At 37.6% G+C, this 288358-nt stretch overlaps 1 protein-coding gene and 1 non-coding gene across 9 annotated transcripts; both read left to right on the top strand.

Moving 5' to 3' along the window:
• Positions 1-109639: 109639 nt before the first annotated feature.
• On the top strand, positions 109640-263594 carry LOC128983637 (tight junction protein ZO-1-like). Of its 8 annotated transcripts, none has more exons than XM_054403003.1 (20): positions 109640-109750; positions 214173-214345; positions 222203-222390; positions 223210-223440; positions 224670-224924; positions 226716-226733; positions 228070-228136; positions 232860-233010; positions 234701-234852; positions 236148-236269; positions 236876-237048; positions 238080-238251; positions 240314-240536; positions 243344-243373; positions 244765-244948; positions 250732-250932; positions 251828-252097; positions 254529-254761; positions 257273-257513; positions 261293-263594. In XM_054403003.1, exons 1-20 carry the CDS (start codon positions 109724-109726, stop codon positions 261581-261583), a joined length of 3402 nt encoding a protein of 1133 aa, XP_054258978.1. In that variant the 5' UTR covers positions 109640-109723; the 3' UTR covers positions 261584-263594. The 8 variants fall into 8 exon arrangements, with proteins under 8 accessions (XP_054258978.1, XP_054258982.1, XP_054258976.1 ...); XM_054403001.1 differs by lacking the exon at positions 109640-109750 and adding an exon at positions 125884-126362 and having other exon boundaries at positions 244765-244945; XM_054403000.1 differs by lacking the exon at positions 109640-109750 and adding an exon at positions 125885-126362.
• Positions 149704-149777, top strand: Trnat-agu (transfer RNA threonine (anticodon AGU)). Its single transcript has one exon. It is a non-coding gene; the product is annotated as a tRNA-Thr (tRNA).
• Positions 263595-288358: the final 24764 nt, after the last annotated feature.

Below are 288358 nucleotides of genomic sequence, written 5' to 3'. Positions count from 1 at the left end.
CGCAGCACTTAATTATAACAAAATTACTGTAGTAACATAATGTTGTCGGCTTCATGGAGGAACTGGGACGTGCCAGCTATTGCAATCAACAGCTGTTGGTAATGAACGGGGAGCTGATGATGGGCAACTGTTGGGTGGTCAGAACAAAAGGTGGTTGATGAAAGTCAGCAGATATCAGGCGAAGATCAGATCTTCATCTGGCGAGAGGTTGAGTGGGAGGGTTGGTAGAGCTTCGTCTACAAAACTACTGTATACACAAGATTGTTTGAGAATTAAATAAACATGGGAAATGTAAATAATCCTTGATACACCATAAATTATCTTCGTGAACACAAATTTTGATCAGAAATATGAGTATCACGCCAGTATTGTCACAGCAATTTGAAAAGTTTTAGAATAAGACTAGCTGAGTGTTCTACGGACGGGATCATGTAGTCAGTTGAAACCTTCTTAGAATTAGAACGTAAGGCACAAACAACGATCACATAAGATTGGTCTTATGTGATCGTTGGGCACAGCGTTCTTAATTTCACTTGGTTTTGGATTTTCTTATAAAACGTGATTGGAAATGGTTGCACTGTTTGTAAACAACATTTAATGTAAACATATCCAGTGACAGCAAAAAATAATCTTTATCCAAACAGCTGTTTGTTACTTCATAGATGTCGTATTCTCCAAACAGATGAGTATTTCATAAATTACTTATTATATGGTAAACATTAAGTGAAAACTTGACAAAAATCGCAAAAAATAGGGTTTTTGAACGTCCGTTATTTTATATCAAAAGTAGTGAGGGCATATTTTAATGGCTAAAGACACTCTCGCCAATCCAGTGAATACAAAAGGACTATTTGAATCCCAATCGATGCTCTCGCTTTTCAGGAGAAGACCGCGTAAAATGCGTTCTGGGCCGTGACAGACAGACAGAAATTGAGATAATACTTGTTTAGGCTCTTTAATGTATAAAACGTATAAATAACCAACAAATATATAATTCTGAGCAATTAACAGACAAAACTCTAATTTTATTTATTTAGATAGATTGCTTAAAACTTACATAATTTGCAACACAATCGAAACTATTGATCACATTTGTTGTTAAGATCCAGTAATGTAATCACAGTTTTTTATGTCATCAAGATAACGATAACAGTTTATGTTTTCATATAATTTTTCTGTATTTCAATACAGTATGAAATATGTTAATAAATATATTGATACACTACCGTGAAAAAAGGTTAAATTTATTCGCAGTTGTGTTGGCTGTCGTCAATGAATTGCTAGGATCTGTTGACAGGGTAGATCTGCCGGCTCAAAGTATTGTTGCTCCAACGTCATCAAAAGGACGGCGGAGAAAGAGTAAAATAATCACTTAAGCGTCTCCCGACATCGTAATACATTTTTAATGACCTACATTTGCAAAGTAATCTTTGTCTTTTACATGTTGAAAGGAAAGCTCTTTACTGTTTTTAGTAATCGAGGTAACTCGTTTTGTAGAAAAAGTGTTCTAACTATTTCAAAGTCTCTCTTTGGTGCTAATGAACTGAATTATCACGTTAAATTTATTTGAACCTTTTTTTTCAAATACAGGACTTAGTTTCAATGTTGAATATAGTAGTACTGTAGCTATATATCGATGGGTAAGACCTGGACCCAGGACCGATTTACATTTTCGTTTTAAGGTCCCTAGAGTCCAAAAACACCATCCGTTCAAATTCATATATATATTGTATATGTTTGTTAGCACGATAACTCGAGCAAATATGATCTGATTTTGATGAAATTTGGTGTAAACGTGTAAGCCTATATGTATTTGAACGAATTTGCGAACCAGCATGATAGGACTATGGGTACCGGGGTTTATGGGGAATATTATGAGATAAAAATGGGGTTTTCCCATTTTTGACCCTAAAAGCATTAGCATAAAATTCTGCAATTTCTTTTGAAACCATTTTGTAGAGCTTAAAAAGAACAAATAATTTAGTATGTTGAAGTGTTATCATGCGCCTAATTTTTACAGAGAAAATTCCAAAAAATTGTAATTTTAAAATGCCCATGTTATTCTTATAGAGAATAAATAAATTATTGTAGTTTGCCAGTTTATGAACACATTTTGATCACATTTGGAAAATGCATTTGTTTTATACTAAACTATTAACATTTAACAAACAAAAAAACACTTGATTACCCTCCCTGTTGCAGCAAATCTAAGTAGTTGTTAAACTAATGCTATTTAGATAGAAAATAAATGTGATATTTTTAAGGAGATATTCTATTGCAAATCCCAATCAGGCAAATGGAAATTCGCCTAGTCTACAGGTTTGCTGCGGCGGGGGTATTTATAATTGATATGTGACAAAATAAGATAAATAATGGTCGTAAATTTTAATGTGAACACTAAATATTCCGATAAGACTTTGTTGGTAGTTAGATTAGATCTCAGCCACTTGACTAACATGCATGCATGAACTAAAATAGTGCTTCTTTGACGTGTAATACTCTAGGTAAGAAATCATATTTCATAGGTTTCAAAACAAACCAAACACAAATATGTGCGGGTACTAGTATTGTGCCCGTCACGGACTAGCAACAGGGCGACCGACGCGACGACGGTCCCCGCGGCTTTGTCTATCTTTCTTCACTTTATTTCACGGTGAATTACTTCAAAACCACGTCATGCTTATTTCCTTCCTGTGGTTGACTTCACATTGGACGGTTTTTTGTGGTCTTGCTTACAAAACCTTGGCTGTTAATGTTGATAAACATAACTTATAATTGAGTAATCAATAAAGTTATGCAGGTCTTACTTCGTCAATAGTAAGACAATTGACTATATAACACTAGTGTTGATACATTTAAAAATTTGGGGCAATCCCCCCAAATTTGGTCGTTGGGGGCAGTGGCAATAGTGACCAAAAATAGTGTTTTGTAGCCTGGAGTCATGTCTGAAATATTATTACTGTAGCTAGTTTCGTTTAGGAGTTATTAAATCGGTCCGGGACTTTTAGGTCAGTCGTATAACATTAACAATTTCCAAACCCTAAAAATTACCGTTTCAGCCACAATTTTTTTCACAAAACTATTTTTTATTTGATAACGGATTTTTGCAGTAAATTTCCATTCGGTACATAGGTCATTATAGACCTATTTGGAAAAAAATATTATTTTTTTATCATTTAAAGTTCAAAATAACGGCAATTAAAAATGTTTTCACTGAAATACCATAAACACTACATAGATAAACAACATCAATGTCGGACTGTTTATTTATAAAATTGTAACGATAAAAAATTTTAATACACGTACATTTAATAAAAAGGTTCACAAAAAGGGAGGAACCCAAGATATACTCTGTGTACTTCAATATTTGCGTTCATTTGACAACTAACAAAACTAACACAGCGGATTGTGATTGTTTCAGACAACTAGTAGTGATGTTATCCAACGACCACATATTGTTTGATAAACAGTACCTTATATGTTGAGTATTGACATGTATATTTTGGTACTACTGAAACAAGTGTCATCTATATAAATAAAATTTTAGTTTTGTCTGTACATTGCTCAGAATCAGAAATTGTTAGGTTATTTTTACGTTTTATACATTAAAGAAGCCGAAACAAGTCTCGTCTCAATTTCTGTCTGTCTCTCTGTTACGGCCCAAGAGCCATTTTACGCGGCCTTCTCCTGAAAAACGAGAGTACCTATCAAGATTCAAATAGTTTTAATGTATTCACTGGATTGGCGAGAGTGTCTTTAGCTATTAAAATATGACCTCACTACTTTGTAAATAAAATTACGGACGTTTAAAAACCCCATTTTGGGTGATTTTTGTCAAGTTTTCTCCAAATGTGTATCAAAAAATCATCTTTGAAAATATGAAATAACGAACAGCTGTTCGGATCAAGATTATTTTTTGTAGCTGTCACTGATATGTTTACATTGAATGTTGTTTACAAATACCGCAACCATTTCCGATCACGTTTTGAAAGCAAATACAAACCAACTGAGATTAAAAACGTTTTCCCTTACATGACAAATTTAATTAATCGCAAGTGCAATAATGTGTGGGATAACCGTAGAGATTCTTTGTGTATAAAATTGTTTTTGAATTTTGATAACCGGGAAAAAGACCATGAATCAGTGTTGTAGGTGGGAAACTTCCATTTTTAAATTAGCGTTACCAATAGCTTACAAAAAAAAATTCAACTCATTGACGGCACTTCAATGGCAGTTGTGTAAAGTGTAAAGTGACAACTGCAGTGGGTAATTTAGTATTTAGTACTTCATTTCATATAAGCCGTCATTTCGACATCATTTCGTGTCATCGGCCTAAGCAAATATAAATTAATTGTTATGATAAAGTTTGGTAACACTAAAGTATATGTCCTTTGCTTTGGTTAAAGCGTAGCAAATTCCCTAATTAAATTCTGTATTTCTGTGAGTATGTCTGTTGGTAGCGCATATTGCTCAGTGTTCCGTACGGACAGGACAAGAGCACCTTTGATAGTGAAAACCTAAATCTTTTATGGTGAATTTGAGGTACCGTAGTATTTTAACTACTTTTAACCATTGTAGGATATAGTCCTACTTTAGGGATATGCCTCATAGATCTATAAAGCATTTTAAAACTTGAAACTGTCAGATACTGTAGTCTATTTGTTTATATATAATAGTTTGGCCAGCATATCTTAAAATATGCAAACCAACTGATGTTCTTTATATAAGAAGGTTTCAACTGACTACCATAAGATCCCCGTGCGTAGAACGGGCACACAGCTAGTAGTAATATAAACAAGATTCTTAACCAAATTGATCTATAGATTCAATGATTGGTACGCAAAGAGTATTCGTTAGTTACAGCACTGTTGTTATGGAAGACAAACCAGTTGAAAGTAATTTATAATCTTGTACACGTTTAGTGAGGCACAGATTGGCCATCAGAGATTGATTACACTTGCATCAATCAATTTATCAATAAACTGCTAATCTCTGCTTACGTAGATGTAAAAGTAGCAGCCGATGTTTTAGTCCTTTCATGCTGCCTGTACTTAAATGATTAAAGCATGACCTTTACAGCCCTAAAACATTATTTAAATTACGTGCCAAAAAGACTAGATAAATCTCGTCGTAGTAAAATATAAAGTGACAGTGTTTATTTTGTATTTGTGTTGAGATAACACATTAATTTCAATGTTTGAAATATTATTTAATGAACAACTATAATGAATTACAACTGTATTATGGTTGACTGTATTAAAGCCCTATGCCGAGGAAGAATTACACCTTATAAACACCGTGGTAAATTACGCCCGCCAACAGTATTATAGGAAATTAAAGGTTTTCTGGACATTACTTAAACAAACCGCCTCCACCGGCTACTGTGGTTCCGCTAAAACCGAACCAAATGAAATTTATTTGATTCATTATGATTGTCCTATGAACTGTTGTTTCAAGAATAATGTAGGTTGCCAAGCCTCCGCCCTCACAGTTCAGGAATTAGTAGATTTATTTAATCTTAGCCCAACAATGAATTTGATGGTTCATTAACTTGTAAATGCTACTTGAAGAAATGTTCCACTTTTATAGTATTTAAAACATGACTAACCTAGGTAATTTGAATACATACTTTTAGTAGTTATTGCCAACTCTTCATTTCAGTCAAGTGACTTCGCAAATCATTTGAACTTGACCTCAGACATTGGACGTAACGGAATGGATAGAACTGCTGGCGAGGCATTGTTGTGTTGAGTTTGCAGTTTTCACACGAACAACCAATCTCTGTCGCTTACCTTGCAAAACGGTTATTGTGACAACTAAACTCCGACTTGCCCGAGCAGTACAGAGAAGGAGTGACCAACCGACTTGCCCGAGCAGTACAGAGAAGGAGTGACCAACCGTCTTGCCCGAGCAGTACAGAGAAGGAGACCAACCGACTTGCCCGAGCAGTACAGAGAAGGAGACCAACCGACTTGCCTGAGCAGTACAGAGAAGGAGCGACCAACCGACTTGCCCGAGCAGTACAGAGAAGGAGTGACCAACGAATTGCCCGAGCAGTACAGAGAAGGAGCGACCAACCGACTTGCCCGAGCAGTACAGAGAAGGAGTGACCAACCGACTTGCCCGAGCAGTACATAGAAGGAGACCAACCGACTTGCCCGAGCAGTACAGAGAAGGAGCGACCAACCGACTTGCCCGAGCAGTACAGAGAAGGAGACCAACCGACTTGCCCGAGCAGTACAGAGAAGGAGACCAACCGACTTGCCCGAGCAATACATAGAAGGAGACCAACCGACTTGCCCGAGCAGTACAGAGAAGGAGTCCAACCGACTTGCCCGAGCAGTACAGAGAAGGAGACCAACCGTCTTGCCCGAGCAGTACAGAGAAGGAGTGACCAACCGTCTTGCCCGAGCAGTACAGAGAAGGAGTGACCAACGAATTGCCCGAGCAGTACAGAGAAGGAGCGACCAACCGTCTTGCCCGAGCAGTACAGAGAAGGAGTGACCAACCGTCTTGCCCGAGCAGTACAGAGAAGGAGTGACCAACGAATTGCCCGAGCAGTACAGAGAAGGAGCGACCAACCGTCTTGCCCGAGCAGTACAGAGAAGGAGTGACCAACCGTCTTGCCCGAGCAGTACAGAGAAGGAGCGACCAACCGACTTGCCCGAGCAGTACAGAGAAGGAGTGACCAACCGTCTTGCCCGAGCAGTACAGAGAAGGAGCGACCAACCGACTTGCCCGAGCAGTACAGAGAAGGAGCGACCAACCGACTTGCCCGAGCAGTACAGAGAAGGAGCGACCAACCGACTTGCCCGAGCAGTACAGAGAAGGAGCGACCAACCGACTTGCCTGAGCAGTACAGAGAAGGAGCGACCAACCGACTTGCCCGAGCAGTACAGAGAAGGAGCGACCAACCGACTTGCCCGAGCAGTACAGAGAAGGAGTGACCAACCGTCTTGCCCGAGCAGTACAGAGAAGGAGCGACCAACCGACTTGCCCGAGCAGTACAGAGAAGGAGACCAACCGACTTGCCCGAGCAGTACAGAGAAGGAGCGACCAACCAACTTGCCCGAGCAGTACAGAGAAGGAGACCAACCGACTTGCCCGAGCAGTACAGAGAAGGAGACCAACCGACTTGCCCGAGCAATACATAGAAGGAGACCAACCGACTTGCCCGAGCAGTACAGAGAAGGAGTCCAACCGACTTGCCCGAGCAGTACAGAGAAGGAGACCAACCGTCTTGCCCGAGCAGTACAGAGAAGGAGCGACCAACCGACTGTCCTTATTTTTTTATTTTACGTTTTAATAAGTATTTAAATTATTCGTCAATAAAGCAATCTGTGAACTTAGTATACCAATCCTTTAACTTGCCGTGGATTTTTATATTTCAGGTGAGGGTGTCAACATCATAAGGTAGAATATCACAATTTCATGACGTTTTGATATACTGTATCTATTAATCGATATCTATATATATAATACGCTAAGCCGATTTTTGTAAACAGAACTCCTCCCTCATTTTTGGAACGATTTTAATGGTTAAAAAGGTCAATATAATGGCCCTGATCTGTAGTTTTGCAAAGTGTTTTTCATTTTTTGAAATCTTTATTAGTTTGGGCAGGATCATCCATCAAAGTTGGGTTTTCTCCCATAAGATTAACATGGGGGAATCCAAATATTTAATTGGAAACTTTGTCTCCACTAATTTGAGAGAAAGGCTGGGCGTAGAAACTTGGTAGAGGTGTCCAAAGAAAGGTCTTGGTCTCTAGATGAGTTATCAAAAGAAAAAACGAAGTGAATCCCATTAGGGCTCTGCCCCATAAGCCCTTAGAGATCCCTCCACAGATTTGTTTACATTTTGATCATGTGGATAATACTTTTGAATTAAACAGCTGTTAATTCTTAAATTGTATTTTAAACAACACCACCGCCTGTATTTTTTGGGTGGTTAGTACTTCATTTTGATAGGGAACATGTTTTTGGCCACCATCTTGGATCCGCCATATTGGACATAGATAATTTTTTTTCAATGTAATGATAGTGTTGTGACACATCATTACCAACTACATTTTTACACTGATTTTAATGCCGAAATCCGTTTTTAAATATCTTTATTCATTTAGAAGATATATCCAAACGAAAACTCTCCACCATACATTTCTTATGGACGTTTCGTAGTTTGATAATTGTTTTAAAATTATTTTTCTTATATCTCCAGTTATTATTGACGCTTGTAGTTCGTTCTAGGCTTAAAATATTCAGTAATATAAGGGCTTTCATTTGAGCTCTTGATCATTAAAATCAGACGAGTTAAAGACCAGCTACGAACCTCAGAACAATTTTAAATTTTAACTTTTTAGAAATATATTTGTATTAAAAGATTTATAACTCGGGTTGTTAATACGTCACCAAGTTCTTTCTGGTCTCAAATTACTCAGTGAATGTTTAGCTTTGATTTTATTAATCACTAAACAAAATCTGACAATTTTAAAATGAGTCATGGTTCTTAATTTAACATTAAAATGTATTTATTTTGAAATTTGTCTTTAGTTAAGGACATATATCCCAATCCCTAATAACTCCCGGGAAGTAATCCATAGCTAAAATAAAAGTCAATAATTTGGCGAATTATTTAAGACTATAAAGAGTTTTGGGAGTTATTTAGAATTGGGGATATACGTCTTTAACTAAAGACAAATTTCAATATAAATACATTTTAATGTTAAATTATGGTCCATGACTCATTTTAAAATTGTCAGATTTTGTTTAATGATCAATAAAATTAAAGCCAAACATTTACTGAGTAATTTGAGACCAGAAATAACTTTGTGACGTATTAACAACCCGAGTTATAAATCTTTTAATAAACATATATTTCTAAAAAGTTAAATTTAATATTGTTCTGAGGTTCGTAGCTGGTCTTTAACTCGTCTGATTTTAATGATCAAGAGCTCAAATGAAAGCCCTTACATTACTGAATATTTTAAGCCTAGAACGAACTACAAGCTTCAATAAGAACTGGAGTTATAAGAAAAATAGTTTTAAAAATTATCAAACTACGAAACGTCCATTAGAAATGTTTGGTGGTGTGCTAAAGCAATGTCTTTAGACAGCTGAGATGTTCTTAATGTTTTGATTTTTGGTTTCTATGGAAATAATTTGTATTGTAAATAATACTGAAATAAAGAGAGTTAACAAAACCCAAACTCTTAATTCATTTAACTTATTATTAACTTAAACTATACTGTTATAGCAGGTTAACCTATTTACAACTTAAACTAATCCACGGATTCACAATATGGTAGCAGAGCGTGGTTTCCTGCTTTAACTTTTTAAAAACTTTCTTTAAACTTAACTTCATTACTCAAACTTTTTACAACTTTGAACTTCCCCTTCAAGAATAACCAAAAATGTCTTCAAGATGGGACCTTCGATTGAAATCTGCCTTACTGCAACTGAAGACTTATATACCTAAAGGATACAACTACAGTATTGGACACCACGGAATTCACGGAGCTACAACTTGAAACAAGATTACAAACTTTGACTAGCTTTGTGGAGAGCGTGGTGGACATTCAAGATAGACTGGACTCCGAGCCTATAACTGATTATGGACCAACAGGTGAGATCTTCACAGAGCATGAACTTACTAATACCTTGATGGACTACGACGAGGTCGAAGCTCAAATCTCAGTACTGTAATATTAGATAGGTCCCGAACTGCTCATCAACAGACAACTGTACCTGGTTCATCTTTGCCGTCATCTGTTCCAAATTACTACGTTCAACTTCCAATATGGATTTTACCAATTTCCGATCACAGCCTCAATACTAGTGATGACAAAGATGTAGGATTTAAATTACTTGACAATGACCTAGTTGAAGCCGAGTCGCTGACAATTGCTGAGGATATGTCATTACCTCTTGAAAGTTCGAGTTCTATTCGTCAGGAATTGATAGATAACAACGAGGAAACAACACAGATAAGTTCTGTAAATTGTGAGACTTTCAATCTGATATCAGCCGGTGAAGAGGAAGTACATGAGGTACCAGAAATCATCACTTCAAATGGTTTAAACAACAACGTCTCACTGAAAGAACAAGCCATGATCTCAGTCAACTCTGTCTATGGTCAGCTGATTGTGATAGGCTCCTCACAGAAGCAAAGCAATACTGTACTTATATATCCCCAAAATGAGAAAATCCCTATCGAATCTGTCAGAGCTACCTCCTCTTCTCATTGTCGGCCTTTAGACGACAGACGAATAAGAGCCACTCACAAGAAGATGGACAGTTTGAGAAGAGACAAGATCAACTTGTGGATCATGCAACTCAGAGAATTAGTCCCAGCGTGTTACCAAGACTTTGGAAAATGTAGATATAAAGCCAATGACGAGTTTCACTACACACTCTATCGCCCAGTCAAGAAAAAGGGGCCCAGAATAACTAAGGATGTGGGAGTGTGCTAAAGCAATGTCTTTAGACAGCTGAGATGTTCTTAATGTTTTGATTTTTGGTCTCTATGGAAATAATTTGTATTGTAAATAATACTGAAAGAAAGAAAGTTAACAAAACCCAAACTCTTAATTCATTTAACTTATTATTAACTTAAACTATACTGTTATAGCAGGTAAACCTATTTACAACTTAAACTAATCCACGGATTCACTATAGGTGGAGAGTTTTCGTTTGGATATATCTTCTAAATGAATAAAGATATTTAAAAACGGATTCCGGCATTGAAATCAGTGTAAAAATGTAGTTGGTAATGATGTGTCACAACACTATCATTACATTGAAAAAAATTATCTATGTCCAATATGGCGGATCCAAGATGGGGGCCAAAAATATGTTCCCTATCAAAATGAAGTACTAACCACCCAATAATTACGGGCAGTGGTCCCAAGTCAATACCTCGAAAAATGTGCATAACAAGTGCATGTGAAATATGTTTTTTTAGTTTGTCCAATGTTGGAAAAAACCGCCATTTTAAATTGTGATTTTAGTGGTTTTCTCGTGCACCGATTTTTGGCAACTGTTAGTATGTCATTCTGCAAACCCAACTCTACAAAATAAAACCATAAAACGTTTTCTTGCAATTTTTTTAAGGTCATATCCTATATTTCTCCGACTATATTGGGAGTTATTGAATTGTCCAAAGGAATTTTTTTTCAATGTAATATACTGATTTTAAAATTGATTTTATTCTGTATCATGCCATGTTTTGCAATATAACGGTCCATTACGAAATCAGTTATTTCAATTATTTCTTATTGACCTATCTTATGTCAATTGTACGGGTTGGTGTCTGCCTTTATTACCACTTTTGCCTATATTTTATCAAATTATTCTAGACAGATCATCATAGGTTCATGAGATTATTGTCATAGATGTTTTCAATCATTGGAAAAGTCTTTGATTGTGTAATACAATACAAAATAATACCAGTGCAGAAGGACACGTTGTCCATATGAGCCGTGTCCATATTTTGTTAAATTAATATTAGTGTACAACAACTGGATAAAACATTTTACAATATTTATGTAGAAATATGTGCATGATTTAAAAGTCATTAAACTGGAAAACTGCAATTTACTGCAGACTTTTCAGAGAGGTTACTTCGATGTATTCATTCCGCTTAGTAAAAACATAATAAGGGTATGTATACAAATAAGAACTTCAACTTTTAGAGAGCCTTTGAATGTTATCAGACTAACTAAGAGGATTATGCATGTTAACTATCGCTACTCAGCAACAAAAACCATTTAATTTATCTCTAAAAAAATAGATTCTTAAGTGGACTGAGCAGCAGCCTAAACATACTATGTAACTTACTTATACAGTTACAAAATGCTCAAACTCACATTTATAATTTGGCTTATATTTCCCCAACAGATTAATTATCTGTAGAAGAAGTTCATTGGCTCTTATCGTGTCTAAAAAAAACATCCAAACACAGAAACCTTGCCTAGAATGGTTCCGATACCTATCTTTGACAAATTATTTGCAGTGCCCTATGTTACGGACCGTGGCCCACTAGGTTGGTAACATTATTGAAGATAACATGACATTTTGGCTGTAAAATGGCACAAAGAGTAAATACTATTTAAGCAGTTACTGTCATGACAGAAAGGCCATATTCCTTTTAAACTAGATCACACCATCCTTTATAAAGATACGTTGATTAATAATGCATTTAAATGTCAATATTTACGTAACAGCCAATTTACAGTATTCTTTGCTTTTTGGAAATACCACTTTGCTATGTCATTTGCATTATTTGTTGCCAATGAAGCCGCACGCCCATACAAACGAAGAGGCCCCTAACCGTCGATTTCGACGGGTTTCTCCTAGTACTGTAGTAGTCCACTATAAACTGTAGGTCCCTTAGTTGCCATTATCTGTATGGGCTATTAATTAACAGCTGTGTCTAAGGAATATGTCGGTCTTAGTCACTAACAAGACTACAAGATCGTGCCACTCAACCTACACTCATCTCCTTGGCTTAAAATACCTACTTTGTATGGTCGCCATTTAATAAGAAAGTATTAAGTATAATTATAAGTTATCCTATGTAATACATATGCATAGTTAAAAAAGTTAAATTACATAATTTTCAGAAATGCAGCTTGGCTTTTACCTTTATTCTTAACTCGTAACCATTCTGAATACCTGACGCTGTAGCACTTAAACTACCTATTTTAGATTTATTATTATTAAGATTGTGGCTAGGGTCTAAAGGTTTTATACTTACCGCGATGACATATTATCTAAAAATATTCATCTTAATTTTCGAAGAATGGTTTTCCCAAGTACAATTATGTGATAGCGGGGTATTAAAGAGCTCACCGTCAGATAATATTGAATAATGGTTCATGTACTAACTAAAAAAGGCATCATTAGATATTTTCTCTTGGATTAAATAATGACAAGGAGAAGTACAGTAGGGAGTATTCCTCTAATGCGATTGTTGTGGTAGATTCTCAGCTCAAAGCATCGTCGTTCCGGGTCCCACAAATGATCCACTTCACTGTCCTACTTTAACATTGTAATGTTATACAAACAGTACAGTATATGGTAAGTCTGGTATAATCTTACTAATATTATAAATGTGAAAGTTTGTTTGTTTGAAGTTCAATCACGCTTTAACTACTGGACGGATTGGGCTGACATTTGGCATGATGATAGCTCACATTCCCTAATCTTATCTCAAAAATCCTTTCGGGCTCCGCCCCAGTGGCTCTGTAGTTCCCCATGTTAACCTTATGAATATTCATAAAGGGAATTAAAGAGTTTAGTCAGCTCTTTCAACTAAAATAATATGCAAAAGCATTAAAAACTTATAAGACTTACCAACAGAGTGCTGCATTATATTTATTTTGCATTTATGAAAACTGCTAATTTGAACTAAGCCGCAAAAAAAAAACTGTGATATGCAATGAGAACTAACTGTCAAAGTAGGATTGTTTACAGTTATGTTTATGTTTTTAGTTTCAGGGATAATTTGTGATATTTTGCGAATTTTTAAAAATTTATTTTTCTCCATTGTTTAGGTGAAGTGGTAGAACATTATGGCTATGGTAGATGTGTAATACTATAGAATACCGCAAAGCTTGAGTATAACTGCAATAAGCATTTTATACTTATGCCAACCCCGTACGGAGGACGGGTACTCTGCTAGTTAACTACATTAGTCCAGGCAACTAAGACATAAAAGACCAAATAGAGGTAAAAACAACTAAAACACTATGGCCTCTAGGAAAAAGTGTGCAATATGTTCAAATGATCTTCGTTTAAGTATCTACAAGTTTTGTTTGCTAGGATTATTACTTATAGAGATATGGAGGGGAGAACATTGAAATCTGTATTTTAAATCATTTTTTTATTACTGATAATGTGTTTTAATGGTTGATTAATCAGTCCAAATGTTAATGACAACAGCATTTCAATATAGTAATATTATATACTAGTGGCCTGTAGGAGCCATAGCCCCTAATTTAGACACAATAAACTTGTCCATATGAAGGCAACTCCCCCATTTCGCGGTAGTAAGTCAAAAATATATCTATGAATTTGTCCCTGAATTTTAAAACAGTAAGGCGACTAAGGCCCATTTCGCAGAATCTATTTTTGTGTAGCGGAAAGCGACCCAAATCCAATTGCACTATTGTATTGCCTTATGTTTGCTAAGAAGTTAGAATCATGTAAAAACAGTTCATTTAGATCGTCATTTACTTGTGGTTGTGACATGTTAATGAGTCCATTGTGACAACATGCGTTGAAAAGTCCATTTGTGGCATCCTCTGCGAAGTGAAATGCACCACAATGCATGCAAGTGCTTTTAAGAGGACCTAGATTTTGAGAAACAACACTCATTTTCCAGTGTTCTTCTGAAGGCAGGTTGTAAACCAGCTTGTGGATTTCTTTCATAGTTAGGCATTCAAAAGTGATAACTACTTTCGACTAGTACAAAAAGTACATATAGATGTTATATGAATGTCTTTTATATAACATATAAAAGACATGACGTTCTCTTTCAGCATTTCTTGTGTCAATTGAATTCCTGGATACTCTTCCACGTCTTACAGGTCCTCCCATACCCTGTCTAGTTAAGATTTGTTTTGTAACCTTACGAATTCTGTTATAGTTTCCAATTTGAGAACCAAATGTAAATGTTACAAATATTATTAATTATTATAAAGGCAACTCCCCATTTCGTGGTAGTAAGTCAGAAATATATCTACGAATTTGTCCCTCAATTTTAAGACAGTAAGGCCCATTTCCCGGAATCTATTTTTGTGTAGCGAAAAGCGACGCAAAAGCTATGCACTGTTGTGTTTTTTATGAAGTTCGAATCATGTAAAAACAGTTCTTTTAGTTCGTCATTTACTTGTGGTTGTGGCATGTCCATTGTGGCAACATGCGTTGAAATGTCCATTTGTGGCCTCCTCTGCGAAGTGAAATGCGCCACAATGCATGCAAGTGCTTTAAGAGGACCTAGATTGTGAGAAACAACACTCAACTCATTTTCCAGCGCTCTTCTAAAGGCAGGTTGTAAAACAGCTTCTGAATTTCTTTCACAGTTAGGCCCTACATGACATTCTCTTTTGCATTTCTTAAGTCTGTTGAATTCCTGGACACTCTTCCACGTCTTGCAGGTCTTCCCCTGCCCTGTCTAGTTACTTCACTAATTATAAAAACGGAAAACAAAAAAAATTAAACACAATTCATTTTAAAACATTATTTACCAACATTGACTTTCAGAATAAATGTAAACATTGCAAATAAATAAGTAACAGCTGATAGAATGCAGACGTTTTTCATTCCCCATGCATTTCCTATGGTGGATATTTTACGTTATATCTCGTTTTCTGGTAACTTTATGGGAATTCTGCTATTTTTCCCGAGTCCCTGGGGTCAAGACCTATAATGTAAGACCTCTACCACTTTTTTGCGACTTACCAGACGTCCACAATTTTCTGGTAAAAATTTGGTCTTACAGAATTATACATATAGATATTATATATTACTATATTACTATACCACTATATAACTATATACATTACTATACCACAGCAAACCTGCAGACTAAACAAATTTCCAATTGACTGGTAAGATTTTCACAAAAATATTTCAGTGAAATCGTCCGATATATTCCCTATTTAAATAACATTAAATGTGATGAGTACATAGATTAGCTGTTACAGGAAAGGTTAATAAAGCGAGTTCTTTATTGGCATGTTTATAGCCAGTATGGAACTAAACGATTACAGTTTTGATCAAAACAGAATCTAATAACAAGCAAATTAAAACAGTTGATTTATTCTCTATAAAAATAACATGGTAATTTTTATTCACATTTTAAAACGATTTCCCTTTGAACAAGAAGTACTATAACGCTTTAGTGTACCGGATTATTAGTTTTTTTAAGCTCCACAAAATGGGGTAAGAATAAAAAAAATTATCATTCAAATTTAGTATTGATACAAACTATACTTTTCCTGTTACAAATTATGAAAATTAAAACCTAGAAATGTATAACAACAATCGTTGTCAAGGCCAAAGTTAACATCAACAAAAAGTGTTTCTCGTGTTTAAATGATCTACGTAAAATCAACTGCAAGAAAGTTCCTATTTCCTAGGATTTTTGTGCGTTTTTTGTCAAATTTTCGTTCAATTTTTATCTCATAATCGCCTATAAAATAACGAACAGCTGTTCGGATCAAGATAAAAAATGTTGTTTACAAATACCGCAACCATTTCGAATCACGTTTTGAAAGCAAATCCCAACCAAGTGAGATTAAAAACGTTTTTCTTACATAACGGATTTAATTAATCGCAAGTGTAATATTATAGAGTAACCGTAAATAAAACCATACAGGTCAGGAACCAGAAATTCTTTGTGTATAAAATTGTTCTTGAGTTTTGATAACGATAACCAGAAAGAAGACCTTGAATCAGTGTTGTATATGGCTGGGACACTTAATGAACGTCGCCAATAGCTTACAACCAAGGTTTCCACCATTGATGGTGCTTCAATGGCGATTGTGTAAAGAGTAAAGTAAAAAAATCACTACTGCAGTGGGTGATTGTAACAGAGGTTTACGGATGATGCTAAACTCGCTTTTCCAATGTGTCACTTTCTGTTTCTACTCACCGTGTAATGCAATCGCTGGACCATACAGCAAATAGGCCCATAGCCCATATCTTGGGTACGTGTACGCCTACCTATTTATTCATCTAACAACCTTTTCGACGACGATCCTTGATACCAGTACTTTTCCATAGAATACATGGCATACCTACTTAAGAAATAATATTACAAATGTTCAAAAACCCAACATTGTGTGATTTTTGTCACATTCAACTGACAACTATAAGATCCCCGTACGTAGAACGGGCACACAGCTAAAAATATTGGGTCACTTATTTTATTTTATCACAGTGATTCAGAAAAAACATCATACACTATGAATATTTTATATATTTTGATTCGTGATCAATGATTAATCCACTTGGAACTTTGTAGAAATGATATTAATTCGTCACTGAAAAAAGTTCTAAAGAAACAAACCGGCGAGAGAAACAACTCGTGGGCGTTGTTTCTTATAAAACCCATGTCTGTTGTTAAACTTAAATGTGTCACAATTATGTAGTCTAGAGATGCGAACGACACTGCAAACAATTAACATGCGTTATGAGGAAAACATGTTTTAGTTAATAGCTCGAAAACTAAAAGAGATATGGATAAGGATTAAATTTAAAAGTTGATATTTGACAAAATAATAAATACTATTTTAACTTTTGAGTATTCGTTGTGTAACTTTTTTGAATAAATCTTGTTCTATTGCACTGAGTACATTTTTAGTAGTCGAGCGAGTGATCCATAGTCAGGAAGGATTCTCCATTAATAACGAAAGTTCCGGAACACCAGGGGGGTTGGCCGTGAGGGGGGGGGGGGGTCAGCTAAGGGGGATTTATACGTGACTAGCTGGTATTAATTACATATATCTGCTTTATCACTTCTCCTTCCTTCGAATATAACTACCTAACCCACAGCAGTAATTGGGTTAATGGAAAGTGAAACACTATACCAGTTAGGTTTATAAGTTTTACTTGGAGTTATTATCCTACTAATATTATAAATGAGAAAGTTTGGATGTATGTGTGGATGTTTGTGACAAGTAAACGCGAAAAAAACTGGTCGGATTGGGCTGAAATTTGGGGTGATTGATAGCTCACATCCCCGATTATATTGTTATCTCAAAACTCCTTTCAGGCTCCGCCCCAGTGGCTCTGGACTGGGTAAGTTACCGGTGCACTTTGTGAAATTTCTTTTAGAGATAAATTAAATGGTTTTTGTTGCTGAGTAGCGCTAGTAAACATGTACAACCCTTTTCGATAGTTTAATAATAACATTCAAAGGCTCTATTGTGTTTTCACTAAGCTGAATGAATAGAAAGGTGTTCTTGAAAAGTCCCACCAAGTTACCTATATGAGTAAATGACCTTCCCATGGGGATATTATTATAGTATAATGACAATCTAGACATGATGATCATAATGAGATATTTTAATAATGAGTTTGGATACAATGTAACGTGAGAAACAGTCAAATTCACTAAACTTTGGAGTTGGAAAGCACGATGCACTTCAAGTTTAAACTACACTGAAAAGTGAAGAACCTTCTGTTGGATTCGGAAATCGCTTTGAAGTGACACATATAATGTTCCTCATGTCTAGCATTCACCATTCACCTAATAACCAGTTGGATTTGGTCTGATTTTGACAGGTCAATATTTGGGAATGTATTTTTGTGGCAACCTTCGTCGTTACTCTGACAATAGGCCTACGCGATCTTGACGACACCAATCAGTAACAAATCGGTGTTTGATAGTTTAAGGTGTCGTTGGGATTGGCTTACACAGAAAGGCATGAAAATACGAGTATATAGATACAACATGGATAACAGCTATACAAATCATAACTGTTATATTACTATTGAGCATATTTACAAAGTACGGTGAAATTGAAGTTTAAATTCGAAAGAAACTTTGAATCGGTCCTATGAATTGAGACTTCATTGGAATGAAAATGTTACAAGTTATTTTAACTGCTAAACCAGTGAATGTGTTTAGGTTGGTTTTAGTCTATCGCGTTTAAGAAATGAGCTAGAGCCTGGAACGCAATAATGTTAATCTTGTCTATTTCGTAAACTGATTAGCGGTGTCGTAACTGGTCGAACGGGTCTCGTCGCCGTGGCCTCACCCTCACACGCACTACACCATACTCCAATACAATACAATTTCAATATTATACAGTGCAATGCATATCAATATACTACAGTACAACCTGTACTTACAATACGTCTCACCAAACAAGTGTAATTGAACTACACCACTACACCCCAACACTCAATACATCATACACCACACCACACTACCGTACGTTATATTCCACCTACTTCCTGCATACTTCAAAGATATACATCCTTAGTGTATTACAATATACAATACCGTTATAACTACTCTGGCAATAAAGTTTTATTATCTTTAGTTTTTCAACAGTTGTAATTTTGCGATAAAAGTTAGATACTGTACTCACTCTTTATTATAATATCAGTACATTGATTATCTGGAAATTGACGAATAGAAATCTCTTAATTGTAGATTATTTGGATGAAGAGCCATTACATTGTAAGACATATTCCCATACCGTTCAGTATATGTTGGAAATAGAGTAATAATGAATTTGTAAGGAGAACAGAGTCTTTAACAATATTGAGGTTAAAAATTCATGTATGAGGCATCGGATTTAATTCCCCTCATAAATCCAATTTCATTTTCAAATAAATTAACTTTATCAACTTACAAGGACAATGATGTGTTTTATTTTGTGTGTTGTCGTCACCCTGGAAACGGTCCTAACCCTGGTGTATTATCATCTAACGTCAACATTTTGATAGATAGCATCATTAATGAATAGCCCAATGACAAATGTCATAGTAGTTTAATATGCTGGGGGATGTAGAAACAAAATAGGTTGTTTAGATAGAAGACACAGGTTCAGTCAATTAATTAAGATAAAAAAGCCTGATTAATACTGAAAATGAGTTTTTCCTACAGTTACCTAACAATGTACATGTTCTCTCACTGATTTGAGAAAGCAAAGTGGCCAATTCGCTCATCAATGAGACAATGTTAACATTGTCTCACTCTAATTACTTTGTCTCACTCCAGATTTTCAACGTGAAGGCACGAAATAGTGAGCGCGTAACATGCAGGCAACGTCGTATGCGCGCGAAATACGTTGGCAGCACTGGCTGTAAATCAGCTGGTCAGCTGTTGTACTGTTGCATTTGTCACTTCACATTAAATGTTATATTAAAAGTTCACTTCTGTGTAAAAATAGGTTATGTTTCTTCACCAATTTATTTATTTTATGGTAACTGTAGGAAAAGTATAATGTGCAACTCGAGTTCAAAGTACAATTGCCTCACTCGAGAAACCATTCCTCACTCGCCTACGGCTCGTGAGTAAGGATTTCTCTCGAGTGAGTCAATTGCTCACTTTTCTCACTAGTTGCACAAATAACTATTCTTCGCAATAGATTAGATGAGAGCGAGTTTACCGTTATAAACAGTCCCTGAAGCGCCCCGCGGCATGCTGTCGTCTCAAGCATTTTCCATATGATTATCATCATTACAGATACTACAGACAAGTTTGAGGTTAACAATATCACTTTCTTCAACTTTCATCCGATTTACGACAAGCCAGGATGAATCTTCATAACAGCTCTAGTCTAAGTATGACCATTGTGAGTACTGAAACAAATTGCTTACAGTGCATCGGGTAAATGTTGTGAGTGTGGAACAAAAACAATTCGCGTATTACATTTAGACGAAGAAGGGTAATCGGTCTTGCACAACATATTGCACAGCGCATGAACAAAATGCCTTTAATAAAAAAAATCAATTTTTCTATATTCTTCAATTAAAAACGCAATTTTGCGCTAGAAATGGTTTGCGGTATTTTTATTAATTGAGTAGGCCTATAATTAATTAACAATGACAACATAAGCTGGCATTGTATTCAATTTCGCTGATTTATCCTGCATCAAGTAATAGATAACGTGTTTCGGTTAGGTATTGTGTTTTGTAACGTTTAATTATCTATTTAAACACAGTAAGTATTTTGCAGTAAAGCACCTTAATTTATGCGGCAGACTGCTAGATCCTACCGATTACTTTTAAGTATATTTTATCGCACCGACCTTATTACAGATCTAAATGTACTAAAACTATCTATGAAACACAATGTTTACAGTTACACAACTACATTCTACAACATCGTTGAGGATTTAAAACATTAGGACGGCCACCGAGTTGACATGATACATGATACATTGCAGCAACTGCAAGTTATTGTGAACAGGTAATAGTAGTTTACGCAACGATTGCGTTAAGTTAGTCTTTACGACACGAGTAGAAAATTTAAAATTTAGAAAATTTAATTTAAAAACTTCTACGAGTGTCGTAAAGACTATTGACGCGAGTTGCGTACACTACTTTACCTACGACCGTTTTTTAATTACTAACAATCTGGTTTTTAATTACTAACAATCACTTCTCATAACTTCTTAGAGAGGTTATGTTTTCGTTTATTGTCATTGCCACTGAAAGTAATGCAACGACTTATTGTATAATCAACTGATTTCATGTAATTACGTGTTTGTAAAACTTCGCTAAGTAATACCGTAATACGTTACTTTTTTCAGGGTACAGTATATGCTCTGCTAGCAGCATTTTTACCATAAAGACTGTATCAGGTACAATTAGGGAAATATTGCATTTTCTTTACAACTGAATAATGTAGTGAAACAGTTAATTTGCAGTTAGATAATATGTGGTCCACAACGAGTTGGGCGAAAAGTTGTTAAGAGGTTTTCAAAATAAACCAGAAGCGCATTTTCATTTATCAATTTAACCTCTTTTTGTTTCGTCCATTTAATGAAAATGTCTGGTATGTAATTCCATACCTTTGTTTCGATTTTGGTGGCAAAAGATTATCACGTACATTTTGTGCTCTCATTTCCATCTCGTCAACTTCACTTTCACTAACTGACATTTTTAAATCAGTTTAATCCACCTTCCTTTAACTTCCACCAACATAGGTTAAGAATACGCGAGTATCAACAGGAACAAGACGGATGAACAATTAAAATTGTCAACTGATCACCTGATCAGCTGATTAGTTGGCGTTTGAAGCATTACAATTTTACTTCTTTTCTCTCAATCCTTAAACCTCATTGGTCCGTTACCAGTGTTGTTATGAGAAAAACTATGCTGTTATGAAATGAAACTATGCTGTTATGAAAGTAAACAGCTGTTAAGTGAAACTTTTCAATTCTAAGAACTGAACTGAAATGGCTACTTTAAAAAACGGTCGTAGGTAAATAATAAAACATTACTGTATGAATCGATGATGGTTTTAAATACTCCACTGTTGATGGCTCCATTCGCAGCACTCAAATTAATTGTTTTCCTCTCAAGTTTCACCCCCCCAGAGTGTGCTAGTTTATTATATTTATGACGGTAATTTTAACTGTAAAGTGAAATAAATTTATCAGCAGCATTACATGTGTATTAGAGGGCATTGATTACTGTTTTAACAGTTTTATATATTAATTTGAAATTGAATATCGTTCTTATAATGTGTTACAATATATTATTAGAATATATTTACATTGGGTGTGATTTATTTTACCTTTTTCGATGTAAGAAACACTCTGTGTGTTAGTTTAACATATATTAAAATTAAACTGTGCATTTATTTCAATCAAATTGACATTAACTTTGTCTTCATTAACGATGTAAGAAAAAAGTGTATTTGCTCTACAGAAGGGTGATATTACATTTAAATATTTACTTAATTATTGAGCAATTTATAGTTTAACAGACTCCCTAAGCATAAAACAGACGGTTTATATTGTAAAGTGCACAGTCATAGATTTAATATTGCTCGTGCTCGTACTACGGATCATTGAGGTCCAGGTTCAAATCCCGCCAAATCACCAATGAATTTTATCTAAGTGATATTGGTGATCTAAGTGACTGACCCTAGGTCTAGCCTAAAGTAATGTGAAAAACAATCCCAGGATCGTGCCTAACGTCTTAGGAAAAGAAACAACAACAACAAAAAAACAACAACAACAAAACTACGGATCATTGATTATTTAGGGTCGTTCGGCGGAATTGGTTTGATACTGCTTTCGGATATTTTGAAAATTGCATATAGGCCTAATGGATCTTTTGTGCTAAATTAACTTTAATTTTACTGTTTTATGTTTTTTGCTGTTAACTTAAAAGGTAAATTAACGTTAATATTTGGAATTTTGATTTGCAAAATGTTTTATAAAACTTACAGAAGCTCGGTTGCTAAACAACGTACCAGTAGTCTTTTTCAACAACAGTTTCCTTTCTAATCTGTAAAGAGTAATCTGAGGATTGAGAATCTACAGGGCTTCTCCTTGTCATGAATCAATCAGCGCATTGATACAGCAACATCAACGTGTCTCGGGGTGCTCTCAACATCAGCTGCTCTTAATCTGAGTGATAGAGGATTGTGAGTCTGCGGGCGTCTCCTTGTCATGAATCAATCAGCGCATTGATACAGCAACATCAACGTGTCTCGGGGTGCTCTCAACAACAGCTGCTCTTAATCTGAGTGATAGAGGATTGTGGGTCTCCGGGGCTTCTCCTTGTCATGAATCAATCAGCGCATTGATACAGCAACATCAACGTGTCTCGGGGTGCTCTCAACATCAGCTGCTCTTAATCTGAGTGATAGAGGATTGTGAGTCTGCGGGGCTTCTCCTTGTCATGAATCAATCAGCGCATTGATACAGCAACATCAACGTGTCTCGGGGTGCTCTCAACATCAGCTGCTCTTAATCTGAGTGATAGAGGATTGTGAGTCTGCGGGCGTCTCCTTGTCATGAATCAATCAGCGCATTGATACAGCAACATCAACGTGTCTCGGGGTGCTCTCAACATCAGCTGATCTTAATCTGAGTGATAGAGGATTGTGAGTCTGCGGGGCTTCTCCTTGTCATGAATCAATCAGCGCATTGATACAGCAACATCAACGTGTCTCGGGGTGCTCTCAACAACAGCTGCTCTTAATCTGAGTGATAGAGGATTGTGGGTCTCCGGGGCTTCTCCTTGTCATGAATCAATCAGCGCATTGATACAGCAACATCAACGTGTCTCGGGGTGCTCTCAACATCAGCTGCTCTTAATCTGAGTGATAGAGGATTGTGAGTCTGCGGGGCTTCTCCTTGTCATGAATCAATCAGCGCATTGATACAGCAACATCAACGTGTCTCGGGGTGCTCTCAACATCAGCTGCTCTTAATCTGAGTGATAGAGGATTGTGAGTCTGCGGGCGTCTCCTTGTCATGAATCAATCAGCGCATTGATACAGCAACATCAACGTGTCTCGGGGTGCTCTCAACATCAGCTGATCTTAATCTGAGTGATAGAGGATTGTGAGTCTGCGGGGCTTCTCCTTGTCATGAATCAATCAGCGCATTGATACAGCAACATCAACGTGTCTCACCGTGCTCTTAACACCAGCTGCTCTTAATCTGAGTGATAGAGGATTGTGAGTCTGCGGGGTTTCTCCTTGTCATGAATCAATCAGCGCATTGATACAGCAACATCAACGTGTCTCGGGGTGCTCTCAACATCAGCTGCTCTTAATCTGAGTGATAGAGGATTGTGAGTCTGCGGGCGTCTCCTTGTCATGAATCAATCAGCGCATTGATACAGCAACATCAACGTGTCTCGGGGTGCTCTCAACATCAGCTGCTCTTAATCTGAGTGATAGAGGATTGTGAGTCTGCGGGGCTTCTCCTTGTCATGAATCAATCAGCGCATTGATACAGCAACATCAACGTGTCTCGGGGTGCTCTCAACATCAGCTGCTCTTAATCTGAGTGATAGAGGATTGTGAGTCTGCGGGGCTTCTCCTTGTCATGAATCAATCAGCGCATTGATACAGCTACATCAACGTGTCTCGGGGTGCTCTCAACATCAGCTGCTCTTAATCTGAGTGATAGAGGATTGTGAGTCTGCGGGCGTCTCCTTGTCTAGAATCAATCAGCGCATTGATACAGCAACATCAACGTGTCTCGGGGTGCTCTCAACAACAGCTGCTCTTAATCTGAGTGATAGAGGATTGTGAGTCTGCGGGGCTTCTCCTTGTCATGAATCAATCAGCGCATTGATACAGCAACATCAACGTGTCTCGGGGTGCTCTCAACATCAGCTGCTCTTAATCTGAGTGATAGAGGATTGTGAGTCTGCGGGCGTCTCCTTGTCATGAATCAATCAGCGCATTGATACAGCAACATCAACGTGTCTCGGGGTGCTCTCAACATCACCTGCTCTTAATTTGAGTGATAGAGGATTGTGAGTCTGCGGGCGTCTCCTTGTCTAGAATCAATCAGCGCATTGATACAGCAACATCAACGTGTCTCGGGGTGCTCTCAACAACAGCTGCTCTTAATCTGAGTGATAGAGGATTGTGAGTCTGCGGGGCTTCTCCTTGTCATGAATCAATCAGCGCATTGATACAGCAACATCAACGTGTCTCGGGGTGCTCTCAACATCAGCTGCTCTTAATCTGAGTGATAGAGGATTGTGAGTCTGCGGGCGTCTCCTTGTCATGAATCAATCAGCGCATTGATACAGCAACATCAACGTGTCTCGGGGTGCTCTCAACAACAGCTGCTCTTAATCTGAGTGATAGAGGATTGTGAGTCTGCGGGGCTTCTCCTTGTCATGAATCAATCAGCGCATTGATACAGCAACATCAACGTGTCTCGGGGTGCTCTCAACATCACCTGCTCTTAATTTGAGTGATAGAGGATTGTGAGTAAGCGGGGCTTCTCCTTGTCATGAATCAATCAGCGCATTGATACAGCAACATCAACGTGTCTCGGGGTGCTCTCAACATCAGCTGCTCTTAATCTGAGTGATAGAGGATTGTGAGTCTGTGGGCGTCTCCTTGTCATGAATCAATCAGCGCATTGATACAGCATCATCAACGTGTCTCACCGTGCTCTCAACACCAGCTGCTCTTAATCTGATTGATAGAGGATTGTGAGTAAGCGGGGCTTCTCGTCAAGAATCAATCAGTGCTTTGATACAGCATCATCAACGTGTCTCACGGTGCTCTTAACACCAGCTACTCTTAATCTGATTGATAGAGGATTGTGAGTAAGCGGGGCTTCTCGTCAAGAATCAATCAGCGCTTTGATACAGCATCATCAACGTGTTTCACGGTGCTCTTAACACCAGCTGCTCTTATATTTGGAAGAGTCCTTTTTTTAAGGGAAAGCTTAACATATCAGAAACAAAAGAACCCTGGGCCATTTCGAGCCGCGCATGTTTGAATGGCACGCCACACCTACCGGCGCGAACCACGTGATCTTTTCGTTTCTGCGCAGGTTGTTTTGTTCTTGGGATGTCTATAGCCCAAACATTTTTACTCATGTATAACGGGCAATTAGACCTTACAAAGTGAAAGCACAGTTTTGACTCCTAGTTGTTCAGCTCAATCCACAAAATGTTCGTTAAAAAGTTACACCTATTTGAGCGTCTGTTGTGGAGGCAGGGGGTAAAAACTAGAATAATGACTTTTTTGGTTTTTACTAAATATCTTAGAAACCATGCATTTCAGCGTAATATACGTCCTTTACAAAAAGAAACTACTCAAAATTCTAAACAAGAATGGGACCCGCTCAAAGATTCAAAATGGCAGATTCAAGAAATATTTTAACGTATGCCATTTTTGACTCAATCATCGGTTTGAGTTAGGGTTTGCAGCAATGTGTTCTACTAACGAAGACCTTAATTATATTCCAAACTCGACCTATGCTGCTATTTAAGAATTTTTTGGGTCATTCCTCCTAGTGGGCCATTCCCCTTAAGGGATAAAAAAGTAATAGTAGCTTAAAAGAGAAGACATTTATGGCTATTATTGATATACCAGGTCTTCACTTTATTTATATAGGTAAAATATATATTACTAGCTGTACCCGCGGGCTTTGCCCCGTTTAACTTCTTAATTTTCAAGATGAGCTCGTTCGCATGGCTCAATCACGTCCTGGTTGAAGTTCTTTCGCTACGTTCACTCACCTTTAGGTTGGAGCTCGTTCGCTACACTCACTCACCTTTTGGTTGCAAATTAGCTGTTGTCATAAATTAAAAAAATAATAATAGTGCTGCACCCTGTTGGCAATCCTTGTAACTTTAAAGCTATTGAACATCATAGAACAGAACCAACTTGTTTAATTGAAACAGCTGATAAGATTCATTAATTCCTTTTAAATATGAAAAATCATAAGGTTAACATGGGAAACTCCAGAGCCACTGGGGCGGAGCCCGAGAGTCCGATCAGAATAAAAACAACTTAGTTTTCCTATTTAATGCCTAAAGAATCGGTGTACCAAATTTCAGCCTCCTAGGTAATTGGGAAGTGGGAGAATTAGTGATGAGTGAGTGAGTGAGTGAGTGAGTGTGTCAGTGAGGGCTTTGCCTTTTAGCGAATTTCCCATATAGGGAATAAGCTATTACCGTAGTACTCATGGTAAGACCTGGACGCGGGACCGATTTTTTTTTCGTTTTGAGGTCCCTAGAGGCCAAAAACACCATCCGTTCAAATTCATATATATATATATATATATATATATATATATATATATATATATATATATGTCCGTCAGCACGATAACTCGAGCAAAAATGATCCGATTTTGATGAAATTTGGTACAAACGTGTAAACCTACGTTTATTCGAACGAGTTCGCGATCCAGCATGATCGGACCATGGGAACGGGTGTTTACGGGGGGTTTTATGGGGTAAAAATAGGGTTTTCCCATTTTTGACCCAAAAAACACAAAATTTAGCAATTTATTTCCAAACCATTTTGTAGAGCTTAAAAAAACAAATAATTTAGTATATTGAAGCGTTATTATGCGCCTAATGGTTACGGAGAAAATTCTAAAAAATTGTAAATTTAAAATTCCCATGTTATTCTTATGGAGAATAAGTAAACTGTTGTAGTTTGCTTGTTTATGAACATCTGTTTGATCAAATTTGGAAAATATGTTTTTATTTCTTACTAACTATTAACATTTTACAAAAAAAAAAAACGGTTTTACCCTCCCTGATGCAGCAAACCTAAGTACTTGTTAAACTAATTCTATTTAAATCGGGAATAAATGCTATATTTTTAAGTAGACAGTTCAGTGTAAATCCAATCAGTCAAATGGAAATTCGCTTAGTCTGCAGGTTTGCTGCGGCGGGGGTATTATATATTTAGATACCGTTCCGGGACTTTTCTACCACACTGTATGCAATTGTCTTAGAAATGTAGTATAACCACAGAGGTGAGTTTGAAACAAGTTGTATAAAAGCGTATAATAAGCTTAATTTTACTAAACAATTGCCAAAACTATCCTGAGAACGGGTTAAAACAAGGATTTATGTGTGATTTAAGAATTAAGTTATTTTTAGCACAATCAACTCAGACCTGACAGAATATTTAACCAATGAGACTAACTAACTATGCGGTTGGAAGGTCTGCGGACTTCTTGTTGTGGTCTAGTCATGGTGGTCTCCTCAGTTTCCCTTTCAAGCCAATATGTTTGAAACATATAATTAATTAATTTTAGTAGAACGACTTACTATAAAAGAGTAACCATACATTGAAAATTGTTTAGTTTCATTCTAGTATTGAGTACGTGGACTAAAATGTGCCATTTGCATGTTGCTACTGATTGAACATTTTTGCACACTTTTGTTTACACTTCTAATGTCACGTTTAATAATTTCCAACGTATAACGTTCCTCTGTCAATTCCAAATGCACAGAGCATGATCAAGATATGGCTGCGTCCGCTCGGTTGATTTGCATCTATATACAGTGTTGCCCAGAATCGGTATCGCAAATTGCTCTGGCGGAAGAATCCTTTTTTAACTGTTCTAAAATACATTTTCAGGATGATAAATGCACCCAGCGAGTGCTAAATTGCATGTAACATTGTTTCAACTTGTGCTTTTACTCCCATAAAACAGTAGCCGTTGTGCAATTGGACTCTTGGATGGACCTAGATTTACAGTATGTAGGCAAAATCAAGTCATTTCCAACGCCATTAACGTAATATATCTTTTACATTCAATGTACTGTTTCAATGGCCTGTTTTACTTTAGCCATTTTTCAAGCCCTTATCATATACATTTAATTATTATCACCATTATCTTCTTATAAGTATAAAAGAGGATGTTTGTATATATATTTGGCAGTGATAAAGTTAGACACGCTGGACCGATGGCCACGAAACTTAGTACATACATGTAGAATTTCAAGGAATAGGTTTTATAATTTCTTGATAACTTAAAGGTAACCATGTCAGGGATTTCGAAAGAATATTTAAAAATAATCAAAGAATATTATTAACAGCCGTTTCAAATAAACAACACTCTCCATCATCAGATAAGAATGTCGCAAATTGTTAGATTTGTATTTACAAAAAAATAATTCAATTGTGGAATATTTTTACTTTGTGCACATTTAATTAAGTCTTGGGGGGGGGGGGGTGTTACAATGTGTAGCTCTGTAGGGTTTTGTGTATATTGTGATGTCTCGTCACACAATGTATATGTGTGTACTGTCACTCTGTGGTTCGTGTGCGTGACAGTTTGTACGTGTTATACGAGTTAAGTTCTATGATGTAAAACAGCATTAACAAGTTACAAAGTTTACCAACAGATTGCAGCACTATTATTTTTCCCCTGATGGGTACATCAACTAGACCGAATAACACCCTTAGTTCTACTTCAGTAGTCCCATATGTCTAATTAGCTTCCGTGATTAGGCTATAAATACTTTTCGGAATAATAATGTAAAAGGTCATGTTAGCCCGTAGTGAAGTCACAACTTCAGCCGGTTCATAACAAAAGTCAAAAGTATGTCGGGCGAAGCCGACGGGCAACAGCTAGTATGATTTAAATGTATAATGTTTTATTTGGTCTAGTTAGTGTATTCCTCGTTTTGACAATATAAATCCAACTTTACAGTGATTGAGCCTTTGTAAATCGTCAAATAAATAAAGCAGTGCTAAAAAGCAATATGAAATATAACCATTCAGATGTAAGATTACTCCGTGCTAAATACAAGAACTATTTGTACAACAGTTTTGGTAGAATTCAAAACTTATTGAGAGTAAGAGAGAACATAAATTAAATCCTTGCAGGTCATTTTTTCTAGTGGTAATGATTTTTACTAGTAGCACTTTTATGTTTATTGTTTTTTATTAATTTCTTTAATGTCAGTATTGTAATGCTATTCACAGCAGCATTGGATCTTACGGATCCGACTCATCCATTGTAGTGAAATCGCCAAACAACACATTTTGCTTCTAAGAGTACCGCATGATGTTGTAGGCATACATCTCTATAATATCAAAACATGTCCTGTGTACTAAGGTTTATTTTTACGTAAATAAATAATTTAAATTTAATCAACTCAACCTCTATTAATACGTAAATTTCCCTAAAGTAGTACAAATATATTTCGTACATAAACCTAGAGTATTTTGTTTTATCAGTTATAAAAGTCCGAAGTGTAAATGTTTAGAGGGATTATGAAACAGATCTAAATAACCTAAACTCCAATAGCTCGGCCACCTTATTTATATTTAGTAACTGAAACTGGAAAATAAACAGGTTTATTCAAACATGAAAACAAAAGATACGACTGGGGATTGTTTTTACTTAGTTTCTTTGTTTCTGGAAATACCTCGGGGTCGGTGTTTTAGCTGAACCCCTCTAGCCAGTTCAGTCGTGATGAAATGCAAGGAACAACTCGATTTGCCAAATGTATTACTTTTTTACTAAAATCTTTTTTTAGTGAGTAAATTAAATTATGTTAACCCTATCCATGAATACATTTTCATTCACAAAGTTCAGGTGAAGGTCTTTTACGTTGCGTAAACATTATGAAATAAATGTACAGCATAAAAGTGATTATGTACAAAGTGATTTTCAATAAGGTTCTCGTATCTCTTCAGGATTAAATCTGGGGTAAGAGGGTAAGTTTATTTTGAAATAGTTCTTATTTTCAGACGCACTCATGTATCCAAAATATCAGAATTGATTATATTATTGATAATATTATTCTTCGTTGTAGAGTCGCTGATATTTATCATATAAAAACATAAAACATTAACAACGTAAACATAAAATAAGGATACACCCATATTCACAACCCGAAACTAGTTTTCAGCTTTAAATTAATGCTGTGTATGAAAAGGGGGATTGTCATACTGTACCTGGATATATGCTTCTGATTGATTGTGGGCTGTAGAAAAAACTATACGTCAACGTACATTGTGTTGTAGTACTCATTAAACTGAACTAACAAAAATTAAGATGATTAAATGAATAACAGGACAAAACGTATATAATCCTTATATATAGGCTAATACGTGAAGGCCTACATATTTTTGGTCGAGTATTCTACCACTGGACGTATTCTAGTTTGTATTAATTTGCATAATAAAACAGCCGTTAATAGTAAACACATGATACACACAAGTTTGAGAATGAATTAGTTTTCAGTTTCGATAACCGGAGTGGAGTGATTGTTACCTTTTTAAGTCATTATAAGTCATCGCCTATAAGTCATAGGAAATTATGACTGTTATTTGTTTGGAAATAACGCCTGTAATATTTTGCAATTACTCGAATTCGAGCAACAGGTGCACTTGTATAATATAATAGTGTTCATCTTTGGATTCAAAAGAAAATGCTATTTTCGTGTCGGATTGTGTCGCTGGTACTTGGAGTACAGTTGGTGCAATGTCACCATCATACATTGTCATACATTGTCATCATACATTGATGTGTACTTGTGCTCAGTGTCTCCAGTGTGTGCGTCTCGTGGGGACAATGTCGCCATCATACAAGAGGTGTACTTGTGCACAGTGTCTCCAGTGTGTGCGTCTCGTGGGGACAATGTCACCATCATACATTGTCATACATTGTCATCATACATTGATGTGTACTTGTGCTCAGTGTCTCCAGTGTGTGCGTCTCGTGGGGACAATGTCGTCATCATACAAGAGGTGTACTTGTGCACAGTGTCTCCAGTGTGTGCGTCTCGTGGGGACAATGTCACCATCATACATTGTCATACATTGTCATCATTCATTGATGTGTACTTGTGCTCAGTGTCTCCAGTGTGTGCGTCTCGTGGGGACAATGTCACCATCATACATTGTCATACATTGTCATCATACATTGATGTGTACTTGTGCTCAGTTTCTCCAGTGTGTGCGTCTCGTGGGGACAATGTCACCATCGTACATTGTCATACATTGTCATCATACATTGATGTGTACTTGTGCACAGTGTCTCCAGTGTGTGCGTCTCGTGGGGACAATGTCGCCATCGTACATTGTCATACATTGTCATCATACATTGATGTGTACTTGTGCTCAGTGTCTCCAGTGTGTGCGTCTCGTGGGGAGAATGTCACCATCGTACATTGTCATACATTGTCATCATACATTGATGTGTACTTGTGCTCAGTGTCTCCAGTGTGTGCGTCTCGTGGGGACAATGTCACCATCATACATTGTCATACATTGTCATCATACATTGATGTGTACTTGTGCTCAGTTTCTCCAGTGTGTGCGTCTCGTGGGGACAATGTCACCATCGTACATTGTCATACATTGTCATCATACATTGATGTGTACTTGTGCACAGTGTCTCCAGTGTGTGCGTCTCGTGGGGACAATGTCGCCATCGTACATTGTCATACATTGTCATCATACATTGATGTGTACTTGTGCTCAGTGTCTCCAGTGTGTGCGTCTCGTGGGGAGAATGTCACCATCGTACATTGTCATACATTGTCATCATACATTGATGTGTACTTGTGCTCAGTGTCTCCAGTGTGTGCGTCTCGTGGGGACAATGTCACCATCATACATTGTCATACATTGTCATCATACATTGATGTGTACTTGTGCTCAGTGTCTCCAGTGTGTGCGTCTCGTGGGGACAATGTCGCCATCATACAAGAGGTGTACTTGTGCTCAGTGTCTCCAGTGTGTGCGTCTCGTGGGGACAATGTCGCCATCATACAAGAGGTGTACTTGTGCACAGTGTCTCCAGTGTGTGCGTCTCGTGGGGACAATGTCACCATCATACAAGAGGTGTACTTGTGCTCAGTGTCTCCAGTGTGTGCGTCTCGTGGGGACAATGTCGCCATCATACAAGAGGTGTACTTGTGCTCAGTGTCTCCAGTGTGTGCGTCTCGTGGGGACAATGTCGCCATCATACAAGAGGTGTACTTGTGCTCAGTGTCTCCAGTGTGTGCGTCTCGTGGGGAGAATGTCACCATCGTACATTGTCATACATTGTCATCATACATTGATGTGTACTTGTGCTCAGTGTCTCCAGTGTGTGAGTCTCGTGGGGACAATGTCGCTATCATACAAGAGGTGTACTTGTGCACAGTGTCTCCAGTGTGTGCGTCTCGTGGGGACAATGTCGCCATCATACAAGAGGTGTACTTGTGCTCAGTGTCTCCAGTGTGTGCGTCTCGTGGGGACAATGTCGTCATCATACAAGAGGTGTACTTGTGCACAGTGTCTCCAGTGTGTGAGTCTCGTGGGGACAATGTCGCCATCATACAAGAGGTGTACTTGTGCACAGTGTCTCCAGTGTGTGCGTCTCGTGAGGACAATGTCACCATCATACAAGAGGTGTACTTGTGCACAGTGTCTCCAGTGTGTGCGTCTCGTGGGGACAATGTCGCCATCATACAAGAGGTGTACTTGTGCACAGTGTCTCCAGTGTGTGCGTCTCGTGGGGACAATGTCGCCATCATACAAGAGGTGTACTTGTGCACAGTGTCTCCATTGTGTGCGTCTCGTGGGGACAATGTCGTCATCATACAAGAGGTGTACTTGTGCACAGTGTCTCCAGTGTGTGCGTCTCGTGGGGACAATGTCGCCATCATACAAGAGGTGTACTTGTGCACAGTGTCTCCAGTGTGTGCGTCTCGTGGGGACAATGTCGCCATCATACAAGAGGTGTACTTGTGCACAGTGTCTCCATTGTGTGCGTCTCGTGGGGACAATGTCGTCATCATACAAGAGGTGTACTTGTGCACAGTGTCTCCATTGTGTGCGTCTCGTGGGGACAATGTCGCCATCATACAAGAAGTGTACTTGTGCACAGTGTCTCCATTGTGTGCGTCTCGTGGGGACAATGTCGTCATCATACAAGAGGTGTACTTGTGCACAGTGTCTCCATTGTGTGCGTCTCGTGGGGACAATGTCGCCATCATACAAGAGGTGTACTAGTGCACAGTGTCTCCAGTGTGTGCGTCTCGTGGGGACAATGTTGGAGGGGACTTTTGCCTTTGTCTCTTCTCTTTCACAAATTATTCCCTTTGGTGTAATATTCACAAGACTCCCTAAACACCAGAATTTGTTTGCAACAATTAACTGTAAAACGTTGCTTGGCTAATTCTACTGCAGCTGGTGCTAGCTGGGCACTGGTTTAGTTTTTTACAAGTTTGTTTTTATTAAAACATGAATTTACAGTACATGAGTTTAAAAAATGAACTAACATGATTTGGAGTAACTGTATCGTGACTTGTAAAATACGTAATTAGCATGCAATATATCCGGTTCCCATATCATTATGTAAAGTTTTGCGCTAGTTCTCCTATGTGTGGATCACTGTTTTGTTTCATCATACTCTAATTAATCAGGTTCTCACTTTCTTTTCACTGGGTCAGTCATTGAAGACATGATATAGTGACTGTTACGATAATTTATAATTTTATGGTACAACTAATTTGTTTCGAAATATCTCGTTCATAAAGCTCTTCTCACTTTGTTTCCCCTTTAACACATTGTATTCTGTTTGAACTAGTGTTACCACTTATACAAATAAGGTTTATGGAAAAGTGTTAGACTAACACCTTTTCATAGACCTTACACTGTGTTTCATAGAAACACTGTTCGTGTCTACTCCAGAGGGATATTTTATAGTACTGTAGAATCACCAACGCTTCAAGGAAAGACTGCCCCAGCCTCTGAGTTTTTCTGGAAATGCCAGAGATTGGAGTGTCCATACATCAACCATAAGTAAATTGTGAAATATAGTATTGGCTTAATATGAGGTTACTGTCACGAAGAGCAATTTTAAATTGTTTAATCACTGATTTTAAACTTTTTTGATTTTTTAAAAACAATTATTAATTGTTTTTAAAATTTTTATTTCAGATTTTGACATTTGGTTTAATTTTTACAATGCTACATTGCCTATCGAATTATCCCTTTTCCATTCACTGCGTACCTTATACTTTCAATCACGACTCATGTAGAATATTCGAATTGTTTCACAATTCTAATGTAAAGACAAAATTGTCTTGTGTGCGTGATTTCAACGGCAGTAACATTATTACAAATTTAAATCAACAACCAATAGTGTTCGTCAGTTATCTTTGCCCGCGGTGTTATCCAACACATCTTTGTATGTATGGAATCATCACAATGTTTTAATCATAGCGTGAAGTAGGGTGACGTGCTCGAGTGGTGCATGTACAAAGTACTGCACGTCTCTCCACTAGACACCAGACACTACACTCTAGACAGTAGACACTAGACAGTAGACAGTAGGACACGTAGTGCTAGTGGGTGACGTGCTCGAGTGGTGCATGTACAAAGTCTACTGCACGTCTCTACACTAGACACCAGACACTACACTCTAGACAGTAGACAATAGACAGTAGACAGTAGGACACGTAGTGCTAGTGGGTGACATGCTTGAGTAGTGCATGTACAAAGTCTACTGCACGTCTCTACACTAGACACCAGACACTACACTCTAGACAGTAGACAATAGACAGTAGACAGTAGGACACGTAGTGCTAGTGGGTGACATGCTTGAGTAGTGCATGTACAAAGTCTACTGCACGTCTCTACACTAGACACCAGACACTACACTGTAGACAGTAGACAGTACGACACGTAGTGATAGTGGGTGACGTGCTTGAGTAGTGCATGTACAAAGTCTACTGCACGTCTCTACACTAGACACCAGACACTACACTCTAGACAGTAGACACTAGACAGTAGACAGTAGGACACGTAGTGCTAGTGGGTGACATGCTCGAGTGGTGCGTGTACAAAGTCTACTGCACGTCTCTACACTAGACACCAGACACTACACTCTAGACAGTAGACAGTAGGACACGTAGTGATAGTGGGTGACGTGCTTGAGTAGTGCATGTACAAAGTCTACTGCACGTCTCTACACTAGACACCAGACACTACACTCTAGACAGTAGACAGTAGGACACGTAGTGATAGTGGGTGACATGCTTGAGTAGTGCATGTACAAAGTCTACTGCACGTCTCTACACTAGACACCAGACACTACACTCTAGACAGTAGACACTAGACAGTAGACAGTAGGACACGTAGTGCTAGTGGGTGACATGCTCGAGTGGTGCGTGTACAAAGTCTACTGCACGTCTCTACACTAGACACCAGACACTACACTCTAGACAGTAGACAGTAGGACACGTAGTGATAGTGGGTGACGTGCTTGAGTAGTGCATGTACAAAGTCTACTGCACGTCTCTACACTAGACACCAGACACTACACTCTAGACAGTAGACAGTACGACACGTAGTGATAGTGGGTGACGTGCTTGAGTAGTGCATGTAAAAAGTCTACTGCACGTCTCTACACTAGACACCAGACACTACACTCTAGACAGTAGACAGTAGGACACGTAGTGATAGTGGGTGACATGCTTGAGTAGTGCATGTACAAAGTCTACTGTACGTCTCTACACTAGACACCAGACACTACACTCTAGACAGTAGACACTAGACAGTAGACAGTAGGACACGTAGTGCTAGTGGGTGACATGCTCGAGTGGTGCGTGTACAAAGTCTACTGCACGTCTCTACACTAGACACCAGACACTACACTCTAGACAGTAGACAGTAGGACACGTAGTGATAGTGGGTGACGTGCTTGAGTAGTGCATGTACAAAGTCTACTGCACGTCTCTACACTAGACACCAGACACTACACTCTAGACAGTAGACAGTACGACACGTAGTGATAGTGGGTGACGTGCTTGAGTAGTGCATGTACAAAGTCTACTGCACGTCTCTACACTAGACACCAGACACTACACTCTAGACAGTAGACAATAGACAGTACTGTAGACAGTAGGACACGTAGTGCTAGTGGGTGACGTGCTCGAGTGTTGCATGTACAAAGTACTGCACGTCTCTACACTAGACACCAGACACTACACTCTAGACAGTAGACAGTAGGACACGTAGTGATAGTGGGTGACGTGCTTGAGTAGTGCATGTACAAAGTCTACTGCACGTCTCTAAACTAGACACCAGACACTACACTCTAGACAGTAGACAGTACGACACGTAGTGATAGTGGGTGACGTGCTTGAGTAGTGCATGTACAAAGTCTACTGCACGTCTCTACACTAGACACCAGACACTACACTCTAGACAGTAGACAGTAGGACACGTAGTGATAGTGGGTGACGAGCTTGAGTAGTGCATGTACAAAGTCTACTGCACGTCTCTACACTAGACACCAGACACTACACTCTAGACAGTAGACAATAGGACACGTAGTGATAGTGGGTGACGTGCTTGAGTAGTGCATGTACAAAGTCTACTGCTCGTCTCTACACTAGACACCAGACACTACACTCTAGACAGTAGACAGTAGGACACGTAGTGATAGTGGGTGACGTGCTTGAGTAGTGCATGTACAAAGTCTACTGCACGTCTCTACACTAGACACCAGACACTACACTCTAGACAGTAGACAATAGACAGTACTGTAGACAGTAGGACACGTAGTGCTAGTGGGTGACGTGCTCGAGTGGTGCATGTACAAAGTACTGCACGTCTCTACACTAGACACCAGACACTACACTCTAGACAGTAGACAATAGACACTAGACAGTAGACGATAGACAGTACAGTAGACAGTAGGACACGTAGTGCTAGTGGGTGACATGCTTGAGTAGTGCATGTACAAAGTCTACTGCACGTCTCTACACTAGACACCAGACACTACACTCTAGACAGTAGACAGTACAGTAGACAGTAGGACACGTAGTGCTAGTGGGTGACATGCTTGAGTAGTGCATGTACAAAGTCTACTGCACGTCTCTACACTAGACACCAGACACTACACTGTAGACAGTAGACAATAGACACTAGACAGTAGACAGTAGGACACGTAGTGCTAGTGGGTGACGTGCTCGAGTGGTGCATGTACAAAGTCTACTGCACGTCTCTACACTAGACACCAGACACTACACTCTAGACAGTAGACAATAGACACTAGACAGTAGACAGTAGGACACGTAGTGCTAGTGGGTGACATGCTTGAGTAGTGCATGTACAAAGTCTACTGCACGTCTCTACACTAGACACCAGACACTACACTCTAGACAGTAGACAATAGACAGTACAGTAGACAGTAGGACACGTAGTGCTAGTGGGTGACATGCTTGAGTAGTGCATGTACAAAGTCTACTGCACGTCTCTACACTAGACACCAGACACTACACTCTAGACAGTAGACACTAGACAGTAGACAGTAGGACACGTTGTGCTAGTGGGTGACATGCTTGAGTAGTGCATGTACAAAGTCTACTGCACGTCTCTACACTAGACACCAGACACTACACTCTAGACAGTAGACAGTAGGACATGTAGTGCTAGTGGGTGACGTGCTCGAGTGGTGCATGTACAAAGTACTGCACGTCTCTACACTAGACACCAGACACTACACTCTAGACAGTAGACAATAGACACTAGACAGTAGACAATAGACAGTACAGTAGACAGTAGGACACGTAGTGCTAGTGGGTGACATGCTTGAGTAGTGCATGTACAAAGTCTACTGCACGTCTCTACACTACACTGAATTGAAGTTGTTGACAACTTTAATATTATTAGCTCAACTAATAAAATATTTTATATTCAGTGTTCTTGATATAGATACAATTTTAGGTACCCTGTTTATTTAAAAAAAATGAAAGAAACAATTGCCACAAACAATATATATTGTTAATAGTTTGTGTACCTTTCAACTATAATTGCTCATATACTTGCCATAACAATTAATGTTCTTGTTGCTTGTTCACTTGATATTCTATTTAATTTTCTTATCAAAAAGAAGCAATATAAAATAGGGCTTTACCAGTTGACCTTTAGAGTGTCTTGGTTAATTTTATGGCGTTATCTTTTTGAATACTCAGTACGTATGCTATCTAAAGTTTCAAAAACATAAATTAAGTAAATAGTTAAGTAAACTGTTTGGTTTGACTTTACGGAGTTTAATAGACTGTTCTTTAATCTATAAGCTATATACATATACGCTTGATTTAAGGTTTTAGATTCACTTGTACACATCAAATCTTCTCATTCATTAACATATTTAAAATGTGCTTAACCATTTTATTAGCATTGACCTTTACGCAGTTAGCATCTCACTGATCTGTATGTATGATAAAATTAGCTATATTTAATTTTGACATATGAAAATTCAACTATAAATCTTTATTGTATTCATATTGTAAGTACACCGCAAACTATTGTAATATTTAACAGTTATCTGATGTGACATTAACGTTAGGCCCTAATCATAAACGTCATTGAAATACGTTTCCAAACATGACTTAAAGTAAGGAATCATGAGTTTATTTATTTACATACCCCTGTATAAGAAAACAGTAAAAACGCTTTATTAGTTCAGTACTTCAAACCGAGAAGGTACACGATACTAAAGCCTCGGTACACCCTCCCTTCCCTGCCTTTTAATTATTATTTGGTACATTGCTTTTACAATTTGCTGTTGTTTTCACACACAATAACTACATCTTTTGCACCTAAGTTGGAGGGTAGAACATCTGTTAGTGTAAACGAGACGCAGCGGCACTGAGAACACAAAGTTATCCCCTGTCACTTATAAATCGTAAAATACTCTGCTTAGTTTGACTCCAAAATCTATCATACTCTATTTCATTTTAAGAGTATATAATGCAACATTTCATAACTGTAATTTATATAACTATTTCTTAATTTTTCTAAATATTTATTTCCGTACACAAACAATATTTTATATCTGTTTTATAAAAAATATTTTCAAGTTATAAACGCCAATAGTTTTTTTTTAATTTTTAAATAGTGGGATAAAACTGAACTAAACGTGAATGTCGTGTGCATCATCCCCTTCATAGGTGTAGAAGTTTAAAAACTGTCCACAATCGTAAATTATTTTTTCATGGTTGAATATTTTTTTGGTGAAACGTCCTCGACTGCTCGCATTTCTGAACTGGCTGTTGGCTGGTTGACTTGATTGGTGACTACTGTACTGTATTCTGTGGTCCGGATAACGTCTAGGTAACGCATCGGTAATAAACAACTTATTTTAACCTTACCTTTATCTAGTTAATTTTGATCATTCCAAATAGAAAGTTTACACACTTTTTAGTGATATTGTTTTAATAATATGTTTATATTGTATAGAAAATCTTGTCAAAGATAATACAAAATGCGAGAAATATATACATATTTAATCTATTGTGAAGAATGCTTCTTGAATATAGAGTAAGATGCAGTAGAATGGCGCAATTACAATATTTACATTGGATCAGAGAAGTGAGAATATCGGCAGCGAAGTGAGGACACTTGGATCTGTTAAATGGACTTCGATGTCGGACTGAAGTGGTTCGACCAACTTGACTTAATGTTGACCCCCCTCCCACTCCCTCACTCTTGACTATTGTAGATTGGCGAGAAAACTGCTAAAACTAACTAACTAAGTGCACGATTGCATTTGTAATATTTTAAAATTATTATCATACATGATGTTTATTATACTTAGTTGTTGTGTTCGCTTGCTATAAAGGGGTTTGTTTTCATAAACCATTTTATAAGGTAGAAATTTCTGCATTTAAGTTTTTTTCAAATCATTTTGTAGTCAAATCAAATAACAGTTAAATTGGAAGAAAAGGATCAATTCATATGGCTCTTAGTAAGTATTCTTAACTGTATTTCATAGGTATCCTATATTTATGGACTCGCCTTTGGCTCGCTCCCCCTAGCTGTAAGTCGTCATTAGTAGATTAGAGTTGTAACAAAGCAGGCAGTGACACAGTCAATATTACGTTATATAAAAACTATTTCACGAATACATTAGAGGAGGTTGGCAAGTTAATTTCAAGCTTCACCTTAAAGAACCCCGTATAAAAAAATCTTTTTTAAAGTTGCGGTAAGAGAGTACCTATGTTAGTAAAGTGTTTTTACAACTGAGTTTTTGGCCAAACAAAATTAGGAGAGTGGGGTTCGTTATAGTGAAAATCGATATTAAATTAAACACGATTTAACAAATATATTAGAGTATATAGATATTTAATAAGTTGATATTAGTAAAGTGATATATGAAGTAAAAAGGTTAAAGTACGTTTTAAAATGTCTTTTTTGAAATGTTCTTTCAAAATCGAGGGAATTATTAGTCCAAAAAGTATTTTTTTGTAATTAAAAACACCTCAAACTTCAAGGAATGTCATAAAACTTTAGTAGTAGGGCGTTTTTATGGGGTGGGGGGAGGTGAAGTGCAATCTGATGAAATGGAGTTAATTATTTGTGATAGATAAGTTGATTGTACTTAATAATACAAATTAATAAATTTAAAAATATTTACACTCCTTCAACTACATTGTAATGGTATTTATATCTACTTTATTAATTTGATTCCTCTAGGCTACTCATCATAAAAATGTAATACCTACAATTAAATTTATTAGCTTAAATTCGAGCGAAAGGTTTACTCTTTGGTTAATAATGACAATCGTTATCTTTTCCCATTTTTTTCGTGAAGCTACATGCATAATATCTTTAGGTCGATAAAATAACTGAACGAGTTGTTTACATAATCTAAGCATACATTTACTTTTGAGCATCTGTAGGGCATTCCATTGATGAGTCGTAATACCTAATATCCATTCGCACAATAAACAACAAAAACTTAGCGCGGAACCCTCGAGACGACGTAGAAGCGCGTATCACACTTGCATATTGATTTCTGTCCCCTGCACTCACTTCTGCTGAATTTACAAGTTTTGTTTTCAGGACATAACTCCAGCATGTCTACATGTCTACTACTAAGTACGGTATAATCAGCATGCACACATAATCAATTATTCGCTAACTTCACTGGACGAGTCAATGCGAAAATAGTAGCTTACAGACAATTAAAGTATCTCTCAATATATTATTATTATCAGTGAAGAAGGATAGTCAATAAAAAGTTTTGCTTACATTATTATTTTCTGGTAAAGTTTCTTTGATTAAGGTGGTAAAATGTTATTACAAGCCGCTTAGGCCCTTATTTCTATGTCGTGTATTTCACTAGAACTAAACTGTTTGACATTTTCAAAATACGCTACGGTTTCTTCGCTTGATGTACTATTCAAATTAGGCTTGCAGTTTAAGGTCAGGTTAATTCTCTTATGATATTCTATACGCCTACAGTAATACCGTATACAATGTTGGTTGATCTTGTACGATAGGCATTAAAAACGAACTCATAATGATGTTTAACAGATTTTATCTACATTGTTTCCGGATGGCTGCAATATTTTTAGTTATTTATTTGTGCAGATCGGCTCTCATCGGAGAGATGCCGCCAACATTGTTTAACCTAGTTACCTCTGATCTGACAGTCGAGTCTCACTCAAATGTTACCCTCTAACCGTTTACGAAACTATGTTGTTTGTTGTTAGTCGTTGCTTTGAACAACATAGTTTGAACAGTCTAGGTAGATTTCTATCATAAATACCGGGGGTTATATTGCATTGAATCTCTCTGCACCAAAGATAAAATATATCTCACAGTACAGAATTATATAGCGTCGAAATCCTTTGGCATAAAAGAACATTTTACAAATTTTTGTGTTGTGGAGTTTTATGTATTAAATTAACTTACTACGGGATATACAATCCTGCTCGTCGGAATAATGGGTTTCAAATAATCATGGGGGTTGGTGACTTCTGGTCATGGTACCTTCTCCAGAGATATACCTGCATGATTATAGCATACTTCTAGATTTTTAATTTATAATACAGTAGTTAATTTTTATTAATATTTTAAATGAGCGTAAGTAATGTTTATCAGCAACTAATTGTATAATCTACGTTCTTGTTGCAGGTGAGAAAGGGTTTCTCGAAGCAGTCACTGAAGGTAAACTAATTAGAACAATAATGATAGATCATCCCTATCTCTTAATATTAAAAATCGTAAAAACAATTGGCATTTGCGCTACCGCAAAGTCTAGTGTAATATCTTGTTTCGTGCATAACAAACGTTAAGTTTTGTTAACAACTATAAATAATCATCTGAGTAGCAAAATACGATTTATGGATGAAAAAGGCTTTACTTGAGCGTAAACACTCACCGCACTACTTAATAAGGACTAGTGTTTTTAAAAGTTAATAAATATTACATTATTATTACAATTAAACATAAGCCTTAATTGTTAGTCCATTAAAAATTTAAAGAACTAGAAAAACAAGATTTAGAGAATTATTATACTTTAATAAAGGTTAATTCTCAAGGCGCGGGTAGTGAAACTCCGAGAATCAATCAAGGTTCCAATCTATCAACGTCGTCAGAGCTGCTGTAACCCACTGGGGCAACTGTCGATACATTTATATATGAGGCTATGTAATCCACTGGGCCAACTGTCGTTACATTCTTATCTGAGACTATGTAATCCACTGGGGCAACTGTCGATACATTTATATATGAGGCTATGTAATTCACTGGGGCAACTGTCGTTACATTCATATCTGAGGCTATGTAACCCACTGGGGCAACTGTCGTTACATTCATATCTGAGGCTATGTAATCCACTGGGGCAACTATTGTTACATTCATATCTGAGGCTATGTAATCCACTGGGACAACTGTCGTTACATTCATATCTGAGGCTATGTAACCCACTGGGGCAACTATTGTTACATTCATATCTGAGGCTATGTAATCCACTGGGGCAACTGTCGTTACATTTATATATGAGGCTATGTAATCCACTGGGGCAACTATTGTTACATTCATATCTGAGGCTATGTAACCCACTGGGGCAACTGTCGTTACATTTATATCTGAGGCTATGTAACCCACTGGGGAAACTATTGTTACATTCATATCTGAGGCTATGTAATCCACTGGGGCAACTGTCGTTACATTCATATCTGAGGCTATGTGACCCACTGGGGCAACTATTGTTACATTCATATCTGAGGCTATGTAATCCACTGGGGCAACTGTCGTTACATTTATATATGAGGCTATGTAATCCACTGGGGCAACTATTGTTACATTCATATCTGAGGCTATGTAACCCACTGGGGCAACTGTCGTTACATTCATATCTGAGGCTATGTAATCCACTGGGGCAACTATTGTTACATTCATATCTGGGAATATGTAACCCACTGGGGCAACTGTCGTTACATTCATATCTGAGGCTATGTAACCCACTGGGGCAACTGTCGTTACATTCATATCTGAGGCTATGTAATCCACTGGGGAAACTGTCGTTACATTCATACCTGAGGCTATGTAACCCACTGGGGCAACTGTCGTTACATTTATATCTGAGGCTATGTAACCCACTGGGGAAACTGTCGTTACATTCATATCTGAGGCTATGTAACCCACTGGGGCAACTGTCGTTACATTCATATCTGAGGCTATGTAATCCACTGGGGAAACTGTCGTTACATTCATATCTGAGGCTATTTAACCCACTGGGGCAACTGTCGTTACATTTATATCTGAGGCTATGTAACCCACTGGGGCAACTGTCGTTACATTTATATCTGAGGCTATGTAACCCACTGGAGCAACTGTCGTTACATTTATATCTGAGGCTATTTAACCCATTGCTGCAACTGTCGTTACATTCATATCTGAGGCTATGTAACCCACTGGGGCAACTGTCGTTACATTTATATCTGAGGCTATGTAACCCACTGGGGCAACTGTCGTTACATTCATATCTGAGGCTATGTAATCCACTGGGGCAACTGTCGTTACATTCATATCTGAGGCTATGTAATCCACTGGGGAAACTATCGTTACATTCATATCTGAGGCTACGTAACCCACTGGGACAACTGTCGTTACATTCATATCTGAGGCTATGTAACCCACTGGGGCAACTGTCGTTACATTTATATCTGAGGCTATGTAATCCACTGGGGCAACTATCGTTACATTCATATCTGAGGCTATGTAGTCCACTGGGGCAACTGTCGTTACATTGATATCTGAGGCTATGTAATCCACTGGGGCAACTGTCGTTACATTCATATTTGAGGCTATGTAATCCACTGGGGCAACTGTCGTTACATTTATATCTGAGGCTATGTAATCCACTGGGGCAACTATCGTTACATTCATATCTGAGGCTATGTGATCCACTGGGGAAACTATCGTTACATTCATATCTGAGGCTATGAAATCCACTGGGGTAACTGTCGTTACATTTATATCTGAGGCTATGTAACCCACTGAGGCAACTATCGTTACATTCATATCTGAGGCTATGTAACCCACTGGGGCAACTGTCGTTACATTTATATCTGAGGCTATGTAACCCACTGAGGCAACTATCGTTACATTCATATCTGAGGCTATTTAACCCACTGGGGCAACTGTCGTTACATTTATATCTGAGGGTATGTAACCCACTGGGGCAACTATCGTTACATTCATATCTGAGGCTATGTAACTCACTGGGGCAACTGTCGTTACATTCATATCTGAGGCTATGTAACCTACGGGGGCAACTGTCGTTACATTTATATCTGAGGCTATGTAACTCACTGGGGCAACTATCGTTACATTCATATCTGAGGCTATGTAATCCACTGGGGCAACTGTCGTTACATTTATATCTGAGGCTATGTAATCCACTGGGGCAACTATCGTTACATTCATATCTGAGGCTATGTGATCCACTGGGGAAACTATCGTTACATTCATATCTGAGGCTATGAAATCCACTGGGGTAACTGTCGTTACATTTATATCTGAGGCTATGTAACCCACTGAGGCAACTATCGTTACATTCATATCTGAGGCTATGTAACCCACTGGGGCAACTGTCGTTACATTTATATCTGAGGCTATGTAACCCACTGAGGCAACTATCGTTACATTCATATCTGAGGCTATTTAACCCACTGGGGCAACTGTCGTTACATTTATATCTGAGGCTATGTAACCCACTGGGGCAACTATCGTTACATTCATATCTGAGGCTATGTAACTCACTGGGGCAACTGTCGTTACATTCATATCTGAGGCTATGTAACCTACGGGGGCAACTGTCGTTACATTTATATCTGAGGCTATGTAACTCACTGGGGCAACTATCGTTATATTCATATCTGAGGCTATTTAATCCACTGGGGCAACTGTCGTTACATTTATATCTGAGGCTATGTAACTCACTGGGGCAACTGTCGTTACATTTATATCTGAGGCTATGTAACTCACTGGGGCAACTATCTTTACATTCATATCTGAGGCTTTGTAATCCACTGGGGCAACTGTCGTTACATTCATATCTGAGGCTTTGTAATCCACTGGGGCAACTATCGTTACATTCATATATTTGGTTATTTAATTAAAGTAAAAAAGTAAGGTATGATCTTGGCTATGGAGCCATGCTTTTTAACCGTATAGATTATTATAGGTAATATGTTTAAAATATACCTTATTGTAAACATTTCATTGTGAACATATTTGTTTGTGCCTATGGCTTTATATACTTGAAAGGGAGTATGTGGATTTGAATAACTTATTTTCATTGGAAAAGCTAAAGGCAATTAGTGCAATATCTTAAAAACACCAGTTAAAAAAACATATACAAACGTTTTTCTGATCGTATAACTTAATCGTTACGTTATATAAAATTGTGCCTAATGGAGTAAGGGTGCCCATTTACTATGCACAGCTTGAACAGATACACACGCCCTAAGTTCAATTTTGCAAGTTGGGAAGCATTGATTAAAGTAGATTCATATACGTAGAATAATATACCTTTCGCACTTCACAGCATGCGAAATTACCTAACTGAACTTATAATCGACTCTAAGCTGACAGACAACAAACAGAATAAAAGTGAGCATACAAAAGAAATGCTGCTTTGCACAAAGACGACACCCCGCAGCCTATTGGAATACTGCATTGTAACTCGTAACAATGCGCGGGCAGAACAATAGTCCAGGCGCTAAACGGGTTGAGTATGCACTGAAAGTCTGACAAAATTTGACTTTTGATTATTGTTGGGGACATCTAGTAGATGAAAAAAATCGATGATGTCGCATTTCTAGGGTGGTCACAACTCGGGGGGGAGGGGGGGAAGTTGCGCGGGTCATCGGTTTACGTTTCCGCGTCTAACTCACAAACGGTTAATGATAGAAAGATGAATTAAGCGTCTATCTACGCCTAAATATATTGTCTTTTAAAAAGGTTATTACAACCTTTCTTCTATCTCTTATACTTTAGGCGCTAATCAACATTTATTGCAAAAAATAAAATTTAAAAATACTTAAAAATGAAATATCGGAAATATTGCGCTTGTTTAGGGCATGTTACAAACTATTTATGGTTAGAAAAACTGACAAGTAGTACAACAACACCAAGTTTAAAGAAATCCGTGCAAAAACAACAGAGCTACGTTGATTTTAGTAAGAGTAAACGTGGAAAATACGTAGTAGTACCGAGGCGCGCATGGACGGTACGTAGCCCACAGTCGATATAGGTTTGATGTTGTAAGTGACTATGGGGAAGCTGAATTTTTCTATGCTGTTAGACCATGTTGAGATGAGCATTTTCCCAAAAGTCCCCACTCCTACCACTTTGTGCTTTCCTCTACCCCCCCCCCCTTTTAGATAAATTTACAGTCTCTTAGAAATTAAGCTATAACTTTAAAACGGGTAAGGATAATAACGCAATCTTTTATTAATCATTTTGCGTTACGATATTCTACAAAAAGTGTTTACCATGGTATCCTAAATATTCATAGTTAAAAAATATCATAAACATAAAAAAATATTTTTTACGGATTAATTTATGAAACTTTTCTTTGTAGATTTTTTATACGAGGTCGCACAACAAAATGTTTGATACAAAATTTGGGGTGCATAGTTGACATTTTAAAATGATACATAGTTATTAACAGTTTGTTTGCATATAGTAGTTATAGATAGTACAGTATATTGATTTTACAGGACTCAGGCTTTTTTGTGCACCGCAACAATGAAAAAAATTACGTATATTATGGTTTTCGTTTTTGAATTTGCCGCTTTATATAGATTATATTAACGTTATGTAGCTCATTCAGTACATATACACACTGTAGTGGATACATATGAATGAATATCGTGCATTTGCTGCTGTACGCCAGAGCCTCATTTTATTATACAGGGTGTCTCACCTAAAGTGAACCAATAGATAACTTTTTTATTATGAGATATAGAGTTAACTTCTTATGGGACACTACCCTTTATTTTAAGATGTTTTTTTAGTGGTTTCGAATTTTAAAAATATGTTCGCCATTTTCCAATATGGCTGATAACTTTGTTAGTCCTATGGAATACCCTGTATTTTATGATTGTTTTAGAATGTAAACGCACAACTTTTAAACCTCTTGACATGTTTCTCTAAAGCTACTTGTTTAGGAGTTACATCGAAAAAGAAATGGTTTGTGAGTACATCCTGCATCCTCACAGCTCATAAACGTAAGTTTAAGAGCGGAAATACAAAGAATAAACAAGTTTTCAAATCACATCTACATTAAAAAAACCATAAAATAAATTGTTCCAATATCAAAGTAAGCTAGCATTTTTGAAAATGGTGGCCATTTTTAAAACAACAAAATCAGTATTTTTTAACGTATTTTATATAATTTTTTTTAACGAGGTTTTATATATGACTTATTTATTCTTTGCACTTTCTCTCTCAAACTAACTCGTTTATGAGCTACAGGCAGGATGCCGAATGTACACCACAAGCCTTTCTTTTAGATATAACACGCTGTAACTCCTAAATGGGGTAGGTTTAGAGAAAAAATGTCACGAATAAGAAAATAGCTTTTAAATTGTAAAAGAATACTAAAATACAGCGTATTCCATAAGAAATAACAAAGTTGTTGGCCATATTGGAAAATTGTGGATATATTTTTTTTATTCGTAACCATCCCTAAAAACATTTTTTACAATTAAAAGGGGTCGTCTAATAAAAAGTTAACTCTATATGGAAAATAAAATTTGTGTATGTTCACTATGTAATCTCAACCGGGATGAAACGTGTACCCTTTTATAGCAGAATCTCCAATTTAAAAAAAGATACGTCAATTTTGGTCTAACAAGTTATATTTAAATGAATATGAGTTTTTTTGAATTTTTAAATGGCAAAGATTGGCGGGCACTTGGAAATTATCTTAAAGAGGCGTGGAGTAAAGGGTGGGAATTGATAATGGAGTATAATTATTAAATTTAAGAATTGAGATATCGATACAAAAATTGGAAAAATCTATGTAATTTAAAAAATTTATAAAATATTGTTTGTTAAGTATCAATCAAAGTAAATTATAAAAATAACAGGTTTGTTTTATGAATTATTAACTGTTTGTAGGAAAAAATTCAGATTCTCAGTAGGCTACATTTAAATTTTACTATTCATTCATTTGTTATCTGATCTTTATTAGTATGTAGTGCTATTTGTGTATGTTCTGTAGTGCAAATCAGTTTATTTTATGAATAATTGTATGTGATTCATGGCATTTTTTTTAACGGTTTTAAAGTTTTTTAAAATCAGTGTGTCTAACACAAAACAGACGGTCTTTGACCATTGTTCTTTGCATTTAAATAAAAAAAAACACTGTATTGATACTTTATTACAATGAACACATTTTCTTCTTCTTCATTATCTATCTTCTTCATCATTTATTCATCTAATAATTCTTTTTGTAGATTATCGTAACGCAAAATGATTAATAAAATATTGCGTTATTATCCTTACCCGTTTTAAAGTTATAGCTTAATTTCTAAGAGACTGTAAATTTATCTAAAAGGGGGGGGGGGGTAGAGGAAAGCACAAAGTGGTAGGACTGGGGACTTTTGGGAAAATGCTCATCTCAACATGGTCTAACAGCATAGAAAAATTCAGCTTCCCCATAGTCACTTACAACATCAAACCTATATCGACTGTGGGCTACGTACCGTCCATGCGCGCCTCGGTACTACTACGTATTTTCCACGTTTACTCTTACTAAAATCAACGTAGCTCTGTTGTTTTTGCACGGATTTCTTTAAACTTGGTGTTGTTGTACTACTTGTCAGTTTTTCTAACCATAAATAGTTTGTAACATGCCCTAAACAAGCGCAATATTTCCGATATTTCATTTTTAAGTATTTTTAAATTTTATTTTTTGCAATAAATGTTGATTAGCGCCTAAAGTATAAGAGATAGAAGAAAGGTTGTAATAACCTTTTTAAAAGACAATATATTTAGGCGTAGATAGACGCTTAATTCATCTTTCTATCATTAACCGTTTGTGAGTTAGACGCGGAAACGTAAACCGATGACCCGCGCAACTTCCCCCCCTCCCCCCCGAGTTGTGACCACCCTAGAAATGCGACATCATCGATTTTTTTCATCTACTAGATGTCCCCAACAATAATCAAAAGTCAAATTTTGTCAGACTTTCAGTGCATACTCAACCCGTTTAGCGCCTGGACTACAAAACTTCCATCTGGAAACGAGAAAACGGGAGTGTTTCCTTGTGATCCGCCGTTCCGTTTTGCTGCCAACGAGGCGGAACAGTGGAACAACACGGCCTGACGCTGACATTGGTCACTATATAGTACTGTGTTCAGCTCAGCTTCAGTGCACACTATGAAAGTCACAATTCTAATGATAATAGTTGGTGACAGTAGTGAAATTGTCGGATTTTTCGTAGAAAGTTTTGTTTATTGGCGTTTGGTTTTTGTATAAAGTTATGGACTTTGTCTTTTTTTAAATTTTATAATAAAACAATAGCTTGCATGGCCACATCATTGGTTAAAAGAAGTAAGCTGCAAGTGAAAACCTGCAAATAAGTGAAACGCATAATTACGAGTATCTAAATATATAAAAGGCAAAGCCCTCACTGACTGGCTCACTCACTCATCACTAATTCTCCCACTTCCCATTTACCTAGGAGGCTGAAATTCGGTACACCGATTCTTTGGGCATTAAATAGGAAAACTAAGTAGTTTTTATTCTGGTCGGGCTTAGCGAACGAGCTAACCTGAAGGCAAGTGAGCGGAGCGAACGAGCTCCAACCTAAAGGTGAGTGAGCGAAGCGAACGACCTCAACCAGGACGTGATTGAGCCATGCGAATGAGCTCACTTGTGTAGTTAAACGGGGCAAAGCCCGCGGGTACAGCTAGTATGATGATAAATGAAGCCAGGTGTTTTTTCGATGGGTTGTGCATCGTCCATGGACAATAGATTTTGCTCCTTATATCAAATGACAGTAACTTATGTACATTGGCTATAACACCTGAAGATTAGCACTCACTAGGAAGATTTCTTCATTGTTTATTACAAGAATATTTAAAGACGAATATTTTTTCAAGAGTACAATATCTTTTAACTTTAAAGATTGTTTCAACGACAGGAAATGTTCTTCTAATGATTTTAAAACGAAAATTCAAGCTCTAGTATTATAATTATGTATTTATTGCCCTGGGACAATTGTATTGCATTGTATAGACAATTTCATAATAGATCCGGTCTTGATACAACAGGATAAAGAGGGCTTTATAGGGATTGGTTATTATTGTTGAACACTTGTCAGACAAGCCAATGTTGGTACCTCCTGAGATAGGGTGAGGTTCATTTGTCCGAGTTTTCAACTGTCCGAGTTTTGATAAATAACTAATAATAATTAGATAAATCAACTGTCCGAGTTTTCATTTGTCCGAGTTTATTAAATTATTTTAAAAAATATCGAAATATCAAGTGTCCGAGTTTTCAACTGTCCGAGTATGGTTTAAATAATAATAATATTTCGTTAAATCAACTGTCCGAGTTTTCATTTGTCGAGTTTTTAAATTATTTAAAAAAAATATCAAAATATCATTTGTCCGAGTTTTCAACTGTCCGAGTAGGGGCAACATCAAAATGTGACACTGCGCGCCGAGAGCGTGTCTAAGGTGCGTTGTCCAAGGCGCGTCTGTTGCGTTTGACGCAGAGCATTGATCAATGATCGCCGAGCGATGATCGCTGGGCGTCGATCGCTTGGAGGCCCGTTGTCCAAGAACGCGTCTATTCAGTTCAAAAGTTGGTTGCTGACTGTGTTAAAATTTATTTTGCTCTCACTATTAGCGTTAAGAGCCAAGTGTTGAAGATCCTATTCATCGAAGAGATAGAAAATGAGGAAATTCTGGACCTTTAGTAAACCTCGATTGTGTACCCACAGTGTTTTCAAAAATAGAAGTGAGGAAGGATATTTTAAAATACTTATCAAAAAACACTTTAATACAGATAAGAGGCTTTTAACTGATTTTTTTTACTTTTAAAGAAAACTGTTTAAGTTCCTTTAAATCCTTTAAAGTTTAAGTTGTAATAGTTTAATTGATCATTAATTTATTATTTTTTTGAAATGATTCTTTACTTAAATACAGATATCCCCTATTCTAATTAGCTCCCAATCATAATCCATAGCTAAAATAAAAGTCAATACTTTGGTGAATTATTTTAGACTATAAAGAGTTATAGGAGTTAATTGGGGATTATTATGTCTTTAACTCAAGATAAATTTCAAAAAATAAAAATAATTTAATGCTAAATTAAGGCCTATGACTCATTTTAAATTTGTTGGATTTTATTTAGTGATTAATCAAATTAAAGCCAAACATTTACTGAGTAATTTAAGACCAGAGAGACCTTGGGCCGTATTGACACCCCGAGATATAAATATTGTAATAAAAACAAATTTCTAAAAGAGTTAGATTTAATTTTGTAGTTTTGTTCGTAGCGATTCTCTAACTCGTTTGATTTTAATGATCAATAGCTCAAATGGAAGCCCTTTTTATTTTAAGGTTGATAAGAACTGCAAGCGTTAATAAGAACTGAAGATATTTAAAAAAAATTAGAAAAATTATAAAAGTACGAAACGTCTATAAGAAATGTATGGGGGAGAGTTTTCTTTGAATATCTTTAAAACGAAAAAAATAAAAACGGATTTTCGCATTAAAATTAGCATGAAAATCTAGTTTTGTAAATGATCAAGACACTACACATTATTAAAGTCACAACACTATCATTACACAAAAACAATATGTATATCAAATATGCCGGATCCAAGATGGCGGCCATAAACGTCTTTCCTATCGAAATGAAGTACTAACCACCCAATAAATACTGGTGGTGGTCTTAAGTCAATATCTAAAAAATGTGCATAAAAATGCATGTGTAATCATATTTTATTATTTTTCTAATGTTGGGAAAAGCCACAATTTTTTATAATGATTTTAGGGGGTTTCTCATGGACCTATTTTTGGCAACCTTTAGTATGTCACTCAGCAGACCCAACACTACAAAATAAAACCCTAAAACATTTTCTTGCAATTTTTTTAGGTCATATCCTATATTTCTTTGACTATAGCCATTACATTAAGATACTGAATATTATGGAGTATACTGGAGAACACAGAAACAACAATGCAATAGACGCGATAGACGCTGGCCGTCAGCGATCCCGTCTGCTCCTGGAGCAGTGCCCCGCGTCAGACGCTAGAGACGCTCCCTTGGACAACGGGCCCATTGAAATCCATGCTTAGCAGTCCCTGAGCGTCCATCGCTAGCGTCTATTACTCAGCGTCAGACGCAACAGACGCGTTCTTGGACAACGGGCCTTAAAGCGCCTGTTCAGAAGTCGATGTGAACCCCTTCTGTGAAGGAGTCAGGCATTGTGCGAGCCGCGAGAGCCCCTCACGTCGAATTAAGAAAAATTATTTTATTTTTATATAAGACTAATTTTACAATTATTAATTGTAAAATTAAATCCTCATCACCTAACACAACCAACCAAACTTGCTGATAATATAAAATACCCCCGCCATTATTATATTATCAGCAAGTTTGGTTGGTTGTGTTTGGTGATGACAGTTTAGTTTTATAATTAAAAATTGTAAAATTAGTCTTATAATAAAAATAATATAATTTTTCTTAAGTTGACGTGAGGGCCTCTCGCGGCTCGCACAATGCCTGACTCCTTCACAGAAGGGGTTCACATCGACTTCTGACCAGGCGCTTTAGACACGCTAGTCTCGGCGCGCAGTGTCACATTTTGATGTTGCCCCTACTCGGACAGTTGAAAACTCGGACAGTTGATTTAACGAAATATTATTATTATTTAAACCATACTCGGACAGTTGAAAACTCGGACACTTGATATTTCGATATATTTTAAAATAATTTAATAAACTCGGACAAATGAAAACTCGGACAGTTGATTTATCTAATTATTATTAGTTATTTATCAAAACTCGGACAGTTGAAAACTCGGACAAATGGTTTTTCAAATATTTTGTAATTTTTAACAAACTCGGACAAATGATGTGATCCCCTGAGGTATAAGGTAGAGCCGTCGATTCGTGTTAAAGATGAAGCGGCTGTGGTCGCCAAAATACGGAATTGAATTTGCTGTATAAATGTCTTGAATACAAATAAATGCTTTGAAATACAATTTAGATTTTAAAACCAACTATAGGTTGGATGTAGATAAGATGATTGATTTTAACTCTCGGTGTAACAATTAACTGACTACCACGTGTAGGCATACTTCCGATCGGGGATAGTGGTCCAATAGTTAGGAATACAATTTGTGAAAGGCAATTCTAGAAATTCTAAATATAAAATTTGAGTTATAGCTAGTTATTGTTTCATTCCTTGTATCTCAACAAAATACTCCCAAAAAGAATATATTATGGGCCAAGTTTATGAAATTTTCTACCATAAACTGACCCAGCATAACTTGAACGTGCAATATCTGCTCCACAGTAATTAACATGAGTACTCGGTGATTGGGAGAGACGCAGAACAAAAGGCGAGCCAGCAGGTGAGGGAGATCACATCATTACCAGGGGGATGTGATGAGATCTGTGTATGTGATCGGGGATGGCTTAGTCTGTAAGTGACCAGAGTGTAGTCAAAGTTCACGTAGTACGTAGACACAATATACTTGTCGTTTAAATACATTTACCTATCATATAATGCAGCGAGTTCTCAAACGAGGTTTGTAGTTGTGGACCGACGAGTGGAAACCATATTTATTTTACTCTAATTGTTATGAATAAAGGTCACATTTTTGTGTTTCGCCAAACATAAACAATAAGATTATTGGGTCTGCCAAGAGTTTTTTTTTTTTTTTTTTATCTTGTATGATGTATTTTTTTTCTTAATATGGTTTGAAATTGATAAATATAATACACATTCGTATTGGGATTAACCTATGCAAAATAATCGATTATGACATAAATTATCTAAGTAACAAAATCTAAAATATAATACATATAGTTATGTGACCAATATATGAAAAAATCTACTGTTATAGCAATTTAACACTACCTTTAGTGGTGTTAGGAAAACAGATATTTTAGTTTTTAACTCATTTTTATAGTAAAAAGATACTTTTAAGGAAATGTACTTAGGTTTTACGCTCCTTAGCCATTTTACCAACTTGATTATTGTTAATCAAACTATTGTAACATGTTGTCCTGCAAGTATTATAAATGACCAACTAAGCGTCATTAGGATGCTTGTAGCGCTGTGTGGTCGAACCAATACAACGCAGGACTTTGTAGTAACGGGCACAGATTATGCAGTGTAATTCTATTACATGTGTGAAGTTGACAGATTATGCAGTGTTATTCTATTACATGTGTGAGGTTGACAGATTATGCAGTGTTATTCTATTACATGTGTGAGGTTGACAGATTATGCAGTGTTATTCTATTCTATTACATGTGCGAAGTTGACAGATTATGCAGTGTTATTCTATTAAATGGTGAGGTGGACAGATTATGCAGTGTAATTATATTACATGTGTGAAGTTGACAGATTATGCAGTGTTATTCTATTACATGTGTGAGGTTGACAGATTATGAAGTGTTATTCTATTAAATGGTGAGGTGGACAGATTATGCAGTGTAATTATATTACATGTGTGAAGTTGACAGATTATGCAGTGTTATTCTATTACATGTGTGAGGTTGACAGATTATGCAGTGTTATTCTATTACATGTGTGAAGTTGACAGATTATGCAGTGTTATTCTATTACGTGTGTGAGGTTGACAGATTATGCAGTGTTATTCTATTACATGTGCGAAGTTGACAGATTATGCAGTGTTATTCTATTACATGGTGAGGTGGACAGATTATGTAGTGTAATTATATTACATGTGTGAAGTTGACAGATTATGCAGTGTTATTCTATTAAATGGTGAGGTGGACAGATTATGCAGTGTAATTATATTACATGTGTGAAGTTGACAGATTATGCAGTGTTATTCTATTACATGTGTGAGGTTGACAGATTATGCAGTGTTATTCTATTACATGTGTGAAGTTGACAGATTATGCAGTGTTATTCTATTACGTGTGTGAGGTTGACAGATTATGCAGTGTTATTCTATTACATGTGCGAAGTTGACAGATTATGCAGTGTTATTCTATTACATGGTGAGGTGGACAGATTATGTAGTGTAATTATATTACATGTGTGAAGTTGACAGATTATGCAGTGTTATTCTATTACATGTGTGAGGTTGACAGATTATGCAGTGTTATTCTATTATATGTGTGAAGTTGACAGATTATGCAGTGTTATTCTATTACATGTGCGAAGTTGACAGATTATGCAGTGTTATTCTATTACATGGTGAGGTGGACAGATTATGTAGTGTAATTATATTACATGTGTGAAGTTGACAGATTATGCAGTGTTATTCTATTAAATGGTGAGGTGGACAGATTATGCAGTGTAATTATATTACATGTGTGAAGTTGACAGATTATGCAGTGTTATTCTATTACATGTGTGAGGTTGACAGATTATGCAGTGTTATTCTATTACATGTGTGAAGTTGACAGATTATGCAGTGTTATTCTATTACATGGTGATGTTGACAGATTATGAAGTTTTGTTCTATTACATGTGTGAGGTTGACAATGATTTGATTCGCCCATTAACTTACAACGCTTATATCCATTGGAATTCAACTCTAATGAAGAGAGAAAAGTAGTTACAAGAAGAAATACAAGATCTAAAGTACAAGTTAATCAACCATAAGTTAATTAACTTGGTTAATTAATCTATGGTTTAACTTATACTGGTTTTAAATTGCCAGCTGTTAGCAAATGTTAATATTAATATGCTTGATAATAATTAAACACTTGTTAGTTAATTTAAAGAAAAGAATATCAAGAGATAGTAGATTTGTGTGTTGTCTTTTAAAGAAGATGGTAAATGGTTCAAATAAAATATTGTTATTCCCTACTTTCACTTAATACTCATCTTTTTTGTCAGTTTTTATTCGTAACACTGTGTGTATCACTCACTGTGTGGGATTTACTTATTGTAAGTGAATAAAAGTTTTTTAATGAAGTAATGCGTTAACAGTAATTAGTACTTTGCCCCACTTATTATAATGCTAATTTATTTCCATTCCAGCTAAACCTAAGTGGTATACTGTGGGGGTGGGGTCTCTCGAGCCCTGTGGTGGAACACTCTACCCAAGTCCTCAACTCATGTACAACACTATTCTAATTACCACTCGGTTCGGCTCTTATACTGATCTAAAAAAAACTACGAGTATAACATGCGTACATTAGGAAATCTCACATAATCATTCGCGCTTGTGTAAATTATTAAATTATGAAGTAAACACTTTTTTTGTCACGTTTATCTTGAGCTAGAATCGGACCTCAGTGAACTCGATGGTGATAGTCGCACTTGAGCAACATCAACACGGACCATTGGCTGGAGAGTGCGGGGTGGCCAGCGACCTACATCAGCTGATTTGATTACCATTCGATATTTACAAGCGGACAGCGAACTGGCTTTACATTACGCAACCTGTGTCCGCCGGCACCGGCACATCGCGTCGGCGCGTCACGTCGCGTCACGTCGCGTTACGTCACGTCACGTCGCGTTACGTCACGTCACGTCGCGTCACGTCACGTCACGTCACCCTCGCCAGACTACAGTGATGATAGATGTTGTCAGAGAACAGACCGAGACAAGCATGTATCGACTCAGGCATATTGCTTGAACCTATCTACAATATACCTTTTTTGGCATCTGATATTTATTTTTTCTATTTTTCATAAATATTTCAATTTTGTTAACTAACAGGAGCATTAACAAATATATTTGTATAATGAATAATTATGTTTATTTCTTGGACTTTATAATTGCGTCCCACACTTTGCTCAGATCCACATTATTACATTATTCAAACCAGAAATAATCCATGAGTAGGAGTCATCGGAATCTGTGATCTTGTAGCAACCTAAATCGAAACACATTAGACCTGTTCAAGTTAGGAGTATATATTATATCAACATTTCAAACATATAGGTTGATTGATGGTAGAGGACTGGGCAAGTTTAACTGGTTCCACATTTCTGAACACCGTACACTAAGCTTGAGATTGAGAACCGCGAGTTTCTCTTCTTTTCGTTAGTTGAGATTACAGTGTCTAGTTGTCTCTTTGCGAACAGAACATTGGAAGCCCAATGGCAGCATTGTAAAGGAAGGTACATCTACTCACAACGATCTTTAGTGCAATTCGGATGGTACCGACCTGATTGTACATTGGTTGCAACATGTAGACGAGATAATCACGTCGGCTATCAAAATGGACGAGATCCGTTGACGATATCAGCTTTGTATGCTTCAATTATGTTTGGTGACATAAGATGACATGAGGTGACATTAGATTACAATTGCATGCTCCCGGCACTAATATAGTGATGCTTCGTCAACCATACCAACCAAACCGCTGAGTGCGAGTATTTAAGACTAAATTAAGTTTTAAAACTCTACAAATAATACATTGTACATTTAAAAAGGATTGGCTGATAGTTATTTCTGATCAATAACATGATCACTAATAAATGTCACTTTACTTTCTTTACATACGATCAAAAGATCCCTTTAACTATAGGAAATTAATCTTTTGCTAATTTGACTCCCTTATCCTGCAAAGCTTGAGGCTGTAATGACCCAGACAGAGGTCAATTAAGGGTCAACGTGCCAAGTCGCGGTGTGTAGGGGAAGGTCAACGCGAGTCGAGGTTCGTTGACGGCTTCTTTGTAGTGAGTAGACATCAGCCTATCTCTATCAAGATAGCTCCAGGCTATTCAAAACTACATTTTACAAGATTTATACATTTATACACTTTTTCATTGTGACGAGTGCCTTAGAAAAAACCAAATAAGTTTTTCAACATCAAAAAATAGCTTCAGGTTGTTACATGCGAATTGATTGTATCTAGTCTTACATTAAACTGTATTGGAAAACACTACCATTGATATACACCTCTACTGTAGAGGTTTATAGTCAATGACACTTCCTACTTTGACATCTCGTATGACGTGATTACTTTGCAAAAATGTACTCTTCTCAAACATGACGTTCCACGTGCACATGCAATAATGATGTCTAAAAAATAAAAATAAATACTTCGTAAATTTTAACGTTAGGTGTCCTTTTCACATTTCAAACTCGTTTGTTGGTGAATTTTGAGAAATTACATGGAGCAATCCTCAATCATTTATTTTATCTAGTGTCTGTACCTATTCTTATCAACAAACTAAAATAAAATGTATATTCATCCATTAGTGGAAGAACTGTACCATGCTATACAGTAATAAATTTGTTTTAGTCCACTACGTTTAATGTGTCAGTCAGTCAAGTTGAACCTAGCAGAAGTAGTTGTTGTAAAACCTTCTCATTACATCCGTGTAAACAATCTATCACTCGTGCGGCTATATGTCGTTTATCAAATAATTATACAACTCTACAAACATCCTCTAAGTGATATGAGCCTAGTTTATACTCGATGGTAACATTTTTATTATAACCCCAAATACAACTCCTATAGATTTAAGAACATTTTATTGGTGTTTTAAATGCAAAAAAAATCTTCTCAATATGTGCTAAGTGAGAATGTTTTTTTACAAGTTGAATCATAGAATTCAAATAAAAGCTTTACATTAAGTTTAAAATTTATTAGGGCCTATATGAATATTTTTATCCAAACAGTTAAATTTACAATATTTGCCAGAAGTGAAGTGGTGTGATGGGAGTACTGGGGCATTGCAATGGAACCCTCGTTCAGCCCAACTGTCAAACTGTAAAATGTGTAAATCCAGCATCAGTGACAAGTACAGTATATTGCGGACGGGGATATTGGTAAACTATTCATACTTTTACTAGTACAGTTTTTACTAACATTAGTCCCACCTAATTTACATCTAAATTTGATATTTTTAATCCTTGTCAATGGATTGGAATAGTTAAAGTAAAAAGAGTACTAATACTGATACTAAATCGAAATGTATCTATAGATCAACGTTATTTTTGGGCTATACTTTGTGTTTCATAATGTTGTAGAAGTGTACGATCTAAGTGTGTTTGAAAATTGTAGCATTTATGACCAACAGACAACGACGCAGTTTTTCTCGTGTTATCAGGGAATGGTTTTGATGAAGTTTTGAATCAAAATAGCTTACCCCATCATAACGTTCATTCGCGACTCGATATCGGCTCTGTAGCCACAGGCTTTCAAAGTTACCCATGGCTTGGTGTGTATATTTTCAATAACTGCTACACTGTAGTCGGAATACAGAAATTGTAAAGACAACTTTTGTCTATTTTACATTACATGTCTAAGTTACCAGCATTGCAATTATTTGGTCTTAAGAGAAAAACGAAAATCGATCACTCGGAAAACCTGTTTACAAAGTTAGAAAGTAACATAATATGCGTTTTTCCTTCTTTCAAATCGAGTCATGATGCTAAAAAAAACAAACAACTACAACAGTTAAGTCCAGTTTTGTTTACCACGCTTGTGTGCACCTGATTAATGGAAACCACTTACACTGTAAACCTCGTTTTTCTAATACATTCTCCATTAAATACGTTGTGCTATAAATTCAAAGCTGTGATATTAATGTTTCGCATTTATCATTGGGTTTCTAAAAGCTCAATTCCAATATGGCAACCATAGACTGTATATATTTGTTTTACATTACTGACGGCTATTACACTGTTGTCTATGCTATATTTGCATTAGATATTTTAGTGAAATACTGACAATAGTGCAGTATGTAAACAAAACATTCAGTTTATAATATGATTGTGCTTATCAAACATTTTCTTCATAGCTTCGCAACCGCTTCGATTAAGTCTTCAAAACAGTTTCAAGTACTACGGTACCTAGTCATTACCCAGCGACTCATGAAACTCTTGAGTAATAATGCATCAACAGTCAACACCATTCAAATAAATGTTGAACGAGCAAAAAAGTGTAAAAAATGATATTACTTTTCTGTAACATAGGCTTATCAATTGTACTGTTTGACAAACTCTACAATTTTGAAAAATACACGCACGTCTGTTGTGTGTTTTTAAATATTTAACAATCAAGTTTTGAGAGGGCCATGTAGATAGACTCTATGAAGAAACGTTGCAATGGCCTTACTTGGAAGTGTTTAACTTTCTAACAGCGACAGTGACAGTGAGGCTCTGCTGGGCTATAGATGTGAGACTAGACGACCAGGAATGCAGAGAGGAATACTAAGGGGTCTCGGACAGCATGCAAAGTCTCCACTCCAGCAGTAGATTGTGTGTTGAATACTGGACACAAGACAATCGAAACATTTGATTACTAATGTTAAACACAACTTTATACACTGAACAGCTGTTTTATAAAATACTCTGTGGAATTACAATAATTATCCCAATTAACAATATCTGCATTGTTATGCCAAATTAGTAAAAGAAATACTACACGGTAGACAGTTTAGTGGAACCTTGTATAAATTAAGAGAAACAAACATTACAAACACAAATCCCGCTTATGATCAGATTGTGCCACTCGTCCTTTTGTTTTATTTGCATTCAAGATTTAGTAAAAAAATAATATTCTAGTTTTAAATATGGTTAAATACTAGACATTGAGCATATTATCATACGGTTAACAATAATATGCAACGTAAAGTTAAGTGGGTTTGAAGAAATCCAAGGCTAATATTTAAATTTATGTGAAATATCTATCGGAACGGTTGTAGAAAGTGAGGCCCTTGGCTGCAGCAGAGTCGATCACTTTATCATCAGTTATCGACAAGTGTTTATGAGCGTGAGAACATCAAAACGTCATTCATCAAAGTTATGGCGGCCATTAGACGAGTGTCGAGTGTGGAACCTGTCTAATACTGTACAACCATACATCATTCCTTGGATAACTACAACTTTAAACTACATACTGTACATATAGAAGTTGTGGTAGATGTAAACCAGTTGTGTTGTGAGTGTATCACACTTCTACACTACCTCTGTACATCCACTCAGATAGCTCTACTACTATGTATAATCTTGTAACCAACCATGAAACCAATATTATCAGTAGATCTGCCACATGGTCTAGACTCTATACCTACCCCTGGCGAAGCGTTGGATGGATATGTGGTAATGTGTAACCATGGTTTAGAGGTTTTCTAATGAACAAAATGCATTTTGTCAATAGCCAGTGAAAGCGACCTGATTCTGTTGCTTCGTTATATATGATTTCATTAAGTCATTATTTAAGTCAATATTAAGTTCATGGGTACTTATTTAGGATTTATACATAACTAGCTGTTACCCACGGGCTTCCCCCCGTTTGACTTCATAAGTATTAAAATTATTGATTGGTTAAGTTAAGCTGAAAATAAACAAAACAGAATACAGTAATACAAACAAATAATCACACCTGAGCTTAGTCTTACTAATATTATAAATGTGAAAGTTTGTGTGTTTGTTTGTTTGTTTGTTTGTTTGTTTGTTTGTGTGTTTGAAGTTCAATCACGCATAAACCACTGGACGGATTGGGCTAAAATTTGGCATGATGATAGCTTACATTCCCGATTAACATATAGGCATATTTTTATCCCAAAAATCCTTTCGGGCTCCACCCCAGTGGCTCTGTAATTCCCCATGTTAACTTTATGAGAATTCATATTTAAAGGGAATTAAAGAATTTAGTCAGCTGTTTCAACTAAAAAAGTTGGTTCTATGATATGGAAAAGCATTAAAAAGTTATAAGATTTACCAACAGGGAGCCGCACTATATTTTTTTTGCATTTATGAAAACAGCTAATTTGAACTAAGCACCAACAAAAAACTGTGATTCGCAATGAGAACTGTCAAAGTAGGATTGTTTACAGTTATGTTTATGTTTTTCATTTCATGAATGATTTGTGATATTTTGCAAATTGTTGATAATTTATTTTTCTCTATTGTTTAGGTGAAGTAGTAGAGAGCATTATGGCTATGGTAGATGTGTAATACTATAGAATACTGTATATTTAAAAAACAAATTTTATCAAACTGTGTCCTCCCTTATTGCAAACGCAAAGCTCGAGTATAACTGCAATAAGCATTTTATACCTATATTCCAACCCCGTACGAAGGACGGGTACTCTGCTAGTAAGGTAATAAATTAAAAGAACATACAAATAAGTACAGCTGAGGTATTTTTAACATTAGGTATGTGTAAAGTTCCATTTAGAAAGGAATAACGACCTTAAAGGGCAATTTATGATGTAATGGATAGTTTTGCGCATGGTTTCTCGTCATGACGAACATTTTAGGTATATGGTTTGTGGGGGTGTGACTTGTAGTTTTCTCAAAAGTTCATGGGTACTTTAGAATTTATATATGGATTTGATATTTTCCCACATTAAATTAGTTAGTTAAGCCAATGCAACCAACAAAATAAATATTGAGAATGGAATATAGTTTGAATTACTGTCTGATAAAAATTGGCTACCGTCGTCCATTGTCTTCTAGTTTAGTTAGATTTACTTCCTAAATGATTAGAAGTCATCTTGTATTTGATGTCTTCTCAATGTGTAGTGTAACGCCAGTATACTGCACATATTAGAGGTGGTGATCCTACATCGAGTGATTAACCCAAGGCGAGTGACGAAATTCCTCTCCACCCAATTCATGGCATTGACTGAGATTAAATCGACATTTGAGATTTTCAACAACATAACAGTGATTGCGTTTATCCCCTAACATAAACAAGCCAATCATTACAGTGTTGTGTCGCAAGCTACACTGTTCCATTCGCTGGTGCTGAGTGAGACCCACTTTCTACGCTAGTCTAACCTTGCAGCAAGTGTGAAACTGCCCATTACAACCCCTCCCCTCCCCCCCCACCCAACACAGTGGCGACAAATTGCTTCTCTGTTGTGTTTTGCTAGCGACCTCCATGTTTACATGGCCGTTCTTACTCTAGTGTTAAGCCTTTGAAATGAAATTTGACCATTCCCTGACAAATTAACAGCTTCTAGGAAACGGATTCTCGTTCACTCTGGTTAGTCAAGAATTGATTTCCATTCTATTACCTATGTGTTATGATACCTATGTGAGGATTTTATAAGATACCTTGTTGTCAGTGTGAAATGAATCAACAAACGACAACTTTTCTCGGTGTAGGTAAGTGACAACGCCTGTCGTATCAGACATGACCTACAGAAATCTACGCATTTCAGTGAAGAAGCTACACTTTGCAGTTTGTTTTCATGAACTTTAATCGTCTAGTTGTTTAATTGTAATGCTAATACTACAACTACTTGGTTTTATGGCTACATACAGCTCATGTCTACTCCTAGTGAACTGTTCTCCAAAGTCAGGCTGAGTTATAAGACAGACGTAATCGTGTTACAAGATAGTTACTACAGAGATAATAACGGGATCATACGGGACCTTGAGTCCCGCTGAGCTCTGAATCTGTTATGATCCAACCTACAGCTCCGACACAGTGACTTCCTACCCTACCTGATCATACTTACATTTACAAGATAGTTACTACAGAGATAATAACGGGGTCATACGGGACCATGAGTCCCGCTGGGCTCTGAATCTGTTATGATCCAACCTACAGCTCCGACACAGTGACTTCCTACCCTACCTGTCTCATACTTACATTTACAAGATAGTTACTACAGAGATAATAACGGGGTCATACGGGCCATGAGTCCCGCTGGCCTCTGAATCTGTTATGGTCCATCCTACAGCTCCGACACAGTGACTTCCTACCCTACCTGTCTCATACTTACATTTACAAGATAGTTACTACAGAGATAATAACGGGGTCATACGGGACCTTGAGTCCCGCTGGGCTCTGAATCTGTTATGATCCAACCTACAGCTCCGACACAGTGACTTCCTACCCTACCTGTCTCATACTTACATTTACAAGATAGTTACTACAGAGATAATAACGGGGTCATACGGGACCTTGAGTCCCGCTGGGCTCTGAATCTGTTATGATCCAACCTACAGCTCCGACACAGTGACTTCCTACCCTACCTGTCTCATACTTACATTTACAAGATAGTTACTACAGAGATAATAACGGGGTCATACGGGACCTTGAGTCCCGCTGGGCTCTGAATCTGTTATGATCCAACCTACAGCTCCGACACAGTGACTTCCTACCCTACCTGTCTCATACTTACATTTACAAAATAGTTACTACAGAGATAATAACGGGGTCATACGGGCCATGAGTCCCGCTGGCCTCTGAATCTGTTATGATCCATCCTACAGCTCCGACACAGTGACTTCCTACCCTACCTGTCTCATACTTACATTTACAAGATAGTTACTACAGAGATAATAACGGGATCATACGGGACCTTGAGTCCCGCTGGGCTCTGAATCTGTTATGATCCATCCTACAGCTCCGTCACAGTGACTTCCTACCCTACCTGTCTCATACTTACCTTTACAAGATAGTTACTACAGAGATAATAATGGGGTCATACAGGACCCTGAGTCCCGCGGGGCCTCTGAATCTGTAATGAACCATCATACAGCTCCGACACAGTGACTTCCTACCCTACCTGTCTCATACTTACCTTTACAAGATAGTTACTACAGAGATAATAACGGGGTCATACGGGACCATGAGTCCCGCTGGGCTCTGAAACTGTAATGATCCATCCTACAGCTCCGTCACAGTGACTTCCTACCCTACCTGTCATACTTACCTTTACAAGATAGTTACTACAGAGATAATAACGGGGTCATACGGGACCATGAGTCCCGCTGGGCTCTGAATCTCTTATGATCCAACCTACAGCTCCGACACAGTGACTTCCTACCTTACCTGTCTCATACTTACATTTACAAGATAGTTACTACAGAGATAATAACGGGGTCATACGGGACCTTGAGTCCCGCTGGGCTCTGAAACTGTAATGATCCATCCTACAGCTCCGTCACAGTGACTTCCTACCCTACCTGTCTCATACTTACCTTTACAAGATAGTTACTACAGAGATAATAACGGGGTCATACGGGACCATGAGTCCCGCTGGGCTCTGAATCTGTAATGATCCAACCTACAGCTCCGACACAGTGACTTCCTACCTTACCTGTCTCATACTTACATTTACAAGATAGTTACTACAGAGATAATAACGGGGTCATACGGGACCATGAGTCCCGCTGGGCTCTGAAACTGTAATGATCCATCCTACAGCTCCGTCACAGTGACTTCCTACCCTACCTGTCTCATACTTACCTTTACAAGATAGTTACTACAGAGATAATAACGGGGTCATACGGGACCATGAGTCCCGCTGGGCTCTGAAACTGTAATGATCCATCCTACAGCTCCGTCACAGTGACTTCCTACCCTACCTGTCTCATACTTACCTTTACAAGATAGTTACTACAGAGATAATAACGGGGTCATACGGGACCATGAGTCCCGCTGGGCTCTGAATCTGTTATGATCCAAGCTACAGCTCCGACACAGTGACTTCCTACCTTACCTGTCTCATACTTACATTTACAAGATAGTTACTACAGAGATAATAATGGGGTCATACGGGACCTTGAGTCCCGCTGGGCTCTGAATCTGTTATGATCCATCCTACAGCTCCGTCACAGTGACTTCCTACCCTACCTGTCTCATACTTACATTTACAAGATAGTTACTACAGAGATAATAACGGGGTCATACGGGACCATGAGTCCCGCTGGGCTCTGAATCTGTTATGATCCATCCTACAGCTCCGTCACAGTGACTTCCTACCCTACCTGTCTCATACTTACCTTTACAAGATAGTTACTACAGAGATAATAACGGGGTCATACGGGACCATGAGTCCCGCTGGGCTCTGAATCTGTTATGATCCAACCTACAGCTCCGACACAGTGACTTCCTACCCTACTTACCTTTACAAGATAGTTACTACAGAGATAATAACGGGGTCATACGGGACCTTGAGTCCCGCTGGGCTCTGAATCTGTTATGATCCATCCTACAGCTCCGTCACAGTGACTTCCTACCTTACCTGTCTCATACTTACATTTACAAGATAGTTACTACAGAGATAATAACGGGGTCATACGGGACCTTGAGTCCCGTTGGGCTCTGAATCTGTTATGATCCAACCTACAGCTCCGTCACAGTGACTTCCTACCCTACCTGTCTCATACTTACCTTTACAAGATAGTTACTACAGAGATAATAACGGGGTCATACGGGACCTTGAGTCCCGTTGGGCTCTGAATCTGTTATGATCCAACCTACAGCTCCGACACAGTGACTTCCTACCCTACCTGTCTCATACTTACCTTTACAAGATAGTTACTACAGAGATAATAACGGGGTCATACGGGACCTTGAGTCCCGTTGGGCTCTGAATCTGTTATGATCCAACCTACAGCTCCGACACAGTGACTTCCTACCCTACTTACCTTTACAAGATAGTTACTACAGAGATAATAACGGGGTCATACGGGACTCTGAGTCCCGCGGGGCCTCTGAATCTGTAATGATCCATCATACAGCTCCGACACAGTGACTTCCTACCCTACCTGTCTCATACTTACCTTTACAAGATAGTTACTACAGAGATAATAACGGGGTCATACGGGACCTTGAGTCCCGTTGGGCTCTGAATCTGTTATGATCCAACCTACAGCTCCGACACAGTGACTTCCTACCCTACCTGTCTCATACTTACCTTTCCAAGATAGTTACTACAGAGATAATAACGGGGTCATACGGGACCCTAGGTCCCGCGGGGCCTCTGAATCTGTAATGATCCATCCTACAGCTCCGACACAGTGACTTCCTACCCTAATTGTCTCATACTTACCTTTAAAAGATAGTTACTACAGAGATAATAACGGGGTCATACGGGACCTTGAGTCCCGCGGGGCCTCTGAATCTGTTATGATCCATCCTACAGCTCCGACACAGTGACTTCCTACCCTACCTGTCTCATACTTACCTTTACAAGATAGTTACTACAGAGATAATAACGGGGTCATACGGGACCCTAGGTCCCGCGGGGCCTCTGAATCTGTAATGATCCATCCTACAGCTCCGACACAGTGACTTCCTACCCTACCTGTCTCATACTTACCTTTACAAGATAGTAACTACAGAGATAATAACGGGGTCATACGGGACCTTGAGTCCCGCGGGGCCTCTGAATCTGTTATGATCCATCCTACAGCTCCGACACAGTGACTTCCTACCCTACCTGTCTCATACTTACCTTTACAAGATAGTTACTACAGAGATAATAACGGGGTCATACGGGACCCTAGGTCCCGCGGGGCCTCTGAATCTGTAATGATCCATCCTACAGCTCCGACACAGTGACTTCCTACCCTACCTGTCTCATACTTGCCTTTACAAGATAGTTACTACAGAGATAATAACGGGGTCATACGGGACCTTGAGTCCCTCGGGGCCTCTGAATCTGTAATGATCCATCCTACAGCTCCGACACAGTGACTTCCTACCCTACCTGTCTCATACTTGCCTTTACAAGATAGTTACTACAGAGATAATAACGGGGTCATACGGGACTTTGAGTCCCGCGGGGCCTCTGAATCTGTAATGATCCATCCTACAGCTCCGACACAGTGACTTCCTACCTTACCTGTCTCATACTTACCTTTACAAGATAGTTACTACAGAGATAATAACGGGGTCATACGGGACCCTAGGTCCCGCGGGGCCTCTGAATCTGTAATGATCCATCCTACAGCTCCGACACAGTGACTTCCTACCCTACCTGTCTCATACTTACCTTTACAAGATAGTTACTACAGAGATAATAACGGGGTCATACGGGACCTTGAGTCCCGCGGGGCCTCTGAATCTGTTATGATCCATCCTACAGCTCCGACACAGTGACTTCCTACCCTACCTGTCTCATACTTACCTTTACAAGATAGTTACTACAGAGATAATAACGGGGTCATACGGGACCCTAGGTCCCGCGGGGCCTCTGAATCTGTAATGATCCATCCTACAGCTCCGACACAGTGACTTCCTACCCTACCTGTCTCATACTTGCCTTTACAAGATAGTTACTACAGAGATAATAACGGGGTCATACGGGACCTTGAGTCCCTCGGGGCCTCTGAATCTGTAATGATCCATCCTACAGCTCCGACACGGTGACTTCCTACCCTACCTGTCTCATACTTGCCTTTACAAGATAGTTACTACAGAGATAATAACGGGGTCATACGGGACCTTGAGTCCCGCGGGGCCTCTGAATCTGTAATGATCCATCCTACAGCTCCGACACAGTGACTTCCTACCTTACCTGTCTCATACTTACCTTTACAAGATAGTTACTACAGAGATAATAACGGGGTCATACGGGACCCTGAGTCCCGCGGGGCCTCTGAATCTGTAATGATCCATCCTACAGCTCCGACACAGTGACTTCCTACCTTACCTGTCTCATACTTACCTTTACAAGATAGTTACTACAGAGATAATAACGGGGTCATACGGGACCCTGAGTCCCTCGGGGCCTCTGAATCTGTAATGATCCATCCTACAGCTCCGACACAGTGACTTCCTACCTTACCTGTCTCATACTTACCTTTACAAGATAGTTACTACAGAGATAATAACGGGGTCATACGGGACCTTGAGTCCCGCGGGGCCTCTGAATCTGTAATGATCCATCCTACAGCTCCGTCACAGTGACTTCCTACCTTACCTGTCTCATACTTACCTTTACAAGATAGTTACTACAGAGATAATAACGGGGTCATACGGGACCCTGAGTCCCTCGGGGCCTCTGAATCTGTAATGATCCAACCTACAGCTCCGTCACAGTGACTTCCTACCCTACCTGTCTCATACTTACATTTACAAGATAGTTACTACAGAGATAATAACGGGGTCATACGGGCCATGAGTCCCGCTGGGCTCTGAATCTGTTATGATCCATCCTACAGCTCCGTCACAGTGACTTCCTACCCGACCTGTCTCATACTTACATTTACAAGATAGTTACTACAGAGATAATAACGGGGTCATACGGGACCCTGAGTCCCTCGGGGCCTCTGAATCTGTAATGATCCAACCTACAGCTCCGTCACAGTGACTTCCTACCCTACCTGTCTCATACTTACCTTTACAAGATAGTTACTACAGAGATAATAACGGGGTCATACGGGACCATGAGTCCCGCTGGGCTCTGAAACTGTAATGATCCATCCTACAGCTCCGTCACAGTGACTTCCTACCCTACCTGTCTCATACTTACATTTACAAGATAGTTACTACAGAGATAATAACGGGGTCATACGGGCCATGAGTCCCGCTGGGCTCTGAATCTGTTATGATCCATCCTACAGCTCCGTCACAGTGACTTCCTACCCTACCTGTCTCATACTTACCTTTACAAGATAGTTACTACAGAGATAATAACGGGGTCATACGGGCCATGAGTCCCGCTGGGCTCTGAATCTGTTATGATCCATCCTACAGCTCCGACACAGTGACTTCCTACCCTACCTGTCTCATACTTACCTTTACAAGATAGTTACTACAGAGATAATAACGGGGTCATACGGGCCATGAGTCCCGCTGGGCTCTGAATCTGTTATGATCCATCCTACAGCTCCGTCACAGTGACTTCCTACCCTACCTGTCTCATACTTACCTTTACAAGATAGTTACTACAGAGATAATAACGGGGTCATATGGGACCCTGAGTCCCGCTGGGCTCTGAATCTGTAATGATCCAACCTACAGCTCCGTCACAGTGACTTCCTACCTTACCTGTCTCATACTTACATTTACAAGATAGTTACTACAGAGTTAATAACGGGGTCATACGGGCCATGAGTCCCGCGGGGCCTCTGAATCTGTTATGATCCATCCTACAGCTCCGACACAGTGACTTCCTACCCTATCTGTCTCATACTTACCTTTACAAAATTACTATAAACTACTTAAGAAGTAGTCATTTTCTTTGCTGTGGTTGCCTCTACTATTTAAGAGGAATAATTATAACATATTTCATTTTTAGATCGTGTCCTGAGTTAATGGGTGATAAGGAACAAAAGTTACTTTACTGATACAAAAAAACACAAGTTGGCTTAATAAGATCTTCAAATTATATTATTAACGATCCATGTTAACACCAAAGTATTATTCATAACAATTATTATTTTGAAGTGACATTTACCTTTTGTAAAAATTTAAGCACAGCTCGACATATATTCGCCTCGATAATCTATAATTTTATAATACCCCACCGGTGCTAAGGATGAATTAGACAAATTTGCCAAATTTGATAATATATAGGCATATATATATATATATATATATATATATGTATATATATATATATATATATCCAAAAACAAGCAAACTACAACTGTTTACTAACGATTTTTTACTCTCCATTAAAATTACATGGGAATTTACACATACATGGGAAATTCTCTGAAATAAATCATTTATCGTTATTGAATTTTAACAGGATGCTAAAAGGAAAATGAAACATACATTACTAATTATTATGGCATATGTATATAATGAACAACATTCTTACCAGTTTGTCTCGTAAAGATCGTCTCATACAGCATTTTTTCCCTCGTAGTAAATCTTATTAGTTTTACTGCATTTAAAATTCATTTGAATGTCTATTCGAACTACTCTGTCATATGACTTGTTTAATGCATTCTTTTAAATATGAGTAAATTAACATTGGACCTAAACAAAAGTCAGCCACCTTAATTTCTCGGGATCTGGAAGACTTTTTCAAATCATGTAATTTTTTTTCATTGTCATTTTTGTGTTTTTTTAATTTTTTAATTTTTTCCATTTGTGTTTTTCATTTTTTTTTAGTTTAGAAGACATTTCTCGGGATCTGGGGCTCCAGTCTCTCGCGTGACGCAGATTTTCTATGATGCTACACAAGATCCTCAATGGCAAGGTTGATAAATAACAATAACAATGATAAATTAAGTAAGTCAATGATAATTAAGTAGTATATTTAATTGTTATTGTTACATATGTACATATATTCATTGCTGGGTTAAAATGTTGTACAAAATGTATTTGAATTCAAGAGAAATCTATTTATGTCTAGTTATAAAATTGGAGATGTCCTTTGAGATATAAAATAAAATAAACACATAAAAGAAAACCGTATACAAAGGAACACCCATATATGCACGAGAATAATATTTTACCAGCAACACATCAAATAAAAGTTTTAAATGAAATTAGCCTATACTATTTAAAGTTTGAGAAAAAATAAGAAAACTTACGATGCACGATTATCTGTCGCCGTTGACAGTCGTGCAATAGACGGGAACGGTCTCACGTCCCTAGATACCTCGGTCGAGCATTTAACATTTATCCGTCGAACGACGCCGGGACGGCATTAATGGTTATTATGTGGTATTCTGCAAAAGCGGAAATACTGCATACTTAGGTACAATTACAGCGTTATAGAACTACTTTCACCTGTGGTTGTGAGGTTGTGATCTCACGTCAGTATGTGTGCGCCATTGAGGTTTTGAATTTCTTTCGCGTGCTTACTTAATTGCCACTAGTAAATTGCATTTACTACGGTTTATGTCTCCTCGGTATTCAATAATAGTTCTATGTTTACATGAGTTATTACGGTTAAATCATACCCATACATATACTGTACTATAGAGTCAATGGTATAACGGGTTATTTCATTGCAAATGCAGCATCGTTTAAATAGACTGACTTTCATTATGTCTTATATTTTATCACAGACAACGTAACAACAGATTTTATATTGGAATAACCGTTGTTGGATATTTCATCTCATTATTGAAATTATGTACTTTTATCAAGAACTCGACAGTTTACTTATTCATGCTTAGCGTGTCATAGTATTAACGTACTTTTCAGTTCATAATAAATTATATTGTCAGATATTTATATGTTGTTGACACTGTGGAACCTCGATAACAAGTCATCCTTAATAGCAAGTGTCATTTTCGAATCCCACGAATTTATTTTACTCTTAGTTATTTCAAACTTCAATAAGAAGTATACCTTGATAACCAGTCTAAATTTAATCCCACGAAAGTCTTGTTATCGAGGATCTGCTGAAAATAAAGTTGTTAACTGAAATCATAGACATATCCTCTTCTAATAATATAGGCCTATATTAAGTAGAATGAATATTAAAGTACCATAAATTATTGAGTTGTGTTGTTGTGGTAAAAACAATTTAAAAGGATTTAAGGGCTGAAAATGTATTAGTGTTTCTACAGAAGAATCAATAATTAAAAAAAGTCCGGTAAAAATGCAAGTGAATCCCTGTGTACAACGTTGTACTAACTTATATCATACTTTTTAACATCATGTATGAAAAATCTAAATAAATCAGTAGAGACACACCTGATATTCTTAATAGCCTCTGGCAGCTTTTACTCACTTCTCCTTTTCTCTCTTTCAAATAAAAGATTTTTGGAAACAAAGGACTAAAGAGGCTAATAGACCAGCCATACTTCCCTAACGGCTTTGTCCCGAGGGACGACGCATTTAATGGACCACTTAAATAATATTTAAGGCAGTAATTTTACTCGCTCCCTTTTATATAAGAGTATTTCTTCCTTTCTGACACCATCGTAAATATAAGTAAAACCCGTAATTTCTAGCTAAGCCTAGTGATATGAATAATGCATTCAGGTTGATAATAACTGAGCGTATATTTATTAGTATGGTAAATTATAATAGCTTTCATTATAAATTGCTTCTTTATAAATGTTTGAAGAATAGTTACTTGAAGTATGGTAAAGGGAGACACAAAACAGTTGTGTATTACATCTCTATTGTGTATACATAGTATTACGCTAAGAAATGAACAAACCTCTTGGAGTATATTATATGTAAAGGAAAATATTATATTGATTCATCAAATTTGTATCTGTAAGTCGTTTGTTGTTATATCACACTTATACAAAATGTACACTTATAACTACAAGGTAGATACTCTACTTATTTATGTTTTTACTAGCAGTTACCCGGCGCGCGTTGCTTCGCTAACAACTATTATTTTAAATGGTAATTTGTTCTTTACAATCTATATTTTTATATATTTACGAGGTGTTAGCCCGTCCTACGTACGGGAATTCAGTAGTCAGTTAAAACCGTGTACAATTCAGATCAGCTAGTTTACACATATAAAGACAAAGTTTCTTGCAGTTTTAATGTGAAAAATCATCTTGTAAACAAATGTTGTGCGACCAAATATGTTTTTATTCCATCATAGGCCTATACGATATGGATTTTAAATCCGAAAATTTTTGCAATTTTTACGATGTGAAAAGCGTTGAAGTGAGATTTGCAGCCGATTCGCACAGACGCACCCTGATTATAATAAGTAGCATACAGTAGAGAGAGTAATAGTCTGTGGCTACATGGTTTTGACATTAATTTGAATCTGCTAATTACTGTCTCAACTATACTTTGAATGTTAAAATTATCATATGATCAGCTGACTGTTTGTAAACTTTATATTTGATTTTATTGTAGTTCTTTCTTAATACAAAAGTGTTTCAATGTTATAATCTCTTCTTTTAATTAACTTATTTGGTGTTAGTATATTTATATAAGGCACAAGCCTTATTTGGTGACCCCTTACTGTACTTTTTATTGTCATTAATTCAATTGGACCATAATGAATAATCAAGAATCTACTCCAACTCCTAGTACACCAGAGGCTTCACAAATCTCACCAATTCAAGTGAAAATTCCACCATTTTGGACAAAAAATGTTTCACTTTGGTTTCATCAAATTGAATGTCAGTTTTCTCTTCATGGAATTTCAAAGGAAAGAACTAAATACAATTATGTAATGAGCTCACTGGACAATGAAGTTGCAAGTCACCTTTCAGATTTTATTACCAAACCTTTGTCTCAAACTCCCTACTCTGACTTAAAAGAAAGGCTCTGCTCAGAATACGAAATTTCAGAAAATGCCAAACTAAAACAACTGACAACAGAAGTTGTTCTCGGAGATAAGAAGCCGACAACTCTTCTTCGTGAAATGAGAACCTTAGCAGGCACACAGGTAACTGACAGTTTTTTGAAAGTTATTTTTCTACAACGTCTACCTAGTCACATTCGTACTGCTCTAGCTGCTTCTCAAACCAATTCTCTTGATGACTTAGCTAAATTAGGTGACCAAATAGCTGAACTATCAGCTGTCGACAACTACGTTTGTGCTCAAGGAGATGTTGCGCAATCTAGTGATCGGATTGCCAACTTAGAAAAACAAGTCAGCGAACTAACTCAGTCTATTGATGGACTTCTTAAGTTAAGTAAACGCAACTTCCCAGTCAAACATAAGAACAATTACTATCCTAAAGAGAGAAATGATCAAGGTGAAATTTGCTGGTACTGTATCATAACAAATTTGGTGAAAATGCTAAAAAATGTGTTCAACCTTGTTTGTTCACACCAAAAAAGAATACACAACAGGAAAACTTCCTGCCCCGTCACTAAATGCGGCTCAGGATGACAGGGGCTTTCAATCTCGCCGCTTATTTGTAACTAACTTACCCTGTGGTCGTAAGTTTCTCGTGGATTCTGGAGCAGACATATCTGTTTTGCCTCTCACAAACAAAGACAAATGTGCTGTAAGTAATAGACAATTATATGCTGCCAATGGTTCTGTTATCAAAACGTACGGTAAACAAGACATAAAACTTGATCTAGGCTTAAAAAGAAAGTTTGTCTGGTCTTTCATAGTTGCAGACGTAACCCAACCCATAATTGGCGCAGACTTTTTATCACATTATGGTTTACTTGTTGATATCAAAAATAAAAGACTAATCGATAACAGGACTCAATTATCTGTTATTGGAATTCAAAAACTTTCAAATCAACAATCTGTATTGGTTCTTGACCCAAAAGGTAAATACTCAAAACTTATCAACCAATATCCTAATTTACTGAAAGAAAACCCTAATTTTCAAATTTCACAGGACACAGTTTTTCACTCAATTCAGACAACAGGTCAGCCTGTGAACTTTAGAGCTAGACGTTTATCTCCAGAAAAACTTGCGGTAGCTAAAAATGAGTTTCACAAGATGGTTGAGTTAGGCATTTGCAGACCTTCAAAAAGCTGTTGGTCCAGTTCACTTCATTTAGTTCCTAAAACTGATGGTTCATGGAGACCTTGCGGGGATTACCGTGCCCTAAATGCAAAAACAGTTCCTGATAGATATCCTATACCTTATTTGCATGATTTTAACAGCCAGTTAAATGGAAAAACTATATTTTCCAAAATTGATCTTGTTCGGGCTTTTCATCACATTCCAGTAGCTCCTGATGACATTCCAAAAACTGCTGTCATAACGCCTTTTGGATTATTTGAATTTCTAAAAATGCCATTTGGATTAAGGAATGCTGCACAAACTTTCCAGAGATATATTAATTCTCTTTTGCATGATCTAGAGTTTACCTTTTGTTACTTAGATGATATTCTAGTAGCATCCTCCTCAGAAGATGAACATATTAATCACTTGCAAACTGTTTTTGATAGACTTAATAAGCATCACATTAATATTAATACGCCAAAGAGCGTATTTGGCGTGACTGAGATCTCTTTTCTTGGTTACACAGTTTCGAAACAAGGAATTTCTCCTCTTCCTGATAAAGTTGAAGCTATTGTTGGTTGCAAACTTCCTGAAACCATTCTTGAGCTTCGTAGATTCCTTGGACTTATAAACTTTTACAGAAATTCACTTCCTGGCGCAGCTGCTATTCAGCAACAACTATTTGATTTGTGTAAGGGTACACATAAATCTGATAAACGAAAAATAATTTGGACTTCAGAATCTAAGAAAGCTTTTGAGGATGCAAAGGGCCAGCTAGTCAATGCCACACTTCTAGCACACCCATCTCCTGATGCTCCTTTAGCTCTCATGGTCGATGCATCAAACTTCGCTATAGGTTCGTCTCTCCACCAGATTTGTAATGGAAACTTTGAACCTCTTGGGTTTTTCTCTAAATCCCTTACAACAACTCAAAAAAAATACAGTACCTATGACAGGGAACTCCTGGCTGCATACCTATCTGTGAAGCACTTCCGTTATCTCCTTGAAGGGCGAAGTTTTGTTATATATACAGATCACAAACCTCTATCTTTTGCCTTCAATAAACCCTCTGATACATCTAGTCCAAGGCAATTGCGTCATCTAGACTTCATTGGACAGTTCACTACCGACATAAGGTATCTTCCAGGAAAACAAAACATTCCTGCTGATTTCATGTCAAGAATAAGTGCTATTGACCTACCTTCATCTATATCATTTGAACAAATTTCTGAAACTCAATCTCAAGATGCTGAACTTAAAAACCTGAAGTACTCAAACACAACTTCTTTGATATTCAAAAATATTTTACTTCCTAATGGCTCAGAGCTGTGTTGTGACACAAGTACTGGAAGGCTACGACCATTTATTCCTCAGCAGTTCAGAAAGCAGTTATTTGACTCCCTTCACAACCTGGCACATCCTGGAATCAAAGGATCTCTGGACCTTATTAAACAACGTTTTGTTTGGCCTTCCATGAATAAAGATGTCAGACTTTGGGCCAAAGCATGTGTAGCTTGCCAGAAATCAAAGGTTTGGAAACATACTACTTCTGAGATTGGAGCTTACAACAACATTAATGGACGTTTTTCTCACATTAATGTGGACATAGTTGGACCCTTGCCACCTTCTCAAGGATTTACGTACTTGCTAACTATCATAGACCGCTTTACACGATGGGTCGAGGCAACGCCTATCAAGGATATTACTGCTGGAACAGTTGCAGAAGCACTTCTTTCTACCTGGATTGCTAGATTTGGAGTTCCTCAAAACATTACTACAGATAGAGGAAGACAATTCGACTGCAATTTATTTCAGGAACTAACAAAACATCTCGGTATCCATCACATTAAAACTACAGCGTATCACCCTGAAGCTAATGGAAAGATCGAGAGATGGCACCGACATCTGAAATCTGCATTAACAGCTCAACTCACATCTAACTGGACACAGACGTTACCAATGGTTCTACTGGGACTAAGATCTTATATTATTCCAGAACACAATGTTACTGCTGCAGAAATGACACTAGGTCAGTCCATCAGACTGCCATGCGATCTTTTTCAAACCACAGAAGATACCTCAACAAATGTTCCTGATTTAGTGTACAATCTGAAAAGAAAAATGAATGATCTCAAACCAATAGAAGCCAAATACCATTCTTCTAAGAAGGTCTTTGTTCATCCAGAATTAAGAACATCCAACCATGTTTTTGTTCGTCATGATTCTTACCGAAGACCGTTGCAAGCTGTCTATGATGGCCCTTACCAAGTGGTTTCGCGATCTGACAAGTGGTTTACTATTCTTACTCCACGAGGACCTACGTCGATTTCTATTGACCGACTCAAACCGGCATTCCTCCTTCAAGATTCTATGAGCGATACGACCATTAACGTAAGAAAAAATGACATGCAACCTAGAGAAACTCAAGTAGACAAGACCAAAGACAGAAATGAAGATATTGACCTTAAAAAAACACTGATTTTTACAAGATCAGGTCGTAGTGTTCATCCCCCGCATCGTTACGTTCCTCGTTGACACTGGGAGGGGAGTATGTGGCTACATGGTTTTGACATTAATTTGAATCTACTAATTACTGTCTCAACTATACTTTGAATGTTAAAATTATCATATGATCAGCTGACTGTTTGTAAACTTTATATTTGATTTTATTGTAGTTCTTTCTTAATACAAAAGTGTTTCAATGTTATAATCTCTTCTTTTAATTAACTTATTTGGTGTTAGTATATTTATATAAGGCACAAGCCTTAAGTCAATTGAGAAGTGTATAGACCTAGTCAACAATACTACCTTCCATAGCATACCTGCCTCTTCCATAATTATTATCACCACAATACAACTACTATACACAATTTCCAGTAGGTTTGAATAGAAACGACCTAAAATAAAACGACAATATCCAATAAAATTCACAGTACACATAATTTAACTTTGGTGTCCTAACATCAATAACATCAAAACTAATCGTCACACCTATCCTTTATATCAATTTCACTGCATTAATTGCTAAATAAATAAGCGTAAACAAAGAAAAGTAAAAACAATAACAGTTTGTTTTGAAACAGCTGTTTGGTTCAAATAACATTCATTTGAAAAAAAAGAACTGGTCACATGTAGCAGGAATATAAATACCCCCGCCGCAGCAAACCTGCAGACTAAGCGAATTTCCATTTGCCTGATTGGATTTACACTAAAATGTCTCCTTAAAAATATCGCATTTATTCCCTATTTAAATTGAATCAGTTTAACACATACTTAGGTTTGCTGCAACAGGGAGGGTTAAAGTGTTTTTTTATGTAAAATGTTAATAATTAGTAAGAAATAAAAACATTTTCCAAATTTGGGCAAAATATGTTAATAAATAAGCAAACTACAACAGTTTACTTATCCTCCATAAGAATAACATGGGAATTTTAAATTTACAATTTTTTTGAATTTTCTCCGTAACCATTAGGCGCATTATAACGCTTCAATATACTAAATTATTTGTTTTTTTTAAGCTCTACAAAATAGTTTGGAAAGAAATTGCAAAAATTTAAGTTTTTGGGTCAAAAAGTGGGAAAACCCATTTTTACCCCATAAAAGCCCCCATAAACCCCCCGTTCCCATGGTCCGATCATGCTGGTTCGCGAACTCGTTCGAATAAACGTAGGTTTACACGTTTGTACCAAATTTAATCAAAATCGGATCATTTTTGCTCGAGTTATCGCGCTAACGGACTCACACATATATATATGAATTTGAACGGATGCTATTTTTGGCCTGTATGGACCTCAAAACAAAAAAAAATCGGTCCCGGGTCCAGGTCTTACCATGAGTACTACGGTAATAGCTTATTATGGGAAAATCGCTAAAAGTAAACACGCTAGTAAAGCTAATGACGCAATTGTCAATGTTTATTATCCATACCGTTATCAGTTCTATCCTTGATAATTACCTACCCTCATTGAATAAATGTACATCGTAATTTCCCATATTAGTTAATTTAAACTACAATACATTCATAGTTGAAATAAAAGTGATATTTTCACGTTTGGGGGTGCTGATTTAGGCACCCCCAAACGTAACCACAACTGAACACGATTTCATAAAAGGATGGTTTGTCTAATTGCAGTATCCTAGGTCAATGTTGACGTTGTGTTCAATCTCATTCATCTGTTTATCTTTGTATAAAGCCCGGCTGAGGTTGTGGTGGTAATTTAAAATCGTGATTCCTGATTATTCTTTATCTTCTTTTTATGACATCAATATTTCCGGGCCTAATCCAAACAAAGTTAAAGCAGACAAACATTAATTGTAAACAAAAAGCTACCATGAAGAATTAAAACATGTAAACATTGTTATTTTTCTAATCTTTCCTTGAAAAGTGTAGCAGTAAAATAATTTGCATTTATCCTTTTTTATTAAGACTCGTGTACAGAGCCTCGATTTGTACTGTGGTTTAATTAATTTTGGTTGAAACTGTGGTCTAATTATCTCTACCAATCTTACTTATTTCCTATAATCAATGACAAAATAAGAGTACATAAAATAACCTCATAGTTCCATAGTTTATATTTAACCAGCTGTTAGTTAAAACAAATTATATTGCTCTAAAACAAATCGAAGAATACAAAGATTGATTAAAAAAATAATTTGAACATCCTAGTATTTTACTATGTATATTTAAGTAACCTGTCATCCTCTTACAGAAGAATTGAACGTGTCAATGATTAGCATTACACATAGTATAAATAAGTCAACCCTATGTATGTCTTTACATTTTTATCCAAATGCTGAATTTGTGACACAAAAGCTGAATGTTTACAGCTGTTATGTTAAGCAAATTATTTTATGCCAAAAGCTAGTTTAGAATCTTAGGGACCGCGCTGAACTTGGACAACGACACACGCGGACAACGTTAAAGTTGGACAGATTAAGTTTCCAGGGTTGTCGTTTGCGTGCAACGTTACCCTTGGACACTTTTGAATGTGTCCAAGGGTAACGTTGCACGCAAACGACAACCCTGGACAACTTATAAATGTGTCCTGGTTCGTCGTTTGCGTGCAACGTTAAGCTTGGACACATTTGAATGTGTCCAAGGGTAACGTTGCACGCAAACGACAACCCTGGACAACTTAAAAACTTGTCCAGGTTCGTCGTTTGCATGCAACGTTAAACTTGGACACATTTGCATGTGTCCAAGGGTAACGTTGCACGCAAACGACAACCCTGGACAACTTATAAATGTGTCCAGGTTCGTCGTTTGCGTGCAACGTTAAGCTTGGACACATTTGAATGTGTCCAGTTTCGTCGTGTCGTGCAACGACGAATCTGGACATTTGTCTTAAGTCTCTTGTTTTGGGACCTGACTGTACATTCTACCTGTCGAAGTCCATTGTTTGGGATTTCGACCAAGGCCCCACTAGAAAAACACGCAATGCTGAAGGTTCATGACGTCACACTAGTGGATAGATTCACTGCAATATCCCATATGTTTTAGGTAATAAAGCTGGTTGTTTTCAGATTTTACGGTTACATTTTCGTACAACTATCCACCACTGTGACGTAGTGTTGCACATAATCGGTATTTTTGCATACATAAAAGTAAACGAATATTTTCTGTTCCCTACGGACGGAAAAACTAACACTTGCTCGGAAAACAACACATGTGTGTAGTATAAGTCTACTTTTTAATCGGTGAATAGCAAGACAACTAAATCACTGAACGTTAATATTTCGTGCTTGGTGACTGGCGCATGTCTGGAACCGCCTTTAGGATAAAGAAAATGCATCCCTCAGGCTTTTGTTTTGCGTTGTCCATGTTTGTCGCCAATCTTTCAGATTAGTTGAACTATACTTTTTCTGTTTTCATAGCTTAGTATTATTTTTAGTTTTCCGGAAATTATGGATAAAATGAATGAAATAATCATGACAGTATTAGTAAGATTTCATATACGTCTAACGTTGCCAATCGTAATATAGTTTCGGGTGACTATTTAAAAATATCTGTTTGGTTTTCAAGCCTCTTCATTTCACATAAAATTATTTTTGATTGGAATGTGTGTATAAAGACCAGACTTTCTTATTATTAGCATGTAAATATTGTATATGTTGTCCATACATAACTAATATGAAACGTAGATTTCTATCTTCAAACGTGACTTAATAAAAAATAAATAGTAGTTCAGATTTATTTAAAAAGTATCGGTGCTATTTGCACATTTTCACACATTTTGTGTGACTGCACAAAAACGAGTCATTCGTATTTCGTTCATCTCAAGTAATTGAAAACCATTGTAGGCCTAAATAAATTCGCATTATTGACACAGTAAAAATTACCAACATAAAAATTCTGCATTTAAAAATTGTATCATTACAGTATTATCATTTTTAAAGCTGCACCATATTATAGGCCTAAAAGTTGATGTTGTAACGGTTAATCACATATTTTTTAGTTTATTGGCCTATATTTAACATCGGATTTCCTCTACAAATTAGACGCATCATACAGTTTTGTGTTAGGCCAAAAAAGGTTACGTTCATTCAAAACTAATGAATTCCACTGATAATAAATCTACTGTCAGAAATAAGTATTTTTGTATACATAAAACTGCAAATAAACACTCCGAAGACTCTAAGATGTGATTTTCAGCTGTATAATGTATTTTCTAATGCTGATTTTAAGGACTTGCAAAAAAAATGTCATGGTCTTTACTTTATGCTCTTGAGTCTGGAGCATATTTATACAAGTGTTAAGAGGTTAGTTTTCTTACTGAATCTCATTAAAAATATGTCTAACGAAAATAAATCAATCATGTTTAAGGTAAACTAAACTATTAATCTGGAACTGTAGTTAACTTATAAAACATATACCTTGCTTTACGTGTAAATCATGTTTATTTAAAACTAGCTAAGTACCCGTTCTACGCACGGCGATAGTGTAGTCCTCACCATTGAACACTTTATCCAATTTGACATTTCCATTAACAAAAGTGCTCTTGACTTTTTCGTGAAACACTGAGTAATAAAGACATTAATGCGTCACAAACAGACATACACACGAAAATTCAGAATTTAATTAGTTAAGGAATTTGCTACAATTTAACCATAGCAAAGTACATATAAAATCAGTAAGCGCCGTCAATGAGTGGAAACCTAATTTGTGTAAGCTAGTGACGACGATGATTTAAAAAAAATGTAAGTTTCCCAGCCCTAAACAGCACTGATTCAAGGTTTTTCCCGGTTATCAAAAATCAGGAACAATTTGATACGCAAAGAATCTCCGGTTCCTGACCTGGATGATGCCAAGTTATTTAATTTCATTTGCGGTTACACGTTATTGCACTTGCGATTAATTAAATCCGTTATGTAAGGACAATTTTTTTTTAATGTCACTTTGTTTGGCTTTTATTTCAAAACGTGATTGAAATTGTTGCGATATTTGTAAACAACATAATGTAAACATATCAGTGACAGCTATATTTACAAAGTAGTGAGGCCATATTGTAATGGCTAAAGACACTCCCGCCAACCCCGTGAATATATAAAAATGATTTAAAGTAGTGAGGCTATATTTTATTGGCTAAAGACACTCATGCTAACCCCGTGAATACATTAAAATGATTTGAATCTTGATTTTATGTACTCTCGTTTTTCCGGAGATGGCCGCGTAAAATGCCTTCTGGGCCGTGACAGACAGATAGAAATTAAGATAAGACTTGTTTCGGCTAGTTTAATGTATAACACGTAAAAGTAACCAAAAAAATATATAATTCAGAGAAAACTATAATTTTATTTATATCGATTTGTCAGTATTATTTGACCTGTGATCATCAGACGAATGTCTGTCCTCTCTACTATGTTTATTTAGTATATTGGCTCGATTGTAAAGGTATGGTATGATTAATAGTTTTATTTACTTTTACGTCATTTTGTAACCATCATGGCTACCCACAAGGTCAATGTTACAATTTAAAAAAATTTGAGTTACTTTTACATAATATAGGCATTATTAGAAATTGAGATTGTTTCGTTCAAAACTTTCCAAACATTTGTCGGAAAAGCTTGGTAAGTTTGGCAAAAATATGTTTAGCCGTTATTGAGTGTGGTGTGATAGTGATACAAAGTTTTACATTGAAGCCGATCCCAAAGCGCTTTGCTTCGCTCAGCTCAGTTATTAGAATCGAACTAGTAAACCTCTGGTTTACATGAATCCTGTATACAAAAAAATAATTTCATCCTAATATTATCGGTTCACTTTATTTAGATTATCAGGTTATTGTTTATTGACCAGAATCGTCCAAATATATTACATTGTTAAGACTGACTGACTAATAATGTACTCTGATTCGGATTTTTTGACCCTTAACGAGTTATACCCGCGAGTCTATGACATGAGTTAGTTATGTACCGATTGTACTGGTACCTTTAGATGAGACTACTAGCATAGATGAAGTACTAGTATGTTTCAGAAATCTGTACTAACTAATATGTAAAATTGGTAACTAAATAAATTGTTCTAAAAGTAATTTCAAAACACGTCACTGATTGTAAATAAATTATAACGTAAAGATAAAATTGAAAGTTGATATGAAGAACATTACTCTAAACAGGTCACCATGTGTTTTCAGATGACGTATTATCTCGTTACACCATGGTATTTGTTAAGTGACGTTTGCAGTAAAATTTGAAACGTGTCCAATATCATACAAACCAGTGATTTGGATTGTTTTGTATAACAATTTTCCAATAAATGATGAATAAATAAAATTAATTAATAAAAGAAAAATTGTTTTATCAACAATCCGGAAACTTAAGTTTTATATGGGTTGAAGTGGCTCTCTATTGTGATTACAACGTAAAGTTGAAAAACAATATTTAGGTTGGAAATTGAAGGTCAATCACACTCTCGCAACTACGGGAAAGTGAACTGACCTGAGTGACCCGACACCCCAATAGCTGGAATGGCCTGTTGTGAAAGAAAAATCTAAGAATTGCAAATTAAGCCCATTCGTAGTAACGTGGGTAGGGATTAACGGGACACCCTTGTATTATGTTCCATCATACTTCCTTTACCTTTCCCAGTACTGACAGTTTATGGGTTTGCTTATATCAAACAATAGGCCAAATACTTTGCACCAGATGTCTACGACTACATTTTACAACAGGCATTTCGTTCACCTTTCCCAGTAACAATTCATGGTTTGTTCCTGAATTAACAATAAGGCATATTGTGTTTTTGTTCAAATACAAATGAGAGAAATGCATCCGTATTCACGGTCGTATAATATATTGGAGGCCATAACATCTACATTAATGTAAAGCTATTGCTGCGGAAATAGTCTATTATATTTAGGCGTAGGTACAACGAAACAACTACGATAAGAGAACGATTGAATTTAAAGATGGAGCTTATTGAGCCTCCGTTTGCCTACATTTAACATATGTTTTATTTTTATATATTTATTTATTTTATTTCATGAAAAGCATTGTTTTCAAGCAAGATATTAAAATATCCCTAAACATTGCCTGACGTAGTTGTTCGTGTGTTTCGGGCGTTTACAGTATTGCTCGTCTTCATTTTCTACAAATATCAGGCAGTATTTGAGAACGCATTCTAAAGTTTTGCTTGATATGATACTTTATGCGAATTAGGCATTTCCTTATCAAACAAATCTGCGAAATCTACTTAGGTTTACTTATCTGGCAAATTATATACCCCAAGGCATTGGAACATTCTGATCATTACAACATGACGATCAATTAGTGTGTTGCCAACACGATACTATCATCAAAAATATTTCAAATAGGCTAGTACAAATGTTAGGAAGTAAAGAGTGTTGGGAATTATATTATATTATATCAAATTATATTAAACTAGCGGAGCACCCGTCCTCCGTATGGGGTTGGCATAAGTATAAAATGCTTATTGCAGTTATACTCCTGCTTTGCGTTTGCAATGGGGGAGGACACAGTTTGATAAAATTTGGTTAGTAAATTTACGGTATGATATAGGCCTAGTGTAACACATCTACTATTGTCATAATGTTCTACTATTGCACCTTAACAATAGAAAAAAATAAATTATCAAACATTCGCACAATATCACAAATTAATCATTAAATTAAAATCTCAAACCTAACTATAAACAATCCTACCTTGACAGTTCTCATTTTGTATCACAGCGTTTTGTTGCTGCTTAAGTTCAAATTAGCTGTGTGCCCGTTCTACGTACGGGGATCTATAGGGTAGCGATTAATTAAATCCGTTATGTAAGGACAATTTTTTTTAATGTCACTTTGTTTGGCTTTTATTTCAAAACGTGATTGAAATTGTTGCGATATTTGTAAACAACATAATGTAAACATATCAGTGACAGCTATATTTACAAAGTAGTGAGGCCATATTGTAATGGCTAAAGACACTCCCGCCAACCCCGTGAATATATAAAAATGATTTAAAGTAGTGAGGCTATATTTTATTGGCTAAAGACACTCATGCTAACCCCGTGAATACATTAAAATGATTTGAATCTTGATTTTATGTTCGTCGTTTGCGTGCAACGTTACCCTTGGACACTTTTGAATGTGTCCAGTTTCGTCGTGTCGTGCAAAGCCACCCCTGGACAACTTAAAAACTTGTCCAGGTTCGTCGTTTTCATGCAACGTTAAACTTGGACACATTTGAATGTGTCCAAGGGTAACGTTGCACGCAAACGACAACCCTGGACAACTTGAAAACTTGTCCAGGTTCGTCGTTTGCATGCAACGTTAAACTTGGACACATTTGAATGTGTCCAAGGGTAACGTTGCACGCAAACGACAACCCTGGACAACTTGAAAACTTGTCCAGGTTCGTCGTTTGCATGCAACGTTAAACTTGGACACATTTGAATGTGTCCAAGGGTAACGTTGCACGCAAACGACAACCCTGGACAACTTGAAAACTTGTCCAGGTTCGTCGTTTTCATGCAACGTTAAACTTGGACACATTTGAATGTGTCCAAGGGTAACGTTGCACGCAAACGACAACCCTGGACAACTTGAAAACTTGTCCAGGTTCGTCGTTTGCATGCAACGTTAAACTTGGACACATTTGAATGTGTCCAAGGGTAACGTTGCACGCAAACGACAACCCTGGACAACTTGAAAACTTGTCCAGGTTCGTCGTTTGCATGCAACGTTAAACTTGGACACATTTGAATGTGTCCAAGGGTAACGTTGCACGCAAACGACAACCCTGGACAACTTGAAAACTTGTCCAGGTTCGTCGTTTGCATGCAACGTTAAACTTGGACACATTTGAATGTGTCCAAGGGTAACGTTGCACGCAAACGACAACCCTGGACAACTTATAAATGTGTCCAGGTTCGTCGTTTGCGTGCAACGTTAAGCTTGGACACATTTGAATGTGTCCATGTTCGTCGTTGTCTGCTTTTATCGTTGTCTGATGGAGGCGGTGTCTGCTTTTAACGTAGTCCACGTTTAACGTTGTCCAACTTCGACATCGTCCCTTTCGTTTTAATATTATAGAAGATTGGGTGTATGAATATACAGGGTGTTTCAGAATTCGTGTCGGATATTTTAGGGTATTGTTTCTGGGTAAGAAACGAATCCAAATATCATATTTAAATTGACCGGAAGTCCTTAGTTACTCACACAGCCGCCATTTTGTTTTTTTCGCTTATTAACTGTTTTCTAAAAAATGGTAAGAGATACGAAATTGAAACTTTTCAAAAACATTAATGACAACTAGACAAAGCTACAAAAAAATTATGAACATTTTTAAAATTCAAAAAACAAAATGGCGGCCATTTTAAATTTTGTTTCTTAAATTACTCAAAAACTGTTGAGTTTACAAAAAGATTACAAGAATAACTTTTTCAAGAGAATTTAATTACAAATCGATTGACACCTTAGTCTTTAAGATTGGATGAATATTAACTGAGTTATGGCAGCTTTAGTAATACGTGACCGCTGGAGGTTAGATGTAGTGCATGCCGAGGCATGCGGCCTAAATCTGCCACAACAATGCGACAGTCTCCGTCCGCTTTGAAAGTGATTTTTAAACGATTTTAGATTATTTCAAACAATAATAAAATATTACATAACCCCAAAAGTGTCTTTTTTTATCAATTATCGATCATTAGGATGGCTTAAAAATTGCACAGCTTTTTACTGTTTTTAAAATTCACACTAAACACCCAAACTTTTTTAAATCAGGTGTGGTGAAATTCAACGTACTTGTTTACAAACTAATCAGCTGATTTTATTTTGTCTGAAGATGTTATTGTTTATTCAATGTAGTCAGTTTCTCTAACTTTTTACACTTACTTTTAAAGTGTACTATCACTGTATAAAGTTAGAGGTACTGACTGCATTGAATAAACAATAACATCTTCAGACAAAATAAAATCAGCTGATTAGTTTGTAAACAAGTACGTTGAATTTCAGGTATTTACTCAGGGGAGGTATAGAAGAGGCTACGATGACAGCTGTGGGCTTCTTATTAGCTGAGGGAACGCCATTACCGTAACAAAGCTGATGATGGCCATCGGCCTCGATGGTCTAATGGATAGCGTGCCGGGCTGATATGCGGTAGGTCCCGAGTTCGAATCTCGCTGGTAATGTTAACTTTTTGTCCAAGATTTTTTTATTATCAGCAAGTTTGGTTGGTTTGGTTCGGTTATTACAGTTTAATTTTATTATTAAGTAATTATAAAATTTTAATTGAGCAATTTCTAGTTTTATTTAATAAACAGAATTATTTTTCCGATTACTAAACTTTTGATATATTATTTCTTTATCAGCAAGTTTGGTTAGTTCGGTTAGGTTATGATAGTTTAATTTTATAATAAAAAATAATGAAATTGAATTTGAGGCATTTATAATTTTATTTCATGAACAGAACTATTTTTGCGATTAGTAAACCTTCATTGCAAAATGGGCTCTCTACTACAGCGCTGTTCACGGAGGAATTTTGAACTAAATGCCTCATTCGTACCTCCCCTAAGTCAGACCCTGAATTTCACCACAGCTGATTAAAAAAAGTTTGGGTGTTTAGTGTGAATTTTAAAAACAGTAAAAAGCTGTGCAATTTTTAAGCCATCCTAATGATCGATAATTGATAAAAAAAAGACACTTTTGGGGTTATGTAATATTTTATTATTGTTTGAAATAATCTAAAATCGTTTAAAAATCACTTTCAAAGCGGACGGAGACTGTCGCATTGTTGTGGCAGATTTAGGCCGCATGCCTCGGCATGCACTACATCTAACCTCCAGCGGTCACGTATTACTAAAGCTGCCATAACTCAGTTAATATTCATCCAATCTTAAAGACTAAGGTGTCAATCGATTTGTAATTAAATTCTCTTGAAAAAGTTATTCTTGTAATCTTTTTGTAAACTCAACAGTTTTTGAGTAATTTAAGAAACAAAATTTAAAATGGCCGCCATTTTGTTTTTTGAATTTTAAAAATGTTCATAATTTTTTTGTAGCTTTGTCTAGTTGTCATTAATGTTTTTGAAAAGTTTCAATTTCGTATCTCTTACCATTTTTTAGAAAACAGTTAATAAGCGAAAAAAACAAAATGGCGGCTGTGTGAGTAACTAAGGACTTCCGGTCAATTTAAATATGATATTTGGATTCGTTTCTTACCCAGAAACAATACCCTAAAATATCCGACACGAATTCTGAAACACCCTGTATAAGTTTTTACTTTGATAAAGGTTTTTACTTTTTATGTTTACATATTTAATACAGTAGGGGAGAATTTGTTGAGTACACAAGTGTGCTGCGATTGGGGTTTAATGTATTTAGACTTATCTAATAGTAAAATAGTTTTCTGTGCTGCATTATGTGGAAACATTGTGGCACTATTCCAAATCATGACTAATACAGAATGTTGTGATTATTCAAACCAACAGTTGGTGAAAGTAAACGTCTGCTTTTAAATTATATTTATTTGTAAATATTGTATTTCCAAAAGTCTGACATTGGACCCCTTAAAACCCTTTGGGACGAAGCCCTTTTGACGGATCTGCTCCAAACTTCACACAAACCATCCTTGATTAATGTTTAATAATGCCTGAAAGTTTCATCACAATCTGTCGATCGGTTTCGGAGTCCATAAGGTACATACATATATACATACATACATAGTTCCTCTTTTATAGATATGTATAAAGGTTTCCCGAATTACATGTACTAACTGATAAAATTGGATTTACAAACCAATTAGTTTCTTTTCAGTTAAGGCGGGGACACACTTGTCATACACCCTTCCGATCCGACTCCGATCATACTGCGGTACGACTGTCGGAGAGGGGAATGGTACTTAACTTTGAACGCGGTTGTTTACACCTCTCCGACACGCGTCACGTCATACTCCGATCCTACTCCGATTTTGACTCCGATCACGCACCGACACTGCAGTCTATTCGTTTGTCGGATGCAGGATGGGTTGTTTCTTAAAAATCACCTTTATTCTTAAGATTTAAGAATAATGGTTTAAGATAAATATATGCCGATGCTTTATGTGAAATCTGTGCGTGCATACCTTCAATTTGAGACCTCGATCATGAAAATCGGACGGGTAGAAGAGCCAATCGACTTCGAGAGAGAAAACCCAATGTGCTTAATATATAAGATGGGCACTTAAGTAAACCACCTAAATTTCATTCCATACAGAATGAACCCAATTTCTTCGTTTTCTACTGCCCTTCAGAGATGTCTGACTTTCTTCCTCTTCATCTAGACAAACGACCATCATGGCTGAATCCCGAAGTCCAAAGTTTTTGAACATGTTTACCACCTTCTGCACGTAGTTTACAAATCAGACTGGCAAGTATTGATCGACCGGTGGAGGAAATCTGAGATGGGTCGGAATCGTGTATGACATGTGTGTTCACCCCCTCCGATCCCGCACCGATCCTTCTGGAATCCCGCAAATCGGATCGTAGTAGGATCGGAAGAGTGTATGACAAGTGTGTCCCCGCCTTTACTCCCCCCTAAAGAGATGAAGGTGTTACGGTAATACCTAACCTGGTGTCCCCAGAGGCATGTAGTGTAGTGTAGTGTAGTGGCCGGAGTGATGGTCAGAAGTCACTCAGTATGCGCCACAGCTACACCCACCACACTATTTACTCCGCCATTGTTTGTAAACACTTCCATTGCCAGTTCTTTCACCTTCTACCGATCAGCCAGTACACACACACACACACACATACGGGGTTTTACCGAATACTCGCAAACACCTAATTGTGGCATCTTTCAACCTGCGGCCACCAGTGGATGAAGGAAGGTGGTAGAAACATGTCTGCATCGATATTTTTAATGAACACTCCATTTTAACATCTAACATTCCAGTTTTTAAATTGTGGCACCATGCCACAAATCGGTATATATCAACAGTGTGTGGACAGGATGCCACTAATGCGTTGTAGTGCTTGAGCGGTGTGTGCGCCCCCCCTACTTCTCGCGTGCGCTGTTGCCAGTTCTCCGTTCTAGTTCCTTCATTCCGTTCTGTATTCATGTGGCTATGCCCTAGCCGCTGTAGCTCATTTCCCGCGCTCATGACGTCGTCTTTTATTAGTGTAAGGATTTTATATGAAGTTTTTTTCAAAGCTCCAATAATTTTTACAATTAATGGATTTAAAGTCAATGGACCAAATGAAATGTCGTGAGGATTACATAAAACTACATGCTATTTTGTTGATATTTTATCGTCACATTGTATGTATGGTTTACGAACTGAGATACTTGGAATAAAGGCCTTAATGTGCTGGGTAAATTGTCAGTTTCATGGGAATATACAAGAAATCTATTCTATCTATATATTAATTACGTAAGCCGATTCTTTGCGTCAAAATTGTGGGCGACTGGGAAGTCGTAGAATGACGTGAGAGGGCTCAAATTAAAGGTCTTTATCCCGTGACGGCGGGAAAAATAGTGAAATTCCCAAAATCTTAACACAAAATTAGATATAACGTACAATGTTCTCCATAAGAATAGCATTATAAGGCATTTACTGCTGATTTTTGTTTACTTCAATCCAGCTGATCGTGATTTTATCATTAGCAAGTAAGCTTACATTTGGATTACTCATTTGCCAGTCAATTCTGCAATGTAATGTATACTATATAAAACCAACTATATAAAGGGATAACGTTACCTTTAATAATCAAGACTTTTTAGTTATGTCAAAGTTGAAATAAATTGTTTTCAAGATTTAAGAAACGATTCAAGATTAAAAGAAGATCTTCTTTGTTTTTATTTCAAAACATATGTAAACGATTTATTCCAATTTTTTTTTTAATTTACTAACATTTATATTTGAGATTTATTGTAGTGTTTAATCAATATTTTGTATGAAGTGGAATAACCTCAACTGTTACTCTTAGAAAACAATTTGGGAATAGAGATGAAGTAGGTTCGTACAGGTATTTAAACGAACCAAAAATATTTATGTCGTGATTAGTTTCGATAACTGGGTAATGGAACCCTAACTAGCCGCAAAATAGTTAGTAATTAGACGTTGACTAGGCCCTTTTTTGGTAGAATATGTAAATCAATCGCACCTTTAGGAGGATTAACACCACATACCTACTTACACTAGGCTAATAGTGGTTTTTTTAATGTTGATCACAAACAAATTTAGGTCCAAGTTCTGTCAATGGGATGCCTTTACTTAAGAATAATTTTGTTAAACCTTTACAAAATGAGCATAGACTTAGAAATAATAACTGGGTAGGGTATCTCAACACACCATTTTTTGCCTTTTCTTATTTGACGAAGACAATTTCCAATACTGTATTTCAATCGGGGAAGCCTTGTTATCAGCATTAACCAAAAAACCAAAGCTACCTTAATAAACCAATATTTATTCATAAACATGTTTGCTGCCTTTAGCAGTTAAACCTCTGGAATCATTCAAATTCTTTATTGAACATAACGTCATCAACAAAAGCAAACAAAGACAAACAACAAACTGTTTTGTTTTTTTTGCGCAAAAGATATGTTGTAGTGGGATATCTAGGCCTATCCTGACATATAGAAAATTTGATTCTGAGTTTGTTTAAATATTCCAACAATAATTCCTTTACCGTAGCTTTTTAGGGACTATGTCCCTACAAGCCACTAGTTTACGTTAAAATACGCAATAAGTATGACTCCGTTTTTTCTGTATGCATATAATTAATTCATGGTAATGTAAAAGTATGCGTAACGAATTTTTCACCTCACTATGATGTTTTTAGCTGTTTTACATACATTTAGCTGGTTTATATTGGTGGCTGAAAGTTACGTTATGCTGGCCATGCCAGCTGTCATCGTCATATGGGGACCGAGCAGGGGTTTACATCCCTAGGGCCGCAAAATCACTTGTTCGCCTATTTACTTAAAACATTAATGTATATTAAATGCACAAGCAGTATCCATGGCATTGCAATAGACTTGTTTTTTGTCACAGCTGCCTAGACAACTATTTATTGTTATTTTTGATTTTGCTGATTCCTCAAAATATTTCACATAAATAAGAGGGACGTTATATTGCAAAACATACTTGGGTGAAAAATAGCGCTCGTACCACGAGCTAAAATGGGTTTGCAGCTCTCGATCGTTTCACGTTCTCGACTTCGTCCCGAACTTAAAACCCGATATCGAGTCGGCAAAACCTCACTGTAGGCCCTAGGTACGAAATATACTATTTTTTTACGGTGGATTTAGAGACCCAAAGATTCTCACCCCGTTGCGAAGCATGGGCAGATAGTTAGTTATAAGATTATAAAGTCTTAACTGTTTTGTCTGTACATTGCGTAGACTCATGAAGTGTTTGGTTATTTCTACGTTGTATATAATAAGACAGCCGAAACGAGTCTTGTGTATATATCTGTAGGCCTACGTTTGTTTGATTCTTACTGTCATTGTGCCTGTAACGCCAAAATTCCAATTCACGTGTCCTACCTTGGGAAAACTAGAGTACCGTTCATGATCCAAATAGTTTTGTAATTGTTTGAATAAATTTGCCAAGTTTGATCAAAATATATCCATAAACAAGCAAACTACAACATTTTACAATATTATTTATAAGAATAACAAGGGAATTTTAAATTTACAATTTTTGAATTTGTCCTGTTACCAATAACCGTCCAAAAACACTTTGATATACTAAATTATTTGTTTTCTAAGCTATTTAAAAAGGTCTGGATATAAATTGGGAAATTTTGTATTTTTAAGGTAACGTTTCTCTCCATTTCATATATTAGTAACAATATGTATAGTATCAAATTCAGTAATAACATTGACTACTGTATTTAAACCTTAACACAAGTGTTTATATATTCATTGAGGCTACTGGTGCTACCGCTGATGGCTTATGCATGTGTACGTTAGTAGCTAGCAGACAATTTGCCAACTAGGAACATGAAATCAGCTGTTCCCCGTCCTCACTGTCGCGGTTGCTCGCCTAGCATGTCAACAGCTGACTGCTGTAAAAATTGGATGAGGCGACAGTAACTTTTTCTAGTACGCTTCTTTACCATGGCATCAGCCAATTCAATTTTGTCCTAAAAAATGTATACACATCTCTAAGATTTGTTGCCAACTAACAAGCAATTTAAATAAAAAAAAAAAAAAAAAAAACTATTGTTAATCATCCTGCAAAACTGCTAATAATTCATGATCAAATTTTCATCAGAATTCCGTTATAAATCAACGATCACATAAGACCAATAGATGGAGCACATCTATATAACTAACATACAAGCAGTTGAAGCCAGGTCCGCCATCTTAGTGCAGGTTAGAAGTGGTAGATGCCAATGAAAACGGCACCAAAACTCAATGTCCAGCTTCAAAATAACTTGACATTTAGACTAAAGGTAAATCGTTGACACTTCGTGTGTAAGATGTCAATTAGTCTAGGACACTATTGGTTCTAATTAAAAGCTCAAAAGTTTATATTTTCTATTTTAAATCTTGAAATAAAGTCGGTACTTTTAAATGAGTTTTTAAATATGACATAACAAAGTTCGTCGGCTGCTACTGTTTTTATTTCTTCGTCAGGTAAGTAAAAAAACGGTGGATTTTGTGGCTAAAGAGCTCAATTTCTTGGATTATATATTTTTTTAAATTTTTTTAAAGGAGAGTTGTATAAAGAGTTTCAGAAACCATCTTGTGACTTTGAAAATTTTTACATTGTAAACCAAACGCTAAACCTTTAACACACTTTAATACGATATAGATACATATATTATAAATTAATTTGTAGCTTTTTAGAATTTTTCTTTCGCCCAACAAGTTTTTGTAATTATTGTAAACTAACTTTTTCTAAGATACGGTAAACGCTGGAAACAAATTAAAAGCGTAATTTAAAGGCCATTGTTCAACCGTCATGAATTGTTACATACCAACCTTTAGGGCCCATTGGTGACATTGGGGGGTGGAAGTCTAAATTTAGTTCATGACAATTACGTCAATGACCTTCAGCTCTGCTAGTAAGATGCTGTGGTATGGTAGCGTGTCGGGGAGAAGGGTAAAATTATTGTTCATGCTTACTCATTCGCTCTTACCCACAAACAAATTTATTTCAAGCCTAAAATGAAGAATGTAGATCTAACTTCTATATTCGTTTGGAAAACGTCAGTAAGAGGCAAGTCTAGACTGTTCCTATGTATGCGCGGTCCATCACTAGTTACTTTCTTTACTTATTTTTTTGTGTCGATTATGTATCTTGAGCAATGTAAAATCAAGATGACGTTGTTCAAACTAAGATATAAGTTTGGACTTCCTTGTGTGACCAAAATGGTCGCCTACAGAGCAACAGAAGAATCTACAATTTCTTATAAAATCAGTTTTATTGACATTTGCAGACAGTTTTATATAATTGTTTTAAGGAAACCCAAAATCTATTGGCAATCGTAAGTTAATATGATTTGAACTTTTTGCCTTATACAAATGAAATACCATGTGCATGGTCCTCTGGTCCTGTTAATAAAATTTTTTGAAGGGTTTCTTTTATAATTTAAAACTATGTCATTGCACAAGCATTTTCAAGGACTCTCTGCAGTTTTGCGTACTCTTGCAACTACTAATTCAAGAATCAGTTTGATGACCGATTAAAAATAATGTGTTTATACGTTATAAAGATTCAACTGTTAAATATCATAGTTTTTTAGGGTGGGACTGGAAATTTAGACTATATTAAAGATTTGCATTCATAGTAGAACATTATATACTTTAAGTAAACCAACAGAAAAAGATTGTTTAAAATTTTCAAGTTCATTTTAGAACAAACTGTTTGCTCCGCCTCCCAGTTAACTGAGAATTTCAAGAAGTAAAAACATATTAAATAAATAATAAGTGAAGTTAAATATATCCCACAGTGATTTTAAAAAACATTACACAAACTTCACGGATGCCAATATACTTCTAACAACCTTACTAGGAATTTCCTAAAACTGATATTGTACGTTGAAAAAGGTTTATCTATCTATCTATTCTATTCTATATTCTATTCTATACTATTATAAAGAAGAGGGGGTGTCTGTGTGTGTGTTTGTATGAGCTAATCTAAAAAAATACTGATCCGACTATGCTCAAATTGCACACAAATGAAGCTACAGCTCCGAGGATACAATAGAACTATTGCCGCTTCGATATTCACCTAGGGCTTTGCCCCGTGGGCTTTCAAAAATCTGAGATGATAGATTTAAAAGTAAATATTGATTGATGGTATCCATGGTAACAAAGAACAAACCTAGTAAGTTTAAAAATGTAAACAAGCAGAACTATCTAACTGTCAAATTTATTTTGATTTCACAATTCAACACAGCTGGTTCAAACCTTATTAAATACTGCACGAATATTAGAACAGAGGGGGTAAGGATTATAAATTTAAAATAATGATGTCACTAGCCTGAATGTAAACATTATTTAACATTACCTAAAGGAGCTGCCAAACCATATGTAAATGTAATTTCATTATTATAGGATTGTTTCGGTAACAGTACTTCATTTGTTTATGATCTAACTATACTGAGTCTGTTTGTTAATTATACTTAAATATACTTAATTTTGTGAAATGTTGTAATAATATTTATTTATTTTTATAATAATTCATTGTAAAAGAAATCATTCGATGGATATAGGAAATAATCAACATTCTATATTGCCTTATCAACCTAGGCCCTTATCCTGAGTTATGAGGTATTTGGTATTTAGTTCTTTTGATTTATTTGTTTGTAAACAGTAATATAACCCCTCTGCCCCAGCAAACCTATAGACTGAGCGAATTCCCGTATGCCTGATTATAATTTCACTAAAATATGTTAGAAAATTGCCCTATTAACATGTTTGGAACTATTGTGATAGGTTTTCGTTTACAGTGCAAACCATTAAACACATTCTTTTATTATAGGTATATGTGTGCTACACTATAGGATACCGTATAAATTAAAAGACCATATTTTCTTAAACCGTTTCCTCTCCCATCACTGCAATGATCATGTTCTACTTATATGCCAACCCCGTACGAAGGAAGGGTATTCCACTAGTTATTAATAAAGTTGAGAATACTAAAGGTTCTACAAAACAAAACATTGAATAATAAAAATACATTTGTATGAAAGTAACAGATAGATTGACAAAATTGTAAAACGATCGTATAATATCTAACAATATCAAATTATTTACAGTATCACGGTTACAACTTTTAAACTACTTTTGTTATGACTCAATGTTAACCTCTTTAGGACCTTTCATTTTATGCTTGTGTTAGTGGGGACTGGTTAAAACACCACAGTAGGTTTTACAAATATGATTGTGACATGATATTATAATCTGAACTAGATTATGCGTGTTGATAATAATATGTATTTTAATTTAAGTACTTTAATTTATTCGGTTATATGTTTACCTCATATAACATTTGAACATGGATTGAAACATTAGATGTCTTTGGAATACTCTGAGAATGAGAAGCAAAACAACTTTCAGCAATGATGCATCGAAATCTACCTTTACTGACTGATTCAGAAATGTAATTGCAAAATATTTTGTCCACATGACTAAAATGTAAAAAAAAATAGATGTATCAGCACGAAATAGTTTGTAAGATAAAAAAAAACAGTCTAGGACAACTTATATAGCGTTCTAACCTCAAACATTGTTATTGTTTCAGTGTACAAATTCAATTGATACAAAATAACTACGTTACCAATTTCTGTTTGTAAACAAAAAAACAAATTTTTTAATGGTTGCGTTATAGCTATTTACATTACAAGTGTAGTAAGAGCGTTTTTACTTCACGCAGGTTAATATTGTGCAACGAGCGGAAGCGAGTTGCATAATTCACCTAAGTGATGTAAACAGCACGCTCTTGCGTAACGTGTAACGTACAAGATTTTACCTGACCCGACAATAAACATGGGTTACGTACAACATTTTTCATTATCCATTTCACTCATCTTCTATCAGTAACGTTCTTTTACTAACAAAAGCTAGGTTAGGTAGGAAAATACTTTAAGCATGATAATAACATTCAAGCGCACAGCTGATTTCTAGCGTTGAACATCGTTGGCTCCATAGAGTTATATTTTTTAAGTTAAGCACTCAATGTTATTTAAATGGGTTTCTTTACATCACCGAGTGAGTTTTTGATACTTTACATCACTCGAGAAGTAAGGAAGTTGTATACATGACGCTTGGGATAGGGAAGTTTAACATGGTGGGTTAGGTAAAATCAATTTAAATTATTCTTGACTACACAAATTATTTGTAATGTAAAACATTGTTCAGCACTCGGAGCAAAAGTATATTATTTATGGTACTTAAATTGTTTTATAGTACGTGGCAGTATAGTATTATTAGTTTATTAGTTGCTTGTTGCACTGTTCTACACACTGCTCAAGCTCTACAACTCATTAAGTGGCATCCTGTCCACACACTGTTGATATATACTGAATTGTGGCATGGTGCCACTATTTCGAGTGTAGGCTGGCGCGAGAATTGGCAACGTAGCATTTGGAAAGTTATAGTTCCGGCGGACGGCGCGAGGCGCGCTAGCTACCTGTATGGTTTCGTGTTCCACAATTCGGTGTGTACCTGCGCTACTTAAACTCACATCAACGAGTTCAAAAATACTCAATTGTGGCATGTGATGTTTAAACGACGTAATAATGCTGGAAAACCTCAAAAATGATCGAATTAGCTGTGGCACCCTGAAAAAGGTGCCACAATTTTTGAAGGTGCCACAGTACGGCCGTGTGCCTGTGAAGGATGCCACTATTCGGTGAATACAAACACACACACACACACACACACACACACACACGCACCCTGTCGTTGAGCCACCACTACATAGTGCGACCCCTACGTTGTGATGAACGCATTCTGTTGATGTGTAATCGTTTAAATAGATTGATCTCCTTTAGATAGATTTTCGCCTTTACTGTTATACCCACTTAGAAACATGTAATTAAATTATAATCAATGTTAGGCCTAATTAATTCATTTGTTGATTTTACGTTGCAAAAATCACCCTAGACCCTAAATTGACCTGGATCAGTCATACAGAGATAATCTGCCTTAAACTTGCCCGGGTGATTTTTCTGCTAAGACGGCTAAAACCCTTACTGTCCAAGAAGCATATAATCGAGGTATACTATGCACTCTTTCACACCCACATTGTGTATGGCCTCTTGTTGTGGGGACATTCCTCTGGATGTCAGAACATTCTTCTCCTGCAGAAAAAAAACTGTAAGGCTGATCGATTCTGCTGAGTACCTAGAACATAGTAGGCCTTTTTTCAGCAAACTGGGTATACTGACTATTTATAGTCTGTATATCTTGCTCAGGTTGACCTACATAAAAGAGAACAACTTGTCCCTTACAAAACGAGCAGAACAACACTCCTACAACACCAGAGGTAAAGACCAACTCGATGTGCCATTCTGTAGGCTAAGTAAGAAGAAAAACTGTTTCCCGATACTAGCAATGAAACTATATAATGCATTGCCAGCTAGTACCAAGGATCTTGATCCCCGCAAGTTTAAGCGAACGATTGAAAAATGGCTGAAAAAACACCTCTCTTCTCTATTGAAGAATTTTTGAAGAGGTCAAAAACTATAAATCCTGCCGCCAATCTGTAAATATTCAAACAGTAAATTCAAGTTTTAGTTTTTATTTTTCTTTGTGACGATGGACTTGTATATATAGATATGTTCATAGTTCAAATTATTAGTTTAGTTAGTATCGACTCAATCTATCCAGCAACTGCTGGTCAAAGATGAAGAAAAGAAGTATGAAGTATGCATAAGTAAAATTACCTCAAGCATGACATGACTATGCATTTCATGTAATAGTGATAAATTAAATTAGAAAAAATAGAAAAAAATTAAATAGAGCATTTGTTAAATAAACCCATACCTTAAACCTCAACACTAAACAAACAATTGCCTATTGACTATTAGCCACCATCAACAGATCCAATCATAGACTAGACGTGTGTCAAGTCGTCACAAGGCTTCACCTGCCACTGTAGGTCATCAATTAAACGTCTTTGGGATCAGATTATTTAATAACCTTTCATTATACATACACTTTTCGTCAAATATAATTTCAGGTGCTAAATGGTAGTAAATAATATAGGTAATCCGATAATATACAACATTTAAATTTTGAATGAATGAATGAATGAAAATGATTTATTTAGTCAGGCAAATTTTATGTATAGCTTGGCTATAGCTATTCAGAGGTATTATCCTACTCTAATTCTATGGCTCCAAATTTGTTTTAAAATAAATATCATTCATATAAGTTAGGTATAAAAAAAAACGAGAGGACCTATGTACAAACTGCGTATTTTGGTAGAGTTCAAAACGTGTTTCCGATGTGAAGCGAACAATGCAATAGGCTTACCCTTTTACATTTCAAATATTCTATTTTTTGACAGCCATTATGTGAATAAAACAAGTAATTTACGACAAATTAAAATGTTTTGTTGTTGATTAAGAGACATATGCAAACCTCAATCAGGTTCTCTATGATTATCGATCAAAGTACCCTATTTTAAACCTATTTCCATAAACTATTGCGTCTAAGTGTAGTCGTGATAACATGATAATACCACTACGCATTTCAAATAAGTCTTTGGATTTAAACTTTTCTGTTTGGACACAGTAAAATATTTTTTTATAATTCTTGAATTTAAATTCACATATCTAAAAAATATAAAAAAAACACGAATATTTAACAGCTTATGTAGTTCTTCAATTTAAGTATTTCATACAATTTCAGACGAATGTCTGAAAAAACAATGTATACGCTTATATTGGCCTACTTAGTAGGCAAACTTTCAATCGTTGTTTATTTCAACCCGAACTGTACGATACCAAACACGTATTTAGTGAGACGGCAATCGCAACGCAACTCTCTCGATTTGAATCTGCAACGTTCATTTATCGCTCAAAAAGTCGACTATTTATTCCGTGAAGTACAAAAATAAAGAAAAACAACCCTCTATTTAGAATCAAAGGTACGCATGAAAGTGTATTCAGAGAATAAAAGGTAGAAAGAGGAACGGCGTATTGACATTGGCTCATTCAACAGCGCTCCTTTCATACGTTCGGCGACGCTCACGCTACGCGACTGTAATTGTAGTACAGTACCGGTATGTTGAGTATGACCATTATAGTCAATGGTATGACGAGGGTAGTAAAGCGTACTACGAACTCCTACTCTCACCATCATGCCATTATACTCGTACTTGACACCAGGATTAATAAGACCGCTTGATTTTATGCATATCCATTCCATTCTGCTTACCCATCTATAACAATAATTTACTTGTATTGTATTGTGTGTCTTCTTTTACCTAATATAGGCTATCTTAAGCCCTTTTCGTAATATTACTTTCATATTTTTGATTTTGAGACAAGTCACAGCTTTTTAATGGTTCGTAATAGAATTCAGCTGTCCTTGGCCGGGCCTTATCGGGATTGATCATAGCTGAGAGAACTGCTGATCTTGGTCGGTAACAAAACTATAATATCAATGATTCAAATCTCGGCGGAAAACACAACCTGGAGTGTTGGCGTTATACTTATCTAATCCAATGTACCTTTAAATCTAAACAACCTGGCCTGTGCATTGTGGAACAAAGTTAGTTCTTGTCGAACAACGTTGCACGGGTGTAACACAACGTAACTATGAATGAGACAATAATCCTCGCTACTCGCTACAGTCTATTTACCATAGGCTTGTCGTATTTGTTTAGAATACCTGGCAGATTACTTGTCTAAGAATATACCGGGTCTAGGCTAGCTTCCACGTGCTAATGAAAATAGAACCCAGGTCGACCACCGCCGGCCGCCTCTGTCATTCTCACTGGAGTAATCACTTGTCATTTGATCAATTAGATTTGAAAGAGGTTTTAAAAAAAGTAAAAACTGTATTTCTTAATTTGTTATACTTTGCCATAGTAGGTGTAATAGTTTGATTCGGAGAGATGGTCTACAAACTTAACTGAAACTATTTATAAAAAAATATTTATCACAACGTTCTTCCCATCATCTATCGTAAGCGATGTTGTGTTGAGATAATTTTGCTATGGTGGTCGATGGTACACATCAGTAACCCTTTCAACACAGATACGATATTCAATTTGTGAGACACGTTCGTTAACTTATGACGTTTAATTCGTATCAACATTTAGAGTTTGATGAAACAAAAGCCATACTATAGACTGCCGAGGACCGTTGGTGCTATGAAAATGTTGGTCGGATTATTGAGAAAGTTTGAACAAACAACTCGCTAAGTAGAATTTCGAATATTCCCTCGCCAGCGCGACCCTCAGTGCGTCCAACTTTTAACAACTGAAATAATCACCAAGCTTGGAAAATACATCGTAATGATCTTATCAGGTCCACCCTCCTCTGAGGTACGCCATCTTTGAATGTACCACTCCACGTCAAGCTCTTAGGAATACCTATACAGTATTTTACAAAATACTATGTAAAAATAAACGTAAAACATTAAATAGGTAATACATACAGGCTGTTTCGAAACTCTCCCAAAACTCGGTGGTCATATCCCTAAGGTCACAACATACAAAAAATATCATATAAACATACGCCTTATCTCACTTCGTTTACCGTCGGTCAATGTATGTATTTTTTAAATAACTTCCCATACCTTTGGAACCACTTGTGGTCCCAACTTCAAACTTGGTACGTGTATGATGACTATAGGATCTATTCTTTTGCAAAGCATCAAGTTTCTACTTTGTATAACTTCAAAATGGCGACCATTTTATTTTTCAAAGCTTAATAGCGCAAAAAGCATAAGATTTGTTAAAAAGTTACACATGAAAAAAGGGATGGAAATTTAATTCACTTTACAGAAATGTATAATTTCTATTGGGCCATTCCACAAATACGGAAAAAATCTAATTTTTCTGAAGTTTAAACTACAAATTTGGACAAATTCAACAAATTACCAGGTATTACCTTTATAAAAATTTAATTTTCTTCGTTATTTGTGTTATGACCCCATACAAATTGTACATTTCTGTAAATTTAATTAAATTTCCATCATTTTTGTCGCGAATAACCTTTTCATAAATCACATGGTTTTTGAGTTATTAAGCTTTGAAAAAAAATTGCCGCCATTTTTTAATTATACAAAGTAGAAACTTGATGCTTTGCAAAATATTAGTTCCTATTAGTCATAATACACGTACCAAGTTTGAAGTTGGCACCTTTAGTGGTTCCAACGAAGTTAGGGCGTATGTTTATATGATATTTTTTGTTTAGTTTGACCTAAGGAACAGGCCCACGGAGTTTCGGGAGAGAGTTTCGAAACACCCCGTATATTACCATAGAATATATTTATCATTGTGTGTTGGCGAAATATATTTAGTTACAACCGAAGTTTATTGTAAATACATGGCGATGCTATGTCGAATCATTAGTTTTTATACTGTAAAGTACTACAGTATACAACTAACGTAAATTACCATGATTGTTATTTTACAATGTTAGTGGGTCTGTAAGCCGGTATACTACTGTATACTGTATACTGCCTTGTCTAAGAACTACTGTGACGTCAAGAAACTCAGCCAGTCTTCTCTAATGCATTTTTGATCGAGTAATCAGTGAAGTGACTTATGTCGATAACACACGAGTTATTGCACTTTGTTACTTTGTACGTGATACAAAATGTATTTATTACTAACTTTAAAGTTGTCACTATGTTGTGGGTGATTCCTCGTCAACAGATTGGCTAGAGAATTAATTATTATTGATATCATAGCCTTAATATGTGGTGTTTTACCTCTTAAAATCAAGATTAAGCTGATTTTACTCAGCTTATAGCTGATTATTTTACTCAGAAAGTTAAAATCGTTTCCAATTCAAATCTTGTGCGGTTTCAATCATCACATAATCTTATAATCAATAGAGAAACCAAAACGTCCATATCATATAGAAGTCAAACATATAAACACTATATTGCATTGGCCTAGATTAGATTTTTACAAAGAACCAGGCTGATTTTGTAATTGCACGAGTAATTTTTTAATTATATTCCCACAGAGAGGTCGCGTCTATCATAATTTTATAAAAGTTGGTCTGTAGGATCGCTACTGTTGTTTACTACATGAATAGTCAATAGTCGGTTCAAAGGTAAAGGTTGTGTAAATAAAATATTCCCAGCTCAGGGAAATTGATATCAGGTTGCCTCGAATTGGTGCATTAATGCCTCGGAGTTCCGACATTTGCCCACATTAATGCCACCTTCTGACTGAATTACAACTACCTCCCGTGAGAAACCGGCGTTTGTGAGCGCTGCCTTTGTACTGCAAGTAGGCCAACATAATTTAATCATTATTCTGCTATTTCTGCTCAAACTCCAAACGATTCATCATTGTGAAGTCATAAGAAAAGAATATCTCTATCTACTAAACTAATCTATAATCATTTCGCTATAGAAGAAAACTATTAGTAGTTTTTTGCTTTGCACAGTATTATTTTTTCGACTTTCATTTTTTGAGATGTAAGTTTTTGCTACAACGGGTAATTGCGGATATTTCACATCACGGTTAGTAACAGCATGTTTACGATGTTTTGGGATGAGTCTGTGCAGTTGTGGGTTTCTGTACTGACTGGTTTCGTTTACTAATCACATTAATCACTCAAATGACCGTTCTATATTGATCCACTATATGGTATTTTGTATGTTCTAAGATCTCTCAATAATTTTAAGCTATATAATCACATTAAATAGAACAAGTGGTACCAGCAAACTAACACATACTTTCTCCCATTAGCTTGTCAAAACCCCCTGGGTTAGCGGTCGGAGTAACTATTAGGAGTATGTTTTATCTATGCTATTATATTTCATGGGTAAATCACACAATTAGAAATAAATGTAGAACCGTAATTTTTACAGTTTTAGAGATTGTACTGTTTTGTTTAGAGGACTATATACTACATTTCAATCAAAATCGTTGGATCCCTTGTTTTAAATCTGTTATTTATGAAAAGCTCACAATTAAAATCAAAATTTTCAAAAACAAAACATATGGAGATATCATGGATTATTACCGTCATACATTTTTTGATCAGCATTGTACGTGTTATTAAATTTACGGAAAGTAAATAAAAGAAACGTCTTATAACACTTAAAACATATATTTACGCTTATACTGTTACTCACAAGACGGTAAATATACAAAAAAGATGGCAAGTGGTTACCACTTTCTTTTATTTACTTTCCGGATTTTTTTTTTTATCAGACCACGGTTGTAGTACCTTAGTCCAATAGTCAATGGTACACATCCACGCACACACACACACACACACACACGCACACACACGCACATACATCACATACTGGACACACACCGGGATGTTACTTTGAAACCACTTTATATGGGTTCATGGGGTACCAAAACGGTTATTTCCACCAAAAACGCTGACTTCTAATTTTGGCGAAAACAGTACATTCTCAAAATAATATACGTATAGAGGGATTAAGTAGAAACAAATTTTTAACGCTAAGGAAGCGCGGTTATACATTATTTTTTAACACTAACCGCTTCTTCAAGATGAATACATACATGACTTTATTGATGTTTAAAAAAGATGAGCTATAAAATATTTGATCTTTGAGTTCAAGTAATATTTTATGAGTTACCAAATCATGGAGTAGTCCAAATCATGGATTAAACTATTTACTGTTTGCTATGTGTTTACCACTTTAAATACGGGTAAAGTAACAGTTATTTATTATACAAGTTTCACATGACACCAATACATTGGTCTTATTTTGCCTAAAAAGTTTTCATTTGTGAATGATGTGTTGGCCACCACTGGTTTCAAACTCATGACTTTACAAACAGAAAGAATACGTAGTTAACACTCCTCTGTATCACTGGTGTTGTAAAGTCACCAAGACACGTACTAGGACACCACATGAAAACTAAAACACGGACACTACACAACAATTTGATGTTTTCATACTTGGTGTCGACAAATACAGTCATCACTGGGACACAACTGTTATTTAGTTTTTAGTGATTCTGTTCACTACAGTTGTACAGTATGGCTTTGAAAGTACTCTATGTGTTACAGGGATGATGAAGGTGTGGAGGCTAGGGTGGCAGACTCTAGACTCCGGCTGGCTAAGTCATCCCTGTAACACATAGAGTACATAACGGCCCTACATAACGGCCTGAGTCCCGTGCAGAGGTTTACTACAGTTGTACTGTATGTGTTACAGGGATGACTTTGCCAGCCGGAGTCTAGAGTCTGCCACCCCAGCCTCCTCACCTTCATCACCCCTACATAACGGCCTGAGTCCCGTGGAAATGTTCACTACAGTTGTACTGTATGTGTTACAGGGATGACTTAGCCAGCCGGAGTCTAGAGTCTGCCACCCCAGCCTCCTCACCTTCATCACCCCTACATAACGGCCTGAGTCCCGTAGAGATGTTCACTACAGTTGTACTGTATGTGTTACAGGGATGACTTAGCCAGCTGGAGTCTAGAGTCTGCCACCCTAGCCACCTCACCTTCATCATCCCTACATAACGGCCTGAGTCCCGTGCAGAGGTTTTTCTACAGTTGTACTGTATGTGTTACAGGGATGACTTAGCCAGCCGGAGTCTAGAGTCTGCCACCCCAGCCTCCTCACCTTCATCACCCCTACATAACGGCCTGAGTCCCGTAGAGATGTTCACTACAGTTGTACTGTATGGCTTTGAAAGTACTGTATGTGTTACAGGGATGACTTAGCCAGCCGGAGTCTAGAGTCTGCCACCCCAGACTCCTCACCTTCATCACCCCTACATAACGGCCTGAGTCCCGTAGAGATGTTCACTACAGTTGTACTGTATGGCTTTGAAAGTACTGTATGTGTTACAGGGATGACTTTGCCAGCCGGAGTCTAGAGCTTGCCACCCCAGACTCCTCACCTTCATCACCCCTACATAACGGCCTGAGTCCTGTAGAGATGTTCACTACAGTTGTACTGTATGGCTTTGAAAGTACTGTATGTGTTACAGGGATGACTTAGCCAGCCGGAGTCTAGAGTCTGCCACCCCAGCCTCCTCACCTTCATCACCCCTACATAACGGCCTGAGTCCCGTAGAGATGTTCACTACAGTTGTACTGTATGGCTTTGAAAGTACTGTATGTGTTACAGGGATGACTTAGCCAGCCGGAGTCTAGAGCTTGCCACCCCAGACTCCTCACCTTCATCACCCCTACATAACGGCCTGAGTCCTGTAGAGATGTTCACTACAGTTGTACTGTATGGCTTTGAAAGTACTGTATGTGTTACAGGGATGACTTAGCCAGCCGGAGTCTAGAGCTTGCCACCCCAGACTCCTCACCTTCATCACCCCTACATAACGGCCTGAGTCCCGTAGAGATGTTCACTACAGTTGTACTGTATGGCTTTGAAAGTACTGTATGTGTTACAGGGATGACTTAGCCAGCCGGAGTCTAGAGCTTGCCACCCCAGACTCCTCACCTTCATCACCCCTACATAACGGCCTGAGTCCCGTAGAGATGTTCACTACAGTTGTACTGTATGGCTTTGAAAGTACTGTATGTGTTACAGGGATGACTTAGTCAGCCGGAGTCTAGAGCTTGCCACCCCAGACTCCTCACCTTCATCACCCCTACATAACGGCCTGAGTCCTGTAGAGATGTTCACTACAGTTGTACTGTATGGCTTTGAAAGTACTGTATGTGTTACAGGGATGACTTAGCCAGCCGGAGTCTAGAGCTTGCCACCCCAGACTCCTCACCTTCATCACCCCTACATAACGGCCTGAGTCCTGTAGAGATGTTCACTACAGTTGTACTGTATGGCTTTGAAAGTACTGTATGTGTTACAGGGATGACTTAGTCAGCCGGAGTCTAGAGCTTGCCACCCCAGACTCCTCACCTTCATCACCCCTACATAACGCCCTGAGTCCTGTAGAGATGTTCACTACAGTTGTGCTGTATGGCTTTGAAAGTACTGTATGTGTTACAGGGATGACTTAGCCAGCCGGAGTCTAGAGCTTGCCACCCCAGACTCCTCACCTTCATCACCCCTACATAACGGCCTGAGTCCCGTAGAGATGTTCACTACAGTTGTACTGTATGGCTTTGAAAGTACTGTATGTGTTACAGGGATGACTTAGCCAGCCGGAGTCTAGAGTCTGCCACCCCAGCCTCCTCACCTTCATCACCCCTACATAACGGCCTGAGTCCCGTAGAGATGTTCACTACAGTTGTACTGTATGGCTTTGAAAGTACTGTATGTGTTACAGGGATGACTTAGCCAGCCGGAGTCTAGAGCTTGCCACCCCAGACTCCTCACCTTCATCACCCCTACATAACGCCCTGAGTCCCGTGCAGAGGTTTACTACAGTTGTACTGTATGTGTTACAGGGATGACTTTGCCAGCCGGAGTCTAGAGTCTGCCACCCCAGACTCCTCACCTTCATCACCCCTACATAACGGCCTGAGTCCCGTGCAGAGGTTTACTACAGTTGTACTGTATGTGTTACAGGGATGACTTAGCCAGCTGGAGTCTAGAGCTTGCCACCCCAGACTCCTCACCTTCATCACCCCTACATAACGCCCTGAGTCCCGTGCAGAGGTTTACTACAGTTGTACTGTATGTGTTACAGGGATGACTTTGCCAGCCGGAGTCTAGAGTCTGCCACCCCAGCCTCCTCACCTTCATCACCCCTACATAACGGCCTGAGTCCTGTAGAGATGTTCGAGGAGCAAGTTGAGGAACAGGTAACTATTGTATTTCTTCGAACTAGCACTTAAGGTTAAAACAAGTACGAAAAAGTCAGCCAACTTCGCTCTATCTCGCAGCTCATAACTCTACGAAAGAACGGCATACTACCAACGCCATTTTATTATTACCTGTAGGTAGATATAGGCTATGATACTACATATACTTTATGAATTAATTTATGTGTTAATTTTACCAGATAAACCAAAAAGTATCTGAGCGATCAAGAAAAATAAAATGATGCCCTACACAAACTGTGCAAAACCTGTTAAAGAATACTCAAAAATATTTTAGAAAATTTACTTTTTCATAAATTTACAAATAAATTTGACATCTTACTATAAAATCTTCTTCATTAATAATTAGTAATAAGGTTTCTTGATATAATGTGCATGTATCCGAGGAAACCTGTGTGCTCTCTTAAAATTTGAACAAAACAAAATTTATTAGCAGCCTGAGACTGACTGTCAATTTAATAATAATGGTACGTCCATCGTCGTCGTTCCACATAGAGTAATCCTGTTTTTATTCACCTGTGATTTACTTAAAATCGTTTTCATACAGTACAGTTACCTGACAAAGTGGGTATCCTTGCACTGATTATATATGGCACCCGCACCACGCTAAGTACCGGTAGCTAACTGCTGCATTTACAGTACTTACTAATGTCACACTAATTTTTTTCCGCACTCCAATATTCCAACCAAACAACACAAAACAGTGTACGTCTTCTAATGAGTTTCATAATAAGTCTTTCATACACTTATTATTTATATGCACTTGTGTACTGGTGTACACACCAGTTGAACAAACTATTCACGCAATGTCCATGTCCATTTCAGTCCTCAGTGCGAAATTATCACGGGTTTCTAAAAAATCTCATATTTACTTACCCTCTATAATATCATTGATTATTCAGTCAATTACACTACATTTGTTAACATTCTGTATTTATCCAAACCTTCTGTTCTACACGAAGGCAGAGCCCTGCAAGTTGCAGGAAAAGCCGCTAGAAGCGCGCGTGTCGTGAATGTCGGTAACTCCCGGCTTGTGCTGCGCTCTTTAACCAATTCCACCAACTTGATGCTCAATGAGTGTCGATTGTTGTCGCCCCGCGCGTTTTGATTGTTGTTTGTATTTCCACTTTTCAGTGTTAGGTTATAGGTTTAATCGAAACTCTGTTTGTGTGTTGCGTAGCAACTAATAACTTTCACTGTTAGATTATGTGTAAGCCCATTTATAAAGGAGGCTACGCCATCACTAAAAAAGTAATTAATTCTATGAAAGTAGGTATATCTTACGTAAAGAAAAACCACAATAAATTTTAAATTCTTAGTATTAATATTAAAATAGTTTTTAGCGTTTCGTATGTAATAAACTTGTCTTATTCTAGGAGGTTTGCAGCCATTTCAACTTATTTACCTTTAGTAGTGGTAATCCATATAAACAAATATTTTCCTTCCCACTAGTAAAAATAAACGCTAGTGTGGACTCTATTTTCATAGCAAATAAAACACTTTTCATCACTTCGTCGTTCGGAGATGGAAATACCAATTCCCAAGGCCATCCAACTATACTGCACTCATCCTAGGCGTATTTTAGATTCAGACAAACTTCAAAAAGGGCAAAATATACGTTTTAGCGAATTTCCCTATTGGGAAGTAGCTAAAGTCAATGCTATTATCGTAGGTGGCATGGTAAGACCCAGGCTCGGGATCGATTTAGGCTTTTTTTCACTATGGGAACGGGGTATTACGTGGGGTTTTATGGGGTAAGAATTGGTTTTTTTCATTTTTGACCCTCAAAACACAAAATTTCCCAATTTATCTATGGACCTTATTGAGCTTAAAAAACAAATAATTTAGTATATCAAGGTGTTTTTGTACGGTTATTGGTAACGGAGAAAATTCAAAAAATTGTAAATTTAAAATTCCCATGTTATTTTTATGGAGAATATTGTAAAATGTTGTACTAGCTTTATGTTTGATCAAACTAGACAAATTTATTTATTTTATACTAAGCTATAAATAAAAAAAAAAAAAAAACAAACACTTTATTATTATTCTAGTAGCAGCAAACCTAGGTACTCGTTAAACCTAATGTTATTTAAATAGATTTAATTGAAAATCAATTCAGACAAATGAAAATTCGCTTAGTCGGCAGGTTTGCTGCGGCGAGGGAATTTAAATTTGTATTAACTTGTTAAGTATCTGTTAAACTAGCCAAAATTTGAGTTGTAACAATGAATACACAAACTATATAGTTTGTGTATTCATTGGTTGTAACTCGTTCTTTTCTATAGCAAAAGTTATATGGCGTGAGAGACTTTTAAAATAGTAAATGGTGACTCATATTTCAGTGTTATCATCCGCCATATTGTTAGGTACTGCTAGTAACCGTGTTGTATTGTGACGTTTGCTTAAAAAATATAATGAAGAGGAGGAGTCAATACCTTTTATCTAAAATTTACAGTATGGTGCCGTACCAAAACTAAGGCATTTCTAAAATTTAAAATAAATATAACTACGCAAGATAACAAGTACGTTGCGTAACATGGAGGATTACCCGGGGGAGGTGGTGTGGTGTGTGGTGACGATAGCTTATCTCGCGGTCTAGTGTTGAGGGGTTTCCGCCCCCAGTGCCTCGCCAGTAGCCAGTAGCACAGTGTCAACGGTGCGGGATGAAAGTAGTGAGGAGACTGTTACAGCGACGTCTAGGAGTCACAGGGGCGGTGTCCCCAGCCATCGTCACCACATCACTGGGTCATCGTCGTCGTCGCAGCTCTATACATCGACGCTCTACCGGCCGTCGTACGTCTCACAAAGACAGGGTGAGTAGCCTAACTACAGTAGGTCAAGTATGATGTCTAGAGGAGTCACAGGGGCAGTGTCCCCAGCCAGCGTCACCACATCACTGGGACATCGTCGACGTCGCAGCTCTATACATCGACGCACTACCGGCCGTCGTACGTCTCACTTAGACAGGGTGAGTAGCCTAACTACAGTAGGTCAAGTATGGTGTCTAGAGGAGTCACAGAGGCGGTGTCCCCAGCCAGCGTCACCACATCACTGGGACATCGTCGACGTCGCAGCTCTATACATCGACGCTCTACCGGCCGTCGTATGTCTCACAAAGACAGGGTGAGTAGCCTACCTACAGTAGGTCAAGTATGATGTCTAGAGGAGTCACAGGGGCGGTGTCCCCAGCCAGCGTCACCACATCACTGGGACATCGTCGACGTCGCAGCTCTATACATCGACGCACTACCGGCCGTCGTACGTCTCACTTAGACAGGGTGAGTAGCCTAACTACAGTAGGTCAAGTATGGTGTCTAGAGGAGTCACAGGGGCGGTGTCCCCAGCCAGCGTCACCACATCACTGGGACATCGTCGACGTCGCAGCTCTATACATCGACGCTCTACCGGCCGTCGTACGTCTCACAAAGACAGGGTGAGTAGCCTAACTACAGTAGGTCAAGTATGGTGTCTAGAAGAGTCACAGAGGCGGTGTCCCCAGCCAGCGTCACCACATCACTGGGACATCGTCGACGTCGCAGCTCTATACATCGACGCTCTACCGGCCGTCGTACGTCTCACAAAGACAGGGTGAGTAGCCTACCTACAGTAGGTCAAGTATGATGTCTAGAGGAGTCACAGGGGCAGTGTCCCCAGCCAGCGTCACCACATCACTGGGACATCGTCGACGTCGCAGCTCTATACATCGACGCACTACCGGCCGTCGTACGTCTCACTTAGACAGGGTGAGTAGCCTAACTACAGTAGGTCAAGTATGGTGTCTAGAGGAGTCACAGAGGCGGTGTCCCCAGCCAGCGTCACCACATCACTGGGACATCGTCGACGTCGCAGCTCTATACATCGACGCTCTACCGGCCGTCGTATGTCTCACAAAGACAGGGTGAGTAGCCTACCTACAGTAGGTCAAGTATGATGTCTAGAGGAGTCACAGGGGCGGTGTCCCCAGCCAGCGTCACCACATCACTGGGACATCGTCGACGTCGCAGCTCTATACATCGACGCACTACCGGCCGTCGTACGTCTCACTTAGACAGGGTGAGTAGCCTAACTACAGTAGGTCAAGTATGGTGTCTAGAGGAGTCACAGGGGCGGTGTCCCCAGCCAGCGTCACCACATCACTGGGACATCGTCGACGTCGCAGCTCTATACATCGACGCTCTACCGGCCGTCGTACGTCTCACAAAGACAGGGTGAGTAGCCTAACTACAGTAGGTCAAGTATGGTGTCTAGAAGAGTCACAGAGGCGGTGTCCCCAGCCAGCGTCACCACATCACTGGGACATCGTCGACGTCGCAGCTCTATACATCGACGCTCTACCGGCCGTCGCACGTCTCATAGAGACAGGATGAGTACCTAACTACAGTAGGTCAAGTATAGTGTCTAGAGGAGTCACAGGGGCGGTGTCCCCAGCCATCGTCACCACATCACTGGGACATCGTCGACGTCGCAGCTCTATACATCGACGCTCTACCGGCCGTCGTACGTCTCACAGAGACAGGGTGAGTAGCCTAATTACAGTAGGTCAAGTATGGTGTCTAGAGGAGTCACAGGGGCGGTGTCCCCAGCCAGCGTCACCACATCACTGGGTCATCGTCGTCGTCGCAGCTCTATACATCGACGCTCTACCGGCCGTCGCACGTCTCACAGAGACAGGGTGAGTAGCCTACCTACTGTAGGTCAAGTATGGTGTCTAGAGGAAGTCACAGGGGCGGTGTCCCCAGCCAGCGTCACCACATCACTGGGACATCGTCGACGTCGCAGCTCTATACATCGACGCTCTACCGGCCGTCGTACGTCTCACAGAGACAGGGTGAGTAGCCTAACTACAGTAGGTCAAGTATGGTGTCTAGAGGAGTCACAGGGGCGGTGTCCCCAGCCAGCGTCACCACATCACTGGGACATCGTCGACGTCGCAGCTCTATACATCGACACTCTACCGGCCGTCGCACGTCTCATAGAGACAGGATGAGTACCTAGCTACAGTAGGTCAAGTATGGTGTCTAGAGGAGTCACAGGGGCGGTGTCCCCAGCCAGCGTCACCACATCACTGGGACATCGTCGACGTCGCAGCTCTATACATCGACGCTCTACCGGCCGTCACACGTCTCACAGAGACAGGATGAGTACCTACCTACAGTAGGTCAAGTATGATGTCTAGAGGAGTCACAGGGGTGGTGTCCCCAGCCAGCGTCACCACATCACTGGGTCATCATCGACGTCGCAGCTCTATACATCGACGCTCTACCGGCCGTCGCACGTCTCATAGAGACAGGATGAGTACCTAGCTACAGTAGGTCAAGTATGGTGTCTAGAGGAGTTACAGGGGTGGTGTCCCCAGCCAGAGTCACCACATCACTGGGACATCGTCGACGTCGCAGCTCTATACATCGACGCTCTATCGGCCGTCGCACGTCTCACAGAGACAGGGTGAGTAGCCTACCTATAGTAGGTCAAGTATGGTGTCTAGAGGAGTCACAGGGGCGGTGTCCCCAGCCAGCGTCACTACATCACTGGGTCATCGTCGTCGTCGCAGCTCTATACATCGACGCTCTACCGGCCGTCGTACGTCTCACAGAGACAGGGTGAGTAGCCTAACTACAGTAGGTCAAGTATGGTGTCTAGAGGAGTCACAGGGGCGGTGTCCCCAGCCAGCGTCACTACATCACTGGGTCACCGTCGTCGTCGCAGCTCTATACATCGACGCTCTACCGGCCGTCGCACGTCTCACAAAGACAGGGTGAGTAGCCTAACTACAGTAGGTCAAGTATGATGTCTAGAGGAGTCACAGGGGCGGTGTCCCCAGCCATCGTCACCACATCACTGGGACATTGTCGACGTCGCAGCTCTATACATCGACGCTCTACCGGCCGTCGCACGTCTCATAGAGACAGGATGAGTACCTAACTACAGTAGGTCAAGTATAGTGTCTAGAGGAGTCACAGGGGCGGTGTCCCCAGCCATCGTCACCACATCACTGGGACATCGTCGACGTCGCAGCTCTATACATCGACGCTCTACCGGCCGTCGTACGTCTCACAGAGACAGGGTGAGTAGCCTAACTACAGTAGGTCAAGTATGGTGTCTAGAGGAGTCACAGGGGCGGTGTCCCCAGCCAGCGTCACCACATCACTGGGTCATCGTCGTCGTCGCAGCTCTATACATCGACGCTCTACCGGCCGTCGCACGTCTCACAGAGACAGGGTGAGTAGCCTACCTACTGTAGGTCAAGTATGATGTCTAGAGGAGTCACAGGGGCGGTGTCCCCAGCCAGCGTCACCACATCACTGGGACATCGTCGACGTCGCAGCTCTATACATCGACGCTCTACCGGCCGTCGCACGTCTCATAGAGACAGGATGAGTACCTAGCTACAGTAGGTCAAGTATGGTGTCTAGAGGAGTCACAGGGGCGGTGTCCCCAGCCAGCGTCACCACATCACTGGGACATCGTCGACGTCGCAGCTCTATACATCGACGCTCTACCGGCCGTCACACGTCTCACAGAGACAGGATGAGTACCTACCTACAGTAGGTCAAGTATGGTGTCTAGAGGAGTCACAGGGGTGGTGTCCCCAGCCAGCGTCACCACATCACTGGGACATCGTCGACGTCGCAGCTCTATACATCGACGCTTTACCGGCCGTCACACGTCTCACAGAGACAGGGTGAGTAGCCTACAGGAGGAGGAGAGTATGATGTCTAGAGGAGTCACAGGGGCGGTGTCCCCAGCCAGCGTCACCACATCACTGGGTCATCGTCGTCGTCGCAGCTCTATACATCGACGCTCTACCGGCCGTCGTACGTCTCACAGAGACAGGGTGAGTAGCCTATCTATAGTAGGTCAAGTAGGATGTCTAGAGGAGTCACAGGGGCGGTGTCCCCAGCCAGCGTCACCACATCACTGGGACATCGTCGACGTCGCAGCTCTATACATCGACGCTTTACCGGCCGTCACACGTCTCACAGAGACAGGGTGAGTAGCCTACAGGAGGAGGAGAGTATGATGTCTAGAGGAGTCACAGGGGCGGTGTCCCCAGCCAGCGTCACCACATCACTGGGTCATCGTCGTCGTCGCAGCTCTATACATCGACGCTCTATCGGCCGTCGTACGTCTCACAGAGACAGGGTGAGTAGCCTACCTACAGTAGGTCAAGTATGATGTCTAGAGGAGTCACAGGGGCGGTGTCCCCAGCCAGCGTCACCACATCACTGGGACATCGTCGACGTCGCAGCTCTATACATCGACGCTCTACCGGCCGTCGTACGTCTCACAGAGACAGGGTGAGTAGCCTACCTACAGTAGGTCAAATATGATGTCTAGAGGAGTCACAGTGGCGGTGTCCCCAGCCATCGTTACCACATCACTGGGTCATCGTCGACGTCGCAGCTCTATACATCGACGCTCTACCGGCCGTCACACGTCTCACAGAGATAGGGTGAGTAGCCTAACTACAGTAGGTCAAGTATGGTGTCTAGAGGAGTCACAGGGGCGGTGTCCCCAGCCAGCGTCACCACATCACTGGGTCATCGTCGACGTCGCAGCTCTATACATCGACGATCTACCGGCCGTCACACGTCTCACAGAGACAGGGTGAGTAGCCTACAGGAGGAGGAGAGTATGATGTCTAGAGGAGTCACAGGGCGTCTGCCTACAGTAAGTTTGGAATTGTCCATGAGCCACAGAGGCGGCAACTCTAGCCAACGTCACCTCGTCCTAGGGAGGTACAGGTGACTGCCTACAGTAAGTTTGGAATTGTCCAAGAGCCACAGAGGCGGCAACTCTAGCCAACGTCATCACGTCCTAGGGAGGTACAGGTGACTGCCTACAGTAAGTTTGGAATTGTCCAAGAGCCACAGAGCCGGCAACTTTAGCCAACGTCATCACGTCCTATGGAGGTACAGGTGACTGCCTACAGTAAGTTTGGAATTGTCCAAGAGCCACAGAGGCGGCAACTCTAGCCAACGTCATCACGTCCTATGGAGGTACAGGTGACTGCCTACAGTAAGTTTGGAATTGTCCAAGAGCCACAGAGGCGGCAACTTTAGCCAACGTCATCACGTCCTAGGGAGGTACAGGTGACTGCCTACAGTAAGTTTGGAATTGTCCAAGAGCCACAGAGCCGGCAACTTTAGCCAACGTCATCACGTCCTATGGAGGTACAGGTGACTGCCTACAGTAAGTTTGGAATTGTCCAAGAGCCACAGAGGCGGCAACTCTAGCCAACGTCATCACGTCCTAGGGAGGTACAGGTGACTGCCTACAGTAAGTTTGGAATTGTCCAAGAGCCACAGAGGCGGCAACTCTAGCCAACGTCATCACGTCCTATGGAGGTACAGGTGACTGCCTACAGTAAGTTTGGAATTGTCCAAGAGCCACAGAGGCGGCAACTCTAGCCAACGTCATCACGTCCTAGGGAGGTACAGGTGACTGCCTACAGTAAGTTTGGAATTGTCCAAGAGCCACAGAGGCGGCAACTCTAGCCAACGTCATCACGTCCTAGGGAGGTACAGGTGACTGCCTACAGTAAGTTTGGAATTGTCCAAGAGCCACAGAGGCGGCAACTCTAGCCAACGTCATCACGTCCTAGGGAGGTACAGGTGACTGCCTACAGTAAGTTTGGAATTGTCCAAGAGCCACAGAGGCGGCAACTTTAGCCAACGTCATCACGTCCTAGGGAGGTACAGGTGACTGCCTACAGTAAGTTTGGAATTGTCCAAGAGCCACAGAGGCGGCAACTCTAGTCAACGTCATCACGTCCTAGGGAGGTACAGGTGACTGCCTACAGTAAGTTTGGAATTGTCCAAGAGCCACAGAGGCGGCAACTCTAGTCAACGTCATCACGCCCTAGGGAGGTACAGGTGACTGCCTACAGTAAGTTTGGAATTGTCCAAGAGCCACAGAGGCGGCAACTCTAGTCAACGTCATCACGTCCTATGGAGGTACAGGTGACTGCCTACAGTAAGTTTGGAACTGTCCAAGAGCGACAGAGGCGGCAAATCTAGCCAACGTCACTACGTCCTATGTGGAGACAAGGCGACTGCCTACAGTAGCCTATGGCATCGTCAAACCGTAAAAAGAGCCACAGAGGCGGCGCGGCACTGACTAATTTTGGCATCTTTCAAACATCACAATAACATTTTGTTATCCATCGCCAACGACCAGTCCAATCATTCATCAGTTACGTTTATATTTACGTGATACTAATGTTACTTCCACAGCTCAATAACCAACACCTCTAGTTTGTACCCTGTACAGTAGTACCGGTTGGCGTTGGCTGGTTGTCCGGTCTTGTCACGGTAGAGTTAGCGAGTGTCGAGTGTGGGAGTGTTCTCAACTATTGTGGTAAAGCTACAACCACTTGACTTGTTGTGTTACCGTCCAGGCCTCATATTATGTAACCTATTAATTATTGTACAATATTAGACTTATTTGACCCATTTAATGCAGCGTTTCACATGTGTAAAATTAAAATATCTTTTACGAACATTTATTTTTATGTTCATCTCGCTCAACATTATATAATATGTATATATTATAATCCAATTAATTTTGATCATGATGCAAGTCCTATATTAATCATCACTACAATGAAAGTATATGTTTGTATTTTTTACTGAAATAACTAAGGCTCATAAACAAGACTAAATATGACAAAGCAGCCGAAGACATCAGAGGAAGCTTCACACCATTAATATGTTCCACGAAAGGAGTCCCCCACAAAGAATATGAAGCGTTTCAGAGGAGAACAAGCCCTGGCTGTAAAATGGAGAAAACCATACTCCCAAATTATCGGATGGTTGAGGATCCAAAGCCAGCTTTCCATCATTCGAGCAGTTTCGCTTAGGCTACGGGGAACTAGACGTAAAATTAGAAGCATTCAATTTGAAGATGGTGTCGCAATTCCCCCATTGCTCTATTAAACTTTCATTTTTTTTATACATCCCAAGTAGCTAATATTTTAAAATTAAAATCTTTTCTATGTAAAGACTAAATCGATAAGACCTTTTTGCTCTATAATTCTAAAATGTAACAATTGTTACTAGAGTGTGTCTCTGTAGTGTTTATTGTATAAACTGTGTAGAGTTTAGCGTGGCGTGGTGACTCTGTAGTGCTTATTGTATAAACTGTGTAGTGTTTAGCGTGGTGACTCTGTAGTGCCTATTGTACAGTATAAACTGTGTAGAGTTTAGCGTGGTGACTCTGTAGTGCTTATTGTACAGTATAAACTGTGTAGTGTTTAGCGTGGTGACTCTGTAGTGCTTATTGTATAAACTGTGTAGTGTTTAGCGTGGTGCATTGTAGTGCTTATTGTATAAACTGTGTAGTGTTTAGCGTGGTGACTCTGTAGTGCCTATTGTACAGTATAAACTGTGTAGTGTTTAGCGTGGTGACTCTGTAGCGCTTATTGTATAAACTGTGTAGTGTTTAGCGTGGTGACATTGTAGTGCTTAATGTATTAACTGTGTAGTGTTTAGCGTGGTGACTCTGGAGTGTTTAGCGTGGTGACATTGTAGTACTTATTGTATAAACTGTGTAGTGTTTAGCGTGGTGACTCTGTAGTGCTTATTGTATAAACTGTGTAGTGTTTAGCGTGGTGACTCTGTAGTGCCTATTGTACAGTATAAACTGTGTAGTGTTTATCGTGGTGACTCTGTAGTGTTTAGCGTGGTGACTCTGTACCTAGTGTTTAGACTTTATACTCTTTTGTTTTTTACGTGTATACTGTATGGAATCTGTATACACAGATTGAAGACTGTCTAGTGTTTAGTGATTCTACTCCGTAGTGTTTTAGTGTTTAGATTGTGTAGTGTGTATTGCACGTGGGAATGCCGATTGCCTTGAACCAGTGGCAGTGCTGCTGGCTGCTGGCGGAGGTGTGGTCGTGGTTGTGGTGCCTCAACCACACATCACATTGCCCTCGCCATCGCCCAACTACTGTATTCTGGTAGTGCCTGTTGAAGAATAATCCAAAACCTTTTACTGGCATCGTATGTTCTACAATAACTGGATGTCGAGCCCTATATAAGTTCAGATGACATGTTAAAAATATTTTAAAACTCCTCAAGACTACAGCCAAGAGAACACTCATGTAGGGGGCTCAGGGGGAACCATGCGTATATGTACTAACAATTTTACTGCACAAATTATTATGTACCTTCAAACGCTGTTTCACGTAAGTAGGCCTAAGTGTCATTTACAAACGGTTGCATTGCCAGAAGAATAGTTGGAAACAGTTCTACATTAATTTACGTTGAGGACATTTTTAATCAAACACAATCATTTAGAAAATAGAGTGATTAAGCCTAGTGTTGTACCTAAATAATGATGAAGATTTTCTGTAGTTCTCAATGTCATTCAATACTCATGAGATACATGCTATTGAAATCAACATCATCAGGTGATAAGTTGCGTTTCTCGACACCTGTCTATATTTTCCACGGGTATTTGAATACTTGTACTGTATACGTTAGCAGATCCCTCCTCCGCTGTAGGGAGAGGCCGCGGTGCGTGAAGTGTGAGTAGAGGGACGTAATTAGACATGCGGCAGTCTGTCTCACGCGGCGCGGCGCGGCGTGGGCCCACGGTGACAGTGACCATGGGGCTGCTGGAACACGTCATACGTCGGACAACCTCCACCACCATCAACAACAACAACAACAACAACGATGCACAGGTGAAACTATACTTACCATACTGTAGACTGTAGAGTCAGCAGCGCGCGCGATATACGGGTATGACCATCAGTGGTTTGGTTATCAGGATAATTATTATTATTATCAATTGAGATGTGTATTTTAACCCAAATATGAGTGACGAATGAGTATAGAATGAAGCTAGATGGCTTGCTGTGTAGCTTTGTAGCTTGTAGGCTACTGACTAAGATTAACTATTTCATTAGTAAAGACCATTTATTGAAAGTCCAATAAACAGGACAGCTGGGTCCAGTTTCGAACCATCAAAAGCTAACACGGGAGAGCACTATAACCACTGAGGGGTTCCTAGCTAATGTCGTAAAGATATTAGAAAAATTACATTTGTCAATAATTTTCAATTGTTTGCGTAATTCTCTTATGACCCTCGTAAAGTGGAATTCTATAAAAACCGGGAGTTCTACACGACGACGTCAAACAAAGTTGTATTGTATAAATTTAAACCTGTCAAACATTATTCAGGGCTGACGAGGGGGTTTTCGAGAGTGAATACCCAATGCATGCGGTTAGGTTGGGGAGTTGTAGTGTGGGCCCTGGACTAGGCATCATTGCGATTGCAGCCTAGACTAGACATAGCTACAGCGCGGGCCGACGAGGGGTTTTAATTGTCGAGTGTTCCCACGACATTCATTGCCATTCAAGGTTACCAACGCTTTGTCTGTCTGGCGAGTATTCTTGCTCACATCCCTTGCTGCGGGTAACCTTTGAGCGGAGCGAAGCTCTCACTACACTCCGGTTTTTGTTTTACAAATACTCCTCCTGAACGGCTGAAGCGATCTGCACGAAATTTAGCACAATCATAGAACCAACCATGGGAATGTATAGATCTGAAATGGTACAAATTGTACCACAGGGCTTTTTCCTACGTGAATTTAAACTTTTGGAAATTTAACATGGGCCTTATGGCATGGTTGGTTGCTGTAACATTATTTGCGAAATAACAATAAACAGGTAAACAAGAGTCGCAACATAAAAATGTTAGTCAACGAATCATCTAAATGCACATTACAAATACCGTACAGAGAAAATGGAAGAACAATCAATTAGATTAATGATTAATGTCATTGAGCACAATTTACTACACAATGAATAACAAATAATTATGGTCGCCGGAATAAGGTTGATGCACCATTGAATTTAAATCATCTAAATATCCATTCCATTTGAACCAAATATAGACCTACCATTGAGTTTGGACTGCAAGTAGGCTTTCCATTTATGTGAACTAGACGTACAATTCAATAATGAGACTTTGAATAGGTGTGAACCAAAGATACCACTGAGTTTAGATACTGCAAGTAGACTTTCCATTTATGTGAACTACACGTACCATTGACTTTGGATACTGCAAATAGTCACTCCGTAAATGGAATCAAATGAACCATTTCTTTGGATCCTGCAAGCAGTGCAAGCATAAAATTTATTTACGTGAACCAAATGTACCATTGAGTATACTGCAAGTAAACAATTCGTTTACGTGAACCAGACGTATCATTGAATTTAATTTGAATAACTGTAAATAGGCATATTATTTATGTGAACCAAATGGGCCATTGACTTTGGATATTGCAAGTAGATTTCCCATTTATGTATGCATGTGTACTATTGATTTAGGATACTGCAAGTAGACAATTCATTTACGTGAACCAAATGTACTATTAAGTTTGGATACTGCCAATAAACAATTCGATTACGGGAACCAGACGTGCCATTCACTTTAGAACCCGTAAATATATATTCCATATAAGTGAACCAGGTGTAAAATAGGCATTTTATTTATGTGAACCAAATATATATCGTTGACTTTGGACACTGCAAGTAGACATTTAATTTATGAGAACCAGATTAAACATAGACTTTGGTTCCTGCAAGTAAACAATTCATTTATGTGAATCAAATATACCATTGACATTGGATACTGCAAGTATATATTTCATTTACGAGAAACAAATGTAGCATTGACTTTAGAAAAGTATTTGATTAATACGCTAGCTCCGCTCAATATTGCAAGCAGACAACTGCATTGTACACCTAGTATATTTTTTGTTCCTTGAGCCACAGAAAACGTACTACTATAGCCCACTATAACATACTACTATAACTGTGGTTATAGTAGTATGTTTTCTGTGCTTGAGCTGTGTTACAGGTGGAATGTTTTGTAAACAACAGTGTAGAGACTGGAGAGAGGCAGTGGGCTGTGAGCAGTTTAACTTCAACTTTTAATGTCTCTCTGTGCTCTAGTCTAATTTATGTGAAAAACCGATATGATATCGGCTTTACACATAAATTGGATATGACGTAGCACTAAATCGTTTGAAATCTCCATGAATTTGATTGGTGTAATACTATTTCTGTAATATTTTTCTTATTTGTAGCACATTGCAAGAATACATAATATGCTATGCATATGTTCTTATATTACTTTTCACTGACGCATGAAAAATTGGGAAATACGTCGCTACGTAACATTTGTTTACAATGTTATTTGCATTACTGTCAGAATTTGTCTTTATGCAGATTTAAATATAAAAAAAAAACTATCAGAACCCGTCGTAGCTTTGCTCACGTATATAATCTCTCAAAGTTAGTTAATCTTTATCGATGTCCATAGTGTGGTAATGTTCATTGTGATAATCATTGTAATGTTTGACCCAATCAGCTGAGATAATTGCATGGAGTGTTTGTTTTTATGTTTGTTGTTTTATGTTTTTTGTTGCGTCGTGTATCTAAGATTGTTTGCGTTCCAACCATCGACATTCCAACACACGCAGTGAGAGCAGCGCATATTCGTGTAATACAATCCATAGATACAGTATACTTATTCTTGCATTACAAGATTAGCTTCTGTACTTTGTTTGTTCTTGACTTTCAAATGCTACAGTGCAAAATTTGTTTAGTCGCATTGGAGATTTTATAGCGATTGTAGGTACAAGATGACATCATATGCCGGTTTCCGGAACTAGCCTCCCTATTATGCCCAGCACATCTCATATATCTGACAACTCGTGTCTGATGATGCAGCGCATTATACATAAGGAAAATACAAACAATATCTTTAATAGATAGATGAATCTACTAATTTACAATTTACGGCATGAAGGGTGTAGCCTATTTAAAATCCATTTTCATAAACTGTTTTGTCCTATGTTTACAATCCGACTTTGTTTAAACATTCGAGTGAATAAGTAGCTGTTCACATTAAAATTTGCATTTAATCTGTTGTAAAGACATCATTGCAGGTCGGCATCACTGAAATCAACAACTCTAAATAATCAAAGGATAAAGTGCTCTAAAACAAATATCCTTTTCACCACACTACGATGTTTTAGCCGTTTTATAAACGTTTATGGGAGGCCGAAAGCTACGTAGTTTATTGATATCTATGCTATATGTCATCGTCATTTGTAAACCGAACAGGTTTTTACATCCCCTAGAAAATCGGCTGCCCGCTTCCTTGCATATTACACATTCAGTATCCTTGTAACACAATCAGTATCCATAGCATTGCAATACAGTATAATTGATTTATTGTCACCGCTACCTAGCAAATACTTATTATTATTTTTGCTGATTCCCCAAAATATTTCTTCACATAACCTTAAAGTTATGGTTGTGTTGACTAATAGTGTGCATTGTTATTGTGGTGAATAGTGGTAATAGGGAATAGTAAGGTGAAAAATAGCGTTTGTACCACGGACCTATATGGTTATGAAGATCTTGATCGTTTTAAGTTCTCGACTTCGTCTCGAACTATCTCGAGCCGGCAAAACCTCATTTTCGGCCCTAGGTACGAAATCTACTATTTTAGTCACTCCACTAGATCGAGATCATAAGCTTAACAATGACACCTCAATTATAATATTCTGTGAACAATCGTAGGACGTTTGATAATGGCATGTAAGGCATACGTCCGACGACGACGACATCTTTGACACACTGTACTGATTATTACGCGCCTATTCTTAGGCAACAAGTTTTCCACTAGTTGCTCTAAATTAGTGAGGAGCAACATTTAGTTGTCAACTTTTAGTTGTAAACTTTTGATTGTCAACTTTTGTTTGTCAACTTTGGTGTAAACGCGGCTTAATGTAACAGGTCAGGGTCAGAGCAAACCCTTCAGTTCTGTGTAGACTGGCAAAATCTCATTTACAAACGTAAACAAAAGTTTGAAAATTCAAATGACTCGGTGCAGTTGCGCGGGGCTGGAGCAGGGATGCTGCCATCTTGCCCCCCCCCCTGAACAGGTGGTTAGACCGAGGCAAGGCTCCGAGAACCTGTTTACCTGGGTGACGTCATCGCCGGGCGTGTCTCATTCGAAAACTGTTCAAAACACGTTTTCTACCGACTTTCTTTCAAGTGAAAACCTCATCTCAAAGGTCAGTTTTGATTTTGCCGTTGCATCGCATGGCAGTGTCCTGGTGTCCTAGCGCTAGCGCATAGCGCCTTCGTGCCAACTACTGCTAAGCGAGTTTCTACAGAACTATTCGTCGCGCCACAGTTGGCAACCATGTCTGCAGCTCGAGAAAGTCACTGACAGCGGCAGTGCGCCGTCGTTGTGATCAGTCGAGATTTCTTCACTCGCCAGTCGCCATATTACCAATAAATACCAAGCATGGAGACCAATGTTTGTTTACCCAGTGGTGTTGTCCTGTTTGTGAGCCGAAGGAAAGTGGTGTTATGTGCAGTGCCTATATTTTGTGCGGAGTTTAGTTTATGATGTTTTAGTCAAGTGAAGTGCTCTCTGTTTCTATTTAGTGCCATTCAGTTTTATATTTTGTTATAAACACTGTTATGGTGATATAGTTCTGGAGGATTTAAAAATGGATAGAGATCATCAACTCACCGACCTTGGAGCTGCTGATCAGGTAAATCGAGATTACACCCATTGGTTAAAAAAAATAAATAACGCCACACATCCCTCTCTGAATTTTACTTCACTTTGCTAACTTAGTACAAACATTAAATTTTTTTCAACATGCATATATCTTTTCCTTTACAACTTTACTTATAGTGTTAACAACAACGATTGATACTTTTTTTTGTTTACTTTATTAGCAATTCAATGAAACATTTATAATTCTAGTCAAACATTTAATTTAAACATAACTTAATAACTTTAAATGATTGTACAGTACTATCGAACTACGAGTTTTTTTTACAGTTGCTTCTTCAACGATAATGTTTGCATGTGAATGATGTTGATATCCTTGCATCTAGAATTTAACGGTTAAACAATGAGAATACGTTGAGTTGAAAACAACATTTAGGATAATTATGGCTAAAATTAAACTCAGCATGTTGTATTAGGTAGTTTCTTTAATAGAATCATTCTGTATACCTATCTGTTGGTTATTGATATTTATAATTTCTACGTCACAGCACATTGACATACTGCAACCCTGTGTTGTACAGTAGGGTATATTATTTAAAAGTGATAATTTAATTAGAGAACGGAGCCAGATCCATTTTGGAATATTTTACTTATTCCTCGAAGGTGCCAATAACCCTTGTGAACCTTTGTCTGCCTAACGTTCTCGTATGGTGGGTGAGAACAGTGTTATAAAGCTGTTTATTTGCCTCTATTGTCTCTCCTGGCCCTCGTCTGTTCGTCTTCTCCCCTCGCATGGCATGGGCATGACACACGTGAGCTGATCCGTTGCATTCTTGGAATGTTTACGTCTGTCCATCCAACAAGGCCTAGCCCAGTTTCAATGTTCATTTCCACTGTCAACGTATGCATGCATATGAGCAACACAGCTAACGTGATAATAACACACATTCTCACGACGGGCGACGCAGTTGGCACCAAGCTGGAAGTTGATAATCATTTTGTACTAATAGAAAAAAGCTCTGCAGTTGGTATGAGTTAATTGTGTCATTTCCGTTGCGCCGATAGTGCTGGCAAAAAGCAATGCTCTGTCTGACAGGGGCTCGCTAACCTTGGTCGGTTATAGACTACCGGGCGACTACCGACTGAGTCTCCCCACCCCGACCCCACTATCGGCACTATCTAGTCTTCGGGAGTTCGGCGTGTCGTTGTCAGTCTATGCCTATGCCATTTTTTAGGGAGAGGCGGGAAAATGTGCTTGCGCCCATCCACAGGTGGTCAGCCTGTAGTCATGCTTGTGTTACCATTTCAGTTCATTGGGGGGTCTAGTGTACCCCCGTGCGCGTAGTAGTGTCTCAGTTTGATTATCATAATTAGTATTAATAACTCTATAATTTCTAATTTTGATAGTATTAACTAAGTTTGTCAAAACACTTAGTAGGCCTATCTGTAAACCAATTGGATGGAAATGTCCAACCATAGAGTCCACTGATCTAGCCTCCCAGTAAAAAGGTGCGGTGCACCATCTGCTTTGGTAAATAGACGCCAAAAACCTTAAAAAACAAATGTGCCAAAGACAAATGTGAAATATGTAAAGTGTGTTTAAAAATGACTTCTAAACCAACCCACTGGACGAGGATTTAAAGAAAACACACATTATACCAAAGCAAGTTGTTTCTTAAATATTTTTGTTTAGTTTTTCCTACAAACCGGGAAATATATTACTGTACCGTAATTCATTAAATATTTACTGCTTCCATAGTTTTTTTACATGAATTATACTTTTGTAAAATTAAAAATTAGTTTTTGTTTTTGCAAAATAAAAACTTGTTTAACTACAAATTTTCCCTCTTCAACACCATTATTTCATCATGAAAAATTTAAGGGTTCAAACTAAGTATTATTTTCAAAATAGGGTAGGCCCCTAAGGATATGAAAATATCATAAAATTTACGTGATAAAATGAGAAAATGAATATAGACATTATGTCTAAGTATAAAGAGCTAAATATCAAAAACTTTGTTTATACACCCACTTTTATTTGGGGTCCACTTATCCGGGGGCACGCGCTCCAGCGTAAAAAAACGAGTGCGCGCGCTTGAAGTCTCCGTAAGCAATAACCGTACAAAAACACTTCAATATAAGTTACTAAATTATTTGTTTTTTATGCTCTTTAAAATGGTTTAAAGATAAACTAGGAAATATTATATTCCAAGGGTCAAAATTGAGAAGAACCATTTTTTACTCTACCCCCGTACCGGTACCCATGGTCCAATCATGCTGGTTCGGAAACTCATTCAAGTTTGTCGTGTCTTACACCTTCAAGCCAAATTTTGATCAAAATCTGAAAAAAATTACTCAAATTTTCGCGTTCCCGGACGTAAATATAAAATTTGAACGTAGAGACATCAAAATGAAAAAGTATATAGGTCCCGGGCCCAGGTCTTACCGTGCCACTTACGCTAATAACAACTTTTCTATAGGGAAGTTGATGAACAAAAAACAATCATGGATAATACAGTATGCCATTTAAACACACTAAAATTATTGTTCAACTAACTTTGTGGTTGGAGAAACAATGCACAGTAAATCGAATGGCCTTTGTCAGAAGGACAAGGCTAGGGTGTATGACAGTATGAGAGGAATGAGGAATGTAGAAGACAAAGAATCGGTTACACTGCGGCATTCCTCATGAGTCATTCTCTCCAGGTGCGGCAACCTACTGTACAAGCTTATGTGCAACAAGCGTCAAGGCTGACTGCTGGGTCGAGATTTGCACACACACAGGGGTGGCTGCAGGTGATGTATCCCTCTCCTCATTAACACTCGAGCACAGGCTCTGTAGACCCTCCGCAATGTTTCTTCAAAAAAGTGATGCCTTGCACTTTAATCGTTCGTCACGAATAGTAGGAAACATAAGTACTGTAGGCCTACAGATGAGGACTACTACCAATTTATCTGATTCCACAAATGACACGTTCAGAACTCTCAGTGGTACATTAATTTCAAGTAGTGGTAGTGAAGTGACTTGCTGAGATGTCATGTTTACATAACGTGCTGAGGGCATGAATCGTTTTTGGTTTAGGTCTTATCTTGGATTCTCAGGAAATTACCTTTGCAATACGTAGCAGTATCAACCATCAAATATTTAGAATGACTCGTGTTATGCATTATGTACTGCCGATGTACCTACCAATCAGAGAATTAAGATAGCTTTGCTTGATGTGATGACCTCCGGAGCACAAGGCCAAGGGTATTATCATAGTATGGCGTACTAGACATCAGAGTATTAGGATATCTTTACATTATATACCAATTAAAGTGCAGGATATTTACCAGAATTATCTTTGCAAAATGCACCAGCCATTAGAGCAATCGGGTTATACCTTTGTACGTTACCTTACTGGAGCATAAGGACTTATCTTTGCATGCTGACTCGGTCTTTTAAATACTAGGGTATTTATTACCTTTGCATGGTGCACCGGCCATTCCAGCATACGCACATCATCATATGTTATCTTTGCATTATGCACTGATGATAAGACAATCAGGATAATATCTGTTCATGGCACTGACTATTGGAATATCAGGATATCAATTTGCATTTCCTACCGACCTCTTATCTTGGCTGGCTGCTGGCTGAGATCAACCGTGTCCTGGAATGTTCCTCAAGGTCGCCACAGAAAGTCTACCGCAGCTCCATGCCTGAGGCCTGCTATCATCTCCAGCTCCAGTACTATGTACGTGCCTCCCGCCTCCTCCATCGAGCGACCGACCAAACCTACCCATCCATCTCTTTTCTTTCATTACCGTTTACCTAGCGTTTATGCGGGTCTGAGAGTCCTCATCGCCGTAGCTCAATCCCCTATTGTGAGACCAATGGTCCATGTCAACATATTATACTCTAGTTTCTGGCACCAGTAGTTATTTTTGACCGGTTATATATAAATGAACTTGAATATCCTGAGTGTTGAAATGTGTGTTGAATATCCTCTAGTTAACTAGTAATCATATTTTCCGATTTCGATTAAATAGGGCTATGGCATACGTGTGTAAATCTACATTTTATTCGAACGATCATGATTGGACTAAGAGTTCGGGATTGTATGGGGGATATGGGGTGAATATTGGTTTTTGTAAAATTATTGACCCCCAAATATTGCAATTCCTATCCATACTATTTTGTATAGTGTAGGCTAAAACACAAATACTTTAGTACAGTACTGCTCCCGCCTGAAGCGTTGTTGGACGCCACATTTTCGGATTTAAAAAAAAATTAGAAAAATGCCATATTATTAGTCTTTTGGAGAATAAATATAGTAAACTGTTATAGTTTGATTGTTGATGGATATATTTCAATCTAATTTGACTATTTCATACCAAGCTATCAACATTTCAATAAAAAGAATAAGCTTTACAACCTTCTCTGTAGCAGAAAACCTCAGTAGGCATACTCATTAAAATTATACTCCGTTCAAACAGCCGTGGCACCTGGGGGGGAGGGGGGGGGAGGAGGAGGACCCAAGGGTTTTCATGGGGTCTCCTAATCCGTCAGGTGCCACGGCTGTTTGAACGGAGTATAGTATTATTTAAATAGGGAATAAATCTGACAATATTAGGGGTTATTTTAGTGTGAATCCAGCCAGTTAAATGTAAAAATGCTTAGTCTGCAGGCTTGCTGCGTCGAGGGTATTTTGGTTAAACCATCTTACTAATATTATAAATGTGAAAGTTTGTGTGTTTTAGCGAATTTCCCTATAGGGAAGTAGCTATTACCGTAGGTGGCACGGTAAGACCTAGACCCGGGACCGATTTACTTTTTCATTTTGATGTTCCCAGAGGCCAAAACACCATTCGTTCAAATTTTCATATATATATATATATATATATATATATATATATATATGTATATATATAGACTTATATATATATATATATATATATATATATACGTCCGTGAACGCGATAACTTGAGTAATTTTTGTCCGATTTTGATGAAATTTGGTTTAAAGGTGTAAAGCGGGATAAACTTGAATGAGTTCGCGAACCAGCATGATCGGACCATGGGAACGGGGCTTTACGGGGGGTTTTATGGTGTAAAAATTGGTTTTTCTCACTTTTGACCCTCAAAACACAAAATTTCCAAATTTCTCTTGAGACCTTTTTAAAGAGCTTAAAAAAACAATTAATTTAGTATAAAAAAGTATTTTTGTTCGGTTAATAGTAATGGAGAAAATTAAAAAAAATTTTAATTTAAAATTCCCATGTTATTCTTATGGAGAATATTGTCAAATGTTGTAGTTTGCTTGTTTATGGATATATTTTGTATTTTGATCAAATATTTTTTTTTGTACTAAGCTATCAATATTTAAAAAAAACACACTTTATTAGTTTCCTTGTAGCAGCAAACCTAGGTACTGGTTAAACCTAATGTTATTAAAATATATTTAATTGAAAATCAATTAAGACAAATGGAAATTCGCTTAGTCGGCAGGTTTGCTGCGGCGGGGGTATTTTTGTTTGTTTGTTTGAAGTTCAATCACGCATTAACTACTGGACGGATTGGGCTGAAATTTGGCATGATGATAGGTCACAATCCCGATTAACATATAGGCATATTCTTATGTCAAAAATCCTTTTGACATAAGATTTTTGAAATTTGTGCTCCGCCACAGTGGCTCTGTAGTTCCCCATGTTAACCTTATGAGTATTTATACTAGGTGGCGTTCGCAGAGGCATCCACAAAATTGAGCGGAGTCATCAAGGGTTCATATTATATTGTTTTTGCCATACTACAGTAAAAACAGTCGTTTTTAATGCATACATTGCGGGTCTAAAGTAGCATTTTTACTCTTTAGGGATTAAAAATCGTTTTTAGCCTCTATAGAGAAAGCATAGTTTTTAGCCTCTATGGAGTAAAAATCAGCTGTTGTCAACTCAGTTGTAAACTTCTATTTTAAACGGTTGCATGTATCGAAATATGTATAGATTCGTGCTTCGTAATAGTTTTAACCTACAGTCTACAGTCTCTTCCCATAGTATTTTAGCATTGCAGATACATTAATCCATTCCCACACTCAACACTGCTCACCTTTACTACTTCCTTCACCATCCCCTACGTCGTGGACCTGTTTCCCTCTCTTCCCATTGCATTTTAGGATTGCAGATACATTAATGTAAATGCCAAAGACAGTTCCCACACTCTGCACTGCAAGCCTTACTGCTTCCTTCACCATTTCCTACGTCATAGACCTGTCCCCTTCCCTTGTCATAGCATTTAAGTATTAAATACATTTATCTAACTGCCCAAAGGGTTCCCCACTCTGCACTGCCAGGCTTTACTACTGCCTTCACCACTTCCTACTTCGTGGGGCCTGTTTCCTTCCCTTCTCATAGCATTTTAGGATTGAAGATACATTAATATAACTGCTACAGACGGTTCTCACACTATGCTCATACTTTACTACTTCCTAAGCCACTTCCTACATCGTGGACCTGTTTTCATCACTTTCCATATCATTTTAGTATTTTAGGTACGTTAATCTAATTGCCACAAACATTGCCCACACTCCGCACTGCTAGCCTTTACTACTACTTTTACCATTTTCTATGTCGTGGGCATGCTTCCATCCCTTCTCATAGCATTTCAGCATTGCAGATACATTAATTAATCTAACTGCTACAAACGGTTTCCAGTTCCCACCCTCCACACTGCTCACCTTACTACTTCCTTCACCTCTTCTTACGTCGCAGACCTGTTTCCCTCTCTTCCCATAGCATTTTAAGATTGTAGATATCTTAATCTAATCGTCAAAAACAGTTCCCACACCCCGAACAACTCGCCTTTACTACTTCCTTCACCACTTCCTACGTCACGGACCTCAAGCTAGTGTCATCATTTGATTATATTTATGATCCATACCGTTTCTGTTCTAATATCTGTGAATTAATGCTATCAGCTATTTCTTTATCTACTGCATTCAAAAGTCAACAGCTGATCATATGTTTTTGTTTATGTGTCAAATACTGCTTCCATAAGGATTACATTGAAACTTTGAGACCCAGTGGGGCGGATTCCTGAGACTCTTTTTTAACGCCATATAGATGTTGGCACTCACCTATATGGTCTTTATCACTATGCAAAATTTTAAAACGATTGATTCAGCCGTCTAGGAGGAGTTTGCGTATTACGAAATGCATAAGAGTCGACGTATAAGAGCTTCGCTCGCTCCGCTCAATTAAAAGGGAATTAAAGAATAGTCAGCTGTTTCAACTAAAAAAGTTGGTTCTATGATTAAAGCATTAAAAAGTTATAAGATTTACCAACAGGGAGCCCAGCACTATTATTTTTTTGCATTTATGAGAACAGCTATAATTTGAACTAAGCAGCAACAAAATACTGTGATACGCAATGAGAACTGTCAAAGTAGGATTGTTAACAGCTATGTTATGTTTTTAATTGCATGAATAACTTTTTATAATTTGCGAATTTTTTAAAGTTTATTTTTCTCTATTGTTTAGGGGAAGTGGTAGAACATTATGGCTACGGTAGATGTGTAATACTGTATAATACTGTAAATTTAAAGAAGCAAATTTTATCAAACTGTGTCCTCCCTCATTGCAAACGCAAAGCTTGAGTATAACTACTGCAATAAGCATTTTTACTTTGGTTCAATACAGCAAAATAGAAACGGATTATTGTGGCTTGTGGTCAAACCAATGGTTTTAGAGCTGAGGAAGTGCCATGTTCGCCTCAAAATATAGGCCTATTATTTTACTTTTGCGTGCTCACCTTATAATCGCTATATAGAAACAAATTGATATTGACTACATCATTTCTTACTTTTCTCAGTGTACGTATTTCTCAGCAATTTGTAACGTTCGGCTGTTACATAGGATTCTTAGATAGAAAAAAAAACACAAATTATTGCATTAAATTATCAATTTTATGAAGCGTACGAATTTGCCAGCTAAACAATATTTATTTCTATAAATATGAATATTATAACAAACAAGCGTACTGTCCCTCACCTGTCTGTAGTGATATTTATATGACAGGACAGTTTGGTGCGTAGGGAGCGTTGTTGCTGTAGCACGCAAGAAACGTCCCTTCAAAAACATTCCTGAGCTTGTATGGCTTTGGCTGAGGGTAGTGCCCGAAGCCATACTCCCCTCCCCTCGCCTGCATAGCAAGGCAAGACTTTGTTACATTTACATACATGTAAACAAATACGTCATTTAGTTTAATATCAATACACATTGGTCAATGAACAAAAGTCGCATTTGATGATGCAGTAATAAAGTACCTGGCCCTCACTTCTAACATTGCCTTCCTTGTATACATTTATTCAATTAAATTATAAATTTTACTACTAAGAAGGTGGTTAGGAATCCTGTTTAGATTATAAATCAGCGTTAGAGCTGTTATAGTAGATAATGTTACCTTAGCCTCCCCTATTACAAGTCCGCGGCGTTGGTGTGGCAACGTCGCATTGACCGGCCTTGTGCTATTGAAATAACAGTAATAACAAACGTGTTTAAACAAACATTGAACAGAAGCTGCATTGTGAATACACGTACAAGAGCTGTTTCGACAGGCCGGGATTGCGGTGTTGCCACTTTTGTCTCGCCGCTGCCTTGCAGGAGGCTGATGTTACCTTGAGTAACAACTTAACATGTAAAGGCTTCTCAGTGCCAATATATGTATATCTTTGTTTTGATGTTGTGCATTTTACTTTTTTAAGGAGACGACTAAGCTACACACATTATATAGAGTAGGACCGTAGGACTACCTGTGCAGTATCACAGAAAACGTACGGCAGTATATTTATAGCCTACGAGCAGTACCATGAAATTTAAGACTTCCGGTGCCACCAAAAGACCGCTTCAGTGATTTAGCTCTCTGTAGTAGATTTTTTTTATGTAAAATTTTCCTCCATGTAGAGGAATAATGCATCTAAATTTTTTAGATTCTTTCACGATCGGATGTTGTTTTTATGTTAGATTAAGATGTTCATAAGTACCAATAACAAAGTATGAACGAAAATGAGTCAAATTAGTAAATATTTACAATTAAACTATAAATATTTGAAATCGGTGTAGCTTTATTTTTAAGGTCTAATTTGCCATGTTCGGTGTATTTAAAGGTCGTTAGGTTGGATATTATAAGCTAAGGTAGGGGGTAGTGGCAAGCTCTTTGTTTTTCTTAATTATAGCTTGTATTATAGCTGTATTACCATGAGTATACTCGACTATAATGTAGGCCTACACATGCAAACCATACTACACTATCATAGTTGATATTTATAAGTCTACTATTTATCTACCTTTAATGTCTACGCTACTATAGTTAGATCAAAGTTAGAATCTGAAGTGTGGATACGAGTATGATTTAAGATTAAACTAGTGAACCTGTGCGGCTCAATGCCCCGCAAAAACATATGAATTTAGAAAACAAATTCATCTTGTTATATATTGACTCGACGTCGAAAATTAAATACAGTAATAATAAAACCTTAGAAGGGAAGCAGTCCAGCCATTTTCTAGCTTTATGCATATTATATTTAGTAAATTAATAAGTGTTCAAGTATGTTATGGAGTAGTTATTTTTTAAGAAAAAAAAAACACATTTAACAAAACATTTGATTATATCAAACCAATAGGCCTATGTAGTATGTAGCATATTTTGAGGGTCATAAAATGCTGCTTGAATAAAACACCTTTAAAAATAAACACTAAAAAACAATATTTTTATCACAAAGCATTTCCATGAATACTACGATTTTAGTATTTAAGCTACCTTCAGGAATATTACCCTGGTCAGAATTTTCCGTAATGATAATGCGTATCCTATTAAAAGATGTAGCCTCACTTAAAACAACGTATATAGTTGCTCATGACTGAAATTGGTCTGGCTATGAAGAGTGCTGCTCTTTAATTAAAGCGCTTGTGCTGCAAATGCCAAAGATAACAGAAATTTGCATATTTCCATTTTAAAAGGTAAGTTTGTATCAGATGGGCAAATTTGTATCCTCGAAATCAAAATATGTCCCTACCCATTTGTTCCAGTTAGGACTTACTTTACATTGTTGTTAACCATTCTGATCACATGAAGTCTTGTGCCTTTTTATGAGGCCCTTTTTGATGTTTTAATATCAATAAAACCACTGCCCCCTTTTATTAGTATAATCTGTGTCTTGGCAATCCACTGACCTCTATATTTTCAGTTCGATTTTCTAGATGGGTGTCTCCGCCTTCGTCTGTTTTCAAGGACCCACTCTTCTTCCCCTTGGTAAACTGACAATTAATTACCGGACTTGTCAAGTTCATGTAGTAATTCATTAACACTGTTAGTTTATAAAGAAAATTAGATAACAGTTACTTGGCTTGGTACTTTCATAACTCCAAACTCAAAATACACCCACAAGTAAAAGAGAATCAAGTTATTGGTAAAAAAAAAAACGATGTTTGTGTAAAAACATTATTCACACGAAGTAGATGATTTGTTTGATTTCTCGATCAGCTGTTTCGTTTCTAATGAATTAAGAATGTCAAAGATTTATGATTTTACATACATAAATTTTTATAGTAAAGATTTCTAAATCATGGTAACTTAGTCTCTACTGAATTTTACTATTCCCAGCATTAAAAATAAAGTAGTAAGATCCATTATGAGTAAACTTTAAGGTAGGGTAGAAGGGGGGAATTGGGTATTAGGGGTAATTGGGTATGAACTTTTTTGAATATTTTAAAAAAATACATGCCTTTTATTAGAAAGAATTAAAAAATCTGTAGTGATAGCTAGTTACGTTTTATAAACCTCAAATTTATTTTAGGTTGTTATCTTGAAATTGAAACGAGTTAAAAAATAGTTTGTTCACCCCTTACGTTTTTCAATTTTTAAAGTGCCTATCAAACTTAGCCCGAGTAACCTTGGAAACACTAAAAAAATTTCAGTTACTGCAAAATATTTACTTTTATCTCATAAGAGCAAAGTATACATACTAATAGTAATTTTCTGAAGTTTAGGAATTTTTAAATTGACTTTTAAGTGTATTTTTTACGGGTTGAAAATGTTAGTACCCAATTGCCCCCTCATGGGAAAATGGGTACTATATTTTTTTTGCCTGATAACAATACATCTGTTTTTTTTTTGTCAGAATATGCTTTTAGGGGGTAGTTAAGAATTGCTTTAGGTTGGTATGACTTCTGTGCATTGAATATTAAAGAAATTATGGCTTAGTACCCAATTCCCCCGTCACATAGGCTTAGAGGCAGAAGACCATAAGAGTTTTTCAAAGTTTTGTCTTCTTATAACTTTTTTTTTAATAAGTTAGAATAATCTAACTTGTTTTATGTTTAAGTATGTCTAAGAAGCTACAATTAATACAATTTTTACAACCCTAGGTTATAAGGATTTATTACAAAAAAATATCTTTGAAAAACTGTAAAGTTTTCAAAAATTTACTTTAACGCTCTATAAAATTGTCATAAATAATGATAAGAGACTAAAACTTGTCTTTAAAATGCTTATTTGTGTTTTCTTAATAACACCCATTTTCCCGGAATTTTTAATAGGTCATTTTAATGTATAATAGGTATAGTACCCAATTCCCCCCTTTGGGGTAATTGGGTATGAAATATATATATATATATTTTTAATAGAACAAAACCACTTGCAGGTCTGAAAATAAGTGAAAAGATGTCTATTGGAAGCCTTTAAATGAAGGCGTAAAAGTTGTAAAGTGATTCAATTTGTTTTAGCATACAAAGTACATTTTACAAAACCTAGTACCCAATTCCCCCCTTCTACGTTCGATTTTCTAGATGGGTGTCTCCGCCTTCGTCTGTTTTCAAGGACCCACTCTTCTTCCCCTTGGTAAACTGACAATTAATTACCGGACTTGTCAAGTTCATGTAGTAATTCATTAACACTGTTAGTTTATAAAGAAAATTAGATAACAGTTACTTGGCTTGGTACTTTCATAACTCCAAACTCAAAATACACCCACAAGTAAAAGAGAATCAAGTTATTGGTAAAAAAAAAAACGATGTTTGTGTAAAAACATTATTCACACGAAGTAGATGATTTGTTTGATTTCTCGATCAGCTGTTTCGTTTCTAATGAATTAAGAATGTCAAAGATTTATGATTTTACATACATAAATTTTTATAGTAAAGATTTCTAAATCATGGTAACTTAGTCTCTACTGAATTTTACTATTCCCAGCATTAAAAATAAAGTAGTAAGATCCATTATGAGTAAACTTTAAGGTACTTAATCATTGATTGAAATTTAGTATACATTAACAGTCATAATACACAGCAATTATTATGTAGTAGACTTTGACTATTTTAAAGTAACAAACATATGTTTCTGTAAATAAAAATTATCTCCCATGTTATCCTTATGGAGAAATACGAATCTTTAAAGGGCCCCAGGGCCTCACTCTCTAATTATTTCCTTAAAAAGAAAGTTTCCTGCACAACTTCACGTTACGCTCTTTCCAATGACACCAAAAACATGTCAATCGGTTCAGTAGTTTCGGAGGAGTAATTGTCACAAAAAACGTGCTTGCGTATTAAATAAGGATAGATTAGTATGATTGCTTCTTTTGACTTACATTATATTACATTTCTGTTACTCACGTACATTAAGGCCTACATTGGTTACTGAAAATACTAGGTACACTCTTTCCGAATCAATTAAAATTCAATATTTTCAAAAGTTAAGAGAAGAGGGACCTTTATTTGAAACAATTTTCTTTTTATAATACTAACTATGACAAGACCAATATTCTTCATTTAAAATTTGATAGTTCCATTACTATTTATGTCAAATTATTGTAACTTTGTAATAATTACAGAAAAAGGTAAAAGTATATAAAAGGTAGAAGTACGAAAGTAAAAAAGCACCTCAAATTAACTCCAGTTACTGTATACAGTATTATAAAACCCAATGAAAGACTTGATACAATGAATACACAATTCATTGCTTGGTACGACCAATGATTCCAGACGAACACATGTGGACTAGCGAAATTCTGTAAACAAATATAAAAACCCGAGGACCGTTTGCAGTTCGTGGAAGCTTCGCCGGTTCAGGGAGAAGTCAATGGCGTCATGTGGAAGGGGGAGACATTCCTCGCGACAACCGGTTGTCAAGGCCACGCTCCCCTCCACCGCACCCCCACCCTTTGCAGCAACCTGCTAACCGATTTTAACGATGTATCGTTTTAAATGTCCATCCAAATTGGTCCTTTAGCCCAGGGGAGCATGTTCATTCATGTGGGCTCCCGCCCTGAGGCTTCGTCGGTTGTTATATTGAATTGTGAAGTGTTTTCATCTTCTCTCCGTGTAGGCCTACGAGTATTGCTATCCAGTTTAAAAATATTATACCTTTTGGCAGGACAAGCTTTTTTGCAAGCCAGTATTGTTAGTTGAAAAGTCTGAATAAAATTAAAAGCAAATGAACCATGAGTTATTAGCCGTTTTTGAGTTATTTAAGTTAGAAAAATTCAAACGATCGCCATTTTGAAATTTACAACCGGAACAACTTTATTATTTTTTCTATTATAAATAGGTCTTGTGTATGGTAACATGGTTACCAAATTTCATAATCATCGAACGAAAACTTTACAGATTAAAATATTTTTGTATAAGAAACAAAATGACGGATAACTGTGTAAATATGCATTTTCGGACATACCTTCACATGTGCCTTCACATACACTTTTTTCTTCCTTTTAGTATGAGGATTCATTTTTCAAAGTCCTGAAACGTTTTTTATGGACACCCTGTATATATAAATTAGAACGAATGGTGTTTTTGGCCTCTGGGAACATCAAAATGAAAAAGTAAATCGGCCCCGTGCCTAGGTCTTAAGTCATAAGTCATTTATTTGGCAAGATTTACATTAATGCATTGGCTAAGTCAATATACCTACATTTAAAAAATACAGATTGTCTTATAAACTATAAAATAACTACTAAAATAAACAATATTCTTACCTACGGTAATTGCCCCCCTATAGGGAAATTCGCTAAAACTGCAAGCCATAACAACTCAGGAATGGAGGTTCTAATTAAGCTCTAGGTGTGCAATTAGAAGAGTTGTCAAGTAATTCAAAGTATAGACTATATTGTTGTCAAAAATGTGATTATATTTAGAGATGCATTTGGAATTGTGTTCTGTGGAGTGTTTTCCGTACTTCCGTTTTGCAAGTTCGATGAGGGGTATCGATTCAATTTTGTTGAAATCACTTCATTGCAGAGTTGTCCCATTTCACACGTCATAAAAGGCTGTTGTCTGTGCCATTACCGAGGTTAGCGTTGTTTTACGTGTCTCTCTCTCTTAATCCCTATCGTAGTGGTGTTGCAAGCAATTTTGTTTTACTTTGACATGCGATTTCATTTTAGGTTTTAGTAAATAACAAAAATTATTTTTCATCATACTGCAGCAAAAACAGCCGTTTTTAATGCATGCGTCGCTGGTATTAAGTAGCATTTTTAGTCTCTAGGGAGTAGAAATCAGCTGTTGTAAAAAGTTGTAAATTTCGATTGTCGTAATCGTATCGATCGAAATTATTTATCGATTGATTTATTAGGCAATGCTTTCTTTAGCCTATTGTAGATTTCTCGACATATCGATGGTTTAATGTACCTCGGCTTCGCCTCGATCGTAAAACTTATCTTCGGGTCAAAGAGAGACACTCTAGGCCCTATATATAGTGAAGAAATATACTATTTCACTGTGTATTTTAGTATTTTAATTATTTACTTTGAAATGGTGACCATACGAATGTATGTGTTTAAAGCCAAGTATGAATGGAGATGAGTGTAGGATGAGTGGCGTGATCTTGTAGTATTGTTGGTAAAATAAGGCCGACATATTCCTTAGACACATCTGTTAATAAATAGCCCATACAGCCAATGGCAACTAAGGGACTTAAAGTTTATAGTGGATTCCGAACCAAATTTTTCATGTAATTAACGAATTGGTCAAATTATCAGGATAGTACTTCGGATAGTCGTAGTACATATTCACTAGTGCGGACGTTAATCCACACCAGGGAGTATCGCATCCACAGTGCATTATGCTACATTATGCTTGTACACTGACATAGCCTGTAACAATGTTGTTGTTGATTGGCCAAATAAATTAATTGTATTCATTGTGCATGCCTATAAATAATATCCACAATTCGTGACCTCCAAGTACAGTTAGATTACAGGACGACGTCACCGTCCCAGTAATGGATAGGATAGGAACTTACTGTTACTGTATCTTATCGAGCAACTGTTTAAATGGAGGCAACACCACGTAACAAAAGAAATCCAAATTATTTCTGAGGTTGTACACTGTTAAATTCGAAATTTGGAATTAAAAATTAATTATTAACTAATTAGTACTATAAAATACCCCCGCCGCAGCAAACCTGCAGACTAAGCGAATTTCCATATACACAGCTGGAATTCCACTAAATTATTCCCTTAAAATTGTCAGATTTATTTCCTATTTAAACATCATTAATATTAATGAGTACTTAAGTTTGCTGCTACAGGGAAGAAAATAGGGGGTTTTTATTGAAATATTAATAGCTCAGTATGAAGTAAACAAAATTTCAAAATTTCATTAATATGAAATGAAATGAAATGAAATAATATTTTATTTCCCATTAATTATTTACAGACAAGTACATTGTATTTTTTTCTTTTCTTAAATATGAAACAGCAAAATATTACTAACTAGATAACAAAACAAAAATTATATACTGTAGAAATAAGTAAATAAAAGTGTAAAAAAAAAATACATTCTATAAGAAAGGAAAAAGTCTACATAGGCAGGGCCTGTGCGTAGACTGAGTTGCGAAAAGATTAATTTAAATGGGAAGTAAAAAATATATAAGAGAAAAAAAATCGTATAATTTAAACCTTTTTTTTTATTTGTCTTGCTTGAAGCTGAATTTTTAGTGTTCTGGAATAAATTGACGGTAAAAAAAAAAAAAAATTCTTTGTGCAAACAGAAGTAATTTATAATATCTGGTGAAGATTGAAGAGGAGAGGTGGGGTGTAGTGTATTAGTCAGTCAGTGAAAGTGGTGTATCAGTGATTGTGTAGGGTCAACGGTCAGGTCCACCCAACGCGATAACGGCCTCGGTGTCCTCTGTACTCAGACCAACAAGCCACCCCACAACATGCTTCTTAAATAGAGAGAGAGAGAGGGTGAATTTAGAATGTTGACATTTTGATATCTGTTACACATGTTACGATAAATGATTTGGGTTAAGTGAAAGCAATTCGTATTTGAAAATGATTTGAAAGTTTGTGGAACACTTACACCAACATTTAGAGAAAAGCGCGTATTGTGGGGATGAGTAATTTTTACAAAAATATTATCAAAGTTTTTGTACATGTGAACTAAAATAAATTTTAAAAATAACTGCCTGACTGTCAAAACTCCCGATTCTACAAAAAGATCGTCAGTTGAATATCTAAAGTGTTTTTTAAAAGCAACTTTAAGTATTGTTTTCTGCACTACAAAAACAGGTTGCAAGATAGTTTTGTAAGCACCCCCAAAAGCAATAATTCCAAAAGACAACAATGATTGAACATATGCATAGTATGCTATTTTAATTTCTTGCTCTTCGAGAATATCACTAAGTTGCCTAAATGCATAAATATATTTACGTAATTTATTTTTTAGGTATTCAACATGTTCCGACCATTTCATCTTTGAATCAAAAACAATACCAAGATATTTGTATGAATCAACTTTTTCAATTTTGCTACAAAAACAAGAGTTATTGAAATGATTTCCACAGACATGAATAGTTAGGTTATCAAGTTTGTATTCGGTTATCTTGCGTAATGAAATTGGCATAAATTTTGTTTTAGATATATTAAGGGACAATACATTTTGATCAAGCCATTTTTTTAGTAAACAGAGGTCTGATTCTGCCTTGTTTTTAACCTCCTCCCAGGATGCTCCGGTTACAAATATTAGAGTATCATCAGCAAATAATGTTAATTTCCCTTCTGTTTGAATTTTAGAAATATTATTAATATAAATGAGGAATAAAACAGGACCAAGGGTCGAACCCTGGACTACACCATACTCCACTGGCAATACATCGCTTGCCACTTCACCAAGTGCGACAGTTTGCAGCCTATCAGAGAGGTAGCTGCTGAACCAAGCGAGCGAGGTGCCACGCACCCCGACAAGCTCAAGTTTACGCAACAACCTACTTCTGTCCACTGAGTCAAAAGCTTTTTTCAAGTCTAAGAAAATTAACATGCTTCGTTTGTTGCCATAAATTGCCTCGTTAATGTATTTATTAATATCAAATAAAGCATCAGATATGTTTTTGTCACTCCTGAAACCATACTGATTTTCACTTAAAATATTGCACTGGTGGAGGTAAAAAACAAGTTGGTCTTTGGCAATTTTCTCTAAAAGCTTAGCAATTACACTTAACAAAGAAATCGGACGATAGTTATTCATGTCTGTGAAATCATTAGATTTGTGCAATGGAATGATCTTGGCCAATTTAAGCTCGTTTGGGAATATACCAGATGTCAGGCTAATATTGACAATGTGCAGAAGAGGAGCACATAGAGAGTGGATGTTTTCTTTAAGAACAAAGGCCGAGATACCATCATGGCCAGGCGCAGACCCTCCGCGCAGACCCTGGACGTAACGTTCTATGTCAGCGTGTGTGACCGTGTTGAATGTAAAATTCGTGTCAAGTGAGAAGTCAGCGTCGTTTACGACTGGAGCCCCAGCTGAATTTATTGAGTTGGCCAATTTAGAACCTACTGATGTAAAAAAGTTATTGAAATCGTTTGCTATTTTAATCTTAATGTTCGCATTATTCGAAGAACCAGGTAAAACTTTTTCAAATGGGAAATGGTCCTTAGTGCAATTCCTGCCTGATATTTCACTAACTATGCCCCAAAATAATTTTGGATCCCTGTTAGATTCTGAAATTTTACCCCTATAATAATTTTTCTTTGCAATTTTTATGTTTTGATTTAAAGATAGGCGCAGGGCCCTGAATCTATCTAGTAGTAATAAATTAAACGGTTGGGTTTTGATCTTTTTACTTAGCTTGTCTCGTTTTCGAATTAATTTTATGAGATCTACGGTAATCCAAGGCTTTATTTTTTTAAATCTTGTAGAGTGATGTTTGATTGTTTTAGTTGAGGCTTTGATGCAGTTACTCAGTGTCGAACAAAAACATGCTGTGCACTGATTAACCTCGTGATTGCTCATGATTGGACTCCAGTCTGTTTTTGTAATATGTTCAGTTAATGTAGCGTGATCAATGTAAGTACGAAATTGGTTCTGTGACAGAGTGTCAGTTCCTGTAGGTGTATGAATGGTGTTAGTGATTGTAAGAGCAGTGCTGTAATGGTCAGTGATATGAGAGTGTATGACAGCAGATTTGACTCGTCTCATATCTTGGAAACGGACAAAAATGTGGTCAATACAAGTAGATGTGTTGTGTGTCACTCTGGTCGGCTTGTCGATGCACTGGACTAGTCCAGCACCTAGTAAAGTGTTTAAGTAAAGATCCGTTATTGCATCAGTTTTGTGTAAGTCGATGTTAATATCACCCAAAAAGATACAGTTGGTATCTTTACTTATGCGATTATAATAGCATTCCAAACCAGATATAAAATGATCAATTTCACAATCAAAAGTCCTATAAACAGCTAACAGATTGAATGTTTTATTAAAAAGACTGAATTCCAAAGAAATACCAAAAACTCTGTTGATGTTTACTTGTGTTACGGTAGCAGACAGTTGTTTGTTGATGAAAACAATGACTCCGTCATTTTTGTTGTTTTGTGTATCTGTCATTGTACAGTCAAACCCGTCCATGTGACCCACCTCCCCCCCCGCTCAACCAACACTCTGATAAGACGATGTTATCTAGATTAGCATTCAAAGACTGTAAATACACTGATAAATTGTCAAAATTTTTTGAGAAACTTCTGATGTTCGTGTGAAATATTTTAAGACTACTATTTATTGGGGGTTCATTAAAAAAAATTTCGCTTTCAAAAACATTATCCAGCTCCAAGCAAGAATCGTATTCAAAAGGTGTATTTTCATCTATGTTGCCAATCATCGTCCCGCATAGGCCCCCCTGCCCGTGCCTATCCTGATAACTTAAATAATAAATTAATATTTACATACATAAAATGAAATTATGCAATTATTAATCAAACCATACAAATCTAATCATCGAAAATTACTTGAATTAGATATAATATGAGTTAATACACGAAAAGTTTACTATAAGGATTGCTTTACCTCAGAACACTTAAATACATAAATTTCTTTTGGAACTAAATAAATAAAATTGTTATTGAATAGCTTAAATTAAATTAATGGTATTTTGGTGTAATAAATATTTATATATGTCCATTATATATGTCCATACACAAGCAAGCTACAACTTTGTATTTATTCTCCATATGAATAACATGGCAATTTTAAATTTACATTATTTTGTGATTTTTCCGTAACCGTTAGGCATGCAATAATGCTTCAATATACTAAATTATTAGTTTTTTTGTGCTCTACAAAATGGTTTAGAAAGAAATTGCAAAATTTTATGTTTTCAGGGTGAAAAATTAGAAAAACCCATTTTTACCCCATAAAACCCCCCATAAACCCCTGTTCCCATAGTCCGATCATGCTGGTTCGCGAACTCGTTCGAGTAAATGTAGGTTTACACGTTTATACCAAATTTCATCAAAATCGGATCATTTTTGCTCGAGTTATCGCGCTAACGGACACATATATAAATAAATAAATATATATATATATATATATATATATGAATTTGAACGGATGGTGTTTTTGGCCTCTGGGGACCTCAAAACGAAAAACTAAATCGGTCCCGGGTCCAGGTCTTACCATGAGACCTACGGTAATAGCTTATTCCCTATATGGGAAATTCGCTAAAACTTGAAGGACCGACAGATAATTACATACAAAATACGACTATAAAACTAACATTAATTACACAAATCAACAAATTAAATTATTGGAAAGGAGGACACAGAGGGTTTATACAAATGGAGGGTTTATATGAATAATTAATGAAGGAGAGGCTATTAATATCTGGTGCTCACCCTTGGTTGTAGTTCGAGTAGCGTGTTGGCGTCGAATGTCCATGGAACGAAGAGCCGGCCGGCATCACGGATGAGAAATAATTTAACAATAGAGTACTTTACCAGGGGAAAAATAGCCTGGAAGGAAATTGAGGGAAGAGGTAATTAGGAAAATAATATTACATCATATTGAGACAAAGACTAAAGAGGGCAACAAATCAGTAAAATTACCGAACCAGGAAACCGCGAACACCATATTTTTAAACTCTTCCGCTTTAAAGCTGGACTGGCGCTCGCGCGGCAGTTTGTCGCTGTCGCGGTGCATAAATGCTCCCATTTAACTCAATAGAACTTGAGTCGCGGTGCATAAAACCAGCCTTAGTAGTCACCGACACCGGTAACTTCGCCAACAGGTGAAAAAAAACAGATTTGTTAACCACGCAAAATGAGAATTTTTTATGCTAACTATTTTTTTACAAAATATAACAGCAAACATTGGATTAAAACTAAACATACACTGTACTTAGTAGGAAGGAACACGGATCCCGAACTGCTTGAAAGTGAGTTTGTGATTTTCGTGTTCGTTTCAATGACATTATACTTTTACCAAGGGAACGGTCGAAATACTGATCTTGCTGGTACAGTATTTAACGTTTGCCTGTTAAGAAAGCAACTTTAATTGATGGCAAAGTATCTATGCTCAGAATAGACTGAGGATTTTAACTTTCTAAGTTAGGTACTCGTGTCTTGAGGGCTGGTTTAGATTACCGTACTCGTCATACACCAATATCTATTCTATCCCAAAGTGCTGTCGAGGCGACACAGTCGTAACAAGAACACATTCCTTGATAACACCTCATATATCACAACACGCTTCACGCAATCAAGACGCCACTGGTTTATATACCTGAAACACAAAGTGCCTCTATAGATACACCAAGTGAGTGGAAGGTCACATTCTCAGACGACACGTGATGTATCTGGGCATTGACACGATTACTTCATACATATTGATGCATAAGTATAAGTGACAAGAGCGAGTGTTTAAACAAACGTCATGCTTTTGCCAATTTTTTACTTGGACAAGCCTTTTTTGCATTCTACAGAAAAGGCAGAATCATGTGTGTTTTGTTTATCATGTGTCAGTGTTTCCATACTTGGGATTATTATCCCGAAAAAAGGATTTCAGATTAGGCGGTATGCGGGATAAAACGCGATAGTCGGCTTGGTCGCCTGATTTTTTATAAACTGCTTTTCAGATAAAAACCATATTTGCTTGATTAAATAATTTGAGCAAATTATCATAGGGTTAGACAGCTTTTATACAGCCTTGACAATGATTCAAAAAATAACTCTCGGGATTGAAGGGGATTTTTGACAACGTTTATAAAGCGGAAATTTCCAATATAAGACGGAATAAAACGGAATTTCTTATACACGACAAGCGGGATTCTTGTTTTGGTCGTGTGGAATCGCCGCGCCATATCTCTACCTCTGGAAGCTGTTAAAAGTCAATTCTCCTAGGCATAATTCAAGGCCTACGTCTAAACTAAAATATACTCAAATCCCTTATTTCACTAACCAAGCTCGACACAAGTTGCACAATAGTTTACATGTCGTAGATTAGAATACTGCACTGTATTGTTTTGCAAGTGTCAGACGTGGTATTGGGATTCATTGTTGATCACCACATCGAGGTAGACTTCTGGAGTGATCGCGCCCGTGTTGAAGCGAACCGTTTTTCGGTCCGGCCGCGAGTAGTTGTGAGCAGCCCGTGGTAGGCAAGAACGCCAGCGCTAAGATGGGCGGGATAGGGAAAATCGTGACGCGCGCCTACTTTTATTTTGTTTCCAGACGACATGATTTTTTTAGGACAAATGAACGATTGAATTGTATTCTGTAATAGATTGTGGTTCTTTCGGAATTAATTTCATTCTTACTTTCACATCAGGTATATTTTTAAAACACGATTAACTTCAACTTTTAGTGTAATTTTCTTGTCAGTGACATGTTTTATTTTATTTTATTAAAAACAAATTGGAATATTTCCCTAACACATTTGTATAATATTTTTAAACATTTTTTGGCTTTTGAAATAAATTTGGATAGAGGGTCATAACAGTCCAATTACTGTAATAATTAGAGATTGGTCTCATGTTTATAAATTAAAATGAAATAAAAGGCAATAAGAACACTTTCAACGAATCAAAATAATTTATTATTATTAAATATACATTATCTATTTGAACTCAAATAAGATAAAAAACATTATATACAAACATTAACACCTTAATAACATTTATGTCTAGATTTTTAGATCTTAAATCCTAAACATTTCTAAACAAAATCAGTTTGGTTAATTTTTGTCTTAACCCAAGATTAGGCAAGTTGGAAGCACTTGTAGCTTCCCTGGCTTTGTGATGGCCAATTACCTTTAAAAATAAACTACCAATTGCTTTAAGTAGCATTACTCGATGGTTTACTTCGTCTAAACCATTTGCTGGGTGGTTTTTAAAAATCTCCAAATATTCTTCTTGTTTTTAAAGTATGGCAAATAATCAATTTGATTTGAATGAACATTGGTCGTTTGTATAGCTGAAAACAAATTTATAAATTTAATCTTAAACTTGATTGTTAATTTTACTCCTAAAGTACATGTGGAAAGGAAAGTATGTATTTTCGATAAGATCCTATACAAATACTTATTAATAAACGTTCTAGATTGTTTTCTGAAAATGCATATCGACAAAGCTACACAACCGGGACCGGGTACTCCGGGAGTGGCCGCGCGGTGGCGGCGCGGTACCGTCCCACGCTCGTTTCCAAACGATTTAATAATGACGCAATCATTTTATCACAAATTGGTTGATTTGAAAGTTAAGATCAACTCATTGGCTACAACTTTCCCGCTGGAAGTTTGTTTGTAACCCAAAAATAAAAATTTTCCTCCCTTAGTGACTTTTCCATGTCAGTCTCTGGTAAGTCTTCTATATTTTCAATTATTAAAATTCGAAATAATTATTACAATAAAAGATATTTATACTGTCAGAATCCGATGTTTATGTAGATTAAGAATATATAAGTTTTATTTGACTGGAGCTTTTCCGTTGAGCTACAACAGCGAGTAAACTGCAGCGCGCACGATACTGAAATACGCCCGAATTCGTTCTTGCCTACCACCGCTTTCCAGCACGGACCGTTTTTGCCCCATTTAGCGATCACTCCAGAAGTCTACCTCGATGGATCACCAGCGGCGCCGTGGCTTAGTTGGTTAAAGCGCCTGTCTAGTAAACAGGAGATCGTGAGTTCGAATCTCGCCGGTGCCTTATTTTGTTGGCTGCTCTCATTTGATCATGCTTTTATCAGCAGGCTCTTTTACATGACAGACGTTTAAAAAAATAACTTAATAGAATAAATTAATACAATTGTTGTAGTAGCTTTATTATACAACAATTAACAAATTGATTGGCATTTAAAAGAAGGAATTAGATGTTGTAAATGGGGTTTAAATTTTCGCCATCCCGATTCTTTTTACCAAATTTTTACCATAGACAATGAATTTGTATATGGTTTTATCATTGTTTTACTGTTCAACAAAAACAGTTATTCAACCTGTTATTTTTTACTGGACTTCACTTGTCGGTACCATCGATGTATAATAACTCTACCGGTACATATTTCGTTAACTTTGCTACTGCATCTTAATTGTTTGATATGAATTTCAAGGTTCAATTAATTGTTCAAGTTTTTGAACTGAATTAGTTATGAACAAAAATTACTGTTAGCTAACCATCAATAATTAGAAGTGTCGTTTGTTTCATTGGCTATCAAACTACTGGACAATATTTCTGTGTGACCTTTCCTATGTAGCCTTATACGGATATTTACATATGTAATTCTTTGATATTTCTTTTCAATCAAAACTCCCTGTTTTCTCAGTGGCCTGAGTTTGTTCGTGTTCCATACGGATAGTTAATGCTAGACCTCAACAACTTCATCACACTCGACTTGGACGCCTGCGTTTCTACTTAGTAGTCAACGATCTATGCGATTATCATGTGTCTGCTGGCGTCGCAACATCACCTGGCCTTCAGTATTGTACATTGTAATTGTTTTGGGGAATGCGCGAGTGGGACGTCTGTCGCCCTCGCCCCTCTCCAGCTACAGATGGTAGACTCAGGATGTGAGTGTGGAGTGTGACACAGTGAGTGAGTGAGTGGTGAGTGTGATGTAGTCATGAAGTGTCTCAATGTGATCAACTATCCAGACAAGAAGGTAGGCCTACAACAGTACAACGCCACTTGTCATACCGTATTTATCTCCCGATATACTTATTCTTACATAACGCTGAAAAAATCAAATATATTCTAATATAGGCCTAGTGGAAATTCGGTTATACAACTTTAATTAATTTGTGCTTGAATCACGGGGTTTTGTAAAAAAAATTATTCAACGAATTTAATCGAAAAAAAATTGACACGATACACTGAACACTCTGATTGTGGTTTACTTAGAATCGACATACTGTATAAGTTATTGGCATTGATGTTGGTACAAGCGTAGACTTCTCATCCAGTTGTAAAATATAGAGCTTTTTCATGTCTAGTTCATGTTGGTGACACTGTTGCTAGTTGCTGTTTATTTTAGGGTTAGTTTATGATTGTGCTTTACTGTTTGGTTATATAACTAGGAGACGAGTTATTGTTTATGATTAGATTGTTGTGTGCGGTTAAACGATGTTTTAAATAACTGAAATTACAAGAAACAAATTGTAGTCAAAACACAAGCCTAGCGGCACCAGACGGAGCTAACGGTAAAATTGTCTTCAGCTGATTCATAAGGATGACGAATCCACGAAGGGAGTATGTTTAATCAATGATATTAGTTAGGCATTTCTAACAAACAATTGTTTTGTTACAGGTAAGCGTGGGCTTCTGAGTTAAGGTTGTCTCGATTGCTATACTTTAATTGGTAAGTAGATAAGTAAGTAAATAAACCATACCTTAGACTGTAGATACTTTAATAGAAGTAGACATTCCCGTGTTGCAGTTGTTGAATCTAAACGTACGTAGTTGAATTATAAGCCACCGTACGTTGATGTAAAGACTACTGTATCTGACTACAGTATTTCGTAAATTTTTAAACGGGACAAATTGAAAGAATTGCTTAATAGCGGCGTCATAATTTTGTATATCACATCAATGATTAAGTATCGAGACATGAGAACGATCATAATTTTGTCAGTAATACTCTCCGTAAGTACCTAATATACAAGAGTAAGCTAGGTACAGCTCGTCCTTACAGATAAGATGTGTATTTTAATCCACAAGTCAATGGTTATACAATACTTGCGTCTGATATTGCAGCTATACAATAAGAATATACAATTACAGGTTAAACGTTACATACATCTCAAAACTCCCTTAATTCTTATTAACGTGCGCATATAATGCGAAATCAAATTTAGTATAACAGCAATGAATAATTATACATACAGTATTATATATACAAATATTACTACAAAACAGTTATTTTATTTTCGTCATACTGTAGCAAAAAACTCGGCAGTTTTTAATACGCATTGCGGGTGAAAGTAAAATAACTCTTTTACTCCCTAAAACAGTCTTTAAAAAAGTAGAAATCCTTTTTAGTCACTGGGGAGTAAAAGTCAGCTGTTGAAACAGCTGATTGTTTGCATGATAAAAATTTAGAACAAGTTGAAAGTAGTTATGGGTGGTTTTTCGTATCGTAACCTAGTTTGCGTAATGCAATATGACGAAAAACAGTTCATTACACGGGCAAAACGTCTTTTCCACCCAGGTTCATTTTCCCTTGTTCATGTGCAATTTGTGCTTCGAAAAGAGTCACTTTTGATTGATGAAGTAGCCGAGTCTATTCACTCGGATAAATTGAATTAACACAATATTTATTTATTATTTGAGCTTATATGAAATTAATAACAGATTTCAGACCAAGTTTAGATATTCTCTAGAGACATTCCTTTGTTTAAGCATATTTTTGTTAGCACTTAGCGGACATGCTGTGAACTTGTACAGTACAGTTCCTTACGACAGCCGCAGTTTGGCTACATGTTGTGCAAAGTTTTGCCAATAAAAAACCTGCCATATTTAAATACCTTATTTATCTTCGCCAATTTTCTGTATTATATAAGTTATATATCAATTTTAATTATATCAATTATTTAAGAATAATGGGTACGCCACTTTGTGTGTATTTTTACCCAAATATGAGTGAAGGATGAGTGTAGGATGAGTGGTGCGATCTTGCAGTCTTGTTAGTGACTAAGGCCGACATATTCCTTAGACACAGCTGTTAACGAATAGTAGTTAATTATTGCAGTTGTTATCGTAGACTAGTTCCTGGATAACTACTTTTATCGCTCAGGGTCCTTATTAAAAACAAAATACTGTTCTTTCACGTTAACGTGGCACACGTCATTAGATATCTAAAATATTTAGATATTTATAAAGAAATTATATTGTTTTTAATTAAAGATATCAACACACTTAAGTAAGTAATAAACCACAATCCATTTTTGCTACTCAGCTGTGCCTAATAGTCCTAATAGTTTGATGCTATTGTATAATGAGGCAGAACACCTGAATGCCATTGTATAATGATACAGAACACCCGAATGTCATTGTATAATGAGACAGAACGCCCGAATGCCATTGTATAATGAGGTAGAACACCCAAATGTCATTGTATAATGAGGCAGAACACCCGAATGCCATTGTATAATGAGGTAGAACTCCCGAATGCCATTGTATAATGAGGCAGAACACCCGAATGCCATTGTATAATGAGGTAGGACACCCAAATGCCATTGTATAATGAGAAAGAACACCCGAATGTCATTGTAAAATGAAACAGAACACCCGAATCATATCTTTGCCAGTGATTGCGCTAATAATTTCTCCCGTTTACAACTTTTGGGCCACCGCGCGTAAGGAGACCCGCTATAGTTACGACATTTACTTAGACTCATGAGTTCAAAAATGGTAACGGATATTAACGGCTTTTAGCTAGTCAATTAATCTCTGTAGCTAACGGTCGCGGAACTCGCTATGGACGATGGAAGCGGAGATGCGATTTAGTTTCCACCATAAAGACTGACGTCTTCGATATCACATTAAAATTACAGTTACAGTAGTGGGATGCGCTAGTATCTGGGTGCAGGTATACTCTATTTGGTATCATATTTAACTGATTTTTATGAATTTATTCAGCCAAAGTACAGGTAGTGAATGCTCTCTGATTTGTGCCTGTGTAAACAACACAACCACGCGCCACTAAATAATACGTAAATACCACCACTCACCACTCACCACTCACCACTCACCACTCACCACTCACCACTCACCACTCACCACTCACCACTCACCACTCACCTCACACTATTGTTAACGAACCAGCGCCTCTCCTGTTCAAACTTATTATTTCGGGAATAACAATCAAGAGAACTCAAAATGTTGTACTATAATCGTGTCTATTCTCACTGGAAAAATTAAAAATTATACTATAAAGTGAAAACCACAGTCGTCATTGATGTTACTAGGTTGGTTTAACCATTTCATTTTATTTATATGTTCTATCAATAACCTATCACCAACCACCATATTGCTGTTTAGTGTGCTCTTAAAGTCTACCTAAAACGTAACCTTTCAAAGAACTTAAAATAAAGTTGCATTTATGATTCTCTCTTTAAAATAATGAATCGAGCATTGCTAATAATACCTTTCGTATACCATCGTCGAATGTACCGGTATACGGCCAGTGATGTAAATATGTTGGGGCAATGATCACACCCACTCACTTACTATACTATATGTACATATATGTAGTGTATTGTCGGTCGCCGAGACGTGGTGGTGTTGTATAGTGCTGCAGAGATGTATGGAGGGCATGGATATGGTATTGACAGCAAGGAGGGGTGTCTCCAGACACAAATAGTGTTGATAGTGTTACAAGTCAGGAGCCCCGCGCAACAATAGCCAGGCGCCGTCTCAAAAGGGTTGTTTGTTTACACGGGTTTCTCCGTACGTGCCAGTGAAAGACAATAGACCCATGTCAACGGACTACGTCAATAGGGTCTTTGACATCCACCAGAAGCTTCTACGGTGATCTGTAAACAGCTTTGTTTGGGCTACTAGGTGCCTCCAGAATGTTCCACGGCAAGCTTATATAAGGGACCGTCTTCCGGCACACGGCAGTTGAGTTGAGTTGAGCCTTCCGAGAATCGTCGCGGCAAGCGCCCGTCGGTGTTAGTGACCAGTGCTAGTGCTAGTGGCAGTAACAGTGTAGATACAGTGTAGTGACACTAGTGACAGTGTAGTGACAGTGCTGTAACAGAAGTAGTGATAAATCCTGTAAAAGGTTAGCTGTAAGTAGAATCATTGTAAATTAGAATAGGCTTTAGCTAGGTTAGATAGGGTTAGTTAGGTGTTAGGTGATTGTCATATTTGTAAATAGACAATAATTTGTGTAAATAAATAGTTATCATAAAATCGCCAAGTTTTATTGTAAAGAACCTGTTAAGCCCGCAACAATTGGTGTCAGAAGTGGGATTATTTTGGCGATTTTAATTGTAAAATATTAAGTTTTATTTTAGTTGTATTTGATATTAGTAAGATTCAGGGTCTTTGCTACATATTAGTAATTTGTGTCGTAAATTTGTTTACAAAGTAAAAAAATCATTTATTGTAAAATTATTGTTTTAATTGTTTAGCACAAAAATGGCTTTCAAAAGTGTGAAACTTGATGAGTTAAAGGTAGCTGATCTTAGGAGAGAATTAGAAGAACGAGATCTTGATACTAGTGGAACTAAGTCAGCCCTTCAGGCACGCCTTAAACAAGCTTTAATTGATGCAGGTGAAGACCCAGATAACGTTTTATTTGAAACATCTGATATGAATAAAATGCTTAAGAACTTAGAGTCAAAAATTTCAAATCTAGAATCTAATATTGAATCGAAAATGTCAGAAAATAGCAAAACATTAGAGTCAATGTCAGAAAATAGCAAAGCATTAGAGTCAACAATGTCAAACCTGGAAGCAAATATTGAGTCAAAAATGTTAGAAAACAGCAAAGCATTAGAGTCAAAAATGTCAGAAAATAACAAAAACTTAGAAGCTAGCATCGAGACAAAAATGTCAAATGTAGAATCAAAAATGCTGAACAAATTAGGTGAATATTCTAGCAAAGTTGATAGTTTAGAAAGTAGAATAAATGAAATCGATGAGAAAGTTAACTGTATCGAAAAGAATCTAGAAGATAGGTTAGTTGATAAGCTTAGGCAGGAGATGGCTGCATCGGGGAGCTTCACACCTGCGTCATCGGCTAGCACTAGCGAAATTCAGCAGGATAACACCCTAGATACGATCTCCAAACCAGCGCCCACCATTACTGCCGTTGCCCCTCAGAACATCGTTCCTCACTTCGATGGCAAAACTCCCTGGGAGGACTACATGCTTCTCTTCGAGACAGCGGCTATGGTTCATGGGTGGACCGAGGAGACAAAGGCTTCAGCACTGTGCCTTGCACTACGGGGTGATGCACTAGCTGTTCTGCATGCTATGCCAATGGCGGAGCGGAAGAACTTCGCAGAATTAGTAAGGAGATTGGACATGCGCTTTGGACATCGACACATGGACCAGCTCTACCGATCACAGCTACGGAACCGGATCCAGAAGCCCAGTGAGTCACTCCAGGAGTTTGAAGCCGACATTGCTCGCCTGGTGAGAAACGCTTATCCCTCAGTCACGGATGATGTCTACGAGAGCTTAGCGGTGGATAAATTCTTAGACGGACTACGGGAACCGGAGACTCAACAGGCAGTGAAGCTCGCCAGGCCAAAGACACTCAGTGACGCTCTGACGCAGGCGCTGGAGTTCGAGGCTGTGCGACAGTCGGTGAGAGGTCAGGCCCGAGTCCGTGTGGCAGACGCAGAAACTACATCTCCACTTGACATCGAGGAGCTGGTGCAAAGAGTTCTGGAGGCGCTAAAAACACGTCGCCGGCAGATACGCTGTTGGAGCTGTGGACAGATGGGACATCCCAGGAGTAAATGTCCTTCAACCACATCAGAACCGGAACAGGAAAACTAAGAAGGGTTGATGGAAAGGGGCAACCGTCAGCCCGCGATTTGAAAGCCCCGAGGAAAAGTGTTAAAGTTGCTTCACTTGGAAGTCAGTCAAGCAGTTTCTACATAGACGGAAAGGTGAACGGGCGTCTCCAAAGCTGTCTTCTGGACACCGGGGCGACTATGACCATCCTGAATCCAAACACTGTGTCGAATGAAGATATTTCACCAACATCATGGTCTCTACGTACAGCTACGGGTCAGCTGGCTCAGGTCTATGGGCAGACGGTTGCTACCTTCCACATCGGCGGCTGCGTATTTAAACATTGCGCACTAGTTGCCGACATAGACGAGGACGTGATTTTAGGAACTGACATAATGGTGAAGTACGGACTGAAGTTGGACATGTCAAGAGGACTAGTGACTCTCGGAGACGAAGATGTCATACTTCGGCGTGGGAGAGATATCTCTGCACGCGTACTTCTACTGGAAGACACAACGCTACCAGCGCGCAGCCAGGTCATCGTTCAAGCTACTGTAGAAGGAGATTGGACTAGTGGGCAAAGTGTTCTGCTGGAGCCAGCAAGTGACAGTGAATCCCAGCTTGGTCGTGGTGTCTTTGTCGCCAGATCCTTATTTAACTTGGGACACGAAAATCCGGTGCGACTGATGAACTTGAATGGTTTCCCTGTGGCGATAAAAAGAGGAGTGAAGATCGGAACGTGCGTGGCTGTTAACTCAGTGGTACGTCAACTAAAATCATGTCCACCATCCCCAAATGGATTGCCGAAGGAGCTGGAAAATTTCGTGGAGAGCACCTGTCAGGATCTGACGCGTCAACAAAGTGCGAAAATAAGGGACTTCATTACCAGATGGCAAGATGTCTTCGAATACGGAAGCGGACCTAGAGGAAGAACAAACATTGTACAGCACAAGATAGACACCGGAGATGCAAAACCCATACGTCAGGCTCCTAGACGACTCCCGCTAGCAAAGCGTGACGAAGCTGAGAAAATCATAAAAGAGATGGAAGCGGATGGTGTCATCGAGCCTTCTAACAGCCCTTGGGTGTCACCTGTGGTACTAGTGAAAAAGAAAGACGGCTCAACAAGATTTTGCGTAGACTACCGCCTTCTCAACAATGTCACCAAGAAAGACAGCTACCCTCTCCCCAGGATTGATGACACACTCGACACTCTGGGAGGATGTCAAATATTCTCAACTTTGGATCTGAGAAGTGGCTACTGGCAGGTCGGGCTCGCTCCTGAGGACAAGGAGAAGACAGCGTTCTCTATTGGGACAGGACTTTGGCAATTCACTGTGCTGCCTTTTGGACTTTGCAACGCCCCTGCTACTTTTGAAAGGCTTATGGAGAACGTCCTCAGGGGATTGTCATGGGAGACATGCCTGGTTTACTTGGATGACATTATCGTCTTAGGTAAATCCTTCGAAGACCACCTGAAGAACCTAGAGAATGTCTTCATGCGACTGCGGATGGCTAATCTGAAGTTGAACCCCAAGAAGTGCAACTTGTTCCGCAAACAGGTCAATTACCTCGGCCATGTCGTATCGGACAAAGGAGTGTCTGTGGATCCGGAGAAGATCAGAGCTATCACCGATTGGCCAATACCTCAGGATAAGCACCAGGTTAGGAGCTTCCTCGGGCTGTGTGCTTACTACAGGAAATTTGTTAAGGGATTTGCTAATATTGCAAAACCACTAACCAAGTTGACCGAAGACAAGAGGACCTTTGTTTGGGATAACGACTGCGAGAAAGCTTTTGAAGAGCTAAAGACTAAATTATGCAGCGCACCCATATTGAGCTACCCACGATCCGACGGAAAGTTCATACTAGACACGGACGCCAGCAATACAGCCATTGGAGGAGTTCTTTCTCAGCTCCAGGATGGAGAAGAACATGTGATCGGGTACTTCAGTAAGGTCCTGTCAGCACCTGAGCGTAATTACTGTGTCACCAGGAGGGAGCTTCTCGCAGTGGTTAAGTCCATAGAACACTTTCATAAATATCTGTACGGAAGAAGGTTCCTCTTGAGAACGGACCATGCCGCACTGATGTGGTTGCTAAGATTTAAGTCTCCCGAAGGACAGGTTGCAAGATGGTTAGAAAGGTTACAAGAATATGACTTCGAATCAATCCATCGTGCGGGACCGAGCCACAAGAATGCAGATGCACTATCGAGAAGACCGTGCGGGGACAACTGCGTGCACTGCACACGCAAGGAAGACAAAAGTGCATCAGTTCATCGCGTGACCGCCGTTGACGACGAATGGGACAGTAAGAAACTGTCAGAGGACCAGAAGGAAGACACAGACCTAAGACACGTCATGCAGTGGAAGATGGACAATAAAGGAAGACCATCGTGGCAGGATATTGCTCCATTGTCTAAGAACGTCAAGACCTACTGGGCGCAGTGGAACTCGATTTTAATGGAAGAAGGAGTTTTGAAGCGAGTCGTCGAATCGGAGGAAGGGGGGCACCGAAAACTCCAACTAATAATTCCAAGGAAGAGGGTTCCTGAAGTGCTAAGGGAAGTGCACGGTGGAATTTCTGGAGGCCATCTAGGAGTACATCGTACACTGGTGAAAGTAAGGGAGCGCTTCTACTGGGCTAATCAGAGAGATGACGTCATAGACTGGTGCAGAAGATGTGTGACCTGCGCAGCATCAAATGGCCCTGTCAACAAACGAAAAGCACCAATGAGGAAATACAACGTAGGTGCCCCGTTTGAGCGCATTGCCATTGACGTAGCAGGACCGTTCCCCATGTCCGATGCTGGAAATAGATTTATTTTGGTAGCAATGGATTACTTCAGCAAATGGGTAGAGGCCTATGCATTGCCTAACCAGGAAGCGGTAACAGTTGCAGATATATTAATCAAGGAATTGGTGAGCAGATTTGGAGTCCCGCTCGAACTTCATTCTGACCAAGGAAGAAATTTTGAGTCAGCAGTATTCTCCAGAATGTGTGAAGTTCTTGGTATCCGGAAGACTCGAACAACACCTCTGCACCCACAGTCAGATGGCATGGTAGAACGCATGAACAGGACGATGGGAAGATATCTGTCAAAAGTTGTCTCCGAACATCAGCGGGACTGGGACCAATACCTGCACCTGTTTCTACTTGCGTATAGGAGTTCTGTCAACGAAACCACCGGCCAGACTCCAGCCAACGTAGTTTTTGGCCGAGAGCTCCGTCTTCCATGCGATCTGCAGTATGGATTGAAGCCGGATGAATGTGTGGTTGGCGAGGACTACGTATCGGATCTGCGGAAGAGGATGGACGAGATACATGAGAAAGTTCGTCGCAACATATCTGGAGCAAGTGACAGGATGAAGGAGAGGTACGACGTGAAGGCCGAGAAAGGAGGGTTCACACCTGGTGATCTCGTGTGGCTACATAATCCTCGAAGGCGTCGTGGTTATTCACCTAAACTCCAGAACTCATGGGAAGGACCCTATGAAGTTATTTCCCGTTTAAATGACGTCATCTACAGGATTAAGAAACAACCAAATGGCAAACCAAAAATTGTTCATTTTAACAGGCTTGCATCCTACAAAGGAGATCACAGCCAACAAGTTCGGAACCTCTCAACCGAGCCAAGAGACGTCGTGCCTGAGAGATATGGAAATGAGGGACTGAGGTTGTTATACAAGGACCTCTTCACCTTGCCAGTGGAATATGCCTTGGCACACTGCGTAGCAGAAGACCTGAGAACGTCGCGAGGTATAGCCACAGTCTTCAGGAAAAAGTTTGGAGGGACTGAAGATCTTGAGCGTCAGAGCCCCGCCATTGGCACAACCCTTCACCTGAAGCGCAATGGACAGCATTTGTTCTACCTCGTTACGAAGGAAACATCTAACAAGAAACCGTCCTACAAATCCTTGAAGAAAAGCCTGCAAGACCTGCGAGACAAGCTCCTTCGGATTGGAATCAAAAAGCTGGCTATTCCAAGGCTGGGATGTGGTTATGACGGATTGGAATGGAAGATTGTAAGAAATATGGTGCAGGAACTTTTCGAGGACACTGGCATCGACATTGTGGTCTGCGTATTCAACCCGTGGGGGACCGGAGACATTGGTCCAGAAGATCTCAAGCTTCGAGAGAAATCTGTTCTGGGGCAGAACAGTCCTAAGGAGGGGGTAGTGTTACAAGTCAGGAGCCCCGCGCAACAATAGCCAGGCGCCGTCTCAAAAGGGTTGTTTGTTTACACGGGTTTCTCCGTACGTGCCAGTGAAAGACAATAGACCCATGTCAACGGACTACGTCAATAGGGTCTTTGACATCCACCAGAAGCTTCTACGGTGATCTGTAAACAGCTTTGTTTGGGCTACTAGGTGCCTCCAGAATGTTCCACGGCAAGCTTATATAAGGGACCGTCTTCCGGCACACGGCAGTTGAGTTGAGTTGAGCCTTCCGAGAATCGTCGCGGCAAGCGCCCGTCGGTGTTAGTGACCAGTGCTAGTGCTAGTGGCAGTAACAGTGTAGATACAGTGTAGTGACACTAGTGACAGTGTAGTGACAGTGCTGTAACAGAAGTAGTGATAAATCCTGTAAAAGGTTAGCTGTAAGTAGAATCATTGTAAATTAGAATAGGCTTTAGCTAGGTTAGATAGGGTTAGTTAGGTGTTAGGTGATTGTCATATTTGTAAATAGACAATAATTTGTGTAAATAAATAGTTATCATAAAATCGCCAAGTTTTATTGTAAAGAACCTGTTAAGCCCGCAACAATACATTTCCAGCTGTCACACACACATTTCCTCAGTATGTCATGATTGTCTAGTGTTTTAAGATTTAAGCAACGTTAAGTTACACCAATATAGAATTGCCCGGTGTGTACCCCTTCACAACCCTACACACCGTGACTTGACTACATCGGGGTGCTCACCATCTCACCCCTGTAGGGCTTTACTTCCTGCCTTTCATTAGACACTGATGGAAGGGCAGTGTCTACACCTCGCGGAATCATGACTGATCCTCCTCACACATCGTTTTTTAAAACTATTGTTTCTTCAGGGATGATTAAAAAAATACCAAATTTTTATTTACTAGCGACTAATATGAAATGGTCTCGTAATCGCCAAGAGTTCCTTTGGGGATTTATTGTTTACGTTTAACGCTTTGATTATAAAATTAGGAACTTTTGTGCGAGTGTCAACAAGGTAGGTAGGCAATAGTCTTGGGTCTAGAGAAGTAGACTACCTACTTAATGTGTGAAGGTCGGAGACCAAGGACAGCGAACATAGCAATTTGTATCTGATCCATCTACAACCGGCTAAAATAGTAGTACTAGAAAATCGAATTATTAGGCTAATGATAAATTGGCTAACTTAATTTCCAGGTGAACACTTGTACTTCGTATACTATGTTTTCTGTTATTTTTTCATTTTTAGTTCTAAAATTAAATGCTGTTTTTTCACAATAAATCCTTAATAAAATCAAACATTTATATTTATTTGCAAATCTACATAAATAAGCTTTCCAACGACCCATTAATTTACAAAATCAATCCAGTATAACTGTAGATTTGGTTATACAAAGTTTAACAAACATATCTCTAACTCAGTATTTTCTCAACACTATAAACTCGGAGGTTGCTTAAAACTTTTTCGCAAATAGCTTTTAAGTGGTGAGGAAATTGACAAAATTCGAATATGATATTCTAAACGAGAATAAAATTTCCTACAAATTACTAGTTCTAAATTGATCATTGGTATAGTGGGCTAGTTATATTTTTGTAAAATTTCAGCCCAATCGGTTCAGTAGTTTTACGCAATTCAGTAACACACACACACACACGAATGGAAGCCATAACATTTTTACATAATAGCATAGATTAAAGTATACGTGGTAAAATGCGAGCGATTTAAACTTGAATGTAATAATTCATCCGAAATGCCGGACTCGTAAATGCAAATCCCCGGGTGAATCACACTGTCCACGACAGGATTACCACGTCGCCGCCCTCACAAAAACCCGACCAGCCCTTAATTTATGATAGCATATGCTAAACCAAGGTTAGTCCCTCTATATGTCAGCATCATGCTAGCTCGAGATGGTAAAAGGAGAGCATGTTGTTTTCCGACATTGAATTAAGGTTTTTAAAGACGAATAACGACATTACATTAATTAGATTGGCATTAGATGCTAACGATAGAGCAAAATATTCTAGTTGCAGATGAACAAACGATTCTGTTTTTAAATCGCGTGCGTGTTTATGACGAGTCCAGGACATCACTAGACCAAGAAACAGAAATGAACAAACGAGTAATTTCAACTCCACGCCATTGGTCTGATATATATCTGTTGGTACCGTATACAGTATAGTGAAAAATGATTGTAGAGCCTCGTCAAGTCGTGGCGTATCTTGTGTTGACTATTGAGGGAGTTTAATGTAAAAGGTAGTAAACATTTTATGACGCTGGGGATTGTGGGGTAGTGTGTACGTTGCCGATAGCAACCCAACCCCGACTGAGCATGTTGCTATGTTAAAGTCAAGGTTACAACCATAAATTGGTAAATAAGTAATCTCATAGAATTAGTAGGTTATTCTTCCCACCTTCAACAATGCTTGTCACGTCAAGTAGGCCTACAGTCATAACGTAAACCTTTCTCATTTCCGCCAATGTCTCCTGCCAGGATCGTATCATCCTCTAGCTTCTTACTTGTATCTCCTGCAGCATAGAACGTAATGAACAATGCTTGTCACGTCCAGCTCTGCCTTTGTATATATATACCCTTCTTATTTCCGCAAATGTCTTCCAGCGTCGTACACCCTCTAGCTTCTCACTTGTATCGCCTGCAACATAGAACGTAATGAACAATGCTTGTCATGTCCAGCTCTGCCATCCTATATACTTTTCTCATTTCCGCCAATGTCTTCTCTCAGCGCCGTACACCCTCTAGCTTCTCACTTGTATCTCCTGCAGCATAGAACGTAATGAACAATGCTTGTCACGTCCAGCTCTGCCATCATATATACCCTTCTTATTTCCGCCAATGTCTTCTCTCAGCATCGTACACCCTCTAGCTTCTTACTTGTATCTCCTGCAGCATAGAACGTAATGAACAATGCTTGTCACGTCCAGCTCTGCCATCATATATACCCTTCTTATTTCCGCAAATGTCTTCTCCCAGCGTCGTACACCCTCTAGCTTCTCACTTGTATCGCCTGCAACATAGAACGTAATGAACAATGCTTGTCATGTCCAGCTCTGCCATCATATATACCCTTCTCATTTCCGCCAATGTCTTCTCTCAGCGCCGTACACCCTCTAGCTTCTCACTTGTATCTCCTGCAACATAGAACGTAATGAACAATGCTTGTCACGTCCAGCTCTGCCATCATATATACCCTTCTCATTTCCGCCAATGTCTTCTCTCAGCGCCGTCCACCCTCTAGCTTCTCACTTGTATCTCCTGCAGCATAGAACGTAATGAACAATGCTTGTCACGTCCAGCTCTGCCATCATATATACCCTTCTCATTTCCGCCAATGTCTTCTCTCAGCGCCGTACACCCTCTAGCTTCTTACTTGTATCTCCTGCAACATAGAACGTAATGAACAATGCTTGTCACGTCCAGCTCTGCCATCATATATACCCTTCTTATTTCCGCAAATGTCTTCTCCCAGCGTCGTACACCCTCTAGCTTCTCACTTGTATCTCCTGCAACATAGAACGTAATGAACAATGCTTGTCATGTCCAGCTCTGCCATCATATATACCCTTCTCATTTCCGCCAATGTCTTCTCCCAGCGTCGTACACCCTCTAGCTTCTCACTTGAATCACCTGCAACATGTAACTCCCTATTTTAACCTGCTTTCATTGATGAAGTTAAATGAACTTCGGCAATTTCACACCCTCCGTCTTCTACACTCCATTATCAATAGTAAAATTCCCAATTATTTATCAGACAACTTCCATTTTATTTCTGACATCAGCACCCGTTCTACTCGTAGAGGCTCTCACCTTTTATCTACACCAATTCACCGGTCAACAGTTTTTTACAAATCCTTCTTGGTACTGTATCTGCAATTCGATTGTGGAATTCTCTTCCTGACCATATCAAATCCATAGGTAACCGTGCGAGGTTTGGGGCAGAGATTAAATCTATTATATTAAGCAGCAGGCTTGAGTGAGTCTCTGGCGCTGGTGTAAGGGGTTGTTGGCGGCTTGTGTGAATGGGATTTCTTTTTAGGATTACTTAACTTATTTTTTCAAGTTTACAAATTTAATGTATTACTTTAGATTATTTAAATTTACTTATATAAGTGAATAAGTTTTTATTTATTTATGTTTTAGAGGTTAAGTGGTAGAGAGGACTTGCAAGTCCTAACTTCGCCTCTTAAATAAAGACATTTTTCATTTCATTTCATTTCAACATAGAACGTAATGAACAATGCTTGTCACGTCCAGCTCTGCCATCATATATACCCTTCTCATTTCCGCAAATGTCTTCTCCCAGCGTCGTACACCCTCTAGCTTCTCACTTGTATCTCCTGCAACATAGAACGTAATGAACAATGCTTGTCATGTCCAGCTCTGCCATCATATATACCCTTCTCATTTCCGCTAATGTCTTCTCTCAGCGCCGTACACCCTCTAGCTTCTCACTTGTATCTCCTGCAACATAGAACGTAATGAACAATGCTTGTCACGTCCAGCTCTGCCATCATATATACCCTTCTCATTTCCGCCAATGTCTCCTCTCGGGATCGTATCATCCTCTAGCTTGTCACTTGTATCTCCTGCAGCATAGAACGTAATGAACAATGCTTGTCACGTCCAGCTCTGCCATCATATATACCCTTCTCATTTCCGCCAATGTCTTCTCCCAGCGTCGTACACCCTCTAGCTTCTCACATGTATCTCCTGCAACATAGAACGTAATGAACAATGCTTGTCACGTCCAGCTCTGCCATCATATATACACCCTTCTCATTTCCGCCAATGTCTCCTCTCGGGATCGTATCATCCTCTAGCTTGTCACTTGTATCTCCTGTAGCATAGAACGTAATGAACAATGCTTGTCACGTTCACCTCTGCCATCATATATACCCTTCTCATTTCCGCCAATGTCTTCTCCCAGCGTCGTACACCCTCTAGCTTCTTACTTGTATCTCCTGCAACATAGAACGTTATGAACAATGCTTGTCTAGCCCAGCGATGCCAACATATATACCCTTTTCATTTCCGCCAATGTCTTCTCCCAGCGTCGTACACCCTCTAGCTTCTTACTTGTATCTCCTGTAGCATAGAACGTAATGAACAATGCTTGTCACGTTCACCTCTGCCATCATATATACCCTTCTCATTTCCGCCAATGTCTTCTCCCAGCGTCGTACACCCTCTAGCTTCTTACTTGTATCTCCTGCAACATAGAACGTTATGAACAATGCTTGTCTAGCCCAGCGATGCCAACATATATACCCTTTTCATTTCCGCCAATGTCTTCTCCCAGCGTCGTACACCCTCTAGCTTCTTACTTGTATCTCCTGCAACATAGAACGTAATGAACAATGCTTGTCACGTCCAGCAATGCCAACATATATACCCTTCTCATTTCCGCCAATGTCTCCTCTCGGGATCGTATCATCCTCTACCTTGTCACTTGCATCTCCTGCAACATAGAACGTAATGAACAATGCTTGTCACGTCCAGCAATGCCAACATATATACCCTTCTCATTTCCGCCAATGTCTCCTCTCGGGATCGTATCATCCTCTACCTTGTCACTTGTATATCCTGCAGCATAGAACGTAATGAACAATGCTTGTCACGTCCAGCTCTGCCATCATATATACCCTTCTCATTTCCGCCAATGTCTTCTCCCAGCGTCGTACACCCTCTAGCTTCTCACATGATGCTGTAGTCCGACAGCTCTGTAGCGCTCTCTAGTCCTTATTTTGTCACATCAATAATTTGAATTTCCTGCAACACTGCAGGTAATTAACGGTTGTCAATTGTCCACTCGGACACACTGGTTAACTTATTGGTTGATACAGCGATGCACAGTTGGGTGTGTGTTTTAAGCTGTGTTTGTTTGTAAGAGTAGAGTCGAGTATATGATTGTTTAGCTGTTGTACTGAATATGATCCTTGCTGTTTCAGTGTTACGAGCCAGATTGCACCATCGCACCACGGAGCTAAATGTCCACTAACTGGCACTTCCCGTCAAATTAGATGACAGGTGCGGTACTGCCGCTGGCGAGTGCTTGTATCGACTACGGAACTTAACTAACTATAAACTACGACACCGTGCTGCTGCAATTAAAGTATCAATCCGCGTATTGGACAGCCACTTGAAGAATTTATGTTTTTGTTTCAGGAACAGTGATCAGATTGTTCTTATGTGATCGCCAACAGGAAATTTTATTTGACCTAATGCTCTTAATTTTCTTCTTGTTAACCGTTTGCTATTTCTTGATGAACTAAGCAATTCCAATCGTTCGCCTGAAGTTGTATATTGACTGCTAACCGAATTACGTTTGGTAGCAGACCTATTGATTTCAACACTTAATTTAGAATATATTTAGATACGATAAGTGATTGTATTATTTAAGCCCTGTACACACCGGAGTAGTACGATACTTTATCGCTGGAGTCGCGCGATACTATTCCTATGCAATGTGTACTATGTATGTGTGCTATGTGTTCTATGCTATGTGTATAATTAATACTAATATCCAGTGAACTACTCCACAACACTCGCTGTTTTATTGAATTATGTTGAAGCTCCGTTGCAGTTAACTGTGCATTGTATTTTCCTCAATAATGTTATAGTCAAAGAGTAATTAGAATTTGTTATTAACGGATAACCAATTAAAACAGTAGTATATGAATGTTCTCGTATTCTGTAACATCGAATATCTATTCATATTTAGATAGGGCCTGATGCATTTTAGATTTGGTTTATTGTTAGATGTTTAGATTTAGTTGTGGCTTCCGTTTAGGGGAACGACAAATTCGTCATTCACGTTTTCTAATTTCGAAAGGAAGCGTATCATGGTTGCCTCTTTGAATATATTGACACTCTGCAATCATTAGTTTAATTTTGTCTAAAGCTATTCAATTCTATTTGACCATTTCCTAATTTCCATTTCCTAATTTTGAAATATATAGTTACCGACGTTAATACTAAAAATAAAAGCTCGATGCAACTGTATATAACGTTTTAGCGTACACCATTAGTATAAAAATATTTATAAAATCTCAACGACTACTGAAGGCTACTATTATTTCATTGAAAGAATATTAAAATTTGTGTGATGATAATGAGTCGACTGTATTTTATTGGTAGTGACTAGTAAGGAAATAATAGCGGGATTAAAAATAGTATGAAGTGTGTTAATGAAAAAAACTAGAAACTGGAATGTAAACAACATATAAAATTAAATTTTTAAAATTAAAACCCATATTAATATAGGTAACATGACAAAGATAATGTAAGGATTGATATTAAAAGCTCTGGACAACAGTTATGTTTACGCATCAGCCGCAGGCGAGTGTGGAAAGTTCCTCGAGTGCAGCTTTATACAATTACTATAATCATAGAAATAAATCTTTTAAGCACTAAAAACACTATTAGGTTAAGTTAAATCAAAGCGTTGAACGAAATGGGAAACACTGCACCCGTAGTAACTGAAAAAGATATATTTTATAGATTAGCTACAGGGCCCGTTATGTTAAATACAACGGTCTCTAGGAAAATAACAGTTATACAGACATACATTACGTTCGTCTTTATCGGTAATAAAACCATAGTACGAGCGTAACCAATGTGGTAATTACATCCAACACCCTTAGCACTGGATCCCCCATACAGTCATAAATTACGTACCTTTTTTATCGGTAATAAGACCATAGTACGAGTACGAGCGTAACCAATGTGGTAATTACATTCAACACCCTTAGCACTGGATCCCCCATACAGTCATAAATTACGTACCTTTTTTATCGGTAATAAGACCATAGTACGAGCGTAACCAATGTGGTAATTACATTCAACACCCTTAGCACTGGATCCCCCATACAGTCATAAATTACGTACCTTTTTTATCGGTAATAAGACCATAGTACGAGCGTAACCAATGTGGTAATTACATTCAACACCCTTAGCACTGGATCCCCCATACAGTCATAAATTACGTACCTTTTTTATCGGTAATAAGACCATAGTACGAGCGTAACCAATGTGGTAATTACATCCAACACCCTTAGCACTGGATCCCCCATACAGTCATAAATTACGTACCTTCTTTATCGGTAGTAAAACCATAGTACGAGCGTAACCAATGTGGTAATTACATCCAACACCCTTAGCACTGGATCCCCCATACAGTCATAAATTACGTACCTTTTTTATCGGTAATAAAACCATAGTACGAGCGTAACCAATGTGGTAATTACATCCAACACCCTTATCACTGGATCCCCATACAGCCATAAATTACGTACCTTTTTTATCGGTAATAAGACCATAGTACGAGCGTAAGGCCGGCCGCACACCTGATACAGCACGGCACGGCAAGGCGAGGCGAGATGTCTTTGCCTCGCCTTGCCGTGCCCGATGGAGATTTGAGATGCATACGGCACGGCACGACAAGGCGACTTGAGCACCCACATGGTTGATCCCATGGTTTCAGTAAAGTGAGATACTGTGTGTTATGAGGTTGTTTGTACATTTTGTGACACTTTGTACCACACATTTTGTGAGAATGGATGCAGAAGGCGAAGAAGAGGCTGCTGCCATCGCTGCTATATGGTACCATTGACTGTTGTGTTTATATAGTCAATGATGGTACCTAATGAATGTAATGGATGATCTCCCTAACAGAGAATCGTGGGTGCATCCCATCAACCAAAAAAGGAACTTGAAACCATTCATTGCAGAACTAAGAGCAGATCCGGAAAAAATCATAATTACTAATCGTTGAAAGTGCACACTGATTTTGATAGGGGCTGTCACTGCGCTGAACGTGGTGTCGATACTCGCGCATGCGCACATCGTTTTGCCTCAAGCCTTTTGCCCGAAAGACGAAAATGGAAAAGGCAGAACAAAGCGCCGTACGGCGCTCTTTTGCCTTGCCTTGCCATGCCTGATGATGTGTGCGGCACCCCCATTTGAAATAATAGAAATCTAGTCGCATAAGGCGCCTTAAGGCAAAACGTCGCGCCGTGCCGTGCCGTGCCGCATCAGGTGTGCGCCCGGCCTAACCAATGTGGTAATTACATCCAACACCCTTAGCACTGGATCCCCCATACAGTCATAAATTACAATCTTTTTTATCGGTAATAAGACCATAGTACGAGCGTAACCAATGTGGTAATTACATCCAACACCCTTAGCACTGGATCCCCCATACAGCCATAAATTACGTACATTTTTTTATCGGTAATAAAACCATAGTACGAGCGTATCTAATTTGGTAATTACATCCGACACCCTTATCACTGGATCCCCCATACAGTCATAAACTACGTACCTTTTTTTATCGGTAATAAAACCATAGTACGAGCGTATCTAATGTGGTAATTACATTCAACACCCTTATCACTGGATCCCCCATACAGCCATAAATTACGTACCTTATTTATCGGTAATAAAACCATATTACGAGAGTATCGAATGTGGTAATTACATCCAACACCCTTATCACTGGATCCCCCATACAGCCATAAATTACGTACCTTTTTTTATCGGTAATAAAACCATAGTACGAGCGTGTCTAATGTGGTAATTACATCCAACACCCTTATCACTGGATCCCCCATACAGCCATAAATTACGTACCTTTTTTATCGGTAATAAAACCATAGTACGAGCGTATCTAATGTGGTAATTACATCCAAGACCCTTATCACTAGATCCCCCATACAGCCATAAATTACGTACCTTTTTTTATCGGTAATAAAACCATAGTACGAGCGTATCTAATGTGGTAATTACATCCAACACCCTTAGCACTGGATCCCCCATACAGCCATAAATTACGTACCTTTTTTTATCGGTAATAAAACCATAGTACGAGCGTATCTAATTTGGTAATTACATCCAACACCCTTATCACTGGATTCCCCATACAGTCATAAATTACGTACCTTTTTTTATCGGTAATAAAACCATAGTACGAGCGTATCTAATTTGGTAATTACATCCAACACCCTTAGCACTGGATCCCCCATACAGCCATAAATTACGTACCTTTTTTTTATCGGTAATAAAACCATAGTACGAGCGTATCTAATTTGGTAATTACATCCAACACCCTTATCACTAGATCCCCCATACAGCCATAAATTACGTACCTTTTTTTATCGGTAATAAAACCATATTACGAGCGTATCTAATGTGGTAATTACATCCAACACCCTTATCACTGGATCCCCCATACAGCCATAAATTACGTACCTTTTTTTTATCGGTAATAAAACCATAGTACGAGCGTATCTAATTTGGTAATTACATCCAACACCCTTATCACTGGATCCCCCATACAGTCATAAATTACGTACCTTTTTTATCGGTAATAAAACCATAGTACGAGCGTATCTAATGTGGTAATTACATTCAACACCCTTATCACTGGATCCCCCATACAGCCATAAATTACGTACCTTTTTTATCGGTAATAAAACCATATTACGAGAGTATCGAATGTGGTAATTACATCCAACACCCTTATCACTGGATCCCCCATACAGCCATAAATTACGTACCTTTTTTTATCGGTAATAAAACCATAGTACGAGCGTATCTAATGTGGTAATTACATCCAACACCCTTATCACTGGATCCCCCATACAGCCATAAATTACGTACCTTTTTTATCGGTAATAAAACCATAGTACGAGCGTAACCAATGTGGTAATTACATCCAACACCCTTAGCACTGGATCCCCCATACAGTCATAAATTACAATCTTTTTTATCGGTAATAAGACCATAGTACGAGCGTAACCAATGTGGTAATTACATCCAACACCCTTATCACTGGATCCCCCATACAGCCATAAATTACGTACCTTTTTTTATCGGTAATAAAACCATAGTACGAGCGTATCTAATGTGGTAATTACATCCAACACCCTTATCACTGGATCCCCCATACAGCCATAAATTACGTACCTTTTTTTATCGGTAATAAAACCATATTACGAGCGTATCTAATGTGGTAATTACATCCAACACTCTTATCACTGGATCCCCCATACAGCTATAAATTACGTACCTTTTTTATCGGTAATAAAACCATAGTACGAGCGTATCTAATGTGGTAATTACATCCAACACCCTTATCACTGGATCCCCCATACAGCCATAAATTACGTACCTTTTTTATCGGTAATAAAACCATAGTACGAGCGTAACCAATGTGGTAATTACATCCAACACCTTTATCACTGGATCCCCACACACTGGCATACATTACGTACCTCTTTATCGCCGATAAAACCATAGTACGAGCGTATCTAATGTGGTAATTACATCCAACACCTTTATCACTGGATCCCCACACACTGGCATACATTACGTACCTCTTTATCGCCGATAAAACCATAGTACGAGCGTAACCAATGTGGTAATTACATCCAACACCTTTATCACTGGATCCCCACACACTGGCATACATTACGTACCTCTTTATCGCCGATAAAACCATAGTACGAGCGTATCTAATGTGGTAATTACATCCAACACCCTTATCACTGGATCCCCCATACAGCCATAAATTACGTACCTTTTTTATCGGTAATAAAACCATAGTACGAGCGTAACCAATGTGGTAATTACATCCAACACCTTTATCACTGGATCCCCACACACTGGCATACATTACGTACCTCTTTATCGCCGATAAAACCATAGTACGAGCGTAACCAATGTGGTAATTACATCCAACACCTTTATCACTGGATCCCCACACACTGGCATACATTACGTACCTCTTTATCGCCGATAAAACCATAGTACGAGCGTATCTAATGTGGTAATTACATCCAACACCCTTATCACTGGATCCCCCATACAGCCATAAATTACGTACCTTTTTTATCGGTAATAAAACCATAGTACGAGCGTAACCAATGTGGTAATTACATCCAACACCTTTATCACTGGATCCCCACACACTGGCATACATTACGTACCTCTTTATCGCCGATAAAACCATAGTACGAGCGTAACGAATGTGGTAATTACATCCAACACCTTTATCACTGGATCCCCACACACTGGCATACATTACGTACCTCTTTATCGCCGAAAAAACCATAGTACGAGTGTTTGTACATGAATTTATGAAAGTTAAATACCATCAGTTCTCTCTATTGCTGATACAAACGATGGGGTTGAAAACACAAGTTGCATTAACAGTGATAATCCTGCGACCACAGCACTGCTGCCGTGCAGCGGCTGCTGCTACTAACTACAGTGAGTGACTCCGAGGCTCCGAGGTAACTTGGTAAGTTTATCTCCCGCCACAATACACTATTGTTCCCGCCAATCAGATGTCGCGGAGGTGGACACTCGGCGCCGCGACAGACGCCTTAACGCCCTACTTTTGTATTTCATTCGGCAATCTCATAAAGTAAATACACGATCCCTTGATTTAAGAATTGTGTTGGAAAAATGCCTCATTTGAATTTTTGTTATTCGGATTCTGACACCAACGCGAGTCAATCACAATACTGTATTGGCTGATTCACAATACGACCAATGTGTCGGCAGAGAACATATTATAAAAGTACACAGTAGGTTAATTTTTTTACAGCTAAGCGTTGGTTGTTAATTTCGTCTGCAGTTCGAAAGTAAAGTATTAAAAACATTTCAATGACACGTTTCAAAAAGCATTTCAGTTCAAAACTACTGTAATATCAAAAAGTTCTATACTAAAATTTTACTAGAGTTGAATATTTCCTACAAAAGATTATAACAATTAACTAGACTAGGTGAAACCCGTCGAAATCGACGGTTAGGGGCCTCCTCGTTTATATGGTCGTGTAGCTTCATTGGCAACAAATAATGTAAATGCAATAGCAATGTGGCATATCCTAAGCGAAAAACATACTGTAAATTGGCTGTTACGTAAATATTGACATTTACATGCATTGTTAATCAACGTATCTTATAAAGGATTTAAAAGGAATATGATCTTTCTGTCATGACAGTAGCTGCTTAAATAGTATTTACTCTTACAGCCAAAATATCGTGTTACTTTTAATAATGTTATCAACCCAGTGAGCCACGGTCCGTAATATAGACCAAACTGCAAATAATTTGTCAAAATAGGTACCATTTTAGGCAATGTTTGTGTGTTTGGATGTTATTAGACACGATAATAAGAGCACACTGAACTTCTTCTGCAGATGAATAACTGTTGGAGAAATATAAGACGAATCATAAATGTCACAATGCGAGTTTGAGTTTTAGGCTGCTGCTCAGTGCACTTTAAGAATATATTTTTTAGAGATAAATTAAATTGTTTTTGTTGCTGAGTAGTGCCAGTAAACATGCACAACACTTTTTTCGTTAAGCTAGTAACATTCAAAGGACCTCGAAGAGTTCAAGAAAATAACATTGCAAAAAATACTTCCTTTGGACAATTCAGTAACTCTCAATAAGTGTTTGTTGTTTAAAATACAATTTAAAAATTAACAGTTGTTTCATAAAAAAACAAAAATTATTATCCACATGGCCAAAATGTAAACAAATCTGTGGAGGGATCTTTAAAGGCTTCTGGGGCAGAGCCCTATAGGAATTTACTTCGTTTTTCTTTTGATAACTCATCTACAGACCAAGACCGTTCTTTGGACACCTCTACCAAGGACACCTCCCGCAAGGGTCCCACCTCGGTCCCTTGCTGTTTAACCTGTTCATGAATGACATTGGCAACGTCATCCTCACCAAATTTCTCATGTTCGCCGATGATATTAAGGTATTTGGCTCGGTGTCATTGGCTTCTGACTTTGAGCGCCTCCAACTTTCTCTCACTAACATCGACGCCTGGTGCAAGGAAAACTTCATGGAGCTCAACGTCTTGAAATGTGTCGTCATCTCCTACAAACGTGGTGCAGCCCCAGTTCAATATGACTACGTCCTCAATGGTTCTACACTGAAGAGAGTGGACAGGGTACGAGATCTCGGAGTGATAATGAACCCTTCGCTCAACCCTCACGAGCACATTGCCCACATTACAACCAAAGCTAGCTCCCTGCTTGGTTTCATATTCAGATCAACAAGGAATTTCATTTCACCCTTCACCTTGATCACGCTCTACAAGTCCCTGGTACGCCCGCTGCTGGAGTATGGGTCTATCATCTGGTCTCCCTTCCAGAAGAACCACGTCAGCCAACTGGAGAGCATACAAACCCGCTTCATACGGATGCTTGGACCGAGACTTGGTTTTACCTACCGCACTACCCCGGTTAACGATGTGGAGAAGTCCTTCGATCTTCTGCCTTTGTCACTCCGACGTCATCATGCTGACATATTCATGCTCTACAAGCTGGTTAACGGGTTTGTCGATTGCCCCAACATCCTGAGTGGTATCGACATTACCACACCCAGAGGCACCCGCTCCAGGACTATATTCAGCAGACGCTTTCTCCCAGCCTACTATTCTTACAACAGCGGAATTAGCCGACTACTCAAGGCTGGTAGCACGGCGGCTGCTCAACTGGATTTCTTCGGTGAGAAGCCCCTACGGTTCAAAAAGAAAGTCTCCCTGATCACTTGAGCAACCACACTCCAGCATATCTGCAAATTTGTCTTGTCATCGTTGAAATTTGCTGTTCATATTCTTTGTTGATACTCTTTTTAGTTTATTCTTCTGTTATAATATTTATAGTTATTTATTACGTTGTTATAACTATTGTTATCACTATTTATTATTACTATTGTTATCACTATTTGTTATTACTTGCTATTATTATTTATTATCACTTTGTTATTACCATTGTTATTACTTTTCTAGTTAGTAGTATTGCAAATGCCATCTCAATTGTACACACATATTTTGTAAAAAGGTGCAATCCGTTGGGAAATAAATAAATAAATAAATAAACCAAGTTTCTACGCCCAGTCGTTCTCTTAAATTAGCGGAGGAAAAGTTTCTAATTAAATATTTAGATTCCCCCATGTTAATATTATGGGAGAAAACCCAACTTTGATGGAAAATCCAGTCCAAACTAATAAAGATTTCAAACAAATAAAAACACTTTGCAAAACTACAGATCAGGGCCATTCTTTTGACACTTTAATCATCAAAATCGGTCCAAAAATGAGGGAGGAGTTCTGTTTACAAAAATCGGCTTAGCGTATTATATATATGGATTAGATCAACTCTCTATGGATAGTTTGTAAATGTATTTTTACAATATGGTAATAATGTTGTTATGTTGTTACCTTCGTTTTTAAATTTCAAATAGCTACCTACGTTTTGGAAAAAATAGTTACTATGGGTTACTATGGCTATTTAAATTCAAGTAAAATCTTGTTCAAAGGCTAAGTGATGAACACACAACACACATCAACGGATTTAAGAATCCAGTATTCTTCCCCTGAATATGTAAAAGTTTCATTTAACCAAACCATGCACTAATTTATAAGTAACTAACCTAATGATGCGTAACCTATAACTTTAAAGGATATTACTGGATAATTTATTATCATCTCCTAGTCACAATAATATCCACTGTCCAGCACAGTATGCCTGTGTTGCAGTCTGTCTGAGATTGGTGACCTCAGTGTTTACAAATACAAGTGGTGTGTTGTCACGTGAGCCGGGATGATCTTTGTATTGTCGTCTGCCGCTGCGCGCGCGTCGGTGTGTGCGTGCGTGGGTCTGCAGGACAGTTCACGGTTGTAGTTGTGCGTGCGACACTAGCGTGGATACATCGTCGTGTCACACACACTCACACACCCACACACCGACACACGCTCACTTGACATGAAGTTCTACACCAATCAAAGAGTGGTGAGTAATGAATGTCCTAGTGTTATGAGAGATAATGTTAATGGTTAGTTAACTTACCGATTATAACACCTTTGCACCTTTAATTAAAAATTCTCTTGTAAGATATTGTTTAATTTAATATTTAAAAGTTCTCTGAAGTTGTTACTTTATTTTATTATCGCAGTTTTATAACTGGTAAAATGAATATTGCAAATTCGTACAACTATCAAAAAAGTTTAATACAGTATTATGACCTTCGTATTGTATTTCTCTATGTTAAAAATTGTGTTAAATAATTAGGTGAAGTAGTAAATTTATATGTGGTTTACTGTCTGTACTAAATTAAAAATATACTTCTAATTCAAAGATTGTGATCGGATGAGATTGTAAATTTGAGGTGGTTAATTCAGTTTTCACTCATTGTAGGAATTGCTAACTTATAGCCTCTATTTACTAATTTTCCACAAAATAAGTATTATTTTTGTAATAAGATTGCTTATTACAAAAATAAAAAGTAATAATATTGCTTAATATTTACATTTTTTTTCAACGTAGCTCTTCATTATCTTAAAGGCAAAATAATCCAGTTTTTTCTTCAAAAATATTTGCATATTAATTAATCCAGCTGTTAACCTACAATCTTCTTATTTTACAACATAATGGACGGTTACATTATCTTGAAAAATTAAATAAAACAATAATTTATTCACTTTAAGTTGGATGAAAATGAAAGTTCTTACTTCATGTAACTATCCTTAATATATATCATTACTAAAAAATTAGTTATGAAGTTTGGCTAAGAAACTGTAATTTAAGGAATTTCTGTTTAGCTTTAACTTAACATATATGTATTTAAGTAATAAATATACTTAACTTATTTTGACTTAAAAACATAGACAATAAAATCTAAATCCTTTAGTTACAAACAGATCCTTTATGTACAAGAGAGATAATTTCTTTCATATATCTGTTCGTAATTATTGTATTTTTTATTAACAAGTCCTCGTAGTTTTATTTACTTCTTCGGTGGTATCTAAGGCCTACCATACACGTTCCGGTTTTCCTTCAGTCCCGGACTGTACAGTCATGGACTGAAGGAAAAACTGAACGTGTATGTCGATTCCTTCAGGCAGATCGTTGGCCGGACGGCCGGACGTGGAACACATCCGTCCAGGCCCGGCCTTGAGGCCGATTTGAACGTGTATGGCGAATCCCGCAGTCCAAGACAGTGCTGCTTCCCCCTTCCCCTTATAAATTTTAAGCATTATCGCATTCGCATCCTTTCTTCATTGTGAGTCAACTACTGGTGAAAAGCATAATCGGAGCTGTGTTGTTTGTTGATTTGTTAGTATAGTTTTCGCATTTTGGCGTTGTAGGGTTGTGTGGTGATTTCGTTACTTCACATTAATCATGTCTACCTGGTCAAGAGACTTGACACTCGAATTCATAGAGAAATACCGAGGTCACGAATGCATCTGGAAAATAAAAAACAAAGAATACCACAACACAGGTGAATGAGGGATTTTGTGAAGAAGGCGGACCTAAAAGCCAAAAAGGACACTGTGGTTAGAAAAAATTAAGAAGTGCGTTTAGAAAAGAGTTGAAAAAAGTAAAATCGTCTCAAAAACTCCAAACTGTGCAGTTCCGGACTGAGCGTGTGTGGGGAGGTCATGACTCCGGCCAAACTGTGCAGTTCCGGACTCAAGGCTCGGCCTTGAGGCCGGGACTGAACGTGTATGGTATGCCTAAATGTCATAGACGGCAGGATGTTGTCATGTCAACATGTACAACTCAAATGCATCATTGGTGCACTGATCAAAAACAACATTGATTAATCCATCTGAATCTTCGTGCTCTTTGCTTTACCACACAAAACTAAACTGACTTCTTCAAATTCTTTAGCCCTTTGGTCCATCGTGCTCCTTTACAATGTATGGTATCCAGTAATTGTGGCGAACACAAATCATTGTAAATGTTTGAAAATAATAATAGGAAAAGTTCTGTTATTTATTGAGGTGAAATAAGGAGTAAGTAGTTACTCCTACTACTACGATGGTACTATCAGCTACCATAATAATAGTGGTGCGGTGGCGGTTGAATGGTCATCCATTCATTCTTGGCTTAAAATACCTATTTCGTATGGTCGCCATTTCAATGAAAAGTAATATAAGTATTAGTATTAAGTATACATAGGTGTGTGGCTAGGTAAGCAGGAGACCGGTAACATTAATGTGTAGCACAGATGCTAGCTGGCCTTCATGATACGACATGTTGAGACATGCTTGATGCTTCTTGTCTCGTCCGTTCATACTAACACAGGGTACCTAGTAATGACTCGGTCATGTCATGGGTCATGACAAACGTAACTTCTCGTCTACTCATCCAATAGTTAAACCAGTGAGGCAGTCTGGACTTGTGCTAATGCAGCCAATTGTAGATGTTGATCACAAACCCCAAGTGTTAGTTGACTTATATCTACATACTGTACTACCTAGTTGCCCATGTAGGAGGCGCGGTCATAATGTCCAAGTATGTGTGTGTGTGTATGAGTGTTTGACGTAACTGTATCATGCACATGCAAGGAACTCTTTGATGACATCTCCGAGGTTTATAAACTACAGTACGTTTAATACTGTACTGGACTTTGTCTCTCTTCATTCAGGCAAAGTTGGTGCCGAATGACTTTTAGTAGATCCAAACAACAATGTCTTGGACTTCATATCTTACTCCTCCGTGATTAAAAGATGTACAAAATAATAAATCACTAGACAATTTTCTGTTGATAAATTATATACAATATTAGCATGACGCGTCATGGTGCTCTTAAATTCAAGATCGGGACAATTCCCAAACACAACCCTTGATCGGGGGGGGGGGGGGGGGGGGGATATGCAGCTATTTGTCCTAACCTATTTACTTTATACTGTACATGAAAGGGATATTCTTTCGTTCAGTTAATTCATAGAAAATTCGTAAGCCAACAAAGCGGTTAACCGTAATTCAATTTAGATTCTTTTATATTATATTAAACTTTTTAGCGAATTTCCCATATAGGGAGTAAGCTACCGTAGTACTCATGGTAAGACCTGGACCCGGGACCGATTTACTTTTTCGTTTTGAGGTCCCTAGAGGCCAAAAACACCACCCGTTCAAATTTATATATATATATAATTTATTTATTATATATTTATATATGTGTCCGTTAGCGCGATAACTCGAGCAAAATTCATCCAATTTTGATGAAATTTTGTACAAACGTGTAAACCTACGTTTATTCGAACGATTTCGCGAACCAGCATGATCGAACTATGGGAACAGGTGTTTATGGGGGGTTTTATGGGGTAAAAATTGGGTTTTCCCATTTTTAACCCTAAAAACTTAAAATTTTACATTTTCTTTCCAAACCATTTTGTAGAGCTTAAAAAACAAACAATTTAGTATATCGAAGCGTTTTTATGCGCCTAATGGTTACGGAGAAAATGCCAAAAAACTTTAAATTTAAAATTCTGATGTTATTCTTATGGGGAATAAGTAAACTGTTGTAGTTTGCTTGTTTATGAACATACTTTGATCAAATTTCGAAAATGCATCAATTTTATTCTAAACTATTAATATTTTACAAAAAAAAAAAAAAAACACATTTTTACCCTCCCTGTTGCAGCAAACCTAAGTACTCGTTAAATTAATGTTATTTAAAGAGGGAATAAATGTGGTATTTTAAGGAGACATTTTTGTGTAAATCCAATCAAGCAAATGGAAATTCGCTTAGTCTGCAGGTTTGCTGTGGCGGGGTTATTTTAGATTTAGAGACAAACGGAGTAAAAACACCACCAATAATTTATCGTACAGAAGTCAACAAATCCTTAACAGTTCGTCCATTTTGTCACTCTTTTATTACCAACAGATTGTTTTGTTGGATTTGGTTGAAATACTTGGAGCTTGGTAAACATTTGTAAACTTCCTCACCCTTCCCATCCCATCATTGGATCCACCCTTTTGATATTTCTGAAATACCTTTTGGGCCTTTTATGTTTTTTTCTACTCGTTTCGTAGCTGTGTGAGAGCTAGTTTGGTTTATGTATCTTGGAGAGGCCTAGCTGCTGATTTTCGTTACAATTGACATAAGAAATTAAGTCTTCTACGGGTTGGATTTATTTAGGACTGTTACATTGACTAAAAGTATCGTTATACAATATATTGTTGCTCTTTAAAGATGCTGAAAAGCAATGTAGAATTAGTGTGATAGAAGTTGCAACCCATACCCTGAGCATATTCACTGAAGTACTATATGGTCTCCAGTACAATGAACACTCTCGTTGCGACATTGGCCCACTTGCCACTCGCGTATTGTCACAATGCCACAGTATTGTCAGCGGCTTTGTTTTTCTGTCATTTCACGGAACTTGAGCCGCGCGTCGCTAGTTTTCTAAGGTTTCCACAAACAGTTACACAAACGGTATTGTTTAACCTCGAGCGTTAAACTATAGGTTTATTCGTTAGTTGGTATACACTGTTTGTCGAATTTTCTCTGCAATATTAGTTTATCTGAGGTAAAAAAACTTGACTTGTACAGTTTAGCTTGTTGCGTTCACAACTACGTTGATGACAGTTGACGTATTTGACAGCTTTGTCACAATCCAATGTTAACGTCCTTTCATTATGATGTTGACACTATTAACAATCAATCACATATGGCACATGTTTGTTGATAGACAAAGAGCAGATGTATGTGGGTATGAGTCCCACCGCGTTATCAACAGGGGTTCAGTGATAACCAGCTGAGTTATCTGCTATCAGCTGTTCAACAATATCCACACAACTGACGTCATTAGTCTTATCAGTTCTCTCTTGCTAAACTCTCGCAGCATATCTTGTATCTTCCTAGTAAATATCACTGCACGAGACAACCAATAAATTACTACACGTCAAAACACTCACGCGAAGTGGTTTAGTACGCAACCAGAATTTCTCCTTGATGTAACTTAAATACAGTTTTGTTTGTGAAATTTTATAAACGTTATATATGTTTACATAAAAATCTCCACGAATATTTCATTTCTCCCAAAATCGAATTGAGCACTGTCTACGTACCAAGTAAAGATTCTCAATGTTTAGTGAATTTTTTTTATCCAGGTAAACTCATGGTTACAAATTTTTGTTGAAAACTGATATACGACTTACAGTATATTTAAGTTTTTATGTAAATTTACGTGCACTGTGCACTTTATCATACAGTATATATATCTATATTTTACATACTCACTTTTGAGGAGCGTGACGGTAGGAAAAACAAGTTTGTTTGATGTAAAGTTAGAAACTGTGAAAATTGTCAACTGGGTTTTAAATCTCACTTGTAATATTTTTCAAAAGCACATTGTAATTATATGTTTAGAATTGTCTATTTTACCTAAGAAAAACGATGGTAACATCTTAGTTTTTGTTGTAAAATACACAAAATCTATAATGTTATTTTGATAAATCTCCTTACTTACTGCGTGACTATTTATAAGAGATCGATAGTCATTACTGTAAGAGGATGATGATGTTAATTCTCTGCAGTATCCAATATTGTTATAGTCCTCCGAGAGGTTTTGTACTGTGTTCGAACTGCTTAACTAATTAGTGCCAAACTGATATAATTAGTTGAGTAACCCGTGTTTACTAGACGGTACGTCTGTGTCTGTGGTCTGTGCGAGTGTTTCGTTGAAGAAGTGGTGAGTGCATCAGAGCATTAATAGATTAATATTCAAATCTTGCTAATTCTACATATCTATTGATATACCTATAGTAGTTATCATTCCATTTAAATGTATTAAACAAATATAATATATACTTTTATTTTATAACGATAAATTTTATTGAATGTTATTTACACAATGTTATGTTATTTATGTTACTTATATTGAAGGATATCAACCTTCCAACTTTGATACTAAACGCAATATATATAAAATAACAAATTTACTGTAAAAATTGCAGTTTTGTAATACTTCGTGGAAAAAAAACATCAATACAATATCATCTTCTCAGTGATACAAATATGCGTTCGAATATAATGCTATATACTACTATATACATCGTAATGTTAAAACAACCTAGTGGTTGGTCCAGCATAATTGGTGGTATCACTATAAATGTTGTAAAACATAACTATGCTAATGGATATAATAAACATTTAATCAGTTGCTAATACAACATTGGGTTCCGGGTAAGTCCCACAATATGTCACACTTAAGTTTTATACATATTTCCCCGTTAATTTAGTTTATACTAACTTATATAAAAACTTCCTCATAATATTTAGAGTACTAATTATAGGCTGTGCATCTCCACGCCGAGCCTCAGTGCACTTTCAACGTTACGAGTACTTAATTGCTTGTTAACCTGGCTGCTGCAAACATGAGTGGATCCTGTCTAGAGACTTCTCTCGTCTCGTCTCCTCAGTAGGCCTAACTGTTGTTAACTTGATACTGTACATGTAAACAGGAAGATTAACATAAATATTGTACTCATACTCTTGCTTGGGTCGATTCCCTTAACAATGAAACTAGAACTATCGATATAAAATGTTATTAAAAATTTTAATGTAGCTTCATTTAATGTAGCTAGTTTAGTGTGAGTAGTATGAAAATGTTTTGTAATAGTATGAAAATTTGACATGTTACCTATAATGCTTTGTTGTGAGTAATGATTTGTGATCCACGGCCTAAATATATAAAACTATTCCAACTTAAGACCAACGAGTCTCAATTCTCTTTAGTCGTCTAATGCACGGTAACCATCTACACTTTGCCCTGTTTATGCTACTACGTACCGGGAGCGGGTTTTAGCAGATAAAATCAAATTCCAGAGAGAGAACTTGGATACTATAATCAAACTTTCCATTGCTGGATTTGTTCTCTTTGCTGGAATGTTTCCCTGTTTCTCTCATAGATGTTCGCCGTTCGCAGGTAATGGGGTATTTGACCGGACCAACCCCAGGGTAATATATTCACCCCCGCAAGTTGTGGTTGCAGAAAAGATCTTTTGTTCCAGAGAATGTTAAGTAGGCTATGTGCATTAAGTGGTGTAATGTTCTGTGAAATGTGTAAATTATGCTATTTTCCTGGGGGTTTCCTTCTTGTCCACTAAATCCATTTTGCTTTGTTACTAAACTCTTTTGAACACTCTTAACACATTGTTTCACATTGGGTGCGGCGGTATCCATATGGATACCTGGAGTCCATCACGTAGAGGCGGCGGTATCCATATGGATACTTGGGTCCTCCTGAACTTCAATATTTTCCTGTGGCTCAGCCGTTTGATATTTCGAACTAATACTTTGTAGCCACCTGCGTTGACACAGTTGAATGACCGTGGTGACCTTGGTTTCTATTTTTGTCGCGTTATCAGTAGGGGTGGCGGGATGGGGGTGGGCGAGCGCGCCACGTGCGTTTGTTTACGACCCTTTGCAGAATGTTTCCACGTTAGCGTGTAGTGGGTGACTTGCTTTTTGTTGTGTTGTAGGTTGGTAGTAAAATTTCCCCATAAAATCCCCGTCTGGCAAACTTAAAAATCAACTTTTTGTCCCGTCTTTCTCCCTCCAATTGTTAATACGATGGGACCGGCTACGTTCCAAGCAGTACTGCTATATGTGAGTGTTTAGCGAACTACGTCGACTCTTGTTATAAAACAGGACATCACCGCACGTTATTTGCTATTCGTCATACCGAAATATGAGAGCCAATCACCCGGCAATCGGGTTTGTTCGACGCTGCGGGCTGCGCCGCACTGGGGCTACGCCTGCTGTTTGATGGCCCGCAGCGAACGTGTTAACATGTGATGTGTGGCGCAAGTTTGGCTTTTCATACTTCTTCATAACTAATAGACATAAACCTCTGCAACCTAATGATCATATGATATCCAGGGGTTTCAGGCATTTCTATAAACAACGACCAACGATGTTTCATGCATTTTTTGAGAATTGCTATTATTCGTAGTTCCGGTATGTGGCAGTTTTAGGTGTTTGTGTGTTTAGCGCCACAGTATACAGTAGTTGCCGGTTCATTGACTCATTGTCACGCACCAGCACCAGCGTCTGTAGCTTCATCGCCAGCTGTGCCGTGCCGTGCCGTGCTAGTGATAGGCCTCCCTTGTATGGGTAAACTGGACCATCTATATGACCGACCACTATCTGCAATGTCAACGTTGTACTGGAATGAGTAAGAGATGAAAGAATTCGTCATAGTTTAACAAATATGGTTTTGTGCATAGTTTGTGACAGCGCTTAAATTTGTGCAATAAGTGAACAAAGTGGTACTTCATTAAACGAGGGAAAATATGGATTGTGCATTATATTTTGTTTAAAGTTGTTGTTGTTTTATAAGAGTTAAGAAACAATCTTACTTCAGTATAAAATAACTTCAGTAAAATCTATCAGTATTCAGTAGTATCTTACTTCAGTAAAATCTATCAGTATTCAGTAGTATCTTACTTCAGTAAAATGTATAAAAAAATAATTAAATACAGTGGTATGCAAACAAACCAAAGACAACAGTATTATTTTTAAACCGCATTTTCCTGAATGTTGGGTCTGTGTGTTGTACTTTCGAAGAACAACGATTTTGAAAGTAGCATAGTTTTGTAGTAATAACTGATTGATCCACTGATAGAAGGCTAAATTTTGGTTTTGTTCAGTCATACAGAGCGAGCAAAGTTAGTGGGCTAAGTAAATCAGCTGTTTGTTTAGAAAGACATAAGTGAGTTGTTTCAAAAACAATTGAGAAATCAGCTGTTTTGCAAACTAATCCAAGTGAACAAATTCCACTTTGTTGGACTAATTGATCTACTGTATATATTAATAGGCAAGCATGTTTCTCTAAAATCTTTTTTCTCAGCTCGTGTGCATCGCAGAGAAAATCTAGGCATTCTGAGAAAGACATTTTCCTGTAGATGTGCAAAATCCTTTAAAAATCAAAATAGGCTTAAAATAAGCACAAAAATTAATATTAAATTTGAAAAAAATTAACATGGGGCTAATGGGTTGCCATGCTGGTGACGAAATAACAACGAAACATAAACAGAAAATCAAAACCAATTAAAGAAATTCCAATCACATGTTTTATTTACAGCGTGGGGTCAAAATAGAGATGTTTGTACACATGGTAGAGTTTTCGACTACTGAACAACCTCTAGTACAAATTAAATCTACAGTCCAGTGTGTAGTGGGTTGTTTTGTGTTTACTATTGTACATTTGTTATGTTGAGTTGTACTATTTATGATATCGATATTGTATGAAATTTATTTAATATTGTAATAACAAAAAATGCTGTTCAAATATGTTGTCTGTCAACATAATGTTTCCCCAAGCCAAGCTCGATCCCCAGGAACCCTTACTCCCTGCTCGCTGCCAACTGATTAACATGCAAATTGTGTCTGTGTGTGACGCTGCGGATATGTGACCTTATCAAACTGCGCTTCAACTCGTCCGATCAAGTACGATTTAGAAAACTAGTTAAATTTGAATTTTATGTTTTTATTGTCGAACTCGGATTGAACGGTTTCAACACATGACAAAACTACAGCACTAGGTATTCAAGCATTATAACATATCTGAGATGTATTTGTATTAAGTTTTTACGTATAGTAGCAGTACTATACTAGTGCTATATAATACATTTGGCTGTTTTCTGTAGTCCTGAGCTGGACTCACCAAAAGTTTTTCTTGTGGGCACCATTTTAAATTCTTATGAATGCACTAACAAACAAAGCTACACACGAAAAACGTGGGCTATACCTCTTCCAGGTACATACTTCATAGATATCGCCACAGACAAGAGAATAACCGGATTTACTGTGATATCAAGTAAGTACAGACAAAGAAAAAAATTGCGACGACAAGGAGCCTGTCTTGGGTCATTTTTACTATAATAAACATCCTAAAAAATCTTAGTCTACTTGCACCTTATGAGACGTATTTGTTTTACCTACGGACTTGATTAATTCATGAATATGACTCTATAAGATTCTTAACCAATTATATTGCAATGTTAACTGTTGAAGTTACGCTTACGACTGACAACTTGGTTCACCCTAGAAGATTTTCTATCTAAATGAATTGCCAAAGAAGATTATCCGCCGTAACTCAGTTGGCCAACACGATGAGTTTTCGTGAGAAGTTTACAGGAAAGTTACTTGTGGGCAATTCACTTGTGATACAGTGGCCAAGAAAATGAACAATCAATGGAGGGATATCTCGCCGGCGGAATTAGGTTTCCGGGAGTGGAAGTGAGCGGCAGACGCCCGGGGCCTCCCCTGAGCTTATCCCGTCTTATTTGCCGAGGAGAGATATTACCTAGTTGGGTTCAACCTGGGGGTAGGCGGAGGGCGGTGCAATTTCACCAGTTGTGAGAGAGAAAATAAATTTGATTTCATTATTATACAGTAGTTCTAAAGTAATGATGATGAGTGCTAAGGATTCTTTAGACAAGTTTACATACATAATACACTAACGTAACAAATAAATACCTTTACTTGACTCATTATGATTTTTCTTATAAAATATCCTTAACATTTCCTATATACTAATTAATTATTTTATTGAGTACCTATAGAGAGTTATATGAGTTAGTGAGTAGTGAGTTATAGTTCTAGTGAATTATATCACAAACTATAGAACCAGTTACTGCCCGTGTTTATATGTTATTGATCTATTTTAAACAAAACTTCAGTGTGCTTCCTAGAATCAGTTATTTGTATTTGTTGTAAGTTACACGTAACTAACTCATACACGTTATAAATTAATTTAAGGAAAATACGTTTATTGGAAACAATTTTAACATCCAAATTGAATACATAGTTATTTTATTTTTATTTTGATCCTAAATGTATTAACGGAGATTGCATGGACTCTATACGATCATCTCCTTTGTTGTAAAGTATACTATATAACACGGAAATGAAATAAAAAGAAACGTCTTATAACACTTAAAACATATATTCACGCTTATACTGTTACTCACAAGACGGTAAATATACAAAAAAGGTGGTAGGTAGTGGTAAGTGGTTAGTTAAGTGGTGTTTAAGAATGTGACAAATACTCTTTGCAAGATTGTTTATAATCGCAAGTTCGCTCCACTGCAGTTACGGTTGTCACAACTTATCATTACAAGATTTTTCGTCACCTCAAGTTCACTTCATTGAAGTTTCAATCGTGACATCTTATCATTACAAGATTGCCCATCTTATCAAGTTCGGTTGTTTCGGTTGCAGTTGTAACAACTTATTATTAGATTAGCAGTTATCTTCAGGTTGTACTACTCGAGCTGTTTCGCGACGATACGATAGCTTATACACTTCAACATTGTTGATTAACGCAATGTAACTTGCTGCTTCGAGATGCGTCAGAAATGCCGCATTTCTCGTTATTCTGTGATATTTTACGTGTTTTGTACGCGGAAGTTTTACAATTAGTTACTGTATCATCTATTAGTAGTGGCGCATTACACTGTTATCTGCCCTGTCCAACTAGTTTGGTTCTTGATATTTTCTGTTTGTCAATGTTCGTACATTCATGCAGTGTTTCTGTTCCAGGTATGTTACACACGGGAGTGTTTGAAGTTACCAGTCAGTAAGTTTCCTTACAAATCAATTTGAAAGGTAAATTACAATAGCCAATCAAAAAGTAGGACAATATATGTCATAACGACACCAAATAGCTAATAGGCATTAAAAGATTAATTATATATACTTGTAAAAAGATGAAGAAATTTACAAATATTGTTAATTAGTTTACTTTTAACAATACTGAAATATTGAAATTGAGATGACATAGATAATTAATTGTAGAACAATAACTATGTAGCTTAACTTATTATAATGTAAGGATTTGTGTTATGGAACAAAATATACAACATTAAATTTTTTTCCTTTTGTTGAGGTATATCACTGTGCTGTTCGAAAATTAAAATACCGTAATGCTAATCCTATTTCACTGCTAACATTACGTAAGACAAATGCTTTGTGTCAAGCAAATTTATTACAATTTAATGACCCAACAATTATTTCACGTAAACTATAACTAAAATAACAGATCAAAGAGTGTGCTGCATTTAGGTAGACAGTTATAACTACTGCACTCACTGAGGGAGGGTGGATGGTTCAGAATAATTGACAATGGTTTGGTTATTATTTATTTTTCATTTTTGAAAATGTTGTATCTTATGCTTTATACCTTTTGTTTATAGAATTTCAAATTTAGCCATCAATGATTTAAGTATTTAAGTTTTAGTTTAATTCCTCTTCAAAATTTCTCGTAGTATAACGTATCTAAGTAAGTACTAATACATAATACTGTACTGTATAAGTATCAGCACGTTGTCTTTATTCTGTCCCTCGCAGAAGCGCTGAGTAAGGTGCGCCAAGATTCCTCAGCAACTTATCCACCCTCCCTGCCGTGTAAAGAAGGGCGGCCGAGATTCTATTCCGCTTTTACTTATACCTCTTTAGAATACGTTTGGAAAGTTTGGAGGAGGGTTGTCCTGATACCTAGTTATCAGTGGGGCCACTTGTTATTCCAACCGCTCTTGAAACATTGTCACACATAATATTTGCGAATTTAGAGAGGTTTGTTAGTCTGAACGAGTATTGAAAATACTAGACCATCGTTAAATGGATATTTTTTGATAGCTTAATTGAACTCTTGAGAACGATATATATTTTTTCCAAAATATGGTCGAGACAGATCAACCCCCCCCCCCCTCCTTCCTCGCCCGCTACCTCGGAGACGGTGGTTTGGCAAAGGCTCAATGTTCCCAGCAGGTAATTAAAATGCAGATGATGCCTGTGTGCGAAGCGCGGGAAATATGTTCTCTTGGCAGCTTTCCCCGGCCAAACTCACTTTAAATTATTTTTTACAGTTGTAGTGAATACAATGAATAACTATGTAAACCTTAATCCTAAAGTTGGTTAAATTGGAAAAGGTTTTGATTTTAAATTAATTCCAATCATATAAAGGCTGTGCAGGGAGTAATTGTAGTGATGAAGGCTCCTTTACCACCTGAAGGCTCCTGATACACCTTTACCATTATTTGATTTGGTTATTCTTTAAATTCTTGTTTGTATACTAATCGTATATTTACTTCATAATTGTTGTAATAACACATGGATGAAGTAGATTTTTTTTACCACAGTAAACTAAAAAGAACATTACATTTTGGTTATGATTAGACTTGACAAATGATACTTTCTATTTATTTTGGGCTTGTAAATTATTCCACCAATCTACAATACTATCTACAATACAATAATATCTACGTTATTATAATTAAGTGGTGTGTTTTAATGATCAAAGGTATTGCTTCGGGTGAGAATTATATTTAACCCTGCGATTGAATCACAATCGAAGCCCCGCGAGGCAGAGACACCCCTTGCATTTGCGCGGGAAAGGAGGGAGGCGTCTTCCTTAAACTTCAGAAGCGCCCTGAAATCTCAAAATCCATTTTACAGATCAAACAAAATTAACAGAGCTTTGTGCGGAGGACGGTGAAGTATTTGGACCATTAGTTGTTTACACAAGGGTTAGGAACTCCCTGCTCGAGCCTGGCTGTAACATTCAGCTCAAAGATGTGTGTATGGGGGGCTAGGTCCATAGGCGAGAGCTTGAAGCGGTGTCATCGCAATCATATTTTTCGCTACACTTCTGTGAAATGACCTGTTTTTGTTACATGTTTATCACCTGTGAAAATTCATCATTACATTGTTAACTACGGAAAATGAATATTTACTATTCGTAATGTTAACTATATTTACGTTACGACAACGACTTGTCATTGTTTTGTCAACTGTTTCAATTTTCAACGACCAAAGTAAATATTAACTTTAAATTGAAGAATAACCTAAACAAATGCAAGAAATTTCCAATTACTAGTCGTTGTAGTGTAGCTAAAAGTAACGTTCAAAACACGAGTGAAAGTGGGTCTATACATATTCTAAATCTCGCACTTCAAACATGGTCTCAAATATGTAATGACTCACTTTCTACTCTTGTTATGAAATAAACTATTACATAATAAACAGCTGTATTACATTTTTAAGGGCTGCAGAATTTTTTAGCTATTTTTCCTTTAACATCTATGAAGACATACACAAGTTAAGTAAAGATATTATTTCACGATGAAATATAAACTATAATAGTTACCGTATCATTTAACCCTGTTACATAATATTTCAATTTAGTTAATAATTTTAAGATTGTTCCACTAAATGATTTGTTGGAAGTTGTAAATTATTGTTAGCTATCCAGCAAACACACAGAATTTTGTTATTTTTTAAACTCTTTTACAAACTTAGCTTTTATTTTTCCTTAACAATTCTTCAGTGACATTGGTTAAAGGTGCGACAAAAAATATAGCCTACAACTGGCAGGTTTTTCAAGTACGTATACGTAGATTTTTGTTTTGTCAACTTACTAAGTTCATCGATGAATAAACGTAAAGATTATACAAAAATATTATCGAACTGTAAAACAGCTCGTCTGTTGTACAACCTATTATTTTGTAAAACAAAATCCGTAAACAAATAATTGATTTAACTGACCCTCCCAAGTTCTACACTAAATCTGCTACTAAATTAATTTTTTACAAACATGTACCCACTAGAGATAAATTGTTTCCCTTGATGCTTTCGTCAATCCTCAGGTTATAGAAGCACAATTACTCTCGTTCGTTTGATTCCTAAAAGGATTGGGTTCTTTACGTCATTTAAATACACCCATTGTTACCACTGTAAGCAAAATGCAATACATTTGATAACAATAGTACAACGGGAACATAACATGTACGGGTTCATGCGTATAAACCATGATTATTCATATTCGTAGTTACTACAATAACTAAGGTTTTCCAAATTATGAGGAAGTAAACTACTTCTACATTTTGTACATTAACGAAAAGGTACAAGAGAATAAAAAAAACATAAACTCCCGAGAGTATGTATGTCTATTTTTTAAATACTTAAAAATAAGACAAATCTACTGCTCAACATAAACAATGTTTACTTAGTCGGTCGAGACTGTTTTATCGCGTAACATCCTTTAAAGAAATAACTCAGCAAATAAGCGGGAATGTAACGAGACGAGAAGGAATGTTTTAACTCAAGAGTTTAGAAGATTTCCCTCGGGTGTATTAGCATATTGAAACCTCGGGTCGATTATTTATCTAAATTAAACTATAATAATGTTCTTCTTTAAACTAAATAAAGAGTAGACATACTCTTTAATGTATGGTAATACTCGGATTACTTTTACATGAAAACTAGAATAATTTGGATATCTGTATATATACCAATATCCAAAGTTAGTTAAAAAGTATATCCTGTATATATACAGACTGTATTATACAATTCTACAAATTTCCTGACTTCCGTATTTTTACTCGTAAATAGCACCAAAAGTGTTAACTCAGGATTCCTTTTAAACTGATAGAAGTTTTTTTTTTTATCGGTGCATTACTTTAGTACAGTAAGATTACTTCTTCAGACGTGCTAGCATAGATTAAAAGAAGTATCTATGGTGCTAGTTTCGGATTCAAAACCAATAGGTGGACTTATGGTTTTTAGTTAAACCGTATGTTTGTAGAATACGTAGATATACTGCTACGGATATATTACCGATTAATGGACTAATCCGCACCGTTTGTAGCGCACGCTTGGCATGGTAGTCACAATGCGCGACATGTTAATTTTACGAGATCTATTAAACGTATCGTTAGGCACGGATTGGTCGTTACACTCAGTGTATTACGACGCCGACGCACCATAGCACGAGTTACTGACTACGGACAGCTGACAGCTTGTTCATTAGTTGCGAAAATTTATAACATCTTTTTTTATAACAACTGGGTCCCTATGAAAAGCACTTCGACATTCTGTCAGGATCGATCCGGTGACCCTCGTATTGTAAAACACCACAGCGCATAAACTGCTTAGCTACCTACTTTAGCTACATAACATTGCAATTGAGTAAATAACGAGACGATTTTCCTATCTATGTTAGGTATACAATGCCAGAGTATGTTGCATCTTTATTGGCGAAATATTCTCGATAGAAATCAATAATGTAGCGTTTTATTCTACAATATCCCGATAACCGGCTAAACGATGCGTGATAATAAGTAATAAGCACACAATATAACATCGCTTCTAAATACACATAACAACACATTTACAAGACAATGTAACATGTAATCTGATCCTGATCCGCCTTTACCCAGGCTACTTGCATACAGTACTGATCAATACCTCCGCCGCAGCTTAAATATACAGGGTTAGTAAAAAGTTTGGAGACCCCTTGTTATTTTTTTAACAGCCCTTACTAGAAAAACTAAACTCGGCACACCATTATGGCATGTTATGAAGTACTTTTTGGGCATAACCGTCACTTGGTGTTCATCCCCAAAATGGGGGATTTTGGGGGAAACTCAAATATTTCAAATACAAAGACCCATCGAGTGACCCCTCCTTTTGAAGGTCCTGGTAACAGAAAATCATCAACGCAAATTAGAGGTCTCTATCTCAGTTCAGTAAAAAATGACAGCCAATTGAAATTCTCATAACTTCCCAAACCTAAATTTTGGATTTTGGGGGAAACTCAAAAATGTTTGATGATAATCCCCATCGAGTGACCCCTCATTTTAAAGGTCATTATAAAAGAAAACTAACAACGCAAAATATAGGTCTCTATATTAACACAGTAAAATATGGCAGCCAATTGAATATAAAATTGCAAGTTATTACCGATTTCTAAAGATTTCAATCAGCTTCCATTATTTACTGGATTGAAATAGAAACCTCTAGTTTGCGTTGTTAGTTTTCTTTTACCAGGACCTTCAAAATGAGGGGTCACTTGATGGGGCTTATCATTTAAAACTTTTGAGTTTCCCCCAAAATCCCCCATTTTGGGTTTGGTAAGCAAGTAACTATTAGGCTTAAAAAGTACTTCATAACATGCCAAAAAGGTGTGTAGAGTTTAGTTTTCCTAGTGTGAGCCGCTACAAAATTTACAGTGAGTCTCTAGACTTGGAAAGCTGTAAGTTAAATTTAACTTCTGAGAATTTCAATTGGCTGCCATGTTTTACTGGATCGAGATAAAGACCTCTAGTTTGCGTTGTTGGTCTTCTTTTATAGAGGTCACTCGATGGGTCTTGGTATTTGAAATTTTTAAGTTTCCCCCAAAATCCCCCATTTTGGGGATCTACACCAAGTGACGGTTATGCCCAAAAAGTACTTATAAGATGTCATAAAGGTGTGCCGAGTTTAGTTTTTCTAGTATGGACCGTTAAAAAAATAACAGGGGGTCTCCACACTTTTTACTAACCCTGTATATACATATATAAAAATTTTAACGTATGGTGTTTTCGGCCTCTGGGGACATCTAAATGAAAAAGTAAATCGGTCCCGGGCCTAGCTCTTACCATGCCACCTACGGTAATAGCTACTTCCCTATAGGGAAATTCGCTAAAATGTTATTGGATCTCGGTCACATGGGTACTACTCATAACAACACACTACTATAATAACACATCACTCTATACTGTGTTATTATGTGCTGTGATTGTGCAGTCAGTGTATTTGTGCTGAGGAGAGGATTTGCCCCACCCAATTAATTGCTACGTACCAGACAGGAACTCTTAGAGCAGAATAGCATTTACATAACACAATAATTAATTGACCATACTCGTCCCCCAAATTGTTTCTTTGCCATTTACTGTTAGTAGCTTTACTAATGATTTTTATGAACTGAGTTAGTGTTCATCGTAATTTTACAAAATGATATATTTATTATAATATGAACTGAATTTTTTCCAAATTCATAAAACAAAATGGCGGCCATTTAAATTTTTTTTAAATAACCGTTGATTTTACAAAATTTTATTTCATGGACGCCATTTTGTTTTATGAATTTGGAAAATTGTCACAATTTTTTTGTAGCTTTGTCTAGCTGTCCTAAATCCACATGGTTTCAATTTTGTGTGTTTTATTTGTGAAAATGGTGGCTGTGTGAGTAACTAAGTACTTCCGGACAATGTAAAAATATTATATTTAGATATGTTTCTTACCCAGTAACAACGCCCTAAAATATCGGTAGGGAGCTCCGGGACACCCTGTACAGTACTGTAACGCGATTTTGCTGCTGTATAATTTTCGGATTTCTTTTAGTTTAAAGAAATTTAAATAGATAATGCACACTCAAGGGTTATTTGATGTCCTACCAATTACTCCAGGCTACTCCTACAGTAAGTAGTTGGGTCGCGACTTTATGGCATAGCTATATAGCTCAGCTATTGGAGTACAGCTCAAGCGACGTTATATCTCGACGAGATATGTTTCACACATAGTATGCAATAGTCGCCGTCTGTGTGTCTCTCAGCTCACGACATGAGGATGAAGGTGTGCCACACCGCTTTAGCAGTACAGATTACAGCAGTTTAATATCTCATGTTTGTCCCCTGATATAAAGCCAGCCCCAATGGGACCAAGCAATCCCGCAGACTGAATGTTTGTTGGTTTATTCCACGAGTTTATTTAACTGCTAATAAAACACTTCTTTTCCTCTCGTCCGCCTTTGACAACCTTAATAACTTTCTCGTAAAGGTATGAAAATATATACAAACAGGTGTTGTATGCCTACATCAGCCCTAACCTATATACATACGTTTAAAAGTATAAATCTTTTAGTTTAGGTTTAAGTTATAATTGTTTTTTACAAGAGTGTTTAAACCGCACATTCTTGATGTTCTGTAAAGTTTCATAAAATATTTCCAATACTTCCTCAATTAACTATGTATACTAAAGTAAAATGGAAATAAATAAGTTTTAAACATTCATTACATATAAGAAACAACACGATCCGTGCTCACGTGCCGTGGTACGTAAGATCCGTGATCTTACGGATTTTAAGTAGAACGCATATTGAGAAACTCTTTTATTGGGGCTCATCGTATACAGTATACATCTTTTGTATACATCATTCATACGTCAGAGCTTTGCAATGTAGTGAACAATTATAAATACAAGTAGTATAACAAATAAATGAACTATTGACACAATTTCTTTACATAAAAGTCGCTGGAATCTTCAACTTAACGCTAAACACATTTTACCATCGCTGCATAACTATTGCTGTATATCTGACATTTTTATCACTCTCCATGGTCCCTGGAAGACATTTCTGATGAGAAATTACGAGAAAATAAAAATGTTCAACTCTTCTTTTCTTAACGAAAAAAAATTAAAATCCGAGAACAATCAGATTTCCCCAAGTAAGACCTAATCATTTGCTTGTTGACTGATTGATGTTTTGTTTGTAACAGTGCTTAGTTTTGCTTTAGACTTGCAACGACTTGCTAGATATAACAGTGAATTAAAACGACTTGCTAGATATAACAGTGAATTAAATGGTCTAAAAAGGTTTAAAATTATATCAAACTTCGTTAATGTATTTTGCTTATTGGATTTACAATCTTATGGCTTTTATTTCTTTTGTGGGAAGTTTAGCGATAGAATAAAAATATGTCAATAATTACAGCACGTTATAAACGACGCGACGTCCAATAGACATATTCTGCAATTAGTACAATCAGTGGCTTTTGTCAGACACGATAATGAACAAGTTGATGTCGGATTAACCTTTCGAACAGTTTTTGGTTAAGTAACCTAATTATAACTTTTCCTATTTGTAAGTTATCTAAACCTTTTCATTTGCCTATTGTATAGGCATGTATACTTCTGAGGAGGAGGAGGGAGTCAGAGAATATACAGCAGAACCTCGATAACATGACCCTCGATATCAAGTCACCGTTGATAGCAAGGGTAATTTTCAAATCACCTTGAAACTATTTTACCCCTAATCACATGATATTGCAAACCTCAACAAATCTTGATAACTAGTCTTATTTTATGATCCCTACAAGAGTCTTGTTATCAAGGTTCTACTGTATGGGTAACTTTTGATTTTAAACTCTCAAGATTCGTTGGGATTGAATACACGTTACAATCATATAGTTCGTCACCATGTGACAATGATAGAGTGAAGTGATCCACAGGCATTGGCTACGTTAGTTCTGGACCACCCTGTCTGTCGCACCCTCTCCGTCCCTCCGACATCGCGGGGTGAGAGTCATAAAGAGGCTAATGTGTTCGTGGTCCTCCTTTTACTTTTACGCCATCGTATAATTTTATTGCCAGATAACAACCTGGAGAGGAAGGTCATTTTCATAAAAATAATGTCTTTTTTACATAAACTGTGGCATTATTACACCTTGGTTGGGAAAGAAAGAAGGGAACTTTTTCAAGTAGAGTGAGTTTTTAAGTTTATAAAACCTATATATTTTAATATATGGATGTATAACATTATCAAACTGTAATACCAATTTGAAACTTGGGAAATCGAGTAGTTTTTCAGCCACTCAATCCAGAAGCTTTGAAAGTTTAATATTGTATGGTCAAAATCAGTTACGTGCCCACGACTCTATTATTTCCAATTGTAATTCTATAACTTATTGAAACCTTTTTATAGGTAATAAATAATGAAAAATACAATATTTAGAAAAGGTTTTTGATCACACGCAATATAAATTTGGAGAAAACACATCAAATAGTAGAATAACTACTGCACATTTTAAGCTGTTCGAGAAGTTTGGTTGGTTAGGTTAGATTATGTTACATGACACTGAAAAACTACGTTTTGTACACTTAAATGTTCTTGGTTACAAGTTTTGGAGTTATGGACACTTAACGGATTTTGGCCAACATGATTTATAAACGCAGACTAGGACTACAATATAGTTATTTTATAATAGTGTAGATAATAGCGTCTCGGTTTCCCCTGTCAGGAACTGATGAGAACCTCTTTAGAGAAGGAGTGGGGGGCGTGACGTCACTCTGCTCTTTAGGGAACACCATTACCGTAACGAGACGATATGAATCCATCGGTGTTCGTAGCGTCTCGGACTCGTGATCTGGAGGTCCCCAGTTCGAATCCTGCCCGCCACACTTAACTTTTTGTCCAAGGCTTTGCTTAGATTGTGAATTAGAATTTGATGCATTTATAATTTTATATATGAACAGAACAATTTTTTTTAAATTATTAAACCTTCATTAGATTTTTACTTTAACTTATATATTTTTTATATTATCAGCAAGTTTAGTTGGTTCGGTTAGGTTATGGCACTTTAATTTTATAATTAAAAATTAATTATAAGTAAACCTTCATTCGATTTTTATTTAATATCTTTTTTTATATTATCAGCAAGTTTGGTTGGTTAGGTTAGGTTATTACAGTTTAATTTTATAATTAAAAATTTTAAAATTAATTTTATAGTTAAAAAGTTAATTTTCCAACTAAAATATTAAAATAAATTTAAACATTTCTTAAATCGACTTGAGGGGCTCGAGTGGGGGGAGATCTCCCACAATCCCCCACTCTTTCGCAGAAAAGGTTCTCATCAGTTTTTGGAACAAGCTGAAAATGAGACGCTAGTAACAGTAGATTACTGTTATTCAGTCATATGACTAAATGAACATTAGTATTTTTGTTTGCAATTAGTAAATTAACAGCAGTTTCCAGCGATCAGTGTTGCCATATGACTGGCTGGAATGGTCCTCATGAGACCGATTTGCATGTTGTGGCTCGTAACAAAGCTTTGGGACCTCTCGTCGTTTTATATAAATACAATTCAATCATTTGTCACGTGCGTTAGTGAGTGCTGTCAAGGGGTTTACAGATTACAGATTACATCGTTAAGCAAAGCGGGAGTGCCGATGGAGACCTGTGGGGGTGCGTGCGTGTGAAGGGACTTGACCTGGTCTCCCTCCATCTGCACTCCCGTTTTGCTAACACGTACAAACTTGCTCCTTATTGATAAATGTGGATAAATAAGTGAGCAAGTTGTCCATAATTTAGAAATCGACAGTAGGCTTACATTGTAGAGTATGGTCGCTTAAGAGGTAAAACATCATAACAGGAAGGCGGCCACGCAAAATGCGTAATACAGCAGATACGAGTCATCACTTGAAGTACACATATTTTTTTGTCCTAGGACGCTAGGCACGAGCCCGGAATTGTTTTTTAACATTACTTCAGGCTTTATGGCATTATCACTTTGATAAAATCCATCGGTGATTTGGTGGAAGCAGTTTGTGTTGAAGTACACATATTAGATCATTTTGAAAAATGGGATAGTTTAATGTTAGGCTTTTGTCTTAGTGACACTACAATACAGCAATCTCTTGCTTCAGTTATTTAATAGCTCCCTTGTGTGTTTACTCGGGGAATTTATGGATGGGTAAGTAAGATATATAACATTCAGTATTTCCATTTTCCAGTACAGGAAGGCTTGAGAGTATAAACTGCTTAACAAGTAAACTCTCGATACGATAGGTGATTATTAACTACTGTATGATACTCGAGTACAGTTAGGTGTATTTAGGAGGGATTACTAGTTGACCAGTTATAAAGCCATTTCTCACTTCACTAAGTCACTAAGTACCTCACTTACAAAGTCTAAGTTGTAAGTTATTCGCCGTATCACAATCACTCGGGTATTACCGCAACCGAGACCTATGTGCGATTGTACGTACAGTATTGGTCTGAATTTCGTATAGCTTTATAACATTTTATCAAATTAATATAAATTCTTTATTTCCGCTAATAATTCCACAAAAAATTCTAAAATTATTGTGATATTTATAATATATATATTCAAAGAAATAAATTTGAAAGAATCTAAAGCATTTTTTTTTACAAGTGTACTGTTTGGATAAAAAGCCAAGGAATAACTTGGTGGTGTAGTGAGGTATACATGTCAAGAGAAACCTCATCTTCTAGAGTACACTGCCACTCAGAAACACTGAACCTTACTCAGCTTTACATTTAGTTTTGATCCCACCTTATATCTGAGGCAATGTATACATTTATCGTGCAATTCAGCAAAAGAATAATACTTTCTTACGTTAAAAATCATAAAATTAAACAAGATTTGTTGTGCTCTTCAGTCCTTGTCTCGTAATTAGCCTTGTTGTCTCAAAACCGATCCTGTTACGTACGAGTCTTTGATTGTGATGTGCCTTTCCATGGTACTAGAACAATAGATATGTTTAAATATGTACAGTTAGAGCACACTTGCAATCAGTACAGTATAGTGTACAACTTATTTTACAATTTTTCATTCGAAGTAGAATCTTCAAACAGATTTTGCTGCATAAAACACAGAACAACTGAGTTCTGAAGTTGTGAAGATCAGAGCAAACATGCGTTGACGGATCTCTCTCTACTGAAGCACTTTGCCAGCTGATTGCAACCTTGTTACCAAACTCTCGACGATCAAAGAATTACTGTATTGAAGTAGCGAAGCTGTAAATACAGGGTGATTCTAAATTATTGTTACACTTTGAAACTCTATAAACGAAAAACTGTTGTATAGGCTATACCTATCATCACGGGGTGAGAATCAATCGAAAGAGGAAATTCTTAAGTTTCGTTTGATACCAATTTGGTAGGCATAGTTGCTAAATTAGTCTCTACAGACGTTTTTAGATTTTAACGACGATTTTAAATCAATTACGCGCTTTCACCTCTCTGAATCTTAAAAATTCATACTCTATGTTGAATTGTCAAAAGTTTTAAGTTGTACCATAGATAAAAAGAAATGGTTGTACCGCTAAGGTTCAATCAGTTCTATAATTTACCGCCCAGTTATTGTTGTCTGCGATTATTGTAAGCTGCGAGGAACAAGGCTTTAAAAGGGCAAAAAGTGTTCTGTGTTTTAGAGTTTAATAGATTTTAAATCGTTTAATTAATTTAAAATCGTAATTAAAATCTCAAAATGTCTGTAGAGGCTAATTAGGCAACTATGCCTACCAAAGTGGTGTCAAACAAAACTTTAGAATAGCTTCTTTCGATTAATTCTCATATCCGATATTTATTTCTAAATTTTTGCGTAATTTCTTCCTTCAATCGAAAACAGCTTGGAAAAATAGATTATTTGAGCGCATTTCTTCAAAAGTTAACGCCGTGCTTTTTAGTATTTGTACCATCAATGACTAATTATTACATCTGCATTCAGAATCTATGTTAGAATCGAACCAGCGACCTTCAGATTTCAGCTGAGCCTTAGTACCCTAGGTTTCTAAATACCTTTACGTCAAATACATCTGGACTTTTGTATATTAAGGCAAATATTATATGAAAATAATTGTTATGAGGTGAACAAATTTGATCAGATGTATTAGAATGAAGTTGTTAAACATCTCATGTGCAAGTGACATGTGACCCTCCACCCTCCCAAGACGCGCCCCGTCGCTTACTTACTTATCTTGTTTGATCAGCACAATTAATTTTCAGACCGCGCGGTTGTGATCTCATGAAAAGAGGATTTGTCACCCGTGGAATAGGTTTACTTTATGGCGTCCCTTGTATAGATTTCTACAACTAATTTATTACAGTGTTATGAAAACGACTTGAGCAGGGTGTTAAGGCGAAAATGACGATTTTACCTAAATTTCCCCTAAAATGGTATATAGTGGATATACGGTGATTGTGGAAATAGTGTTTGTGCAAAACGTGTAATTGCACCAACTATACGCACCCACTAGTGTGTTGTTTGTTGTTGGAATAGTTTGTTTGGTTAGTGGTTGGAGTATTGCTGCTTGTGTTGGTGGTTATCCAAGTGGTTGGGTAAAGTAGCTAAACTAATAGCTGAATGGCTGAGTGGCGAAGTAGTGATTGTCTGAGCTTCGATCCTAAGAAATGTCAGTAACTTTATGATGGTTGTAACTGGACCCTGCTGTCCTTGATTTTAGCTAAGAATCGGCAACAAAGCTGCACTACATTACTATCTCACTACATTCTACACCTACCCTTCATTAATGTCCAGCGAGTGACGCAGCAAATAGAGCACAAAGTGTGCGTCGCTGGTTCAAAAAATTAATTGAATAGGGAGTTTCACGATGTGTTGGTTGAACTGATTGTAGAGACGATGGTTGTGTCGATGGTTGTGGAGAGAGTTTCACGATGGGAGTGCGTTGGTTGGACTGATTGCAGAGTCGGTTGTTGTGTCGATGGTTGTGGGGATAGTTTAACGATGGGAGTGCGTTGGTTGGACTGATTGTAGAGTCGGTTGTTGTGTCGATGGTTGTGGAGAGAGTTTAACGATGGGAGTGCGTTGGTTGGACTGATTGTAGAGTCGGTTGTTGTGTCGATGGTTGTGGAGATAGTTTAACGATGGGAGTGCGTTGGTTGAACTGATTGTAGAGACGGTGGTTGTGTCGATGGTTGTGGAGAGAGTTTCACGATGGGAGTGCGTTGGTTGGACTGATTGTAGAGTCGGTTGTTGTGTCGATGGTTGTGGAGAGAGTTTCACGATGGGAGTGCGTTGGTTGGACTGATTGCAGAGTCGGTTGTTGTGTCGATGGTTGTGGAGATAGTTTAACGATGGGCGTGAGTTGGTTGGACTGATTGCAGAGTTGGTTGTTGTGTCGATGGTTGTGGAGATAGTTTAACGATGGGAGTGCGTTGGTTGGACTGATTGTAGAGTCGGTTGTTGTGTCGATGGTTGTGGAGATAGTTTCACGATGGGAGTGCGTTAGTTGGACTGATTGCAGAGTCGGTTGTTGTGTCGATGGTTGTGGAGATAGTTTAACGATGGGAGTGCGTTGGTTGGACTGATTGTAGAGTCGGTTGTTGTGTCGATGGTTGTGGAGATAGTTTAACGATGGGAGTGCGTTGGTTGGACTGATTGTAGAGACGGTGGTTGTGTCGATGGTTGTGGAGATAGTTTAACGATGGGAGTGCGTTATTTGGACTGATTGTAGAGTCGGTTGTTGTGTCGATGGTTGTGGAGATAGTTTCACGATGGGAGTGCGTTGGTTGGACTGATTGTAGAATCGGTTATTGTGTCGATGGTTGCGGAGAGAGTTTCACGATGGGAGTGCGTTGGTTGGACTGATTGCAGAGTCGGTTGTTGTGTCGATGGTTGTGGAGATAGTTTAACGATGGGCGTGCGTTGGTTGGACTGATTGCAGAGTCGGTTGTTGTGTCGATGGTTGTGGAGAGAGTTTCACGATGGGAGTGCGTTGGTTGGACTGATTGCAGAGTCGGTTGTTGTGTCGATGGTTGTGGAGAGAGTTTCACGATGGGAGTGCGTTGGTTGGACTGATTGCAGAGTCGGTTGTTGTGTCGATGGTTGTGGAGATAGTTTCACGATGGGAGTGCGTTGGTTGGACTGATTGCAGAGTCGGTTGTTGTGTCGATGGTTGTGGAGAGAGTTTCACGATGGGAGTGCGTTGGTTGGACTGATTGTAGAATCGGTTATTGTGTCGATGGTTGTGGAGAGAGTTTAACGATGGGAGTGCGTTGGTTGGACTAATTGCAGAGTCGGTTGTTGTGTCGATGGTTGTGGAGATAGTTTAACGATGGGAGTGCGTTGGTTGGACTGATTGCAGAGTCGGTTGTTGTGTCGATGGTTGTGGAGATAGTTTCACGATGGGAGTGCGTTAGTTGGACTGATTGCAGAGTCGGTTGTTGTGTCGATGGTTGTGGGGAGAGTTTCACGATGGGAGTGTTGGTTGGACTGATTGCAGAGTCGGTTGTTGTGTCGATGGTTGTGGAGAGAGTTTCACGATGGAAGTGCGTTAGTTGGACTGATTGCAGAGTCGGTTGTTGTGTCGATGGTTGTGGAGAGAGTTTAACGATGGGAGTGCGTTGGTTGGACTGATTGTAGAGTCGGTTGTTGTGTCGATGGTTGTGGAGATAGTTTCACGATGGGAGTGCGTTAGTTGGACTGATTGCAGAGTCGGTTGTTGTGTCGATGGTTGTGGAGAGAGTTTCACGACGGGAGTGTTGGTTGGACTGATTGCAGAGTCGGTTGTGGTGTCGATGGTTGTGGAGATAGTTTAACGATGGGAGTGCGTTGGTTGGACTGATTGTAGAGTCGGTTGTTGTATCGATGGTTGTGGAGATAGTTTAACGATGGGAGTGCGTTGGTTGGACTGATTGTAGAGACGGTGGTTGTGTCGATGGTTGTGGAGATAGTTTAACGATGGGAGTGCGTTGGTTGGACTGATTGTAGAGTCGGTTGTTGTGTCGATGGTTGTGGAGATAGTTTCACGATGGGAGTGCGTTGGTTGGACTGATTGTAGAATCGGTTATTGTGTCGATGGTTGCGGAGAGAGTTTCACGATGGGAGTGCGTTGGTTGGACTGATTGCAGAGTCGGTTGTTGTGTCGATGGTTGTGGAGATAGTTTAACGATGGGCGTGCGTTGGTTGGACTGATTGCAGAGTCGGTTGTTGTGTCGATGGTTGTGGAGAGAGTTTCACGATGGGAGTGCGTTGGTTGGACTGATTGCAGAGTCGGTTGTTGTGTCGATGGTTGTGGAGAGAGTTTCACGATGGGAGTGCGTTGGTTGGACTGATTGCAGAGTCGGTTGTTGTGTCGATGGTTGTGGAGATAGTTTCACGATGGGAGTGCGTTGGTTGGACTGATTGCAGAGTCGGTTGTTGTGTCGATGGTTGTGGAGAGAGTTTCACGATGGGAGTGCGTTGGTTGGACTGATTGTAGAATCGGTTATTGTGTCGATGGTTGTGGAGAGAGTTTAACGATGGGAGTGCGTTGGTTGGACTGATTGCAGAGTCGGTTGTTGTGTCGATGGTTGTGGAGATAGTTTAACGATGGGAGTGCGTTGGTTGGACTGATTGCAGAGTCGGTTGTTGTGTCGATGGTTGTGGAGATAGTTTCACGATGGGAGTGCGTTAGTTGGACTGATTGCAGAGTCGGTTGTTGTGTCGATGGTTGTGGGGAGAGTTTCACGATGGGAGTGTTGGTTGGACTGATTGCAGAGTCGGTTGTTGTGTCGATGGTTGTGGAGAGAGTTTCACGATGGAAGTGCGTTAGTTGGACTGATTGCAGAGTCGGTTGTTGTGTCGATGGTTGTGGAGAGAGTTTAACGATGGGAGTGCGTTGGTTGGACTGATTGTAGAGTCGGTTGGTGTGTCGATGGTTGTGGAGATAGTTTCACGATGGGAGAGCGTTAGTTGGACTGATTGCAGAGTCGGTTGTTGTGTCGATGGTTGTGGAGAGAGTTTCACGACGGGAGTGTTGGTTGGACTGATTGCAGAGTCGGTTGTGGTGTCGATGGTTGTGGAGAGATATTCACGATGGGAGTGCGTTGGTTGGACTGATTGCAGAGCCGGTTGTTGTGTCGATGGTTGTGGAGATAGTTTAACGATGGGCGTGCGTTGGTTAGACCGATTGTAGATTCGGTGGTTGTGTTGTAGCACTGGCCGTGGAGGGAGTTTCACGGTATGTACGGTGGTACGAAGTGGTTTCGTACGATGGTTGAACTGGTTGTTGTGGCAGCTAATAAATCTGTATCAACGAATCAATTATCAATTTGTCGTGGTAGTAGTGACGAGAGTCTCGTAAATAGTTGAGGTAGTGGTTGTGTGGTTAGAGTGGAGAAGGGCAGAGTAGAACGGTTCAATTTGTCGGGGTAGTAGTGACGACAGTCTCGTAAATGGTTGAGGTAAGTTAGTGGTTGTGTGGTTAGAGTGGAGAAGGGCAGAGCAGAACGGTTCAATTTGTCGGGGTAGTAGTGACGACAGTCTCGTAAATGGTAGAGGTAAGTTAGTGGTTGTGTGGTTAGAGTGGAGAAGGGCAGAGCAGAACGGTTCAATTTGTCGTGGTAGTAGTGACGACAGTCTCGTAAATGGTTGAGGTAAGTTAGTGGTTGTGTGGTTAGAGTGGAGAAGGGCAGAGCAGAACGGTTCAATTTGTCGGGGTAGTAGTGACGACAGCCTCGTAAATGGTTGAGGTAAGTTAGTGGTTGTGTGGTTAGAGTGGAGAAGGGCAGAGCAGAACGGTTCAATTTGTCGGGGTAGTAGTGACGACAGTCTCGTAAATGGTTTGAGGTAAGTTAGTGGTTGTGTGGTTAGAGTGGAGAAGGGCAGAGCAGAACGGTTCAATTTGTCGTGGTAGTAGTGACGACAGTCTCGTAAATGGTTGAGGTAGTGGTTGTGTGGTGAGAGTGGAGAAGGGCAGAGCAGAACGGTTCAATTTGCAAACATTGTGTCTTCCAGATGATTTCCCACGAGCGCCGTATTATTGAAACCCGCCGATACCGCGATATCTGAGCTCGCCCCTCTGAGCGACCTAAACTTGCTAATGTAAATGACAAAGTGAGCGACGCACAACGCGGTTTTGAAGATAATCTTACGACTTCAACACACGCTTCAATATTTGGAAGCAGTTGTATTCTATTGGTCAAAACTAACTGACCGCCGTTGGTTTTAACCTGTTGTAAGTGATTTAAAATCGCTAGTAACTTAAAAATACTTTTTATATATGTCACTACTGAATCCTACGGTAATCCATATATTTAGTAGTCCAGCATAAATTTTGTGGTATTATTGGATTTCCACTAATTATATATGCATTTTATCTGATGGTGTTTTTAACATATCTGAGATCATTAAAACGAAGAATTGAAGTAGTCCCGGGTCTAGGTCTAACATAAAATAGGAATTAGGATTATGTTAAAGCTGAAAGAGGATGAGTAACTCAAAGTTAATTTCAAAATCTAAAAATCTTCATTGTATGTATTCCAAATCGTATAGCAAAAGAAACGAATCTTACACAGTTCAGCATATTATTATAATAGTAGGCATATCTATTAAACCTAGCAATATATTCTATTGAAGAATTCTCCACCTCCCTCAAGTAATAGATAAGAAATGCCAATTTTATAGTTTCAGTCTCTTTTTATTTTTTTTAAATTTTACCCTCAATGTTACCTACTGTATTAATTAATCTTAAAATTTATTTATGCTGTTCATTGTATCATGTCCATTTAAATGAATAAAGATGTTTGAATATTTAATATATGAAAAATTCGCTAATGCAAATGATTAGAAAAAATACAACCGTATATGATTTTAATGATACAATAATAAGCAAAACCGTATGTGATTATAATGATACAATTATAGGCACTATAATTACAAAATACAGTAGAACACTATAAACCTATGACACGGCATAGACAATACTACATACCTCAGCAAAATAAATACAACAAAGTTAATAAATGCTTTACAATAAATACACCATGGCTGAATGCGTGACGTAATTTAATACAATACGATTATATCCGACCATATCGTCATATGGTCATATTACTGTTTGGTTGAAACTTCGTTGTCCTCGGACTATTCTATTTATTTTTACTTCGACCCATATTAATTGTATATTTTAAGGATTAAAACCACCCTTCCTTCAATTAATTGTATTTAAAAACGAGCGTGTATTGTATACTTTACGTATCTACCTTGGTGAGCTACGCATAGATTTTACTCTGGCGAAATAAACATAGGGCATTTTGATATTGTACGCGAATATCAAAACCATAAAAAGGAAATCAATATTTACAGAATTGAATCCAATCCACAATATAACTCATTCTGGATGTTCTAAGTCTTGTCATCCGTAACTCAACATAGAACTTTGCATTTTAGGTCTCTCAGAAACAAATCGTTTAACTCTTCACGAGATAGCTAGACATGTTACACGAAAGGGTTCAAGTAATAATTTATGATTATTCCTATTGCGTGGCGTGTCTTCTATGTGGCACTGTAATACACGAGCAATGCAACATAGCATTGGCTACTGAACAAGTTGTAGGTTGTAATACACTCGTATTGTAGTTTGTCTGTTAAACGCTCAAAAGACCGGAGTTTTGCTTGGTTAGTTTAGTTATTTTAGGCTATTTTTCCATACATATGCCTATAAATTAAAATTATTCATTATCAAAAACCTTATCAATACTTATTTGCTATACTTACTACGATAATCTATTGGTACACTATTCGCTTTTCTCTGACATTATGTGTGATAATTTCGTTTGCATGTATCAAAACTCGTATATGTCATACTACTTCAATATCCTCGTTACGTTATATAACACGCGAGAATATTCAAACGATATTTAGTGTGTGTTAATGTAGACTGTTTCATCCAGTGTTTCACATACCCCCCCCCCCTATATTCTCCAGCGGGCAGTAAAACACAAATAACCAGCACGGAGACGTAGAGTACAGACAAACTCCCTTGATTGCTCCCTTGTCAATGTCGTTCGAACTACCCCTAAACTCGGACTTTATATCTCGTAAGCATCTTAATTGAAGCTATAAACGAGATCGTATTTTACGTATAAGCTGGTCCGTAAAATGAGATAAAACTGCTGAATGAATCCTTGGCTCTGGGACACTCTCAAGTATTTTAACGTCTTACAATTTTACTATTATATAAATAGTTCACCTTTTCTCCATATTCCTATTCCTTGAACGTTCATAGGGAGGGACATTTTCTCGAAGCTCTTCTCAACAAAATACTTAGTTCTTACATTTGAGTAAGCAAGAGTGCAGAGAGTATAAATCTCACTCTCAAATGGTATAGAGTAAAAGTTTGACGTCATCATTCTCAAAAAAACTTGTATAATTTCTCCAGTGTGTTTGCGCAATTCAACAGTACTCTTCAGTAAACCATGTGTGGAATTTAACCTACAGTATTATTAGCTAGGGTAGTTTTTGAATTCTGAGATATACCTGCGCAATTCAACATCATTCGAATACTTAACTCTACCGGTCGTAATCAACTTGTTTCGCCATTGACAATATATATTCTACTTTGAGTATCATAATCAATGGTTAGGGTTAGACTATAATCAGATCAAAGGTGTAAAGGTGTTCACAGTTAGTTGACGGTGGTTGGCTATGCGTTCAACCGTACAACTGGTCAGTGAAGGCTTCAACGCAACTCGGTAGACATTTGGCTGACCTTTTCCAATGACTAGCAACGTTTTTTAATATAGCTGCACCTCTGTTTCTCTCTGTGTATGTGTGAGTGTGTTTATTTCCATGGGCATGTTATCGGCACCTATAAAAATATGTTGCGTTTACATTCACGTAAACGTATCTTAAAAAGTAAGGGGCTACCGATTTCTGAGATGCTGCTTACGACATCAACTTGTTTTGTGATGAATGTACGAAAAGGTTAGGTTGCATGATGAATAAAATGATCTTAAGTACTCAAACGTAATGTTTATAGCACCATTTCCAAACTAAATTCAAATTCTGCAAGTTCTCAAACCTAATGTTACAGCACCATTTCCAAACTATATTCTAAATTTTGTAAGTACTCAAACCTAATGTTATAGCACCATTTCCAAATTATTTTCCGCATTCTGTAATCTTTGACTGCGGATAGAACAAAAAGACATATTTCATTCCGATGTCAAAGTTTTAGTTAGTTAGAAAAACGACGTGTTGTCATCAAATTAGACACAGACGTAGGCTTATGTAAATACTGTCCTGTGACGAGCTTTCCAGATTTCTAACAATGCCAAACTGAAAAGACAAAGCGTTGTAAGCTATAGTATCTTTCACCCATGCCTTACGAACTACCTCAGTACGTAGGATTTTCGACTGTAGCACACTGCGACTTCAGTGTGTGTGTGTGTGCGAGAGAGAGAGGGTTGTGCTACAGTGGATGGATACGTCGAGACCCGCGGTTGAGTGGCTAGTGTCTGCTGTGTGATATTTGTTTAACATTTTTAGTTGTTAAAATTCGAATTATGATTTAAATAAGATTATATTTATACTGTCAGATTCTGCAGTTAATGCAGATTCCGAATATATGACTTTAATTGCAGTCAACTTTTTGTATGCACGGCCAGGAGCGTATTAACAACCGCGTGCACGGCTTGAGGAACTGACATATCTGCGTTGGGTCCCCCATAGTGGTGAAGGAAGGTTACCGAAACGGCGCGCTTTTTATCCCACATCTCCTATCTACCCGGCGATCCAGTTGTGTTAAGCTAGGCGCCCACCGGGCAACCCAGCGGGTGACGCGACGCGGAGAAAAACTTCCGTCCGCTTCTCCCTCCAGGGTTCGCGCCCACCAAGCAACTCTAGCGGAAGCGCGGGGCAGCGCGGAGATTAATTCTTTTGGAGGGGATGCACAGTGCACTTCGATTCGGACCCGAACACTCCCGAAGGGCTCGCGACACTTTCCGAAAACACCCGAATGAGCGGCAGACGAGGGGCAGACGCCGTTTCCGTGCCTCTACCCCGCGCCCACCAGGCAACTCAACGGAGGCGCGGCAACACGAGAGGAAGAAATTCTCCACCGAATTCTCACTGCCGGATTCGAGAAGAAGTTTTTTTTCCGCGCCGCGTTGCGCCACCCGCTGGGTTGCTAGGTGGGCGTCAGTCCATAAGATAACATGGCACGGATACGTGGCAACTTTTTTCCACGGCGTCGCGCCGCGCCGCGTCACCCGCTGAGTTGCCCGGTGGGCGCCTAGCTTATATACTTCGATGGTCGAGACCCGCGGTTGAGTGGCTAGTGTCTGCTGTGTGTGTGCGAGAGAGAGTTGTGCTACAGTGGATGGAAACGTCGAGACCCGCGGTTGAGTGGCTAGTGTCTGCGACTTCAGTGTGTGTGTGTGAGAGAGAGAGAGTTGTGCTACAGTGGATGGATACGTCGAGACCCGCGGTTGAGTGGCTAGTGTCTGCGACTTCAGTGTGTGTGTGTGTGAGAGAGAGAGTTGTGCTACAGTGGATGGATACGTCGAGACCCGCGGTTGAGTGGCTAGTGTCTGCGACTTCAGTGTGTGTGTGTGAGAGAGAGAGTTGTGCTACAGTGGATGGATACGTCGAGACCCGCGGTTTGAGTGGCTAGTGCCTGCGACTTCAGTGTGTGTGTGTGAGAGAGAGAGAGTTGTGCTACAGTGGATGGATACGTCGAGACCCGCGGTTGAGTGGCTAGTGTCTGCGACTTAAGTGTGTGTGTGTGAGAGAGAGAGAGTTGTGCTACAGTGGATGGATACGTCGAGACCCGCGGTTGAGTGGCTAGTGTCTGCGACTTCAGTGTGTGTGTGAGAGAGAGAGAGTTGTGCTACAGTGGATGGATACGTCGAGACGTGACGCGGTTGAGTGGCTAGTGTCTGCGACGTCAGTGCGTGTGTGTGTGAGAGAGAGAGTTGTGCTACAGTGGATGGATACGTCGAGACGTGACGCGGTTGAGTGGCTAGTGTCTGCGACGTCAGTGCGTGTGTGTGAGAGAGAGAGAGAGTTGTGCTACAGTGGATGGATACGTCGAGACGTGACGCGGTTGAGTGGCTAGTGTCTGCGACGTCAGTGCGTGTGTGTGAGAGAGAGAGTTGTGCTACAGTGGATGGATACGTCGAGACCCGCGGTTGAGTGGCTAGTGTCTGCGACGTCAGTGCGTGTGTGTGAGAGAGAGAGTTGTGCTACAGTGGATGGATACGTCGAGACGTGACGCGGTTGAGTGGCTAGTGTCTGCGACGTCAGTGCGTGTGTGTGAGAGAGAGAGAGTTGTGATACAGTGGATGGATACGTCGAGACGTGACGCGGTTGAGTGGCTAGTGTCTGCGACGTCAGTGCGTGTGTGTGAGAGAGAGAGTTGTGCTACAGTGGATGGATACGTCGAGACCCGCGGTTGAGTGGCTAGTGTCTGCTACGTCAGTGCGTGTGTGTGAGAGAGAGAGTTGTGCTACAGTGGATGGATACGTCGAGACCCGCGGTTGAGTGGCTAGTGTCTGCGACGTCAGTGCGTGTGTGTGAGAGAGAGAGTTGTGCTACAGTGGATGGATACGTCGAGACTCGCGGTTGAGTGGCTAGTGTCTGCTACTTCTCTGCTTTGAACTCTCACTCACATTTTAGTTTCAATGTTGTGACATGTTTAATGACCGTGCAACTCAGTGGCCGTTAAATCTCCGAGCTCTAAATATCTTGAGGCGATCATGTGTTAGGGTGTGGACAATAGTTACTAGCTGTCCGTGCATCGTTGTGGACGCTACACTGGGGTAGCTACTTGTGAAATAAAGTTATATTTGTTGCACAAATTAAACGTGACAACGCTGTATCCAATACGTCCCATACACAATCTCCTAAGTAGAATTTTCTACATCATCGCGTGAACAGTATTTTTTTATTATTTTGAAACAGAAGTTAAAACCATGTTTGTACTTTTGCAGCAACATATTTTTATCATAAGTGTACCTGAAATTTATTTTTGTATTCACAAAACACACTGAAAAACCATCGTCGACTAATTTATATTTTTATCTCGAGTTTACCGAGGATTAATGATTATTTATTTATTGTTGCGGCGGTGTTATGACACTCAAAAATTGTTATTACTTATGTGATTAAAATTATAAAATATATTTAATAATCTAGATACATTTGTATAAGCCGTGGTATTCATATTTATAACGGTGCTGTTGTTTATTACTCTATGGCGACGACAGAGCTCGGTCGTCAATCACGAGATGGCATCGATCATGGAGGCAGTGGCTGATAATCATCCCTTCCCGCCAACTTTGGGGTTGTCACCGCGGTATATTTATCACTCCATATTTTACTGACACCGATTTTGCTAGTTACAGGTTGGACGTAGTTAAAATAAATTATATTAACTAACTTGAACTTCATATAAGTTTTATTATCCATCGCCATGATAAAACAACAACAAAAAAACATTTAAAAACCAGTATAGCAGTAAGGAAAGAGTATTGAATTTAAAAATGTCTTTTCTAAAGAGTAATACATACAACGCTTTGATATTGCTTAGAATATAGATTATTATAACATTATAATAGGTGATGTGCAATGGCATTTTTAAATATTGCACCATACATCCGTGTACTATTCGTGGGAGCACCTATGTTTTGTTTACGTTGGCAAAATCCAAAAAAAGATTGTAAACATTACTTTAGCATGGTAAACATTCTTTTTCCATAGTAAACAATGTAATGATGGATTTCCGCAGGTGATATACATGTAACGAAAACAGGTCATTTCACAGTAGTGTAGCGAAAAAGTGTTTTACTCATGAAGTGTTTCTAAAGTTATGTGCTTAATCTGTGCAATTAATTATTAGTGAGTAAAGTGGTGTATGGATTTCATAACCATTATTATCCTAGAGACCACAACGGGCTCTGTTGCTAGTGTAAAAATATTTTATTATTTACAACCAAGAACCTTTTTTGCGGTTATTTGCATTGTGATGAAAGGTATCGTTCACTACTTGTCAAGAAAGTCCCATTTCGGTCCGCGCAGTATTGTCGTTTCCGCGTTTGTAATAAACTCTTTTACGAACTGTTTCTTGAAGCAATGAATTTGAATGAAAAACAATTTTGTAGTTTTATTCATTACTAAATCATTGAAAAAATCCATTGAACAATTCCGTGCCAATGAGTTAGTTTACACTTGCACAGTTGTGGCTAATTTGAACGTTCCTCTGTTCCTCTGTTGCTAAGCAGTAGTGTTGTGTTCCAGGGAGGAGAGCGGGTGGTATGGGAGTTTCACTATGTCACGTTGACCAGAGTACCGTACCCTGTTCCTCTGTTGCTAAGCAGTAGTGTTGTGTTCCAGGGAGGAGAGCGGGTGGTATGGGAGTTTCACCATGTCACGTTGACCAGAGTACCGTACCCTGTTCCTCTGTTGCTAAGCAGTAGTGTTGTGTTCCAGGGAGGAGAGCGGGTGGTATGGGAGTTTCACCATGTCACGTTGACCAGAGTACCGTACCCTGTTCCTCTGTTGCTAAGCAGTAGTGTTGTGTTCCAGGGAGGAGAGCGGGTGGTATGGGAGTTTCACCATGTCACGTTGACCAGAGTACCGTACCCTGTTCCTCTGTTGCTAAGCAGTAGTGTTGTGTTCCTGGGAGGAGAGCGGGTGGTATGGGAGTTTCACCATGTCACGTTGACCAGAGTACCGTACCCTGTTCCTCTGTTGCTAAGCAGTAGTGTTGTGTTCCAGGGAGGAGAGCGGGTGGTATGGGAGTTTCACCATGTCACGTTGACCAGAGTACCGTACCCTGTTCCTCTGTTGCTAAGCAGTAGTGTTGTGTTCTAGGGAGGAGAGCGGGTGGTATGGGAGTTTCACCATGTCACGTTGACCAGAGTACCGTACCCTGTTCCTCTGTTGCTAAGCAGTAGTGTTGTGTTCTAGGGAGGAGAGCGGGTGGTATGGGAGTGTCACCATGTCACGTTGACCAGAGTACCGTACCCTGTTCCTCTGTTGCTAAGCAGTAGTGTTGTGTTCCAGGGAGGAGAGCGGGTGGTATGGGAGTGTCACCATGTCACGTTGACCAGAGTACCGTACCCTGTTCCTCTGTTGCTAAGCAGTAGTGTTGTGTTCCAGGGAGGAGAGCGGGTGGTATGGGAGTTTCACCATGTCACGTTGACCAGAGTACCGTACCCTGTTCCTCTGTTGCTAAGCAGTAGTGTTGTGTTCCAGGGAGGAGAGCGGGTGGTATGGGAGTGTCACCATGTCACGTTGACCAGAGTACCGTACCCTGTTCCTCTGTTGCTAAGCAGTAGTGTTGTGTTCCAGGGAGGAGAGCGGGTGGTATGGGAGTTTCACCATGTCACGTTGACCAGAGTACCGTACCCTGTTCCTCTGTTGCTAAGCAGTAGTGTTGTGTTCCAGGGAGGAGAGCGGGTGGTATGGGAGTTTCACCATGTCACGTTGACCAGAGTACCGTACCCTGTTCCTCTGTTGCTAAGCAGTAGTGTTGTGTTCCAGGGAGGAGAGCGGGTGGTATGGGAGTTTCACCATGTCACGTTGACCAGAGTACCCGGGTATGGGTTCGGCATCGCGGTGTCTGGGGGTCGGGACAACCCACACTTCACCAACGGAGATCCTGCCATCGCGATATCAGATGTTCTCAAGGCAGGACCAGCCGAGGGAAAGCTGCTGTGAGTTTACCAGCTGTTGTCTTGATCATGGTCCAATAGTTCATGGCTTTTTACCACCCTCTGACTTAAACCGCACATTGTTGTGAATAATTTGTCTCTCATATTGTACTTAATTTGACTCGTGATGGTTAAATGTGTTGATAAACTAACTTACTTTTTGACCAAAAGCCGGCCTAGGCACGTGCAAAAGGTGCGGCTAGGAGAAAAACATAAGTAATAGCTATTTACATTACAAGTGTAGTAAGAGCGTTTTTACATCACGCAGGTGAAAGTTGTGCAACGAGCGAAGCGAGTTGCATAATTTACCTAGGCCGGGCGCGCACTATCCCGACCACGACCACGACCACGACCAAACGCCCGACCAGTGGTTGTCATTCACCATGCGACCAGAGCACGACCCGACCACGACCCGACCAAGGCAACGAATGTTTTACAAACTTCAGTGTCAAGATGATTGTTGAAGAAGTAGTTGTTATGGTGCATTTGTATTGTAAGTAACGTTAAGCGGAAGAAGACACTATACTGGGTATATCCAATGTTAACTGTTAGGTCTGAAAGGGCATTTTGCAACATTTTATGAAGAGCTACGTCAATATGAAGACAGGTTTCAAAAGTGTCAAAATCCTGCGACATTTTATCAAATGAGTCACTTCACAGACCGGCGCAAAAAACTAGTGCTTACCGTTTGATTGATCTAGGAATACTGGGGGTTGAGTGGTGTACTGGTCGGGTCGGAGGCAAGTCGGGGGTAGTGCGCGTCGTCCCATTACATTGTGTGCTATTTTTGGCTGCAACGACCAGCGGGTCGGGCCCGACCAAACTGGAAAATTTTGGTCGTGCGACCAGGGCCCGACCAGGGTCCGACCAGTCGACCAGTGCGCGCTTATTTATTCCTATTATAAAACTGGTCGTATCCGACCAGTCGGAGTCGTGGTCGTGGTCGTGGTCGGGATAGTGCGCGCCGGCCCTAAGTGATGTAAACACGCTCTTGCGTAACGTGTAACGTACAAGATTTTACCTGACCCGACAATATACAGGAGGTTACGAACAATATTTTTCATTACCCATTTCACTCATCTTATAACAGTAAGGTTCATTTACAAACAAAAGCTAGGTTATGAAAATTCTCCAAAACATAACAATAACAATAAAATTCAAGCACACAGCTGATTTCTAGCGTTAAACGTCGTTGGCTCCATAGAGTTATATTTTTTAAGTTATCCACTCAATGTTATTTAAATGGGTTTCATTACATCACCGAGTGAGTTTTTTGATACTTTACATCACTCGAGAAGTAAGGAAGTTGTATACATCACGCTTAGGATAGGGAAGTTTAACATGGCGGGTTAGGTAAAATTGTAAAAAGTCTCTGTGTTTAATTGAAATTGTGTACCCTATGCAACCAGAAATATCGATTTTGAATAGTTGCCAATAACATACGCTAATAACTGCGGTTTACTTCATCATACAACATTCTCATGTTTAGAATTCCGATTTGCATGATAAAATAAGTTCTCGTTAATTATTTGCTACCTTTTATTTTCCAATATGGTAATGCAAAAGTACATGTACTGATCTTTTTTAACGATACAAAACTTATCTGAAACTAATTTAATATTGGTAAATAAGAAAAAAATGATTATAAATTAATATAGCAAGAGATCCTTTATCCGATTTATATGGAAATAGTAATGCTATAAAGGAATTTAGATCATTGTAATGGATTAGTATTATTTATTTGCTTTAATGGTTTTGCTACTGCAAGTTGCTGAATAAATTTTAGCATTACATATTTTATACAGTAACTTCCCCCTTTTTAGTCGATTTCCCAATATAGGGAATAAGCTATTTATTGCTTTGGTTTTGTTTCTGAAAGGTGCGGAATTACATTGAAACATTACATATATTTTATATTGTAGTTTTCTCCCTTTTTGGTCCTGTAAGTTGCAGTTTAATGCATTTTTCAAAGGAAATCCAAACCAGTTAAGTAAGACTAAGATAAGTGATTTCAACTATTACAGATTTACTACAAAGGTTTCTATTGAAGTTTGTTTGCAATTGAAAGTTTGCAAGTTACAGTTATAATTGAAAGATACAGTTATTTAAAGCCGTATTCACTTTGAATGATAGACCATTATTTATCATTGCTTGTAACAGGAAACTTTGTTCAAGTTGTCGAGTAGACCTAGTGCTAAGGGAATTTTTTTTTAACTTGTTGATAGTTTTGAATTGAATTTATTTTACGCTTTTAACGTAGAACTAAAACATTTTGTTAAAGATTTATCCCTTCAAAAATATTACTTAAGCAAACACCTCAGTCTTAAAATATAGTTCCAATATCTTTGAGAGATAAGGGACGTATTTTACATCAGCACATATTTATTTGGTTTGAATGTTTTTTGAACTGTGTGTCACTGACACCTGATAAATCCCTACTCTGTATAAGGATTCTTAGATTGATTGTGTTGGATTACCAGCACCTGTTTTGTGAGGCTTCGGCTTGTATCTAGGTTTCAGTGAACGATTTCAGTCAGGAATTTAAATATTGACCTGTAAGGATTAGGATAGTTGAAAACCTCTTTCCCTAAAATTTAGGTAAACTTTCAACATTTTTTGTATTATTTCCTTGACTTTTTCAATATTTGGTAAATGAATATTTTATGACAAGCCCTGAAAATACATACTTAGTTCAACTAAATCTATCTATTCTATTCCATACTAGGGTGTTTAAAAAGTCTTAACACACCAAAAATAAATTAAATGGCGTAAGATAAAATTTTGCAACTTCAACATATTATTATATTTATATGATGACTTTTCTTGCTTTTTGCAAGATATCAAAATTTTGCCCTCACCTCCTTTAAGGGCAGATAGGGGGCAACTCAAATTTTTAAATATTGTAGTTTATGCCTGTGAACAAAAGCAAAAGGACAAAGTCTCCTAGAGGTTTCCACAGAAAACTGATATTCGCCAAAGCTTATTTCAGAAAACGCACACTTAACAAATTGTGTTAAACTAAACCACTTTGATCAAAATATAAAAATTAATTTTTGAGCAAAATTTATTCTGAATTAAAGAAGCATGAGTTAATGATAAAACCATGTACCCCGGTGCCGCTGAGTTAGTCGAGATATTCGGGTGTAATTAAGGGCTTAATTGCTTGACAAATAAACCCCCCTAGACAAATCATGCTATGTAATTGTAATTTTAATTCGAGTAATTCCGTTGGATAATAGAAAAGGCATGTGGGGAATATAAAACAGAATTTCGAAATGTTACAGCAAGTTTGGTTGGTTAGTTTAGAATTGTTTGACAACTAAACCTGAGTTTCCGTCCCTCGGGAGGTGACTGTGGCTCTATTGCGAGCGGGCCCAATTCATGATCTTCATGGCTTCAGGCGTTGTGTATGTGATGACATTTTCCTTTCTAAACTATTAAATAGGTTTGTCATGCTTGCTTTGTTGTCAGAAGTAGATATGCGTGTTCCACCTGGTACAAGATCCCAAGATTCGGAAGGAGGTGCCATGTTGTGACCCCCATTTTAAAAGTCTGGTAAAAAAGAATTCTTTTGGTGTAATTGAACAATCTTTACAAAAAATACAAATTAATGGTCATATACAGGGTGGAAAAAAGTCCCGGGATGATAAAATATTTCAAAAACTAATAAAGATAGAGCTTCAAAACTTGGTACACAGTTACTGGGCAGGGCATTAAAACCATTTTAACACATAATAATTCAGTTATGCGGTACCTCCTCAGAGGGATGGCCCGCTAGAAGTCGGAGGAAAATAACAAACGTATGGATAGATCAATATAAAGGTCTTAATTAGCAGAGTACAATGCCACAACTTTGGGCTCAAAAGACCAACTGAGTAAAAAATGGCAGCCGTTCAAAGATTCAAAATGGCAGATTGAAGATATCTTTGAACGGCTGCCATTTTCAACTCGATTATCCGTTTGAGTTCAAATTTGTAGCATTGTATTCTACTAATTAAGACCTTTAAATTGATGAAAAAATTATGGGTTACAACATGGGTATTTACATTTGAAAATGTTGAGTTGCTCCCTATCTACCCTAAAAGGGGGAGGGGGGCAAAATTTTTATTTCTTGTAAAAAGCTAGAAAAGGCAGCATATAATATGGCAGTTTAATTTATTTTTGGGTGTGTTGAGACTTTTTTTATCACCCTGTATATAAAAAGTGAAGCCGTTTTCTGTGAACACTACTCCTCCCTTACTTATGGACCAATTTCAACGTTTGAGGTGTCAAAATTTGTCTCAATATGCAGTTTTTTTATAAAGTTTTAGAATTTAAATATTCTTACTCTTAAGGGGATGGGGGGCGTTCGCTCACAAAGTTTGATTCCACACACCCCGCCCCCCCCCATAAGAATGACCTAACAGATAAAAAAATCAGCTGTGTATAAAAAGAAACTTAGCAGATTTTTTGGGATTAAATATTGATGTTTGTAGTAATATTCAGGAGGTTATGGACCGGATGGGCACACGGGAGATCTCTAGTGGCTAATGTCTTCTCTTGAGGCAACACGATTACCCTAACGAGATGATGTGTTTCCAGCGGCACTTGATAGCGTTTCGGACTGGTGTTCGGTGTTCAGGAGGTCTCCAGTTCGAAACCAGCCGGGGACACTAACTTCTTGTCAAAGATTTTTCTTAGAATGCGAATAACTGTACATCTTTTGTTAGAATTTGATGCATTTATAATTTTATTTATGAACAGCACTTTTTTAAAATAGTAAAGCTTTATTCGATTTTATCTTATATCTGCTTTTTTATATTATCGGCAAGTTTGGTTGGTTAGGTTAGGTTATGACAATTTAATTTTATAATACTAAATTTTAAAATTAATTTATTATAGAAATTATAACCTAACATTCATTTGATTTTTATCTTATTTGTTATATTATCAGCAAGTTTGGTTGGTTAGGTTAGGTTATGACAGTTTATTTTTTTAATAAAAATTTTATTTTATAATTAAATAGTTAATTTTATAACTAAAAAAAAAAAAAAAATTATTAACATTTTTTCAACTTACCGTAGCGGTTCTAGCGGTGAACGCTGACACTACAAGACATGTTGGCCATAGTCCCTTCCGTGTGCCCCACCAGGCTATAGACCAATAAAATTAAATGTAAACAGTTATTAAGTTTTGATGGAAGATCAGAAAATGCCTCGAGTTCAAAAAATAATTATTGAAAACAGGAGGAGGAGACAATTAATAAGAGATCTTATACGAAGAAAGGCCTGGTCAAACAGCAACACATCAAAATTAATACCTTTATAGAACTTGCAAATATTAAAAATTACAGTACGGTACTTACTATATCTAATAATCTCGAAATAAACAATAATAAAACTAGTTTTATTTCCAATGTAGTTTTATTTCCAGCCAATGTAGAAACAAAATAGAGCTGATTTGTTTGGATTCGGATGAAATCAAACAAGTAGAAAAAATAGTTTTTTTAGGTTTGAAAATTGACGAGCACCTATCCTGGCAGGACCACGTTGATGCCTGTGCAAAGATAAATTCAGGGATATTTGCAATGAAAAAGATGTCTTATCTATGTAGGCCTAATATCAGTACTTTGAAAACAATATACCTCTTATCCATAGCCATTTTTCATACAGTATATCTTTATAGAAGCTACAACAAAGAAAAATCTTATTCGAATCCTAAAATTACAGCAAAATGCAGGGACTAAAAAGTGATAAAAGTGTCAACATTCATTTTACAAATTTAAAAATACTAACGGTCTTTGCCCAATACATTTTTGAAACGGCTCTCATTGCTAAAGACGGTATACAGGATAACGTACTATTATGCCACAATACAAGAAGAAGCTCTAAGAAAAAAGAGTCACAATCTTTTCTTTTCATTTCTTCGTATCTTTTCTTTTCAAATAAAAAACCCAGATGTGCCGGAAGAAGGTTTTTACATTTTCTTCCAAATAATTTAAAGAAATTTGCAGCAGCAAATTTGAAAAAGAATTTAAAAGTTACGGTATCTTATAGAAATTTCTTCTTACTCCATTAAAAAGGCGTTTCCTCAATTAACTTGATTTTATTAGTTGTTTCTATTGTATAAATTGTAATTTTTGAAGTAATTTTTGCCTATAACTGTAAGGTTTGTTTTCTAAGGTTAAGAATATTTACACTATTCAATGTACAATGTATAATTAATTGTATTGAATAAAGATATTGAAATGAAATGAAATGAAAAATTACTCTAAAAGCTCTAATTTAAAAACATAAAAACCCAAAAGCATTCTAAATAACATTTCTTCATATATGTAGTTGCTGTGGGTAAGAAAATAAAAACCTTATGATAATAGGCGTAATTTGCTGACCAAACGTAAAAGTAATATTCTCTGGCTTCCCTCCATGATATGATAGGATCCTTATATCACCTTTCCTTTGATGTGTCAAGGTAGTTTCAGTGTAAAATAATGTTCTTCTACTCCAAGCATGTTTTTAATTGTCATTGTAAAAAAACCCTTTTATGTCTATATTTTTAAACTAGGCCTATAAAAACTTGATTTTAATTTGTATGAACATGGCAAAGCATAATTTTCAAAAGAGCTTTTGTTTTCTAACACGAAAATTGAACACAAAAAGGAAACCTTAAAGCTATATATTTTGTTCTACACTAGCCTATTAGAAATCCTTCATTTTTCTTCATTCAAAGATTTAAGCTCAGTATTTATTTTCAAAAGTAGGCCTAGCAGTCTAATTTTAAAATAAACTACTTTAATTCAGATATTAAAAAGTATTATTTTTTACTTAAATATAGGCTATACTACTAAATTTTAAAAACGTCAATGGTTTAGACAAAAATGTTATATTTGCATTTAATTTCTCACGGTTACACTAACACAACTTCTTGATTAGGTAAACATGTTATCCGCCAATATGAATAAACAGTATAAGCAAGGGAATATATGTGGAGGAAAGGCATTGCAAGCTGTTTGTAAGGCTGCAAACTGACACATAGGGAGCAATCTTAGTGGAAGAAATCCAGACACAGGTGATAAAAGAAAGTGGTGGTGGCAGTAAAAGTGAGCAGGTTTATATTTATTGTGTCACAACCTCCTTTATTGCGACCATAACCCTGGCTGCATCCCATCTTTTATTGAAGTCACTATTCCTGTGCCAAGGCATCTCATGCATTATCCCTTCAATAGGAAAATACCATTTGAATGTTTTATCTTCAACATAGAAGAGAACTTCAGAGTATTCTGCATTGCGGTGGTAGACTTATTAATATTAATAGGTCGGGCTTCCCTGTGGTTTGCCATTTAGTAAATTATTAGCTAAGCTATCTTTGAGCTTTTATCTAATCATATTTGTTCTTAAACACACACTTTTAATTGCGTCAATACCCTTTTTGCATTTTCTGTGTACTACTAGCCGGTAATTTTTTGAAGAAAAAAACTCCAAGGATAAAACAGTGCCGGACTGCTAATGATAAAGGAGTCCCCGAGCAAAAATAATGTTAGGGCCTCAAGGTTGGCAAACTTATTAGTTAGTTAATTGAATTATAATCAACCATTACTATAAACAATGTTTTCCATGGCATTTGTACACAAATTGTTAAAATAATGCAATAACACAACTTGAATTGATAAAAAAATTTTTTTTAATAGCAAGTAATATGATAAAAATTTTTCAATTTGCAATAATAACAAACCATCAAATATTTTAAATGTCAAAATGGCAGTACAAACTCTCCTTGTTTAAACTTATTTTTCTGTGCTCTACCAGCCACCCCCCTCCTGCTTCTTTCAGTCAAATTTTAGATAAATTAAATGAAAGAACTGACTGGACTATGATGTTACAGTGTCAATGATAGGATCATGTCAGCCAATGGAGTGTCTCTTGACAACGTAGAGTATGCTACAGCTGTTCAGGTGTTGCGTGACAGTGGCAACACAGTCGCACTCACTGTACGACGTCGGGTGGTTCTGCCAGCCTCACCTGAACCACAAACTCTGCGACTGCAGCTCACCAAGACCAGGAAAAAGGACGGTAATAACTGATGAAATCATATCTACTAATAAAATAAATAATATCCATAACTAAATTGAAAAATGTGCCAAAATAACAATTAAATTTGAGTGTGAGAGAGAAGCAAAAATTCTATTCAACTCTATTCTTGCTATAGGTTGCAAGTAAGGACAAAGTGTTGAGTGAATACTATGCACCTAATTACGTCTGTGGCAATCCTAATGCACATGAGTGCCCAAACCATATGTTGTAGAAAATGGTTATTGTGTCATTAAATTATGAACAAAGTCACATAGCTTCTGAAATTCTAATCTTGGTGCACAGGAGAATGGGATCCGTGGAAAATGGGGAATCGTACTTGGATTTTGGTGGACGGGAGTAAGTGTACAGTATACTAATTGGAAGGTGATCAAGAATGTTGCCGCAATTGCTCTATAACCATAGATAATCCACAATTATGGTTTTTACTTAATTGGGAAAGCAATATTAATAGTCTTAGAAGTACATGGTTTGATGTTTTATGTAATTTTACTACATTTCTGGCAAGTCCAAATAAAAGAGGTAATCCGAACATTGTCTGGTACCAATTAGTTTAGATTAGCAGGACTCTGGTTCACTAGAAAATCTGAAAATCCATTGATTGTATTAGCATGACATTTTCAGTTGAAATGTAGTTAAATAAATCACACCAATAGGCCTATATAAAAAGAAAAAAGACCAGACACACTGTAAATAATGAAAAACAATTGTTAAATGTAAAAATCATTACTGTAAAGTACCTCGTCAAACCTATTTAAGACTTTTCACGTGTCCTGTGTTGATATTTCTGTGTGTGTTCAGACTTTGGCCTGGTGCTGGGCTGCAAGATCTTTGTGAGAGAGGTTGGGGCAGGACAGCAGCTACAAGAGGGCGATGTACTTCTCAAGATCAACAATCACCCCACAGATGGAATGAGTCTCAAGGAAGCACGTAAGCTCATAGAGAGCAGCAAGGAGAAGCTGAACCTGGTGGTCCGTAGAGACACCCCTCGCTCAACCTACCCCACGGAGTCTACGGCACTGCAGGGAAAAGGTGTGGCTCTAGACTTGTGGCTTTATTCTGTTTGTTATTTTTTTATTAAATGATTGTGTGTGTTTGTCACAATGTTATAACACAACGTGTAAGTTACCTTTGTAACAATATGTAAGTTATCTATGAAATCTTCTTAACTGGTTACAGTTGACACTATAATTTGACATTTATGTGACAATTATGTCAAAAGAGTAAATGGTTAGATTACTGAAAATAATACTAAATTCAGGGTTCCAAGGGGGGGGGGCCTACAGGGGCTAAAGCCTCCCCCCTTGGACCCCGGAAAAATAAATTTAATCATACATTTCGTACTTAAAACACGCAATGTCATAAAACAGACATCAATGTAGTTTTTATTAAACTAAATAAGCGATAGCAGGAGAGTTAAGTTCCACATGGATAAACTTTGTGGGGCAATAGCAAGACGAATAAAACAATATTACGCTATGGAAAGCTGTACGCATCGTCCAATTTTTACAGCAGTCAGGGAAACAGCTGATTTCATATTCATAGTTGTCAAATTGTCTCCTAACTCACCAAACGGCTTTTAGGAGGATATGGCTGTAGTGTACAGTGTGTTTTGAAATTCATGAAAGCAATCGTCATAGTTTAATATTTTAAATATCTATTTGCTCATGAGAAACAACAGGTGAAATGGGAGTTTATGGACAATGGGCACAGTTTTAGGTGTTAAAAATGGCTTTATAGTTAATATAAAGTTTATAGTTCATATAACTTTATAGTTAATAGTTAATAAGCTTAAAAATGGTTGCTCCACTCCCCCCAAACCCCCCCCCCCCACCGGTCGCCCCCTCCTTGACAAGGTCCTAGAACCGCCACTGACTAAATTCAACCAACGAGTTCCAATTTATGAAACTGATTGATTCAACTTATTAACCCACCTGTACAGCTGTATTTAATAGGCCTGTACTTATTCTATCCAATAATCACTACGAATCACCGTTAGGACCGCAGATAGGTCTGCGACTCATCAGTGACTGGTAAGATACTCCTGTTACAACACACACAACAATCCAGTATTATTCAGATATCAACCCATGTCTTATTTATTGAGGCGTCTGATGACCGATTGTGTCTGACTATAAAATGATTGATCCTAGACACTTTCTGCAAAAAATAAGTACTGTGAAAAGTTGACATTGCAATTAATAAGGTAGGTATGTAATTTCTGAGATGATTCTATTTTATGAACAATCTTTCATTTTCAGGCAATTACCTTGAGGGGTTGAACGGCAATGCATACACATCACAAAACCTATACGTGCAGCCTCCGACAAGACAGAACGTGTTGGATGACAAGAGCAACTTGGTGCCTCGGGGACGGTCGCGGGGCCCTCTACTAGACGGGGGCCTCTCACTCACACCTCCACCCCCTCGTCCAGCCTCCCCTACGCACAGCCGCAGTCGCAGTGGACTAGATGAACCTCCAGACCCGCCTAGACCACCCCCGCCCAGACCTGAAGGTAAGTTCTTACCACTGACTTGTTGATACCAGGGTTGTAATATTGTTCACCTTTGGTTCGGAATAAATTAGAATGAGCCACTCAGAGATTGAGCTACTATTGAAATTCCATTGAACCTCATAGTTTTTGATACTGTAGTTGACATATAATGTGACATATAAGGTACACTTATAGTCGTCTTTTATTTTTGGGTTGGTTAAAGAAATGACGTATTGGAGAGTAACTTACATTAGCACAGTAAGTGGCTCAATTCTTGACTCTAATACTCAGCTTTCACAAGGGGAGGGGATGTTTACTTCTATCAAGTTAAAGATTCTACTATACAGGGTTAGGCAAAAGTCTGGAACCCCCCAGTTAACTTTTTAACGCGTTGCAGAAGGAAAACCAAACTTGGCACATATTTACAACATAAGAAATTGCACCTTTTCATCAAAGTTACAACTTTGCCCCAGCCCCCAAAATGGGGTATTTTGGGGGCAGCCCCAAATTTTCAAATGTAAACACCTATCATGTGACCCCTCATTTTAAAGGGTTTATCAAGAGAAATTGAATGGCGCAAACCAGAGGTCAATATCGCACTCCTAATCGAAATGGCAGTCATTTTAATTATTTAAGATGAGCAAGAAAGATAAAGACTGGACACCCCCAGTTAACTTTAAAAAATTAATATTTTAATACTGACCAAAAGGTGAATTCTCTTTTTTTATAAAGGTATGCTGAGTTTAGTTTTCCTTCTGTATCCTGTTAAAAAGTTAATAGGGGATATTTAAAAATGACTGCAATTTTGATTAGGGGTGCGATACTGACCTCTAGTTTGCGCCATTCAATTTGTCTTGAGAAACCCTTTAAAATGAGGGGTCACATGATAGGTGTTTACTTTTGAAAATTTGGGGCTGCCCCCACAATACCCCATTTTGGGGGCCGGGTACAAGTTCTAACTTTAATGAAAAATTACATTTCTTTATGTTGTAAACATGTGCCGAGTTTGGTTTTCCCACTTCCACACGTTATAAAGTTAACTGGGGGGTTCCAGACTTTATCGTGCTTGCTCATCTTAAATTAAAATGGCTGCTATTTTGATTATGGGTGCGATACTGACCTCTAGTTTGCGCCATTCAATTTGTCTGGACAAACCCTTTAAAATGAGGGGTCACATGATAGGTGTTTACATTTGAAAATTTGGGGCTGCCCCCAAAATACCCCATTTTGGGGGCTGAGGCAAAGTTGCAACTTTGATGAAAAAGTGCAATTTCTTATGTTGTAAATATGTGCGGAGTTTGGTTTTCCTACTGCAACGCGTTAAAAGGTTAACTGGGGGGTTCCAGACTTTTGCCTAACCTTGTAGCCTATATATAATTTGAATTTAAGTTCATAAACATTTTGACCATTCTTTTAAAAGAATTACCAGAAAACAAGGTAGGCTTCATGTTCCCTAGATTAAATTCCGCCATATATATTGAATCTTAGGAACTTTTGACAATTAATGTGTTAAACATCTAAATACAAAGCTACTCCCAGAAAGAGAAAAAACTAATAGACAAATGGAATTCTCTTTAAGCCTCGTTTCTTAGCTATTGTTAAAACAAAACAAAGTTTTAAGGTTTAAATGATGTATATTATTACCAATATTAATTTTGTATGAGATGGTTTTGCAAAATGTACAAAATATCAGTGAAACATTGTCTTTCCCTTCCATGTTTGTGTTTGACTTTTTGTTGTTTGTAGTTAAACGTGTTTAGGATCGAGTTTATTAGGTGTAAATCCATTAATACTTTTTATTTTATTTGACAGTTTTCCGAGGAAACATAAGTAAGTTAAATCAATTTGTTGTTGTTTCCTAACAGTGTTTATTACTAACATAGAAATGTAGTGGTATAACATAATTTCTGTTGCTGTTGTTGGGGTTTTCCTCACAATAAGACACTGAACACACATTAGCAATGTTTCTATTAATAATTTGATCTGAAATAACATGTTAATTGTATTCTAAATTAACATAGAGCTAAGTATTTGGTATGCAGATTGGCAATTAACTTGTTCGCTCCTAGTATTTTTTCCCGATTTAAAAATATTTATTAAATCTCTGATGTGTACCACAGACAGTGATCCATAAAACTCGGATGTGCGCCATTAGAACCTTGTGCCATCATTTATTAGAACTTTGTCATGTGCTGTTTTACACAATACTGGGTGTTGCCACAGGTGGCACACATTGACCAGTGGTCATTTTTAGATTGTTTTATTTTCTCACAAAAAAAAGCTGCACTTGGAAGAACAATTAGGTATTTAATTAATAAGTTATAACTTGCATTAAAATCATTAACAGAACTCACATGTAAAAATGACATAAATTGGGATAACAAAAGAAACATAAACAGACAAGGGAAAATTTAAATAACCATATATTACATAATATGTTGACTATATCGAGACAATGACAGGTCAACGTGTACACGGGTGGTAAACGGTTCGACTAGCCGTTCATATCTGATTTTGTTACTAAAACTGTACCGCAGTAATTGTACACTTGGATTGGTTAGTGATTTCCATTAATATTTTGCAGTTGGTATGTTATTGGACCTATAATGATAATAATGTTTTCTCATGCATTTTCCATACCTTACCCAAGTCCCAACATAAATAGAAGTGTTACTAAGAATAAAAAGTAATTTTTTCAGTTTTTGATTGTAAATAAAGATTAATATATATAAAAAAAAAAAAATGGTATAGTTCTCCTTGCTAGGTTTCAATTTGTTTGATATAACTGGCTCTTTTGCATAAAAAAAACAAAAAAAAAACTGTTATCCGATAAATGAAATCACTGGTGGTAGGATGTGATTGTTGTTGTTGCCTATTATTAGAATTAGGTATCATCACCTAATATAGGTTTGTTTTCAGCATCTAAGGCACTTGTACGTACACTTGGGATGATCTGGAATAAACTCTACCTAGGCATAACTACTGTCTTATTAATTAAAGGGTAGATAAATTAAGCCTACTCCATTATTAAAATGAATACAATAGCCTAGTAGATATAAAAATCAATGTTTCTGTGTTAATTTCCTTACACTTTTGGTGTCTGATCAAAGTAAAAATTGTAATTTGACTAAGTACTTGTTTTTATTTGATATTTTGATATGTTTAGATTACTACAGTAGCAGTAGACAGCTCTACGAGGAGGATCCACTCCTGCAGAGGTCCAAACAACCCATGTAAGTCATAAGTAATTTAGAACACTGCCATAGAAACAGTTGTGTTCAAGTACTCTTTACTTTTATAACTGAATTCCAACCTAAAAGTTTGAATGTACACTGAGCTACGTCACCACATTCATGCTGCCGTCTGATGGTGTATTGGTGTATGTGCTCTAGACGTTATCTTCTGTTAAGTGCACATCTCCTTGGTAGGGGTTTCTAGGTGTCCATTAAATGAATGTTGTGTTCAGTCTAGTTTAGTGAGTGAATGCAACTAAATGCAATGTGAACTACTATTTTATTAAATTACCACTTAAATGTTGAAAAGTCCAAATGAGGAATAGTTGCAAGTTGCAAGTAGTGAGCAAAGTGGTTATGTCCTTTTTTACAAAATAAGAGAAAACTACTGTATTATCAAGTTTAATACTTTAAACCAGGGGCCTCCAACCTTTTCTACTCAGGGGCGGCATTGTAAATTTTTGGGGGTAAGGCGGGTTGGACCCCCGCCTGCCATTCAGATTATGTCTCCATTCTATGTAATATTTCAGTGCAGGGAGGTAGCCCCCTCCCAATACCCTACAACGAGGAATTTTTCTAATTAGGAGATCAGAGATGATTTCTGAAAGTTTCTTGCTCATTTTAAAGATGCTTATACAACTAACCAAAATTCTATATATTTTGTACTTGTTTGAAGGTTTTTTTTTTTTAAGGGAGAGGAGGGAAAATGCTTTTACGCACACAGGTAGCACGCCTGTAGTGTGAGACTCCTGAATCTATCACAGACTACTCACTAAAAAACCCCCTCTACTCTGTTGGACACAGACCTGGAATTGTTTGTCACATTACTTTAAGTCAGGCCAACGTGTTACCTAAGCCCTCAGGGCTCTCACCGTTTTTGGCATTTGGATACTTCATGACCCCGGTCAAGGTCGAGCTTCTTGGCGCGGAGAATACCCTGTATGTAATGTGACACACAGGTCCAATTGTCCTCACCCTCCGTCATCATCGGTATGACCGTGTCCACCGACAGCAGTCCTACTAACTGTTGAGCCTCCAGGCGGGGCCTTTCCCAACGCTGGCAGTGGAAAATGGTATGTTCCACGTCATCGGGAATGCCTGGGCAGTATATGCAATCGGGTGACACGGCTTTGCCCATCCTGAACAAGTACGACCGGAAAAAGCCGTGACCCGTCAGAAATTGGGTGAGGTAGAAATCCACCTCTCCACACCGCCGATTAACCCAAGGTTGGACTTGCTTCATCAGTCGCCTGGTCCAGCGTTCCCGAGTCTCCTGTTCCCAGCTCTCCTGCCACAGCTGGTAGGTGCGGGTGCGTTCCTCTGTTCGTGCCTGGTCCTCCCCACGGCGCTGATAAATTGCTTTTCTCTCCGCCGCCAAAAGTTTGACGGGGATGACTCCAGCAACCACCAGGACGGGCGGGTTCGGACACTGTTTGGTAGGCGGATGCTACTCGGGCGAGCCGCATCCTATATACCTCCTTATTTAGAGCGTCTGCCCACACCTCAGCAAAGTACAAGAGTACGGACTGGACAGAAGACATTAACAGCCTTCTACGGCTGGACCGAACTGGAAGTTCCTCCTCTAAAAACTAATGCTAAATTCAGATTCACACCAATTACAGAAGAGGAATTACTAAAGGTAATTTCTTTATTTGACAATAAATATTCTACTGGTATCGATTGTATTCCTATGACCCTTATAAAAAATCTTCACAATTTTTACTTAAACCCCTAGTTCATCTAATTAATTCATCTTTCATCTCAGGTCATTTCCCAGACAAATTAAAAATTTCAAAAGTTATCCCTATTTTTAAAAAAGGTGACCGTAAAGATATAACTTGTTATAGACCTGTTTCATTGCTATCATCCTTTTCAAAAACATTTGAAAAGGTAGTATACAATCAGTTAGTAAACTTTTTAGAATCGAATAATTTGTTAGATAAAGAGCAGCATGGTTTTCGGCAAGGGAAGTCCACAATAACTGCTGCAGTTGAATTTATTGAAAACATAATTGATGCAGTTGATAAGGGTGAAAAGGTAGTAGGTATTTTCCTTGACCTCTCCCATGCTTTTGACAGTGTGGCACACCCTGTTTTGACTGAAAGATTAAAATCACTGGGTATTCAAGGAAAAGAGTGTGCTTGGTTTTCCTCTTATTTATGTAATAGGCATCAGTTTGTTGAAATAAAATATCTAGATTATGGTAATTATTGTAATTATTTAAGAAACTATGTCTGTGAAGCTCAGGTGATTAAGTATGGAGTACCTCAGGGATCCATCCTGGGTCCATTACTTTTTTTGTGTTACCTGGATGGTCTGCCTAAGAGTACCAGCTTCAGTTCGATGTCACTATATGCAGATGACGCTAATTTAATTGTTAAAGGAAATTCCAGTTCTGATATTGAGCTCTCAGCCAATTTGGACTTAATGAGTATTCAAAATTTTGTAGATCAAAATAACCTTCTATTAAATACAAGCAAATCAATGACAGCAAGTTTCTCCACAAAACAAAATAAAATAGCTCTGGATCCAAAAATCAAAGTTGGCAATAACATAATAAATAAAGCAAATCAGACAAAATGTTTAGGACTTTTCATTGATTGACATCTATCTTGGAATGATCATGTTGATAATGTAGTGAAAAAGATGTCATCTGGAATATATGCACTGTGGCAAATGTCAAAAATATCTGACCTTACAGTGCTGAAAACAATATATTATTCTTTAATACACTCTCATCTGGCATACGGAATTTGTATATATGGAGCTACCTCAATATATAATTTGGACAAAATTCTGATAAAACAAAAAAAAAAGCAATATGAATCATGTTAGGTTTAAAAAGCACAGAGAGTGTCAAAACTTCTTTAAAGATCTTAAAATTTTGACAGTTTACAGTTATTATGTCTTAGAAACAATAAAGTATGTCAAAGAACATGAAAGTGATATATTTTTTGAATCCAAGCATCATTATGATACCCAAAATAAAATTATTTTTGATAAACATAATCTGCATTTTTATAAAAACAAAACTAAATATATGGGCACCAAATGTTTTACTCAGTTGCCAAATTTAATTAGAAATGAGCAAAATTATAATAAATTTAAAAACTTGCTGAGAAAGAATATCTTGTTAATAAAGCTCTCTATTCTTTTTCAGAGTTTCCTTAAGTGAGGGCTCCACTACTGGTTGCCTGGGTTTTATATATAGTTTTAAATATATTGTATTTTAGCTATATAGCATGAAAGTATGTGATTTTTAGTTATATGAGACTCTATTCTGATGCTGCTATGTATTTATACGAATAAAGTTTATTTTGACTTTGACTTTGACCGAGGCCCTCTGACATTCGCCATCAACCGGCTAAGAGAGGAGACCACCCTAGCGGCCTTGTCCGCCGTACGGAAAATCTAATCCCACCAGCTAAGCTTGCTGGCCACCATAATCCCAAGGTACTTGGCAGAACGAACGGTCTGGACTTCGACGGCCCCTACCCTCAACGGCACTATGGTGTCAATCCGTTTTTTTGTTAATAACACGATCTCAGTTTTGCTCAAAGCAAGCGAGAGACCGTGGTCTGTCATCCATGCGTTTATAGTACGCATAACTCAGTTCAGCTTGAGCTGAACCAGCTCGACGCTACGTGCAGCTATCAAAACTGCAACGTCGTCCGCGTACCCAACCAAAACAGTTTCCTCAGGCATTTCAGACCTCAGGAGGCTGTCATACGCGACATTCCAGAGGTCCGGGCTGATTATGGAACCTTGGGCAGCACCGGAAGTGACACTCATCGTCCGTGGGCCCTCTGTAGTGTCATACATGAGGAGGCGGAACCGGAGATAATCCTCTATGATACGCATGAGGTATGCCGGAACGTGGAAGGTGTTCTCCAGAGCATCCAGCATATCGCACCACCTTGCGGAATTAAATGCATTTCGCACATCGAGAGTTACGAGCAGCACAACCCTTCGAGAGTAGTGGTTAAAATCCTCAGCTCTCACCGCCAATTGAGACTCACTGCCTACTGTGAAGTGTGCGCTGGAATTTGATTTTTAAGTGCTAAAGGTGTGAAAGCCATTAAAATTCATTGTAAGATTAGTGAAGTGTATGGCGAGAACATTATGAGTAAAGGAAACTCCTCAGATAATGATGAGATGGTAAACCGACTGCTCTCTCTCACTTTTTCATCGACTTCACGCACCAATTCATCAGTAATGACAGGCCACCCAGTGGCCGCTCATCATGAACGTTGGTGTGGCAGTCTTTAAATGCCCTTACTCACTTGCGTACGATTCCCCATTCTGTCACTCATAATGTTCTCACCATACACTTCACTAATCTGACAATGAATTTTAATGGCTTACACACTTTTAGCACTTAAAAATCTAACTCCAGCGCACACTTCACAGTAGGCAGCAGTCTCAATTGGCGGCACCATTTTGAATGCTCAAAACCGGATGTAAACACGTCCGATTGTTGCTGAATTTCCGGCACAGGCTTGCCAATAGATGCACATACACAGCACAAATGTCCAAAATGCCAATCGCAGCGCTGCAACAGAGATATTTAAAAACGGTACTTACTTAAAAAACATGCCTCTTACAATATTTCACTTGCATATTAATTTTAAGTTTTATTATAATACAATAAACAAATCATAAGGTACTATAATATTTAGAGTGTGAATGTATTAGTATTATATTCTCAATGTCCTTTCTACAGGCCAGATCCCAGGTTCATCACATTCCAGAAGGAGGGATCGGTGGGCATTAGACTGACAGGTGGCAACGAGGTAGGCATCTTTGTGACCGCCGTGCAGCCGGGCAGTCCAGCCAGCCTACAGGGGCTTCAGCCTGGCGACAAGATACTCAAGGTAATCATCACCAAGAGGAAGAAGACAGAAGTGCATAGAGAAAAGTAGATTTCAGAAATTTCTTAACCTTTTCAGTGCTATGCAACGATATATCGTTGTGCGTCTTTTTCCCGAAAAGTGCTATGGAACAATATATCGTTGTTCGCGTTTCATCCGAAAAGCGCTAAGGGATGATATATCGTGCCGGTGCGACTTTCGATCATGTGATTTTAAATGAGCATATCAGTTGACTCGTTTGTAGTTTTGAAAGAGCGATGGTTTCTTTCGATTCCTCATTTGATCGAGGCCTGATATATCATTCCTTATCACTTTTAATATGCAATTTTTTTTACAGATTCTTTTTCTCGCATTCTAGACTTTGCCCACGTGGCAAGCCTCGGACGATATAAGTACTGTAAATAACTCAAGCACTTTTTGGAAAATTACAAAAAAATATTCTAGCATTGAAAGGGTTAAGGAAAATTTAAACTATGATTTGTTTGGACATTTATTGGTGAATTCTAGCAAACAATATTTAATAATGATACACTTGTGGTTTTTTTTTAATTTTCTCAAAATTGTATTTTCTGATTTATGGTTATTGGGTGTTGGCAAGTTGGAATTTCAGTAGAGCACATTGAACAGTTGAATCCAAAGTAGAGATATAAGTTATCGTTGTTTCCCAGCAATACTTCGGCAACTTTTTTCACCCGCCAAAATCAGGTTTCCACATCCTGTTATTTCAGCAATGTTGCAGAATGTCAGTTGTCGAGAGTCTGTTGTTGACGGCCGATGTGTCCAGCAGTTTTTTGAGCGGAGCAAAGCGAAGCGAGCGTAGCTCTTATACTACACTCCTATTATTCAGGGCAGACGAGGGGTTTTCGAGAGTGAATACTGTATGTATGCGGTTAGGTTGGGACATCCAACGTCCAAACGGCCTTTTAAGAGTTGATGGTTGTAGTGTGGGCCCTGGACTAGGTAGGCATTATTGCGATTGCAGCCTGGACATACAGCGCGGGCCGACGAGAGGTTTTAATTGTCGAGTGTTCCTACGACATTCATTGCCATTCAAGGTTACCAACGCTTTGTCTGTCTGTCGAGTATTCTTTCTCACATCCCTTGCTGCGGGTAATCTTTGAGCGGGTAAAGCTCTTATACTACACTCCAGCTTTTGTTTTACAAACACTCCTCCTGAACGGCTGAAGCGATCTGCACGAAATTTAGCACAATCATAGAACCAACCATGGGAATATATACATCTGAAATGGTACAAATTGTACCACAGGGCTCTTCCCTACGTGAATTTAAACTTTTGGAAATTTAACATGGGCCTTATGGCATGGTTGGTTAATGGTTGCTGTAACATTATTTGCGAAATAATAATAAAAAGGTAAACAAGAGTCGCAATATAAAAATGTTAGTCAACAAATCATCTAAAAGCACATTACAAATACCGTACGGATAAAATGTAACTCTTCTAGCAAACAAATTATGATTGAAAAAGATCACAACTAAGAAGGGAAATATTGTAACCTATATTTTATCAACAATAATGACAATCTTACCGTGTGGCTAAAGGCTACAGTTCTTAACTAATTATGTGAAATTTAATTCATAATTTTGAATGAGTAATACAAATGGGTTCGGGTTAAAAGATCATAAAACCTAGTTAAAATAGCCTTAACTTACTCATCATCGTTGTTGATGCCAGGTGAACGACATGGACATGAAGGGAGTTACACGAGAAGAAGCTGTGTTGTTTCTGCTTAGCCTCCAGGACCAGATCCATCTGATAGTGCAGCACCGACGAGACGAATACGAACAGATAGTAGCTAGTCAACGAGGTGACTCCTTCCACATCAAGTGAGTTTCCTTTTATTCTATTAACATTTGTGTATGAATAACCAGAGACATTTACAGCGATCTTTACAGTAAAGTGGCAAAGCCAATGATGACTTTGTTATTCGTTTGTATACCCAAGTAGCAAAAATCGTTGGCAAATCGTTGGCCCAACGTTTCTGTCGATCGTTGGCCAACGGTATGTTTTGGCACTCAGTCTTACGGTTGGCCAACCAACCAATTTTTGCGGAAGGGCCAACCATCCCATTGGGCCTAAACATAAAAAACACAAAATAATAAAGATTTAGTATGAAAAACATAATTATGAGTTGAGTAAATTGATTAAATAGTTCATAAAAACTAATTTTGAAAAAAAAGAGATAAAGTTTTTTGGCCCAAACGGGTTTTGAATCCGGTACCTTCGACTTGTGAGCCCCATACCTTACCTCTGAGCTATCTGTGCTTGATGATTATGAGTGTTTTCAAGTGGTCAAAGAGTAGCCGACAGGTGCAATGGTGACAATACTTAAAATATTTTTGATACTACAGTATAATATTATTCTGTTAATCTGTTTGGGCCTCAAGTAGTTGAATTATTTTTCTGTTAGTTGGAGAGGATACTAATATTTGAATATATGTTATTTAATTACCATTATAGTACTGTTATAATTTATTGTTATATAATTAATTAATCTTTCCCCTATATTAAAAATTTGCTCAAATAAATTAAAGAATATTGTTTAAAAATAATGGAATTATCATATTTATTACATGTTAAGCAGGTTTTCCCCACTGTATCTAGTATCACAACATCATCTGACTACATTTTTTATTATAGATCCAAATTATTACAATATATTTGTCTTATATTCTGCTGCCATAACATTTATGTTATTTTAAATAAATCAATTCGTTAAAATGTGTTTTAGAATGTTTTATACTTAAACCCAACGAAGGCCCAACGATTCTTTCCTTTGTAGGGCCAACGAATACAAGTTTCCGTTGGGCCAACGTTGGCGAATCGTTAAAATTTCTGCCAACCATTTCCCAACCGTGCCGACCATTTCCCAACGTTGGGCCAACGATGTGTGCTACTTGGGTAGGGTCAAAACTAATAGGAAAAATTTATGAAATTTGTTGATTACGATTGTAGCAACTATATGAAACTAACTAAATAGAAGTTTGTAAGTAAATCTTTGTTGACACAGGTGTGGTGGTGTAGTTGAAACAAAAATTGAACGAAAACAGCCTGTCATAATGTTAAGTTTAGTAAATTTGTTTAGTTACAATGTTTTAATATTTTTTTTTTATGTTTATAGAGCACATTTCAACTACGACCAACCCAACAAAGGTGAAATGAGCTTCAGGAAAGGAGATGTCTTCCATGTAACAGACACTCTCCACAACGGAGTGGTTGGAGCGTGGCAGGTCTACAGGATAGGTCTGTACAGTGATGCATACCTGTAAATGTTATACTAGCTCCAGAGCATGTTCTTCTAAGCTTTTTAGAATCTTATTAAAAAAGCTTTTGGCTTCGAAGGAAGTAATAAGCAGCTGTGTAACTAATCAGCTAAAATTTTGTTTTATTTTGTCATGCTTTTGCTTTTTTTTTGTTGGTAGCATAGCAAATAAAGTTAGGCTTTGTTTGGTTGGTCTTGTGAGCTGGATCAAGGCCCCACTAGAAAAACAGGGCATTCTGCAGCGCGGGCAGCGCAACACTACATCACAGTGGTGTATGGTTGAATTAAAATCTTACCGTTAATATCTGACAAAAAGACAGCTTATTTACCTGCTAAAACATATGGGATATTTCAGTGAATCTATCAACAAATCTATCCACTAGCGTGACGTCATGGACCCTGCAGCACGGCCTGTTTTTCTAGCGGCGCCTTGGCTGGACTCACCGAAAGTAGTATAAAAAAAGCAGTCAGTTAAAACAAAGAACATGAAGGTAGACTATAAAAAGAATTATATTGTGTGATTTATTCACACCATATTCATTTGTATTAATTAAAGATTTGTATTAATGGTATATACTTCTATGCAGGAAGGAATAACCAAGAAGTTCAGAAAGGTATTATACCAAACAAGGCCCGTGCAGAAGAGCTAGCAACAGCACAGTTCAATGCCACAAAGAAAGAGCTGACAGCTTCAGAAAGTCGAGGAAGCTTCTTCCGTAGGAGGAGAAACAGCCATCGCAGATCCAAGTCCCTCAGCAAGGTAGTTAAGTTCCTTTACTTCCTAATTTACACTTGTGATACAATAATAAAATTATACATAAATAAACCTGTTTGTTAAGGATTTTATATTCCATATATCTATGTATGACTATTTTATTTATTTATTTTATTTTTTGATGAAAACTCAGCTTATACTGCATTCCATGTTTACAATGTATGGGGAATCCTTGTTTCATGCGGCTCTACTCCTAACCATCTGCTGGGGAAAAAGTTGGTGTAGGCTTATTACTAATACTAACCAGGGTGTCCATCCAACCTGAAAACCGGGAAAACCAGGAATGATACCTACAAAAATTTTGATGAGAGGAAATATTTTGAAAATTGTAAGTGAACTCTTTGTATGGAACTGGGAGTTTTGAATAATCACCAAAAGTGTCCCCCTTCTAACCCTTTAAGTTTCTTACTGCATTCCATTTTAAGTGCTCTCTTCAGGTTGTAGAGTTTTAAGAAGAATGTGATCGTAATAGATTGTCGTGGATCACAATCACAGTTTTTCCATGATCATGGCTGACAACCAAAGCATTGTCGTGGTCACAGGAGCAATAGGTGTCCATTGCAGGCTTTTAAATACATTATTTTATTTTTTACACACTTTTACTGCATTTCCGACTAATCCAAACGATTTAGTAATCCAAACAGAGTCTAGTCCCAATTAGTTCATATTACTTGAACTTTAGTGTACTACAAAAAGCAGTTTTAGCGACACTAGCCGTCCTAAAAACAACATGATTCACATAATGCCCTATAAGGTTTTTGCTATCATATTTTTTACCATACTAGATTCAAAACCCAAATCATCAAGTCAAAGTACCAATCTAAAAAAAATCATAAAGTGACAAAAATAAGAAAATGTAATTTAGCGTCTTCATGAGAGTTCCCAGCTCATTTGACGAAACTCGCAATTAAAATAAATTAGATTTTTCCCTGTAATGTATGAATAGTATTTTTGTGCAATACATGGTTGTTTGGGAGGTCTGTCAAGCCAGTTTTACTACAATATGTGTGTTGCAGGACCACTGGGATGACGTTGTGTTTGGAGACAGTATCAGCAAGTTCCCGGCCTATGAGAGGGTTGTGCTGAGACACCCAGGCTTTGTTCGCCCTGTCGTGCTATTTGGTCCTGTTGCTGATATTGCTCGAGACAGACTGCTCAAAGACTTTCCTGACAAATTTTCTTCCCCTCGTAAGTAAATTTACAAAATTTTAAACAAAACCCACTTAAATATAATACTTGCACATTTTTGTGTACCTGACAAAATGTAAGTCTTTTTGGACAAAAACTAATATACATAATTATGTTGGCTATTGGCCATATTGCAAAAAGAAAGTGTATGGCCTGGATGGTAGAGATAAATTTGACTGATTTATATAGTAGAATCCCTCATATCCGACCATAACAGGACTGGGCCATGTTAGGAATGGCCAAAAAGTCGGATATCGAGAGGAGCATAACCTGCAGTCTCCTGGACATTGGTAATCGACTCTCGCGACTGCAACATCACCTGTAAGCATAACCTGAAGTCCTTACGATATTGGTGATTGTCTCACACAGCCGTGAGCGTATCTTGCAGCCTCTGCAACTTCGGTAATCGTCTCCCGTGACCATGACAACAGCGGTGAGCATAACCTGCAGTCTCCTGGACATTGGTAATCGACTGCAACATCACCTGTAAGCATAACCTGAAGTCCTTACGATATTGGTGATTGTCTCACACAGCCATGAGCGTATCTTGCAGCCTCTGCAACTTCGGTAATCGTCTCCCGTGACCATGACAACAGCGGTGAGCATAACCTGCAGTCTCCTGGACATTGGTAATCGACTGCAACATCACCTGTAAGCATAACCTGAAGTCGTTACGATATTGGTGATTGTCTCACACAGCCGTGAGCGTATCTTGCAGCCTCTGCAACTTCGGTAATCGTCTCCCGTGACCATGACAACAGCGGTGAGCATAATCTGCAGTCTCCTGGACATTGGTAATCGACTGCAACATCACCTGTAAGCATAACCTGAAGTCCTTACGATATTGGTGATTGTCTCACACAGCCATGAGCGTATCTTGCAGCCTCTGCAACTTCGGTAATCGTCTCCCGTGACCATGACAACAGCGGTGAGCATAACCTGCAGTCTCCTGGACATTGGTAATCGACTGCAACATCACCTGTAAGCATAACCTGAAGTCCTTACGATATTGGTGATTGTCTCACACAGCCATGAGCGTATCTTGCAGCCTCTGCAACTTCGGTAATCGTCTCCCGTGACCATGACAACAGCGGTGAGCATAACCAGCAGTCTTCGCGACATCAATAATCGTCTCACGCGACTGCGGCAACAGCCGTGAGCATAACTTGCAGTGTAAATCTTATCAGGCTAATGGAAATTCACCAAGTCTGCAGGTTTGCTGCGGCGGGTTTTTTTTGTTATATGTAAGAAATGTATTTCTATGTACAAGAGATGAATAAAGTCTTTTTGAATTGAACTGAGTTGAATCACAGAAAACATACTACTATAACCCAGAATGCCAACTGCATGGTAAAAAGCATTAAGTGTTTTGAGAGTAATATGTTTTCTGTGGTTGAATTGAACTTGCAGTCTCCTCAGTAATCGTCTCCCGCGACCGCGGCAATAGTAATGATAGTATCCCGTGATTACGGTGACGTCCATGATCGGCCTTTCGGCTAACCGATCGCGCTAGGCGTTATCGCCCCAGGCAGGAAACAACGTCGGATATCCCAAGAAGTCGGTTATTCCAAGGTCGGATATGAGGGGTTCTACTGAACTTTTGAAACACATAAGAATGGGATCTGTGAATTTTCCAAATTCTATTTGGATTCGAAGGTCCTTTTCTTATGATCCATTCCATCAATGAAGGTTGTGGAAAATAAATAATTATGACTGCACAGATGATAATTGTTTTGTCGTGACAGAAATTTTGAAGAAAAGAGTTTGTTGCCTGAATCTAATTACAACAACACATCTGTCTGTAAGGCTTGAACTATTTTGTACTTCTATTTCTTCTTTGTTTTTTTTTCTGTAAATAAAAACACCTAAATATAGTTGAAAACAGTAAACTTGTTTACATTTATGGTCATCAACTTCAAACCACTACTTCACCTGCTTTATTTCTGCAACTCTTCCAACAACCCTCGATTGTCAATTTTGATGTTTTTTCTTTCAGATTACAAACAGGTATTCAAAGTCTTGTATACATAAATTAATTCTCAATGAATTACATTTGTTATAGAACTAGACAATAACCTAGAAGATGTGCCAAAGAGTCAGAAATCTAGTGGCATCATACGCCTGAGTGCCATACGAGAGATCATGGACAGAAGCAAGCACGCACTGCTTGACATCACACCTAACGCTGTTGATCGTCTCAACTACGCTCAGTTCTACCCTGTCGTCATCTTCCTTAGAGCAGAGAGCAAACAGATCGTCAAGGAGCTCAGGGCAGGTGTAAACAAGTAAGTCTAGCAGCATCTTTCATTAATTTGTGAGTGGTAGAAACTTCATAGTCTGTGTCCATAATCTTAAGGTCTTTCTGTAGAACTAAAATTAATAAATGTAGTGCTTTTCAAGCTGTTTAACATCCAAACAAATTTTAAACCATTTCATTACCGTATTTATTTAATGCAATTAAATAAACATTTTTTAAATATCTAGTTTTGGTTTGGAAATAAGAAATAACAATTTTTAAAAATCTGGAACTCAATCTACTTGCAATAGCCTAACTAGATTATATTATATTTTTTAAAGAGCAAGTAGGTAGTGTCTTAAAACAACAACTAGTTTATTAGATTGTTTATTTTTATAACGGTATCACCAACATAAAACTAGGAAATTACTCTATGAAGGATTAATACTTTTAAAATGGGAAACGACAGATAAATTAGTTTAAGATGTACTTTTTGACGACTTGATAGCCTTTCAGATTGCATATTGGACTTAATACGATTGCTTCAATTCACAAGTGAAGTAATATTTGCAAAGATTTTTTTGTGTTAACATATTCGCTGCGGCTGGGTCCCCGGTGACACATGGCGTGCTGCAGTGCAAGGCGGCTACGTCACCGGGGACCCAGCGCGAAATGCATTATTTTCCTAGTCAATGTGATTCAGACTCTTGCCGAGGATGGTTGGTACGTGTTAGTATTGTGTCTCTAATACCAGTCTATAATTGTGGTGCAGGTGGCAGTAAACTTCCCAATCAAATCCCTGTCTAGAAAGCTTAGAAATCAACTATTTGTCCGCCTTTTTCCTTCCAATTGGCAATACACTGGAACTGGCTACGTTACAAGCAGTGCTGCTATCTGTGGATGTTTTAGCGAACTACGTTGACTCTCGTCGTAACTCAGCACATAGGGGTCCAGTCCCTGGATCCCAGGCGATTTTTGAGTCCTAGAAATCCCAGGATTGACGTATTTTAATGCTGGGACTAACGGGATCGCAAAACCTATGTTTATATTAATTCTTTGTGAATTTGAGGAGTTTTACTTACGGAAAGTAAATAAAAAATACCCCCAATAACACTTGAAACACATAATACTGTTTATTTTTAGGTATATAGATAAACTATAAATATATATGAAATATAAACTGTGACCTATTTTGATTGGACTTTAATTATCATTAAATTCAATTGGCAAACGTAGTGTAAATATATTATTTTTCATGGTTTTAGACAAATTGTATTTACTTTTGTTAATGGTATTACATTAAGTACGCCTATAGGTTTATTATGAGTTTGACTTTTTGTCATTTAACACAAACAACGCAATTGATGTGGTAAACATAACATGGCGATTGGTAATTAAAGTATTATTCTCTTAATGTTAATAACATTAAAGGCATAAATAAATATTATCTTAAAATACATCATTATTATTTCATTATTAAAATTGCTTATTTATGGTCTATAACTTTATTTTTGTTTTTAGTTTTAAGTGTGGTGATTACATTTTTTACAATCCTTTATTAAGTTTTTTGTATACATGTTACTATACAAGCAGATGGTTTATTGTTTGTACAGATTGTTTTATTGCTGTCAGTCAACATAACATTTTAACGCTGCAACTCATGATTCTTCCCATATTATCTTTTTATCTTTATATTTTGATTAATTTAGTTTCCATATTAGCGTGACATGTACTACGTGCAAGTGCAGTACCTAGCTCTTAATTTTTTTAATGTGTTTATTTAATTCAAGAGTGACATATCAACATTAAACACTTTCTTATTTATACACCGTAAATAAGAAAGACAGGCTATAAAACTTCCGTGTGGTGATATTTCTTTACTTTAAAAACGGCAAAATTGCACAGCGTAACACTGTTAAGAGTCCTTGGAGGGTAGAGGCCATCTTGGATTATTTCAAACAGCTAGTAAAGAGTTATTTACTGTAAAAATATATGTATTCAAACATCAAAGTGATTATAATTTAAATATCTAGTATACTCTGTGAGATTATAAATGTTCTTTATAGTTTTGAATTGTTCTCCAAGGGAGTCCATGGAAGCTAACGGCCATCTTGGATTTACCCGCCATAAGAGCAATGTTAATTTGGCTAATTTCAAACAGCCGCTGAAGAGTTATTTACCATCTCAAAATATTTTTTTCAAACTTCAGAGGGATTGTAATTTAAATATCTAGTATACTGTGAGATTAAACATATTGTCTTTGTGGTTCTTTAATTGTTTTACGAATTGGAATGTCTTGGCTCCAAGGACTCTTAAGGCCGGTATAAAACATTAGAGGACTCAGCAAGGAGACTTCACCCTCATTTAAAACGGCTAAAAAGTCAAAATCATAAAATAATATAATCCCGGGATCCTGGGATCAGCCAAGAAGAATCCCAAAATCCCGGGATTGGATTGAAGGCCCGGGATTGAGACCCCTATCAGCACATCACCGCACGTGATTTGCTATTCGTCTGACCAAAATATTTGAAAGCCAATCACCTGGCAATAGGGTTTGTTCGACGCTGCGACGCACCGTTTGATGGGCCGCGGCGAATGTGTTAAAGCAAAGAAATTAGTTAAGAAAAGCTGTAGCTGTAACCACGTTTATTATTGGTCAGTTCATATAATGTACCGTAGTTGACAGATACAGTAATAAATTAACTACCTACTCTAAAGATTTGAAGTAGAATTAGCTTACTTCTTGACCTATTTCTAACCTATAAAACATGTGTTGAAGTGGGAGCCATGTTAGAGCCCTAGTTAGCCCTAGTGTAGGTGGGCTCTGGTTAATGTTTGTTTTGTTTTCATGTCTAGCAACCCCTCAGTGATGGATTTGTTTGCGTGGTAAGTGTTCTGCAATGGGAGGAGGTGTGAATGCAGACATATTGCCATGAGACATGTTTTGTTACTAACCAACAAGCATGTTAACATGAGATTTAATCACAATGTTAGCCATCCTGAGATTTGAGGGAATTGATGCAATGATACTTCATTGTAAAACAATTTCTCATGTTTCTTTTTTAATGTCAATCTCTTAGTAATGGACGAGTAAAAACTGCAAATGATTTTTGTGTGACAGTAAAAGGTATCGATATTTATTTTCAAGATCAGGCTATTACCACCCATTACTGCAGCATTTTCTATCAATTGAACTTTGCACATCAATAGCTATGTGAAATGATCTTAGAAGTGCACACTGAATCACATATATGTATAATTAAATTATCTACCTATAGGCCCATATTTGTGCTAGCATTTTTCATTGTACCCTATTTTCAAAATATCATAATATATTGAAAAATGCATTCAGTTTATAAAACAGGTAGTGTAGATTCTTGTTTAATGTTTTTTATGAAATTCTTCTAGGTTCCTCTTTCCAACTTACCTTTTAGTGAAACAGTTCAGCTATAGTATATTTTAAAGCTACGATTCTCCTCTGTTTATCTAAACCATAAGAAGCTGATTTCATGTTTGTAATTACAAGGTCTTGTGCAACTCAAAAACAAAATGTTGTACTATTGTACAGTAAAAAGTGAAACCCTCCAATTTCTGAATGTGGTATATGATAATGATATTAACATTTTAACAAAATGGAATAACAGCTTCACTGCCAGGTGGCGGGTGGGTAATGCTTGGATATAAATATAATATTCCCTATTTTGGGGCCATATGAATTTGAGTGACCATCACACGGAATACAAATTTTTGGCTTTGGAAAATCAATCATCAGCTCTCAAATTAAAGTACCTTTGAGTTATGACTTATAGAAGAAAAGATTGAATCAGTTAAGTGTGACTATTAGGGCCAGATGATTTTTAATGGTAACAATGGACAAATCAAATATTTATTTATTCAAACCAGTGGTACAAATTTTCATTTTTCATTGCAGATGTAGTTTGTCAACAGATCCATACATGTCAAACGCCAATACATAGACGTGCACACTATTAATTAGATCAAATACAACCTGAGGTCCCTCTAGAATTGTGGTATCTAATTGGTATCTAACACGCAAGTTTTTTCCTGTATGGATATATTTGATAAATTCATTTGATATAACAAATAAATATTATTGTTTTTATTTGTTATACTGGCATAAATGTCCACATAAAATAAAGAGAACAATTAATTCTGATATCCTAAATATTTGATCAAAGGTAAGTGTTGTATGTATGGTGTATAAGGCTTGTTCGCTGTGTGGTTGTCAGTGATTCAATTGTGTGTTTGTGTGGCAGGACGGCTCACAAGTCCAGCAAGAAGCTGTTTGAGCAGTGCCACAAGCTCGAGAAGGTCTGGGGTCACGTGTTCTCTTGTTCGCTCTCTCTCTCCCCCTCCTCCCCTGACAGCTGGTACCGCAAAGTCCGGGAGCTCATCGACAAGCAGCAGACATCACCAGTCTGGATGAGCGAAAGCAAGGTAGTTGTACCTTTACCCAGTCTAACTAATATTGTAGACAAGTTATAGGAATAAGAGTCTTTTTTCAACTTGCTTTACAACAAACGTGAAGGTATTTATGAAGGTCAGGTACAATTTAATGACTGTGAAGTATTTTTAAAATGTAAAACCTTTGACTATTAATACAACAACGTAAAACTTAAACTTCCTGCTACTAGTTATCACAAGATGGTTTTTGGATGCTAATCTGCTACTAGAATGGTGGCCGAGCTATGGCAATGGTTGAGTGGTTAAAGCCACATTTTCTTATCTATACTTTCACTTTCAAAGTGTATCTTGTTGCTAACTTTAAACCATAATATTTTTGGTATATGGAGAATAGTAATGTATTTTACAATTACTGGTATAGCAAAATATTTTATACCACACATATTTAGTTATTTATCAGAATAAATGTTTGTTGTACACAATACTCAAAGTCCTGTATGACTCGATGTGCAGAATATTAATTTACTATTCTACTATGAATAAGTAAATAATCTTATGCACTTTATGTATTTTTAAAAATTAATAGTTTGTTATACACATCTTTAATGTGTCTTTTTATTACTTTGATTGCTTTTTGCTGTACACCAGAGTCCCGCTAATCCAAATTAAGTTACCTGTTAGGAAAAAATGTTGTTGTAATCAAATTATAAAAAAACCCTGACCTGCAGACTAAGCAAATTTCAATTTGTCTGATTTGATTTATCCTAAAATATTTCCATAAATAAGTTAAATTTATTCCCTATTTAAATAACATTAGATTTTAAAAATACTGTACTTAGGTTTGCTGATACAGTGTATGATATCAAATGTTATTATTATAGGATGAAAGAAATCAATTTGCAAAATTTGATCAAAATATTGCCATAAACAAGCAAACTGCAACAGTTTTCTCCCCCATAAGAATAACATCAGAATTTTACTGTACAGTTTTCTGGTAATTTTCCCTGTGTGTGTTGTTTGTGTTGTTTTCTGTGTTAGTTATACAACAATGCAAAAGAATTTATGTTTTTAAGCTTAACACGAAGGCTGCTATGAAAATTTGGCATTTAAATGTTTTGAAGGTAAATATTGAAATTAAAAAATAACAATTACTGAAAAATGTCAAAGCTCTATTACACTTCACTCGAGCTTGCTAGTTAGCAAACTCAATCAAAGTAACACTGAATTTAAATTACTGGTTTATGTTACTGTTGAAACGATCCTTTGTAGTTTTGTTAGGACTACAGCTAGCTGTTTCATGGTTCGAATGGAGCACACCATTAGGTCGAAAGAATGTCAAGTAGTCTTCCTTTTAGTGATGTGCCGATACCAAAATTTATCGATCCTCGATACCGATACCTGAAAAATCGATTCTCAATTCTTGATATGATACCATTTTTTATTGTCTTACCAAATTTTCATTTTCTGAATGGATTGGTTATACTACATCAACCCCTGTCATTAAGTCATTCCATTAAGTATTTTTGAGGTAATGGGACGTTTTTCAAGTAAAGAAAATCTTCATGCAGCAATTATACATCCCAAGTAGCCAATTTAAGTTTAAACACATTAAAATCTACCATATCAAAGTTAAATATAAATTAAAATGTGACGATTGTCCCAATTTTTACATAGGTCAGACTTCAAGATCTTTTTCTACCTGGTTCAAGGAACATATGCCAAAGAGAAATTTCAAATCAGCATACGCAAACCATATTATTTCCTCCAACCACAATTACACAAAAATTCACAATCAAACATTATCTAACCACCGCTATTAAAATACACAATAAACAGACAACAAAAGAGCGAGATAAGGATAACACAGGAGTAAGGACAGGATTCAAGCCGAGGACACGTGACAGTCGCGACCGCGTACCATGTATTTTGTTACCGTCTGGTCGACCAGTACTAAATGTTTTGTTTGGTGTTATGTAGTTTGTTACTTAGGGTATTTATTTAACTTTCTACAAACTCCACCATGAGGAATATTTATATTAAGACATTCTTTCAACCGACAAAGGATCGTTTCAACAGTAACAAGGTAATTTAAACCACTATATAGTTAATTCAGATGATCCAGAGGCCATTCCATCACGGAACTCATAAATTTGATCTAGCTCTACACATTCATGCCAAATTTCATGAAAGTCTGTCAAAAATTACTTCAAGTTATCGTGTTCTTGAAAACATATATCTATATACACACATAAACTAGTATTTTTAGCCTCTGGGGACATTAAAATGAAAAAGTAAATCGGTCCCGGGTCTAGGACTTTCCTACGGTAAAAGCTTCTACCCTGTAGGGACATCCGCTAACAAAGCTGTGTTCTGAAATGCTAATAACAGTGTCTTAGCTGATTGGGAACCTAGAAAACCAGCAATTATATGTGCATTTTGATGACTGGGGAAAAGTCTGTGACTTTGATATGGAATTAAGAAACTTAAGAATAATTGCCAATGGCCGAGTATCCATTCATTGAGGGCACTCTGTTGGTCCTCTTATAGTAGGACAAATCTATAATTCTACAGGGTGAGTTTTAATTGTCCCCCCCAACTTTTTTCTACATTTTTTCAAATATCAATCCCAGACCACTTCCAAACATTGTTGGGTAGTAAGTACTTAATTTTGACAAGGTGATCATTTCCGGCCGCCATCTTGGATCCGCCATATTGGATGCAAAATATGTTTTTCAAATGTAAAGGTGGGGTTATGACCCATTATTTCGAACTACATTTCTACCCTGATTACAATGCCGCAAACCGTTAAAAAAAATCTTGATTCATTCCAAAGTTATGAGGGTTATTTTAAAACTTTATTTCTAGCCCATTTTAACATTGTGCATTTACAAACTAAGACCATAATCTCAAAATAGTGCTAGATAAAAATAAGTATACACTACCAGTCATTGTCGACCTATTTTCACTTGGTTATGACAGATGTATTTTATTCGGCCGCCATCTCGGATCCGCCATTTTGAAATGTGATAAATTATTTTAAATATGAAGGGGGTGTTGTGAACCATCATTTCAGATTACTTTTTTAAGCTGAATTGAATTCCATGATCCGTTTTTCATTTTTATATTTTGGTTTTGAAATATTGACATTTTTTACAAAAAAATTTCAATATATCATAAATAAAACTTCATTACAAAAAATGGATTGCGGCATTGAGTTTAGCTTAAAAATGTAGTTCGAAATAATGGGTCACAACACACCCTTCATATTTCAAATAATTTATCACATTTCAAAATGGCGGATCCAAGATGGCGGCCGAAAAAAATACATCTGACATAACCAAGTGAAAATAGGTCGACAATGACTGGTAGTGTATACTTATCTTTATCTAGCACTATTTTGAGATTATGGTCTTAGTTTGTAAATGCAAAATGTTAAAATGGGCTAAAAATAAAGTTTTAAAAAACCCTCATAACTTTGGAATGAATCAAGATTTTTTTTAACGGTTTGCGGCATTGTAATCAGGGTAAAAATTTAAATCGAAATAATGGGTCACGACCCTACCTTTACATTTGAAAAATATATTTTGCATCCAATATAGCGGATCCAAGATGGCGGCCGGAAATGACCACCTTGTCAAAATTAAGTACTTACTACCCAACAATGTTTGGAAGTGGTCTGGGATTGATATTTGAAAAAATGTAGAAAAAAGTTGGGGGGGGACAATTAAAACTCACCCTGTATATTGTTGTGTGGAAGAATAATAGAAGATGTAATCACAGTAGATAAACACAGTGTTCTTGTGATTATAGAAGATGGTAACAATGTTACTGTGACTGCGGTAAATCATTATGTTGCCATGACCCCAGGAGATAACGATAAAATTGTTGTTGTGATTGCACGGGAAATGTATAGCTATTTAAAGACATGATAATACATTGTTTAGATTTTTATTGCAATTTTATTGCACTTCAGGCTAATCTGAAATATTTGGTAATCTAAACAGGTTCCGGCCCCAATTAGGATGGATTAGCGGGGCTCTGATTTTCTTTTAGATGAGTTGTTGTACAACCGTGTATTTTGCTGGCTAGAACTTTATTTATGTTGATATTATAGATACTCACATGAGAGATGAGCCTTTGTAGTGATGATGGTAGCCTAACTGTGGTTTGATGGTGGCAGATTTATTCTACTATCCTAACTGTGGTTTGATGGTGGCAGATTTATTCTACTATCCTAACTGTGGTTTGATGGTGGCAGATTTATTCTACTATCCTAACCGTGGTAATGGTGTTGTTTTCAGTCTGTGGAGTTCCTCTCAGATCTGTACCTACCTCCCCCTCCCTTCCCATCCCCTGTGAGACACTACCCCTCCTACTCTCCCTCTCCCATGTGCTACTCTAACAATCTAATCACTGAACAGTTCTTTGGTTTCATTTAACTAATAGCATGGCTTGAACTATGGTATATGTACATTTGTTATGTTAATTAAGTTTTCACATTTTTATACTTTTGTGACTTTTTATGATGTAGACTAATGAACTTGTAATTAGTACCTTATTTAACTATTTAGGCATACTTTCCTCTGAAGTCTTGGATTTTCCAAGGTCTTATTTGAGCCCCAGCCTGGGTTTTTAATGCTAACACCCCAGACCAAAATGTATAGTAAATTGAATATATTAATACTTGTACCTTATAAGATAGTACCAGTACCAGAGAACAAATAAATTCCACATAAAAAAGTTGAGTTACTGTAATAACGAATAGAATATTGACGTAATAAATACAAGATAGGCCTACTAGTCAAAACTGTCGTTGAGTTTGGAAACCTAGAATGACAGGAATCCTTTTTACAAAAAGCATTCTTGTCAGCCTTTTCTCTTAGAGAGTCAACAAACACTTTATTGGTTCAATTATTTCACCTGTTTACTGGTTAGTTTTGTCAATTTTTATGTAGCTAAGAAAAAAATGTGTATTTGTAGAAATGATTTGAGATTAAATGTCTTTAAACTAAATATTTCTAGTAATCAAATTCCATTGCTGAAGTGCTTAGAAGTGTTGGTTGAAATTTTTTTATCATTTTGTCTATGAGTTTTTAATTGGACATTTATGACATATTTTTTTGGTTGAGTGTAGAAATTTCACACTCAAATAATTATTAACAAGTTATTTTCCTGTTTTTCAATCTTAAAAATGAAATTTCAAACCTTTATTTTGTAAACAAATTTCAAGCTTTTTAAACTTATATTTGAGGCTAAATGAGTTTGTTTTATTTTGTGTATCTATGCCATTAGTATTTTTAACATTTTTTGTAAGGAATGGTCAAAACCCTGGTCTTGTTACTATCTAGTGTGTACCTTTTTGATAGATACATTTTGCATATATATGTTAAAATACAAGTTTTCTGTTTAATTCAGTCCACATAAAGTTTAATAAATAAATAACATTTACTTACAGTATTTAATACACATCTTCTTTATGAAAACATTTACCTTCTTCATCACTACCTAAACTACTAATTTTATACTTATTTTACAGCTTGGTGTTTGGAACTTAAATTACATTTTGACTCACTAATGCCTAGACTTGTGGCATTACTTAAAAAAACCTTGATCTCAGTAATTTGAATTTGTTTAGTTACACATATCCTAAGTCTAATTACGAAACACCTCACAGCTTCATGCCTTTACTATTGTAAATTTGCTGTATAAATATCACTGAACGTTCCTCATAACTGACACTCCTAGCCACTGCTGCCACTGTGTTGTCCTGTGTGTGTCTGTGCATGTCCCTGTGTGAGCTAACCTCTCTGTTCCCCCAGCCCGATGAAGCTCTCTCTGATGACTTCCTGTTCCCGATGACGTCGCTGCGACTCTCGTACGCCTCGTCGCCTGAGAGTGATCTAGAGCAGGGCTCGCTGCCCCCTCGCTTGGTCAAGTGCTCCAGCGACCCCAGCATCGCTACACAGGAAGACAATCAACCACCTCCACCTCCATATACCCCAGCGCACCAATACAACCAGGTACCTAGAAATACTAATTATCTCTACGTTTACAATTCATAAATCTTTACTCAACATTATTGTTGAACTAAATCCTGATAATGTGAACAATAATATTGTAGACCTAAAATGGTGTGTAGTTTAAGGCAAAGGTGAGTCAGGTGTGAATATAGAACAAATTAATGTGCATGATTAATTACTGAATGATTACTTTTTACAGAAGTACGATAGCTGGTCCTATATTTTGTTAAATCTTAAATGAACCATCTCTTGTTGGTCAAAGCTTAAGGTAGGTATAGTCCAATCATTATATATCCTATATCATGTTACTTTGGCGTTGGTAAATTAAGTTAATGAGTAATGACCCTATCAAACTATACAACATCAAGTATATATCGATTAAAAATATACTCTCTCTACAATCCTCTGAAAATTTCACCGGTCTAAACAAGAAAAATAAAACACCCCCGCTGCAGCGAATCTGCAGGCTAAGCTAATTTTCTGGACATGGCTGGATTTCTACTAAAATATTCCCTTAAAATTGCCAGTTTGTTTTCTATTTAAATACCCTTTGAGGTTTTCTGTACTTTTTCTATTCACGCAGTGGGTTACAGTCTAAAGTTATACTTTCATCTCAAATTAGTTATTACTATGATAGTTGATGTAACATAAAAGATGCTATAGCTTGGTTAAAAATTTGCTGTATTTGACAGAAATCTGTAATTTTTACTATCACACTATGTCATTGGCTCAATCAACTACGCTCATTTTTATTCTAAAACTAGTAACAACTTAACATTAGTAAGGTTCCTCCTAACCACGTAAGGGCCTTCCTAATAATAATCCATATAAAAATTACCATAAGTACTAATTTGTGGAGGCTGGAACTTGACTTAACTGTTAATTGGGTTTTCAGCCAACTTACGATGTGAACCACAAGCCGCGCAGGTCAGGTGACAAGTACGGCTTTTCCCCGCCACAGAGCCCGCTAGGGATAGGTGCGCCGCCTGAGCTACCACCTCGTATTGACCGTGCCAGTAAACCTCCACGAACTGCGGCGCCTCGTTCTGCCCAAGAGAGACTCTTTGGCAACAAGGAGCCCCAAGACCCTCCTAACTACATCAACGCCACCCCCCACCACCGACAGGGCCCTTCCTCCTTAGAGAGGCACAACCCCACCAAAACTGTGAGTGGCTCGATATACAGGGAAGAAATAATCTTAGAATTGTGTAATAGTTCTCAAACTTTTCACCTTTCAACAACAAAATTGTATGTATACTAGGTTTTCAGTAAGCGTTTATGTTTTTACAGAATATCAGCACTGCTATTGATGTTCTGTAGAGATTTTGGTAAATTTGTAAAGGAAGCTTAGTTTGATTTTGGCATCAAAATAAGGGTACATTTTAATGCAACTAAATACTGCAGACCTGACTTCAAAAAGATAATCTTTTTTAAAGTTATGAGCGTTAAAAATTAACGTGTCTAGAGACAGGAGATCGGACACAACCCAAACCCACTGGTGTTCAGCGTGGAATTCAGGGATGAAAATCTTTCTTTGTTATCTTTGGCCCAACAAAGCCTTTAACCTTTAACAGAACCTGAAAATCTGTAGTAGTCATTCTTGTAAAGTTTCTAAATCCTGCGCCATATTCTAATTGAAGGTCTGATAGTAAATTTTCACTAAAGTACGGACGTTCCTAGAGAAATTTGCGGGTCCACTATTGTCTCTTCCTCTTCCTTCACCACATTCTACGTCATGGACCTGTTTCCCTCCCTTCCCATAGCATTTTAGGATTGCCAATACATTAATCTAACTGCCACAAAAGGTTTCCACACTCAGTACCTTTAGCTTTTACTACTTCCTTCACCACTTCCTGCACTGCTAGAATTTACTAATTCCATCTCTTACGTTGTGGACCTGTTTCCCTTCCTTCCCATAGCATTATAGCATTACAGATACATTAATGTAACTGCAACAAACGGTTCCCACACTCAGCACTTCTCGCCTTTACTACTTCCTCCTCCACTTCCTAAGTCTTGGACTTGTTTCCCTCCCTTCCCATAACATTTTAGTATTGCTTCTATATAATTAATACGCTGCATGAAACTTTGTCGGTTGAACTCCTCCGCCATTTCTTAACCGATTGTATCCGTTGACGTCTCATTGGAAAGAGCGTGTTGCGTAGATTTGCAAACTGGCCTTACATTTTTGAAAAAGTCCCGTGGGCTCTGCCCCAGTGGCTTTGAAAGTTCCCATGTTATCCTTATGAAGAACATGATTGTTTACATTTTGATCAGCAGTATAATTTAATTGCTGTTATTTATTCTTCAATTCAATGAAACGCATTGAGTACATTTATTTACTATTTGAGTTTGTGTAAACATAACCCCCAAGACGGACCGTGTTAGTATGGTTGTATCTTAAATTTGTGTATTTATCGTTGTTTTGTGTCGCTATGACGGATCTTGTTAGCATGATTGTAACTTAAATTTATGAATTTATCGTTGTTTTGTGTAGCTATAATTTGTTTATTTATTGTTTTTTCTTTTAAATGCCTCCGTACCTTAACATTTACCACCTCCCCCAGCCTATTCTTTCTTCTTTTTTTTGTGTAAATGGAGCTTTTGGGGCCCTCTATCAATGACCACAACAGGACTTGTTTTCCCCCTTCCCATAGCATTTTAGTATTTTAGATTCAATTATCTAACTGCCATGCCACAAAAGTTTTCCACACTCCGCATTTCTCGCCTTTACTACTTCCTTTACCACTTCCTACGTCGTGGACCTGTTTAAGTTTGCCATTCATGAGATGGGTCTATGAATGTGATTCACCGACAAATTAATTGTTTAAGATCAAATGTTATTTGTGTAACCTTATTTAGCTAGGTAAATCAAATCTGTTAAATACTGTACTAAGAAAGTATGAGACTGTACCCATTCGATCAGTGGTGGTTTCCAAATTGCGACTTAAATGTTAACCTAAGACTTTCTCTGTATTATTTGATCAGTTGTTATCATCCAAATTTTTTCCTTTGTATTGTGTTTAGGCCGTGGCTTGATTTTACCATATGCTTGATTCTTTGTTTTGTTTACATGGCAACCCATAAGGCCAATGTTAAAATTTAAAAACTTTGAGTTACTTTAAAATAATATAGGCATTATCAAAAAATGAAATTGGTTATGTCCAAACCATCCAATCATTTGACAAAACAACCTTGGTAAGTTTGGCTAAAATATGTTCAGCCGTTAATTGAGATTAAGTGTTATAAAGATTGCATTGAAGTTGATCCCAAAGAGCTTCGCTTCGCTTCGCTCAATAAAAAAAATTCTCAACAATTAAGTAACATTAAATGCATTTTTATGCCCTTGGTAGAGTAATTGTCTTTATTTTATGGACAAGTAAATTTTACTTCATCTGTAACAATTTTTTACTTAAACGTACCTAGCAAAATAAATCACGAGGTACCTGTTCTTAAAATTACTAATCAACTGATAGGAAGTTGAAAACTTAGGAAGTTGTTTTAATGACTTGAAACGGTTGTTTTATGGTAGTGTTGTATAATATTTTCACTAAACATTTAATGCTTACATCATACACTGAATATATTCTTCACAGAGTACTGGGAGCTATGATAGTGTCAGCTCGTTTGACAGCTATAACCAAAGACTGGGCCTCGGCCCCAACGCTCATGATGACCTCAAGTCTTGCAACGGGACCACCAACAGCAACCAGCGGACAAGTTCTCATGATCCTTACCGGTTCACCCGCTCCACCCAGCAACCCATACAAGCAAAGCCTCTCGAGTCCCCAGCCAAGCCTACCAAGCCACCAGACTACCCCAAGTATCGGTAAGCTCCACATTTTTCCTGTTATGGAACAGAGTAAAACATTGAATTACAGCTTCAACACTGTTACAGTTGAGGAAGTTATTAAAAAATTACACATTTCTTAAAAGTTCAATTCTTTTAGATACAAGGCCTATACAGAAAGTAGATTACATTTTAGAATTTTAAATACAGTAGAACCTCGCTGATCTGACCTTGTCTAGTCCGACTCCTCACTTAATCGGACAATGCCATCGCTTATCAGTACAATGTTATTGCGGTAATATCGTGACTATTTGCCATGGTATTGTGGAGATTATTGTCTCCCGCAAAAATCCTGTTTATCCCCCGCAATCACATTATCATCGTTTTCCACTATTACGGAAACATTTAGCTTATAGTGGCATAATATTGAACGTTTCCCATGGTCATGGGCGATCTTCTGCAATCGGGAAAAAATCCTAGACAAATAAATCCCACAATCTTGGAAAAATCGTCTTCAGCAATCATGAGCAAATTCTGAACATCCCCCGCAGTCGTGTAGACATCACCATCATCTTTAATGATCACGGTGAAATATTAAACATCTCTTAAACTCGCCGGGACATCACCATCGTCTCCAGCAATCACGGAAAGAGTATTGTTGTTAAAGTTCTATCTGTGATCGTGGCTAACTCCTGAATGTACCATGCGGTAAAGGGAACATCATCATCTTCCGCGATTGTTACCTCAACTATCGTTGTTATCTCCGATCGCGCCAACTCCATATCTCCTGCGGGAAAGGAGACATCATCGTTGTCTCCAGAGATAATATAATGCAAAATATTAAATGTCCCCTGCGATCTTGGCAGAATAAATAACGTCTCCCACCGTCAAAAGGACATTATCATTGCCTTGCGTAATCGGGCACGATCAAAATGTCAGTCAAGCAATTAATTTGACCATTTTATATACTCCTTGGATAATCCAACCTTTTTACTTTTCAACCATAGTCCCGGACCTTTAAGTGTCGGATTCGCAGGGTTGTATTGTATGAACAAAACGTATGGGACAATCTTTTATTGTATACAGTTGGAAACCACATTTAAACATAACTTTTCAGCATAGTTACCTTGAAGATCACTTATCAAAGCATTAAATGAGCTTGGCAATTTCTTCCTCCTAATTTCTGCTGCTTGCATCTTCAACCAGCAACAACACCATAGTGAAAATACCTTGATTGAGTGCTCAATCACTCAGTGCAAGATAAAAACTGTGTGATGAATGTGGAAACAATTCCCAACTCAATTATTCCAGAACATTTTGTGTTCAATATGCCACGTGGGGTCGACCGTGACAACAAATATCATGACAATAAAGCCACATTTTCTTCGAGCTCAACTTTTCTCTTTGTTTTGAATCGCTCTTCTATGGCCGTGCAAAGTTCAGCAATAGCTTTTAGTCTATGTTATGTAGCAGGTGCTGGTGTAATGTTCGCTCCCGTGCTATGAAGCCTGCATACAGCATGCCTGCCTTGCCTGTGGTTTGGGCCTCCCAAGTATTTGTATCCTCCCATAGAACTATGGTCTAATCTAGTTCCTAACTTCCTAAGACTATTACTAGTTTGCACGATCCTCTATTTTATTTTCCCCATCCTATTTGTACTGTTAAATAATTTTCTTTGTACATATCTTTTATTTCATTATTCACAATAAATTGAAACGTTTATTTTGCTTGTTGGTCTATTAAGATATTAGTAATACTTACTGTTGTTTGTAACTGTGATTTTTAACATGTAAAATAGAACTCATATTTATCATACCTGTACACTTAAATTTTTTACCTCATTATTCCAACTGTCAGTTAACATACATTATTTGTATTAGGACTTTGGTAATCGATTAAAATTGCATCGTTTCATTCTATATAAGTTAGAGTGGAACCCCGGTTAACCGAAATAAAGGGGGAGAGCCGTTTTGAATAACAAATTTTTCAGTTACCCTATCAAATGCTAAAAATAGCCTATGTTTTACCACGGTGTGTAGGAAAAATGAATTTAAAACAATGTCTTATATAATACAGTGTTTTATTTCAGCAACAAACATGTTCCAATGGGTCAGAACATAGTCAGAACTATAGAGGAAATGGCCTCTCTGTTTACATATTACTTATTGTACTTATATTTTAGCCCTGTATTAATTTATGGAACCGTTTCGGTTAAACCGGATTTCGGTTAACCGGGGTTCTTATGTTTATCCGGGGTAAATTATTTGAAAGACTTTTTTTTACTTGCGGAATTTTACTATCAAACAAATGGATTTCATACCAGTCAAAAAATGTGTTGGTTTATATAATAACTGGTTATTCCTAGAAAATATTAATTATTAATGATCCAAAACAAAGGGATGTATAGGTAATTCATTAAAGGTACAGGAGTATTAACTATGATAACAATGTATACCAGTTTGCCTTGTATATATGCTGATTGTGGTGTTGATGTAATGTTGGCAGCACTGAGTTGAGTATTGTTAGTAGAAGCAGCACTGTGTGTTTCAGGCCCCCTGGAGTAGGCCCCGAGTATGCTACCAGTAAACCCCTCCCTCCACCCAAGAGTGGGGGCCCCCCACCTGGCTACAAGCCTATCCCTCCTCCCAAGCCCAAGAACTACCGGCCACCTGGCACCTCTTGGCAACAACCCTCCAACAACAACAACAACAACAACAACAATATCTACAACCACACCAAGTCGTTCAGCATGGCTGACAACAACAACTACGCTACTCACCTTCACAATGGGGTCAGTATTTATTGTCAATGTGTACAACCCAAGTAGCACACATCGTTGGGGAATGGTCGGCACGGTTGGGAAATGGTTGGCAGAAATTTTAACGATTTGCCAACGTTGGCCCAACGGAAACTGGTATTCGTTGGCCCTACAAAGGAAAGAATCGTTGGGCCTTCGTTGGGCATTCGTTGAGTTTAAGTATAAAACATTCTAAAACGAATTTTAACAAATTGATTTATTTAAAAGTACATTAATGTTATGGCAGCAGAATATAAGAATAAGACAAATATTGTAAAAATTTGGATCAATAATGAATGTAGTCAGATGATGTTGTGATACTAGATACAGTGGGGAACACCTGCTTATCATATAATAATTATTATAATTAATTTTTTTTCAACTACTTGAGGCCTAAACAGATTAACAGAATCATAATTGTATGAGAAGAAATTAAACAAAATGTTCTTGTATTGTGGAAAACTTAGGACTTCATGGTTCTTCTTACAGCTTTGTCTACTGATAAAAGTAGACATCTCTTTCCTATTTACTTTTTGATCGTTATGTATATGAACTGACTATAGTGGCTTAATCTGCTACTCCCGCCCAACTTCCGTCAAGCAACCACTAGATGAACGTCATTTTTCGATTAATTATTTTTTGTTGCGTGGCAGAACGTTTGCCTGGCAGGTGTCGCCCAAGGCGCTAGATAAAAGGGGCCTCAGATGAAAATTAATACACGTTTCCATATTTCTTTAAAATTGTACAAGAGTTACAAGGAGTTATTACAATTTTTATCGGACTACTTTCATAAGTGGATGGTTGAAGGTCATAAGTGGTTTTATTTTCTCTAGTAAAAACTAAAACCTAAAATTGTAGTAAAAGTTTGATCAATACAGTCTGCTCTTAGTAATTCAAAAACTCAATAAATCAAAACTTTTAAAAATTCAAAGAAAAAAGCTCAGTCCCTAAAGAATCTCTTCATTTTTCAAAGTAGTCATGGGTCGGTACTTAACGTCAAATGTTGGTTCCACGGGTTCTTGGGCAAAACAGCCAACTGACAAAACAGCTGATTTCAAAAAAATATTTCTCAGACTTCCTAACGTCATATGACAAAGTTCTCTATACGAAAATAAAGAACAACTCAAGCTCTTTCCAATGGTACCAACCACTTCCTGTTTAGGCAAAAATTAAGACTTGTAGATTTTTTTCAAGATAACGAGTTTTACGAGTTTTGGTTAGTCGCGGCCTAAAAAATGTTGCGCGTACTAAATATTGTTCAAATTTTGATAACAGTTATATTGATCTGTTAGTGCTACAAGGTTCGTTTATATATGAAAAAAAAGTAAGAATCTCCTCTTTCTAACGGTATACAAATTATTACGCTTCTGGATCATTTTTATTTCGTAAAAAGCATTTGAAATAAAAATGTCCGAACTGTTGGCAAATGGCGGTTGGGCACCGAGCGCACACATGAAACCGCCGTCGAAACGGTGAAAGGCAGTCCTAGGGTTAATACTGGAGCCTAAAATTAACTTAATGCAGGCTATAGATAGGTAGAAAAGGACTAAAAATGACTTCCTTCTAAATATTTGGCTAGATCTTAACAGGCACTTAGTAGCCTATGTTAAATTTATTGGTTTAGCAGTGAATCATTTCAACAAATAGGCCTAGCTTATATTTAACACTCCTGGAATGGTATATATTGTTTTGATTTGAATGAGTATGGTTGTTAAAGTGTTTTTTGTACAAATATGCCTAGGCCTAGGCCTAGGTTTTATTTTCTTAACCCTTTAAATAACAATCCTACACTAATTAAAAATAATCAGTTTTAAAAGTTGAAATAGGGATACTGTATTTTGTTTCAAAAATGAAACAAATAGTAGCCTAATTTAAAATGAGGTACTGGAACCGAGAACTGAGAACCAACTTTGGTTAGGAACCAGTACCGACATTGAAAAATTGGTACTGACCCATCACTAGTATTAACAATACATTTTTATACACTCGCTATATCGAAGTCCAAGCAGGAACTAAAGACTAATAACTAATATTCAATTTGGATATGCAGTAATTCGAAGATACACCGGCAAAACATCCTATAATTCGAAGGGAGTGGTTTCTTCTTATCATAGGAAACTATAAATCGTACACCCTGTTAGCACATAAATAAATAAATAAATATTTCTTTACGTAGTTCGTCTTAGAAAATGTCATAGATCATACAATAATCAATAGCAGAAAGCTCAAAAAATGTAAAATATTTTTGTCTCTAATAAAAAAAAGCTGTGGTTTGTTGTAAAATAAGCTGTCTAACTGTAAAGTTCTGTACCTGAACCTTACATAATACAGTACAGTATTTAAAAAATGAACTCTTTATAACTCTAATAGTTTTATTTTAATTTACTGTAGTGCATCAAAACCTTATTTTTTGTTCTCAAAGAATAAATGTCTTAGGGTATATCAGAAAAATTGTTTAACTGAACAGTTCTCTCCCCCCTTTCCCAATTAATTTTACGTAATTTACCATACAATCTTTTCCTTCATTTAAGAAAATCGCCAGAAAGAAAAAATTAAAAATCATACTACTAATATGCTTAATCAGGTATTTGCAAACACATGTGCCACTTGTAATAGTATATTACGTTACAAGTCCTGAAAATAGGTGTTTATCGCACGAGTGTGGTCGTTCCCGTGCGAGACTAAGTCGAGTGCGGGATTAACATACGAGCTTGGTAAACACATTTTGCACGAGTACCGTACGATATTATATATGCCATACTACTCTAAGCTAACTTAACAATAAACAAATCTGTACAAATCCTTTTGTATTCCCATCAACTAAAGTACTAAAAAATCACTACTCATAACTAGTGGTTATGTTTAGGTTTATAACCACCCATTGCCATCAAATATAACATAATCATCTGGTTGGTAAAAACTCATTACAGTACAGTAGAACGTAATGAAACCCCATTTGATTAAGCTGGTGGCAAACAGCTGTTTTCTGGACTATATCCTTGCGTGGGAAGTTCGTTAAAACAGTGTAGTGTGGCGTAAAATGTTTTAATTAGTTATTAGACACTAAAACCTTATTTTTTAACACAATAAATGTAATGACTTATTTATAATTTTTTTTAGTTTTTTTGGACTTTCATAACCAGTCCATTTCAGACCCCTGTTCTAAGGACAATCCCAATTTAGGGCCCACATTCATCAAATAAGGATACAATATTTTACAAAAATAGATGTATTAAGTCATATTTGCCTTTGTGTATTAAAATTATACTGTATTTCAATTTTGTATAGAACAGATTTAGAAATATTTATTTATGTGAAACTCAAAAATGCTATTACAATGAACTCATAATGCACAAGTGGCAGCAATGGTTCCAAACGTAAATATGAAGGGGGTCGGCCGGTTAAGATATTAACAATTGTTTTTAGTTTTAGTTATTCAGTTCTTATTGACTAAAATTGCTTTTAGACAATTTTTGAAATGACTTCTACTTCATCAAGCATTCACTTTTTCTTTTAACTCCTGAATTATAAGCTTTTCTTGGTGGGATAATGTCATGATGCCATCTTTTAGTTCCCATCCTAACAGACCAAAATACAAAGGTGCTCCTGTACAGTAAATACATTTTAGCCTGATACTAATTCTCCAGATGTGCAATAGATAGTTTTCAGACCACAATATGATCACCAATATCACTGCATAAATTGCAAAGATTCAATATCTCCATGCCAGTTTGCTCTCCAGAAAACTGATCTCATGTTAAATGATTTCTCAGGTGACAAACTCTCCGAGCAAGTACTCTACTGACAACTCGGATCTCAACGGAGGGCTAGACTCTGGCCACGGCAGCAGCTTGGATCGAACCTACGGCAGGACCAACGGCAACCATCACCAGTACTACTATAATGTGGTGCCTCACACAACATCTCGGCACTCGCATCACCACCGTGAGCCTAGTGGGCTAGACCTGGCACACCGAGATCAACGTGGCAGTGCCTTCGAACTGTACAAGAAACCCACGGATCCTCGCCACACGGCTCACTACAACGACCACGGCCTCAGGTGATAGTAAACACGGAAGCTCTTCTGTACAAAAACATTTCCCATTTAAAAAACGTAAATGATCTGTAGTTGTTTCGAACGCCCAATACTCTCTGTGACGAAAATGGTTAAGTGAAAAGGATATAAAATGATTTCTGATTTTGCATCAATAAAGAACTTTGATATTAGTTTGAGTTTTATAGTATAATTTTGCTACGGTAAGAAAACAAATATTTCAAAAAAATACTTTTAAAGTGTGAACTCAAAACCAATTATATTAATGTTATAATTTTTATACTTTTATGTTACTGTATAGTTTTTTTTTTGTTAGTCTATACTGTTTATAGATTTTGTAAGAAAAGTTTTACATTACAGTTTAAAACTTGTTAAAGTTAAAGTAAAATATTTTTTTGATATTTTAGTTGTCATAGTAATAGACCAAAATACCAAGGTGCTCCTGTAAATACCTTTTAGCCGTATACAAGCTCACAAATTGTGCAATATATAGTTTTCATGAATATATCACAATATGTAGACAAATATCACTATGAACAATTACAAAGATTCAGTAATTCCAACTATTTTTTTGTTTGTTTTATATAGTCTGTACACTTTCATTGATGTTACACTGAAACTGTTTAATGTGTTGTTTGCAACAACTAAAAACGTTTACTTGTTATATGATTTTGTTTGCCACAGTTGTTCTGAATTTATGAAAATTGGCCAGGGTGAGTGTACCAGTGAATGACCATATTTATATACAATTTTAAACTATACAAACCCTACCTCCTGTCACGAAATAACCCATTTACAATTCTCATGTTGAAGCTAACCTGTTGAAGAACCCTGTATAGTGTTAAAAATAAACATTTCAGGATCCTTAGAATATAGAATCTAGTGAATGGCCACTTATCATCTACCTGTGGGGAAATTCTAGTTATAGTGTATCCACATTATGATATCTTGAGTTTCCAGCAGGCACTTGATCCTTCAGAAAACATTTCAGAAAGATTCCAGACGACATGTTGAATCTGTGTTGTCCGATCCAAATTTGGTAATCACCGAAACCATCATTGACAGGTTATACAAAAAGTTGTAATCCAGTAAATGACCGACTGTCAAAATAATTGTTGGTCAGGATTTTTATCTTAAAATGAATAGAGAATTGTAGCTTAACATGTTTACTGTGAACTACTTACAATATATTGCAGTTTAATCAATTATTAAAGAACCATGTCTAATACAACCAACTTAGTTTGTACAAGACGCTACAATTTGAAACTTGAAGATGAAATCGTTGCAACACTTAATTTTGTTTGTGTTACAAACGGATGATTGACACCAATTTCTTTATGAACCATTGACAGGGTGGATTTCAATTAGGCTTCAAAGTTAGCCTCCTATTTAGAGAGCTTAATATAATGTTTTTGATATGAAATGGTTATTCACTGGGTGCACTCACCTCACTTTTGGTCATATGACTGGTTTCAATTGTGATATATACAGTAGTTAATTATCATCATTAACCTTGATAAGTAATTTTCTACTGCTTGAATTGATGATTTATTTGGTCATAGCATTGACTATTGGATAATAGTCAAAGGTTATACACATTGCAAATTGATAAAGTGAATTAAGTATCTTATTGTGTAATTGGGGTATACAATTGACTTTTCAGGTATTTTTGTACCACTAAATGAATGTTACATCAACAGTTGATACAGAAATATCCATCACTTTGATTTTACAAATTTGTCATAATCTAGGTTGCCACTAATTATACTATGCAATCTCAGAGTCAGAATGTCTTCAGTTTCAGAAACATCTCATATTGTACATGACTATATTAGTGAAATATTCTGTGTGCCAGACACATTCCTGCTTAAATTCTGGTTTTATCTAATAAATATCCATTTGTAAATATGACTGTGCTGATATTGTATCTTTGTGTATAAATGAGTTCATGTATATTTTTTGTTAATAACCTAAGTTGTAGACCAAGCTATATTAAAATATAAATAAAATTTGTAATGTCATTGTTGATGATGTTCATTGTGTTTCAAAATCAGTATTTTTTTTGTAATTTGAAGTTTTATTTCCATATTGAAATAAGTTAAGTAGTCAGGTTGGGTAAGAGGAAAATATTTCGGTTCTGGCGGGGAGGCTGCAATTTTAGGTGGTTATAGTATACAAGTTTCTGAACCTAAAACCTCCCAGACCCCAATTTTTAAGGACCTTGGTCGTCAGTAATGACGTCATCAAGATGGCGGCTGTAAGAGGATGCTGGGTCGCCATAAATTGGCTATAATGACCGAATGCCTGAACCGATTTTTATGAAATTTGGCACACAAGTACTTCAATACATTATCTCGACCTAGGTTGTCAATGGTCGAGTTTGATCAAGTCGTTTCAAAATGGCGGCCGTTTTTAAGCTTAAATTTAAAAAAATCTTTCAGTGTTTTGTGTTCTCAACTCCTTCTAGAGATCTGCAGCAACCAATTCACTTTCCTTGCAATCAAAGGTTGCATTACCGTCTCTGCATTTCATGGAATAGGCCAAATACCCCCACCACAGCAAACCTGCAGATTAAGTGAGTTTCCATTTCCCTGATTTGATTTTCAATTATTAAATCAATTTCAATAACATTAGGTTTCATGATTACCTAGGTTTGCTGCTACAGGGAGATTAATAAAGTGAGTTTGTATTAATATATTAATAGCCTAGTTTAAAATAAATAAATTTGTCTTGTTTCAATATAATCATAAACAAGTAAACTACAACAGTTTATGTACTCTCCGTAATAATAACATATAGGAGTTTTAAATTTACAATGTTTTGAATTTTCTCAGTAACCAATCTATATAATTAATACGCTACATGAAACTTTGTCGGTTGAACTCCTCCGCCATTTCTTAACCGATTTTAACAGTTGACGTCTCATTGGAAAGAGCACGTCGCGTAGATTTGCAAACTGACCTTACATTTTTGAAAGCGTCTCTTAAGCTCTGCCCCAGTGGCTTTGAAAGTTCCCATGTTATCCTTATGGAGAACATAATTGTTTACATTTTGATCAGCTGTATAATTTAATTGCTGTTATTTATTTTTCAATTCAATGAAACGCATTGAGTAGGCTACATTTATTTACTATTTGAGTTTGTGTCAACATAACCCCAAGACGGATAATAGAGATCGATGATCGTGTTAGTATGGTTGTATCTTAAATTTGTGTATTTATCGTTGTTTTGTGTCGCCATGACGGATCGTGTTAGCATGATTGTAAGTTAAAATTATGCGTTTATCGTTGTTTTGTGTATCTATAATTTGTTTATTTGTTGTTTATTCTTTTAAATGCCTCCGACGCGACGACAACGAAACAGACAGAAGGCGTAATCGCGATAACGACCTCAGCTACAGAACAGTGGCGCGTAATAGGTTTAACTCATCCACAATCAGCACCTGACCCTGGACAATCTCAACTATTAGGTTACAAAATGCGCCCTAACACTAGGCCTACCCCAAAACGACTTTTCGTTCTCAATTGGCCCTCTATCAATGACCTGTGTTGCATGTATAGCGAGGCATTTAGAGAAGGAGAAAACCGGCTGGAATGCTTTAGGTTTATCAATAACGAAGATAAACATAGTCTGAGTTACACACCGGTAATCTTTGAGTTGGCTCTTTTAAACTCATTGTAAATATGACCGTTATTCGTTTTGAAATAACTCCTGTAATACTTTGCAATTGCTCGAATTCGAGCAACATGTACACTAGTAACCTTATAAAAACACTTCAATTCACTAAATTATTTGTTTGGTTAAGATCTTCAAAACAGTTTAGAGAAAAATTAGGGAATTTCATGTTTTGAGGGTCAAACATAAGAAATCCCAATTTTTACCCCTTAAATCACCTCTAAAAACCCAGTTGCCGTGGTCCGACCACACTGGTTCGCGAACTTGTTCGAAGAAACGTAGGTTTACACGTGTTTACTAAATTTCATTAAGATCTGATAATTTTTGCTAACGGACACACACATATACAAGTGTGTTCAAAAAAGGTAGGGACAAAATTTACGAATTGATTCATTGGATCAAAATAAGAAGAAAATAAGGTATAACATTTTTTTAGAAAATCGCTTCGTTAACCATTTTCTAGGATTTCATTAACATTTTATCCTTTACTAGCTGAGGAACCCCTGCCGCAGCAAACCTGCAAACTAAGCGAATTTCCATTTGTCTGATTTGATTTTCAATTAAATCTATTCAAATAACATTAGGTTTAACGAGTACCTAGGTTTGCTGCCTACAGGGAAGGTAATAAATAAAGTGTGTTTTTTTTTATCCAAATAAATCCATAAACAAGCACTACAACAGTTTACTTATTCTCCATAAGAATAACATGGACATTTTAAATTTACAATTTTCTCCGCAACCAATAATCATACAGAAGCATTTCAATATACTAAATTATTTTTTTTTAAGCTCTTCAAAATGGTCTAGAGAAAATTTAAGAAATTTTTAGTTAAGGGTCAAAAACGAGAAAAACCTATTTTTACCCCATAAATTCCGCCTATAAAACCCTGTTCCCATGGTCCGATCATGCTGGTTCGCAAACTAATTTGAATAAACGTAAGTTTACACATTTGTACCAAATTTCATCAAAATTGGATAATTTTTGCTATATCGTGCTAACGGACACAAATATAATATTTACGTACATACATATGAATTTGAACGGATGGTGTTTTTGGCTTCTCTAGGGATCAAACTGAAAAAGTAAATCGGTCCCGGGTCCAAGTCTTACCATGAGACCTATGGTAATAGCTTATTCCGTACATCAATAAAAAACCCCGATTACCTATAACCTACACTTTAGCTTCCTAATTTACCCTAACTTTAAAACACGTAATGCAGCCTCAAAACAAAACCGCATAAACCCCGACCTGTCTTCCTCACGCCCCAATAAGACCATTGTTTCAACCAAAAGATCCAGGATCCAGATCCGTATTATGTCTTGTTTCTTGGTGTGCGATGTGCTCCGCGTATTAAGAAAGTTGTTCCGTATATTTCTGAAATTTTAGGGGGTTTCCGCACCTTAAACAAAACTTTAGTAAGGTAGTTTATTGTTTCTTAGAATTAGTTAATTATTTAACTAATGCCTATGCAAATAAAATTTTATTTAAATAAAATAATAAGTTTGATAGCCTACCGCCATTGATATATATATACAGGGTGTTGAAAATGTCTGGAACCAACATTATATCTGGTGAGTGGTTAAAGAAAAACAAATGATATTTTGTGTACGGATATACTATGGTTTTACCTATCTTTTGGTGCCTTATGAAAATTTTTACCACTTATAGGGAACGTCCTGTGGAGGATGCAGTAAAAAGTTTAAATGGAAGCCTATGGTAAATGATACATCATTTTAAAGGCCATTTTTTTCTGAGTAAGGAGCCACAAGTTTCATCTCAAAAGGACCACCCTAGCAAAAATGACGACTGTTTGAAATTTAAATAACCACTTATAGGGAACGTTCTGTGGAGGATGCAGTAAAAAGTTTTCATTGAAGCCTATGGTAAATGATACATCATTTTAAAGGCCATTTTTTTCTGAGTAAGGAGCCACAAGTTTCATCTCAAAAGGACCACCCTAGCGAAAATGGCGACTGTTTGAAATTTAAAAATTCCGTTCCCTATAAGTGGTTTTTCAAATTTCAAACAGTCGCCATTTTTGCTAGGGTGGTCGTTTTGAGATGAAACTTGTGGCTCCTTACTCAGAAAAAAATGGCCTTTAAAATGATGTATCATTTACCATAGGCTTCCATTTAAACTTTTTACTGCATCCTCCACAGGACGTTCCCTATAAGTGGTAAAAATTTTCATAAGGCACTAAAAGATAGGTAAAACCATAGTATATCCGTACACAAAATATCAGTTGTTTTTCTTTAACCACTCACGAGATATAATGTTGGTTCCAGACATTTTCAACACCCTGACCTCCGAATGATAACTTAATAATGGCTATAAAACTTTACCTCAAACATTGAAACGCCTAAGATCACTGTGACTGCACTGAGCCACTGATCCCATTCAGTACATACTAGTCTTGTACATGTACTTGGCATGTACTTGTATATGTCAACAACAAAACACTGGATACTGTACCTGTTGCTTGCATCTGTTCAACGAGTCACTTCGCTGTTGGTTGATTCGAACGAGTCCATGGCTGTTTTCGGGATTGAATCTTGGTTGAGAGATGTGTGATGATGGGTCAATCAGTGGAGGTTGAATGTGGAAAGAGTTGATCATTAACAGTACGTCTGACTACGTAGTTACTTTTCTGTTTCATTTTCAACACTACTTTTCTAGTTATGAAGTTTATTTTCTTATTTAAACTCAATATATTTCTTAAATTTCAAATTCAACTTACTTAAAACATTTGCTGCCCTTAAAAATCTGCCGCCCTGGGCTGCAGCACCTTCAGTCCCCCCTAAATCCCCCACTGCAACTGGGATGGTCTGGGATGACTTCTAGCCGTGCTCAGTTGCAGTGTGCCAGGGCTCTAGTGCACACTAGTGCAATGCAAACGGTGAGACTAAAATCAGTTGACTATCTGTATCCATATATTGATTGATTGACTGATTGATTGGAATCAGTATCCTTATATATTTTATTGAATCAGTATCCATATACATTATTGAATCCGTATCCTTACTTTATTAAATCGGTATCCATATCATACGTTATTGAATCAGTTTCCATATACGTTATTGAATCAGTATCCCTAGGTTATTAAATCCTTATCCATATACGCTATGGCCTGTTACATTACCTACTTTGTAAGGTCACCATTTCATTGAAAAGTAAGTATTAAAGTATCAGTATACATATAAGTTATTCAAATTGTTGACACTAAGTATATAAGCTATTCACTGAATCATTGCTTAGCTATACAAGTTATGTATACCTTGTAGTTTTGAGGTCTGATTATATCCTCTTATTTTATCAATGTAAACCAATTGAAAGTTTCAGTAGAAATCGTACAAGTTTATATTTGTTTACACCAAAACAGATATTTTTATTTTGTAAAATCAATAATATATAATTTAATTTATTTTTGTAAAAAAATTCAACTGACTTCAAACGCTCTAAAAATGATGAAATAACTTCAATAAAGTTAACTTTTGTAATAGTCAAGCTCACGTATTTTAAGTCATACGTCATTGGTGCGGCTCTCTGATGATTTTGACACCACACATACTCTCAAAATTGAAAGATGATCTTCACATTGCACATGATTATCTATAACTAAAGGTGTTAATCTGCATGTTTTTTTTTCATTGTTATGGGTTGGGTGTTATTTTATTACTGTAGCCCATCATCGGGGCAGATACCATCATGACGGTTTTTATAAGATAGTAAATTATAATCTCATAGTTTATTATTATTATCTAGTTATTATATTAACGAGTATCTAAAAAAAAACTGTAATGCATTTAAATGTTTTTAGCTTGGAAAGGCAATGTTTTTAATATTAAACTAGCTTCTTTTCCCTATTATAATATCAAAATAAATTATTTTCAAATCCATATTGAACATTTTTGTGTGTTATTTTCATAATGAATTCATTCTGAAGTAAACATAAAATACAAACAAATTACTTCCTTTGATATATAAACAAAACAGTTCAGTATGTTTTAGCGAATTTCCCATATAGGGAATAAGCTATTTTTATATATTTACTAGCTGACCCGGCGAACTTCGTATCGCCTAAGTTATAGGTTTCCCCTAAGACAGACCGATGGAAAGAAAGTACCGTTACGTTTAATTTTCAAGATGATCTCGTTCGCATCGCTCAATCACGTCCTGGTTGAAGTTCGTTCGCTACGCTCACTTGCCTTCAGGTAAACTCGTTCGCTACGCTCACTCACCTCTCTCGTTCGCATCGCTCAATCACGTCCTGGTTGAAGTTCGTTCGCTACACTCACTCACCTTTGGGTTGGAGCTCGTTCGCTACGCTCACTCACCTTTAGGTTGGAGCTCGTTCGCTGCGCTCACTTGCCTTCAGGTTAGCTCGTTCGCTACGCTCACTCGCCTCCAGGTTGAAGTTTGTTCGCTACGCTCACTCACCTTTTGGTTGCAGATTAGCTGTTGTCATAAATGTAAAAGAAATAATAGTGCTGCACCCTGTTGGTAATCCTTGTAACTTTAATGCTATTGAACATCATAGAACAGAACCAACTTGTTTAATTGAAACAGCTGTTAAGATTCATTAATTCCATTTCTCATAAGGTTAACATGGGAAACTCCAGAGCCACTGGGGCGGAGCCCTTTTAAGAATTTCGAAACGGGAAATAGTTTACGTCCGATTCGCATACCTACAGAATTTACACACCAAATTTCATAACGATCGGTGAAGTCGTTCCGGAGGAGTTTGCAGACAAACACTGTGACACGAGAATTTTATATATTAGATGTTATCCAGCTATGTTTTATAGATTTTCAAAATACACTCTCTATCTTTTATTTTATTCATATTTGCAGTGAGAGCCGTGTGCTGCCTTGAAATATGTTAACTTGAAAATTACAAAAGTTTACTTTATTGAAATTATTTCATCTTTTTTAGAGCGTTTGAAGTCGGTTGAATTTTTTTTACAAAAATAAATTATTTAATGATTTCTATTGACTGTGTAATTTGTTATATAATAATTACTTAAGGGTTTTTCATAAGCAAAATTGTTTGAAACGATCAAAAGCTGTTACTCTGAAAGAATTAAAGAAATGAGAAATGAGGAATCATCAACATGAACGAACCAGAAATGAAAATCATTTTATAGGAACAGAAGGACTGGCAGAGAAACAACGTGATGCACAACGATCTTGTGCATTACATTTTCCTTAAAAACAAAGAGTTGTCCATAACAATATAGGCCTAATGAAAAATTAAATGTCTTTCCTAGGGACATCGAAATGCCATACAACATCGTTTCCTGCAATTGGTTTACTTCTACATTAAAAAGGAATTAAATACCGTCTAAAGCCTTTTGGATCAATTTGTAAGTTATTCCTCAGCAACCAGCACTAACAAATCTCTCAGAAGTATAAAATTGGTTTTTATCACCTATAATAGGCTACCTATGGAAAATATGTATATGAAAAATTGGTTCAGCTAAAGGGTGTGTAAGGGGTAGGTGGTTTTGTTTGCTCTAGATGTAGTAGAAATTGCAAAGAAATCAGCTTCTTCTAAGCGTTTCCCAAGCAGATATAATAGTATTGACATGATATAGTACATGGGTGGAGAATATTAATAAACATTCCTCATTTGCAAATGCGTGTTAAAAATTCTTTATTAATTAAAATATTTAACACATAATAAATTAATGATTGACGAATATACACTCTCACAATATTCTTAGGTCGTGTAAGGAATTATTGCTTTTAATCTATATTTGGACCCTTTTTACGAATGCTTTGGTTTTCACATTACACCTTTATTCGTCAATATCATACAGCTAATTCGCTATCATACTAATATTATAAATGTGAAAGTTTGTGTGTTTGTTTGTTTGAAGTTCAATCACGCTTTAACTACTGGTCGGATTGTGTTGAAATTTGGTATGATGATAGCTCACATTCCCGATTAACATATATTCTTACCTCAAAAATCATATCGGGCTCCGCCCCAGCGGCTCTAGAGTTTCCCATGTTAACCTTATGAGTATCTATCTATATATTAATAGGCAAGCATGTTTCTTTAAAACCTTTTTTCTCAGCTCGTGTGCATCGTAGGGAAAATCTACGCATACCGTTGGAAAGCTATTTTCCTGTAGGTGTGCAGAACCCCTTTAAAAAATTTAAATAGGCTCAAAGATAAGCACAAAAAATGAGTTTAAAAATTTGAAAAAATTAACATGGATCTTATGCGTTGCTATGCTGGTTACGAAATAACAACGAAATATAAACAGAAAATCAAAACAAATGGAAGAAACTCCAATCACATGTTTTATTTACAGTGTGGGGTGAAAATAGATAAGTTAGTACATTACATATTTTTGGTCGAGTTTCGACCACTGGACGACCTCTCGTTCATATTTAAAAGGAATTAAATAATTTTGCCAGCTGTTTCAACTACACAATTTGTTTCTATGATATTCAATAGCGTTAAAGGTTATACGGGTTACCAACAGGGTGCAGCACCATTAGTTCTTTATACATTTTTGACAACAGCTAATTTGAACCAAGCAGCAACAAACCCTGAATGTGAGAACTTTACTTCTTTCTATTGTTTAGGTGAAGTGATAGAAATTATGGCTATGGTAGATGTTCTATATACTATAATAGTATATAGTAAACCAAAATTTCTCAAAACGTGTCCTCTCTCATTACAAATGCAAAGCACGAGTATTTAACTACAATAAGCATTGTATTCCAACCCCGTATGAAGGACGGGTACTCAGCTAGTGTTTTTATAAGTCTGAATATTGAATACTCAAAACTGAATAATACCCAAATCAGGTCAAACGTTTCGATACCTATTTTATTGTAACCAAATCAAAATGCCTATTTGCAAAGTCATTTGTTTAGGCTCATGATAAGAAATAGTGTATTAATCAATCTAACTGTCAGTAGCTTCATTTAAATGGTTTAAACTAACAGCTGTAGGAATATTATTATTATTACTAGCTGTTGTACCCGTGCTTTGCAACGGGAAGAGGACACAAAATAGAAACATTTTAATCTTCACATCTGTTGCATATAATAGTTACACATCCGCCAACGCTTTTAGACACAAAATTCAACTTTTATAGCCTTAATAGAAACGTTTAAGTTATGAATTTTGGTTTTGATTAATTTTAAATCTTGTGTAGGCTGATATGAGAAAAACTGACCAAATCTTCGAATAAAACTTTGACATACATGATTTACCTTCATCTCCCTTGATAACATACCTTTTAATTTATTATTGACATGTTAAATTTCAATTTTGAAGTTGCAAAAATACAAATTATTAAATTTAAATGAACACTTTTTTTAAATTTCACTCTTCTTTATATTAAATCACAAATCCTTCCATCTTCAGTTTCTTCACTCACAATAAATCATTAGCAAAACTAAGTCAGCTGCTTTAGAAATAAACTTAATAGAATAAAAATAAACTTAGGATAAACTAATAAACTTAGAAATAAAATAAACTAAATAAACTTTAGAAATATTGATGTGCCTTATCTATTCAGTCTTTTGAAATATTAAATAAACTATATCTATAGGTACTATAACAAATTTAAAACAAATTATTTTGCATTAAAGACAGCAGACAAAACTAATATGATTATCAAAGCATCAAGGACTAAAAAATGTAATAGAAAATACAGTATGTTTCATTGCATCTCTGATTGTACTCTACAAAAATATCAACAAACAACTTAATATACAAACCAGTTCTTTTAATCAGTTTCATCGTCCATTGCCTTTACATTTTCACACTTACCATTAAGTAAACATAGTAACAGATATTTAATTGATTTTAGAAACAAAAGAACACTGTGTACTGCTTAGTTTACAACAAATAATAAATGTATCAAATAAAGTAAATGTGAACTGAAAGCTATGTTGAGATAAAATAAGAGTATTTTGTATTACCATTTTATAATCTTACTAATCTTATAAATCTGAAAGTTTGTGTGCTTATTTGTTTATTTGTTTTTTTGTTTGTTTGTTTGAAGTTCAATCACGCATTAACTATTGGTCAGATTGGGCTGAAATTTGGCATGATGATAGCTCACATTCCCGATTAACATATAGACATATTTTTATCTCAAAAATTCTTTCGGGCTCCGCCCCAGTGACTCTGTAGTTCCCCATGTTAACCTTATGAGTATTCATATTTAAAGGGAATTAATGAATTTAGTCAGCTGTTTCAACTAAAAAAGTTGGTTCTATGATATGCAAAAGCATTAAAAAGTTATAAGATTTACCAACAGGCTGCAGCACTATTGTTTTTTATTTTGCATTTACGAAAACAGCTAATTTGAACCAAGCAGCAACAAAAAACTGTGATGTGCAATGAGAACTGTCAAAGTAGGATTGTTTACAGTTATGTTTATGTTCTTAATTTTATGAATAATTTGTGATATTTTGCGAATGTTTGATAAATTATTTTTCTCTATTGTTTAGGTGAAATGGTATAACATTATGGCTATGGTAGATGTGTAATACCATATTATACTGTAAATTTAAAGAAGCAAATTTTATCAAACTGTATCCTCCCCCATTGCAAACGCAAAGCTTATAACTGCAATAAGCATTTTATACTTATATGCCAACCCCGTATAAGAAGGACGGGTACTCTGCTAGTTAAATATAGTTACACATATACAACAGATTTTAGAAAACAAAAATCAACGACGTACAATTTAGTTATTGATGATATTGTTTAGTTTTTTAATTTAAGCATAGGTTTAGCAAAACACAATAACTTAATTTAGGCCTACCTAAATATACATATAAAAATCAATGTAATACGCAAGTTATATTAATTAAGTTAATCTAACACATGTTAAGCAGTTAGAATTTATTCAAAGTAGCCTCCAAATTCATACAAAACATCTATACGTTGTAATTTTCATACTGTTTCCATGAAAACATAGGTATCTATAACATTATTTTCATAACTTAAGACGCTTTAAAAATACAAATCAGAGCCGGAGTTGATACAGCAATGGTTATAGAATCTTTTTTTTATAATAATTGACATAGTTTTAGAATAAATAATCCATGATAAAAGGTTAGATTAAAATAAACCCACCACATAGTTATGGAAAATATTATATTTTATTTCTTTGTATCAGCTGTCTGAAATCGTGAAATAATGCAGTTTAGCAGTTCTTCTTGTTTACTTTATTTAAATGTCAAAGCAAATGTAAACAAACATTGTTAGTGTCTTAGAGACCAATCAATATTTACTTTTAAAATGTTCACTTCAGAACTTTTAAAGCCAAAGGGGCAAAGCCTACGGTCAGTATTGAAATGTGAATAGTCCTATAATGGTCCTTGGTATGGTAGCTATACTGTATTTTTGTAAAATTTACGCCCAGTTGGTTCAGTAGTTTTTGCACCTATTAGTAACACACATACAGACAGACACCATAGATTTGTATATAATAGTAAACATTTATTACCTTCTTTGCACAAATATAAACAAAACAAATGTTGAATATTTGAGGTTTTCTGCATTTTTCAGCGAAACAATTATTACATCTAAACATAATGCTATTTATGGTACCAAATAGAAACTCTCCTGGTTATTTTGGTGGTGAAACCAAGCTGATCGGTAAAAGAATCACAGAGAAATTGGTGAACATATATAAACAAAAAAAAAAAAAAAACATTGCCACTAACAAATTGAGAACATCCTCCTTTTGTTGGTAGTGGGGAAGTCGGTTAAAAATAGGTAAAATGCTTAACAATATGATGCTGCAAGTAAAAATTATGAAATAGGCAAGCAGCTCACTGACATTTCCAGCAAAACAGGATCTTCTAATGTAATCAAGAATCAAGAATCAAGAACTTTTATTTCCATAAAATGTGGTTACATTTCTGGAAAACGTCAGTCAACTATAGCTAAAAAAATGAAAACTAAAATAAGACAATGGTACAAGGTTTCTTACCAATATAAGAATTACATTCCTGAAACTCTCCATGCAAAGAGAAGAAAAAAAACAGCACACAGCACTCGGTTGAAAAACTAAAAAAAAAACTACTTACAAGTTCTTCTTTCAAATCAAAAAATTCTCTATTTTTGTACAAAGGGTTTCCCAAAGGAGCCCCTCAACACCTTTTCTAAATTTTGGGTCCGGCAGGTTCCGAGCTGCAAAAGGAAGTTTATTAAAAAACTTATAACTTAGAATCTCATTCTAGTACGGCGGTTTAGCTAGGATATTATAAACTATTGTGCACTTTATGATAAAAGCACCAAATTTGGCACAGAGGTAAACCGATGTGATATGATCAAATTTAGATGTGGAGCCATCGGCCAACTGCCCCCTAGCGGCCGTGGCGGCCATTTTTCAAAATGGCCGCTACTGTGTATAGACAAAATACAATAGAAGTTAGATAAAATTGTCAAAAAACGTCCGATTTTGATGAAGTTTGGCACAAACGTGTAGGATAGCATCAGTGAGCTTGAACTCAAAAATCAGAATGATCGGACCATCGGATGCGATAGCACCACAAGTTTTATAGAAGTTGAAATTTTTCAAAAATCGGGCTTTTGCACTTTTAACAATAAAATCTTTGAATGATGAAATTAGGACTCATTCCATGTTAAAAAGCTTTAAAAAACAAACAATTTAGTTTTTTTGGATCATCAGCATAGGTTAGATGGTTGCGGAGAAAATGTAAAAAAAATTACCTTAAAATTCCTCATGCTATTCTTATGGATACGTTGTCCTATGTTATTCTAATGGAGAATATATAAAATTACATATGAAGCTTATTTATGAATAGGCTATATTTCGATGAAACTTGGTATTTGGCTTTATGTGGTTATAGTTAATAGATATTTGTTTAAAATACCCTAGTTGCAGCAAACCTGCATACTCAGCACAATGTAAAACCTGGCAATATATCAGCTACAGTAGGAAAATGAATATATTTTAAGTGATCGATTTCATCACTTTCTTGATAAAAATCGGTTAGACATTCACTGAGTACGTAGGTTTGCTATTACAGGGGTACTTTTCGACGTTTTTGCTTTTTGTTCCTGACTTTTGTATCTGTTATAAAAACGTCGTATCCGAGAAGTCAACGGTTTCCTTGGTCACAAGATGAGGGTTAAAATAAATGGACGGTGGCAGGACCAGAGGTTGCAAGGCTCATTGAAGAGTTTAAGGAATCTAACCAAGACCAGTCACAAAAACGTACAGTACGTAAACCTCTTCTCTCGTCTGTACATCGAATGCCAGAACCGGGATGGGAATCTAGACGAATTCTTCAGATATTAAAACCAAGCTTTCCCTCCTGCACTATCGGATAGGGTTAGCATCCGGTTTGGTGTGAAGAGTGATCATCTTGCATGTCTAGAAGACTTCAGTCCCCCTAGGCCTGAGATTCCTTCAACAAGCTGCATTGTCCTAGGCGGAGCAGTCATAATCTAACTGCTGAAGCCTGCTACGGCAAAGACCTTCAACGATTATGCCCAATAAGTATTTGTGTCTGTACATCGGATGCCAGAACCGGGATGGGAATCTAGACGAATTCTTCAGACATGAAAACCAAGCTTTCCCTCCTGCACTATCGGATAGGGTTAGCATCCGGTTTGGTGTGAAGAGTGATCTTCTTGCATGTCTAGAAGACTTCAGTCCCCCTAGGCCTGAGATTCCTTCAACAAGCTGCATTGTCCTAGGCGGAGCAATCATAATCTAACTGCTGAAGCCTGCTATGGCAAAGACCTCAAACGATTATGCCCAATAAGTATTTGTGCCTCACATACTCTCAAAGCTTCATCGCGCCAAACGAGGGCAGCCCTGGAGCAGCACGTTCGAAGAGCAGTAAACCAAGGCGGACATGTCTGGGGTCAGGCCCTGGTTTCTGCGCAAACACCGCCATCAACAATTGTTTTTCTTCCAAAACATTTTCCGAAGCCCCTTGTTGATATCGTTGTCCATGCTTATTCTCTCATATAGTAGTATGACGAACCTTTCAATGGAGTGCATGGCGTCTTCAGTTACACGTTCTGGTGCAGTTGAGAGCAACGTGAGCATCTGGGTAAGCTCAGGTAGCACTTTCCACACTGCCCATGCTGTCCTCCTTCCACGTCCGGCGAAGCAAGAGACCGTTTCATAGCCCGTCAACGCATGGAACATCGGTAGAGCATCTGCCTTGTCAGGACCCAGAGCCCAAGCAGTCTCATGGGCCACAAGGAAGCGGGAAGTCTTACCCCAGACGAAGGACACCCACACATCAACAAGGTACTTGCGAGCGCCACTGCCAGGACAACAACATCGGTGTCAAGTGTGCAGATGAGCATCGTCTTGTGGCAATTGTGAGCAGCGTGAGCGGCATGCAACACAATGCGGGTGTCGGGCTCCTCGTGGTTGCAAGGAGGCAGTGATGAAGTATCCACAAGCGATGACTTTCTCAAGACATCATCTCCTTTACTTATGAACAGCTCCTTGTGTGCAAGATGGAATGAGTCGTAGAGGACGTCAGAGAGGAAAGCGAACAGCTCTGTCTTGTTTTCTTCAACTCTGAGGAAGCTGGCCCTGTTGTGGGGTATAGTTGAACCACCCACCACTCGTCTTCTTACCCCATTTCCTCGCCTGGCTCTGGCTGTACCTTTCAACAAGTTGTTAATGTAGCTGTCCCACACTAGGTCCAGTCGCGTGGCGTGATGAAGCTTTGAGAGTATGTGAGGCACAAATACTTCTTGGGTATAATCGTTGAAGGTCTTTGCCGTAGCAGGCTTCAGCAGTTGGATTATGACTGCTCCGCCTAGGACAATGCAGCTTGTTGAAGGAATCTCAGACCTAGGGGGACTGAAGTCTTCTAGACATGCAAGAAGATCACTCTTCACACCAAACCGGATGCTAACCCTATCCGATAGTGCAGGAGGGAAAGCTTGGTTTTCATGTCTGAAGAATTCGTCTAGATTCCCATCCCGGTTCTGGCATCCGATGTACAGACGAAAGAAGAGGTTTACGTAATTCTTGAGATATTTAACTTGTTGCTTGCCTTTTGCGTGAGCTTTTATGGTGGACTGACCGAATATTTTGAGGTTGTTTCTTTTAATGGTATCTTGTATGGGTTTTGTTCTCTCTACCAGGCGTTCTCTGATGAAGTTGTCAAACTGGGCCTTTCCCACTTCATATGCACGACGGAGGTCGGCTACAGCTTGAGGTGGTGTGTTTTCCTTGGTGTCGAGTACCAACAGGTTTTGACTATTTTCTTAATATGGATTCCCAAAGTCTTCCATCACTTTTATGGACTGGACGTCTTTTTGGAAAGATGTCTGTACACTTGAGAACTGGTTGTATAGCTTTGTGTTTTGTGACTGGTCTTGGTTAGATTCCTTAATACTTTAGCTGATATATTGCCAGGTTTTACATTGTGCTGAGTATGCAGGTTTGCCGCAACTAGGGTATTTTAAACAAATATCTATTAACTATAACCACATAAAGCCAAATACCAAGTTTCATCAAAATATATTCATAAATAAGCTTCATATGTAATTTTATATATTCTCCATAAGAATAACATAGGACAACGTATCCATAAGAATAGCATGAGGGATTTTAAGGTAATTCTTTTTACATATTCTCCGCAACCATCTAACCTACGCTGATGATCCAAAAAAACTAAATTGTTTGTTTTTTAAAGCTCTTTAACATGGAATGAGTCCTAATTTCATCATTCAAAGATTTTATTGTAAAAAGTGCAAAAGCCCGATTTTTGAAAAATTTCAACTTTTATAAAACTTGTGGTGCTATCGCATCCGATGGTCCGATCATTCTGATTTTTAAGTTCAAGCTCACCGATGCTATCCTACACGTTTGTGCCAAACTTCATCAAAATCGGACGTTTTTTGTCAATTTTATCTAACTTCTATTGTGTTTTGTCTATACAGTAGCGGCCATTTTGAAAAATGGCCGCCACGGCCGCTAGGGGGCAGTTGGCCGATGGCTCCACATCTAAATTTGATCAAATTACATCGGTTTACCTCTGTGCCAAATTTGGTGCTTTTATCATAAAGTGCACAATAGGTTAGCTAATCCGCCGTACTATTCGACATCTGAACTTTACTTAATCTAACATGTGGTAAATTGAGATCATTTTTCCTACGTGTATTATAGGGATGGATGTCGCCTCTCAGCTCAAGAGAATCCCATTCCTTCTTGATTTTGATCAAGGACTGAAAAATATAGAGGTTACAAACTGTCATTAAGCTCTCAGCTACAAATATGGGTCTACAATGGTCCAAGTAATCAGCACCAGCTACTACAACTGCTTTCTTTTGAATGAATGAATGAATGAATGAAAGAAGTTGCAGCCCCACAAACTGCTGTGCCGGGCTTTGCTCAGGGAGATGGGTCGGGTTCACTAACAATTATCTTCCTTTTAACCTTTTTACTTCTATAGCAACCGGTCTATTGGTACTAGCTCGGTTTAGAGGGCGCCACTCCGTTCGGAGATCTCTCATAAGAGTTTACAACGGAGAGAAAACTCTTCTCGTGGTTGCTATGGTAGTAAGGCAGAGAGTTAAACTTTACCTAACCCGATTTTCATGTCTGATGCCGTAACATCAATACCCTAATGTATTTTAGTAAGTCTACCTGATCAATCTCAAACAAATACGCAAATATACAGTACCCACTATTATTCAAATAAATATTTACCAACTGACTTAAGACTAAGATAATAAGATACCAAAAGGAAATTATCCAACCAATCAAGGTTAATACCACTCAAATTAGGCAAAATCTGTTTAACTGTACTGAAAGAATTGGCCTAAGCCACACTTGCAATCTGTTGTTTGATTGTCCACTAATCTAGACAAGTTTAAGGAGATCAATAAAAAGAATGATATTTCTGAAAGAATACGATTAACTTTAATCACTGATTGTGTTTAAGGCACTTTTGAAAGTTCAAACAAGTTACAAGAGTTAATAGCAAACAAATGTTGGTACTCTGAATCAGAATAATGACGTTGACAACAAAGATACAATACAAATTTATACAAAATCTCAATGGTTAAGGCACTTTGGCAAAACTCAGACAATGTAAACAAGTTATTAATCTAAATAAATGGACCCTTTATACGACAAGTAATATATCTAAACAACTTAATTATCTATACAAATACGCTGACGGTGGCCACCCGCTGAAATATCAAATACATAAAGGAACATGAATAACAGGAACATCAAACATAGGCCTAACCTAACTTAATCTACAAATTTTCCCCCTCCCTCCAACCAGATGAATTGGCCCCACAATCCGGAATCCCGGAAAATCCAAAAGTGAATTAGTTCTGTGTCAATCGCACTGTCCACTGTTTGAAAGGCTGGCCAGCAACCAATTAACTGTTCTTCCAAGAGTGAAGTTACTCTAATGGCAAGATACTACAAGTTATCACTTATCGGTTTGAAGCGAAGTCCCTCAGACTCAAAGGGGGGGGGTTCCACAAGTCCGTTTAGACCAAGGTAGGCCCAAGTCTAGCCGTGTCTGGAATAGGCTCTGCGCTCCACGTACAAGCGCACTCCACCAGTCTCTCGGGCAGTCCACAGGCGAAATTCTCAAGGCACGTCAGCACTGCACGGCAGTAGGATACCAGAGTACCAGAGTACCAGCCCTATATAAATCCCAAAATATAATAGTATGGCGTATACGGTACACAATATTTACACTGTGGGGGGAGGGGTTAGGCCTATTGTGAATTACAAACAACAAAAATACATAAGGTTCAATATAAAGCTAAATAAACATGAAATTTGCAGGAGACATAATAAAATAATTTACAATTATACGGACATTTACCTATTACACAAGAGAACAATCTAATAGTTACACAAAATTCAAAATGAGAGCAAGTTGCGCTTTCGCTTCGATCAAACAAAATCAGTCTCGGCTTATTTACAAAATATTTTCCGCGCCTTATGACTTTCTGAAATGGGCATGACTCAATTCAGCTTAGGCCTAACTCTCTTGTGAGATTAATTTGCAAAATAGGCTACAATAATTAATCAAGTAAAATGGCAACATGGGAAAAATACTAAACCTAACCTAACCTAACCTAAAATGATATACTCTTCTTGCACCACAAAACCAGCATATTACCTACTAACCTTGAGCCTAAGAAATAGGGCTTATGAGAACACTTGGGTTTTTTTTCCATGACTTCTTGGCGTTGAATATTCTTACAATCGACCGAGGGTTATTATGGCCATTGTATGAGCGCTATTCTAAAATACAATGTTGAAAGTAATTGGTTGGGTGATCAGTCCAACCTCCAATGGTGGCCCACAATCGGATTGTTACAACACTCCCCCACCAAAAGAAAATTTCCCAAATTTTCTCACTAGTTGTACGGTTTAAGGTCAGAGATATGCCAGTTTCCAATGATTTTGCCCTTCTCATCTTTAAGTTGGTAGACAAGTGGAGATATTTTCTTTGATACAACAAATGGTCCAATGAATTTAGGAGCCAACTTAGCACAGACAGCCTTGGTGGCGTCAGATAAGACGAAGTTTCTCTTCCACACTTTATCGTTCACGCTGAAGTTAAGAGGCCTTCTTCTAAGGTTATACCTCTGGGTGTTCTTCTGGTGGTCCTGTATTAGTCTTCCCTCAACATCCTTAAACACCTTTTGTAAGTCCTTCAATTTCGCTCCAAAGTTAGCAGGATCTTCGACGAAAGGTACCTCCTCTTCATTACCATGGTCTTGGTCCGGTGGCACAGTTTCCCAGTTACGTTTAAGTTCTCTCCCGAAGTTCAGGTAGGCTGGCGAATAACTGGTTGTGTCGTGTCTGGCTGATCTTAAGGCAAACCCAAGCTTTGGGACCTCTCTATCCCACGACTTGTGGTTAGTTCCCACATAGGCTCGCAACATATTCCCCAAAGTCTTATTAACCCTCTCTACCGGGTTAGCCTGTGGATGTCGGCTTGCATTGTAAAGAATTTTTATCTTGTACTCGGTAGCAAGTGATTTTAATGTTTTACCCGTGAACTCTGGGCCGTTGTCACAGATCAGATATTTTGGTATTCCCCATATGAGGAAGGTCTCTTCCAGGTGTTTGGTGACTAAGTTAGAAGTAGCTGCTCTCAATGGAAATAACAGTGGGAACTTTGTAAATGTATCGGTAACTACCAATAGATACTTGAATCCAGCGTTGGATCTGGGGAAAGGTCCTAGGAGGTCTGCCGCTACCATCTCCCAAGGCTTACTGATACCCCGGCGTTGGCCCATGTACCCTGCGGGTTTTTGATTATCATCTTTAGTCTGTTGACAGACATGACATCGAGCTACATACTTGGAAACATCGGATTTCATTTTAGGCCAATAGTAGAGACCTTGCACTCTGATTAAAGTTTTATGGGCACCTAGGTGACCTGCTGTGGGTTCATCATGATGTCTTTTTAATATATCGGAGCGGGCGTACTTTGGGACTACCTCCTTCCATTCGGATGTGGTTTCCAGTTGGTCTTTAGTAGAAGGCAAGAACTTAAAGAGCTTTCCATTATCAACTCTCCACAAAGGGTACTTATCACCATGATCCTTAACCTCTTGTAGCATTTTCTCATACCATTTGTCCTCAAGATGAGTGCTGTCCTTTAGACAGTTTAACTGTGGAGCGGTAGTTCGAGATAGCATGTCAGGGACTATATGCTCCTTTCCTTTGCGGTGGATTAGCTGGAAGTTGTACGGTTGTAAACGTAAAGCCCAACGTGCCAAACGCCCTTGGGGGTCTTTGAGATTGTGTAACCATAATAGACTGTGGTGATCCGTAATTACCGTGAACTTAGTACCTTCGACATATGGCCTAAAGCGTTCTATGGCCCATATAACTGCCAAGCACTCCCTTTCCGTGGCTGAGTGTTTTTGTTCCCCTTTTGTTAGGGTTCGACTGGCATAGGCCACTACTTGCTCTCCTTGTTCTCCCTGCTGACTTAAAACGGCTCCCAAGCCAACTCCTGAAGCATCGCAGGATATAATAAATTCTTTAGAAAAATCGGGACAGGTCAAAATTGGGGCTCGTATCAGGCAACTCCGGATATCTTCAAACGCCTTCTGCGCTTCCTCCGTCCATAAAAACTTGTTGTTCTTCCGCAAGAGCTGGGTTAGAGGGTAGAGTCTGGTAGAAAAATCCGATATAAACCGTCTGTACCAAGACGCTGTCCCTACAAACTGTCTCACAGACTTTTGGCTATTTGGAGTAGGCATATTTAATATGGCATCTACCTTCTCAGGGTCGACCTTCAATCCCCGTTGGTCCACTATGTATCCAAGATAACGAAGTTCAGAGCGGCATATGCGACATTTTTCTTTGTTTAGAGTGATATTAGCTGAGCGCAAACGCGTAAAAATTTCTTTCAATACTTCCAAATGGTGGTCGAACGAGGTCGTAAGTACTATCACATCGTCCAAATAGACAAACACATGAGGTTCGAGATCTCCGCCGATGATGGAGTCAATAAACCTTTGCCATGTGGCGGGGGCATTGTGTAGGCCAAATGGCATACGAGTAAATTCAAAGAGACCACGCCCAGGGACCGTAAACGCAGTTTTATCCTGACTCCCTTCAGCCATTGGTATCTGCCAATAGGCGGACTTTATATCTAAAGAAGACAAATACCTTGCATCCCTCAATCTGTCAAGTATAACAGTCACTTGTGGTAGGGGGTAAGCATCCCGCTTAGTAACAGAATTTAGTTTACGATAATTGACACAAAATCTCTTGGAGCCATCCGGTTTATCCAATAAGACGATTGGGGAGGCCCAAGGGCTCTTTGAAGGCACAACCACACCTAATTCAAGCATCTTTTCCAGCTCTTCATAGACACACTCTAAGCGTGCAGGCGACAACGGGTAGTACCTCTGTTTAATGGGGCGAGCGTCCCCTGTGTCAATGACATGTTCAACAAGATGGGTTTTCCCTAACAGGGTATTAGAACTGGAGGTGGTGTTGTCAAATTCCGTTTCCATAAAAATCTGTAGTTTCTTCCTCTCCTCTGGCTTCAGGTGGTCTTCGTCATGTAGGCCTCCCTGGACCTCTAAAACGCTGATCTTCTTGGGTGCAAACTCCCATGTTTTATTGTGAATGTCCGCCACAACCTGCATCTTCTCCCAAAAGTCGATTCCAAGAATAAGAGACTGTTTAAGAGAGGGCACAACAAAAATCTTCACATCTCGTGTTCTATCTTCTAAGGTAATTGGAGCGATAATATAGCCTTGAATTTTATGTCGTCCGGCATCAGCCGTCTCTACCCACTGGTTTTCTACTGGCCTGAGTTGGGCAGGAAATTTATCTAAAATCTCTCTTCCCTCCTGACCGAGAACAGTATTAGAAGCACCTGAATCTAACAAAGCTCTATACTTTTTACCAAACACTCTGACGTCAAGATAAGGTCTACGGTCCAGCGGAGCTTCCTGAAATTTATAATGGTTTAGGCCTAACTTGGTATCTTTTTGGACACGGGAGTCAACTGGCTCTTGACAGCTGGCTCCCGAAGCTACACGTTTTTTGGAGAACATGTCGGGCATTTAGTTTTTACCGTATCTGCTTTCCCACATCCGTAGCAAAATCTTCTTCTTTCTTTCGGACACGCTGAGAAACGATGGCCGGCTTCAGAACAATTCCAACAGACTAGGTTACCAGTGGTCTTAGATGGGTGATTACTAACAGCTGCTACTCTTGCTGATGGGGCTACCCTCTTCTTTCCTGACTCCACATAGGCCAAATCTGGCTCCAAAAAATTTCCACTTCGAGGCTGTTGTCTGGAACATTCTGCACGGAACCGACCTGCTTCGGCTCGTCGACCCATTTGTCGCAACTCTTCCAAAGTCCTAACTTCACATAGGGATAACCTGTCCTGCAAGTGGGGGTGTATGTTATTCAATATTTGAGCCAATTGCGTTGATTCCGGAACCGGTTCTGCCAATCTAGTGTACAATCCTTCCATCGCAGCTATAAAAACATCAATAGGTTCATGTTCTCCCTGAATCCTGTTAAAAATTTCTCTCTGGAGTCTGATGTCATAGTCTGGGGACTGGAAGACAATACGCATCTCCTTACAAAGTTCTTCCCAAGTTTTTACTCTCCTCTGAACAGACCTATACCAAACTAAAGCCTGACCAGAAAACAAATCAACAGCTGCATCAAATAGTTCCAGTTGACTAACTCCTCGGGCTCTCCTCAACTCTTCAACTCGCTGCAGGAAACTCCCTACACTCTGACTCGACTCGGGGTCATATTTCAATCCCCACTTATACACTGGTACCGAGTTGGACCTGACAGTGGCTTGGGATGAGCAACCATTCGGCTTGGATCTGGCCGGAACAGAAAATTCTTGGTCTGGAGGTCTAAGGTCGATCAAAGGTTGTGTTTGTATCTGCTGTGGTGCTACCGTAGGCGCGATTGCTCCCTTGGTTTCTAGAATGCTGAGATCTTCTTGGTGTTGGTCGTTATCTTCTATCACCTTCCTATCTCCCTTAGGTACATCTTCTTGGCGTTCTTTTGACAGGGCGTTAACAGCATCTCTAGTCCTCTTGAGTAGGGCATCTTTGGTTTGTTGTGATTCATCGTCCTGCAATAGCAATATCGGGATTCTCTCAATACGCTTATCCAAGTGGTTTAGCCTTGCCAGAAGTCGGTTGTACTCATTGTCTTTGCCATTTCCCTCATAATTGTCCACCATTTTCTCGATATCATCAATTGTAACCTCACATTCAGTCAATTCCTTATAGCCCAGTCAATGAATGCAATAAAACACCCTTTTTCGCAACTAAATGGTGGAAAGCTGGATTTGTAATATGTGATAGAACCACATGAGAGGTGTATTTTCCCAAAAGTCCCCACTTCTACCCCTTGAGCTTTCCCCCCCACCCCCCTCCAAACCTAGAAATTGCAGTGTTTTACTTAATTGGTCATAATTCGAATGCTATGTGAGCTATTGAGCTGCAATTTGTTTTGTTTTATTCCTTATTAGTTTTCCTACAACTTTTGTATTTGTAACATTTTTCTAAAACCAATACTTAGGGAGATATAAAATTTAAACTTCGTTTAAAGCTTAGTTTCAGAGTGCAAAATTTTGTTTTTCTCAATGTATACTATTAAATAGAAATAATACGCAAATATGGTTCAAACAAAAGTTTTAGTACGTTTTTCAAGGTTTACAAATATATTATTGGTTAGTCATCTAGGTGACCGGGTGAAGTGCTGGGTGTCGGCAAAGTGAGCGCGTGCGCGCTAGTTGAACACCTCTGCGCTGCGTCGTCGCATCTAGCCCAGCCAATAAACACACAAACTGCCTTTTTTCGTAGCTAAATAGTGGAAAGCTGAGTTTGTTATATGTGATGTAACCACTTAAGACGTGTATTTTCAAAAAGCTCCCGATTCTCCCCCCCCCCCAACCCCCTCCAACCCCCTACAAACCTGGAAATTACAGTCATTTACTTTACTGCATATCATTCAAATTCTACGCATGCCATCGTAGTGAAATTTGGTTTGTATTATTTATAATTAGTTTATCTACAACTTTTGCACTAAAGATTTTCTTATAAAACTATATCCAAAGAGTTATAACATTTTTATTTATTTTTTTGTAATGTTTATGTTTTAGAGGTACACAATTTTGTTTTACCCTCTATCAATTTGTTTCAAAAAATTGTTCTCAAAATGTTTCAAACAAAAATTTTAGTATGCTTCTTAAGATTTATAAATATATATTTGGTTAGTCGGCCGAACGAACTGATGTAGTGTGGGGCGTCGGCAAATAGAGCGCGTGCAGGCTCTCCCGTCGATGCGTCGCGTCGTAGGCACTGACATCGCTAAGTTTTCAAAGGTTGTATATACAAAAGCTAAGGCCTTGTACTTTGTACTTTACTACCAAAACAATCTGTATCCAAGCTTAACCGTTAACTCCAAAAACAATTATTATTTAGATGGAACCCAATCATTTACTTGTTTATAACCAGTTTTGGTTCAGGTAAATTAATCTCTACCTACTTACTTGTTATACTTGCAATACTTGTAATAGGTACTTGATTTTTTCATCTTTGACCAACGGAAGTTTGATAGATTGAGGTATAGAACACTAGGCCTAGTAAACACATTAAAAACCACTACAAACATACTCTTTGCTCTTCCTTACGTTACAATGTGATTTCCATTATCTACCAGCAATGGGACTCGCTTTGTTCCGCAAGATTTATACTAACTGCGCCTCGCAGTCAGTGAAGATCTAAACAGAAAACTGCAAAAAATACTAAGATGAAACCTAATCATTTGTACATTTCTTAGATCTATTGTTACTTTTAACTCGTTTCTCATTTGAAATAATAATGTATTTAACTATTTCTGTTAATGGCTACACCTATTGACAATAATATACATATCCATGTATATTAATGAAATATTACATTACATGAAGCTGGGTAAGAAACATACTGAACCCAATGATGAGATGACCCAATTCGCTTATGGGTCTCCTCAGGATGATTGGAGTGTCGAATCGAAATCCACCACCACTTACCATCTTTTATGTATATTTACAGTATGGTGAGTAACATTATAAGTGTAAATTTCTGTTTTGAGTGTTAGATTATTAGACAAAGTTTCTTTTATTTACTTTCCAATTAATTAATGTAATAAGGCATATATCCAAAAGTTATAAATAAGTAAGTAAAAAACTATATTTGTGTCCTCATACATGCAGACAAGGCTATTTACGGAATACATACAGGCAGATTATTCAAATTTTCTTTCTTAACAATTAACATACTGTGTAGATGTGTCAATCAAATTGGGTTTTTTTCGTAAAAATTGGCAGCAATGTATTACGAATCTGCTTTACGGCACTATTACGTCGTCGAGATCAATCATTTTTAGAGACTCTATACTGTGAATCTTGGTGAGGTTCTGTTCTCTAATATTTGATTGTTTTCATGTTATCCTAAAAATGAGTCAGCATAATAGTTCTTTATTGGTTTGTGGTAGACATTATGCAATCGTTTAACATCGCTAATAAAGATGAATGCGCTTATTAAGTGTTTTAAAATCTCCTATATATAGACTTAATAAAAAAAAA

This window comes from Macrosteles quadrilineatus, unplaced genomic scaffold (genome assembly GCF_028750875.1).
Source record: "Macrosteles quadrilineatus isolate MER2022 unplaced genomic scaffold, UCM_ALF_1.0 Scaffold_1__1_contigs__length_201487025, whole genome shotgun sequence".
Taxonomy (NCBI): Eukaryota; Metazoa; Arthropoda; class Insecta; order Hemiptera; family Cicadellidae; genus Macrosteles; species Macrosteles quadrilineatus.
This window is presented reverse-complemented; position numbering and strand designations above follow the sequence as displayed.

Coding starts and splice junctions, on each gene's coding strand:
- LOC128983637 (XM_054403000.1), top strand. CDS start 126,318: ATGGATAGAGATCATCAACTCACCGACCTTGGAGCTGCTGATCAG. Junction 223,441..224,669: donor TACGGCACTGCAGGGAAAAG/GTGTGGCTCTAG, acceptor TTTCATTTTCAG/GCAATTACCTTGAGGGGTTG. Junction 240,537..243,343: donor CTCAGGGCAGGTGTAAACAA/GTAAGTCTAGCA, acceptor TTTCATGTCTAG/CAACCCCTCAGTGATGGATT.